Below are 238,400 nucleotides of genomic sequence, written 5' to 3' on the forward strand. Positions count from 1 at the left end.
CTCACATACAGAAATCAACCAACAACAGATGCTGGCGAGGATGTGGGGAAAAAGGGACACTTAATCCACTGTTGGTGGGAATGCAAACTGGTAAAGCCACTATGGAAAACAGTTTGGAGAGTCCTCAGAAACCTGAATATAGCACTACCACAGGACCCAGCCATCCCACTCCTTGGAATTTACCCAAATGGAATTAAAGGGGAGAAAAAAAGAGCCATTTGCACCTCAAAATCTGTTGCAGCTCAATTCACAATAGCTAAGACATGGAATCAACCTAAATGTCCATCAACAGATGACTGGATAAAGAAATTATGGGATATGTACTCTATGGAACACTATACAGCAGTAAAAAACAATGAAATCCGGGCATTTACAACAAAATGGAGGAATCTGTAAAATATCATGTGGAGTGAAATAAGCCAGTCCAAAAGGGACAAATATCATATGTTCTCCCTGATCGATGACAGCTAACCAAGCACCTAAAATGATACCCATTGAAGTGAAATGGACACTATGAGAGACAATGACATGATCAGCCCTTGTCTAGACTGTTGAGGAACAACTTACTATTTTATTTCTTTTAGTATTTGTTGTTGTTATTGTTGTTACTCTGTTTGTTCTACTTAATACCACTGGTTGAACTCTGTAATCAATGCACAATCATTCTTAGGCATTTAAAATTAACAGAACCGTGATCTCTGTTAAATATAGGAGTGAGAATAAGAGAGGGAGGAGATATATAGGTTGGCACATGCTCACTTGGACTTACCTCCAATGGTGGAACTAGAAATGTGCCAGGGGATTTCAACTCAATCTTATCAAGGAGGCATGTACAAATGCCAGTGATAAGTATAAATACACAACCGATCAAAAAGATAGGGTAAGTGTCGAAGAGATTTCACAAATAAGACCAGTGTAAGCAAATAATGAAGGATAGAATTAAAAGGGAGAGAATGATCCTGCAGGGGAAGCAGGACACACAGCAGACTCATAGAATGGCAAATGCCCAAAACAGCACTCCTGCCTCAGAATCAACCCTTGGGACATTCGGATCTGGCTAAAAAGCCCATGAGAGTCTCACAGGCATGGAAAGCCATGACACGGTGGCAAAAACAACCTAAATGAAAGATCCTGGTGAAAAAGACCCCAGCAGAAGGAACAAGCCATCAAGGAGGGAGGCCCCTTCCTCCGAATGGAGAAAGGAACCTCCATTGTGATATGGCCTTGACTAAACAAGTTCAGAGTTGGTGAACTCAAGGGGCTTCCATAGCCTACACAGCTCATGGCAAAGCCTCAGGTGATTGCTGAAGTCATGAATAAGAGTGCCAATTGTTAAATTAACAACGGGAGTCACTGGGTACATGCTCCCCACGTAGGATCTCTGTCTTTAATGTGTTTTACTATGAAACTTAAAAACAACACTACTAGTCGAACAATACCCTATACCTTGTGCGGTTGTGTGAGTGCAGCCTGCTGAAATCCTTGCTTAGTATATACTAAGTTGATCTTCTGTATATGAAGGTAATTGAAAATGAAACTCGATGAAGGGCGGGATGGGAGAGGGAGTGGGAGAGGGGAGGGCCATGGGAGGGAGGGAGGTTGTGGGGGGGGGGGGAGGCACAACAATACAAAAGTTGCACTTTGTAAGTTACATTTATTAAATAAAAAAAAAACTGAAAAAAAGAAGGATGTTGAGAAGACTCTTAATTTGTAGAAGGATTAAGAAGAAAACAAAGCAAAATTCTCATGATAGCAGGATATAATTGATTAAGGTTTAAAAATCAAGAATAAAATATGACTTATTTAGAGACCTACAGCTAAATTCAAAATAATGACCTAATAGGAAAAGTCAATGAAGTTGGTTTTGGGATAATGTGGAAAGAAGGGTGATGAACACTGTTTGTTGTTTTAAAGATCTATTTGTTTTTTTGAAAGTCAGAGTTACACAGAGAGAGAAAGTGAGGAGCTGCGCCAATCCGAAGCCAGGAGCCAGGAGCTTCTTCCAGGTCTCCCACATGGGTTCAGAGGCCCAAGGACTTGGGCCATCTTCTACTGCTTTCCCAGGCCATAGCAGAGAGCTGGATCAGAAGTGGAGCAGCCGGGACTTGAACCGGCGGCCATATGGGATAAAGCCCTGCAGGCAGCGGTTTTATCCATCACACCACAGTGGCGGCCCCTGTTTTGTGTTTTTTAAGATTTATTTATTTACTTGAGAGGAAGAATTACAGACACAGAGGGAGAGACAGAGAGAAAGGTCTTCCATCCGCTGGTTCACTCCCCAAATAGCCACAACCGCTAGAGCTGCTTCCCCCAAACCAAAGGTCTTTTTATTTATTTGAAAGGCAGAACTGCAGAGAGAGAGTAAAATTGATTTTCCATCTGCTGGTTCAATCCTCAAATTCCTGCAACAGCCAGCTCTGGGCCAAACTGAAACCAGGTGCCTTGAACTCCATCTTGGTCCCCCACATGGGCAGCAGGTGCCCAAACACCTGGATCATCATCTGCTGCCCTCCCAGGCACAATAGCAGGGAGCTGGATCAGAAGCAAAGCAGCTGGGACTGTGGTATTGCTATATATAATACCACAGTAGTGGCTTAACCTGCTATGCCACAACCCCAGCCCGTTGCCCTCCATTTTTTCACTCTCTGCTCCTACCTTGCAATGCTCCCCCCACATCCTCTCCACTTACACTGATCTCACCTCCAAGACACAGGTCTAAACTTTCCAAATTGGAAAGTTTTCTCTGCTTCCTTAAAGTAATTGCTTTTTGTATCATTCAATATTTAATCACTTACTCTCTTTTGATATTTACTAACTTTGAACATTTAATATTTTCTTATTTATTTATTTGAAAGTCAGAGTTACACAGAGAAAGAAGGAGAGGCAGAGAGAGAGAGAGAGAGAGAGAGAGAGAGAGAGAGAGAGAAGAGCTCTTCAATCCGCTGGTTCACTCCCCAAATTGGCTGCAACGGCCGGAGCTGAGCTGATATGAAGCTAGGAGCCAGGAGCTCCTTCCAGGTCTTCCGATATGGATACAGGGGCCCAAGGACTTGGGCCATCCTTCACTGCTTTCTCAGGCCTTAGCAGAGAGCTGGATCAGAAATGGAGCAGCCAGGTCTCGAACCAGTGCCCATATGGGATGCTGGCACCGCAGGTGATGGCTTTACCCACTATGCCACAGCTCTGGCACCAGTATTTTCTATTTATCATTTACTATTTACTATTTTATGTGTGTTCATGGCAGTTATTTTTTACATTTCCCACCAAAACTGAAAATACTTCTTGGCACCTCCTTCATAAATATTTGACAATTGGCCAGCGCCGTGGCTCACTTGGCTAATCCTCTGCCTGCGGCGCCAGCACCCCAGGATCTAGTCCTGGTTGGGGCACTGGGTACTAGTCCCAGTTGCTCCTCTTCCAGTCCAACTCTCTGCTGTGACCCGGGGGGGCAGTGGAGGATGGCCCAAGTGCTTGGGTCCCTGCACCCGCATGGGAGACCTGGAGGAAGCACCTGGCTCCTGGCTTCAGATCAGTGCAGCGCCGGCTGTGGTGGCCATTAGGGGAGTGAAACAACGGAAGGAAGACCTTTCTCTCTGTCTCTCTCTCACTGTCTATAACTCTCTGTCTCTCTCTCTCACTGTCTAACTCTGCCTGTCAAAAAAATTTTACAATTATTTCAATTATACAACTCAGGATCTTTTTATTTTTTAAGATTTATTTATTGATTTGAAAGTCAGAATTGAAGAGAGAGAGAGAGAGAGAGACAGAGAGAGAGAGAGAAAAGGGAGAGATCTTCCATCCACTGGTTCACTCTCCAAATGACCACATGACTGAGACTGGGCCAGGTGAAGCCAAGAGCCAGAAGCTTCATCTGAGTCTCCCAAGTAGGTGCAGAGGCCCAAGCACTCGGGCCATCCTCTACTGCTTTCCCAGACACATTAGCAGGAAACTAGATTGGAAGTGGAGCAGCCAGGACTCAAATTGATGCCCATGTGGGATACTGGCACTGTAGATGGTAACTTATAGCTATCATTAGATCACTCTGTTTCATTTCTGGACAGTTACTGAGTCTATCTTGTTCATCTCTGTGTCCCCTGGGCTCAGCACAAACCCAGCAGAAGGTAGGGATTCTATATATTTGCTGAATAATTAAGGATAAAGGATTAAGAATGTTGGTGATTAGAACTCAAGAAAGAAACAAAAGCTGGTGGGAGACAGTTGGGGACAGGAAGGTTCTAAAGAAACATAGAAAAAGTAAAACCTCAAAGCAATGAAACTCATAATTCAATCATTATCGATTGATTGTGTGCTCATGGACGCTGAGGGGCTCATACTCTATCAGAAAAGGAGGGGAAAATTATTAAACTACATAACAACCTTGCATCTGGATCATAAGATAGAGCAAGGGACACGTGTGTGGAGCCATGGTCACAGATAAAGTAGGCAGCGGCATATGGAGTGTGATTACAGAAAGCCTGAGGGCCAGGATAACAGTTTAGTCTCAATTAAGGGAGTTTTCTATTTTCTTAAAGCCACTATTCATCATAAACAAGAAAAGTAGTATTGCCATGTCTATATGGTAGACTAAATAAAATCTGTGGTGCAGCGAGTTGAGCCACTGCTGTGATATTCACATCACTTACACAAGCTGGTTCAAGACCCTGTTGCACCACTTCCGAATCCAGCTGCCTGCTAATGCCCCTGGAAAAGTAGTGGAAGACGGCTCAAGTACTTGGGCTTCTGACTGGCAGCAGATTTCTCAACAGAAACAGGCCAGGGGAGAATGGAGAGACACAGTCCAAGTGCTAAAAAAACCTGCCAACCCAGAATACTTTACTCAGCAAAATTCTCATTCATAAATGAAGGTGAAATGAAAACAATCCAAGACAACAAAAATTAGAAGAATTTGTCACTAACCGGCCAGCCTTACAAATGATACTTACAGATGTACAACACACAGAAACAGGGACAGACAACCAGCATCATGAAAGAATGTGAAGGCAGAGAAACTAGTAAAAGAAAAAAGGAGGGGACTGGCGCCGTGGTGCAGCAGGTTAACACCCAGGCCTGAAGCACCGGCAAGCCCATATGGGCGCTGGTTCTAGTCCCGGCTGCTCCATTTTCAATCCAGCTCTCTGCTATGGCCTGGGAAAGCAGTAGAGGATGGCCAAGGTCCTTGGACCCTGTGCCCGCGTGGGAGACACAGAAGAAGCTCCTGGCTCCTGGTTTCTGATAGGTGCAGCTCCAGCCATTGCGACCAATAGGGGAGTGAACCATCAGACAGAAGACCTCTCTCTCTCTCTGCCTCTCCTCTCTCTGTGTAACTCTGACTTTCAAATAAAATAAATAAATCTTAAAAAAGAAAAAAGGAGGGAGCTGGCGCCATGGCACAGTGGGGTAAAGCTACTGCCTGCAGCACCGGCATCCCATACGGGTGCTAGCTTGAGTCCCTGCTGTTCTACTTACAATCAAACTCCCTGCTACTGGCCTAGGAAAGCAGTGGAAGATGGCCCAAGTGTTGGGCCCCTGCACACATGTAGGAGACCTGGATGAAGTACCTGGCTCTTGACTTTGGATCGGCCCAGCTCTGGCCATAGTGGTCATTTGCGGAATAAACCAGCAGATGGAGGACATTTGTCTGTGTGTGTGTGTGTGTGTGTAACTCTGCCTTTCAAATAAACAAATAAAAAACAAACAAAAAGGAAATGGAAGCATTGGAAATATTTATTTAAAAATGGCAGGACAGGCCGGCGCCGTGGCTTAACAGGCTAATCCTCCACCTTGCGGCGCCGGCACACCGGGTTCTAGTCCCGGTCGGGGCGCCGGATTCTATCCCGGTTGCCCCTCTTCCAGGCCAGCTCTCTGCTGTGGCCCAGGAGTGCAGTGGAGGATGGTCCAAGTGCTTGGGCCCTGTACCAACATGGGAGACCAGGAGAAGCACCTGGCTCCTGGCTTCGGATCAGCGCGATGTGCCGGCCACAGCGGCCATTGGAGGGTGAACCAACGGCAAAAAGGAAGACCTTTCTCTCTGTCTCTCTCTCTCACTATCCACTCTGCCTGGCCAAAAAAAAAAAAAAGGCAGGACAAAGGTCATTATTTATCAATAATAACCTTAATGTAAATTGAATTCCCCAATTAATTAATTCTCCAATTAAAACAATTAATTAATTCCCCAATTTAAAAATGCAGATTGACTGAGTGGATAAAAAAAAAGACCGATCTATAAGCTACCTACAAAAAAAGAATACATTACCAATAAAGATACACAGAGATTGAAAGTGAAAAGATGGAAAAAGATGCTACATGCAAATGGAAATAAAAAATGAGGGGCCGGCACTATGGTGCACTGGGTTAAAGCCCCAGCCTGAAGCACTGGCACCCCATATGGGCACCGGTTCTAGTCCCCGCTGTTCCTCTTCCAATCCAGCTCTCTGCTATGGCCTGGGAAAGCAGTGGAGGATGGCCTAAGTCCTTGGGCCCTTGCACCTGCGTGGGAGACCCGGAAGAAGCTCCTGGCTCCTGGCTTCGGATCGGCACAGCTCCAGCCATTGCAACCATCTGGAGAATGAACCAGTGGATGGAAGACCTCTGTCTCTACCTCTCTCTGTAACTCTGTCTTTCAAGTAAATAAAATAAATCTTTAAAAAATAAAAAAAAAATAAAAAATGGGGAGTAGCTATACTCATATCAGACAAAATAGACTTTAAGACAAAAACTGTTAAAAGAGACAAAGTGGTCAATTAAACAAGAAGATGTGGCTATAGTAAATGTATATGACCCAATGCTGGGACACTCAGTTTTAAAACAAAGGTTAATGGAGCTAAAGGGAGACATAAGCTCCAATACAATAATAATGGGGAACTTCAACACTCCACTTTCATCAATGAACACATGAACAAGACAAAAAAAATCAACAAGATATTAATAGAGCTGAGGCCAGCACTGTGGCATACAGGGTAAAGCTGCCAGCTGCAGTGCCAGCATCCCATATGGGCACCAGTTCAAGTCCTGGCTGCTCAACTTTTGAGCCAGCTCTCTGCTATGGGCTGGGAAAGGAGTGGAAGATGGCCCCAGTGACTGGGCCCCAGCACCCATGTGGGAGACCCGGAGGAAGCTCCTGGCTCCTGGCTTTGGATTGGCACAGCTCCAGCCGTTGCAGCCAACTGGGGAGTGAACCAGTGGATGGAAGACCTCTCTCTGCCTCTCTTTATCTTTCTATGTAACTCCAACTTTCAAATAAATAAATAAATCTTTTTTAAAAATTAACAGAGCTAATTACACTATAAACTGATAGATAACTACAGATCTCTCTCTTTGCCTCTCCTCTCTCTCTCTGTGTATCTCTACCTTTCAAATAAATCTTTAAAAAATATATGGGATATAGAAAAAGCAGTGTTAAGAGGGAAATTTATAGAAATAAATTGACAGAAAATTAACAGATATAAAATAAATGATTTAACAATTCATCTTAAGGACCTACAAAAACAAGAACAAACCATACCCCAAATTAGTAGAAGGAAAGAAATTTTAAAAGTTAGAGAATAAACAAAATGGAAATTTTAAAAAGCTACATAAAACATCAGTGAAATATAGAGCTGGCTTTTTTTAAAATAAACAAAATTGATAAATCATTGGCCCAATTAACCAAAAAAGGGAGAAGACCCAAATTAATAAAATCAGGGGTGAAAAAGAAGATGTTACAACTGATACCACAGAAATACAAAGAATCATTTGGAATTATTACAAAAAACTATCTGACAACAAATTGGAAAATCTAGGAGAAATGGATGAATTTCTGGACATGTGTATTTCCCAAAATTGAGGCACAAAGATATAGAACAATAACAAGAACAGAACAATAAACCAGACTGAAATTGAATCAGTAATAAAGAGACATCCAAGAAAGAAAAGTCCAGGACCAGATGGTTTCATAGCCGAATTCTACCAAATTTTTAAGGAATAACTGATACCAATTCTTCTTAGACTATTAAAAAGAATTGAATCTCTCACTATCCACTCTGCCTGTCAAGAAAAAAAAAAAAAGAATTGAAAGAGAGGGAACCCTTCCAAACTCATTCTATGAGGCCAGCATTACCTTAATTCCAAAACCAGAGAAAGATACAACAACAACAAAAGAGAACTATAGACCAATATCCCTGACTAAAAATGCAAAAATCTTCAACAAAACACTGACAAATCCAACAACACATCAAAAAGATCATTCACCTAGATCAAGTGGGATTTACCACAGGGATGAGGGATGGTTCAACAAAAACAAATCAATAAATATGATATATCACATCAATAAGATAAAGGATAAAAACCATGCAATTATCTCAATAGATGCAGAGACAGCATTTGATAACCTACAACATCCTTTCTTGATAAAAACCTTTAAAAATTTTGGATTTAGAAGGAACATCCTCAGCACAATAGGACAAACCCACAGCAAGCATCATATTGAAGAGGAAAGAGCTGAAAGCATTTCCACTAAGATCTAGAACCAGACAAGGATGCCCACTATCACCACTATTATTCAATATACTTCTGGAAGCTTTAGCCAGAGCCTTAAGTCAAGAAAAAGAAATTAGGGGCCAGCGTTGTGGCACAGCAGGTTAAAGTCCTGGGCTGTAGCGCCAGTATCCCATATGGGCACCGGTTCTAATCCTGGCTGCTCCTCTTCTGATCCAGCTCTCAGCTATGGCCTGGGATAGCAGTAGAAGATGGCCCAAGTCCTTGGGCCCCTGCACCCATGTGGGAGACCTGGAAGAAGCTCCTGGTTCCTGGCTTTGGATCGGTGCAGCTCTGGCTATTGCAGCCATCTGGGGAGTGAACCAGCAGATGGAAGACCTCTCTATTCGTCTCTACCTCTCTCTGTAACTCTGTCTTTCAAATAAATAAGATAAATATTTTTAAAAAAAGAAATTAAAAGGATAAAGATTAGAAAGGAGAAAGTTAAATTATCCCTGTTTGCTGATGACATGTCTATATAGAGGGGAACCCAAAGACGTCACTAAGAGACTATTACAACCCAAAAGAGAATTTGGCAAAGTTCCAGGATATAAAATAAGCACACGGCCGGCGCCATGGCTTAACAGGCTAATCCTCCACCTTGCGGCGTCGGCACACTGGGTTCTAGTCCCGGTTGGGGCGCCGGAGTCTATCCCGGTTGCCCCTCTTCCAGGCCAGCTCTCTGCTATGGCCCGGGAAGGCATTGGAGGATGGCCCAAGTCCTTGGGCCCTGCACCCGCATGGGAGACCAGGAGAAACACCTGGCTCCTGGCTTTGGATCAGCGCAATGCGCCGGCCGCGGCGGCCATTAGAGAGTGAACCAACGGCAAAAAGGGAGACCTTTCTCTCTGTCTCTCTCTCTCTCACTATCCACTCTGCCTGTCAAAAAAATAAAATAAAATAAGCACACAAAAATCAATAGCATTCTTCAACACCAACAATGCTGTGGCTGAAAAAAAAAACTTGTAAGATAAGTTCCATTCACAATAGCTACAAAAAAATTAAATACCTTAGAATAAGTATAACCAAGGATATGAAAGTTCTTTACAATGAAAATTATAAAACATTAATGAAAGAAATAGAAGAAGACACACACACACATGCACACACACAAATGGAAAAATCTTCCATTTTGGATCGGCAGAATTAATGTCATCAAAATAGCCATACTATCCAAAGCAGTTTACAGATTCAATGTGATCCCAATCAAAATTCTTAACAGAACTATAAATAAATACCCTAGAGTTCATGAGGAAACACAAAAGACCTCAAATAGCCGAAGCAATCTTTTTTTTTTTTTTTTTTTTGGACAGGCAGAGTGAACAGTGAGAGAGAGAGAGACAGAGAGAAAGGTCTTCCTTTTTCCATTGGTTAACCCCCCAATGGCCGCTGCGGCTGGCGCACTGTGGCCGGCGCACCGCGCTGATCCGAAGCCAGGAGCCAGGTGCTTCTCCTGGTCTCCCATGCGGGTGCAGGGCCCAAGCACTTGGACCATCCTCCACTGCACTCCCGGGCCACAGCAGAGAGCTGGACTAGAAGAGGAGCAACCAGGACAGAATCCAGCGCCCGGACCGGGACTAGAACCCAGTGTGCCGGCGCCGCAGGTGGAGGATTAGCCTATTGAGCCACTGCACCAGCCCGAAGCAATCTTAAACAATAAAAACAAAGCCAGAGGCACCACAAAACCAAATTTCAAGACACTCTACAGGCAGTTAAAATCACAACAGCGTGGTACTGGTACAAAAATAGACATGTAGACCAGTGGAACAAAATTAGAAACCCCAGAAAATAACCCATGCATTTATTATAAGCTAATATTTGACAAACAAGGTAAAATCACTCCATGGAGAAAGGGCGGTCTCTTCAACGAATGGTGTTGGGAAAATTAGATTTCCACAGCAGAAGCATGAAACAAAACCTTACATCCCATACAAAATCAACTCACAATGGATCAGTGATCTAAACTTAAGACCTGAGATCATCAAATTACTAGAGGAAAGCATAGGGGAAATGCTGCAAGATATTAGCCAAGGCAAAGACATCTTGGATAAGATCTCAGAAACACAGACAATAAAAGCAAAAATAGACAAATGGAATTACATCAAGCTAAGAGGTTTTGCAAAGCAATGGAAACAATTAACAAAATGAGGATGCAATTGACAGAATGGGAGAAAATATTGCAAGCTATGTATCTGATAAAGGATTAATATCCAGAATATATAAGGAGCTTAAGAAGCTACTCAACAGCAAAACAAGCAGTCAAATTAAGAAATGAGCAAAGTGGGCCAGCGCTGTGGCATAGTAGGTTACAGCCTCTGCCTCTGGTGCCGGCTTCCCATGAGTGCTGTTTGTGCCCCAGTTGCTCCTCTTCCTATCCAGCTGTCTGCTAATGGCCTAGGAAAGCAGTGGAAGATGGCTCTGCATCCATGTGGGAGATCCGGAAGAAGCTCCTGGCTCTTGGTTTGGCTCCCGCTGTTGGGGTCATTTGGTGAGTGAACCAGTAGGTAGAAGATCTCCCTCTATCTCTCCCTCTCTCTCTCTCTGTAACTTTATCTCTCAAGTAAATAAAGATAAATAAATAAATAAATTTTAAAAAGAAATGAGCAAAGGATATGAACAGGCATTTTTTAAAAAAAGATTTATTTATTTATTGATTAACAGGTAGAGTTATAGACAGAGAGAGATGGAGAGAAAGGTCTTCTTTCCATTGGTTCACTCCCCAAATGGCTGCCATGGCCAGCGCTGCGCAGATCCAAGGCAGGAGCCAGGTGCTTCCTCCTGGTCTCCCATGTGGGTGCAGGGGCCCAAGCACTTTGGCCATCCTCCACTGCCCTCCCGGACCACAGCAGAGCTGGACTGGAAGAGAAGCAACCGGGACTAGAACCCGGTGCCCATGTGGGATGCCGGCGCTGCAGGCGGAGGATTAACCAAGTGAGCCACGGTGCTGCCCCCAATTTATTTATTTATTTGAAAGACAGAGTTACAGAGACACAGAGGCAGAGAGAGAGAGGAAGAGGAAGAGAAAGAGAAAAAGTCTTCCATCAGCTGGTTCATTCCCTAAATGGCCGCAACGGCCAGAGCTGCACTGATCCGAAGTCAGGAGCTAGGAGCTTCTTCTGGGTCTCCCACACATCTTCCACTGCTTTCCCAGGCCATAGCAGAGAGCTAGATTGGAAGTGGAGCCGCTGGAACTCGAACCAGCACCCATATGGGATGCTGGCACTGCAGGTGGAGGCTTTACCTGATACGCAACAGCACCGGCCAAATGAATAGGCATTTTTCAAAGGATGACTACAAATAACCAACAGACACATGCCAAAATGCTGAAGATCACTAGCCACCAGGGAAATGCAAATAAAAACCATAATGAAGTATTGCCTCACTCTATTTAGAACAGCTATTATCCAAAAATCAAAAAAATATAATAAATGCTGGCAAGGATATGGAGAAAAAGGTATTCTAATACACTGGTGGTGGGAATGCAATTGGTAAAACCATTATGAAAAACAGTATTGAGATTCCTCGGAAAACTAAAAGTAGATCTACCAAATTACCCAGTTATCCCACTCCTGGGTATTTTATATCCCAAGAAAATAAAGTCAGCAGATGAAGGAAATACCCACATTCCCATGTTTATAACAGCTCAATTCACAATAGCTAAGATATACAGTGAACCTGGCTGTCCATCAACTGATGACAGGATAAATAAAATGTGGTAAACACACATGATGGAATATGAATCAGCTGTAAAATAAGAATGCAGTCCTGATATTTGCAACAAAATAGATGCAACTGCAGATCATTAGGCTAAGAGAAATAAGCTAGACCCAGAAAGACAAATGTTACATTTGCTTTTATTTGTGGGTGTTAATATATAGACAAAATGAAGCTTGCATGGATGCTGTATCATTTAATATTCAGTTATAAATATTGCTTCACTGAATCATACCATCCAAAATAACAATGTATGCTCCTTTTCCACATTAACAAAAATAAGAGAATAGTGAAGACTCTTCAAGTACTAGTGATGTTTTGTTCTTTTTTTTTTTTTTAGATTTATTTTATTTTATTTGAAAGTTCGAGTTGCACAGAGAGAGAAGGAAAGGAAGAAAGAGAGAAAGAGGTCTTCTGTCCGTTGGTTCACTCCCCAATTGCCGCAACGGCTGGAGCTGCGCCGATCCGAAGCCAGGAACCAGGTGCTTCTTCCCGGTCTCTCTTGTGGGTGCAGGGGCCCAAGGACTTGGGCCATTTTCTACTGCTTTCCCAGGCCATAGCAGAGAGCGGGATAGGAAGTGGAGCAGCCGGGTCTTGAACCAGTGCCTATATGAGATGCTGGCACTGCAGGAGGTGGCTTTACCCACTACACCACAGCGCCAGCCCCATGTTTTGCTCTTAATTTGGGTGTTGGCTATGAGTATGCTCAGAGGACAGAAAACTCATCTGGACACTAACAAGCATTTCTTGGTATGTGTATTGTATTTTGATAGTTTTTCAATAAACAACAAAAAAGAAATCGATTTAGATTGACAGAAAGTGAGAGAGAGTTCAGGGAGTTTCTGTATTTCCTTCACCCAACTGCTCTAATAGTTAGATTTTACATATTTATCAGTTATTAAAAATCATGCTAGTACAACACAATTAGCTATGGATTTCATCCAGACTTTGTCAGTTTTCCCGCTGATGCCTTTATCTGCTTAAAGATCCAGTCTAGGAAACCACATTGCGTTTCTTCCTCGTCTCGTGTCTTCCTAGTCTCTGCCAACCTGGGACAGCTTCTCAGGCTTTCTTTGATACTTTTGAGGAGGACTCATCAGATATTGTGTAGATTCTCCATTCTCTTGAACAAATTTATAATTAGATGCATGATAATTTGCATACCATGTATTTTGGGGCAAGACTTTTGGAATCTGGAAGCAGAAAATTATGGTGGGGAACTGAGGAGCGAGCAGCAATGGTAACAATGGCGTGAAATCTGCTCCTGTGCCTGTCAGTAATTTCTGAGCATGACAAGAAGTTCTGTCTAACAATAGTAGTGCTCTTGCTTTCCCCACTGGCAACTCACCTGGAGCCACCTGACGCGCAGCGTGTGGAGGAGCAAAACAATAAGGAAATGCGTGAACACCTCCCAAATAAAAATGCACTGTTCTTTAAGCACATATATTTTAACATTCCCAAGTTACTTTTGATCCTCACATTCAGAGTTCTTTGATTCCACAGAAAAGCTCACTGTGGTTATATTGGTTATATTAAAATTTCTTTTGCTAATCACTGCCAAACTTTCTTTTCCACTGCACAAGCACACCTGCTGCGGTTTGAATACAGTTTGTCCCCCAGAGCTTCATGTAGTGGGACTTGGTCTCCAGTGTGGTTGTGTTGAACTGGTGGAACCTTTGAAGAGGTGGTGTTTGGAGTCAGTATTGAGGCACAGTAGGTTCAGCTGCCTGCTACATCCCATGTGAACACTAGTTTGTGTCCTGGCTGCTCCACTTCTGATGCTGCTCCCTGCTAATGAGCCTTGGAAAGCAGCAGAAGACGGTCCAGGTATCTGTGCCTTTGCCACCCACATGGGAGACCCGGATGGAGTCTCCGCTGGCTCTCTGGCCATTGTGGCCATCTGGGGAGTAAATAAGTGGATGGAAGATCTTGTTTCTCATTCTCTCTCTGTAGCTCTTCATTTCAAATAAACCTTTAAAAAAAGAGGTGATGTTTAGTGAAAAGTCATTAGGTCATGGGGAAGGCCTCCATGAATGGATTAACACTTCCTTGTGGGAGTGGGTCAGGTCTCTTGGGAGTGGATGACTTTGCTTGAAAGCAGACATTTATGAAAGTGGGCCTGGCCCCTCCCAGCGTCTGCCTCCTGTCTCACTGTTTGATTTCTTCCACACTCATCCCCACCTACAGAGCCCGCACCAAAGCTGAGCAGTTGCCAGCTCTAGAACTCTGAGTGTAATAAGTCTTGGCTCTTTATAACATACAGTGACACATGATGTGGACTATGTCAATACTTATACATCAAACTCTTTTTTTTTACCGATAGTTTTTTTTGTTTTTTGTTTTGTTTTGTTTTTGACAGGCAGAGTTAGACAATGAGAGAGAGAGAGAGACAGAGTGAAAGGTCTTCCTTCCGTTGGTTCACCCCCCAAATGGCTGCTATGGCCGGCGCACTGTGCCGATCCAAAGCCAGGAGCCAGGTGCTTCCTCCTGGTCTCCCATGCGGGTGCAGGGCCCAAGCACTTGGGCCATCCTCCACTGCCTTCCTGGGCCACAGCAGAGAGCTGGACTGGAAGAGGAACAACAGGGACTAGAACCTGGGGTGCTGGCGCCGCAGGCGGAGGATTAGCCTAGTGAGCCATGGCGCTGGCCCCGATAGCTTCTTTTTAAAGATTATTTATTTTGAAAGGAAGAGTGACAAAGAGGGGTGAGTGAGAGACAGAAAGATCTTCCATCCACTGGTTTACTCCCCAGATGGCTGCAACAGCTAGGGCTGGTCCAAGCCAAAGTGGAACCCAGGGCTCCATCCAGGTCTCCTTCGTGGGTAGCAAGGGCCAAAGCACTTGGGCCATCTGCTGCTGCTTTCCCAGGCCATTAGCAGGAGCTGAATTGGAAGTGGAGCGGCAGAGACTCAATCAGGCACTCCAATATGGGATGCCAGTGTTGCAGGCAGTGGCTTAACCTGCTCTGCCACACGCTGGTCTCTTAATTGGTTGTTAAAAAACAAAATTTAACTGGGATCACTGAAGGCCAGGGGCAGGTGTAGATGTGCCCTTGGTCTGGGGGTGGGAGGGAGCTGATCTGAGGGTGGGGCTGGGGGGGGGGTGAGAGTAGAGGGCAACACCAAAGCAGTTAAACAGGTTTTTGCTCCTCATATATTTGTTTGCCAGGGCCCGGGACTGAAGGGCCTTACATTTACACCCTATGTATACAAGAATCAGACATATAATACTTCCTTTTTTTTTTTTTAACATATGAATGCTATAATCCAGGTGCCCCAGTATGGGATGTGGGCATCCTAGTGTCTTGACTACTAGACCCAATGTCTGCTCGGAAATGATGTGTTGTTTAATAAATACGAGAACATGTTATCATTCAGTACATACGATTCCATGTACACACCTATAGATAAATCCACTTTAGTTTTTATCATGAGTATAACAGAATTTTGTAATTTATTTATAATTAAGATATTTAGAGCTTTTTTTAAAACATTTTTATTTATTTGAGAAGAGAGAGAGAGAGAGAGAGTCTTTCATCGCTGGTTTACTTCCGAAGTGGCTTCAACAGCTGGAGCTGGGCTGATCCAAAGCCAGGAACCAGAGATTTTCCAGGGTCTCCTAGGTGGGTGCAGGGGTCCAAGCACTTGGGCCATCTTCTACTGCTTTCCCATAAGCAGGGAGCTGGATAGGAAGAGGAGTGGCAGGAACTCAAACAAGCATCCATACGGGATGTGGTGCCGCGGGCAAAGGCTTAGCCTACTACATCACAGTGCCAGCCCCAATATTTAGGTTTTATATTTTTGTTATTACAGAGGTAATAATATAAAGTTCCATAACACTCAAGGTACAATGAATGTAATATTTTTCTATGTACATACAATAACATCCATACATATTCTTCTTATTTCCCAACATTGATCAAAATTACCATAGGATGACCATATGTGCTAATTTATGCTGGTTGTCTTGGTGCAATTAATTCCTTTCTTTCAAAAATATCCCAGTTTGAACAATAAACACACATATTCCTCCAATATCAATCATTATTTGAGCTCCTTCTTCATCTCCACTGAATAATATTAGAACCCAGAAGCTTATCTGGCTCCAGGAAAACAGGAAGAAACTGTAATTTAATCCATAGTGGTGGTCACTAATAATGTCAATCCTTCTGTTACACAGTTTGAAGTTCCCCAGAGCCTGGATTTTTTTTTTTTAAAGATGTATTTTATTCATTTGACAGTCAAGAGTTAGACTTTACACCCACATAGGAGACTCAGATGAAGCTCCTGGCTCCTGGCTTTGGCCTGGCCTAGACCCAGTTGTTGTGGGGAGTGAACCAGTGGATGGGAGATCTGTCTCTCCTTCTAATTTTGCCTTTTAGATAAATAAATAATTGCATCTTTAAAAAAGGTAATATTCTCTGTAGTGTTGATAAGGCTCATAATTCATTTGATAATTCCTCCATGGAGTATAGAGCCAACCAAAGGTCTTCAGTCCAGAATAAAACGACACCAATTATATTTGTTATTCTGCATTTGATGAAAAGTTCCTTTAAAGATGTATATTTTAGCAAGCCTACTATAAATGAGTTCATACCATAAACCTTAGAAAAACAATACATTCTTTTCCATATCATGACACTGAAATCCAATACCCCACACACACACACTCACGCAAATAATGGGTCACAATATGTAAAATATACTAAAGTCCAGTAAGAGTCAGGATTCAACCCATGATTGTTTTCTTTCAACAACTGTAAGTTAGCTTACACATTCCATCTGGAAAACAGATCTGCAGTTGTGTACTCTAGAACAGAGTATTAAACAGTTCAAATTCTGTTTTCTCCTCTACAAATTAGAGAATATCTAGGAATAGCAATATTTCATAGCTAAGAGTTAAACAACTTTTTATAAAGTTGAAAGTCATGTTTTTTAATTTGTACAGTACAGTCCCAGTTTATACTTCGTAATTTTTTAAAGATTTATTTGAAAGGCAGAGTGACTGAGAAAGAGGAAAAAGATCTTCCATCTGTTGGTTTACTCTCCAAAAGCCTGCAATGACCACGGCTAGGCCAGGGTGAAGCCAGGAGCTGGGAACTCCATCCAGGTCTCACACAGGGGTGGCAGGAACCAAATCAGATCCTTGAGTCATCATGTGCTGCCTTCCATGTACACCAGCAGGAAGCTGGACCTGAAGTGAGGAGTAGCCAGGCCTTGTAGCAGCCCTCCAAAATGGGATTTGGGGGGTCTCAAGTGGCAGCTTAACCTGCTGTGCCACAATGCTGACTCCGACTATCATTTATAATAGATCCTTTAAAATCTGTTTGAGAGTGATTAAGAGAAGCCCTCATCCACTGGTTCACTTCCAAAATGCCTGCAACAGTCAGGGCTGGGCCAAGCAGAAGCTGAGCTAAGAACCCATTCCAGGTCTCCCACTATAGTAGTAAGTACTTGAGTTATTTCCTGCTGCCTCCCAGAGTGGCAGAAAGCTGGGCTCTGAAGCAGAGCTGGAACTCAAACCCAGGCACTCCAGCACAGGATGTGGGTGTCCCAAGCAGTATCTTAGCTGCTATGCTAAATGCCTCCCCCAATTGCCATGTTTACTTATCAATTTTTAAATTTTTTTTTTTTTTTTGACAGGCAGAGTGGATAGTGAGAGAGAGAGAGACAGAGAGAAAGGTCTTTCTTTTTGCCGTTGGTTCACTCTCCAATGGCCGCTGTGGCCGGCGCATCTCGCTGATCCAAAGCCAGGAGCCAGGTGCTTCTCCTGGTCTCCCATGTGGGTGCAGGGCCCAAGCACTTGGACCATCCTCCACTGCACTCCTGGGCCACAGCAGAGAGCTGGCCTGGAAGAGGGGCAACCGGGATAGAATCCGGCGCCCCAACCGGGACTAGAACCCAGTGTGCCGGCGCCGCAAGGTGGAGGATTAGCCTGTTAAGCCACGGCGCCGGCCTCAATTTTTAAATTTTAAATGCAAGGTAGGTAGGTTATTTTGTTTAAGCTGAAACCTCAAATAATGACAAGGGACCACAGTCAGACTGAGTCTGTGAATAACAACAGTGGCTATTCTCTCTAGCCAAGAGATAGAATTTCTGACCTTCGCTGAAGCTTGCAGATATGGGTAGATAGACTGGCTTAATGCTTAACCTCTACTCTACAATCTTATTTTGAATTCCTGTAATAAAGTGTAGAGAAAGCTAAAAGCTACATCTTTCAGGCTTCTTTATAGTTAGGGTTCTGGGTGTGATTTAGTTTTGGCCAAGGAGATATACTTCTAGAGGGCACAGAGACAGAGGGAGAGGCAAAGACAAAGAGATCTTTAAGTGCTGGCTTACTTCCCAAATGGACATAACAGCCTGGAAAAGGCTCAAGTCAGAAGCCAGGAACTCTATCTGGGTCTCCCACATGGGTGGCAGAGGCCCAACACTTGGGCTATCTTCTGCTGTCTTCCCAGGAGCATTGGTAGGGAGCTACTAATTAGTAGGGAGCTGCTACAGAGCAGCTGGGACACGAACTGGCACTCTGATATGCTGGTGTCACAAGCTATCTTAACCCGCTGTGTTACAATGGTGGCCGCAGCAATGTCAATGGCAGCAAGCAAGGTCATGAAAGTGGTTCTTCTGAGGCAGTGTGGATAGAGATCCCAGTGTGCAGATATGAAGTTTGTAAGTACAAGAGGAATGGTGCAAAGCATCCAACTGGGTATGGGTCACAGCAGGCATGCAAAGTGTTGAAGAAAACCAGGAGAGCTAAGGTAGCTTTCTATCATGCTGCCCTCCAAGTCCTCACGGTTTTGGTCTACTCTGGGGGTAAGTAGTTTCTTAAACTTAGAAAAGAAAGCATCTCTCCTGAATGACCTGGTTTTGCAATGTGCCCTTGGAAGTCATTCCTTAAAGGTCTCTAAGTTCTCAACAATTCTATGCTCAGACTAGTATCTGTTTTTTGTTTTTTTTTTAAAGATAAATAAAATTTAAAATTTACTTACTCTATTTACAATCAACTCTGTTCTTGCAACTGGGACTTTATACATTGGGGTATGGTGATGGTTCTGAGAAGCAAAGATATTGACAAGAACTTGAAGGGTCTCAGATTTCACCTAATTTGCAAACCAACAGTTTTACTGTTCCTGGCAGATTATACAAGACTCATGGGACAGAGTCAAATGACTTTATTACCCCCAGCATAGCAAGAAAAATGAGCTGCTTTTTTTTTTTTTTTTTTTAAGATTTAGTTATTTATTTGAAAGGCAGAGTTACAGAGGCAGAGAGAGGGAGGGAGGGAGGAAGAGGAAGCGGGGCGGGGGAGAGAGAGAGAGAGCGGTTTTCCATCTGCTGGTTCACTCCCCAGATGGTCGCAAGGAGCCAGGAGCTTCTTCCAGGTCTCCCACGTAGATGTAGGGGCCTATCTTCCACTGCTTTCCCAGGCCACAGCAGAGAGACGGATTGCCAGTGGAGTAGCCAGGACTTTTACCAGTGCCCATATGAGATGCTGGTACTGCAGGCAGCCGCTTTATCCACTACACCACAGCACTGGCCCAGAAATGAGCTTTCTTCTTTCCATGCCCTCCACGTCCCATGCGGGCAATGCAGAGTGGTCCAGGTAGATGGTGGAGTACACAGTAGGTCTGCTTTACAGGTGAGGATACTCCAGTTTGTGGATCCTGAATCTTTTTATAAATGAGCCAAAGCAAACCTGCCTGCCTTTTACCCTAGAGGGAGACATTATCTTTATTAGACTGTATAGCAAAGGCACCTTTCTATCTTCCAAAGCTGTTTAGTGTACAAATAATCCTGCAAAAGATAGCCTTGAACAAAGGCTGTCATAGACTCTGCTCCCAACATGTATAGAAATGCAAGAGATCTACAGAAATATTTTTCTGATAAGACCAATTTTTTAATTTGAATTATAGTCACAATGTAGTAGAGCCCAGATGAGGGTTTACCTTTTAAAGATACATTTTAATGTAGTCATGGGATTTAACTACATTTGTATACAACCAAGAACTAATTTGTAGTATGCTTTGTATTCACTTCAGCCATGAGAAAACACCATAGCAGTCATCATTATAGGTATCCATCCATAAATTACTTTTATTTCTCATTAAATGAGCACAGAGTCATTAGCATATTAATAACAGATATGTTTATTATTACATATCCATCAGTGCGGTTCTCAATACCACTTGAAACATGCATATCATCCTAGAGACGATCAGTTTTCCAGTGCTTCTTATCTGATACACATTACTGCAAAGCCATTATAAATTACTGAGGAGGTATTTGGTTAAAAAAATAAACAATAAATCATACTGCCAATACAAATCAACTCTTGTTACTGGACAAGAGTTTTAATAGTATTTATCTGGTAATTCCTATGTTAACTGGAAAACATCACAATGTGTTACCATAATTTTCTTTTCATATTGGTGCAACCTTCTCTATTTTTGCAGATAGTTTTATAAAGTTATTTAACATTGTAGCAGGTAGTCTGATACAAAGATTGTACTTAATTTATCAAAGACCAACAAACCTCTAAATATTTTAAATTAAACCAATTATCAATGAAAAACCCACTGACACACATAACCTTTTGAACACGTTTTTTGAAATTCCTATATTTACTCATGGCAGTAAAATAATTTTCTCAAATTAAGGCACTAAAAGGGCAATTCAACTCCCATTGAAAGTGTTCTAAGAATAATTTACATTTCAAACAGTGCATACATTTTTTATATGTTTGTTAACTTAATGTCTTTATCACTTAAAACCACAAGGAAATAACATTATACAATTACAGAAATGATGTACCCCACAAAATGCTTTGAAACTTGGTTCTTTTGTACAGTTAGTTCCTAATGTCTCTAGTAGTAACATAACTCAATATGGCTTGGCAAAATGCATAGATTAAATGTAATTCTCTTGTCTTCTCCCATTCCCCAATCTACAAACTTGCTGAAACATATACAGTATTTTATAAAGCATAATGTAGGATATTTAATTTCTCATCAAGTCCACCATGGGCAATCAACAATAAGGCTTTTAAATTCTACAGTGAGGGCACTGAAGTTCAAGTGATTTCACTGCCTTCTTAAAATAGTTTCATAAAGTCTTACAAGAGCACAAAAACTTAAGTCATTAAAAAAATTTTTCAGTTTGTCTCATTTTGAGATATTTTCTTTACTCCTTCCATGAGCTGATCTTGATAGTGATGGCCATTCCACTTGGAAGTGAAAGTCCCTTCCTCTCACTCATTTGAGGAAAACTGTTCTATCACGATTGACAGGCGTTTTCTTAGAAATTAAAAAAGGCAGCACCTTTTTTAAAAAAATACATCTAGCTAAGCTTTCCCCCAATTGTACTTGCATTACATAGTAATAATTAATCTACTCTACCTGTAGCAAACCCGCAATAAAAAAAAATCCCTCAGTGTGCTTTTGTGCCAAAGCAAGGACAGAGTAACAGCAATCGTAACCCGGAAGCCTGTGATATTTGCGTCAAAGAAACAGCCTGTCTGCTCTGCATGGTTAAAGAAGCCTGGTTTATCAGGTAGCATTCCACATGATTCCATGAAGCAGTAGGTCACATGGTTAACTGTTGAGGGGGGAGAAAAAACCATAATTAAGAAATGTACTCACTTTAAAATTACAGGAGGCAAAATTGGAGGTAAAGGGAAATACATATTACCTTCACATAAAATAATTAACAATTACACAAAATTTAGAAAACAGGGAAAAGAAAAGTACACTAAGTTTTATTTCTTTTTGTTTCTACTCTTTTTCAAACACGTTACTCAGCCAAAGCCAGGTAAAGGCTGAACTAGAATTGTACAGAATTTAGTAGGAAGGAAGTAATAATTACTTAATACATAATAATAATAATAATAATGGAATGGCATGGAGGCTGAAGAATACAGAGGAAGGAGAGGCTGAAGACATTTCAAAGAATTAGACTTGGTTACTGACAATAGGAGGCAAGAAAAGCGATTTGTGGCTGGAGCTGTGGTGTAGAAGGTAAAGACGCCGCCTGCAGTGCTGGCATCCTGTATGGGCACTGGTTCGACACCTGGCTGCTCCACTTCCAATCCAGCTCTCTCCTATGGGCTGGGAAAGCAGCATAAGATGGCCCAAGTGCTTGGGCCCCTGCACCTGCATGGGAAACCCAGAGGAAGCTCCTGGATCCTAGCTTTAGATCGGACAGTTGCAGCCATTTGGGGAGTGAACCAGCAGATGGAAGATCTTTCTCTCTCTGCCTCTCCTTCTCTCTCTGTGTAACTTTGACTTTCAAATAAATAATCTTTAAAATAAAATTAAATAATAAAATAAAATAAAATGATGATGATTGTAAGCCTGCTTGGAAGATATGAGTGATGCTAACAGGCAAATGTTAAGTCTTGACCTACAGATTTAAATGGCCCTCTAAATTTAGGGATACTACTCAAGGGAAAGTTGATATTTCAACCTAGGAGAAAAAAATGTAGGTTTTAGAAGCATCCCATATGGGTGCCGGTTCTAGTCCTGGCTGTTCCTCCTCCAATCCAGCTCTCTGCTATGGCCTGGGAAAGCAGTAGCAGATGGTCCAAGGACTTGGGCCCCTGCAACCACATGGGAACCTGAAAGAAGGTCCTGGCTCCTGGCTGTAGATCGGTGCAGCTTTGGCCTTTGTGGCCACGTGGAGAGTGAACCAGTGGATGGAAGACCTTTCTCTCTGTCTCTCCCTCTCACTATCTGTACATCTACCTCTCAAATAAAATATAAAAAAGAAAAGTAATAGCATTAAATATGTGCCATGTGCACAAATCTGAGAATAAAATCTGACACAAAACTAAATAAATATCACACTTAATTTACAAAGAACTATAATTACAAGTTATATATATGAAGACCTAGTAATAAGTGGATGCAATCTGTGGCTAAAATCAGATTTTTGAGATTTTAGTAGATGTTATCCCTTCACTTTCACATTTATTAAAAAAGTTTAGAATTTTGATTTTTACCTAGTTTTTCCAGATGTATTTTTGACCACTTTCCGGAAAGACTGATTTGCAGTGGATCTAGTAGAAAGCGTTCGAGGGGAGGCACGAACAAAACCAGATGGTGGATTCTTAGGGATCTTCTTCACTAAATGAGTTACCCATTTTTTTTGTTCATCCTGAGAGCAGGCTAACAGCAGCATATCTCTTGCTGATGTCACATCATAACTTACTATGTTAAGGAAAAGAAAGAACAATTAAAGCCCTATAACATTAAAAAAAAAACAACCTATCAGATGCATACATTTTCAAGTTTTTAAAGACTTGCTATCCCAAATTATCTTGAAAAATATTTTTCTCTTTAATTTAAATAATCTGAAATTTAAAAAGAAAACACTAGTCCCTACACTAAGAAAAATAAAATCAGAGAGAAAAATGCAGAAGTGAAACAAATTTAAATCTATTTATAGAACATATATCTCTGAACTTAAAATAGCTATACTCTGTATTTTTCACCCCAAGCTACCTCTGCTGCTCCAGAAGACATTTTGTCTGTAAAAGAAAATAACAGGTAAACATGCAAAGGAAGATACAGGGGAGCTCACCCCTAGAACATCTCTCCAGTTTAAAGTAATTTCTTAGAGACATGAACTCTACAAGGGGGTAAGTCTCTTTAAAGGCAGGCCTTGTGGCAAGCAGGTAAAGCCACCACCTACAACACCAGCATCCATACGGATGCCAGTTTAAGTTTTGGCTACTCAACTTCTGATCCAGCTCCCTGCTAATGGCCTGGAAGATGGCTCAAGTGCTGGGGCCCTTGCACCTAAGTAGGAAACCCAGATGAAGCTCCTAGCTTTGGCATGGCTCAGCTCTAGCTGTTGCGACCATCTACGGAGTGGACCTGCAGATGGAAGATCTTTGTCTGCATCTCCTCCTCTCTCTGTAACTCTGTCTTTCAAATAAAATAAAATAATTCTTAAAAAAAAAAAGCGCAGACCGGTGCTGAGGCTCACTAGGCTAATCCTCTGCCTGCGGTGCCGGCACCCTGGGTTCTAGTCCCGGTTGCTCCTCCTCCAGGCCAGCTCTCTGCTGTGGCCTGGGAAGGCAGTGGAGGATGGCCCAAGTGCTTGAGCCCTGCACCCACATGGGAGACCAGGAGGAAGCACCTGGCTCCTGGCTTCGGATCGGCGCAGCACCGGCTGTAGCAGCCATTTGGGGGGTGAACCAACGGAAGGAGGATCTTTCTCTCTGTCTCTCTCTCTCACTGTCTAACTCTGCCTGTCAAAAACAAAAAAATTAAAAAAAAAAAAAACAACAACAAAAAAGTGGAGAAGTCAGGTCTCCAACTGGCGCTCAGATGGGATGTGGGCACTGTGGCGTAGCGGGTTATCTGTCACCTGTAGTGCCAGCATCCCATTTGAGCACCAGTTGGAGACCTAGCTGCTCCACTTTTTTTTTTTAAAGATTTATTTTATTTTATTTGAAAGACAGAGTTACAGAGAGAGGTACACAGAGAGAGAGAGAGAGAGAGAGAGAGTGTGTTCTTCCATCCGCTGCTTCACTCCCCAGATGGCTGCAACGGCTGGAGTTGGCGCCTATCCGAAGCCAGGAGCTTCTTCTGGGTCTCCCATGCGGGTTCAGGGGTCCAAGTCCTTGGGCCTTCTTCTACTGCTTTCCCAGGCCATAGCAGAGAGTTAGATCAGAAGAGGAACAACCGGGATTAGAACCGGTGCTCATATGGGATGCTGGAGCTTCAGGCCAGTGCTTTAATCCGCTGCGCCACAGTGCCAGCCCCTGCTCCACTTCTGATCCAGCTCTCTGCTATGGCCTGGGAAAAGCAGGGGAAGATGGCCCAAGTGCTTGAGCATCTGCACCCTGGTGGGAGACAGGGAAGAAACTCCTGGTTCCTGGCTTCAGATCTGCCCAGCTTCAGCCATTGCAGACATTTGGGGAGTGAACCAGAGGATGGAAGATCTCTCTCTGCCTCTACCTCTCTGTAACGCTGCCTTTCAAAAAAATAAATAAATCTTTAAAAGAAAAATTGCTTCTTATAATCTAACCTCTTTTCACCTTTATACTATTAGAAATCACTATACTTGAAGTTATTTCACTGGAATTTAAAACTAATTTTTAAAGTTTTTATTTAATGAATGCATTTTTCATAGGTACAACTTTAGGAATATAGTGGTTCTTTCCCCCATACCCGCCCTCTCACCCTGACTCCCGTCCCATCTCTACCCCCTCTCCCATCCCACCTCTACTCCCTCTCCAATCCCATTCTTCACTATGGTTCATTTTTAATTTAACTTTATATATAGAGGACAACTCTATGCTAAGTAAAGATTTCAACAGTAAAACTGAATTTGCTATAGGTTGTAAAAATAATTATTACCTTACCTTTACATGGCGAGATTAAGTCCTCTTTCTTGTCTAAGTGATCTCTGTGGCACTTAACATGGCATCTTCGACATTCTAGGGCAGGGGGTGGCTTAAAGACATGCCAGAGAGGTTTGGCACATGCCTCACAGTTGGCGGGAAAGTGGTACAGTGTAGGAATGAATTCATGGCCTTTGTGATTCTGGAAATTGGTTTTTTCAGCTTGTTGTACTGGTTCTACCTCTACATCTTTTCTACATTCGCCTTCATTTGCATACAGTATCTACATTCAGGAATGGTGAAAGGAAGATGAAAAAAGATCTTAATGTGTACATACAAGTTTCAAATGTATACAACCATTGGCATATTTTTCATTTACTTCACAAAAACACTCAGGATTTAGGTAAAATCCTTTATAATTTCAATTTTTACCTGGAATATTTTAGGAATTTCTTCAGTCTCAGCTCTGTATACATCTCCTTGAGTTACAGGTCGAACATGAAACAATTTACTATAATGAAAATAAACATGATATTGACCATTATAAAAATTCATTATACTCATTTATATCAAAAGACATTTTCCTGAAGAGAACATACATGTGGCAAATAAGCACATGGAAGCACATCAGTCAATACTGCAAATTTTAATAATACAAATTTTAACCACAATGAGTATCATCATACATCTATCAGAATGTTAAAAATAAAAACCAGTATTAACACCAAACGCTAATGAGGATGAAGAGAAGTAGATCACTCACACATGGCTGCTGGAAATGTAAACTGCAGATGCACTCTGAAAATGAGTACTTTATTATAAATCTAAAGTAAATCTATACTTACAATATCACCCAGAAATTGCACTCTTGCGTCTTTATTCTGGGAAATGAAAATCATGTCTATACAAAACCCTGTACTGGAAAGTTCACAGCAGCTCTACTCATAATAGCCCCAAACTAAAATCAATCCAAATGAAATGGTTAGTCAAGCTGTGGGAGACTGAAACTATGGAAAAATCAACAGTATTAAGAAATCAATTACAATCTGGGTTGAGCTCAAGATTATGCTGAGTAAAAAAGAGCTGATCACAGCTGGCGCCTTAGCTCACTTGGCTAATCCTCCACCTGTGGTGCCGGCACCCCGGGTTCTAGTCCCGGTTGGGGTGCCAGATTCTGTCCTGGTTGCTCCTCTTCCAGTCCAGCTCTCTGCTGTGGCCTGGGAAGGCAGTGGAGGATGGCTCAAGTGCTTGGGCCCTGCACCCGCATGGGAGACCAGGAGGAAGCACCTGGTTCCTGGCTTCGGATTGGCACAGTGCCGGCCGTAGCGGCCATTTGGGGGGTGAACCAACAGAAGGAAGACCTTTCTCTCTGTCTCTCTCTCACTGTCTAACTCTGCCTGTCAAAAAAAAAAAAAAAAAAAACTGATCACAAAAGATAATACACACTTTGATTCTATTTATATAATATCTTTGAAATGATAAAATTGTAAAGATGGAGAGCAGATTAATGTTGCCAGGGATTAGATATGAGTGATTGGAGAACTGAAGCCACCTTTGACTATAAAAGAGCAACACAGGGATCCTTAAGATGCACTTTTTCTGTATTGTGACTGTGATGGTGGTCATATGAATCTACATGTGATAAAAGTATACAGACTGGAACAATAAAGAAGTAAAACTATCATTATTTGAAGACATCATAATGGGACTAATAAAAACTCTATAAAATTAATAGGTTCATAGCAAATTAAACGTTTTAACAGATACTCATATAGGAAAAAAAAAGCCCTAACTAACCATTTGCTCTTATCAAACACAAAAATTTATTTGAGGTCGGCGCCATAGCTCAATAGGCTAATCCTCTGCCTTGCAGCGCCAGCACACCGGGTTCTAGTCCCGGTTGGGGCGCCGGAGTCTATCCCGGTTGCCCCTCTTCCAGGCCAGCTCTCTGCTGTGGCCTGGGAAGGCAGTGGAGGATGGCCCAACTCCTTGGGCCCTGCACCCACATGGGAGACCAGGAGAAGCACCTGGCTCCTGGCTTTGGATCAGCGAGATGCGCCGGCCACAGCGGCCATTGGAGAGTGAACCAACGGCAAAAAGGAAGACCTTTGTCTCTGTCTCTCTCTCTCACTATCCACTCTGCCTGTCAAAAAATAAAAATAAAAATAAAATTTATTTGAAATCATTCATAACTTAAATGTAAAGCATAGAACAATAAAGCTCCTAGAAGAAACAAAGAATACCTTCACAAACTGTGGGCGTGCAAAATTTTTGGACAAACTAAAAAAGGCATTAACCACTTAAAAATTTGATACATCGATCTTCATTCAAAGGCACCACTAAGACAATGACTAGGAAAGCCTCAGATTGGAAAATATTTGCATTATATTTACATTTTTTTTAAAATTTGAGGGGCAGAAAGAGAAAAAGTGAGCTCCCATCTGCTGGTTTACTCCCCAAATGCCTGCAACAGCCAAGACTGGGCTGAGAACAAAGTCAAGAGCTGCAAACTTAATCCTGGTTTCTCATGTGAGTGGCAGGATCCAACTACATGAGACTTCACTACTGTCCACACCAAGGTCTGCATTAGCAGGAAGCCAGAGGTATATCTTGAACTCAGAGATTCAGAAATGAGACAATGTCGACATCTTAACCACCAGGCCCAATGCTTGTACTATGCATACTATGCATTTCTTTTTTTTCTTTTAATTTTTATTTATTTATTTATTTATTGACAGGCAGAGTGGAGAGAGAGAGAGAGAGAGAGAGAGAGAGAGAGAGAGGTCTTCCTTTTTTCATTGGTTCACCCCCCAACGGCTGCTGTGGCCGGCGCGCTGTGGCCAGCGCACCACGCCAATCCGAAGCCAGGAGCCAGGTGCTTATCCTGGTCTCCCATGCGGGTGAAGGGCCCAAGCACTTGGGCCATCCTCCACTGCACTCCTGGGCCACAGCAGAGAGCTGGACTGGAAGAGGAGCAACTGGGACAGAATCTGGCGCCCCGACTGGGACTAGAACCCGGTGTGCCGGCGCCGCAGGTGGAGGATTAGCCTATTGAGCCAAGGCGCCAGCCTGTACTATGCATTTCTAACATAGGATTCTTACCTAGAATATATGTAACTCTTATAAACTAATATCAGAAAGATAAACAACATTATTTTAAATATGGGCAAAAGATTCAAATACACATCAGAAAAAATGTAATAATGGCCAACAAACACATGAAAAGATTCTTGACATCATTATCATGAGAAAAAGGCAGGTTATGAAATAGCATTTCATGTTCACTGGACTAGCTAAAATAGAAGACCAACAATAATCAAATGGAGAAGATGTAGAACTGAAAATCATAGACTACTGGTGAAAATAAAACAGTGCAACCATTTGTTGAGAACGGTTTGGTAGATTTTTAAACAGTTAAACACACATCTACTTGATAACCCAGGACTCTACACCTAGGTATTTATGCATTAGAAATTAGATGGTTAATTCAACAAAAAGAACATTCATAGCAGTCTTATTTACAAAAGTCCCAAATGTCAACCAAAAAAAGAATGGAAGCCGGCGCCGTGGCTCAACAGGCTAATCCTCCGCCTTGCGGCGCCGGCACACCGGGTTCTAGTCCCGGTTGGGGCACCGATCCTGTCCCGGTTGCCCCTCTTCCAGGCCAGCTCTCTGCTGTGGCCAGGGAGTGCAGTGGAGGATAGCCCAAGTGTTTGGGCTCTGCACCCCATGGGAGACCAGGATAAGCACCTGGCTCCTGCCATCGGAACAGCGCGGTGCGCCGGCCGCAGCGCGCTACCGCGGCGGCCATTGGAGGGTGAACCAACGGCAAAAGGAAGACCTTTCTCTCTGTCACTCTCTCTCTCACTGTCCACTCTGCCTGTCAAAAAATAAATAAATAAATAAATAAAAGAAAAAAATAAAAAATAAAAAATAATGGATAAATAAACTGTGCTGTATTTATTCAATGGACTACCAATCAGTAATAAAAAGAAATCAATACACGCAGCACTATAGAAGAATCCCAAAAACACCAGGCTAAGTGAAAGAAACCAGGCACAAAAGTACACAACTGTAATTCCATTAATATGAAGCTCTAGAGAAGGCAAAAACTAATCTCAGTGACAGAAATCAGATCAGTGTCATTTTCTTCCCTTGGAAATTGGTATAGATGAGCTTTTTATGGTGATGGTTAATGATTTTATACTGGGTGGTGATTTATAAGGATGTTTAAAATTGTCAAAAATGATTGAACTGAATAAATTAAAGAGTAATAAAAAGGGAGAAACCCTAAACAGTCTAAATTAAACTTAGTTGAAAGACAATGCCTTTCATATTAATGGTTATGGATTATTCCACTTAAGCTGATCATTTAAATTTTCACACCTAATTTTTTTCTTTTTAATTATAAACAGTAGTAAAGTTTGGCCTAGTAGTTAAGACAACACTGAAGATGCCCACAACCTGCAGTGGAGGACCTGGGTTCGAGTCCTGGCTCTGGCTCCCAGTTCAGCTTCCTACTATTGTAGACCCTGGGAGGCAGCAGTAACTTGATGGCTCAAATGACAGGGTTCCTGCCATCCATGTAGGAGACTTGTATTTAGTTCCCAGCTCCCAGCTTCAGCCTGGCAGTTCTAGCTGCTGTGGGCTTTTGAGGAGCAAACTAGTGGATGGCAGCTCTCTATTTGTCTATCTGGCTCTCAAATAATAATGATAATAATACAAAAGGTGAGGAGAGGAGGGCTCCAAAAATCAATAAAAAATCAATACTCTTTAGTATTTGATTCAGTTCATTTTGCATTCTAACTACAACCCACTCCACAAGTATTTAAAGAAATGGCAATACTTCATTTTAAGTTTATATTTCTGTTGAGTAGCAGTTAACTACACTTTACTTGCAATTTCTATTTTGTTGCATGTTTTACCTTTTCTACTGGTAGTCTGCAAGCTCCTTAATATGAAACTTACTCATCTTTATTCATACTACAGCATCTATGGTAACACAGGCAATGTTTCAGAATGAACAAGAAAAACAATCTACAATTTTCATGGGCCCTTTGAAAATTTATACTACTGACAAAGAACAAATATCTTTATTTACATTTCCTCTTAACAATGACTATAGAATCCTACAATTTTTTAAATTTTTTAATTTTTTATTTTATTTTTTTAACTTTTTTGATAGGCAGAGTGGATAGTGAGAGAGAGACACAGAGAGAAAAGTCTTCCTTTTTGCCGTTGGTTCACCCCCCCAAAGGCCGCTGCAGCTGGCGCATCTCGCTGATCTGAAGCCAGGAGCCAGGTGCTTCTCCTGGTCTCCCATGCAGGTGCAGGGCCCAAGGACTTGGGCCATCCTCCACTGCCTTCCCAGGCCACAGCAGAGAGCTGGCCTGGAAGAGGGGCAACCGGGATAGAATCCGGCGCCCCAACCAGGACTAGAACCCGGTGTGCCAGCGCCGCAAGGCGGAGGATTAGCCTGTTAAGCCACGGCGCCGGCCAGAATCCTACAATTTGAGATGATCTCTGAGCTCCAAAACCCCTAAACACTTTAGACATTTGTCTTCTGGATACCTGGATCAGGTATACAAAGTTTCCACCTCACATCCTAAGGTAAGACTTAACATAACATTAATATTTAAGTTTGCTAAGAAAAACAGAAAAGTAAATAACACTGTTTAAACAAATCAAAATATAACCTAAACTGTAAGTTTGAACATAACTATCATCACAAGTGAACATCCAGTTGACCTAAAATTCAAAGGCAACTTACTCTATGTCCAGTACCATAGAAGGATTAGATTGTTCCTTATCTTGTTCATCGTTATAGAACAAAATTTTTTTGCTGCTTACCACAACATACTGAAATGAGAAAAAAGGAAAAGAGTTACTAAGAGCAACATTAAATTGGCTTAAAGTGATAAGCATAACATTTGTCATTTATGTCTAGATTATGTAATATTAATTTAAAATCAGTGCTAATATAACAGGCAATAAAATCTCTATGCATCAATGTAAAATACAAAGTATCAGAAAAAAAGTTAGGCACATGGTACCTGTTTTTTCCAGCCATATCGCTTAATATTTCCTCTATTTGGAACAGAAAGCCAACCTTCAATTCTTGACTCTGGGAGAAAAATGATATATAATAGTGAGTCTTAAATTCCAACACAAAGAAAAACTATTACAAGTTATCTGACAGCATGCAGCAACAGGCAACTGAACACAAATAGATGAATAAATGCTGCATTTGCTCTTCCATGCTTCAATCACACAATCAACTTTAATGGCCATTCAAATATTGCACAAAAAATGCCAAGCCACTTTTCCCCATTAAATGAACATTTAGTACTCAATTTAAAAAGTATGAAGTAACAGTATTCTTTAAGAGCCAGGCAAGACTAGAATGGATTGCAGCTTAAATGGGATATGATATAGAAGACTTCAAATATAATTTAACATTCATATAAAAATACTTAGCCAAAAAAAGGAAAAAAAATTATGCAGCAAGTGTAACAATTCAGAGCCATGATTTACAACAAGAAGGAGCAAGCAAAAGTACAGAAGTATCCTATTACTCACAGAAGACAAGAATAGAAGATAAATAAATAAGGAATGCAGGCAGAGTCAACTAGATATAAAGAATAAAAGACAAGCATTTTATTTGTTTTCTTAGCACAACATTCTGATAAACTTTTTGGTAAAATACCCCAAATGATTATAATAAACTTGTCAAATTTTGATTGGGAGGGTGTTTAATTTCTATTGCTAAGTCCAATTACAATTTTTTTTTCCCAAATAATGACAGGTGGAGTCATTTAAGTCTGTAACAGCATAATTTAACAAACAGTAAAGGAAAACAGAATTCAGTTGGTCAACTGCTAATGTTTCAAGCAGTTTGTACATACCAGAATTTATGTGGTTAGTTTAAGGCATTTTATAATAATCATCTTTATTGTTTAAGTGTAACTAACTTATAAATATCTGAAGGATAAAGATGATTCCATTAGAAATGATTATTTTATATGAAATTAGAAATAAAAATTCAATTTCTACATATTATTATACTGAAATGCAAATGAATAGGGAAGTAATCAATTTAAAAGAATAAGGTTATAACGTGACAGATTAACTCAAACCATAATCCTGATATATAATCCTTCAACACATAATTTAAAAGCTATAAAGCTGAATTTTACAGTAACAACAGTAAGTAACATTTATTACTTGCCAAATGCTTCATAAGTAATATCTGACATATAACCATAACCTTGTATATATAATATCATGAATACAGGCTATTAGATTCCTAGGAATATAGGATAGATACTACTTTCATACTCCACTTACAAATGAAGAGATTAAGGGGTAGTAAGGTGAACTAATTTGCTAAAGGCTACTCTTATTAGTACCTGTCAAAGCTCTAGAGTTCAAACCACACATTCTAATTTCTGAGTTTATGTTTCTAGAGCACAACACCATTCTTTCTCAAAATGCAGTCAACTGAACTGAGTAATGCTCCTCTTGCTCTAATTTCCACTGTGTACTTAAAGCCTCCACACCTTTGCTTATGCTATTCCTCTTCATATAAATTGTAGCAGTTGCATTTAATGTTTATTTATTTTCATCTACTTGAAAGGCAGAGCAACACAGTAATACACACATACACACATACACACACACACACACAGGAGGGGTAGAGAGAGAGAGGATCTTCCACGCACTGGTCCATTCCCTAAATGTACAGCAATAGCCAGAGCTAGGCCACACTGAACATAGGAGCCTGGAACTCAATCTGGGTCTTCCATGTGGGTGGCAGAGGCCCAATCACTTGAGCCATCATCTTTTGCCTCCCAAGATACACTAGTAGGAAGCCAAATTACAAGCAGAGCAGACAGGACTCAAACTCGCACTCTGATGTGAGATGCAGACAAAGTAAGCAGTAGTTTAACCTGCTCTGTCAATGCCCACCTCACAGTTGCTGAAGTAGAGGAAATAATGAGACTATTCAAGATTATCTCTCATTTTTCCCAACTTCTTTAAAATTGTTGCTATTTAGTTCACCACTAAATGTTTTGTTTCCTTAGATAGTTTCTTGTTAAGTTTTCTGGAGAGCACAGACCTTATCCTAGAATTTGTTTTATATATCTTATGATATCTGACAGAGAAGGTACTTATTAAATAACATGCAGAAGGCTGATACTGTGCCTTGATCATTCATAAACATTTATCTTTTTAATATTTATTTACTCATTTGAAAGAGTTACAGAGAGAGGGAGAGGGAGGGAGGGGAGAGGGAGGGGGGAGAGGGAAGGGGAGAGGGAGGGAGGGAGGGGAGGGGGGAGAGGGAGGGAGGGAAGGGGGGAGAGGGAGGGAGGGAGGGAAGTGGGGAGAGGGAGAATCGTCTATCCACTGGTTCACTCCCCAAATGGCTGCAATGGCTGTTGATGGGCCAGGCTAAAGCCAGGAGCCAGGAACTTATTTTGGGTCTCCCATGTGGGTGAAGGAACCCAAGCATTTGGGCCATCTTCCACTACTTTCCCAGGCACATTAGCAAGGAGCTGGATTGGAAGTGGAGCAGCCAGTTCTCAAACAAGTGCCTATATGGTATGTTGGCATCTTAGGCAGGGACTTCACCAGCTACTCTACAATATTGGCCCCACAAATTTACCTTTCAAAAGCAAAAAATTTATTACTAGAACATTTTCCCTTTAGAGTAACAAAAACTACAGGTTTTGTCATAAAGTGTGCTTTGTAAAATACTACAATGAACAGTTAAAATGAAAAGTAGTCTTAATATCTGATGATACAACTAAGATTGTTTAATATTAGTAATTCCTCACTGGTTCTCCCACATGGGAGATGTTGCGGCATAGTAGGTAAAGCTGCTGCCTATAAGCCACATCCCATATGGGTGCTGGTTCGAGTCCTGGCTGCTCCAATGGAAGATGGCCCAAGTACTTGGGCCCCTGCTACCCATGTGGGAGACCTTGATGAAGCTCCTGGATCACGGCTTCAGCCATGGTCAAGAATTCAGATGGACTGATTATCTCCAAATCATTGATTGAATGATTTGGGCAAAGTCTGAAACTCTCACACACTCAAATGCTTGGAAACACACTAGGAAGTCCATTATTTACAGGTTTAAGTTACACAGCCTAAGATCAGCATGGATAGGAAAGAGAATAACGCAGATAACTCATGAGAGAATAGGTATTAATTAAGTGCTGATACCAACTGTTTTTCTGAATGCTCTATCTACTACATTCTCTTCAGATATCTAGGTCAACAGTTCCAAAAGAAGGAAAGGAAACGAATGAGAAAGGAAAGACATCACATAATTAAAAAAAAAAAATCTAGGCAGTAGGCAAACTATAAACCTAAGGGCAATCTTTATATTTACATAGTATGCTAATCCATGACTAGCCACAGAACTAAAGGGACAATGAAGGAGACTAAGAACTTCAAAGACATTGAACATTTTTTTCTCTACCACTTAGTTAATAACAAGATGCCCACTGAGAAGATTTTAGAGGATGAGCTCTAGAGGTACATGATAATTAAACTGTGGTCAGCATTGTGGCACAGTGGGTAAAGTTGTCACCTGAGACACTGGCAACCCATATGGGTGCGGGTTTGAGACCCAGCTGGCTCCACTTTCTGATCAAGTGCTCTGCTAATGCACCTGGGAAAGCAGTAGAGGTTGGCCCAAATGCTTGGACCCCCTTCCACTCACGTGGGAGACCCAGAAGATCCCAGCTCCTGGCTTCAGCATGGCACAGCCCCAGTCATTGTGGCCATTTGGAGAGCAAACCAGGGAATGGACAACCTTTCTCTTTCTCCCCATCCCTGTAACTCTTTCAAATAATAAATCTTAAAAAAAGACAATTAAATTATCATATTTATATAAGATGATGAAATCTAAGAGAAATAGAAGTCACAGTATCAGTTCATCTACCCAATGACTTAAAAAAATCATCTCACTGAACTAAATAAGATTCATATTTCAAAGTCATTTATTTATTTATTTATTTTTTAGATAAACAGTGAGAGAGAGAGACAGAGAGAAAGGTCTTCCTTTTTCTGTTGGTTCACCCCCTAATGGCTGCTGCGGCTGGTGCGCTGCAGCCGGTGCATCGCGCTGATCCGAAGCCAGGAGCCAGGTGTTTCTCCTGGTCTCCCATGGGTGCAGGGCCCAAGGACCTGGGCCATCCTCCACTGCACTCCTGGGTCATAGCAAAGAGCTGGACTGGAAGAGGAGCAACTGGGACAGAATCCGGCGCCCCGACCAGGACTAGAACCCGGTGTGCCGGCGCCGCAGGCGAAGAATTAGCCTATTGAGCCGTGGCGCCAGCCACCAAATACTTCTAAAAACTCATATTCTTACTGATAATTAGGTCTAACTTTTTTTTTTTTTTTTTTTTTTTTTTTTTTTTTTTAAGATTTATTTTGAAAGGCAGAGTTACAGAGAGGCAGAGGCAGAGAGAGTCTTCCATATGATGGTTCACTTCCTAGATGGTCACAACGGTCGGAGCTGCGCCAATCCGAAGCCAGGAGCCAGGAGCTTCTCCAGGTCTCCCATATGGGTGCAGGGGCCCAAGGACTTGGGCCATCTTCCATTGCTTTCCCAGGCCATAGCAGAGAGCTAGATTGGAAGTGGAGCAGCTGGGACTCAAACCAGTGCCCATATGGGATGCCGGCACTGCAGGCAGCAGCTTTACCAAATACGCCACAGCACAGGCCCCTAGGTCTAACTTTTAGAAAACTTTCAAACAATAGCTAAAGCCAGTGGTAAAATCCAAAGTGATCCTCTGACAATGATGTATATCTACAAGTTTTTCAATAAGCAGGTGACTTTGGAGAAGCAAAAATCAGATACCTGATTTAAACTTTTTCTTTGAAGGTGGGTTAGGTGGGGAGAATGAATGAACTTTTAACCACTGGTTCACTCCCCAAATGCCCACAATAGCCAAGACTGGGCCAGGCCAAAGTCAGCGGGCTGGAACTCAGAACTCCAAAGTGGGTGACAGGGGCCCAAGTACTTTAGTCAGTATTGGCTGTCTCCCAGGATAAGCATTTTGGAAGCAGAGCTGGGACCTGAACTCAAGTACTCTGATATGGGATGCAGGCATTCCAAGTGATATCTTAATTGCTGTGCCAAATGACCACTTTCCAGATATCTGATTTTCAGCAATGCCACAAAAGAGTAAAGGCAGGGTTGGGGCCAGTGCTGTGGCGTAGTGGGTAAAGCTGCCACCTGCTGTGCCAGCATCCCATATGGGCACCAGTTTGAGTCCTGGCTGCTCCACTTCTGATCTGGCTCTCTGCTATGGCCTAGGAAAGCAGTGGAAGATGGCCCAAGTGCTTGGGCCCCTACACCCATGTGGGAGACCTACAGAAACATCCTGGCTCCTGGCTCCTTGCTCCTGGCTCCAGACTGGCACAGCTCTGGTTGTTGCAGCCACTTGGGGAGTGAACCAGTGAATGGAACACCTTTCTCTCTTTCTCTCTGTAACTCTGCCTTTCAAATAAATAAATAAATCTTAAAAAAAAAAAAAGGAATAAAGGTAGGATTCACATGAATTTACTTTCCACTTTGATGACCAAGAAAGACAGCAATTTTCTAAGTAGTTTATCAAGTTTCTTACATCAGATTCTCATCAAACAAGTATTCTTTGTTACAATAGAATCCATATAATATCAGGCATGCTGCTTTATAAGTATCTTTTTATTCATGTATTATTCAGGAATTACACACTAAGAATGTGTAATACATTAAGCAACTTATATATGCATGTATATGCATTTTTATTCCATTTACTTCATTTCTAAATTGAAGTTGTAATATATACATTTCTCATCTTTTTTAAAAAAAGACAGAGCTTACACTAAGTTGAACCAAGAATGAGGTTGTGTTTATTTTTTTAATTGATTCTCTACTGGGGGAAAAGACACAGAAAAAAGTCTAAAGTCCTATCCACTCCTTTCTATTTTGACTCCCTTCCCCCTCAACACATCGCCTAACTCCTTTTACCTATTTCTTCAAACTTGAAACCTATCAAAGTCTGATTAAAGTTTATCACCACATTAAGTAGGCTTCTCTCTCTCTTTATATATATATATGTATATATGTATACACACACATAGGGCTGCTGTGGTTCTGATTATGAAATACACTTCATAGTTTTTGTATAGGAATATGTAAGATATTTCCAAGTAACTGGAACTAGCATCTACTCGTGAAAACTTGTACAACTTGGTTTAAATAGTGAGAGGTGCAGCACCAGCAGCTTCAACTTTCACCATGGTGTAAGGTAGCTCAAAATAGCTTCATAAACCTCTTCAAATTTCTATTCAGATACAGCTTCTCAGATTTACTTTAATAGCCTAAAATTGCATATGACTGCTTTTATTCTATAAAATGCACTAAGTATACAACTACCAGTAGGGCTTGGCTATCAGAAATGCAAGGTTCATAAAGAGCCATGGACAAAATAGCAAAGAGGTAGAAAACCAAATGACATTTAAGCAAAATTGAATGACGTACTGGAATTACTCTTACCTGGAAGATTTCCATCAGTTTCATCAGCACTAGGAAAACTAGCAACACTTGTAGAATCCGAAAGGTCCAAAAGTTTAGCACGCAACTGTTCAATATCACTCTCTTTGCTAGCCAATTGCATTTGAAGTTCATTCCTATGTGTACATTCTTCTACCAATTGCTATTATTGAAAAATATCAAGGAAATATAAATAATTAAATTCAAGTAATTTCAACATAAATAAATTGCTAATACTAAAATTTTACTATAAACTCCATAATGTTTATTATCACAGATTTTGATGCACAGTAATATGTTGCTTAAACTGCTTTTCTCCTTGCTTTAAAAGAGAACTTTTTTTTCTTTTAAAACATAAGGCACACACACACAAAAAAAAAGGAAAAAAGAGTTAAAAGCAGTTGAAATTGGTCTTCTGGGTTCAAAGGAAATACTTTAAAATGTACAGAAAGATTCTCAGGGTAGTAAAACTATAAATGATAGAGTTAAAGTTTCAATGTAAGTCTACTTAATATCAGAGACCATGTTCACAAAATCTCTACCCCAGCTATAGTCAGCATTACAACACACATATCCCAATTTTCATCTGGAACCAAACAGACCAAACCTTTGGTTGTGTTCTCATAGTAGGACCTTTAATCAAGTGAATGGTAAAAAGTTACTCATGTATAATGGCTAATACGCAATAGCACATCTGGCTAGTTTTTCAAGAACATGACTCATACCAGAATAATAATGATCCGACTGTTAATAGTATAAACTAAAATACGCATTTTATATAAGAAAATCCAACCTAAACAAGATAAATAGGTAACAGGTATATGTAGTAATTAATAACTGGAGAAAATAATCCTTGATTCACTCATGTACATACATACACACACAAATCTTACCGCTTGCATGTCATTCAGTTCTTTCTGATGTTTTACTACCATCTGGTTGAATTTTTCTCTTTCTTGATTGAGTTCCAGTTGTAGCTTTCGATTTTCCTTTTCTTTTTTTCTTAAATCTTGTGTATTAGCCTTCTTTCTATCAATTTTAAAATCTTTGCGATTCATTATTTCTGCCAACTTGTTAACAGCCTATTGAAGTATTATAATATTATTAATAGGGACCTATATTGAAGGCATCTGATTTAAATATCTACTAAAAATAATTTCTTTTGTCTTCAAAATCAGGAAGCAGAACCTTTTTTGTGTGTGAAAGTTAGGACAACTTATTGAAAACTGGGATACATTAATTGGTAGCACAAGCATAAGGAACAATGACTTAATTCATTATTCAAATATAGGAACGAAATAGGTTTGCAAAAATCCACTCATTCAACAATTATTCAGCACTCTGATAGATACTAGACAAAAATATAGAAAATACATGAATCCAATAAAGGCATTCTAGTCTGGTGGAGTGAACAGACAAAAAAGTTTACAGGACAGCCAGACAGTAATCTTTACAGAGGCAGGTGAGGGTGCTATGGCAACACGACCCAATTGAGACTTAGAAAAACCAGGGATGGCTTCTTGGAGTACCTCTATACATGTCTACGTATGTTTGTTGAAAGACTAAAAGGAGTTGGATAAGCATAGAAGAAATCACACGAAGCAGAGGAATCAGAGATGATATTACAAAGGAAACAATACATAGGCAAAATGACCCAAGAGAACTTTTGCTTTGGACAAGCTGAAAAGCAGGGGCAGAGGATAGCTGCTTAGTCCACACTGAGGTCCTTTTGAAAGTGAAAAGGAGTGGTTGGCACTGTGGCACAGTGGGTTAAAGCGCCAGCCTGCAGTGCATGCATCCCAAATGGGTGATGGTTTGAGTCCCAGCTGCTCCACTTCCAATCCATCTCCCTGCTAATGCTTCTGGGAAAGTAGAGGAGCATGGCCCAGGTACTTGAGCTCCTGCATCCACATGGGAGACCCAGAGGAAGGTCCTGGCTTCGGATCGGCTCAGCTCTGGTCGTTGCAGCCATTTGGGGAAAGACAACCTCTCACTCTCACTCTTACTCTCTGTCTCTACTTCTCTCTGTTAACTCTTTCAATAAAATAAATCTTAAAAAAAAATGTGAAAAGGAATGTAAAAATAGTTAAGGCTAACCTCACTTTTACTAGATGAGAAAAATATATATATATTTCAATGAAACAGAACTACTAAAAGTACATAAAATGAGCCACAAAAGCTGTAAACATTAAGCCATGACATATTTATTGTTCTGCAGTAATGTAAAGAAAAAAAAAACAGTAAATATATTTTTTCCATTAAGACAGAACAAAGCCTTGACCACCACCATTTCCATATAGATAAGATTCCATTTAGTATGTATAGCCTCCTTCTGTCTTGGTATAAAGATAAGTAAAACCTTCACTGAGAGATCTTCAACAGCTATTAAGTCTATTTTTTAAAGATTAGTTGCAACATGACAGACTGATGAGAGAAATATAGTGGTAAGGTCATTAAAGTCACTCAATAAAAACTAGAAAATATTTTGCTTACTAGAGAAATCAGCTGAAGTACTTAGAAGCTTATGAAAAATTTGAACAACTGAATAACATGGTTACCAAGTTTAATGGAAAAACAATCTGGTCTAGATGCATGATAAATACAAAACAAAATGAAACATCTATTCCTAAAATTTCTTACTTATTTCAATCTCCTGACATCAGGGTGTCTTCTCTTCACTAAGTTTTCCTACTGTCAATACAAGCCTTCTGTACAATCTAATACATAATTTTTTTATCAAATTACTAAACAAGCTAGCTTTCTTAACTGAAATCATATTCCCAAGTCTTCCATGCTTAGTGAGGACTGAACTTATTCATTCTAAAGAAAATCTTGGGCCGGTGCCATGGCTCACTAGGCTAATCCTCAGCCTGCGGCACCGGCACCCCGGGTTCTAGTCCCAGTTGGGGTGCTGGACTCTGTCCCGGTTGCTCCTCTTCCAGTACAGCTCTCTGCTGTGGCCCAGGAGTGCAGTGGAGGATGGCCCAGGTCCTTGGGCCATGCACCTGCATGGGAGACCAGGAGGAAGCACCTGGCTCCTGGCTTTGGATCGGCGCGGTGCGCCAGCTGCAGCGTGCCAGCCACAGCAGCCATTGGGGGGGGGGGTGAACCAACAGAAAAAGGAAGACCTTTCTCTCTGTCTCTCTCTCTCTCTCACTGTTTAACTCTGCCTGTCAAAAAAATTAATTAATTAATTAAAGAAAATCTTGAACCTTGGATTTTCAGTTTTTGTAAATCTGCTTAAGGGGCAATTAACTTTCTAAATATATGATACTCAAACACAAACATATAAAATGTTGAAAACATATATACCTGTGTTTTAAGGGTTCGTTCCGTATTGATATTCTTTTCATAGGTAGCCTTAAGATTACTGATTTCCTCCTCTTTCTGTAATTTATATTCTGTCAATCAATTATATAAAGTGTTACTGTATGGCATTTAATACCTCTGTATTCCAAACCAATAATGTTCTCAACTATGCAAACTAGAATATACCACATATACATAAATATACCACATACATATAAATATACCACATACACATATAATAAAGTTAACTTTTAGTAACATTATTAAGATAATTTTTAAGGCTACAAAAATTATATCACATATGAAAACAGATACTGCAAAAGTCTAATGTATAACACCATCAGCTAAAGATTAATTACTGAACTTGATTTGATAATATGATTTTAAGAAAGCTACATACCTTCCTCTGACTTCCTCATTTTATCAGTTAGCTCTTCATTTTCTTTTCTTAACAATTCAATATCTTTGGTTAGGATGCTGTTTGTTTCTTCAAGCTGAAAACACATAAAAGTTTAAATTATAGTTTCTTTGCTATTATCATAATTAAAGCAATACATTTAAAATAATACTTCAAGTTTTCTATAGATGAGGATAAGTCAGGTATTGCTTCACTATAGAAACTGCCCAGGGGCCGGTGCTATGGCATAGTACATTATATGGGTGCTGGTACAAGTCCCAGCTAGTCCACTTTGATCCAGCTCCCTGCTAATGTACCTGGCAAAGCAGCAGAAGATGGCCCAAGTGCTTGGGCCCCTGCACCCATTTAGGAGACTTGTAAGAAGCTCCTGGTTCCTGGCATCAGATTTGCCCAGCTCTGGCCATTGTGGCCATTTGGGGAGTGAACCACTGGATGGAAGACCTCTCTGTCTCTCTCTAACTCTGCCTCTCAAATAAATACATCTTAAGAAAGAAAAAGAAACTGCCTGGTCTCTAGTTTAAAACACATGGCTATAATTAAATTTAAAACATTTTAGAACACTTATTAATGTTCAAAAATTATTTCAGTACACATATATATCCATAGAGGTATATATATGAATGAAAGGGAATAAAATATAATGGAAAGAGAGCCAGACCAGAAATTAGGAAATTTGATTTTGGTTTTAGCTCTGCCAGTAACCTGTTATGTGATCCCATGCAAGACAAAATTTTTCTGGGCCTCATATCAACAGTGATGATGAAAATGAAAATAAAAACATTTACTGACAAATTACTTTTAGTAATATATTTATTGCTCATTCTATTTACATGATTGCATTTAATCCTCGTAACATTCATGTGGAATAGGTATTATTTCTGTTATATATATAATCTACACACACATTTTTTAAAAAGATTATTTATTTGAGAGGCAGAATTACAGAGAGAGGGAGGGACAGAAAAGAGGTTTTCCATCTGCCAGTTCACTCCCCAAATGGCTGCAACGACCAGAGCTAGGCCAATCTGAAGCCAGGAGCCAGGAGCTTCTTCCAGTTCTCCCACGTGCGTACAGAGGGCCAAGCACTTGGGCCATCCTTCACTGTTCTCCCAGGCATTAACAGAGAGCTGGATCAGAAGAGGAGTAGCCAGACATGAACCAGCACCCACATGGGATGCCGGCACCACAGGCAGAGGCTTAACCTACTATGCCACAATGCCGACCCCTATATATACATTTAAATATTAATTTATTTGAGAGAGAGAGGGAGGGAGGGAGGGAAAGACAGAGAGACAGAGATCTTTCATCTGCTGGTTTACTCCCCAGATGGCCACAATGGCTACTTCTGGGCCAGGTTGAAGCCAGGACCCAGAACCCCATCCAGGCCTACCTCATGGGTGACAGAGGCCTAAGCACTCAGGCCATCTTCAGGGAGCTGGATCAGAAGCAGAGCAGCCAGGACTTGAACCAGCACTCTGATAAGGGATGCCATCACAAACAGCAGCTTAACATGCTGTGCCTCAACCCTGCCCCCTATTTCTATTTTATAAACATGCAAACTGAGGCTTGGAGAAGTCAAAACAACTTGCCAAGAACCCTAACTTTTTAGAGACAAAGTTGGTATTTGAACCCAAGTTTGCTTACAACAGAGCACTTACTGATTTCAAAAGAAAAAATTGCTCTTAACTCATTTTTTTGGTCTTTTAAGTCTATGAGGTACTTAAAAGAGTTCAAGGAAACACAAATCAAAAGATAAATCTGGGGCAGGCATTTGGTGTGGCAATTGAGACACTGCTTTGGATGCTTGCATTCCAAATTGCAGACCCTAAATTCAAGTCCATTTCTCCTCTAGCTCCAGCTTCCTGCTAAGGTGCACTTTGGGAAACAATATGTGATGGTTTAAGTAGTGGGGTCTCTGCCACCCACATCAGAGACTCAGATTGAATTTCCAGTTCCTGGCTTTGGCCTGGTCTAGCCCTAGCTGTTGCAGGTTATTTGGGGAATGAAGCAGATAGGGGGGCTCTGTCTATCTCTCACTCGGTCTACTTTTCAAGCAAGTAAAATAAATAATGAAAGTTTTTAAGAAGATACCTTTTGAAGACTACTTGTATGCATGGTTTAAAAAATTTGCAAATCAACTTTAATTTTCATTTTATATAGCTAATAATATAAACCACAGGAATAAATTATTTACAGTATTTGTAGTCTTTTTTTTTTTTTAAGATTTTTTATTTATTTGAAAGGCAGAGTTACAAAGAGAGGGAGAGATGGAGCAGGGGTGGGGAGAGAGAGATATCCTCCATCCGCTAGTTTTTTCCCCACAGGGCCACAACAGCTGCAGCGGGGCTGATTTGAAGCCTGGGGTCAGGAGCTTCTTCCAGGTCTCTCACATGGGTGCAGGGGCCCAAATACTTGGGTCATCTTCTGCTGCTTTCCCAGGTGCATTAGCAGGGAACTAGATCAGAATTGGAACAGCCAGGACTGGAACTGGCATCCATATGGGATGCCAGCACTGTAGGCGGCAGCTTTACCCTGTGTGCTTCAACTCTGGCTCAGTACTGGTGTTCTTAAATGGATTTGTAGATGATCCACAAATAATTTCTCATCCCAAAATGATTTATTTGAATTTTACAGAATTTTGGCCCTTAATATCAATTGCAATGCGTTAAAATAACAACTAAAATTTTTTTTTTTTTTTGACAGGCAGAGTGAACAGTGAGAGAGAGAGACAGAGAGAAAGGTCTTCCTTTGCCGTTGGTTCACCCTCCAATGGCTGCCACGGCCAGCGCGCTGTGGCCGGCGCATCGCGCTGATCTGATGGCAGGAGCCAGGTGCTTCTCCTGGTCTCCCATGCGGGTGCAGGGCCAAGCACTTGGGCCATCCTCCACTGCACTCCCGGGCCACAGCAGAGAGCTGGCCTGGAAGAGGGGCAACCGGGACAGAATCCGGCGCCCCGACCGGGACTAGAACCCTGTGTGCCGGCGCCGCAAGGCGGAGGATTAGCCTACTGAGCGGCGGCGCCGGCAAAATAACAACCAAATTTTAAGCTAAGTATTTCTTCATATAAAATACAACCTAAGACCTATTAAAGGAAAACCACCCAATACACTAAGAACTTCAATCATTAACAACTGTTTTAGATTATATAAACTACTTTATACATAAGTACAGACTGACGACTATAAAAAGTATAAGTAATTTTACCCTAGCACCTTAAGATGTATTTTGACTTAATTTTAGTCATATAACTTACCTGACTATCGCACTTACCCGACTAACAGCATGATCTTTATCTGTAATCTCCTGTCTATTTCTTGAAGCAGCTTTCTTGCTTTCTTGGGTCAATTCAAAATACTGTTCTTCTAGAAGCCCTCGAGCCAACTGCTCAGACTCAGCTTTCGTCTCTGCTAGATCCAACTGAGTAGCAAGAGTTTCCCTGCAAAAGAATTTTAAGAGAAATGGATATTAAAAAATTGAGTTCATTTTTTCAACCTAATCAAATGCTATAAAAAACAATCATCTTTAAATGATAAAAAAGAACTAACGATTGTACTGCTTAAAAAACACACTGAGTCTACTGTAAATGCTCTATAAAAGATATAAATTTAACATCTCACATTTTGGCAAGCAGGCTAATTTTGAAAAGGAATTTGTTGTGAACTTTTGAAATGGAAGACAAACAGGCACAGTGGAAAAGTCTCTGGTTCCTAAATTAGAAGGCCCAAGCTGGGCCTTTATAACATCTGTTCTATCACTCAGGACATTGGGCAAGTTCCTTATACTTCATGGAGCTCAATTTAATAAAATATGTTAAGATTAGAGGATTAAAGTAAATTATTTGTGAAATTCAATATCTTGTCTTATAAAATATCAATATCAAGTCTTATAAATAGATTTGTAAACTGCTACAAGCTATTTTGGGAATGCTTCTAGGAAATTTCCGCTGGTTCACTCCCCAGGTGCCCAGAATGGCCACGTCAGGAGCTTCATCTAGATCTCCATGTGGTGCAGGGGCCATCATCCACCGCCTCCCCAGGCACATTAGCAGGAGGCTGAATCAGAAGTGGAGCAGCCAGGACATTAACTAGCACCCATATGGGATGCCGATGTTACAGGTGGTGGCTTTACCCTGGACCCACTTTAAGACTTTTTAGAAATGGGGCTGGTGCAGTGGCATAGTTGGTAAAGCAGCCGCCTGCAGTGTCGGCATTCCATATGGGCGCCAGTTCAAGTCTCGGCTGCTCTACTACTGATCCAGCTCTCTGCTACTGCCTGGGAAAGCAGTACAAGATGACACAAGTTCTTGGGTCCCTGCACCCACGTGGGAGACCTACAAGAAGCTCCTGGCTCCTGGCTTTGGATCTGCATAGCTCCAGCTGTTGTGGCCAACTGGGGAGTGAACCAGCAGATGGAAGACCTCTCTCTCTCTGCCTCTCCTTCTCTCTCTATGTAACTCTGATTTTCAAATAAATAAATCTTTAAAAAAGATTTTTTTTATTAAAAACTAAACTTTTTATTAAAAAAGTTTAGAATTGTCATTCAGATCAGGGAAAAATCATTCCAGTTTGTTCTTCTCAAAGAACCTCTCATGGATAACCTGTTCTGATTCCATAAATGTTTTCTGAATAAATGACTTTATCTATTTTCTAGTAAGAGTAATACAAATCAATTATCTTTTGTCTCAAGTCTAAAGAGAGAGAAAAAGTAGCCACTAAAAAACAATATTCATTCATTCATTCACCCAATAACTACTTATTTGTTTACTATGTGACAAATACTATTCAAGGAATCAAGACATACAACAGAGGGGCCGACACTGTGGTGTGGTGGGTAAAGCCACAGCCTGCAGTGCTGGGATCCCATATGGCTGCCAGTTCAAGTCCTAGCTGCTCCACTTCCGATCCAGCTCTTTGCAATGGCCTGGGAAAGAAGTAGAAGATGGCCCAAGTCTTTGGGTCTCTGTACCCACATGGGAGACTGGGAAGAAGTTCCTGGCTGCTGGCTTTGGAGCTGTCCAGCTGTTGCGGCCAACTGGGAAGTGAACCAGTGGATGAAAGACCTCTCTTTCCCTCTCTCTTTATGTTTCCTTCTCACTCTGTATAACTCTGACTTTCAAATAAATAAATAATCTTTTTTTTTTCCTAAAAAATACATACAACATAAACAAAGTTCCTGACTTTGTAGGGTCATACAGACAACTTAAAAAATGAACCAGTAATAGACAGGATGCCATAGATACTAAAAGATGGAAAATGGAGGCCGGTGCTGTGGCTCACTATGCTAATCCTCTGCCTGCGGCGCCGGCACACTGGGTTCTAGTCCCGGTTGGGGCGCCGGACTTTATTCTGGTTGCCCCTCTTCCAGTCCAGCTCTCTGCTGTGGCCCAGGAGTGCAGTGGAGGATGGCCCAGGTGCTTGGGTCCTGCACCTGCATGGGAGACCAGGAGAAGCACCTGACTCCTGGCTTCGGATTGGTGCGGTGCGCTGACTACAGCGCACCAGCTGTAGCGGCCATTGGGGGTTGAACCAACAGAAAAGGAAGAGCTTTCTCTCTCTGTCCACTTTGCCTGTCAAAAAAAAAAAAAAAAAAAAAAAAGATGGAAAATGGAAAAAATTGTGAATGTGGTCACTTTTTTTATTATAGGGTGATCAAGGAAGCCTCTGCTAAGATGACATTAAAGAAGAGATACAAAAAAAGTAAGAGAGGACGCCATCCAGATATCTGGGAATATAGTGTCTTATATAGAAGGAATATTAAATAACAGGTGGTCTGAAGCAAGGTAATATGAGCAGAATGAGAGATAAGGAAAGTCACGAGGGATGTAGCAAGAGAATAGGGAGAGAATCAACATTGTAAGGGTTTCTAAGACAATATAGGGCTTTTATCCTAAGTACCCTGATGTTCTAAAAAGATCATTGTCAAGGCTGCTCTGTGACATAGCAGGTGAAGCTGCCACCTGCTGTGCTGGTATCCCATAACGGCGCTGGTTTGAGTCCTGGCTGCTCCACTTCTGATCCAGCCCCCTGCTAATGGCCTGGGAAAGCAATAGAAGATGGCCCAAGTGTTTGGGCCCCTGCACCAGCATGGGAGAACTGGAAGAAGCTCCTGGCTCCTGGCTTCAGATCGGCACAGTGCCGTCCATTGCAGCCAACTGGGAAGTGAACCAGCAAATGGAAGACCTCTTTCTCTCTCTCTGCCTCTCCTTTTCTCTGTTGTAACTCTGACTTTCAAATAAATAAATCCTAAAAAAAAAAAAAGGAGGTTGTTATATATCTTTTAAAGGGTTTCTCATTCTAAGGCCCTAACTACACATATAATGGAAAATAGCCTGCCTTATTACTAAAACAAAGACCTTCAATACCAATATCTAACTTTAAATAATGATTTGTGAACACAGTAATAATTATTTGCATATAGACAAATGCTTGAGAAAGTTAAGATGTCTTTGAAAACAATTTGCTGTCAAAAAAGTTATTTTCACATTTCTGTGACTGTTTAATTGCTACAATGTTAATTTATTAAAGCTTCTTCACCCTAAAGATGAATCTCAGGCTGGTCTGATTTGTTCTGAATTAGCCCAATAAATCGCTTCTTGGGCTTTTAGGTAAAATCAAGTGAATCAACCAAATAAATATTGGGGCAGGCATTTGGTGTAGCGGTTAGCATACCACTTGGGACGCTTACATCCCATATCCAAGTGCTTAGATTTGAGTTCCAGTTCTGTATCCAAATCCTTCATATGGCTAAAGGACACCATACTGCAGCAGTTGATGGCCCAGGAAGTTGGGTCCCTGTCACACACGTGGGAGACCTAGATTGAGTTTCTGGTTCCTGGTTTTGGCTTGACCCAGCCCAGGCTGTTGTAGATAGTTGGGGAGTTAATCAGCTGATAGAAGATCTCTCTGCCTGTGTCTGCCTTCTCTGTCTCTGTGTCTTTCAAATACATAAATAAAAAAAAGTGAAAACTTTTCAAAAAAGCTTTACTATTTCCATCAGAATAATGGCACACTTTCAACTTAAAATTAAGAATGCCTTGAACTGGGGCCAGCATTCTGATATAGCGAATAAAAGCCACCACCACAGCACTGGAATCCGAAATGGATGCCAGATTGAGTCCTGGTTACTTCACTTCCTATACAGCTCCTTGTTATTGCAACTGGGGAAAGTAGCAGAATATGGCCCAAATCCTTGGGCTCCTGTACCCACAAAGGAGATCCAGAAGAAGCTGCTGGCTCCTGGCTTCTGCCTAGCCTCACCTTGGTCATTGCGGCCATTTGGGGAGTGAACCAGAGGATAGAAGATCGCTCTGTCTCTCCCTCTAAGTTTACCTTTAAAATAAATAAATCTTAAAAAAAATAAATAAATAAAATAAAAGAATGCCTTGAACTGATTCCTGTTAAAATGGACATACTTTTCATTTTGTAGTTCTTGTATCTTCTTTAAATTTTCTCTGTTCTTTTCTTCAATTTCTTCTTTAAGTTCCTTTACCTGAGTTTTATAAAGTGTCTGGAAAACAAGTGATAAGAACATATAAATGTTTATTGTAGGTTAAAAACAGTTCAGCAATTTCTTAGACAATTAACATGATGCAACAATTCCACTCCCAAGTGTTTACTGATGACAAAAATGCAGATGTGTCCACAAATATCAGTTTTCATTACAATGTTATTTATAGCAACTCCAATCAGCACATGTGCTTAAAAAAATGGTTGTATCCATACTACTCAGCAACAAAAAGGAATCAACTATTGATTCACATAACATAATAAATAAGAAATTTATATTGAATGAAACTAGGTGTTGGGGTAGGTGTTCAGTTTAGCAGTTAAGATGCCTTTGTCCCACACTGCAGAACCTGGATTCCATTCCTGGCCCTAACTTCCTGCCAATACAGACTCTGAGAAGCCTGAGTAATGACTCAAGCGGTTTCCTGCCACCAAAATGGGGAACCTGTATTGAGTCCCTAGCCCCCGGCTTTGGTCTTGATCATCTCTGGCCACTGTAGGTATTTGGGAATGAAACAGCAGTGGGGAATGTTCTCTCTAACTATGTTCTCTCTCTCTCAAATTAATAACAAACAAACAAACAAAAAAATTAAAAAAAAAAGAAAGAAAAGAAACCAGCCAGGTGCTAAAATTGCATGATTCCATGTATGTGAAATTCTAGAAAACTGAAAATAATAGTGAGGGAAAGCAAGTAAATTTTTGCTGATGCATGGAAGTGAGTTAGGAAGAGTGACTACAAAGGGTGAAATGGAAATTTTTTGTGGAGAAGAAACTGTTTTACTTGTTGAGTATGGTGATGGTCATATAAATGTATACATTTGTCAACTTACTGAATTATACTCTTAAAGGAAGAATAATTTTAAACTATACTTTAATAAATTATATAACAACTTATATTATTTGGTAAACCACTGAAGAAACTTAGCAAGTGCTAAGATTTAAAAGATTGATTTTTGGGATGGGGATCTGGTACAGAAGTTGGGCTGCTACTTGGGATACCTGCATCCCAAAGTAGAGTACCTCTGTTTGAGACCTACCTTTGCTTTCAATAATACATACCCTGGCAGGCAGCAGTGATGGCTCAAGTAGCTGGGTCCCTGCCACTCATGTGGGAGACTTAGACCGAGTTTTGGGCCCCTGGCTTGGGTGATGGCCAGTATTGGCTATTGTGGGCATCTGGGGAGTGAGTTAGCAGATAAAAGATCTCTTTATCTTTGTCTCTCTGCCTTTCCAATGAATGAAAGATCAATTCTTGGAGTGGGTGTTTAGTGTAGCAGGTAAGATGCCCATTTCCTCATATCCCAAGTAGCTGGGTTAATTTCCTGGCTCTGGCTTCTGACTTCAGCTACCTGCTACTGCAAATCTTGGGAAGCATCAGTGATGGTTCAAGTAATCTGGCTCCTGCTACTCACATGGGAGACCTACATTGAGATCCTGGCTCTCTCACGTTTGGCCCAATCCAGCCCTGGCTCACTGTGGGCATTTGAGGTGTGAACCAATGAATGGGAGATCTGTCTGTCTTCCTATCTGCCCTCCAATTAATTAACTAATATAAAAAAATAAAAGACAAAATCTTTTTAAAGATTTGAAAGGCAGAATTACAGAGAGAGGGAGAGAGAGAGAGAGAGACATATCTTCCATCCACTGGTTCATTCCCCAAATAGCTACAATGGGCAGGGCTGTGCCAGTCCGAAGCTAAGGATCCTGGAGATTCTTCTGGGTCTCCCATGTGGGTGCAGGGGCCCGGCCCAAGCACTAGGCCATCTTCTGCTACTTTCCTAGGCACATTAGCAGAGAGCTGGATCGGAAGTGGAGCAGCTGAGTCTCAAACCAGCCCCCATAGAGGATGCTGGTGTCACAGGCAGAGGATTAACCTACTATGCCACAATGCCAGCCCCAAAGATAAATTATTCATGTGAATACAATGCTAAAAATACACAATTATTTGTAAAAAAGATTTATTTATTCAAGAGAGTTACAGAGACAGAGAGGGAGAGACAGAGAGGAGAGAGATCTTCATCCACTGATTCACTCCCCATATGGCTACAATGACCAGGGTTGGGCCAGGGTGAAGCCAGGAGCTAGGAGGTTCATCCTAGTCTCCCACATGGGTGTAGAGCCCATGCACTTGAGCCATTCTGCACTGCTTTCCCAGGCACAATAGCCAGGATCCAGGTTAGAAGTGAAGCAGCTGAGACTTGAACTGGTCCATATGAGATTCTGCCACTGAAGACAATGGCTTAATTCCCTGTGCCATAGTGCCGGCCTCAACACTTTACTTTTGATGACTGGAATAGAGTGAGTGGTTGAGGAATACAAAAAATACCCACCAGTAAGATTTATCAGATGTTCTATTAGCATATGAAAAATAGATAATCTTTATGAACCATGATTCACACAATATTCACTAAGCTTTTGACAAATGTATCAACAGATCAGCTCAAACCCATATTATGTTAGATGCTGGAGTTACAGAGTAAACTTCCAGTTCTGATGTCCATTTTTCTTTCTTTCTTTTTTTTTAACTTTTATTTAATTAATATAAATTTCCAAAGTACAGCTTATGGATTACAATGGCTTTCTCCCCTCCCCCCACCAAAACATCCCTCCCATCCGCAACCCTTCCCGTTCCCTGTCCCTCTCCTCTTCCATTCACATCAAGATTCATTTTCAATTCTCTTTATATACAGAAGATCAGTTTAGTATATATTAAATAAAGATTTCAACAGTTTGCACACACGGGCGATGACGGACGACGCCGCGGCAATCCGCGGGCCACCGCCAGGGCTCGCATCCCGAGGCGCGACTACGCGTGTGCCGACCCCAGCGCCGTGGGAGCGAAGGATGGATGGGGCAGCGTGCGGAGAAGGGGCGGGAGAGGCCCGTGCACAGGGGGCACAACCACCTCCATGCCACTAGGGCGCGTGGGGAGGCCCCCAGCCGGACGGGAGGGAGGGCGGGCGGGCGATGGGGAAGGAGAGAGGCGGAACGGGGAAGGGGCGGCTGGTGGCGCGCCGCACAGGCGCAAGATGAGGAAAGGACGAGGAGGGAGGAAGGGTGGAGCTTAAAACGAGAAGAAAAAAATTAGTAAGGATCAGCAAATACCTGTGGAGAACTACTTTTATACTGTACATTTAATTATCCTTCTGAGAAATAGCACTTCTGAAGAGGAAAAATAGATAAATTTCTATGGGAAAACAAATGAAGGAAGAATGAAGGCCTGTTCTAGTTTGGTTCCATATAATGAAATTTATATGAGTATTCAACAATTGAATGAAAAGAAAAAAATCTGAGAGGCCGGCGCCTTGGCGCAGTGGGTTAATGCCCTGGTCTGAAGCACTGGCATCCCTATGGGCACTGATTCTAGTGCCGGCTGCTCCTCTTCTGATCCAGCTCTCTGCTATGGCCTGGGAAAGCAGCAGAAGATGGCCCAAGGACTTGGGCCCCTGCACCTGCGTGGGAGACCTGGAAGAAGCTCCTGGCTCCTGGCTTTGGACAGGTGCAGCTCCATCCTTTAACGACCATCTGGGGGAGTGAACCAGCAGATGGAAGACCTCTCTCTCTGCCTCTCCTCTTTCTGTGTAACTCTGACTTTCAAATAAATAAATAAATAAATCTTTAAAAAAAAAAAAGCTGAAATTGGCTTATAAAAGTTACCAAACTGAATGATATTTAACTGAATCCTCTCAAGCAACAGAATAAATCAGAACTAAGTGACAGGGTCAGGTTTTCTACTAATTTATAGAGGCAAAAATAAAGAATCCATAGGAACCACCATAAATCATCTGACATTTATCCACAAGTTTGGAGAAACATGATCACCATGCTCTGTGGAAGCATGTAAACAAGAAAGTGTATAGGATACTATACACCAGTTCGCAGAAGTCAGTAGTACACATTTTCAAAAATGAAGGTTAATTTACACTCAGGGAAATAATTTTCAACACTACTGAATTTTTTTTTCAAATTTAGAAATATTCCAATGATGACCTGGTATGCCAAGAGACACAAAAAAATCAGAAAGTCATGTTTATTAGAAGATGAACAGAGGATGGCCGATCTGAAACCATAAGCCAGGAGCTTCTTTCAGTTCTCCCACGTGGGTGCAGGGGCCCAATCACTTGGGCCATCTTCTACTGCTTTCCTAGGCCACAGCAGAGAGCTGGATCAAAAGAAGAGCAGGGAGCCAGCACTGTGGCGTAGCAGGTAAAGCTGCTGCCTACAGGCTGGCATCCCATATGAGCACCAGCACGAGACCTGGCTGCTCCACTTCCGATCCAGCTCTCTGTTGTGTCTTGGGAAAGCAGTGGAGGATGGCCCAAGTCCTTGGGCCCCTGCACCTGCGTGAGAGACCTGTAGGAAGTGCCTGGCTCCTGCCTTTGGACTGGTACATCTTTGTGGCCATCTGGGGAGTGAACCAGTGGATGGAAGACCTCTCTTTCTGTCCCTGCCTCTGTCCCTCTGTAACTCTGCCTTTCAAATAAATAAATCTTTAAAAAAAAAAGAAGAAGAAGAAGAAGAAGAAGAAAAGGAGCAGTCAGGAGTAGAACCAGCGTTCATACTGGATGCCAGTGCTGCAGGTAGAGGATTAACCTACCGCACCACAGTACTGGCCTCAGTCTGGATTGTTAAAGATGTTGCCCTGCAGAACAGTCTCACACTGGCTGTATTTACCCTGAATGTGCAGTCTAATGTCACATGTCTGCTTTTCCTTGGGATCTGGTGTCATTGACTAGAAGTGTTTTTTTTTTTTTGACAGGCAGAGTGGATAGTGAGAGAGAGAGACAGAGAGGAAGGTCTTCCTTTTTGCCGTTGGTTCACTTTCCAATGGCTGCTGCGGCCGGCGCATCTCGCTGATCTGAAGCCAGGAGCCAGGTGCTTCTCCTGGTCTCCCATGTGGGTGCAGGGCCCAAGCACTTGGACCATCCTCCACTGCACTCCCGGGCCACAGCAGAGAGCTGGCCTGGAAGAGGGGCAACCGGGATAGAATCCGGCGCCCCAACCGGGACTAGAACCCGGTGTGCCGGCGCCGCAAGGTGGAGGATTAGCCTGTTAAACCACGGCGCCGGCCTAATAGTGTTTTTGATGGCTCACAAGAATGGCTTTCCTTCAGGTTGGCCACTTGCTATGTTTCTGAGGACTCAAGGTGGGATACCACACCACAGGACAGTGGGAAGGTACTGTTTAAGGGGGCCAGGGAAAACTTAGTTTTGGATCAATGAGGGCTAACTGATGTCTCTTCTAGATATTTGTCTACAAGATCAGAGCACACAGACCATCTCCTCTTAAGGGTGACACAGGGCAGTAAGTCATGGCGAGTGATGATGTACAGTAGCCACATCACCTAATGAGAGTTACTTGTAGAACAACAGTCCAGGCGCTCCAGCACCAATAAAAAATCATGTCCATTCTGGATGAGCCCAAGCTGTGGTCATCAAAGACATCAACAATGAGGGAAGAAAGCATACGCATTTCTCTATGTGTCAAGATTTCAAACACATGGTATGGGCTATACAAGCCATGTTCCTGTTTACCATACTCTTCTGGCTATGTGTAGCTTTTGGCCCACCATGCTGAGGGTTCAGGTATGCAGTGTCTTCCAGAATCCCTGCTCAGCAGCTGTAATCCCTATTGTACTCATAGTGTCCAGTCACCTCTCTTTTTGGAGGTTCTCAGGAAGGATGTTACCACTACCTCTTCCTTCACCTTCTTTCCCAAGCCCCAACTCTGGCATTTTAATTCAAGCTTGCTAACATGAAAACAGAACCCTAATAGCAGTTTATTTTCACCTTTAGTTTGACAGCAATTCTGGAAATATTTGCACAAAAAGAGTCATTTCTTCATAACGTAAATAGACCATGAACTCAGATTCATAATAAAATACAGATAGGGATTAAAAGGGAGGAAAAATCTCTACAGAGTAATTTGAAAAAGAATCATAGTTCGCATAAAATTATCCAACTTCTTTTGTCATATTCTGAAAGTTTGTATCTTCAAAAGATTCTTACTTACCGAAAAATACTGCTCGGCTTCAAGCTGATCTTGTAGCTCCCTCATTTGTCCTTCATTTCCTCTATATTGCCTTCAAATAGAAGAAAAAACAGTAAAACAAGTGCTCCTATTTTTATGAGACTTTATATTATTCCTTGTTTGTTAAAGTTGCCTTTTTTAAAATTAAAATAACTTGTTTCTAGTATTTATTTATTTACTTGAGAGGCAGAATTAGACAGAGAGAGGGAGAGATAGACAGGAAAGTCTTCCATCTGCTGGTTCACTCTCCAAATAGCTTCAATGGCTGGAGCTAGACCAATCCAAACCCAAATGCAAACTTGAACCATTGCCAATATAGGTGCTGGTGCCACAGAAAGATGCCTAACCTACTATGCCACGGCACCGGTTCTGAATATACTTTTTTTTTGCTTTATTTTTACCTATCTATCTATCTATCTATCTATCTATCTATCTATTTTAAAAGGCAGAGTTAGACAGTGAGAGAGAGAGAGACAGAGAGAAAGGTCTTCCTTCCGTTGGTTCACCCCTCAATGGCCGCTACGGCCAGCGAGCTGTGCCAATCTGAAGCCAGGAGCCAGGTGCTTCCTCCTGGTCTCCCATGCGGGTGCAGGGCCCAAGGACCCAGGCCATCCTCCATTGCCTTCCCGGGCCACAGCAGAGAGCTGGACTGGAAGAGGGGCAACTGGGACAGAATCCGGCACCCCAACCGGGACTAGAACCTGGGGTGCCGGTGCCACAGGCGGATGATTAGCCTAGTGAGCCGCGGCGTCGGCCTTATGCTTTTTTTTTATATACAGTATTACTTTACAAATTAATTTGGTGAGGTCACACTGTCTGGTTCAACCTTGTTCCTGATAATGATGTTTATGTAAAGCACAGAGAACTTCTGGTAATGAATTTAACTTTCTTTTTTTTTTTTTTTTTTTTTTAAATTTATTTATTTGACAGGTAGAGTTACAGAGTGAGAGAGAGAGAGACAGAGAGAAAGGTCTTCCTTCCTTTGGTTCAGTGGTTCACTCCCCAAATGGCCGCAACGTCTGGAGCTACGTTGATCCAAAGCCAGGAGCCAGGTGCCTCTTCCCAGTCTCCCATGCAGGTGCAGGGGCCCAAGGACTTGGGCCATCCTCCACTGCTTTCCCAAGCCACAGCAGAGAGCTGGACTGGAAGAGGAGCAACTGGGACCAAAACCTGGTGCCCATGAATGCGACTTTCAGAAGAAATCTATCCATATTGCAAAAATAAAATTTAAATAGTTTTTTTGCATTAATTTTTACAGAGAAAAGCACTATTAGGGATATATAGTTAAACGTGCAGCAACTAAACAAAAATGAGTATTAATTCAGAATTACGTGTTATGGCCAATTAAGAACAAGATGGGGTGGTGGTGTAAATGAATAATCAGACAAATAGAAGGGAAAGCAGAAACAATAAACTGACAGAAAAACAAAGAACACAGACCTGCACTGTGGCATAGAGGTTTAAGCTACTGCCTGTAACTTTCTGGCATCCCATATGGGCATCGGTTCGTGTCCCGGCTACTCCACTTACGATCCAATTCTATGCTAATGTTCTGGGAAAAGTAGCAGAAGATGGTCTAACTGTTTGGGCCCTTGCTACCCATGTGGGAGACCCAAATGAAGCTCCTGGCTTTGGCCTGAACTAGTCCTGGCTTCTGTGGCCATTTGGGGAGTAAATCAGAGGACGGAAGATATCTCTCTCTATCTTCCCCCTTCCTCTCCCTCTCCCACTGCAACTCTTTCAAATAAATAAATAAATCTTTTTAAAAAAGAGAACTATACGTATATAATATAAATACAACTTAAATGGAGAACAGAATCAAAAAGTCAACACAATGCAACTGAAAGATATGAATTTTCAAGGATTAACAATTTTTTCTTTTTCTTTTTTTTTTTTTTAAACAGGCAGACAATTTTATCTGCAGCTGCTAGGCTTCCATATTAGAGATAGCTTTGCATTTTCAGAATATAACAAGGAATGTGGTTGATATAAATCTGTAAAGTAAGATACTATAGCTTTAATAAAAAGAAATTTATCCCTGATTTTTATAACTTTAGTCTGATGAAATGTGAGGATTTCTGTAAACATGAAAACAGTATGCAAAAACTATGATTCGTTCATCATAGACAGACTTATTGTAAAATCAATAGTCTTGATAATATCCTTTTATTTCTCTCTTTAAATACTGATAATTTTTATTTAGTGAACCTGTTCTTCCAAAGCCTGAACTTCTTTGCAAACCTTCTCTGCAAGTAAACACACTAATTTCTAAATGCTTTTTTTCTATTTTCCTTTCACAGATTCTAAGTATACAACCACCACCCCCCACAAAATATGGAACACATAAGCCAAGGTTGAACACACAGAAAAAATAAATCACAATATAGTATTTTCAGGACTTACTTTGTAAGCTGAGCTAACTCAAATTCTAATAATCTCTTCGCTTCCAATAAAGTATTTATTTCCTGTTTCATCTGCTTTTCTAAACCTTTTAAATTATCTGCCTCAAATGCTTGGGTCTTCAACTCATTTTGTAACAACAGTCGCTTATTTGATTCCTGTTCCAGCTGTAGAGTTAGATTCTTAACCTATGAGAATGAAAAACATAATTGGTATATTAAATCTCTAAAAATTAGACATTATTTGAAAGAATAGCAATCAAATAAAGTACATTATAACTCCTTATACTAATAAGGAATATTAATATTTTAAAGAGTTTTTTATTATTTGCAGTTTATTAAGTCAATCCCCAAATTTCAGACACTGAGTTCATTGAACAGAAAATCTGGTTTCTTTCTTCTCCAGTCAGCAAGGAAATTTTGCAATACAAAGAGATCATAAAAGCCCTTTTTGGGGGACCTTCAAAGAGTATTTAAATTCACCTGTTTACTCATAAATTTTTTGTGCTTATAAATTTTTGTGCAGCAATCTACAACCCTCCAAGGCTCACGAAACAAATTGAATGTATATTTAATTCAATTTCACAAAAAAAAAAAATTTTTTTTTTGACAGGCAGAGTGGACAGTGAGAGAGAGAGAGACAGAGAGAAAGGTCTTCCTTTGCCATTGTTTTCCTACTTTCATATACATCTATATACATCTATATACAGTAATATGCATCTATATACAGTAATCACTTGAGTATAATGTCATTTTCTGTTTTGAATCCTGCTTTATAAATGTGTACCCTGTGCTTTCTATTAATCTAAGCCAGGTAAAGCTGCAGTTTAGCACCTTTTCTTTTGAAATGTAAGAGCAATGCTTCTCTGTGAGGCTACAGAATATCTTATAATGCAGGTGGTTAGAATTTTTCAAAGTAGCAGCCATGGCACTTCAATATTGTTGTATGGTCATAGTGCAAAATGGTATAGACCCTACAGAGTGAATATTCATTCAAAACTATTTGAAGATGAAAATTCTAAATGCTAGGATGACCATACAAAAATAAATATACATACAAGTTGATTACTTCACTCAAATCTCCTTCATGGTATTTAAATTACAGATAACTGGGGTGGGCATTTAGCTTAGGAGTGAAGATGCCAGTTAAGATGCCTGTGTCCTACACTGGAGGACCTTGGTTTGATATTGCGGCTCCTGACTCCAGCTTCCTGCCAATGCAGACTCTGGGAGGCGGTATGGATGTCTCAAAGAATTAGGTCTTTGCCATCCACATGGGAGACCTGGATTCAGTTCTGGCTCCTGGTTTTTGGCCCAGTCCCAGTTTTTGTGGGCATTTGGAGAATGAACCAATAATGGGAGTTCTATCTGCTTCTCTGTCTCTAAAATAAATAAAAATGTAAAAAAAAAAAAAAAAAAATACAGAAAACTCATGATTGGTTCTCTTTTAAAAAATGAGTAAAATCAGCAGTATTTCTCACTTCATCCTCCATCCTTTCTTTATTTTCCGTCAAATGCTCCAGCTTCTGCTGAGATTGCTTCAGATCCACATCCAGCATGGAACACTGTTTCTCAATCTGAACAACCCTATTTTCAGCCTTCTCTCGAGCTTCTCTCTCTTCTTTCAACTTTTTTTCCATCTCTGTTAAAAGCAAAACATTACAAACATACATTAAATAACGCCTATTTCAATATTTTTCACTTTACATGGGCTATAAATTTTTTTCAAACTGTTTTTAATCTGTGACTCTAATAGAACTATTAATTATAGAAGCTCTAATGATATTTGAATGATTTGTACAGGGGAATCTCTAAAAAAATCAGAGTTATAAAACATAATGAAATATTAAAATAAAACCTTCTAAATCTAGCTCTTGCCCAATAATTTGAGACTATTCAGTACCATTTTGAGAGCAGAAAGTAAACAGTATAGCTGGAAAGAAAGTAGAATAACAAAGGAGAAAACTGGAGGTAGGTGAAGTAAAAGCAGAAAAATGTGGTTATTAATCCATATTTTGTATTCTAAGATTTATTTAATTTATTTGAAAGAAAAAGTTACCTTTGCATTTTAAGATTTATTTTATTTATCTGAAAGGAAAAGTTACAGAGAGAGGGTGAGATACAGAGTGAGAAAGAGAATCTTCCATCCAGTGGTTTACTACTCAAATGGCTGCAATGATTGTTGATGGGCCAGGCTGAAGCCAGGAGCCAGGAACTTCTTCAGGTCTTCCAGGTGGGTGCAGAGTCCCAGCACTTGGACCATCTTCTGCTGCTTTCCCAGGCACATTAGCAAGCAGCTGGATTGGAAATGGAGCAGCTGGGACTTGGGATGTTGGCGTCACAGGTGGCAGCTTTACCCACTATGCTACAACCAGCCCCTTTCAGAAAATTTCAAGAAGCTTAAGGCTATGACAGGAACTCTAATTTATGCAACAAAGATGAATGAGATTCCATAGTAGTACAACATCCATTTTAATAATTACCAAAAGATATTAGTTTACACTGAGGCTTCTTATAGAAATATGATAGCTAAGGTTCTGAGAAGGTAACTTTTTTTATGGTAACCCATCTAGTAAGTTTTATCATCAGGATTCAAACTTTGTAAATCCACTTTCACACTGAGATTGTCCTTTAGATAACAAAATAGAAACTATTAGAATTTAAGTTTCTTGTCTTTCCTAACACAAAATCACACTTGGCTGCATAATAGAATAGTCACTTCTTAATTCCTTTCTCTCTAATCAAACAGAAATCCATCCACTTATATTCTAACTCCTAACCCTCTCCTTCGATCTAGACTTACAAACCAACTGCCTTAACATTTCCACAGATACCTAATAAGTTTGTCAAAGTTTACATCTAAAACAAATGCCTCTTGCCCCCACTACACACCTCCTCTCAGAACAAATCTACCACAACAGCAGAGTACTAAGATTATAAAGACAAGTAACATCTGAAAGATTCTATGTAACATAAGGAGCATGATTCATACATTTAAAACAATGAAACACCACTAATATATTTTAAGAACAGTTAAGATTTGAAGTAAAAAAAAAAAAAAACAGAGAGAGAAAAGGATCTAAGTGAGAATGAGAATGACATTTATGAGCAGAACAACCCTAGGAAAAGTAAATATTAAGTATTTTAACAAATCAAGTAAATTGATGATGCTATCATGAACCTTTTAAAAGGGACTAAAACTAAGTTATATACAGGTATACCATATGGAAGTAGAATTCCTGAATGATTCTCAGATTTTTGGCTTGGGCTTCTGGGTGCTGAGTAATACCAGTCACAGCCATTACAATACCTTCCATTTACTCAAAGTAAATATACTGTACAGGTATTTTGCATGTATTTTTTCACCTAATTTTTTTTTAAATAAGCATACAATGGTTAAGAGGCAAAGTACTTAAATCAGATTTAAAAGTCTGGAAGACTACACGACCATTAAGCAGATTAGTGAGAATAAAGAGTAAGAGCAGGTTTGATCGATAGGATCATTAGTTTTCCCCTGAACAAATGGAATTTAAGGTGCTAAGTGACATATTTAGATTGTAGTAGATCAATATCAAGTATAAAGTGAAGAAAAGGTGGCTAACATTGTGTTGTAATAGGTAAAGCTGCCACCTGCAATGCCAACACCTCAAATGGGCACTGGTTCAAGACCCAGCTGCTCTATGATCCAGATCCCAGCTAAAGCACCTGGGAAAGCAGAGGAAGATGGCCCAATTGTTTGGGCACCCACACCCATGTGGAAGACCCAGAAGCAGCTCTGGGCTCCTAGCTTCAGCCTGGCACAGCCCCAGCCGTTGAGGCCACTTGGGGAATAAAACAGCTATTGGAACATACCCCCATGCTTCATAACTCTGTCTTTAAAAAAAAAAAAAAGGCTGCATTTGAAAAAGAAACTGAAGAAAAGGAAAAATCTTTTCTTAGAAGCTTGAATATTTTATTTTCTTTTTAAATTTTATTGACTGACTGGAGAAAGAGCGCATCTGCAATAGCTAGTACTGGGAGCCAAGAACTCAACTCAGGTTTCTTTCTTTCTTTTTTTTTTGACAGGCAGAGTGGATAGTGAGAGAGAGAGACAGAAAGGTCTTCCTTTGCCGTTGGTTCACCCTCCAAATGGCCGCCACAGCCAGCGCACCGCGCTGATCCGAAGCCAGGAACCAGGTGCTTCTCCTGGTCTCCCATGGGGTGCAGGGCCCAAGCACTTGGGCCATCCTCCACTGTACTCCTGGGCCACAGCAGAGAGCTGGACTGGAAGAGGGGCAACCAGGACAGAATCTGGTGCCCCGAGCGGGACTAGAACCTGGTGTGCCGGCGCCGCAAGGCGGAGGATTAGCCTATTGAGCCGCGGCGCCGGCCTCAACTCAGGTTTCTAACATGGGTGACATAAACCCAACTGCTTAAGCCATCACCCCCTCCTATGGGGTCTCCATTCCCACGAAGCTGGGGTCAAAAGCTGGAGCAAGGTATCAAACCCAGATACCCTGATGTGGGGCATGGGCATCTTAGCTGCTAGGCCAAATTCCTATCCCAGAAGTTTGGCTATTTTAGAGGGACAGAATGAAACAATGGTAATGAGTAAGGATCACAGGTTGCTGCAAGGGTGTGTTTTTAAGATTGAAATGGTTTACACATGTTTACAAGAAGAAAGAAGTCAGTGGAGGAAAAAAGGTAGAGAACAGAGAGACGATAAGGAGATAAATTAGGATGAGTTAAAAGGACACTAGCTCTGCAGAAGGCCAGGCAAGGAAGAGGTTTCTCTTCCTGCAAGATGAGAGGGAAGATAATGAAGAGAGATAAAGAAGTGGACTGACAAGTAAGAGAACTAGATGTTGGTTCCTGGCTTCAGCCAGGTCCAGCCCTTGCCACTGTGGCCATTTTGGGGAATGAACCAGCAGATGGATGTCTTTATACATATACATATATATATATAAAAAAAGACACTTACCACACATTGCAACAGACTTTGCCTCTTCAATAGACTGATGTTTGTCAGTTAAACGAGCTTTCGTTACTTTGTGTTCATTCACCTCTTGTTCTAAGCGTTGTTGTAATGATTTAAGCTTATAGTTTAAATCTATCTCTAAATTATTTTTTTCCTGTAAAATAGGAATGGGACTCAAGTAATAAACTGTTTAAAAGGCATATTATTAAATCTTACATTATGTAATATTCCACAAGAGATAAACATCTTACTTAAAAATCACAATAAACACATGGAATCAGAAGTAAAATATCTTTTCTCTAACTCACTTGAATCATTAATCATGGCTTATTGCAAAGCAATGTTGTGTCTGTGGTTATGTTAAGGATGGTTCATTGCTAAGAACAGAAATGAGTACATCAATCCTTTAGTATTTTTAAATATTTTGCTATTGCTTTTTAAGAAATATTAAATTACCTTTACCTACATTTGAATCTACATACCCACATTTACTTCTGACAAAATTACAAGCATTCCATGGCAAGTCACTGAGATAGGAAGGGAGAACCAAGTCAAAGTATATTCCATTTCTCTTTAGATACTTTTGGTCTTACAAAACACATCCAAAGATAAATAGTTGCTTTCCATTCTTTTTTTATTTTTTTAATTATTTATTTTATTCATTAAAGAGGCAGAGAGACAAAGAAAGAAATCTCCCATCCACTAATGTTTATTTCCCATATGTCTGCAACAGCCAGGAGTGGGCCAGACCAAAGCTGGAAGTTAGTAATTCAATCTACATCTTCCACGAGAGTGAGTGGGACCCAACTACTTGAACTATCTCCTGATGCTTCCCAGGGTGCACATTAGCAGGAAGCTGGAATTGGAAGTGGCACTAGAACACACAAGTCACTCTAATATGGGATGAAGGCATGCCTGGCTATGTCAAACACCAGCCCCAGGAGTAGCTTTTCTGATCATTTATCTGATATTCTACTCAACCTCCAACAATTCAGGGAGGCACTGAAAGATGACAGCTAGATAAGAATATCAAGTATTTATTTTCTTAGCGAGTTATGTTAATAGAGGATAATTAATCAAATGTCTCATTGTTATGAAAATTTTAGGGGCGGGTGGTTAGTGAAGCACTTAAGACACTGCTTAGGATGCCCACATCACATAGTAGAGTACATCATTCAAGTCTTGGCTCTGTTTCTGCAGCTTCTTTGCCAATGCATACTCTAGGAGATAGCAGATGTTGGCTTAAATAATTGGGTCCTTGCTGCTCACATGGGAGATCTGAAATGAGTTCCAGGTTCCTGGCTTTCGCCTGGCCCAGTCCTGGCCCAGTCCTGGCCCTTGGGGACATTTGGGGAGTGAACCAATGGATGAAAAGTCTCTCTACCTTCTGCTTTTCAAATAAATAAAACATAAAATTCTAAATGTAAAGGTCACTTCACATTCTTTTCTCCTTTGCTAACTTTTACCAGCAAAGTAGTATAGGCAAAGTCTATTACATCCTGATACTTTTGTTTTCTTTCCTTTTTGTTTTTAATTTTTATTTATTTACTTTCATTTTATTTGAAAGAAAGAGATCTTTCATCTGTTGGTTCACTCGCCCAATGTCACAACAGCATGGACTGGGCTATGTCAAAGCCAGGAGCCTCGAACTCCATCTCTAACTCCCAAGTGGGTGGCACGGATCCAAATACTTGAGCTATCATCTGATGCCTCTCAGGATAAGCATTAGCAGGAAGCTGGATGAGAAGTGAATCCAGGATTCCAACCTGGCATTCTAATACAGGATGCAAGTATCATAACTGGCATTTTAACTGCCTCGCCAAATGCCCACCCCTGTTATGTCTTACAAGATCTCATGGTATGGATCAGCATCTTCATCTTACCCACACACCACAAAAAAAAAGGTGGGGGGGAATATTAAAAAAAAAAAAAAAAAGGTATTTTCAAGCCAGAGCAATTTATGATGATCTATTAACACTAAATATCTAACACTCTCAAGAGGAAAACCAAATGAAAATAACAATAAAATCATTTACTTTCTCACACACCAAGTAGCCAACCAAACATAAGAACTTTTGGAAAGGTAACTATATAAACATTAGGAATAAATTTTCTATTTTGTAAAACTACCTTATAATCTTTGATAATTAGCAAATACTATCTTATGTTAAATTGTTTACCTTTTCTGAATGATTAAGCAAATCTTGAGCCTCTTTTCTTTCTCCTTCCATTCTTTCAAGATTGTATTTGAGATGCTTCACCTCCTCTTGTAAAGATGTAATTCGAGCTACCAAGTGAGAGAAACGTTCAAGTCCACGGTTACTGAAGTAAAACTTTTTTGTTCAGTATCATCATTAAGATACAAAATATGGATTAACTTCCCGATCAGGTAAAATTTTATAAAATTTATTTTAAAGATTTATTCATTTATTTGAAAGACAGAGAGGAAGAAAGATCTTCCATCTGCTGATTCACTCTCCAAATAGTTGGGGCTGGTCCATGCTGAAGTCAGGAGCCCACAACTCCATCCTGGTCTCACACATGGGTGGAAGGAGCCCAAGAACTTGAGTCATCATCTGCTGCTGTTCCAGTTGCATTGGTTGGAAGCTAGATCAGCAGCAGAGTGACCACAACTGGAAATGACACTCTATGGGATGACAGCTTCACAAATGGAAGCTTAATTCACTGCAATACAATGCCAGCCCAGTCAGATAAAATTTTAAGAGTTCTCCTGGTAGTATACACAATAAAGACAATATAAAGCAGAAAAAATGTTAAAGCTGATTGGATATCATCTAATGCATATTCCTTATTTTACAAGTGGTCAAAGATATGAAGCCTGAGCTTGGACTAGAAATAAAACCCAAGCCTGGCCAGTGCCGCGGCTCACTAGGCTAATCCTCCGCCTGTGGCGCCTGCACCACGGGTTCTAGTCCCAGTCGGGGCGCCAGATTCTGTCCCAGTTGCTCCTCTTCCAGTCCAGCTCTCTGCTGTGGCCTGGGAGTGAGTGGAGGATGGCCCGGGTCCTTGAGCCCTGTACCCGCGTGGGAGACCAGGAGGAGGCACCTGGCTCCTGGCTTCGTAGGCGCAGTGTGCTGGCCATAGCAGCCACTTGGGGGGTGAATCAATGGAAAAAGGAAGACCTTTCTCTCTGTCTCTTTCTCTCTCTAACTTTGCCTGTCAAAACAAAAACAAAAAACAAAAAAAAAACAACAAAACAAAAAAACCCACAAAAAACCCAAGCCCTTATTGTATGATATTTTTCTACCAAAATTTGATACCTCTTAATTATTAAGTGCCATAAATGTGCACTTTGCAAAATTTGTCTTTAAGTGTTTAAGAATAATCTAACCAACTACAGTGGCAGCAAGTTATATGTGAGGCTACTTCAAAAAGTTCATGAAGGATGGAATTAAAGATAAGTTTGTTTCTGTGCAAAACTTTTGAGCTATCTATGTATAGTTCCTTCATAATATGTTTTCCACAAACTTTTATTTTATTTATTTTTAAAAGATTTATTTATTTTTATTTATTTGAAGGGCAAAATTAGAGCCAGTAGAGAGAGAGAGAGAGGTGTCTTCCATCCGCTGGTTCACTCTCCAAATGTCCGCAACAGCCAGAGCTGTGCTGATTGGAAGCCAGGAGACAGGAGCTTCTTCCAGGTCTCCCATGTGGCTATCTTTTACTGCTTTCTTAGGCCATAGCAGAGAGCTGGATCAGAAGTGGAACAGCCTAGACTTGAGTTGGTGCCCAAATGGGATGCCAGCACCGGAGCTGGCAGCTTTACTCACTAAGTCACACCACCGGCCCCTCCACAAAATTTTCTTGCTTTCTAAAGATTTATTTGTATATTTTAAAGTCAGAGTTACATAGAGAGAGGAGAAGCAGAGGCAGAGAGAGGTCTTCCAGTGGATGGTTCACTCCCCAGTTGGCCGCACTGGCCAGAGCTGTGCCAATCTGAAGCCAGGAACCAGGAGCTTCTCTGGGTCTCCCACGTGGGTGCAAGGGCCCAAGGACTTGGCCATCTTCTACTGCTTCCCAGGCCATAGCGGAGAGCTGGATTGGAAGTAGAGCAGCTGGGATACAAATTGGTGCCCATATGGGATGCTGGCACTGCAGGCAGTGGCTTTACCTACTACACCACAGCATTGCTCCCAAATAAATCTTAAAAAAAAAAAAAAAAAAAGTTCATAAAGTGACAATGTGAGGAGGACAAGGCACAGCTGCCTCCACAGCACCTTAGCAAGTACATAAAGTTCATGAGGGACGTGATCTGGGAAGTATGCAACTTTGCCCTAAATGAGTGCCATGCCAAGGTCTCCAAAGATAAATGGGCCCTCAAATTCATTAAGAAAAGGGTGGGGACACACATCTGTGCCAAGAGGAAGCATGAGAAGCTGAGCAGCATCTTGGCCACTATGAGGAACATGGCCACCAAGAAGGATTGAGCCTTTCCTCTTATATAATTCTTCACATCCTTTGCCATGGGAAAAAAAAATCATGATTTCATGAATATATTTTTTTTAATTTACTGGTTACCTTTGGAAGATGCTGGGGAAATAAGTCACTATTCTGAAAACAAAGGAAAGAAAATAAGGGATTTACTCTTTCTTTTATAAGCTTATCTTGTATAACTAATTGAAGAGAAAAAGGTTCTCTTTATAGTAGTATTCCAGTTAATGAATAAAAGTGGAATGATAATCACCACTGCAAACTCCTAAAGAAACAAAGGAACAAGGCAATAACTGTAAATGACGCTAACATCACAAAAAGATTAACAGACTTTATGAGCTCCGAGTGCTGAAGTACTACTGCATATGAGTATTCTTGACAAAGTCCTTTCTGTAGCTGATCAAGCCTCTAGATCTGACACCCAGTTTAAAGTATTTTAGGAACAGAGGCCAGTGTTGTGATGCAGCAGGTAAACCTGCTGCCTATGATGCTAGCATCCCATATGAACACCAGTAGGTGTCCTGGCTATTCGAATTCCAATCCAGCTCCCTGCTAAAAGCCTAGAATAAAGTAGAAGATGGCCAGAGCATTTGGACCCATCACCTATGCGGGAGACCTGGATGAAGAGGATATCCTGGCTCCTGGCTTCAGCCTGGCCCAGCCCTGATCATTGAGGTCATCTGGGGAGTAAAGCGGCAGATGAAGATTTCTCTGACTTTCAAATAAATGAATAAACCTTTTTCTTTTTAAAGTATCATAGGAACAGAGCAACATGTGAAATGACACCAGCAGATGAAATCAGCAAAATTCAGAATGAGAGATACACAAAAAAGAGATATCAAAAGAAACTTAACAGACATATTAAATCTAAGGTGCAGACTTTGTTGGATCCTATTTCAAACAAAACAAACACAATGAGAACAAATTATAAGACCTGCTGGAGGAAGCTAAGCATTGGTTAGGTATTTCATAGTATTAAATATGTAATTATCAAATTTGTCCAGCTTTGGTGTGGTATTATTATTTTTATTTTTTTTAAACTTTATTTAAGGTATAAAAATTTCATGTATTTCCTATATACAGATTCAGGAACACTGTGATAATTCCCACCCTGCCCTCCCTACTACCTGTGCTCCCACACTTCTTCATCCTTCCTCTCCTATTACCATTCTTAATTTTTATAAAGACCTATTTTCAGTTAACTTTACTTTCATAAAATTAACCCTACACTAAGTAGAGTTCAATAAATAGTATGAAAAAAAAAATGAGGCCTGTAAACAATCACTGAATCTCAAAATGTCAATTTCACTTCTAGATTACCTTTTAGATACTCTATTAGTTAGCACAGATCAGGGAAAACACATGGTATTTGTTTTTTGGCAACTGGCTTATTTCATTAAGTATAATGGTTTTGGGGCTGGCGCTGTGGTGTAATGGGCTGTCTCTGCTTGTAGTGCCAGAATCCCATATGGGTACTGGTTCGAGTCTTGGTTGCTCCACTCTGCTATACCCTGGGAAAAGCAGTAAAAGATGGTCCAAGTGCTTGGGTCCCCGAACCCATGTGAGAGACCCAGAAAAAACTCCTGTCTCCTGGTTTTGGATCAGCTCAACTCCAGCCATTGTGGCCATCTGGGGAGTGAATCAGTGGATGGAAGACCTTTCTTTCTGTCTCTTCCTCTCTCTCTCTGTAACTCTACCTCTCAAATAAATTAAAATAAAATCTTTTTAAAAAAAGTATAATGGTTTCCAGTTGCATCCATTTTGTTGCAAAAGACAGGACTTCATTTTTTACCACTGTATAGTATTCCACACACACATATATACCATCATTTCTTTAGTCTTTAGTTATTTGTTTTTTGTAAAGAATGTTTACAATACTAAAATATTCAAATTAAAGGATATCTTAAATTAAGGCATTAATTAAATTATTAACTCAATTAAGCCTCAGATTTGCTTCAAAAATCTGATGTTACAGGACTGGGGAAGGTAGGAGTATTAAAATGAAACAGAGCAGGTATTTGGAATAGCAGGATGCCTGGGATGCCCACATCTCATGTTGGAATGCTTGGGTTTGAGTTCTAGCTCTATCCTCAATTCCAGTTTCCTGTTAATGTATATCCTGGGAGGAATCAGGTAATACCTTAAGTCTCACCCATGTGAGTAGGCCTGGGCCAGACCCAGCTATTAAGGACATTTGGAGGGTGAACCAGCAGATCAGCAGATGGAAGATCTCTCTTTCAGATAACTTAAGTACATTAAAAAAAAAAAAAAAAGTGACTACCAAATGACTACTACTGAATTCGGAAAATGAAGGGCTGGCGCTATGGGGTAGCAGGCTAAGCCTCTGCCTGTGTGGTGCCGGCATCCCATAAGGGTGCTGGTTTGAGTCCTGGCTGCTCTGCCTCTGATGTAGCTCCTTGCTAATGAACCTGGAAAAGCAGCAGAAAATGGCTCAAGTGATTGGGCCTCTGCATTAATGTGGGAGACCCAGATGGAGTTCCTGGCTACAGCATCAGCTTAGCCCAGCCCTGGCTGTTGTGGCCACTGAGGAGTCAGCCAGTGGATAGAAGACCTCTCTCTCTCTTTTCCTCTGTAATATACCTTTTAAACAAACAAATAAATCTGGAAAAAAAAAAAAAAAAGCAGTCTTTTAACATACTACATCCAGGTGAAAAAAATAAATAAATAAAAACCACAGTCTTTTTTGACATACTACGTCCAGGTGTCAAACTTCAGGACCATAGCATGTTTCTGTACAGACTGGAAACAAAGAATATTTTTAAAATTTTTACATTTACAAAAGTAACCAAGAAAAATCTGCAACAAAGATTTTATGAGAGGACTTCAAAAAGTTCATGGAAAAAATGGAATCAACAGATCTAAGTTTGGAGTGGGGTTTTGGCTTAATAGTGAAGACATTGGTTAGGATGTCTACATTTCATGAAAACTAGAGTGTCTGGGTTCAACTCCTGGCTCTGGTTCCTAATCCCAGCTTCTTGTTAATATGGACCCTGGGGAACTGGATAGAGTTCTCAGTTCCCATCTTCACTAATCCTGTCCTGCCCCCTCAACCACTGCAGGTGTTTGAAGAGTGAACCAATGGCTAAGAGTACATGGCACTCTCTCTGTCTCCTCTCTGCCAGCAAAAGAAGGTAAGTTTATTTTGTTGCCCCCCCCCCAAAAAAAAAACAAGAAAGAAAATCTATGTGCATATTTTTCTTAATATGCTTTTTCATAAATTTTATTAGATCCCATGTAAATTGCACACAAAGCTTAAAATATTTACTATCTAATTACATTTGAGAGAGTCATTATCCATAAAGAAACTGTGGACCCAGTCTACAGGGAGGGCATTTCATTGGGGAACAACATGACACTGCCAAAGCCTAGCATTCCCAAACTGACTGAAACTTAAACACAAAGGATTTAAAAGTTCTTAAGAATTATAAAAGATTAATGTAAAAATTGTAACTTATTTTTTAGTCACAACATATTTTTTTAAAAAAGATTTAGTTATTTATTTGAAAGGCAAAGTGACAGAAAGAGATCTTCCATTTGCTGACTGACTCCCCAAATGGCCACAAGAGCTGGGATTGGGCCAGGAGCCAGGAACTCCACCCTAGTCTCTCATGTGGGTGGCAGGGGCTCAACCACTGCTTCCCAGGCATATGAGTAGACAGCTGGATTGGAAGCAGAGTATGCAGGACATAAATTAGCACTCCAATAAGGGATGTAGGGGTCCCAAGTGGTGGCTTAACCCATTGTGCTACAACACCTGCCCCTACAATACACTTAATAAGCAAGCTGAATCTCACGTAAGTCCTATATATTATTTTAGTGAGCTTTGATTCACCATGATTTCAAACCAAAGAAAGCACTGAAAAAGGATAAACTGATTAAAAATAAATCATGCTATGAACATTTCTGAACTTTCATCAATATCTAGAAATAGAATTGTTAAATGCAATTGATGATGAGCACATGGATAAAGCCCTCTGCCTTGGAAGTAAACAATTCAAAGCTCAGTCACACACAGATCATAAACATAAAAGAATTTTACAATTAGAAGGATTTATAGAGATAACCTTTTCTAATCTTCTTAGTTTACAAATAGAGAGAGAGAGAGAGAGAGAGAGAGAGAGAGAGAGAAGAGACTTTCAAACAGCTAATAAGCTGTGTCTAAGGGCCTAGAAAAACAATTTAAACATGAGGCTTTCCTACTACATATAAGGAGGTTCCTTTCTTGGTTATAGTCAGAACTATTTTAAGCCGGGTCCCTGAGAAATAAGATTACACAACACTCTTCAGCTGAGAACCAATGAGAGCTTCTAATTCCTGTTTCCATAGTCACAAAAACAGACCCTGACCTCTCTCCACAGAATTATAGCTAATCATCAAGCCCCAAGAGACCCAAACTATGTTCCCATCTGTGATTAAGGTTAAAAAGACTCCCCCATCTCCCCAATTTTTTCCTGAGAGACCCAGCAACTTCTATGCTTATCTGATTTGATTAGGTAGTATGGATGTTGCCAAAAGGAATACAAAATAGAAAAATAAATGAGAATTGAGTAAAGCTACACATATTTTTGAAAACAAACTGAACTTTATTACCATTTTAAAACTGTTCTTAAGAGTCACAAAGACTGCCAATAACTCTAGTCCCAACTTTCCCAAGTACCTAACTCTTTATTTGCATTGGATTTCATTTTTGCAATTGAGTTTTTATTTCTACCAACAATGTCTGAAGAATTCCCAGGTTTTAATAGTGCTAATTCTCTCTACACAGATCAGTCTCACTTTGAGTGAAACCTTTATGAATTAGATAAGTTTATAAATTAAATTTGCAGTTAATTTGGTTGTAAAGTCTGAAAATACCTACATTATCTACCTCACAGAAGTACCTATGAGAGGGAAGCAATCATAATGTGAAACAATGTAGGCATTACCCTGAAAGAAAAAGAATGTGAACCATTTCTGGTTTCAACAAGGTTATTTTCTTTATGAGGTCAATATAATTAAAAATATACCCTATATTTAAAAATTGGTTGGGGCCAGCATTGTGGTACAGTGTTTAACCCACTGCTATATGGCTAAAAGTTCGAGTCCCAACTCCTCTACTTCCAATCCAGCTCCCTGCTAATGTACCTGGGAAAGCAGCAGAAGATGTCTCAAGTGGCCTAGTCCAGATCTGGGTATTGTGACCATTTGGGAAGTCTCTGTCTTTCCCTTTCTGAGTAACTCTGCCTTTCAAATAACTAAGTGAATTAAAAAAAATTAAAATGTTAAGATGGTAAATTTTAGGTCAATTTTTTTAAATTAAAGGTAAAAAGTTTTTAAAAATATTACTTTCCATTGATATATCAGTAGTGGCACACAAAATTATTTGGCATTAAAAAAGAAGGAAATTGACACATGCTATAACACTGACAAACCTTGAACATATTATGCTAATTGAAATAAGCCAGACACAAAGGGAAACAGTTCTATGAAGAAATTAGAATAGAATTCATACAGAAAGCAGAATGGTAGATACCTGGGAGGAGTGGAGAAGGAAGAGTTATTGTTTAATAAGAACAGAATTTTCATTTGGAATGAAGAAAATCTAGGTCACGTACATTGGTCATGGTTGTACAACACTGCGAATGTACTAAACACCAGTTAACTGTAGACTTAAAAATGGTGAAAACCAGGGTGATGTCTGTAGTGGTTAAGATGTCACTTGGGACACCTGCATCCCACACTGGAGTGCCTCAGTCTGAATCCTACCTCCAATTCTTTTTTTTAAACATCTTTCTTCTTTTTAAGATTTATTTATTTATTTGAAAGGCAGAGTGACTGACAGGCAGAAGGAGAGAGGGGCGGGGGTCGTCTTTCATCTACTGGTTCACTCCCCAAATGGTGCAAGGGCTGGAGCTGGACCATCTGAAGTCAGGAGCCTGGAGTTTCTTCCAGGTCTCCCATGCTGGTGTAGGGGCCCAAGAATTGGGCCATCTTCTACTGCTTTTCTAGGCCATAGCAGAGAGCTGGATCAGAAGTGGAGCAGCCAGGACTCGAACTGGCACCCTATGGGATGCTGGCACTGCAGATGGTGGCTTTCCTGCTATGCCACAGTGCCAGCCCCTCCTACCTCCAATTCTAATTGCAGCTTCTTATTAATGTGCAACCTGAAGGCAGCAGGTGACAGCTCATGCCACTGACATGAGAGACCTGGAATGAGTTTGGGGTCCCTAGTTTCAAAGTGGTACAGTCCTAGCTGTTCTAAGTGGGTACTAGAGGAGTGAACCAGCAAATGAAAAAACTCCATGTATCTATCTTTCTGTGTGTCTTTCTCCCTTTCAAATAAATAAAAGTAAAATTTAAAAACAATTTAATCCTTAAAATAATACATTTTATGTATATTTTACCTCAATAAGAAAAACATTACCTTGAAGGTCTCCAATCATCTCAGAATCATGACCTCTGTCTCTTCGTTCAGCTTCTAATACAGCTTGCAGCTGGTAATAATCCTTATCTGTTTGTGACTTGGAATTCTCTAAAATTCTGTTTCTCTCTTGCAATTCTCTGTTGAGGGACTCTAGCTGACTAATTGATTTGCTCATCTCCGTATGACTCTTCCTTAATCTTACAGCTGTGTCCGATTCTGTCCTAAGTAAGTCATTGGCTTCTTCTAGCTATTTAAAAAAAGAAAGCCAGAAAAGAGAATTTTGACCAAATATAATACAATTTATTTCAACTATAATTTTTTTAAAAAGGAACATCATCTGAAAAACTTACCTGCTTTTGTAATTGTGCTAGCTTCTCATTAGCAAGCTGTGAATTCTGACTTACTTTCTTTAAGTCTTCTAATTGGTCCTTTAAAGTAGAAACTAGAAAATAATAATATGTGAAAATTACAAAGTTTTATTAAAGGAAATATAAATCTCTCTTACAACATGACATGTAGTCTTAGGTAACAGTAGTTTACTTCGATGTCCAAGACCAAATTTCATCTTGTAAGTGCTTATCACATTTTAAATTATTCAAAAAAAATGCATCATTTTATAATATGAAACATAAAAACAGATTTGTTCCACTACTGTAATATCACAAGTCCTTTTTTCCTTAATATGATCAATCTGTTAGTTTAACGTTACAAAGCTAATATATTTATTTATTTTTGAATAGTACCATTACTTGAATAGTTGAATAGTTTTAAAATTGTATGAAATTCAAAAGGCACCAAAAGGTAATACAAAATCAGTCTTTCTTCCCATACATCACCACTGTTCCCTTGTCTCCCTTAACTAGCTTTCTCCTTCCCAGCAACAACTATTACTAGTTCTTGCACATCATTCCTAAGAGACTCCATGTATCAGTATCCTAATAAACAACTATTATGTGTATATGTGCCCACATAAATATCTACACCCACATAATTTAAGCATATAAAAGCACTTTCAAATGATCTTTATTTTTTGTCACTTAAAGACATATCTTAAAAATTCTTTTGTGACAGTATATAAGGAGATACTTTTTTTTTTAAAGCTTCCATAGTATTTGACCACACAAATGCAACAAAATTTATCATATCATTGATTACATTATGTTGTTTATACTTTTTGTCATTTTAAGCAATGCTACAATAAATAGCCTCCTGTATATATCAGTTTGCAGATATATAAGTATGAGCAAGGGTTCTTGCAAGTTAGTGGAGAATGGAATTTAAAGGTAAGTTTAATTTGGTTTAAATATTTTGAAATCCATGCATATTTTTCTTAATATTTTCCATGAACTTTAAAAAGTATCCTCACATGTAAAAACAACACAAAAGAAAAACTATAAGTGAAATCACTAGACCAAATCACTATTTACTACTGACTTTAATATGCTAAAATTTAACTTAAGATCTGGGCTATTAGCTCATAAAGTATCTTAGAATGTTGTTTCATAAATATACCTTGAGCACTAAATTTAAGATAGCTTCATGACAAAGATTTCAAGGACAGTGTTTAAACTCCAGCATTTTCCAAAAGAAATAACCAATTTACCTTCATTTTCCACATTTCTCCTCTTCTCATTTTCCTGTTCAGCCTTTCTTTGGTACTCATTAATTCTATGCTGTAGTAACATTTTCTCCTTCTCAATTTGAGACACTGTAGATTCTAGATTTCTTCTTTGATTCCCCTGGAATTAAAACAACAAAAGTTAACAATGGCAACGATTATGCCTTGTTATTTGAGAGAGAACTTTATTCTCCAAAAAAAAGTCAGACAAAAAAAAGTTTTTGTTTCAAAAATCAGATAGTACTTTCTAACCAAATGACAATTTTCTAATAATGAAAGTAGCTTACTTAAAGAATCTTTGGGGGGGTGGGGGTCAGTGCTGTGGCGCAGTAGGCTAAGCCTCTGCCTGCGGTGCCAGCATCCAATCTAGGCACCGGTTCTAGTTCCAGCTGCTCCTCTTCCAATCCAGCTCTCTGCTATGGCATGGGAAAGCAATAGAAAATTTTCCAAGTACTTGGGCCCTTACACCCACATAGGAGAGCTGGAGGAAGCTCCTAGCTCCTGGCTTTGGATCAGCCCAGCTCCGGCCCAGCTCCAGCCATTGTGGCCATTTGGGAAGAGAACTAGAGGATGGAAGAACTTTCTCTCTGTCTCTCCCTCTCTCTATTTGTAACTCTACCTCTCAAATGAATAAACAAAAAAAAAAAAAAAAAAATTTAAAATCGAACCCTATGCATATGACCTTTTAAGATCAAAAGTCACCACATCCATTTAAGGCCATCATGACATTTTATATTACCAACTTTTTGGTTTATTTACAATCTTTTTAAGGTATGAAATGTCAAAGAACTGAGTAATAATTATGTATTTGAGAACTACATGAAGTGAAGTTCAAATGATACAAATGGTAAGGTGGCCAGTAATTTCACTAGCCCTTCTAAGGTCTCCCTTAATCCTATGTCTCAACAACTTGCATATCTTTTCCAAGATATTCTATGTCTCCACTCACTGATATATATGAAACAGTCATCAATATTGGGTCAGGCATTTGGCCTAAAGGTTAAGACCCCTTTGGGATGCCTCTGTTCCCTATCAGAGTGCCTGGGTTTGTGTCCTGTTTCCTCTTCCAGCTTCCTGTTGTTATATAACCTAGGAAGCAATAGGTAGCACCTCAAGTGGTTAGGTTCCTACAACTCACACAGGAGATCTGGACTGAGTTCCTATTTCTGGGTTCTTGGCTTCAAAGCCTGTTCTAGTCCTGGTCATCGCAGGCATTTGGGGGAGTGAACCAGCAGACAGGATATCTTCCTCTTTGTCTCTCTCAATCAATAAACAAATAAATAAGTTGGCTGTACTAGCATGAAAACTATTTCTAGGCTCTTTATTCTGTTCCAGATGATTCTGAAATCATCTGGATGTGGAGATTATTATTTTTTCAGAGTTTTAAAATTATGGATTCACTTTCCTTAACAGTTACATAGGAGTAGTGAAATAATGTATTTTATATATGGTGACTAGTGGTAGTTTGTGTTTTTCAAGTGGTAAGCCCAGTTTATTTGAATTTCATGCTTGTCTTTACAAGTGTTTGCAGCATTTTCTTTTTTAAAAAGTTTTATTTATTTATTTATTTGAGAGGTAGTGTTACAGACAGAGAGGCAGAGACAGAGAGAAACGTCTTCCATCTGCTGGTTCACTCCCCAGATAGCCACAATGGCTGGAGCTGGGCTGATCCAAAGCCAGGAGCCAAGAGCTAATTTATTTTGGGTCTCCCACATGTGTGCAGCAGCCCAAGCACTTGGGTCATCTTTCACTGCTTTCCCAGGCCTTACACAAGAGAGTTGGAAGGGAAGAAGAGCAGCCATATGAGATGCTGGCGCTGCAGGCGGAGGCTTAGCCTACTATGCCACAGCACCAGTCCCTGCAGTATTTTCCTATGATTTTTTTGATATTTTTACATGAAACATTAATATGTTTGAAATATGCTTATTTTCACTCCTGACACTAGTAGTTTCTGGCTCTGCTTTCTTATAAGCAGTCTTGCTTACAGAGATTTGTCAGTTTTGTTGATCTTTTCAAAGAACTAGCTTTTTGTTTCACTGAATTTTTTTTCTGTTTTCAATTTCATTTTTCTCTGCTTTTACCTTTTTTTCCCCTCTGCTTGCTTTGAGCTTACTTTGCTATTCTTTTATTAGTGTCCAAAAGAAGGAGCTTAGATTATTGATCTGAGACATTTCCTCTCTTCTAACATAAGCACATAGTTATAAATTTCCCTTTCAGCACTATGTTGCCTGCATCACACAGACTGTCATATGGTATTTACTTTATTGCTCAGTTTTAAGATTCATTTATTTATTTGACAAAGAAGCTCCCATCCACCAGCTCAACTCCCAAATGCTTGCCACGGTGAGGGGGTGGGCCAGGCTGAAGCTGGGAGCCAGGAACTCAAATTGAGGTCTCCCATGCAGGTGGCAGGGACTTAGCTAACCACCTGAGCTATCACTTGCTGCCTTCCAGAGTGTGCATTACAGGAAGGTAGACAAGGAAATAGAGCCAGTACTCAAACTTAGGTACTCTGATACGGGACATGGTCATCTAACCAGTATCTTAACCACCAGACTAAACACCCACGCTGCACAAATAATTGTCTACGATAAAAAGTTATTTTTTTAAACTAATAGCTTTTTGGAAATAATTAACATTCTAATGTATTTTTTCAGTCAACTTCAGACTTCCTCTTTGACCTATGCTTTCTTTACTTGTAGCTTTGGCTAGGCAAGAGTACTTCAAAAAGTTAATAGAAAATGAATTAAAAGATAAATTTATTTTGGTCAAAAAATTTTGGGATCCATGCATAATTTTTGCATATTATACATTTTCCATGAGCCACAAATGTATTTTTATTTTTTTAAAATTATTTTTCATCTTTTTGAAGGGCGGAAAGACAAAAAGAGACAGAAGCTAATAGACAAAAGGTCTTCCACCTGTTGGTTCATTCTCCAAATGCCCACAACAGCCTGTGTTGGGTCAGGCCAATGCCAGAAGACTGAAACTCAATTCAAGTCTCCCACATGTGTGGCAGCTTCTCAAACACTTGAGCCATCAACTGCTGTTTCCCAGAATATGCACCAGCAGAAGCTGGAATCGAAAGCAGAGCAGGGATTCAAACCCAGGCACTCCAATATGGGATGCAGGCATCTTAACTGCTCTGCCAAGTATCTGCTCCAGCAAACACATTTTAGAGAACTGAAATCATAGAGTCTATAACGTAATCATAGAATAACAGAAAGATCATAGGAAAAACGATCACATGGAAACAAAAAAATCAATGACATATACTATTTCTGTGTGTGTATGTGTTTAAGATTTACTTATTTATGTGAAAGGCAGAGTTAGAGAGAGAGAGTGCGGGAGGGAGAGAAAGAAAGAGAGTTCTTGCATCCACTGGTTCACTACCCAAATGGCTGCAAGCAGCTAGGGCTGGGCCAGGCCCAAGCCAGGAACCTGGATCTGCATCTGAATCTCCCACATGGGTAGCAGGGGCCCAGACACTTGGGCCATCTTCAACAGCTTTCCCAGGCACATCAACAGGGAGCTGGATCAGAAGTGGAGTAGCCAAGACTCAAACTGGCGCTCATACGGGATGCCAACATTGTACACAGTGCTATACCACAATGCCAGCTTCAGACATCATTTCTCAGATGAAGAAAAATTAAGGCAGCATAAAAACTATCTAAGAAATTAAACTTTAAAAAGGCAAATGAAGTCATACATTAGAAGAAGAGTGTTTGTCTTTTTCAGAGGACTCCACACCTACGTTAGAAAGATATTTGCTAGGCCGGCGCTGTGGCTCACTAGGCTAATCCTCCGCCTTGCGGCGCCGGCACACCGGGTTCTAGTCCCGGTCGGGGCACCGATCCTGTCCCGGTTGCCCCTCTTCCAGGCAAGCTCTCTGCTGTGGCCCGGGAGTGCAGTGGAGGATGGTCCAAGTGCTTGGGCCCTGCACCCCATGGGAGACCAGGAGAAGCACCTGGCTCCTGTCATCAGATCAGCGCGGTGCGCCAGCCGCAGCGCGCCTACCGCGGCGGCCATTGGAGGGTGAACCAATGGCAAAGGAAGATCTTTCTCTCTGTCTCTCTCTCACTGTCCACTCTGCCTGTCAAAAATTAAAAAAAAAAAAAAAAAAAAAAAAAAAAAAAAAGATATCAGCTAAGCTGATGAAGAGGAATGAAAATGTATAATGTATTTATAAACATCTGAATCATGAAATATATATGCTACACTTCTCTGACAATAAAAAATCCGGTAGGTAACCACAGACACACTTAGTACTGTGAAAATCAAAATATATCCATTGTGACATGAGATTAAATTCAATCCTAGAAGATTTTAAACTATTCTTCCCTTGTCCTTGTCACTTTCTCATAATAGTTCTAAATTCAAATTGAATTTTTGATCTCTTGCTTCTTTCTCATTTGTTTTTAAAGATTTATTTATTTATTTATTTACTTATTTATTTGAAAGGCAGAGTTAAAGAGGCAGAGGCAGAGAGAGAAAGGTCTTCCAACTGCTGGTTCATGCCTTAGATGTCTGCAACAGATGGAGCTAGGAGCCAGGAGCTTCTTCTGGGTCTCCCACACAGGTGCAGGGGCCCAAGGACTTGTCCATCTTCTACTGCTTTCCCAGGCCACAGCAGAGAGCTGGATCAGAAGTGGAGCAGCAGGGACTCAAACCAGCACCCATAGGGGATGCCCGCACTGCAGGCAGCTGCTTTACTGGCTACACCACAGCGCCATCCCCCTTTCCCATTTTTCAACCATCAAGAGTTGACAGTTGGGTGGGCATTAGGCACAGTGGTTAGACAAAATTTGAGATGTCCACATCTCCCGTGTCTGGGCTTGATTCCAGGCTCCAATTCTGATTCCAATTTCCTGTTAATGAAAGCCATGAGAGAAAGCAGGTGATGGCTCAAATACTTCGGTTCCTGCCACCCCCATGGAAGACCTGGATTGAGCTTTAGGCTCTGGCCTTAGATACTGAGAGTATGTGAGGAGTGAACCAGCAGATACATCATAACTCTCTGGTTCTATTTTGTGTTTTCACCTATACAGTTCAAACACAGTTTTCTTAGGAAATAAAACAATCTGAAAGGGGGAAAATTTCAAAAGGGGAAACTTCTGATCAGGAAACAAAAGTACCTCTTCATCCAATTCTTTCATTATCTTGTCTAGTTTTATGTTTGAAGTTCTGTAACAACAAAAACAATACAGATTAGAAATATATTTATTTTTCATTGCCCAGGGTTAAACATCTACAATCTTCACCTTTCCTTTTAACTTGGGTTTTTTTAGATCTTTTTTTCCTTATGGCATGTTCTTTGGCATTCTGTTGAAGTCTATGACCTTTTTTCAGAAAATATTTTTTAAAACATTAAAAAGATTAAAAGATGCCAATTATATTAAAATAGTCAAAAATTTTAAAAAACACATGACTCAGTAATCGATGTGCTTCTTTTTTAATAAAGTAAATCACAAGAACTAGTGGTAGTAATTTCAATGCAGGGATTAGCATGAATGACATTTACAGATTAACTGTAAAAACTGTAATATACAAAAATATCTGTGATTTATCTAGTAATAGAAATACATGGCTTCTGCATTATAATAACTGTGGATTACTGCCTATGCTTAGAATGGAAGGAAATGCTAAATAAGTTAGAGAAAATATTCACTTTTTCTCATCCATGTTTAAGGATCTTGGATTCCATCCATGGACTCTTTTGGAGGAAAGGCCAAGTATCTCAAATCAAGGATTTCTTAATCTCTTTTATCCAAAACTTACTACACAAAAATTAGCCATATAACTTTCAATACAGGATTAAGTAAATGAAGGGAAAAGTGGCATATATCAAATAAATTATTTAGCAACCTGAGATAAAAATAAAAGTGTATTATCTCCATCACAATTTGTTTTCTTTGGCTCAACAAATAATTCAAACCTCCACATTCAACTTTTCACATGGATTTCTCATCAAATACCTCATTTAGCATGTCTGAAACTAAACTATTCTCTCTGTTCCACATTCCTATCCCTAGTAACAATCTGTTTTCTTCTAAAGTCCTTGAGTAAATGACACCACATAGGAAATATTCTTGACTTGTCTGCCTCCTTATTGACATCTAGTTGAATAATATAATTGTTGCCAATTAACCAGAGAGGTCTTTTTTAAAAAGTAAATTACATACACACACACATACACATGCCTTCATTTAGGATAAATTCCAAATTTCTTGGCTTGTCAAAAATAAATTCCTCCAAGATTTAGACCTTGCCAACCTTCCCAGCCTCTTCTTTTCCTTGTATCTTCCTGATCAGTCAAGTTCTCTCACCTCAAGGCCTTGACAGACACCCTTTCCCTGGATCCTATTATTTCTTTGTACTCTCCCCATAGTATTCTCATTGACCCTTTTAGTTTTAGCTTTTTCTGCTGACGAAAGAGTACAGGCATCTCCTGAGGTAGTCCTGATGTCTCTGCAATATTTTGTTCTCTCTCTACCTTAAAACATACTATATAGTTACTTGTCAACCCTGCCAAATTACAAGCTCCATGTGAATAGGGGCTATGTCTATTTTATTCAGTACTATATTACTGACAAGCATATTATCTGATACATCATCTAAAATTTTTGTTGAATGAATGAATACAACTAAAATTATCTGAATGCAACAGTATCAGATTAGTTTCAGTCCTAAGTTAATCTATGTGTAGCACAGAACCTCTGTTACGTCTAGTCTGCCCACATATTCCAACTACATTCTTCCAGCCTCTGCATGGGGAAGAGGCTACAAGTAGGACAGGGGAAAAAAGAGAGAGAGAGAGAGCTACATTTTTTGTGGGATAAAGGTTCCAAATAAAGCTCTAGTGAATATATGAGATATATGAGTGTACTTCAAAAGAGTTCCTGGAAAATGAAATTAAAAGATAAGTTTATTTTGGTGCAAAATATGCAGTTTTTACATTGTGCTTATTTTCTGCTAACTTTCTTTTTTAAAGACTTATTTATTTGAGATTAGAGTTACACAGAGGAGAGGCAGAGAGAGAAGAGAGAGAATGCTAACTTTTTGAAGACTCTTCATACCTCTCAGAAAAGATCAAACATTTGACCTTTCACAAGAAATTAAATGCAAGTAATTAGCAGTCTGTAATCCCTAATATTGCTTTTATTTTAAAAAATTGATATATCATTTTAAAAACTTTCATTTCATTTTAATTCCATTTCGTTGAAGTTATACATTTCATATGATTATCGGGCACTTGGACCACTCTTATTTCTTCCTCAAACTGATCCCTACCACCAACATTACCACCAGTTTGTCATTAGTCTTTTAATTTTGTTTAAAATATTTGTTTTTGGAGATAGAAACTTCTCAACATTTATATCACAGTACTGAACCATTTCCTCCATTTATTTCCATATTTTATAGTTAGAAATTCCTTTCAAATCCTGGGATGGGTTAATTACTTGCTTATATTCAAGTGCTTTGTTCGTGTTATACACTACAGTTCTTAAACCATCAGGAATGTTATGAAGTGAGAATTTTGCTTCCTACCAGTTTCCTTGCCTACTCTGTCACAAAATTGCCACTTCCCCAGTTCTATTTACTTAATACTAAATCTCTGTATTACCTTTGCATTTCATTTATTCAATACTATTCATTGTAAACATAAATAATTATAAAAAGTTACTGTTTGTAATAAATACATATCTCAACATTATTAGGTTACTTAAATTATAAACATTACTAGGTTAAAATAGGCTTGATTATCTTATATTTCACAAATACATATGCTGTTATTAGAATTAGGCCCACAGGAAAAAAAATTTCTGAGTTACTACTCTAAAGAACCCCAGAGGAAATTAGAATGACATCAGAAACTTAGTGAATTATTTTGTATTTCAAAAGGCACCTTATTTAATGTAAACAAATTAGTCTTTTCAGTTAGCTAATTAAAATGGAAGAGAAAAGCAGTGAATTAGGCAAGTAAGTGAATTAGACAATCTTTAAAGAATGAAGACTACCAGGAGCAAATACACTTTAAATATTCTACACTTGATATTAGCCAAAAGGTTGAGAAGCAATTTTTAAATATTCTGTGGAAAATACATCTGTAACTAATTACAACACAATTACTATTCAATTCTAACCAAGATATTCTTCAAGAATGTTTACCAGTTACAACCTTTATATCCCCATCTTAATTCTACCTATTTTCAAGTGTTAATAGAATATAAGATTTAAAGTATTCGCTATATAAAACTTATAAGAAACATGAGATATATTCTCACCTGCATTTCTGTTCCATTTCATCTTTTAATTGCATTTCATTATGCAGCTGTTCTTCCAGCTTGTAGATAGTTTTTTGCAAATTTTCCTGCTTCAGTTTAAAAAAAATTTATTTTACTAAGAATATACATAGAAAAGTAAAAAAAAAAAAATCATGTTTAAATTATTTATTTATATTTATTTGGAAGCCAGACACACAGAGAGACAGGAAGAGAGAGACCTCCCATTCACTGTGACACTTCCTGAATGTCTTCAAGAGCTGGGGCAAGGTCAGGCCCCTGCACCCATGTGTGAGACCCAGAAGAGTTTTCTGATTTCTGGCTTTGGATCAACTCAGCACCAGCTCTTGTGGCCAATTGGAGAGTGAACTAGTGGATGGAAGATCTCTATCTTTCCCTCCCTTTCTAACTCTGCCTTTCAAATAAACAAACAAATAAATAATTAAATTAATTTTTTTAAAAAAGCATTTTTCTCAACATCAACTTATAAGTCAGGGACTGCACTATGCATTAGTAATTGGGACCCACAATTACCCAATGAGACACACACACACACACACAAACACACATATAAAATGTAACATATACTGAAGGAGAAGAGTCACTTCTAATTCTTCAAGAAAAAATGTAATGCTTGAGATAAGACCTAAAAGATGAATAAGTTACCTAGAGAAGAAAGTGGCACAAGCTATTATTCATTTAGCCAGAATGAACAATGCATCCAGAAGTCCAAAAGTAGGGAAGGCATGGAGCTAGCATTGTGGATAGTTCAAGCCCTGGCTACTATACTTCTGACTAGCTTCTTGCTTATGTGTCTGGGAAGGCAGCAAAGGCTAACTAAAGTAAACAGATTAGAGGACAGTGAAATTCTAGGAAGAGTAATATGATTAAGAGGGCATAGGAATTATCACCTAAAAGTTAATTAGAAATAATAAAGAACAGAAACATTATAATCATGAAAGGTAACACAAAATGAACAGATGGAGAACCTAGGAGAGATGCAAGACTTGGGGGCCAGTGTTGTAGTATAGTGGATTAAGTCATCACTTCCAATGCCAGCATCATATTTGGATGCCGGTTCAAGTCTCAGCTGCTTCATTTCAGATCCAGCTCCTTGCTAATGCACCTGGGAAAAGCAGTGGAGGATGGCCCAAGTGCTTCAGCCCCTGCCACTGATGTGGGAGACCTGGATGGAGTTCCAGGCTCTGGGCTTCAGCCTGGCCCTACCCTAGTCATTATGGTCATTTGGGGAGCTAACCAGTGGATGGAAGATCTTTCTCTCTCTCTCTCTCTCACTCCTTTCTCCCTCCTTCTCCCTCTCTCTCTCCTTCCCTCTTTCCTCCCTCTATTATTCTACCTTTAAAATAAATAAGTAAATCTTTAAAAAAATAAAGAAGTTTGGCATAGTTTTAGATTTTTAAGTTACCCAAAAAGAGAGACAGCAACAGAGAGGGAGGGCGAGGGAGAGAGAAAGGGAAGTATTCACGGTAGAGGTAAGAGGAGTAAGTGGGACACATATGAGATTACCTATCGAAAATGAGCAGAGTGAAGATAAGAACACCGGAGAACATTTAATAATTTTGAAGATTTATTTTATTTATTTGAAGGGCAGAGTTAGAGAGAGAAAGGGAGAGGGGGAGAGAGGTCTTCTATCCACTGGTTCACTCTCCAAATGGCCACAATGGTTAGGGCTGGACCAGGAGCTTCATCTAGATCTACCACGTGGGTACAGGATCCCAAGGACTTGGGACACCTTCCATTGCTTTCCCAGGTGTATTAAGAGAGCTAGATTCGAAGTAGAGCAGCCAGGACTCAAACTGGTGCCCATATGGGATGCCAGTGTTGCAGCAGGTGACTTAACCTATTACATCACAATGCCAGCCCTGAGGAAAAAAAGCCCCAAGAAAATAATGGAACACAAAAGTGTAACAAAAGCTTTATGTTCCAGGGAAAAGTAAGTAGTCAGTGTAAAATGTGGCATAGTAAAAAACATAAGATGTGTACAGAAAGTTATTCACTATATGTGGCAACTGCAAAGCTGTTGGTTGGCACTTTTGCTAGATTTTCAAGAAGAGTTAAAAACTAAATCAGTTGATTTTGTACTTAGATCTAAGTTAATATATTCTTCCCCGTGACCTTACTAGAGCAAATGGTAAAAGGTAGCAGTCATTGACGGAAACTTAAGGCAATCACCATCGAACAAGAACAATCCAAAGAAAATATGAATATCTCTGAAGTCCTAATAGATCTCTAATCTTACAGATTGTAAAACAATGACAGCAGGGTTACAGCAATTCTTTATTGTTACCAAACAAAGTTGCTTCATCTTAAAGATTTCTTAGTCTTTGTTAGCTATATAATATAGCAAGTAGATTTACTGGATGAAAATTTAAAGGAGAAAGATGATCCTTATAGCTAACAGGAACTCACATAGTTTTTTTCTTGCGTTCCCTTTGCATCATATGTTCTCTCACATTTAAGAGTAAATATTACAAGAAAAAAGCGAAAAATTACATCTGATTTTTAAAAATGGTTGCTCTCTCCTCCCCTGCTCTATTAAAAATCTGTAGGCTATAGTCACAAAAGGCCAAATGATGCTCTAAGGATAGCCAGCTAATTATTTCTGATATTTTTCAGAGAAGTCCTGGTTAAACCAAAAAGATCTTGAAAAATATAAGTAAATTGTTTCTTTTTATAAAAAGACCCACTTGGGGCTGGCGCTCTGGAGTAGGGGGTAAAGCTGCCACCTACTGTGTCAGCATCCCATATGGGTGCCAGTTCAAGTCCCGGTGACTCCACTTCCGATCCAGCTCTCTGCTATGGCCTGGGAAAGCAGCAGGAGATGGCCCAAGTCCTAGGGTCCCTGCACCCATGTGGGAGACCAAGAAGGAGCTCCTGGCTCCTGGCTTCGGATTAGTGCAGCTCCGGCCGTTGTGGCCAACTGGGGAGTGAACCAGAGGATAGAAGACTTCTCTTTCTCTCTGTCTCTCCTCTCTCTGTGTAACTCTGACTTTTAAAATAAATAAATCTTAAAAAAAATAAAAAAGACCCACTATCTCATGAACATGAGCCATATGAATAATACAACTAACAACTAAAAGTTTACTTCCTACAGAAATTACTTCCCATTGAACAAATGAGAGGATTCTGAGTATATTGGTTATTCTCCTTTTCCCCTGTGCCATTCCAGCCTTGAAGATCCACCCTCAGAGAATCTTGAAGATTCTCTGTCTTAAAATCTACAGACAGCATTTCCTGTTCCCTGTTCTATGACTTCACGGTTAGTTTCAGCCTATGGAAGACACTACCAAGAATTCAGAAGGTAAAGAAATGAAGTGTTCATTCTCCCCATAGTCTTCTTGCTTTACTGTGATTCTGGCAGTATTTTGTTTCTCATCTATGATTCCAGGCTTATTCTGAACTATGGTAATGAGATTTTCTCTCCTTGCCCCTTGAGTATAGGGGCAATGGCTTCCCATCGTTATTAATCAATATTCTGCTGTACTTTTGTTCACAGCATTTTAACAGTTCCTGTTTAATCAATGCATACACAAAATATGGCACATTTGTGCCACAGGATATTATTGTCTTAAAAAGGAAGGACATTTTGATACATATTACAACATGGATGAACCTTTAAGACATATGCTAAGCAAAATAAACTGGTCACATAAGAACAAATATTGTATAATTTCATTTACATGAGGGACCTAGAATAGCCCAATGTGAGCCAGAAATAGCAGTTACCAGGACTTAGAGGCAAGGTGTAGAATTTTAGTTTGGGATGAAGGAAAAGTTCTAGAGATGGGTGGTGGTAGTGATGGCTAAACAATGTGACAGTTCTTAATGTCATTGAACTGTACACTTAAAAATGGTAAATATCATGCTATATATATTTTATTATACACAAATAAAATTATCTTCTTTTAAATCTTATAAATGTGTCATCTGTTTCCCTGACAAGACCCTAATGATACACTGATTTACTGTGCATTCCTTATTCCAACAAATCCATTTAGTAATTCAGAGCTTACTAACAGACTGCATATATATTATCACATTTTATATTCAGGCAAAAAATCAGACTGGAGAGGAGTCAACAGATAAAAAGAAAAAATGCAATACATACACTTACTCAATATCATACATACAAATACTTTATGCACAAAATACTTTTTAAAAACTGTTAGGAAAATACCTACCAAACTTTTATCCACATTGGAGCTAGTTCTGTTATCATTAGGATTTGCTGGAGATAAGTATCTGGATTGAGGGGGTTTTAAAAACAGATGGAAAAAGTCTTTAATATACAATAATAACTAATAACAATACTACATGCATATTTTATGTCCAGTATTATACTAGCTATGTTTTTAAAAAATAAGCACAAACCTATAATTTCTTTATTTTAGAAGCTTAATATAAAAGTGATACATAAATTAAATCCTCAATCATGTCTGAAGCAGCACCCTATAATCATGATTTAATTAATATTAATCGATCGTGATTCAATTAATATTAATATTTCTATATCGAAATATACAAATATTCATACAAAGTAGGATAAAAACCATAAATAATCTCAAGTTAGCTTAGATAAGGTTTTTTGGCCACAAGAGCAGGTTATATATGATAAGCTTCACCATCAAATAAGTGAAAATCATTCTGTTTTCTGAGCTTTAGGATTTAAGAACAGGGATAAGGGGGCTGGCGTTATGTTGTTGAGGGTGGATCTGTCACGTGCAATGTCGGCGCTCTATATGGGCACTGATTCATGTCTCTGCTTCTGATCTGGCTCCTTGATAATAGCTTGGAAAAAGCAGCGGAGAATGGCCCAAGTGTTTGGGCCCCTGCTACCCATGTAGGAGATCTGGATGGAGCTCTTGGCTTTGGCCTGCCTCAGCTCTGGCTGTTGTGGGCATCTGGAGAGTGAACCAGAGGATGGAAGATCTCTTTCTCTCTCTCTCTGTCTCATAACTCTTTCAGATAAACAAATATATATATATATATATATATATATATGTATATATATATATATATATATTTGACAGGCAGAATGGATAGTGAGAGAGAGAGAGACAGAGAGAAAGGTCTTCCTTTTTGCCGTCGGTTCATCCTCCAATGGCCGCTGCGGCCGGCGCATCTCGCTGATCCGAAGCCAGGAGCCAGGTGCTTCTCCTGGTCTCCCACGGGGTGCAGGGCCCAAGCACTTGGGCCATCCTCCACTGCCTCCCCGGGCCATAGCAGAGAGCTGGCCTGGAAGAGGGGCAACCAGGATAGAATCTGGCGCCCCAACCGGGACTAGAACCCGGTGTGCCGGCGCCGCAAGGCGGAGGATTAGCCTGTTGAGCCACGGCGCCGGCCTAATATTTTTTTTTTCTTTTAAAGAATGGGGTAAGGCATTGTTGGTTGGTCTCTATAGACATGTGTACACTCCCCCCAACTATTCTTTAGCAAAGCAGGACACTGACTTTCTGGATTAAAAAAATTAAGAGTTTTTTGCCTAAAAGGTTGAAATACCAGAAACAACGTTTGAATCCATATATCTCTAAGTCTTATATGTTACATTTATCCTTCTGCAAAGTTAGTTAACAGAGTTCTCTGAATGCAGCAGGAGAAATATAAGGATACCACCTGTACACATTCATATATTCTTCTATTTCATTTTTCTTTCAAGGTCCCTTTTGCCTATTATATTGTTGGTTTTATGCAGAGTCTGGTCAGATCACAAAGTAATTTTCTATGAAAAGGACTTAGTAGATTATTAGGAAGGTAGTTGAAGTTAAGGATTTTTTTAAAATATTTATTTATTTGAAAGTCATAGTTACAGAGAGAAATGGAGAGAAATCTTCCATCTGCTGGTTTACTCCCCAGATGGGCACAACAGCTGGGGCTGAGGCAGGCTAAAGCCAGGAGCCAGGAGCTTCATCCAGGTCTCCCATGTGGGTGGCAGGGACCCAGATTGGAAGCGGAGCAGCAGGGACTCCAACCAGCACTCATATATGATGTCAGCACTATAGGCAGTGGCTTTATGCTATGCCACAAGCCCAAGGGTATTTTGGAAATCATACTCAATTTTGTTACGCTTCTACAATGAATAACTGTGGCCAGATAACTAAAAATACATTTGGGTCAGGAATAAGAATTCCAGGACTTTTCTATTTCAGACCAGTATATTCAAAATTGTGTTATATTAAGCCCAATCAATATTTTACCAAATCTTTATTAAGAATAATCATATCTTTGTTTATGTAATAAGCAATTACTTACACAATATGACATTATGCAGAAAAACACAGTACAATATTCTACCTTTACTTAAAAATTATTTTGGGTCATAGAACACATGAATACAAGGAAAAACCAGAGAACATAACCATGTACATGACAACGTAGTACAAACAGTATATAAGTTTTTTTATTTAATTCAAGATAATCTTTGTAAAGAGAAGCCTAAATAAAATAAGTACTACACTCTACCACAGAAAACCCAAATATATCTGAAATTATTTATATCAATATCTCAAGCATTTCAGAAATTTAGAGTATTTGATAAAAATTGAAAAATAAAACATAAAAAACAAAATGATGCTTCAGTAAAAACTGTCCTGTAGCTCTCCGATGTATGTAAATCAATATAAGATAGCTATAATGTTATACTCATGGATTGAGTGCAAAAAAAAAAAAAAAAAGGATTAAAGTACTGGTTTTTTTTGCTGGCAAAATCCCAAGTGCTAGCTACTAATGTGTTGACAGAACAAAAAGTATTCACTGTTGTTTCATAGTGGATTATTGGGAAGTTTTACAAGACAAGACTAAACTGCCTTTTTGTTTTCTAAACCTGACCTGAGTCACTCATATAAAAAAGATTTGACTAAAATGAAAACAACCTTCACTTTAAAATAAGGTTAGCTATCTAGCCTCAAATTTGGTAATTACTCTAAGCAAATAAAATATCTAATATTACTCCACTGGGGTATAATTTGATTAAAATCATATCTTTTTGAAGTAGAAAATAATAGTAAATAGATTTAATCCAGTAAGTGTTGCCATATGGTCCACTGTATTATACTGCTATAACACTTTGTTTAGATTTCCATTATGTGGTGCTTACCAACCTACTGTACAATTTATCTGTTTCCCAGGATGCGAGTATCTCAAGAGAAAGTGCTATGACTCATTCATCCTTCTCCCTGCAGCTCTGCTGAACGAATCAGAACACTGAAATAATGTTCAGTACTTAACTTGTAGTAAAGACTAAAGCTAACATTGAGACTAATGGTAATAATAACTAACACAGAATGCTTACTATGTGCAAAGCACTGTTCTAACTGCTTTACTGTGTTTTGATTCATTTAACTCATACATCAACAATATGAGACAAGTATTATTGTTATCACCATCATTCATACTTTTGAGGAAATGGAGACATAACAGATTAAAGTTCTTTGTACAAGTTAACAGTATAGATAATGTAGAACAATATATATAATATAGTATAGATAATGTCTCCTTTACATGTTATTTAGCAGAGTGAATTCATTAAATGGTGTTTGGAAGAAACCACTGAATTTTTGAAGAGCTGAAAAATATGCTCCTTTAGTAATACTAACACAGTGATGATAATGCTAGAAAAGTGTATTTGTTGTCCCAAATATTTATAAAACATAACTCTAAATACTCAGTATCCCATCACTATATATATAGGATGCTTATAAAGATTTAAACTGAATAATAAATATACTACTTTTGTTAATCCTGCAATATTATGTCATTGAAATATTGCAGAATTGTAAGCCTAGGGACTTAATGGATTAACTAAAATGTTAGTATTAACATCTTTTGACACATTAATCGCTGTAAACTGAGGGTATATCATGCAAAAAAGAATTTCTAAAAAGAGTATCTTGAATATAAGTGAGACTGAAAGAAATTCAACATGAAATCTTAGAAATATCATAAATCACTGAAAATGACATAAAAATAAGATATATCTCTATCCATATATATGTATGTGTATCACATCTCTCTCAATACTTACTCCTAAAATCACTGTTTAGCACACTTACCTACGATTACTATAGTATGTAAATCCTACAAAAGGTAGCTGATTGCCAACAAAAGCTTTAGGAATAGGGAATGTTTCTTCATCTCCTTTATCTTCTTCCAAGTCATCAAAATTACTAGTATCAATGTCACTACTTAAATCAGGTACAACTGGTGCTACAGCTAAAAACAGAAATAATATTAGCTTTCATTTCAAATTTAACATACAAATAAAATGAAGTAAAGATTTCATACTACTATTGATTTCTCTCTTACAAACAGCTTGTGAACTACAAATCCCAAAAGAGTTGAATCTTACTGTACTGTGTTTTACTAGGATTAAAAAAGAACTAGTAGGGGCTAGCACTATGGTGTAGCAGGTAAAGATGCCGCCTACAGTGCCAGCGTCCATATGGGCGCCGGTTAGTGTCCCAGCTGCTCCACTTCTGATTCGGCTTTCCACTATGGCCTGGGAAAGCAGTAGAAGATGGGAGATCTGGAAGAAGCTCCTGGCTCCTGTCTTTGATTTAGCCCATCTCTGACCACTGTGGCCCTTTGGGGAGTGAACCAGCGGATAGAAGACTCTGTCTCTCTCTCTCTCTCCCTCTCTCTGTCTCTCTCTCTCTCTCAGTAACTCTGCCTTTCAAATAAATAAATCTATAAAAATAACAGTTTTAATCATCACATAATAATTTGTATTGAGCTCCTGGCTTTCATTTGGCCCAGCCCTGACCATTTCAGGTATCTGAAGAGTGAACCAGATGATGGAAGTTGTCTGTCTGTTTCTTTCAAAAGAAATGATCACATGAGGGAGATTAGAGAATCAGAGCCAAGTGCTGTTTCTGATGGACCTAATCTTTTTATAAAAGACACTATTTCAGAGTAGTCTTAAAATGAGATAAATTTTGCTTAAATTCTGAGATACAATTTGGAAAGATCTTGGGGTAATCTAAAAGTGATTATTTCTGCTGATAAATGAAGATGTTAGGATTTACATAGTACCATATAATCATTACAAAAATAACAGGGTAAAAAAATTAGTTTTGGGGCCAGCGCTGTGGCGCAGCGGGTTAAAGCCCTGGCCTGAAGCGCCGACATCCCATATGGGCTCCGGTTCTAGTCCCGGCTGCTCCTCTTCTGATCTAGCTCTCTGCTGTGGCCTGGGAAGACCCTGCACCCACGTGGGAGACCTGGAAGAAGTTCCTGGCTCCTGGCTTCGGATCAGGACAACTCCAGCCATTGTGGCCAATTGGGGAGTGAACCAGCGGATGGAAGACCTCTCTCGGTGTCTCTACCTCTCTGTCACTCTGACTTTCAAATAAATAAAATAAATCTTTAAAAAAACATTAGTTTTATTGAATTACCCTCAATACAAAGGATATTCAATTTACTTTAAAATTTGCTTTCATTAAACAACTGATAATCTAGAAACCATGTTCCAAAAAGAGAACCCAAGTGATATCACCAAAAGGCAGCACAGGGAACCCATACCTAAACTGATACAACCATTGAAATGGTATAAACAAGCAGAAGTGAGGCTGGTGCTGTGGCATAGCAGGTAAGCCACCGCCTGCAGTGCTTTGTTGCATATGCTTTACCACAATAAAAAGAGATAATTTTTTAAAATTTATTTATTTCAAAGAGTTACGGGGCGGGGCGTGGGGCTGGGGCTAGGATATGTTGAGGCCAGGAGCCAGGAGCTTTTTCCAGGTCTCCCACATGGGTAAGCAGGGTCAAAGAACTTGAGTAACCTTCTACTGCTTTTCTGGGGCCAATAGCAGGGAGCTGAATTGGAAGCAGAGCAGCAGGGACATGAACTGGCACCAATATGGGATGCCTGAATTGCAGGTGGCAGCTTTATAGGCTATGCCACAACACTGGGCCCAGGAGGTAATTTTTTTTAAAAAAGTCTACATAAAAAGGAATCCATTATAATGCTCTGAAAGTCTTATATCATAAATTAAAGATCCCTGAAGAAAACTTGCTAAGTCCTAAAGTCTTTATTCAGCCCATAGTGGTCACTGCTCCCAAGAGAATGTAAAAAAGTTTTTAAAATTATTTATTTGAAGAGCAGAGATATAGACAGATAGATGGGAGAAAGAGGCAGAGAAATATCAATCCAGTGGTTCACTTCCCACATACACCTACAGATGGAGCTGGGCTAGACTGAAGCCAAGAGCTAAGAATTCAATCTGGGTCTCCCAAGTGGGTGGCAGGGACTCTTAAGTACCTGAGCCATCACTGCTGCTCCCAGAGTGTTTACTAGTAGGAAGTTGGAATAGAATGTATGGAGCAAGGACTCAACCCTAGGCAATCTGATATGGGATGTGGGCATCTCAAGAAGAGGTTTACCTGCTAAGCCAAATATCTCAGAATGAGAATGTAAAATTATAAGAATACTGGTCTTGATTAATCCACAAAACTTAGCATAGTATATATGTGCATAAAGACAATGAATTTGCTTTTAATTGAACTGAAAACTTAACAAATGAGTTGACAAAAATGTAACTAACTACTGTTTCTACTGTGTATATTTCCCAACATCTGCAGGTAGTTTAAGGAATGACAATACCATGTCAACAAGATAATGAATAATGAGTGTTTTTGTAAGTTACTGCATTATTAATAATCCAGTTTCCTGCTAATGTGCCTGGGAAAGCAGCAGAAGATGGCCCAAGTCCTTGTGCCCCTGCTACCCATGTGGGAGATCCAGAAGAAGCTTCTGGTTCTTGGGTATGGTCTGGCCCAGCCCTGGCCATTGCAGCCATATGGGGAGTGAACTGGCAGATGGAAGATCTCTCTGTCTCTGTCTCTCTAACTCTGCCTTTCAAATAAATAAATCTTTAAACAAAATAGCAGGTACATAGTATTCCAAAGGCTTTGAAGTCAGAATCAGAGTAAGATTTGAATCCTGACACTGTCATTCATTCTCAGCGTGATCTGAAACATGTTATTTAGATCTTTTCATTTCCTTTATCTTCAACCTTTAATCTTACATCATTTTTTCCTATTTATTTATTTGAAAGTCAGAGTTACAGAGAGAGGAGAGGCAGAGAGAGAGAGAGAGAGAGAGAGAGAGAGAGAATCTTCCATCCTCTGGTCCATTCCCCAAGTGGCTGTGACGGCTGGAGCAGTGCCAATCCAAAGCCAGGAGCGAGGAGCTTCTTCCAGGTCTCCCACATGGATGCAGGGGTCCAAGGACTTGGGCCATCTTCTACTGCTTTCCCAGGCCATAGCAAAGAGCTGGACCGGATCTGGAGCAGCCAGGACTCAAACCAGTGGTGGCTTTACCCACTATGCCACAGCGCCAGCCCCTTCTGTCATTTTTCAATTCTACCTCAAATGACTGGGAAAGTAATTTTATACTCTTCTTACTTCCTGAATTTAAATGAAGGGCAAAGAAGATCAGGAAGCCCAAGGCAATCCTGCCAGTAACCAAGCTATTTTCAACCCCATTCCCAACATTATCAAAGAACACAAGCTGAAGATTAATTGCTGCAATCTGGAAGCATGTAAGTGATAAAACTACCAAAAGAACTATTACCTATAAAAAAGTAATGTTGACAAAGAAAACTGGAGTCAAAAAAAAATGAAAAGGAATTCTGTTATATAATTTTTAAACACTTAGAAGGCCAGAGAGGTCAGTTCAGAAAAAAATTCTTGGTATTTCAAGGGTGGGAAGTGAAAAAAGGGTAGGAAGAGGGAAAAGAACAGTAAGTTCTACAAACTTCAATTTTTCTTTCAATAATGACTAAGTAGGGCCCATTAGGACTAGAAAAAGCTATCAAAATGTTTGTTAAGTATGCTAAATCTGACTATACTATAACCAAATCATAGTGAACTGTAAATCTTAAAAAGTTATTGAAATTATAAATAATACTATAAATTACATGAGAATCATAAGTCTTTATATATAAAATTCATTTGATTCGAATCAATGAATTAATTCACTCTACTTATTTCTTCATAAATAATAGCAGTTTTATTTAAAAGGTACAACCATATAATATAAAGTGCCACCAAAATTTGAACTGCCCAAAGCTATGACACTATGAACCCCACAAATGGAGAAACGTTGGTATGATCACTGTTGTTTTGCCAGTGCCTGAAACAGAATAATGCTCAGCATATAATAGTCATTAAATATGTATTTGTTGAATAAATTAACTTCTCTCTCAGGGCTGGCGCTGTGGCTTAGTAGGCTACACTTCCGCCTGCAGGATGTCGGTTCATGTCCCGGCTGCTCCTCCTCTGATCCAGCTCTCTGCTATAGCATGGAAAAGCAGTAGAAGATGGCCCAAGTGCTTGGGCCCCTGCATCTGTGTGGGAGACCCAGAAGAAGCTCTTGGCTTCTGGCTTCAGATTGGCCCAGCTCTGGCTGTTGTGGCCATTTGGGGAGCGAACTGGCAGATGGAAGACCTTTCTGTCTCTGCCTCCCTCTGTTTGTAACTCTACCTCTCAAATAACAACAACAACAACAAAAAACAAACAAACAAACAAACAAAAATTCTCTCCTAGTTCATGTCAACTTTTCAAAATAAAAAGAAATACATCGTCCCCATTTTTCCGAGTGATTTAGTGCATGGTCATTGTATAGTTATTTTTATGTTAACTAACTGAAAAACATTTAAAGGAATCCAAAAGTTCTTTGTATCTTCTTCAGTTATTTTAAAGTTTTTTTTTTTTTTTTTTTTTTTCAGATTTATCAAGATATTTGGGGGCTGGCCCCATGGCACAGTAGGTTAATCCTTCCCCTTGCGGCGCTGGCATCCTATATGGGCACCAGTTCTAGTTCCGACTGCCCCTCTTCCAGTCCAGCTCTCTGCTATGACCTGGGAAAGCAGGAGAAGATGGCCCAAGTGCTTAGGCCCCTGCACCCATGTGGGAGACCAAGAAGGAGCTCCTGGCTTCAGATCGGTGCAGCTCCAGCCGTTGCAGGCATCTAGGGAGTGAACCAACGGAAGGAAGACCTTTCTCTCTGTCTCTCTCATTGTTGGTAACTCTACCTCTCAAATAAATAAATAAAATTAAAAAAAAAAAAAAGATATTTTGTATGTGTTCAGCTTTCTTAAACTTTACTCTCAGAACATAACTTAAATAAAAACAAAGATTTTCAATTTAACCATTTGTTTCAATACTTGTTCATCTCTTCCTCTTGACACAATTTCTCTTGTAGCCTGCATACAATGATTATGTCATATTTACTTACGAAAAGTAGGAAGTTCTTTACTTCCCAGTCTATAACTGTTGATAAATTCTCAAGGTCAAGCTGCTTTTGTAGCTTATCCAAATAGCCAGTCAGTAAGTGATAATATTCATTGTGGTTTAATTTCTTAATTTCCAGAATAATTTATTTCCCTTTTTCCCTTCTAAAGCAATTTTATGGCTTAGTACAATATGTGTACTGTAGTTAAGTTATAATTATTCCGTTGAAAATATTTGATAATTAGAATACTTTTCTGCCGGCGCCGCGGCTCACTAGGCTAATCCTCCGCCTTGTGGCGCCGGCACACCGGGTTCTAGTCCCGGTCGGGGCACCGATCCTGTCCCGGTTGCCCCTCTTCCAGGCCAGCTCTCTGCTGTGGTCAGGGAGTGCAGTGGAGGATGGCCCAAGTCCTTGGGCCCTGCACCCCATGGGAGACCAGGATAAGCACCTGGCTCCTGCCATCGGATCAGCGCGGTATGCCGGCCGCAGCGCGCCTACCGCGGCGGCCATTGGAGGGTGAACCAACGGCAGAAGGAAGACCTTTCTCTCTCTCTCTCTCTCTCTCTCTCTCACTGTCCACTCTGCCTGTCAAAAATTAAAAAAAAATAAAATAAGAATACTTTTCTAATACTGGCAAACCTACATGATCTATTCAGAGAAAATTAACAAGACATTTTTCCTTCTGAAAGAACTATCTTTCATCATCTCAGCTATATAGGCAATTCCTTAAGACAAATATCTAATTTGCAACTGTACCTAAAACCTCTTATCTGAGTTCATTTCCATTATTATTGACAATTGGTACTGATAGAGTGGGAAGGTAGGGGTGAGGATATATTATCCTTTCTCTGATAAGTCAAAAGGGAAAATATTCTTGAGACTTCAACTGGCAAAGATGAACTTTTGATCTCCCAAATCCACGGATGATGAAAATTTTTGATGACAGTATAATACTGATTCAATCATGCTGTACTAGGATTTCTGTAAATCTCCTCACAATTTCAACTTTAAAAATTTTTTTAAAGATTTATTTTATTTGACAGACAGAGTTGCAGAGAGAGAGGGAGAAAGAATGATATCGTCCATCCACTGGTTCACTAACCAAATGGCCGCAATGGCCGGAGCTGCACCAGTCCGAAGCCAGGAGCTTCTTCTGGGTCTCCCACATGGGTTCAAGGGCCCAAGGATTTGGACCATCTTCCTCTACTTTCCTAGGCACATTAGCTGGGAGCTGCACTGGAAGTGCAGCAGCCAGACTTGGATGTCTGCATTGCAGGCAGAGGCTTTAGCCGCTATGCCACAGCACTGGCCCCAATAAGGAAATATTCCAAACTGACTTAAATTAACTTCTTGTACACTAAATGTTTCTATGTCTGAATGGCAAGCTGTTACATCTAATAGAATCAAGTGTAATGCAATTTTGGATATCCTCATAAGCAGAGTAAAATCAAATTCTGATATTTTAACATTAGAATCTCCTTATATTTTAGGTCTTAATAAAAGTAAGACAGTAATGCATCTTTTCTCAAGAACATATGTTTTAATTTCATTTGCCTATTTTGTGACTTCTTCAATAATGAGATAACTAAAGCCTAAAAAATAAAAGCAACCCATCAAAAATCAAATATCAAATTATGACTGCACAGGGTCGGAGCTGTGTTGTAGCAGGTAAAGCCATCGCTTTCAGCATCAACATCCCATATGGGTGCTAGTTCAAGTCCTGGCTCCTCAACTTCTGACCCAGCTCTCTGTTATGGCCTGGGAATGCAAAAAGATGGGCCAAGTGCTTGGACCCCTGTACCTGCGTGGGAGACCTGGAAGAAGCTCCTAGCTCCTGGTTCCTAGCTCTGGATTAGCCCAGCTCTAGCCATTGCGGCCATTTGGCAAGTCAAACAGTGGATGGAAGATCTTTCTCTCTCTCTGCCTTTGCCTCTCTGTAACAATGCCTTTCAAATAGATAAATAAATAAATCTTTAAAAAATATTATGACTGCTAAGCCTAAATTCATTACATTTATATTTCATCTGTGCATCTTGAGTGGCACATTAGAGGTGCAGCAGTACCATTTCCTCAAAGATGTTAAATATTCTTTTTTTTTAAAAAAAGATTTATTTTATTTATTTAAAAGACAGAGTTACAGAGAGAGGTAGAGACACAGAGAGAAGTCTTCCATCCGCTAGCTCACTCCCCAGATGGCTGCAACAGCTGGAGCTGCGCCGATCCGAAGCCAGGAGCCAGCAGCTTCTTCTGCGTCTCCCATGCGGATGCAGAGGCCCAAAGACTTGGGCCATCTTCTACTGCTTTCCCAGGCCACAGCAGAGAGCTGGATAGGAAGAGGAGCAGCTGGGACGAGAATCGACACCCCTATGGGATGCTGGCAATTCAGGCCAGGGCTTTAACCAGCTGTGCCACAGCGTCAGTCCCAAAGATGTCAAATATTCTTAGGGCAGGTGTTTGGTGCTACAGTTATGATGTTGCTTGGGACACCCACATCCCATATCAGAGTGCCTGGATTTCAGTCTCAGCTCTGATTCCTCATTCTAGCTTTCTCCTAATGTACACCCTGGGAGGTAGTAGTACTCAAGTCCTTGAAACCGCAATGGGAGACTTGGATTGAGTTCCCAGCTCCTGGCTTTGGTCTGGCCCAATCCTGGCTGTTGAAGGCACTTGGGGAGTTAATCAGCAGATGGGAGATATGTCTTTCTGTCTCTATCCCTCTGCCTTTCAAATAAATAAAAATTTAATTAAAAAAATTTAAGTTCTTTTTAACTGTAATAGTACAATCTCTGTACAGTACTTGTGTAGCTCTTATTTTCATCAGATATACATAAACATTCAGCAAAGCAGTTTCAACAGCTTATTTACCACAACTACTTTCAAATATGCACTGTAATGTGAAAGAAAAAATAACTTACTGTCTCGGAGTGTTTCCCAAGCCCATTGGTCATTTTTGAAGAAAAGATGTCGTTTGATTTCTTCTACACCATTTCGCCCTAATCTCACTTCTCTGAATAGAGAGGGAAGGAGAAAAGTAATTAACCACTTCAAATGTGCCCAGGTTTGTTTGTGGGCAGAGCGCTATATCTGTGCAGGGTGACAAAAATAGTTCTATGTCACCTGAAGTTATACTGATAATTACCATAAAGTTCAGCTCAAATAGAAAATACCTTGAAAGTCTAGGGAAGAACATTAAAGGGTTAAAGAACAGTAAAGAAAAAAATATATAAATATAGATTTCCTGGCCGGCGCCGTGGCTTAACAGGCTAATCCTCCGCCTTGCGGCGCCAGCACACCAGGTTCTAGTCCTGGTTGGGGCGCTGGATTCTATCCCGGTTGCCCCTCTTCCAGGCCAGCTCTCTGCTGTGGCCCGGGAAGGCAGTGGAGGATGGCCCAAGTCCTTGGGCCCCTGCACCCGCATGGGAGACTAGGAGAAGCACCTGGCTCCTGGCTTTGGATCAGCGAGATGCGCCGGCCGCAGTGGCCATTGGAGGGTGAACCAACGGCAAAAAAGGAAGACCTTTCTCTCTGTCTCTCTCTCTCACTATCCACTCTGCCTGTCAAAAAAAAAAAAATATATATATATATATATATATATATATATATATATTTCCTGACAACTTTAGCTGAATTGGAAAGAGGGATCAGCACCTTTTGCTCTCCAGTAGAGGACTTATAAGCAAAGAGAATATTCTAATTCCAAATGATTTCATAAGTTAAAGGACAAATTTGCTTTAGACATATTATACTTCCTCTAAAAAGCTTTATTGACTCTTCTGACTGGATCAGAGAACCTCTTCTCCAGCACATAGTATCTATCTTATGGTAACTATCTCTACTGTAAATGCCTGATTTGCTTGTCAATTTCCCCAAAAGGACTGCAAACTATCTGAGAAAAGTGGCTGCGTATCCTATTTACTTCAATATTCCTAGCACCTAACCCATAGCACAGTATAGTACTTAAAACTAAAATGTAAAAGTTTTTAAACTATACCTCCTTTCAAACTCTAAACAAGGTAACAAAAAAGATAAGTTGATGTGAACTAAAGCAAATCTCAAATGGAAACATAATTTAAAAGTACTAGTCCACCCTACTCTTTTTTTAAAAATATATAATCCTAAACATTCAATGTAATCTTACTAAGTCATCTGGTTCATTTTAAATTTAAAAAGCAAGCCATAAGAGCATGCACAACATATATATAATGTCTTTTTATAAAAAATACAAAAATGCACATACATTTATAAAAATTCTTTTCAATCTGTCTACAAAGGAGCAGGTAGGAAATATGTGTTATTTTTATTGCTTTATATAACTTCATTAAACATACAGTATATATCATAAATCTAAATTGACATAGATTGGAAGACATAGCATCATTTTTGTACTACTAGGGGGAAAAAAGCTCCAAATTAATACACACCCAGTATTGCAAAAAATTCATTTTAATAAAAGATGTTAATATCTTTAAAAGTTACTTAATTTGGGCCAGTGTTGTGGTATGGCAGGTTAACCTACTACTTGCAATGCTACCTGCGATGCTGGCATCCCATGTGGTGCCAGTTTCTGTCCTGGTTGTTCCACTTTCAGTCCAGCTCTCTGCTGATGGCCTGGGAAGGCAGAGGAAGATGGCCCAAGTGCTTGGGCCATGCCACCCACATGGGACACCCAGAAGAGCTTCTGGCTCCTGGCTTTGGCCTGGCCCAGCCCTAGCCATTGCAGCCATTTAGGAGGTGAACCAGCAAATGGAAGATCTCTCTCTCTGTCTCTCATTCTCTTTGTAACTCTGCCTTTCAAGTAATAAACAAATCTGTTTAAAAACTTACTTAGACTCAATAAAATGTACTACTTTGATATGTTTATATCCTAATAGGTCATAATTAGCTCAGATATGGACCTTAAAAATCAAGCAGCAAGATGAGAAGTCCTTAAAATTAGCAGAACTTGAATGCTAAGATTATTTACCTGTCAGTAAGGAAGGCACAAATAAGATTTTTTGCTTCTTTTGATATGTCATTATCATCAGGGAAGGTAAGTGAATTTTTATGATTCATAATTTTACTGTAAGTCCCAACCAGAGAATCTGCATAAAAAGGTGTATCACCTGAAAAGTTTATAGGGAAAACAAAAACAGAATAAAATAAATTTGAAAAAAAAAATCAATTTCAAAGGAAAAAAAAAAGTCAAAGCTACCTGTTTAAAAGATGATTAAGAATGTGTTAAACTAAGATCAAACACATATAAAGAGATAAAAAAGTTGTTCCAATCTCTAAAAAGCATTTAAAACAATTAGAAAAAGCAAATTTCCCCACAAACAAAATCAACATTGCCCAGTGTAATAAGTATACTACAAGTCAAATGGTGAGTTTGGGATGAACAACTGTATTAGATATACATAAAATCTCCTTTACTTACCTACAAGCATTTCATATAAAAATACTCCAACTGACCACCAGTCACATTCTCGTCCATAATAACCATCACCACCTTGGGATTTTAATACTTCAGGGGAAATATAATCAGGTGTTCCAACTGCTGTATCACATCGTACCATACCTTCCTAAAAAAGAACAGCAGGTTAAATTTTGAATTAGGAAATAAATGTAAATTACTTAAAATAACCTGTAGAACTTTGAATTTTTAGACTATAAAATATCTTATCAAAATTCAATACAAACAACCAGCTTAATCACATATACATACTGCATATATATTAATACATACTTTTGTGTGTATGCATATACACATATATACTGATGATTTTTATTTTGTAATAATAATCACTAGAAAGACACATTGCCACCATTTATTATTCTCTAGTTAATACATCCATCTTCACTGCAGAGAATAAGTATATAAGGCAATGCAAACATACTGCAGGGCTGACAGAATAAATTATTTTATGACACTGATAATATTAATTTCATATTTTTTTTTTTACAAAAACTGCTATTTAAGTGTGCTTACAACAGCAAAGCAAATCTAAAAAGTTTGGCTGTAAAAATATAAAATGAAAAAGTATATATGTGGGAAAATCGCATGATATTGTTGAGCCCACTGAATATCTGACATGCACTTTTAATACTCTCTCCTCCCAAAAACTATTTATGTACTTATTTTAGCTGCTATCAATGCAAAAGTTATAATTAAATGTTCACACAGAAGTTCTCATGTAGAATTTCCTTCTAACCAATAAATTTCCTTTAAAAATAATAAATATAGCATCCTGACTATTGTTTTGGGATGTTTCAAAGAACACAAATTGTTTCAACTGAAGATAAAGTTGTATACTTAATTCTTCTGCAGTACATAAAACTTATTTATGATAAAAAGTGAGGATGGCTATTTTTTAGGACTAACCCTTAAAATAAGCAGTAAAATCTTTTATATGTCAATAGAAGGCAAATAAAACTCTAAAAAAAAACAACCTACATTACCGATATCCAATTTTTATGAAAGTCTACTTAATACTGACTAAAGTTATTTAGTCATATTTCAGCTAATTCCATTTCTAGTTACCTACAGTGTATATTACAAAATTGTTATGAAGGATTTAATACATCTGGCAATCCACATTTACCCTAAATAGAGAAGAAAAAACAAATCACTAAGAAGTTACTAAAACAACATTGAAACCATACATAGTCCCAACAACTAAGGTCACATCAATCCTAAACAACTATACTATGGTTAGTAAATTTTTACATTTTCTAACAAAGCACCTATTTTGAGTTAGCAAAAACAATTAAAAATAAAATTAATTAACCTTATTCATCTTCATACAAGTACCAAAATCTGCTAACTTCAAATGTCCAGATTTATCCAGCAGCATGTTGTCAGGCTTCACATCTCTGACAGAGGGGAAAAAAAAACAAAACAGAATATTTATAAACAGATCATAAATTTAAAAATTATATGAGGCTGTTACTTTAGGTCAAGTATCTTCAATCTAGGTAAAGTAACTTTTGATCTATACATATTCTCTATAAATTGAAATTTATCAAGGAAACTATGTATTATATTAATAACTCCTAAGAAGACATACATTTCCCTTTTAAGCAGAGTTTGAGTCTTCAAGGGAGAAAAAAATGCAATCATTTGAGAGAAATTCATGATCAAAAATGTAATATTCAGACATAAAAGGTAACTGGAATAGGTAAGATAGGTAAGTACATAAGTAACCCCAGGACAGAGAATAAGTCCCTTTCATTTTTGATCCCTGACATGTAGCACAGCAACTGCAAATAGGATTCAAGCAGAGCTTGCAGAAGAAACCAAAGTATTCCTCTAATAAGTAAACAGTTAAGATCCATTCACTAATCAAAAGCAAATTAACTTGTATACTACAAAAATTGAAGTGTTTAAGACCCTATATATCTTGGCAAACCACCTACAATTTTTATTTTTCAGAACGCCATATAAAAGTTATATACCAAGATTAAGCAATATTAAAGAATACATTTATGTTAACATTAATCTGAAGTGCTAAAAAAAGGAACTTCAAAGTTTTAAATTCCAAAATTACACTCATGTCATAGAGGAGGAAAACAGGTGGATTTAGGCTAGGAGATGTTAACTAAATAAAGTTTATGCTCTTTTTGAGCACTCCTTTCAACAAAGGGAAAATTTAAAGTATTTTTATGTTTACCTATGAATAAAACCCATGGAATGGATTGCATCCAATGCAAGAACTACTTCTGCAGTATAGAAGCGTGCCCATTTTTCAGGCACATCATAGTTGCTCATTAAGTTTACAAGATCTCCACCAGGCATGTATTCCATCACCATGTACAGATAACGATCATCTTGGAATGCATAAAACAGCTGTACAAATACAACAAACAAAACAGATTCATTAAGATTAGGAAGGGCTTATTTCACTTAAAAATTGGAAAAAATATTAACATAAGATTTAAGTAAAATAATAAAATCCTAGACTAGTAATTTTAAGTGTAGTGTTTATGTTTTCCTTGTTTTACGATTTATTTATTTGAAAGGCAGAGAGAGAGACAGAGAGAAAGAGAGAGAGCTTCTATCTGCTGGTTCACTCCCCAGATGGCCACAATGGCTGGGGCTGGGCCAGGCCAAAGCCAGGAGCTTCATTCAGGCCTCCCATGTGGGTGGCAGAGGGCCAAGTAATTGGGCCACCTTCCATGCTTTCCCAGGCATATCAAGCTGGACTGGAAGTACAGCAGCTAGTACTCAACCAGTGCTCATATGGGATGCTAGCACTGCAGGCAGAGGCTTAATCTTCCACCACACAGCACCAGCCCCATTAAGTACAGTATTTAAAAAAAGAAACACAGGCCGGCGCCGCGGCTCACTAGGCTAATCCTCCGCCTTGCAGCGCCGGCACACCGGGTTCTAGTCCCGGTTGGGGCACCGATCCTGTCCCGGTTGCCCCTCTTCCAGGCCAGCTCTCTGCTGTGGCCAGGGAGTGCAGTGGAGGATGGCCCAGGTCCTTGGGCCCTGCACCCCATGGGAGACCAGGAGAAGCACCTGGCTCCTGCCATCGGATCAGCGCGGTGCACCGGCCGCAGCGCTCCTACCGCGGCGGCCATTGGAGGGTGAACCAACAGCAAAAGGAAGACCTTTCTCTCTGTCTCTCTCTCACTGTCCACTCTGCCTGTCAAAAAAAAAAAAAAAAAAGAAACACAAATACAACAAAGACCCAAGTATATATAAAGTAAAAAATAAAACAAAAAAACTTATTCTGAAGAGTTAAATGAGACTCTACTTTCTTCATAATCTCCTACAATATTTGAATTTTTTAACTGATTTTTATGAATTTTGAGTTTTAATAAAAAATACAAATCTAAGCAAAGAAATATTTTATTTCTAATTTAATGTATACATTATTGAGGCTTACTGTTAAATTAATATCAACACCACAATTCTCAATAACTCCTTAATAAATAGAACAATACTTTCGGGGTTCCTTACAGCTGTATGACTTTAGCAATTTGCTTAACCTCTCAGACTATAATCTTTCCTAGAAAGACTATATCTTTTTTTAAAAAAGACTTATTTTATTTATTTGAAAGAGTTACTGAAATAGGGAGATACAGAGAGAATTATCTTCCATTTGCTGGTTCACTCCCCAAATTCTCTCAATGGATGGGTATGGGCCGAAGGCAGGAGCCAAAACTCTACCTGGGCCGGCGCCGCGGCTCAATAGGCTAATCCTCCGCCTTGCGGCGCCGGCACACCCGGGTTCTAGTCCCGGTCAGGGCACCGATCCTGTCCCGGTTGCCCTTCTTCCAGGCCAGCTCTCTGCTGTGGCCAGGGAGTGCAGTGGAGGATGGCCCAAGTGCTTGGGCCCTGCACCCCATGGGAGACCAGGAGAAGCACCTGGCTCCTGCCATCGGATCAGCGCGGTGCGCTGGCCGCAGCGCGCTACCGCGGCGGCCATTGGAGGGTGAACCAACGGCAAAAGGAAGACCTTTCTCTCTGTCTCTCTCTCTCACTGTCCACTCTGCCTGTCAAAAATTAAAAAAAAAAAAACAAAAAAAACTCTACCTGGGTCTCCTACATGGGTGGCAGGGACCCAGGTACTTGCTCCATCTTCCACTGCCTTCCCAGGCACATTAGCAGGGAGTTGGATAGGAAGTAGAGCTGCCTAGATTCGAACAAGTGCTCATATAGGATGCCTGTGTTGCAGATGGTAGTGGTAACCCACTACACCATAGCACCATCACCCTCCAAAAATTGTACACTTTAATTTGGCATGGCCATGAAAGGGCACTTGGTGTTCTCTCTCTCTCTTTCTCTGTAACTCTTTCAAATAAAATGAATAAATGTTAAAAAAAAAAATCTAAAGAAAAAAATGTACAATTCTTTATTTGGGTCCCACAATTAGAGGAACATTGTTAATTTAGCAGCAGTTTATTTATAGACAATGTATGAATAAAAATGAAGCTCTGAAAGCCCAAATTATAAATGTAGTCTTGAAAGTAACAATTACGTCAGAAGCCTTTTTAACTCTCTAAAGAACACTGAACATTCATGTATCAGTGGTTGTCAACCAAAGGGGACGTCGGGCCCTCACTACCACTACCACTCAACAAAACCTGAATACATGTCTGTGTGTCACAACTGGTTGGCATATGGGTGAGGAGGGCTATTATTGGCACCTGCCGGGTATTGGCCAGGGATGCTGCCAAAAGTCCTAAATAAGCACACCAGTAGCTGGAAAAATGCACAGAATAGCCCCTGACAACAAAGAATTATCTGACTCAAAATACTATCAAGGTTGGGAAATGCTGATCTATACAGCTGATAAAAACAGAGCAAACACTTCAAGCTTCAAAAGTGTATGTCTTCAACATTTCCCATACCCTTTTTATTCCAAATACTAGTATGCTGTTTAGGATAGTCTTCATTATAAACCATAAGTAAACACATGCTAGAAATTTAGAAATGGTATAGCCCAGTTTACTCTGCCTATACAAAATTTTACATTAAAGACTGCAATGTTTAAGACAGATATAAAAGACAAACAGATAAGTAGACAGATAAGAGAAACTCATGTTTGGGGAGGAAAAAACTTAAATTTCAATATTAAATAAAATTATATATTTAAAGCTAGAGTATAATATTGTGACTTTCCCCAAATCAAAGCAGATTATTTAAATTTGCTATATTAAATTCCAAATAAACAATTATTTTGCTTTGGCCTTATTTTCCTTGTAGAATGATTCAATAAATTTAAATTTCATTATTTTTAACTGAGATTAGATACTCTTAAAAATACAAATAAATTCGCTATTACTGTTTTAAAAAACAAACTAGGGCTTCTCAGATGCTTGTTACAAACTAGTACAACAATAATGAAACACTTTAAAATCATACCTGAACAACCCAAGGACTGTTAGCAAAAGCCATGATGTCTCTTTCTTCCCAGAAAAATGCAGAATCAGATCTCTTAATCATTTCAAACTTGCTGAGAAGCTTCATAGCATATACCTTTCTGGTGGATTTATGCCTTACCTTTAAAATTGAAAATGGAGATTAATGAACCTTTTGCTCTATATTTCACAGAACAATTTACTAAATGATTATAACTACTTGTTACATAATTTGGTAGTGTTGTTTTATTTTCCTTTCTCCTTTGTGGTGTATTATCTCAATTAGCTAGTAACAAGGCTTTAATTACCAGAAGTAATATTAGAAAACATAATCTTTATTCCCTAGATTATGGCACATTATCCCTCCCTCCATCCTGCAATGTAAGTAGCCTCTTGTTTATAAGGCTTATTTTTCCATAGCATTTTAATACTCGTAATATTAGAGCAAAGATTTCTCTCCTGATGTTTCAGACCTCTTCCCTAACCAGGGATACTTGGGGAAAACAATTCCCACTATTGCTGGATTTGACCTTAGGCTTTCAAATCTGTAGGCAGGAATGTCTAGAGCAATTTAAAACAAGAATTCTTTAAAAAACAATAAAACATTATTTTCCCAAATAATATATGTTAAACATGAAGTGGATTTTTTTATTTAAAAGTTCTTATTTTTAAATCTCATTAAAATAACCTACCAATTGAACTTCTCCAAATGCACCTCTACCAATCACTTTCACTACTTCATAATCTTCAGCTTTCATTCGTAAATCTCTAATTTTATTTATTGTATCTTTATCTGTATGAAAAGAAAAGTTTATTATTTTAAATCACTAAAGCATTATACTTTACATTCAAGTTCTTGAGAAAACAATAAAAAATAAAACAAATTTAAGAATTAGTTGAAATATAGTGAAATTTAAGTTATAGAAATGTTCCATGTGCTAAGAATTTTAAAAAATAAATTCTGAAATAACTTCATTATATATTGAATGTTTTTATTAAAATTTGATAGAATCTTTTTTTTTTTTTTTAATTTTTTTTGACAGGCAGAGTTAGAGAGAAAAAGACAGAGAGAAAGATCTTCATTTTTCCGTTGGTTCACTCCCCAAATGGCCACTACGGTTGGTGTGCTGCAGCTGGCGCACTGCGCTGATCCGAAGCCAGGAGCCAGGTGCTTCCTCCTGGTCTCCCATGCGGGTCCAAGGACCCGGGCCATCCTCCACTGCACTCCCCGGTCACAGCAGAGAGCTGGACTGGAAGAGGAGCAACCAGGACAGAATCCGGCACCAGGCGCTGCAGGTGGAGGATTAGCCTATTGAGCCGCGGCACTGGCCGATAGAATCTTTTAAAAACACAACAAAAAATTCTTGAGGATGAATTAATTAGTGTTTGGTATTTTAACTACATATGAAGCTTGAATTTAGGAAACATGGGTAGATATTTTGGGATTCATGCAATACAATTTTATGTATATCAAGTCAGTTTTGATGATTCTTTAAAAGAGATATGTTAACCTAATATATCATGGCAAATATGCTAAAAAAATCATAAATTTCCAACTTGCAGTTTTTAGTACTTATATCATTATTCTACTTGAACCTAGATTTTAACTTAAAACACACAGTGGGAATTGCTGCAATTATTTATATAAACCTGTCATGCTACAAACTATAATAATTTACAAATCCCCACTGGATAGTTACCCTAATTCCTAATTTGGTCATAGATTAAAATAGGGCTATTTTAATCCAGAAGGGTCAACACTGGCATGAGATTATACGGAAAAGCTTCACATTTCAGAGTTGTAGAAGATACATAACAGCAATTGCCTGAAGCTCTAGTCCCTAATACAATGCAACATTAGTATTTTCCTTTCTTTTATTTAAACTGAAGTGTTCATGTATATTAAGATCAATAAACTCACACACAAGGGAGAGCTCATTTCCACACAAGAATAACAAAAGTATGTTTAAGTTAGATATCCCCTGTAAGATGCACCAGAAAGATACAGACAACAATTCATTCACTGAACAAATATTTAGGTCTACCATGTATCAGGCTCTATAGTTGTCACTGGAGATACATGAAGATAACTTTAAAAATACAGTTCCTGGGCTGGCACTGCGCCACAGATCCGGCCCCAATATATAAAAAAAAAAATTCCTGCTTTAAGGAGCTCAAACTCTATCAAATGAATGGAAGAAATAGGAGTGAAAATGTAATTAAGGGAGATAAACATAGTTTTTAAGAGTACTAAGGACATCACCTAACCCAAGGCTACCTGAGAAAGAGAATGGCTAGAATGGCTTTTTGGAGATAACATCTGAAACAAATCTAAATTGAAGAGCAGCAGTTAGCTAGGTGAGAGAGAATCAAAGAACGTAGGCAGTGGGCAATATAAGCAAAGGCACAGTGACACTACACACAAGCAGGTCTGTTGTGGGGATGTCAGGTTTGTAGTAAAGGCAGGCAGAAGAGGCTGACGGCCTGAAATTGGTTAAGGAGTTTGAACTTTACCTGTAGGACAATGGTTATAAGATTATTTTCACATTAAAGTTTAAAGGAGTTCAATATGCAAAATAGGTCAAGAAATTGCTCTGCTCTGTGAGGGTATAGAGCCTTATCTGCTCAACATGCTCTTCTAAGACGTAGTCTCTGAGGAGACCTGTGGGATTTGCTGGGAACTGAAATGCACAACGTGATAACCACTATTTTGAGGTGGCAATGATGAAAAGAAATCAAGGCAGGGGCCGGTGCTGTGGTGCAGCCGGTTAAAACCCTGGTCTGAAGCACCATCATCCCATATGGGCGCCGGGTTCTAGTCCCGGTTGCTCCTCTTCCAGTCCAGCTCTCTGCTGTGGCCCAGGAGGGCAGTGGAGGATGGCCCAAGTCCTTGGGCCCCTGCACCCGCGTGGGAGACCAGGAGGAGGCTCTTGTTCCTGGCTTCGAATCGGCGCAGCTCCAGCCATTATGGCCATCTGGGGAGTGAACCAGCGGATGGAAGACCTCTCTCTAGCTTTCTCTGTAACTCTTTCGAATAAATAAATCTTTAAATAAAAAAAAAAAAAAAAGAAATTAAGGCAGATAAAGCAACATAGTCAAACTTCCATTCCAGCTTAACTGCTGTGGAGAATATGCAAAAGATGACTTTAACAAGAGTAAGACTGGCCGGCGCCGTGGCTTAGCAGGCTAATCCTCCGCCGTGCGGCACCGGCACACCGGGTTCTAGTCCCGGTTGGGGCACCAGATTCTATCCCGGCTGCCCCCCTTCCAGGCAAGCTCTCTGCCATGGCCCATCAAGGCAGTAGAGGATGGCCCAAGTCCTTGGGCCCTGCACCCGCATGGGAGACCAGGAGAAGCACCTGGCTCCTGGCTTTGGATCAGCGAGATGTGCCTGCCGCAGCAGCCATTGGAGGGTGAACCAACGGCAAAAAAGGAAGACCTTTCTCTCTGTCTCTCTCTCTCTCACTATCCACTCTGCCTGTCAAAAAAAAAAAAAGACTTTAGAATTTGTAGAGTACTGCAATACGCTAGATGAGAGATAAAGTCAGGAGCCAGAATAATGTGTTATATAGCACTCTGGAGGGTTAAGAAAGGATCCTTGGCTCCAGATAAGAGATTTAAACATAAATAGCTAAAAAGTCTTGAGAATATTTCAAACAAGTTATTTGAAATCTCAAAGGTCTTTCCAATGTCTACTGCCTTGAATTTAGCTTGTCCTAATACAGGTTTACATGTTGACAATTTTAAATGTCTATTGGTTGATGGCTTTCAGTCAAGAATTTCTACAGCCCTAGTTTTTCTAATTCATCTCACCAAGTAATCCAATCTGGAATTAATCAAAGACTTAATGGAAAAGTCTAACCAGTAGGCTTTAGTTTAGTTTCCCAAATATTCAGAACTATTTATTAACATCTACCCTAATCCGTGGATCATAAAACTGTCATCTAAATTTATCGGAAAGCAACACTGTAACAGACCCATCCCTCCATTAGGGATACTATACACTGCTTGATCTTACGTTTTGATACCTTTGAGGTAGAAACCAGTAAATATACTAGAAAATGTTTTCCAAATCTATTTTAGATAATTGAGTGTTGCCAGATCTGCACATTACACACATATGAAACTGAAGCTGAGTCTTAGCTGGAGTCTCTGAGCTTCTGAGTCTATAAATATCTATAACAGCCTCTTTTTAAACATTTATTTGAAAGAGTTATACAGAGAGAGGAGAGACAGAGAGAGAGAGAGAGAGAGAGAGAGAAAGGTCTTCCATCTGTTGGTTCATGCCACAACAGCCGGAGCTGTGCCGATTTGAAGCCAGGAGCTTCTGCTGGGTCTTCCCATGTGGGTGCAGGGGTCCAAGGAGTTGGGCTATCTGCTACTGCTTTCCCAGGCCATAGCAGAGAGCTGGATCAGAAGTGGAGCAGCTGGGACCTGAACCGGCGCCCATATGGGATTCCGGCACTGCAGGAGGCAGCTTTACCTACTACACCACAGCACCAACCCCAATAACAGCCTCTTTTATTTGGTACATGGCCTTACTAACTTCAATTCTGTATTTCACAATATAAATGACTGGTGACAATTCTAAATTAGCAAATTCCTCCCTTAAGCCTTATCAGAAATGTCCTATTCTTCCTCCATATCTGAACAGTACCTAGGAACTCTGATCCACATTTATCCAGCATATGGCATTCTAAGACACAATACCAGTTACTCATGTTGTTTCAGTTTTCATAAGCAACATATGTTTAGGTCTACAATTCCAATTCATTACTATTCTTATAATTATAATATCAATGCACTAAGATAGGATATAAACAATATAGGCAAAGAAGAACATTAAAGATAGCAAGACCAGTGATAGTTTTTCTTAAGATCATCTCATAGTAGCACTAAGAAAATGGAGACAAGAGGATGGACTTGGAAAACAATAAATTTTTTTTTTTTTTTAATTTTTGACAGGCAGAGTGGATAGTGAGAGAGAGAGACAGAGAGAAAGGTCTTCCTTTTGCCGTTGGTTCACCCTCCAATGGCCGCCGCGGTAGCGCGCTGCGGCCAGCGCACCGCGCTGTTCCGATTGCAGGAGCCAGGTGCTTCTCCTGGTCTCCCATGGGGTGCAGGCCCCAAACACTTGGGCCATCCTCCACTGCACTCCCTGGCCACAGCAGAGAGCTGGCCTGGAAGAGGGGCAACCGGGACAGGATCGGTGCCCCGACCGGGACTAGAACCCGGTGTGCCGGCGCCGCAAGGCGGAGGATTAGCCTAGTGAGCCGCGGCGCCGGCCGGAAAACAATAAATTTAGAAAACTAACAGGGTAGGTCTGGCACAGCAGTGAAGGCATAGCTTGGGATGCCCACATCCTATATTTGAGTGCCTGGGTTCATCTCCCATCTCTACTTCTGATTCTAACTTCCTGCTAATGTTGACCCTGGGAAGCAGCAGGTGACAGCTCATGTACTTCAGCCTTTGTCACCCATATAGGAGGATACATATTGAGCTCTGGGCCACTTGCTTCAGCCAGGTCCAGCCTAGGATGTTACAGGCATTTGGGGAGTGAACCAGTGGATGGAAAAATCTTTCAAATAAATAATTATAAATAATTATTTTTAAGAGAAAAGGACAAACTTGTTGAATGACAATTTGTGAGGACCATACCGAGCTCTCCAATACACTATTCCTACCCCATTGGTTTTTTTTTTTTTGACAGGCAGAGTGGATAGTGAGAGAGAGAGACAGAGAGAAAGGTCTTCCTTTTTGCCGTTGGTTCACCCTCCAATGGCCACTGCGGCCGGCGCATCTCACTGATCCGAAGCCAGGAGCCAGGTGCTTCTCCTGGTCTCCCATGCGGGTGCAGGGCCCAAGGACCTGGGCCATCCTCCACTGCTTTCCCGGGCCATAGCAGAGAGCTGGCCTGGAAGAGGGGCAATCGGGATAGAATCTGGCACCCCAACCGGGACTAGAACCCGGTGTGCCAGCACTGTAAGGTGGAGGATTAGCCTGTTAAGCTAAATAATATATAATAATATATATTATTTGAAAAGCAGGGTTACAAAGAGAAAGGCAGAGACAGAGAGGTCTCTTCCACTGGGGGCCAGCAGGTATGGGCTGCAGTTCAAGTCCCAGCTGTTCCACTTCTGATCAAGCTCCCTGCTAATCCACCTGTGAAAGCAGTGGAAGATGGCCCAAGCCCTTGGGCCCCTGCACCCATGTGGGAGAACCTTTGGCCTGGCCTAGCCCTGGCTGTTGTATCTATTTGGGGAGTAAACCAGCAGATGGAAGACTTTTCTCTCTCTGCCTCACCCTCTCTGTAACTCTGACTTTGAAATAAAAAAATTAATCTTTAAAAAAAGATATCTTCTATCTGTTGGTTCACTCTCCAAAGGGTCACAATGGCAGGGACTTGGCCAGGCCAAAGCCAGGAGCTTCAGCTGGTCTCCCACAAGGGTGGCAGTGGCCCAAACACTTTGGCTATCTTCCACTGCTTTCCCTTAGAAGGGTGCTGACTCAGAAGTGGAGCAGCAGGGACTCAAAACAGTGCCCATATGGGATGCTGGCTGGCCAGCAGGAACTTAACCCACTATGCCACTAGGCCACAACACCGACTCCCTCCCTTCCCCATTTTTACTGTCCCTCTTTGCATTGATAGCCTCTTTTTCCTACCTATTCACCTTAAATTATGTGGTCAATTACTATAATCACTCTTTTACATATTCCTTCAGCTCTTTTTCACTTCACTTTACTTAGTTGGGCAAAACCACAATTCCAGTTAAATACAACTCTCCAACTTCTTTATCAGCAATCATGCACTCTGAAATATGTCTGAATAGATACAGAAAATCACAGTGATACCATTTCAAATTTATAACCACAAGCCTCAAGCTACTCTTTAATTCTGCTTGGCAATCATACATTTATTCCCTTAGTCTATTCATTCTCCCAATCTCCTAAAAACTGTATTTTATGTTCTTTCATCTCACACCTTATATAGTCCTCCCAAAGATCCTCATTCACAGCTAGATATCTTCTTGGTTACTACCCTGAAAAAAATGTAACAACTGGAAGAAAACTGGTCTTTTCACCTTTCACTGTACCTTAGTCAATCTTTCCACTTATTAACTAGATGCCAATATTTCTCACTACTTCAAGGACACTGCTTATCTTTTTTTTAAAAAAAAAATTTATTTCTTTGAAAGTCAGAGTTACACAGAGAGAGAAGGAGAGGCAAAGAGAGAGAGGGAGAGGTCTTCCACTGACTGGCTCACTCCCTAATTGGCCACAATGGCTGGAGCTGCACCTATCCAAAGCCAGGAGCCAACAGCTTCTTTCAGGTCTCCCACGCAGGTGCAGGGGTCCAAGGACTTGGGCCATCTTCTACTGCTTTCCCAGGCCATAGCAGAGAGCTAGATAGCAAGTGGAACAGCTGGAACTTGAACCGGCGCCCATCTTGGATGCTGGCACTGGAGGCAGCAGCTTTACTCACTATGCCACAGGGCAGGCCTCAAGCTTATCTTATTTTTAAATATTTATTTATTTGAAGGGCAGAGTTACACATACACACACACATACACACACAGAGAGAGAGAAAGAGAGAAAGAGAGAGAGAGAGAGAGAGAGAGATCTTCCATCCACTGGTTCACCCTCCAAATGACCCCATGGCCAAATTTGGGCCAGGCTGAAGCTGGGATCCTGGAAATCCATTTGGGTTTTCCACATGGATAGAAGGGGACCAAGTAATTAGGCCATCTCCTGCTGCTTTCCCAGGCACACTATCAGGGAGCTGGATCTGAAGCACAGCAACCAGGACTCAAACCAGTACTCACATGGGATGCCAACAGCACCATGATGCCAGTCCCAAAGCAAACTTATTTTTTAATTATACTTTTCCATGTACTTTTTGAAGTATCTTCACTTAACAGCATCTTTGAAATTACTGGATCACTCTCTCCTGGTACATTCTTTACATGACTTCTAGAACACCACATTCTTACAATATTACTAAGTTATTTGGCTTTTTTTTTTTTTCTTTTAGATTTTCCCCTCAGCCCTAAGAGTTACTTCTCAGTTGCCTTTGCTGGTTCCTCCTCTTCTTCCAAATTCCTTAACACTGTAGCAATCCAAGGCTCAGTCCTCCACAGTGTTTTTCTTCTCTATCTACAGCTTACTTCTTGATGGTCTCTTAAAAAAAAATTCATATTGCCAACAACTCCCTAACATTTTAAAGATTCATTCTCTCTCTCTCTCTCTCTCCTTCTCTCTCTCTCTCTCTCTCTCTCTCACACACACACACACACACACACACACCAGACTTGGGGCCGGCATTGTGGATAAGTTCACCACTTGTAATGCTGGCATCCCATATGGGCATGAAATCTTGTCCCAGCTGGTGCACTTCCAACTCAGCTCCCTGCTAATGGCCTGGGAAAAGTAATGGAGGATGGATGGCCCAAGTACTTTTAGCCCTGCCACCCATGAGGGGGACCTAGAAGATGCTCCTGGCTTCAGCCTGGCACAGCATTGGCCACTGCAACCATCTGGGGAGTGAATCAGCAGTTGGACATCTCTCTCTCACTCTGCCTTTCAAATAAAATAAATAAATATTTTTTTTAAAAAATCAGACATATATCCAATTACTTTTAAAGTGTATCCTCTGGGGGCAGGTATTATGGCACAGAGGGTTAAGCTATTAACTCTTATGATGTCTACATTCAGCATGGAAGTGCTGGTTTGAGTACTGTCTCCTACATTTCTGATCCAATTTCCTGCTAATACATCTTTGGAGGCAATGGAAGATGGCTCAAGTGCCTGGATCTTTGCCACCCACATGGAGACAGAATGGAATTATGGGCTGCTCGGTTCCTGTCCCAAGCCTGGTCATAGCAGGCATATGTGAAGTGAACCCAGCAGGTGGAAAAAATCTCTTTCTGTGTTTATGTGTGTTGGAGCAGGTGGGGGGGGGGGGGAGAATGCTGTTGCTCTGCCTACCAAGTAGATGAAAATAAATAAATATCTGAAAAACAAAATGTATTTTGTTAGGTAAATGATATCTCAAATTTAATGTGTCCCAAACTGAAGAGATATTCTCACCTAAAACTTCCTCCTATAGCCCGCGCCGTGGCTCAATACGCTAATCCTCCACCTGCAGCACCAGCAGCCTGGGTTCTAGTCCCGGTCGGGGTACTGGATTCTGTTCCGGTTGCTCCTCTTCCAGTCCAGCTCTCTGCTGTGGCCCGGGAGGGCAATGGAAGATGGCCCGGGTCCTTAGGCCCCGCACCCGCAAGGGAGACCAGGAAAAGCACCTGGCTCCTGGCTTCGGAGCCACAGCACGCCAGCCACAGTGGCTATTGGGGGGTACACAATGGAAAAGGAAGACCTTTCTCTCTGTCTCTCTCTCTCACTGTCCACTCTGCTGTCAAAAACAAAACAAAACAAAACAAAACAACTTCCTCCTATAACCTCCACACTTTAGCTGATGGCTCAGTTTTCCTAAGGACAATAATCTAGGGGGTATTTCATTTTTTTTTTTTTTTTGACAGGCAGAGTTAGACAGTGAGAGTGAGAGTGAGAGAGAGAGAGAGAGAGAGAGAGAGAGAGAGAAAGGCTTTCCTTTTTCTGTTGGTTCACCCCCCTAATGGCCGCCACAGCCGGTGCGCTGCGGCTGGTGTGCTGCGCAGATCCGAAACCAGTTGCTTCCTTCTGATCTCCCATGCGGGTGCAGGTCCCAAGCACTTGGGCCATCCTCCGCTGCACTCTTGGGCCACAGCAGAGAGCTGGACTGGAAGAGGAGCAACCGGGACAGAATCTGGCACCCCGACCGGGACTAGAACCCGGTGTGCCGGCACTGCAGGCGGAGGATTAGCCAAGTGAGCCGAGGCGCCGACCTGGGGGCATTTCTTTTTAAAGTTTTTATTTATTTATTTGAGAGGCAGAATTACAGACAGAGAGAGGAAGAGACAGAGAGAAAGGTCTTTCATCCACTGTTTCACTCCCCAAATGGCCACAATGGCCAGAGCTGAGCCAATGCATCTCAAACCTCTTCAGGATCTCCCACATAGGTGCAGGGCCCAAACTCTTGGGCCAACACCCACTGTTTTCCCAGGCCACAAGCAGAGAGCTGGATAGGAAGTGGAGCAGCCAGCGCCCATATAGGATGCCGGCACCATAGGCGGAGTCTCAACCTACTAAGCCACAGCACCGCCCCAGGGGGCATTCTTGACTCCTTTTTTCCCTTACATTCCACATCCAATCTTTCAGGAAAATATGTTGGTGCTCTCTTTGAAATATATCCGGCATTTGATAACTTCTCACCCTCTACCACACCAGCACCATTCTCTTCCTTGGATTATTGGAATAGCCCTTTTCCCCTGCGTCTATCCTCGCCACTCCATAGTCTGTTCTCAGCACAAGGTGATATTCTTAAAACACAAGTCAGATCATGTCACTTCTCTGCTCAGAACTCTCTAATGTCTTGCCATCTCACCTAGAGCAAAAGCATAAGATTTTACAATGGCCTACAAGCCTCTACATGATCTCCTCTCTCTACTCCCATATCTCTCTGACATCATTCTACTATTCTCTTCCTTGCTTAATCTTTTCCAGTTACACTTCCTTGCTGCTTCTTCAACAGGCAAGGTACACTCCTTCTGTAGGGCCTTTGCACTGGCTATTCCTTTGTATGCCATTCTTTTTTCTCAAAAATCCACATGGCTAACTACTCAACTACTTCAATTCTGTCCTCAAGTGTTACTTTGTAATGAGCCACCCTATCTAAAATTGTAAACTTTGCTGACTTTTAAACCTTTGTAGACCATGGAATACTACACAGCAGTAAAAAAAATGGAAATCCTGTCTTGTACAAAATGGATGAAAGTGGAAAATATCACATTTAGTTAAATAAGCCAGTCCCAAAAGGACAAATACCATATGCTCTCCCTGATGTGTGATAACTAATAGAGCACCTAAAAGGTAATTTATAGAAGTGAAATTAACACTTCGAGATGCAATGACTTTGAACAGTCCTTGTCTCGACTGTTGAGCAAGTTTTTTTTCATACAATTTACTGAACTCTTTATTTAGTATAGAATTAATCATATGTGTATAAAGTTAATTGAAAATAGATCTTAGTAAAAAATAAGAATGGGAATAGGAGAGGGAGGAGGAAGAGGGGCGGGATTGTGGGTAAGAGGGTGGGTATGGTGGGAAGAATCACTATATTCCTAAAGTTGTATTTATAAAATACATTAAGTTTGTATTCCTTAAATAAAAGGTTTCTGGGGAAAAAAATAAAACTTTATAGACTGTTTATTTTTTCTCAAAACAGCTATCACTCTCTCTGTTGTTTACAGAATTATTTTCATGCAAAAAAGAAAAAAAAACCTTCATTCATGCTAAGACTTCTAAATAGAAATGTATAACCAGCTAGATCCTTTTATCAATTTCTAATTGTCAACCATGCTGGGCCAGGCAAAACTGACTTTGGATCAGCTCCAGTTGTTGCAGCAATTTGGGGAGTGAACTAGTGAATGAAAGATTCTCTCACTCTGTGTTCCTTTCAAATAAATAAATCCTTAAAAAACAAAAATAAAAAACTTGAATCCATGCCTCCCCATGCTGGAGACCTAGATGAATTCCTGGATCTTGGCTTCGGCTTGATCCAGAACTGCACACATTTGGGAAGTGAATTAGCAGTTGGCAGATCTCTTACTTTCTCTCACTCTATGTCACTCTTACTTTCAAACACATAAAACTTTTTTTTAAAGGCTACATATTGTACAATTTCATTTTATGACATTCTGGAGATAGCAAAAATGTAAGGGCAGAAAAATACATAGTATTTCCCAGGGGTGGGGAGTGATAGAACTGTTCTGTATAGTGCTAGGAAGCTGGATATAATGCATATACTTTAGTGTATGCAAATTAAAAAAATTAGGATACTAGGGCATCTGAGAATAGAATGCAAAAAATAGATATGTAAAAAATAGAATGTATAAAAATGAATCTAATTGTATGGCACACATATAACATAATCTTACTAAAGGGAGAGGGAAATGGACTGACTTAAGTAACTGAAAACAGTGTTTTGGCTGGAAACTATAAGGCTAAAAGACAAAACAAGGACTGCATAAAGACACTGCACTCCAGTTGGTGAATCTGTTCTCAAAGAGGGTATGGGTTATCTTACATATATACTAGAAAGGAGTAAGTAAATATATCAAAGATAATGGGAGCCGGATTCTCACCATCAGACAAAGAAGTTACAAACAAGAGGAAAGGTTAGAATAAGCTCTGTGGTGCTAGGTCACAGCTGGTGATGATGCTATTAAACATAGGTTTAACATGTATAAAGAAATATTTATATCTGTGCAAATAAATGAGCCAGTATAATTCATGTATTTCCTACATCTTTCAGCTCAGAGTGCCTAGAAACAGTGATACTCCCAGCTGCAAAGAGTATATCCACTACCCAGATCTCAGTTTCTAAATATCCTTCTCCAATCAAAGGAACTAAAGCTTCTTGGAGAAATGGAGATTTTAGAGCTGGGAGGGGAAAGCATGAGGGTAACTTAAAAATTTCATGGAAAATCCAACTAAAACGCAAGCTTATTTTTATGCAAAACAAATTTTAAGTTGTATATACATACAAAGATGAGCATGTAGTAGTGCCAGAAAGAAAGTGCTCTGTCATCTTTTCAAAATTTATTTGAGAAGCAGAGGGAGACTAAGGGAAAGAGAGTACACATTTGCTTATCTGCTCCCCAAAATGTTCAAATGACTGGATCAGGCCAAAGCTGGGAAACAGATATGCAACCCGGGTCTCCTATGTAGATGGCAGAGATCAAATTACTTGAGCCATCACTACTACTTCCCAATGTCTGCAATGGGTAGGAGCTGGAGCCAGGAATCAAACCCAAGTATTCCAATGTAGGATGTGGGCATCTTAACTATTAGGTTAAATTCCTGCTACTTTTTTTTTTTTTGAATGAGGACATGTCAAAAGATGAAATCTTTACTTAATATATACTAAACTGATCTTCCTTATATAAAGAGAATTGAAAATGAATCTTGATGTGAATGGAAGGGGAGAGGAAGTGGGAAAGGGGAGGGTTGCAGGTGGGAGGGAAGTTATGGGGCGGGGGGGGAAGCCATTGTAATCCATAAGCTGTACTTTGGGAATTTATATTCATTAAATAAAAGTTTTAAAAAAAAAGAATACAGCTATTAAATGGCCAAAATGTGAACAATTTAAGCAATAAAACAAATAACTTAATACCAAATTACTACCTCAAGTATAACATATGTGTGTACATGTTTATATATAGTCCATGCTTAAACAAGCCAATAATTGAATTGCTAAATAAACAGAGAAGGGACAAATTCTCCCAAGCAGAATTCCAAATAATATATATATTCTCTCTCCAGGAGATACAGCTTATTAGTTCCTCTCCTTTTGAGTAGGTTGGAATAGTGACTTGTTGTCAATGAACAGAGTACAGAGGAGAAATAGTAACTTTACAATAAAGCAGCTTGCAGACACTACCTTAAACCAAGTGACAAAAATTAACTCATCAAGGCCGATGTTGTGGTATAGCAAGTAAAGCTTTTGCCTGGGATGCTGGCAACCTATATAGGCGCCAGTTTGAGTCCCAGCTGCTCCACTTCCAATTCAGTTCCCTGCTAATTTGCCTGGGAAGGCAGTGGAAAATGGCCCAAGTCCTGCACCCACATGGGAGACTTGGAAGAAGCTCCTGGCACCTGGCTTCAGACCAACCCAGCTCCAGCCTCTGCAGCCATTTTGGGAGTGTACCAGTGGATGCAAGATTTTCCCTCTTCCTCTCTCTCTCTGTAAACTCTGCTTTTCAAATAAATAAATACATACATAAAAAGTTAACTTATCACAAGTGATAAGTCACAATGATATCATCCATCACACAAGTAATATGATGAGAAAGGCTCTTCATCTCTGTGGTATTCCACTCAAAAACCCATAGCTCCAGTCTAATTAAGAGAAAACATTATGCAATCTAAAATGAGGAACATTTTATATAAAATACATGACTAATTATTATCAGAACTGCCAAGGTCATAAAAACAAGAAAAGGCTGAGAAATTGTGACATGGGTTTGAATTTTCACTATCCTAGTTTACAAGATCATATCTCACACTGTGCTTTCATATTACGCACATTTATTTCCTCTATCATCAAATGAAAAATACTTGATCATTCTCTCTTTTCAATTCTTTCTCTATATTATCAAGCAGAAAGGTTAAGCAAATTTGAACACTAATAAAATTTTTCTGCTTTTTCAGGATGAGAAATTAAGACTAAAAATGTTTTTTAAAGAGAAAAGAACTAAAAGAACATAAAATTGTTTAGTAAAATTGTAAGGTGAGATTTCAAAGTGTAGAAACAATGAATTATAACAAAATAAAGATAAGACTAGAAAAATACACGTCTGCAAACAAAACATGTAACCAAAACTGAAATACCAAAACCAACCCAACCAAACATATGAATACGTGTGATTTTGAAACAGAAATTAAGAAATGGAGTGGGGAGAATTTTCTGATCTAAATTTTATTATTAATTCTTTAAGATTAAGTCTGAAAATATCTTAATAAATTATTTAACCAAATTTTAAAATAACATGAAAGCCCAAGAAGGGAGTTTTAAAAAAGAATATCTTCAAAATTTAAATATAGAACTGTTTTTATGGAGAACAATTCTCATATCTTAGCAGTAGGAGTGCTTTCCAAATGCCATCTATTCTTACCTATGGGTTTTTAAATACAGTTAAATCAATAAAGGCATAAAAGCAAAACAGGACAAATGTGACATGTTATTGAGCTCAATGTGCTATATATAGCACAGCCATTTCATCCTCTTCTCTGTAAAATATCTGAAGAGTCCCCTGAGAGACACCCAAACTGGCTAATAGTTATTTTTTCACATTACCTATTATTTTATGGAGTAACTATAAAATAATAACCAGAAACTACAGAGAAAAAAGGAGACTTCAATTATCTAAGTCAAGATGTAGTTATTTGCAAATTATCATTAACTTTCACAAAAAATTACTTACATCTGCTTAAAAAGTTGTCAATATTTTTGTTTTTTCTTAAGGCAGGAAAATCCAAATCATACACCAAAGCATCCAATCCATCCTAAACAAACAAACAAACAATTAGTTTTTTGGATCACATTCTGTCATGTTCCTTTGTGATGTACAAAGAACAAAACATACTTTAATATCGCCCCTCTCTAGGGGTGGGTGTTTGGCAGAAGTGTTAAGAAACCACTTGGGATGCCTGCATCCTATATCTGAGTGTGTGGGTTTGAAACCTCAGCTCCTCTTCCAATTACAGTGTCCCACTAATGAACATTTTGGGAGGCAGTGGGGATAGCTGAAGTACTCAGATCCCTGCCACTCATGAGGGAGACCTAGAATGAGCTCTGGGCTCCTGGCTTCTGCATGGCCCACGCCCAACTATTGTGGACATTTGAGGAGTGAACCAGAGGATGGGAGATCCCTGCTGTCTGACTCTGTCTCTCTGCATTTCACATAAATATAAAATAAAAAGTAAAATTCCCTTTCTGGTACATCTTGTGTTCATTTAACAGCCTCTACAAGGAGAAACGTTGTTTCTATTTCATATATAGATTTTTCATCCTTTAAATCTACCAGACACAGGGGCAGGAAAATCATCACAGATTGGCTGCAAATGATTTCAATTCTTAGAATTTTTTTCCCTTCTACGAGATACTCTCATTGTTGCATTTCTCTCTAATTCACAGATACTCATCAAAAACCTACATTTGTGATTACAAACATTTTTTACAAGGTAATAGTTAAATAATAGTTAATAAACTGGGAGGTTTAGCACATGGGTTCTTCAAAAAGTTCTTGGAAAATGTGTATCATTAAAATGAAGCACAGTTTTCAATTTTTTTTGCACCAAAATAGCTTTCTTTTTTTAAGATTTATTTACTTGACAGCTAGAACCAAAGACAGTGAGAAGGAAAGACAGAAAGGTCTTCCATTGACTGGCTCACTCCCCAAATGGCTGCAACAGCCGGAGCTGGGCCGATCCAAAGCCAGGAGCTTCCTCCAGGTCTCCCACATGGGTAACAGGGGCCCAAGCACTTGAAGAGCCATCTTCTACTGCTTTGCCAGGTCATCAGCAGAGAGCTAGATCAGAAGAGGTGCCTATATGGGATGTTGGGGTGGTGCAGGAGGAGGATTAACCCACTGCACCACGGCACTGGCGCAAAATATCTTTTAATTCCATTTTCCACAAACTCATACAAAATAAATTCAGAGTGACAGTTCAAGTCCTGGCTGCTATGCTTCCACTCCAGCTTCTTGCTAACGCAGCTGGGAAGGCAATGCAAAATGGCCCAAATACTTGGGCCACCCATATGGTAAACTTGAATAGAATTCCTGGCTCCTGGCTTTAGCCTGGCCCAAACCTGGCTGGTGAAGCCATTTGGGAAGTGAACCAGAGTATGGAAGTTCTCTCTCCACCCCGGCTCCCCCACCTCAGTCTCTGTCACTCCCTCTGTAAGTCTTTCAAATAAATAAATAACTGTTTTTACTGTATGATTTAGGCATTAAGCAAAGCTACTCTCTACGTTCACAACAAGTCATACAGTTTAATCACCAATTTAAGAATGTAGAGGGGCCTGCGCCGCGGCTCACTAGGCTAATCCTCTGCCTTGCGGCGCCGGCACACCGGGTTCTAGTCCCGGTCGGGGCACCGGATTCTGTCCCGGTTGCCCCTCTTCCAGGCCAGCTCTCTGCTGTGGCCCGGGAGTGCAGTGGAGGATGGCCCAAGTGCTTGGGCCCTGCACCCCATGGGAGACCAGGAGAAGCACCTGGCTCCTGCCATCGGATCTGCGCAGTGCGCCGGCCGCAGCACGCCAACCGTGGCGGCCATTGGAGGGTGAACCAACGGCAAAGGAAGACCTTTCTCTCTTTCTCTCTCTCTCTCTCTCACTGTCCACTCTGCCTGTCCAAAAAAAAAAAAAAAAGAAAAGAATGTAGAGGATAAAATACGTAGGAGAGGTCAAACAATTATAACAAATTATTTACTATTAATAATTAAACAGTCACACTAGTCAGTTATAGCTGTTATATTTTAAAATAAGCTGGAGCAGGTGTTGTGGTGCAACACGTTAAGCTACTACTTAGGATGCCTGCATCCCATAACAGAGTGCCAGTTTGAGTCCCAATATCTCCACTTTCAGCCTAGCTTTCTGCTAATGCATCCTGTGAAATGGTGGGTGATGGCTCAAGTGCTTGGGCCCCACTTGCACGTGGGAAACATGCCAGAGTTTCAGGATCTGGCATCAGCCTGGCCCAGCCTCCACTGCTATAAGTATCTGGAGAGTGAACCAGTGGATGGAAGATCTCTCTCTCTCTGTATTTCAAGTAGATGAAAATAAACATTTAATAACTAAATAAAAGCCAGTCATGAAGAAGAATTTTCACAAACACACTCAAAGGCAAATCACTGCAAATATAATCATTTACAAGAATCTCTAATGTATGAACATTTCGCATTTCTTGAGAAGTGCTGATATTAAGGAGGGGTAGAGAGCCCCAATTGTGTTATCTTGCAACAGATCTTAAGTTAAAAGAGAAGCAGAAGAAAATTATTCCACTAAATACTGCTACAAACTTTACTCTTCTGGACAATTCTAAATTATAAAATACAAGCTTTTTTGTAAAATACCATTTTTAGGACTAAATCCACCAGTCTCTTGTTCTATCATTGGCTTTCAAATTAATAAATAAAACTTTAAAAAACCTGTGTCAGCAAAATCAGGATTCTGAAAACCAACTACTAAAACAGGCTGAACATTGGTACTAACAGAGTACTGCCAAACTCTAATGACAGATCATATACCACTTAAAGTATTTTGTGGTAGATAGTTGTTTTAGGTAAATTCTCTAAGTAGGTAAAAAAATAAGAAATTTCCTGAGGGGCTGGCATTGTGGTGCAGCAGGTTAACACCCCGGCCTGAAGCACTGGCATCCCATATGGGCACCGGTTTGAGATCTGGCTGCTCCACTTCTGATCCAGCTCTCTGCAATGCCCTGAGAAACCAATAGAAGATGGCCCAAATCCTTGGGCCCCTGCACCTGCGTGAGAGACCTGGAAGACGCTCCTGACTCCTGGCTTGAGATCGGCACAGCTCCGGCCATTGCAGCCAATTGGGGAGTGAACATCGGATGGAAGACCTCTCTCTCTGCCTCTCTTCTCTCTGTGTAACTCTGACTTTCAAATAAATAAATAAATCTTCAAAAAAAATTTCCTGAAAAAAAATTTCTCATAATTAAGCACTGATGTGAAATGAAAACAGAATTTACTCAGGAAATTAAGTGTCCCAAATTATTTAGAAAAATGGTTCTTTCCCATCAGTCTCCAATTATACCATACTAGCCTCATTTTCCCACCAGCATATATAGCTAGGCTGAGCCACACTGTGCTACCAACCATCTCCCAAATGAGCCATACTTAATCTATCCACTGCCTATACACCTGGCTCCATTCACCAGTGAACACTCCTACTCAGACAGCTCAGGTATCCCTAACTTTGGGATGCTTTCCTCAACACCCTGAGACAACGTAAATGAGGACATCTTTTGTGCTTCCTTATTAAAGAAATTTAACTGCTATATTATAATCATTTATTTATAAATTGGTCTCCTTCCCTGTAAGAAAACAGAAACAAGTAACAATTAATAAATACTTCCTGTCTCTGGGAGTTCAGAAGTATAATATAGCATATCAAATGTTCTAAGTATATAATACAAAGTCTCTTTATGGTTTCATGGAGATGAAATCTGAACTGAACCTTAAAGAACAGAACTTAGAAGGAGTAAAATGAAGGTGGGGCAAGGCAATTTAGAGACATGAAAAGCAAAGAGAATTTAGAGTGAGAACAAAATGGTCTGGACTGGGAAGGGTTAGAGGGAAGAGCAAGAGACAAAGTTGTGAAGATGGGTTAGGGAAATATTAAAGGTCTAACAAACCAGGCAAATAATTTAGGTATTTATCTTCTGAAATCTGTTTTGAATCATAGGAATTTGAAAAGGGGAACAGGCAGAATGACAATGACTGGGTTTTACTTTTGTAAAGTCTGGCAATAAAAAAGATGAATTTGAAGAATAAACAGATGAAAAAAGGAGCAACTAGGAGGATATTGTGATAATACAAGCACAAAAGGATAGGATAAACTAAGAAAACAAGAATAGAGCATTACAAAAGAAGGGTGGACACTGTGGCACAGTGGGTTAAACTACCACTTAGGATGCCAGCATCCCATATCAGAGTGTGGGTTCAAGTCCCAGTTACTTTGCTTCCAAACCAGCTTCCCACTAATGCACCTGTGAAGCAGTGGATGATGGCTCAAGTATACAGGTATCTACCACTCATGTGGAAGACCCAAATGGAGTTCCTGGCTCCTGGCTTCAGTCTGGCCCAGCCTTGGCTGATGTGGCTATTTGGGGAGTGAACCAGCTGATGGAAGATCTCTTGCTGTAACTCTGTCTTTCAAATAAATAAATGTCTTTAAAAAAAGAAAAGAAGCAAAAGAGGGTGAATAACTGAAAGGGGATAGGAAGAGTTAAAAATTATGTTATTTATATGTAACAATGATTATATTCTATTTTCTAGTTTACCTGAATAGATAAGTGGTATCATTAACCAAGACAGAGAATATAATTTGGAGAGAAAAGAGAAATGTTTGAACAAACAAAATTTGATGTTCCCAAAAGACATCATTTTATGGATTACTAGATGGCAGCTGAAAATATCAGCCTGACTTCAACAGAGACACTGAGAGTATGATATAGATTTGGGTCATGAGAGCACATGCAATTTCTGAGAACAACTGCAGTTACCCAATAAGCAAACATAGGAAGGACAGAAAATGAGTAAAGAATAGAAGCCTCAGAATCACCGGTATTTGAGAATAAGTAGAAAAAAACTGATGAGCACACAGAGAATAACAGCATCAGCAAAGTGGGGATAACTACCAGAAGGAACTTAAGAGCAGAATAAAATGCCACAAAGAGGGCAAATACAAGGAATAATAATACAGAAGTAGCCAAACCATTTGTAATTAAAATGTCACCAATGATGGTTGCACAACCTGAATGACAATGTCAATGAACTCAGAAATAGTTAAAATGCAAGTTTTAAATATTTTGCCAGTTTTTTTTTTTTAAGTCACTATCAAGATGTCAGCAAACTGGTGGACTGGGAAGGTCCAAGCTCTTTGTCCCCCAGAAAAATATTAAAACAAAACCCAGAAGACACTGAACCAACTTGGTAGCAGCTCTGGAAAACCAAAATTTACAGCAAACATATAAAAGATCAATCAAGGGGGCTAGTGCTGTGGCTTTAAAGATTAAGCATCCACCAGTGGTGCCAGCATCCCATATGGGTGTTGATTCAAGTCTGGGCTGCTCCACTTCTGATCCAACTCCCCATTGATGGCCTGGGAAAGCAGAAAATGGTCCAAGTGCTTGGGCCCTTAAACCTGAAAAGGAGACCCAGAAGAAGCTCCAGTCTCCTGGCTTCAGACTGGCTCAGCTCCAGCCTTGTGGCCAGTTGGGAAATGAACCAGAGGATAGAAGACCTCTCTGTTTGTCTCTTCCTCTCTCTCCCTCTCTATCTGTAACTATGCCTCTCTAGTAAATAAATAAATCTTTAAAAAAGAGAAAAAAAAACAATCAAATAAAGTCATCTTCAAAATGGTAGGAAAGTTTTGTAGCAGTTCACTTGTTTTAATCACACCCCTCCCAGGGTGAGGACGACAGCCTTGGATTGAGCAGCGTGATGACTGGATTCCACTGCTTCATACTTGAGCCCAAAGGAGCACAGTAAAGGTATATTATAGGGGGCTGGCGCTGTAGCATAGTAGGTTAAGCTTCCACCTGCAGTCTCAGCATCTCATAAAGGCATCAGTTCAAGTCCCATCTACTCCACTTCCAATCTAGCTCCCAGCAATGGAAAACAGTGCAAGTACTTGGGCCTCTGCACCCATGTGGGAGACCAGAAAGAAGCTCCTGACTTCTGACTTCAGATCTACCCAACTCTAGCCATTGTAGCCATTTGGGGAGTGAACCAGTAGATGGAAGATCTCTCTGTCTTTCCCCTGCTCTCAGTAACTATGCATCTCAAATAAAATTTTTTTAAAAAGTATATTGAATACGTCCATTCTTACCAGTCTGGAGGGGAGAGAGCTAGAGCTGAAGGACTAAAGCTAGAACTTCATCTGTTTAACTCAAAATATAAGCAGATGGGCTTCAGCAGAAGTCAGCTTGTGAAGAGCCCTGGCAGCTCTGCCAAGAGTTGGATCACTGGAAATGGACCTGCCCTGGAGTCAAAGGACGCCCAGGTCAGAGTCACAGATCTTGTTGACTCTAAGCTGAAAAGCCCTTCACTCAGCCCAACTTCCAAAGTGACCACTGCAGCTGAGGGGACGGCCAAGTAGGGTCAGCAACATTGCAGGCAGAACTGTAAATTTCTTGTTAGAGATGCCATCTGCCTTTACCTGGCCAGCTCTCCTCCCAGGCCAGCTAAGTAATGAAAGTCAACAGGGTGCCTTCCCCCAGGTGGTTCACACCTCCCATAGGATGTACCCCATGTGAAGAGATCGATAGGTCTGGGCCTCTTAACTTACAAGGCCTAAAGCCCACCAGAACCTTCTGTCAGGTTCTGTCAGGTTCTATTTGCCTCTCAATCAGAAAACTTAATTGTAGCTTAGACAGCACCTTTCTTAGCTCCTCTAATAACGACTCTGTCCTTTGTTCTAGACCCTGTCTAGCGCACTTGGGCCTCATTCCTTCATAATCATAACCTCTACTCTACCACCAATGGCTCTACTCCCAACCTGTGTGTACTGATGGTCCTCTTCCCCACTTAATGCTGTATAATTGTTCAAAATTTCTCTACAGACAAACCCCTCTACCTACAAAAGATGTGACTTTTCTCCCAGTCTTGGCTGGAATCAGCTTTCCGGTCAGTTGGGTGTTCCCCAATAAGCCCTTTCCCTTAAAAAAAAAAAAAAAAAAAAAGAGGGAGGTGCCTTTCTCCGAAGGGAGGAGAGAACTTCCACTTTGACTATGACCTTATCTAAATATGATCAGAGTCGGCGAACTTGGAAGGCTTCCATAGCCTTGGCAACTCATGACGGGAGCCTAGGGTGGTTACTGGCACCATAAACTAGAGTGTCAATTTGTTGGGTCAACAACAGGAGTCACTGTGCACTTGCTCCTCACGTGGGATCTCTGTCCTTAATGTGCTATACATTGTGATTTAATGCTATAACTAGTACTCAAACAGTATGTTTCACTTTGTGTTTCTGTGTGGGTGCAAACTGTTGAAGTCTTTACTTAGTATATACTAAATTGATCTTCTGTATATAAAGAGAATTGAAAATGAATCTTGATGTGAATGGAAGGGGAGACGGAGCGGGAAAGGGGAGGGTTGTGGGTGGGAGGGAAGTTATGGTGGAGGGAAGCCTTTGTAATTCATAAGCTGTACTTTGGAAATGTATATTCATTAAATAAAAGTTAAAAAAAATATATAGGCAGAAAAAGCGGTGGGCACTGCTCATAAGTCTATTTGGCTATTCCAAATCCCACTGACACCTGTGGAAAGAGATCGGATGTGGGGAGTAGACATAACATATATAATAGAATATCCAAGGCCCATAGGAGAATGGGAATGACACTTTCAGAAAATTAAGTAATTCAAAAACAGCCATTTAGAGAAGAGAATTTAGAAAGCCATTAAGAAAAATCCCACGAAGAACCTAAGCTTTGACCTCAAGCTGATCCTGAAACTCAAAACAAACCTAGCTAAGCCATTAAAGCATAAAAGAGCACATAAGCTAGGACAGAAAAAATCTGCAAAGACTAAAAAAGGTGGTTCTCTTCTTTTTTTTTTGTGAGGTTTTTTTGGTTTTTTTTTTTATTTTTGTGTTTGAGCATTTGACAATCGAGGAAATCTCTATGCAAACATTACCTGAACATAAATTAGATGAACAGAGACATCAGTAACCACTTAAAAGAAGGAATAATCCTTGCAAAAATAATTTGGAAAATTCTTAAAACAAATGAACCACTATAGATATCAATCAAAAAGAAAAAGAAGAAAAGGGGGCTGGTGCTGTGGCTTAGTAGGTTAAGCATCCGCCCATAGGGGCACTGGTTTGAGTCGTGGGTGTTCTACTTCCAATCCAGCTTCCTGCTGATAACCTGGGAAAGCAGCAGTAGATGGCCCAAGTATATGGGCCCCTACACCTACATGGAAGACCCGGAAGAAGCTCCTGGCTCCTGGCTTTGGTCTGGCCCAGCTCCAGCCATTGCAGCCATTTGGAGAGTGAATCAGCTGAATCAGACCTCTCTCTGTGTCTCTAGCTCCCGGCAATGGAAAATGGTGCAAGTGCTTGGGCTTCTGCACTCATGTGGGACACCAGGAAGAAGCTCCTGACTCCTGACTTCAGATCTGCCCAACTCTAGCCATTGCGGCCATTTGGGGAGTGAACCAATGGATGGAAGACCTCTCTGACCAATGGATGGAAAATCTCTCTTTCTCTCTCTCTGCCTCCCCTTCTCTCTCTGTGTAACTCTGCCTTTCAAATAAATAAATAAATCTTTTTAAAAAATTAATAGAAACCATCTGCAAGGAAGCCTAAATATTGGACTTATGAGACATTCAAATAAATAAATGAACACATAAATATTTTTTAAAAATGATCTTTTAAAAAAACTATTTATTTAAAAAGCAAGAGAGGCAGAGGCAGAGGCAGAGAGAGAGAGAGAGAGAGAGAAAAGTCTTAGAACCACTGGCTCACTCCCCAGATGGCCACAACAGCCAGAGCTGCACCGATGCAAAGCCAGGAGCCAGGAGCTCCTGGGTTTCCCACATGGTTGCAGGGCCCAAGGACTTGGGCCACCTTTCACTGTTTTCCCAGGCATATTAGAAGGGAGCTGGATAGGAAATGGAGCAGCCAGGACTTGAACCGGTGTACAGATGGGATGCCAGCCCTGCAGGCAGTGACTTTACTGGCTATGCCACAGCACCGACCTCTAAAAACGATCTTAAAGTATATGCAGAGGCTAAAAAACAGGTTATACAACCAGGTAAGGTATATATACAGGTAAAATACAACCAGGTAAGGTATATATAAGCAAAATGACAATATTAACAAAGAGAAAGAAAATATAAAAGGAACCAAGCAGAAATTCTAGAGCTAAAAAGTAATTACCTTAAATATAAATGGATCAAATACTCTAATCAAAGACAAATTAACATAATAGCTTTCAAGAAAAATCTACCTAGATCCAACTACATGCTGTCTCAAGAAACTTCAGATCCAAAGACACAAATAAGTTAATACTGAACGGATGGGGTGGGCATTGGTGCAGCAATGAAGACATTGCCTATAACGCTCACAAACTTGATCAGAGTGCCTGGGTTTGACTACCACCTCCACTTCCAACTCCAGCTCTGGCTACCATGCATCCTGAGTGGCTATTCAATAGGTGATGTCTCCAGTAGTTGGGTCTCTGCCACTCACATGGGAGACTGAGACGAGGCTCCTAGTCTTGACCTAGCCCAGGCTCCAGCTGCAATAGACATTTGGAGCAGATAGAAGATCTCCCTCTCCCTCTGTGCCTTTAAATAAAAATATTTATTTTTAAATAGTGAAAGAATGGGGCTGGAGCTGTGGCATAGTAGGTTAAGCATCTGCCTGTGGCACCAGCATTCCATATGACTGCTGGTTCCTATCCCAGCTGCTCCACTTCCAATCCAGCTCTCAGTTGGAGGCCTGGGGAAGCACGGAAGATGAACAGGGTACTTGGGCCCCTATGCCCATGTGGGAGACCAGGAAGAAGCTCCTGGCTCCTGCCTTTGGATTGGCCTAGCTTCAGCAGTTTTGGCCATTTGGGGAGTGAACTAGAGGATGGAAGACCTCTCTCTCTGCCTCTCAAGAGGCTTCCACAGCCTTAGCAGCTCATGATGAACCTCGGGTGATTACTGACGTCATAAATAAGAGTGTCAATTGTTAAATCAACAACAGGAGTCACTGTGTACTTACTCCCCAGGTAGGATCTCTGTCCTTAATGTGTTGTACTATGTGAATTAATGGCATAACTAGTACTCAAACAGTACTTTATACTTTGTGTTTCTATGTGAGTACAAACTGTTGAAATCTTTACTTAGTATATACTAAATTGATCTTTTGTATAAAGATAATTGAAAATGAATCTTGATGTGAATGGGATGGGAGAGGGAGTGGGAGATGGGATGGTTGCAGGTGGGAGGTTATGGGGGGAAAAAGCCTCTATAATCCAAAAGTTATACTTTGGAAATCTATATTTAATAAATAAAAGTTTTAAAAAAAAGGTGAAAGAATGGAAAAAGATATAGCAAGCAAACAGTAAACAAAAAATAGTAAACAAACCTAGGTAGGGAAACTAGTATCAGACAAAATAAACTTTAAAACGGTTAAAAGAGGGGCCAGTGCTATGGCCTGCAGTGCTGGCATTCCACATGGGTGCTGGTTCAAGTCCTGGCTGTTGCACTCAGATCAAGCTCCCTGCTGATATACCCGGGAAAGCAGCAGAAAATGGCCCAAGTGCTTGGGCCCCTGCGCCAATGTGGGAGACCAGAAGGAAGCTCCTGGCTCCTAGATTCAGCCTGGCCCAGCTCTGGCCAAGGTGGCCATTTGGGGAGTGAACCTGCAGATGAAAATTCTCTCTCTCTCTAAACTCTGCCTTTCAAATAAATAAATAGATCTTTAAAATAAATAAAATGGTTAAAAGAGACATTAACAACACTATAAACCAACTGGACTTAACACATATACAAAACACTCAACTCTATAATAGAATATCTATATTTTCTCAAGTGCATGAAGTATACTCTGCCTTTTAAACTTTCTTCTCCAAATACAATGGAATAAAACTATAAAATAAGGGGGCCGGCACTGTGGCACAGCGGGTTAATGCCCTGGCCTGAAGCGCTAGCATCTCATATGGGTGCTGGTTCAAGACCCAGCTACTCCACTTCTGGTCCAGCTCTCTGCTGTGACCTGGGAAAGCAGTAGAAGATTCAAGTCCTTGGGTCCCTGCACTCATGTGGGAGACCTGGAAGAAGCTCCTGGCTTCTGGCTTTGGATCGGCACAGCTCCGGTCGTTGCGGCCAATTGGGGAGTGAACCATCAGATGGAAAACCTCTCTCTCTCTTCCTCTCCTCTGTCTGTGTAATTCTGACTTTCAAATAAATAAATAAATAAATCTTTAAAAAAACTATAGAATAATAACAAAAGTAAAACTGGAAAATTACTAATATGTGGTAATTAACCAATACACTATTTTTAAATATTTGTTTGAGTATATTACATATACTCAGGGTTAGAGAGAGAGAGAGAGAGAGAGAGAGAGAGAGAGAGGGAGGGAGGGAGGGAGGAGGGAGGGAGGAGGAGACAGAGAGACAGGAAGAGACCATTCGCAATGGCCAGTGCTGGGCCAACTCAAAGCCAGAAACCAAGAGATTCTTCCGGGTCTCCCACGTGGGTAGAAGGGCCAAGTGCCATCTCCTGCTGCTTTCCCAGGTGAATTAGCAGGGAGTTGGATCAGAAGTGGCTCAGCCAGGACTCAAACAGGCACCCTTATCAGTTGTTGGCACCACAAGCAGCAGCTTTATCTGCTACACCACAGTGCCGGCCCCAACCAATGCATTCTTCATGAGTCAAAAAACAAAAAACAACAATGACAAAACCACACATGAATTTGGAAGATACTTTGAGACAAATAAAAATGAAAACACAACGACAAACTTTGCAGAATATAGTGAAATCAGTGTCAAGAAGGAAATTTATAGCCATTAATGAGTTTATAAAAGATTTATAAAAGTTTAAAAAAGATCTCAAATCAATAACCTATTTACACTAAAAAGATTTCCAAAAACAATAGCAAACTAAAAAAGCTATCAGGGCTGGCGCCGTGGCTCACTTGGCTAATCCTCCGCCTAGCGGTAGGCACACTGAATTCTAGTCCTGGTTGCTCCTCTTCCAGTCCAGCTCTCTGCTGTGTCCCGGGAGGGCAGTGGAGGATGGCTCAAGTGCTTGGGCCCTGCACCTGCATGGGAGACCAGGAGGAAGTGCCTGGCTCCTGGCTTCGGATTGGTGCAGCACCGGCCGTAGCGGCCATTTGGGGAGTGAGTCAGTGGAAGGAAGACCTTTCTCTCTGTCTCTCTCTCTCACTGTCTAACTCTGTCAAATAATAATAATAATAATAAATAATAATAAAAAGCTATCAGAAAGAAAGATTAGGGAATAGACAAATAGAAAACCAATGAAATAAAAAATTGACATTCTGGGACCAACAAAATTGACATACCTATAGCTGATTATGGAAAAAAGAAAACTAAAATCACTAAAATCAACAATGAAACTAAGGACACTACTATCAATTCTACAGAAATAAAAAAGGATTATAAGAGAATACTTTAGGCCAGTGCTGCAGCTCAGTAGGCTAATCCTCTGCCTGCGGCGCCGGCACACCAGGTTCTAGTCCTGGTGGGGGCGCCGGATTCTGTCCCAGTTGCCCCTCTTCCAGTCCAGCTCTCTGCTGTGGCCCGGGAGTGCGGTGGCGGATAGCCCAGGTCCTTGGGCCCTGCACCCGCATGGGAGACCAGGAGAAGCACCTGGCTCCTGGCTTCGGATCAGCGTGATGTGCCGGCTGCAGTGCGCGCAGCGGCCATTGGAGGGTGAACCAACGGAAAAGGAAGACCTTTCTCTCTCTCTCTCTCTCTCTCTCTCTCACTGTCCACTCTGCCTGTCAAAAATAAAAAAATAAAAAAATAAAATAAAATAAAATAATTAGCAAAGAGATAAACCTACCAACGAAAATAATCGATGGGCCGTTAGCCTTCACAGTTGAATTCTATCAATTTTAAAGAAACACTAATCCTTTATGAACTCTTCAAAAAAATATGAAGAGGAAATAAGTCCTAACTCTATGAATCTAGCATTGTCTGATATCAAAACCAAGAATACTACACGGAAAATATATTTTCTTTTATGAATATATGAATATTGGAGCCAGTGTTGTGTAGTGGGTAAAGCCATTGCCTGGGACACTGGCATCCCATATGTGTGCCGGTTCAAGCCCCAGGTGCTTCACTTCTGATCCAGTTCACTGCTAATGGCCTGAGGAAAGCAGCAAATGATAGCCCAAGTTCTTGGGTCCTGCCACTCAGTGGCTTCAGCCTGGTCTAACCCTGGATGTTGTGGGTATTCACAGAGTGAACCAGTGGATGGGAAATCAATAGATCTCTGGGATCTCTCTCTCTCTTCCTTCTTCCTTCCTCCCCCTCTCTTTCTCATTCCTTCCCTCCCTCCTTCTCCCCCTTTTTTCCTCCCTCCCTCCCCCTCCACCTTTCAAATAACATCTTTGAAAAAATTATTAACTATTACATAAGACAATTGTAATATAAGCAGTATGTTCTAATGAGACATAAAAACACATTCATGGACAACTTCAAGGAGAATTTCTCTTCTATCACTTTAAAGGTTTACAAGTAAGAGTGAACACAACTGAGGCTTTCTCCTGGCATGAAGAACTGAGTAAATTCATATGGTTCAGATTCTGTATGAAGGAGAAGTTGTTGTTTCTCAAATGATTCAAGGATCTGATTTATTTCTTTGAATAAAAATAATTAATGTCTTAAGTTCTTTAGGTAGCATCATAAAATGCTTTTTTTAAAAAAAAAAAAAAACACTAATTGTTATCTTCTTAAAATTCTTACACAAATTTACATGTGACCAGACCCTGATATGGAAGAGCAAAAACAATGAAAACTGGACTACAATGGACTTAATAAATGGTGGCTAAAACATTCCCAAATTTGACAAAAGACATAAACCTATAGGTTAAAGAAGCTGATCAAATATCAAACAGAACATACTCAAAGAAATACAAATCAAAAACAACAAGAAAAATTGTCAAACCACAATACTTTATCATCTGAAAAAAAATCTAAGATTCTCAGATGATAGAAAACAAAGCACTGATTACCAGACTTATCCTAAATGGTTAAAAGGAAGTCTTTAAGTAGAAAGAAAATAACAGAAGAAAAAAATCCTGGTATACCAAGAAGAACAAAAAAAGTAAAATATGGGGCCGGCACTGTGGCGTAGTAAGTTAAGCATCCACTTGTGATGCCAGCATCCCATACAGGCACCAGTTCAAGTCCTGGCTGCTCCACTTCCAATCTAGTTCCCTGTTGATGGCCTGGGAAGGCAGTAGAAGATGGTCCAAGTGCTTAGGTCCCTGCACCCATGTGGGAGACCCATTAGAAGCTCTCAGCTCTTGGTTTCAGATCAGCCCAGCTCCGGCCATTGTGGCCATTTGGGGAGTGAACCAGCAGATGGAAGATCTCTCCCTTTCTCCCTTTTTCTATCTGTAACTCTGCTTCTCAAGTAAATAAATATTTTTTTAAAGTAAAAATATGAAAAATACATATTTATTCTCTTACAAATTGAACCAAAACTTGTTATATTGTCTGATTGTTTCTCAATGCACCTAAGGAGATACGAAAAGTGATTATATCAGAAATGAAGGTAGTAAAGTGACATAAAATTAAGATTTTACTTTTCACTTGAGCTAGTAAAATGTCAACACCAACACAATGTGGTGTTATGTGATATGGAGGGTAACCAACAAAAAAGCTATACAAAACACAACTACAAAAATACTATAGGTAAATAAAAGTGGAATTATAATAAATATTAAACTAGCTCATAAGAAGGCAAAAAAAGGGTCACAGAAATGAAAAACAAGGAGTTCAAACAGAAAACAAAAAATAAAACAGATTTAAGCTCTAATATAACAATTACCTTAAATAAAGGTCTAAAACAATAATTAAAATTAAAAGAGAGACTGGAAGAACGGGTAAACACAACCCATCCACAGAGAAGAAATTCACTTCAAATGTGACAATGTAAGTAGGTTAAAAGTAAAGGGAAATTATATACCATGGAAATATTAATCAAAAGAAAGGTACAGTGGCTATGTCAGCATCAAATAGACTTCAGAGCAAATAAAACTGCTAGGAAATGAATGGAAAATTACATAATGATAAAACAGTCAATCCACTAAGAAAGGGTAGCAACCTTGAACGAGTATGCTCCAAATAATACAACTGCAAAACAAATGAAACAGAACCTGATAGAAATGAAAAAAAAAAAAAAAAATTAGACAAATCCACAATTTTAGCTGGTGACTTAATGCTATGCTCTCAACAACAGAAGGAACTGAACAAAAAATCAGCAAACAGAACTAAACACTGTGAATCAACAGGCTCTTATTGACATTTACAGAACATTTCACCCAACAACAGCAGAACCCACACTTTTTTTTTAAAGGTTTTATTTATTTTATTTGAGAGGTAGAGTTATAGACAGTGAAGAGGGAGAAACAGAGAGAAAGGTCTTCCTTCTGTTGGTTTACTCCCCAAATGGCTGCAAAGCCTGGAGCCGCGCCAATCTGAAGCCAGGAGCCAGGAGTTTCTTTCCAATCTCCCACGTGGGTGCAGGGTCCTAAGGACTTGGGCCATCTTCTACTGCTTTCCCAGGCCATAGCAGAGAGCTGGATTGGAAGTGGAGCAGCCAGGACTAGAACCAGCGCCCATATGGGATGCTGGCACTGCAGTAGCAGATTAACCTACTGCACCACCGTGTGGAGCCCAGAACCCACACTCTTTATAAAGTGTCCATAGAATCATATCCTGTGCCATACTCTACAAATTTAAAAGAGTTGAAATCACACAACATATTCTCTGATCAAAATATAATCAAACTATAAAATGTAACAGAAAGATAATAAGGAAAACCTCCAATCACTTAGAAACAGATTTCTAAACAATCCATGGGTCAATGACAAAATCTCAAAGAAAAGAAAAATATACATTGAAGGTGAGTGTTGTGGCACAGCAGATTAAGCCACTGCTTTGGATGTCCTCATCCCCTATCTGAGACTCTGGGATCAAGTTCCATCTCTGCTTAGGATATAGCTTCCTGCTAATGCACCTAGGAGGCAACAGATGATGGCCCAAGTAATTGGGTTCCTGCCACCCACATGGAAGACTTGAATGGAGTTTCTGGCTCTCAGTTTCATAGTCACCCAATTCCAGATGTTGTGGGCATTTGGGAAGAGAACCAACGGATGGAAAACCTGTCTCTCCCTCTGTTGCTGTGCCTTTCAAATAAATGAATAAACAAATCTTTTTAAAATAGTCTTTAAAATACACACACACACACACACACTGAATCAAATCAATGAAAATACAATGTATCAAAATATACAGAATACAGCTAAAGTGGCCCTAAAATGGAATTATTTAGCACTAAATGCTCATATTACAAAAGAGCAATGACCTTGAATCAATAACCTAAATTCCTTTCTCAAGAAAACTAGAGAAAAGAAGAGCTAAATACACTTAGAAAAGAAACAGGAAAAACATCTGTGCTAGCAGTTAAAGACAATAGTTGGGACTCTCGTACTGCCTATCAAAATGTCTGGATTAAATTCCTACATGGCTCGACTCCCAATTCCACCTTCTTGCTAATGCACAACTGGGAGACAGCAGATAATGGTTCAAAAAGTTGGGTTCCTGCCACCCACTGGGAGTCCCAGATTGAAATCCCAGCTCTCAGTTTCAACCTGGCCCAGCACCAGCCAATGTGGGCATTTGAGAGTTAACCAGTAGATGGGAGCACATTCTTTCTTTCTGTCTCTCAAATGAAAACATTAAAAAGACAAGACAAACCAAATTCTGGAAGCAGGATATGCATCTGGCATAGTGGTTAAGATGCTGCCAGGGGCACCTGCATCTCATACTGGAGTGCCTGCTTCTAGTATTGGCTACTCATTTCTTACCCAGCTTCCTGTTAATGCACACCCTGAGAGGCAGCAGAAGATGGCTTAAGTACTTTGGTTCCTGTCCCCCAACATGGGAGAGGTAGATGGGGTTCTGGGCTCCTGGATTTGGCCTGGTACAGCCTTGCCTGTTGTGGGCATTTGGGGAGTGAACCAGCAGATGGACGGTCTCTCTCTCTTTCTCTCTCTCTCTCTCTAACATAGAAATAAAAGTAAAAATATTTTTAATTTGCAAAGCACATGTAAAGAATACTTAAAACACTCAACAATAAAAGAAAACCAGATTAGAAAACAAGTAAAAGACATGGACAGCTGTTTCACCAAAGATGATACTGATGGTAAATAAGCACATTAAAAGATATCCAACATCATTTGTATTCAGGAAATGCAAATTAAAATAATCATGCCACTATTCACCCATTAGAATAACTTAATCAGTAAAATGGCTCTAATGAAAAAGAAAAGGCTGGCGCTGTGGCTCACTTGGCTAATCCTCCGCCTGTGGCGCCAGCAACCTGAGTTCTAGTCCTGGTTGGGGTGCTGGGTACTAGTCCCAGTTGCTTTTCCTCCAGTCCAGCTCTCTGCTGTGGCCTGGGAAGGCAGTGGAGGATGGTCCAAATGCTGGGGTCCTTGCACCCACATGGAAGACCGGGAGGAAGCACCTGGCTCCTGGCTTCGGATCGGCACAGTGCCAGCCCTAGCAGCCATTAGGGGAGTGAACCAACGGAAGGAAGACCTTTCTCTCTGTCTCTCACTGTCTATAACTCTCTCTCTCTCTCTCTCTCTCTCTGTCTCTAACTCTGCCTGTCAAAAAAAGAAAGAAAGAAAAATAACGAACTACTGCTATATGAAACTTGGAAAAATCTCAGGGCCTTATGATGAGTGGGGGAAAAAAGTCTCTAAAGATCACATACAGTGGCAAAGGAAGACCTTTCTCTCTGTCTCTCACTGTCCACTCTGCCTGTCAAAAAAAAAAAAAAATCACATACAGTATGATTTCATTTTAGTAACAGTCTTCAAAAGACAAAATTATGGAGATGGAAGACAGATAAATGGTTGCCAGGGTCTAGGGATGTGGAGAATAACAATTTGACTCTACAGGAAACTGAAAAAATCAAATAGAACTATACAAACAATTGGTACCAATTACAACTTCCTGATTCTGACACTGTACTATAGTTAAGATGTAACCATTGAGAGAAACAGTATGAAAGTACACTGTACTTCTCTATTATATTTACAACTTCATGTGAATCTGTAATAATGGTCCCAAAAAAATATTTAAAAAGACAAAGAACAGATGCCCATGTCAAAATGACACTGAGGGGGAGGGGAGCGGCACTGCGGCGTGGTATGTAAAGCCAACACCTGAAGTGCCAGCATCCCATATGGGCACCAGTCCTAGCTGCTCCACTTATGATCCAGCTCTCTGCTATGGCCTGGGAAAGCAGTAGAAGTCCTTGGGCCCCTGAACCCACACCAGAGACCTGGAAGAAGCTCTTGGCTCCTGGCTTCAGATTGGCTCAGCTCCGGCTGTTGTGGCCATTTGAGGAGTGAACCAGTGGATGGAAGACCTTTTTCTCTGGCTCTACCTCTCTGTAACTCTGTCTTTCAACTAAATAAAATAAATCTTTAAAAAAAAGACACCCCTCCCCCCACCTCTCTGTTACTCTGCCTTTCAAATAAACATATAAATCTTAAAAAAGAAAAAAAAGACACATGGGTTGGAATTACCTGACAAAGATTTTAAAGCAGCTATTATTAAAACATTCAAAAAAAAGGCAAAGTGCTTGAAATGAATGGAAAAAAAAAACCTAGGCAATAAGTAGAAAATTCCAATGGAAAATTAGAATGGAAAGATACAACAACAAAAATATAAAACACACACATAGTAAGCTCGGAATCAGCATGGAGATCACAAAGGAAATAGCTTACTTAGACACATCAGAAAAAATTATGCAATCTTTTTTTTTTTTTTTGGATAGTGAGAGAGAGAGACAGAGAGAAAGGTCTTCCTTTTTGCCGTTGGTTCACCCTCCAATGGCTGCTGCAGCCGGCGCATCGTGCTGATCCGAAGCCAGGAGCCAGGTGCTTCTCCTGGTCTCCCATGCGGGTGCAGGGCCCAAGCACTTGGGCCATCCTCCACTGCCTTCCCGGGCCATAGCAGAGAGCTGGCCTGGAAGAGGGGCAACCGGGATAGAATCTGGCGCCCCAACCGGGACTAGAACCCAGTGTGCCGGCGCTGCAAGGTGGAGGATTAGCCTGTTAAGCCACGGCGCCGGCCAAATTATGCAATTTTAACAACAAAGAAAGATTTTTTTTTAATAAACAGAAATCCAGGGATCTACAGGAAGATATCAAAAGGAAACACTTGTGTCCTAAGAGTTTCAGGAGAGAAAAGAGTATGATGTAGGAAAAAAAAACTGAATAAAGAAATAAGGGCCGGCATCACGGCTCATTAGGCTAATCCTCCACCTTGCGGCGCCAGCACACCGGGTTCTAGTCCCGGTTGGAGCGCCGGATTCTGTCCCGGTTGCCCCTCTTCCAGGCCAGCTCTCTGCTGTGGCCCAGGAAGGCAGTGGAGGATGGCCCAAGTCCTTGGGCCCTGTACCCCACGGGAGACCAGGATAAGCACCTGGTTCCTGCCTTCGGATCAGTGCAGTGCGCCGGCCGCAGCGGCCATTGGAGGGTGAACCAACGGCAAAGGAAGACTTTTCTCTCTGTCTCTCTCTCACTGTCCACTCTGCCTGTCAAAAAAAAAAAAAAGAAAAAGAGAAAAAAGAAAGAAGAACTTTACATATTTTTGTTCGGTTGGTTTTTTATTTATTATTTATTTGACAGGTAGAGTTATAGACAGTGAGAGACAGAAAGGTCTTCCTTCCATTGGTTCACTCCCCAAATGGCCACTACGGCCGGCGCGCTGTGCCAATCCGAAGCCAGGAGCCAGGTGCTTCCTCTGGGTCTCCCATGCAGGTGCAGGGCCAAAGCACTTGGGCCATCCTCCACTGCCTTCCCAGGCCACAGCAGAGAGCTGGACTGGAAGAGGAGCCACCAGGACTAGAACCCAGCGCCCATATGGGATGCCGGCGTTGCAGGCAGAAGATTAACCAAGTGAGCCAAGGCGCCGGCCAGAACTTTATATATATTTGTTGAAAGGCACAAATTTGATTCAAACGACTCAGCAAACCACAACAGGATAAACCCAAAGAAATTCATTTTCTTCCACATCATAATAAAACTGCTGACTAAAGACAAAGAAAATATCTTGAGGACTACCAGAGGAAAACAATATGTGTAGGGGAAGACTAAATTGAGTAACTGCAAATTTCTCATCAGAAACCATGTGAACCTTCCAAAAGATGTGGAATGTCAGAAAACTCTCAATCTAGAATTCTGTATCAAATGAAAATTTCCTTCAGGAACAAAAATGAAATAAAAACATTTCAAGATGAAGAGGAACTATGAGGATCGATAACCACCCTACCTGCTATAAAAGAACCCCCAAAGGAAATCCTTCAGACAGAAGGGAAATGATAGATGGAAATCTCTAATACAAGGCAAGAAAGAAGGGCAATAGAAATATTAAGTATCTGTTCCCCTGAGTTACTTAAAATGAGCTTAACCACTGCCTATAAAAATTGAAACATTTTCTGAGGAGGTTTTCAACATAAGCTACTTAGATAGGAAGGAGGTTTGTTAATTTTGGCTTACAGTTTTGATAGTTCACATTCCAAGATCAGGTGGGCCCCAGTGAGGCCAGAGGATGGCAAAGCATGTAGGGAGGAAGGATTACATGGTTATCCAGGAGCCATGGACAAGTTGCTAGACCCCATTCAGCTTTTATAACTCAACCAGAACTATCTTCAGTGACCTAAGGACTTCATACCATACCTACCTCCTAAAAATCATAATTAGATCAAGCATCCAACCTCCTAGCACCACCAAACTATTACTTCAGGAACTACATACTTTAATGAGTCCTATTCAAACCGTAACATTCTACCCCTGGATCCCTGAAACTTGTCTTCCTCACATACATCACATCCTCAATAGTTCCAAAATCTTAGCTTAATCCAACATTAATTCTAAAGTTTCATTTGAAACCTAAAACAAACTCTAGCTATGAGTCTGTAAATAAACATCCAAGTTAGGAGCAGGCATCGTGGTGCAGCAGTTTAAGCTGCCACTTGGAACACCTACATCTGATATCAGAGTGCCAGTTCAAGTCCTAGCTACTCAGCTTCTATTCCAGCTTCCTGCTAATGTGAAAAGAGGCAGCAGATGATGGCCCAAGTACTTGGGTTTCTGCTATCCATGTGGGAGACAGATTTCCCTGTTCCAGGCTATTGTAGGCATTTGGGGAGTGAACCAGTAGATGGAAGATCTCGCCTTATACCTCCCTCTCCTTGTCCCTACCCTCTGTCGCTCTGCCTTTCAAATAAATAGATATTTTTGAAAAATATCTAAGTTATATACTTCCAAGATACAATGGCAGGGCAGGAACAGGATATACACTTACATTCCAAAACGGGCAGACAGGTCAACAAAAAGTATTAACTAGACCAATGCAAGATGGGCAAACATTAAATCCTAAAGCTCCATGTCTGCCAACCTGGGCACAGTGTAGTGGGAACAGCCCCATCCATATGGCTTTGCTGGTCACAGCCCATCCTGCAGTTCTCACAGGTTGGAGTCTTTTCTGCAGCTCCACTAGGCACTGCCTTGGCTGGTGATACACTGCTTGAAACTTTCCACAGCAGGCATTTCATGTTGCTTGTAAGCCATGACGTTCCTGGAGTCTCTACTGTACAGCTTCACTCTGACAGCTTCACTGGCCATCACTCTTCAAGGAGTTCCTTGCAGGAGTTCCAAACTTATGGTACAATTCTGCTTGACTTCCCAGGCTCTCCTTGGAAATCTTGGTGGACAACACTATGACCCCATAACTCTTGTATTCTGCACACCAGCAAAATCAGTATCACTTGAAAGATGCCAAGATCTGCTGCCAGCATGAATCGTACTTAGGCCCACTTGAATCACAGCTACAACCAGAGAATGCCTTGCCAGCTGAATGCAGGGAAATAAATTCTGAGGCTCCCACTGCCTTTTCTATTAGCACATGACTCCCTTTTACCTGTGCCAATCTCTTTAGCAAGTGGTATCTTTACCACATTCTCCTGTCCCCAAACACACCACTCTTTTTTCACTCCTTCTCTGGCAGGGCTGCAAATTTTCCAAATCTTTCCACTCTATTCCATTTTGCTCCTGATTATCACTGTAACTTTTTTTTTTTTTTTGACAGGCAGAGTTAGACAGTGAGAGAGACAGAGAGAAAGGTCTTCCTTCCGTTAGTTCACCCCCCAAATGGCGGCTACAGCCAGCGCACTGCGCCGATCCGAAGCCAGGAGCCAGGTGCTTCCTCCTGGTCTCCAATGCGGGTGCAGGGCCCAAGCACTTGGGCCATCCTCCACTGCCTTCCCAGGCCACAGCAGAGAGCTGGACTGGAAGAGGAGCAACTGGGACAGAATCCAGCGACCCAACCAGGACTAGAACCCGGGGTGCTCGTGCCACAGGCAGAGGATTAGCCTAGTGAGCCATGGTGCCGGCCATCACTGTAACATCCATGCTGCAGCCTGAATACTCTGCTGCCTTGAAATCTCCTCTACCAAATTAGTCCCTCATCTGCTTTTAAAAAATTTATTTATTTATTTGAACAGAGAGAGGAGAGGCACAGAGAGAGATGTCTTCTATCCAATGGTTCACTCCCCAACTGGCTACAATGGGCGGAACTGCACCTAACCGAAGCCAGGAGCTTCTTCCGGGTCTCCCACATGGGTGCAGGGGCCAAGGACTTGGACCATCTTCCACTACTTTCCCAGGCCATAGCAGAGAACTGGATTGGAAGTGGAACAGCCAGGTCTCGAACTGACACCCATACGGGATGCCAGTGCTTCAGGCCAAGGCATTAACCCGCTGCGCTGGCCCCTAGTCCCTCATCTTTAAGGTCAGCCTCCCACAAAGTACCAGGATATAAGCACAATAAAGACAAGTTGTGGTTTTTTTGTTTTGTTTTGTTTTTTTGCTATGATATAACGAGGTGCTTCTTTAATTCCCAATAAAATCCTTATTTCCATCTGAAGTCTCATCAGCATGGTCTTTACATCCCTATTTCTACAACTTTCTGGTATTGCAAGCCCTTTCCAGAATTATCTATAATCCTAGGCCTTCTCTAGCCTACTCCTTCAGACGTTTCCAACCCTTTCCAGAAGACCAATTCCAAAAGCTTCTCCACATCTTTAGATAAAGTTAATAGTAATGACTCTGCTCCTAAGTACTGATCTTCTATAACAGTCAACGTTTCACCACTATAACTAATACCTTAAACAAACTACTTAGGAAGGAAGGTGGTTTATTCTGGCTCACTGTTTTAGAGTTTCACAGTCCAAGAGCAGGAAGGCAAGCAGGCCTCACTGGTTCAGCCATCTAAAGGATGGCAGTGGCAAAGTATGTGTAAGAGGGAAGTATCACATGGTGAGGAAGGAAGCACACTAAGCTGGGAGGCCCAACTTGGCTTTTTTTTTTTTTTTATCATCCTCTTGCAAGAACTACCTCTGAGGGCATGCCCACAATGACCCAAGAACTTACCACTAGGTGTCCCTCCCCAAAACCACAATTGTATTAAGTCTCCTCTCTTCCACCATCATCAACCCATGCACATTGGGGTTTAATCATGAGTTCAGGGGCCAAATCATGTTCAAATTACAGAAACTGTGAAAACCTGTCTTAACATACTGAATAAAGACAGAAGTCAGGCCTGTGCCTTGGCTCACTTGGCTAATCCTCTGCCTGCGGCGCCAGCATCCCGGGTTCTAGTCCCGGTCGGGGTGCCGGATTCTGTCCCAGTCGCTCCTCTTCCTGTCCAGCTCTCTGCTGTGGCCTGGGAAGGCAGTGGAGGATGGCCCAAGTGCTTGGGCCCTGCACCTGCATAGGAGACCAGAAGCGCCTGGCTCCTGGCTTCGGATCAGCACAGTGCGCCAGCCGCAGCACTCTGGCCGCAGCGGCCATTGTGGGGTGAACCAACAGAAAAAAGAAGAGCTTTCTGTCTGTCTCTCTCTCTCACTGTCCACTCTGCCTGTCAAAAAAAGGACAGAAATCATGAGAATGGATGTGACATGATTGGAATGTGTTCCCTAAATTATGTGTTGGTGGGGAAGACATTGTGGCACATTAGGTTAAGCTGCCACTTGAGATAGCCACACCCAGTGTCAGAGTGCCAGTTTAAGTCCCAGCTACTCTGCTTTCAATCCAGCTCCTTTTTTTGCTCAAGTGCCTGGAAAACAGAGATGATGGCCCAAGTACTTGAGTCCCTGATACCCATATGAAAGATATTGATGGAGTTCCAGACTCCTGGCTTCAGGCTGGCCCAGCCCAGCCCCAGCTGCTGTGGTCACTTGGGGAGTGAACCAGTAATGAAAGATTGAGATAGATAAATAGGTGTCTCTCTGTCTCTTTTACTCTCTCCATGTCGCTCAGCTTCTACATAAATAAATATTAATTTTTTAAAAAATCTAGTGTTAGAAAGTTAATCCTGGCAGCAATAGTATTGGGAGGTCCATGGATTAATGCCATTAGACAGGGGCTAGACATAGGGGTTTGGTTCCTTTTTAGCCCTTTCAGCCTTCTGCCATGTAAGGATATAAGTTCTCCCTCTGGAAGATGCAGCATTCAAGTGGCCATTATGGAAGCAGAAAGACTTTCATCTTACACCTTGTTCTTCGTCTTTTCAGCGTCTAGATATGTAGGAAAATAGATTTCTGTTCCTTGTAAATTACCTAGGCTCAGGTATTCTGTTATAGCAACATCAACAGACTAAAACTAAAAACAAAAAATTCCCACTGCATGTCAATGATATATTTTTACAAAAATGTTTTTAATTGGAAAGAATGGCACTGCCTTGCCGGCGCTGTGGCTAATCCTCTGCCTGTGGCACTGGCACACCAGGTTCTAGTCCCGGTCGGGGGTGCCAGATTCTGTCCCGGTCGCTCCTCTTCCTGTCCAGCTCTCTGCTATGGCCCGGGAGTGCCGTGGAGGATGGTCCAAGTCCTTGGGCCCTGCACCCGCATGGGAGACCAGGAGAAGCACCTGGCTCCTGGCTTCGGATCAGCGCGATGCGCCGGCCACACACAGCGTGCCAGCCGCAGCAGCCATTAGGGGGTGAACCAACAGAAAAAGGAAGACCTTTCTCTCTGTCTCTCTCTCTCACTGTCCACTCTGCCTGTCAAAAAGTAAAAAAGAATGGCACTGCCTTATATGTTTACAAATCTCTTTAGTGTCTGGTTTAACAGAATACACCTAGACTCTCGTTATCTATTCATTATATTAAAATACCTTGTCTTGGTTGAAGCACAAAAATCTGACTTCCCTTAGTTATGTATCTGGAAAAACAAGGAGTATTTCATAGGCTTTTCAGGTAATTGTGGAAATTCAATGCTAGTATACCAAAGTTTAAAAGGTGGTATTTCCTGGAGCAGACATTGTGGTATAACAGATAAAGTTGTTACCTATGATGCTGGCATCCTACATGGATGCCAGTTTGTATCAGCTGCACCACTTCCAATACAACTCCCTGCTAATGGCCTGGGAAAAGTGGCAGAAGACAGTCCAAGAGCTTGAACCATTGCTACTTGCATGGGAAACCTGGATGAAGCTCCTGGCTCCTGGATTTGGCCTAGCTCAGATCTGGCCATTGCAGCCATCTGGAGAGTGAACCAGTGGTTGGAAGATCTGTCTCTCCCTCTATGTAACTCTGACTTTCAAATAAATAAATCGTTTTCCAAAAATCAGTGGTATTTCTTAAAGATTTATTGCGATGTAGAATCTTGAGTAGTATCAATAAACTTTCTGAACTCAACATTAAACTCTAAACTATCTTGCACTTTCAGATTCACAGATTTTTTTAACTGTTTTCTTAAAAAAAAAAAAAGATTTATTTTATTCAAAACAGTTAGAATGGTAGAGGCAGAGGCAAAAAGAGGTCTTCCATCTATTGGTTCACTCCTCAGAAGACCACAATGGCTAGGAGTGTCTTCGAGGACTCCCACACAGGTTCAGGGTCCCAAGGACTTGGGCCATCTTCCACTGCTTTCCCAAGCCATAACAGAGAGCTGGATCTGAAATGGAGCAGCCAGGACTTGAACCAGCACCCATATGGGAAGCCAGCACTGTAGGCAGCGACTTTACCCACTACGCCACAGCACTGGCCCCCAGACACGTTTTAATATGCAACTAGTTCAACCCTGTAATACACTGCAGTTTCACTCTAAGATCTGGCTCCCATCTTTTATCTGGCCAAGATCAAGACTGTTGCTTCTAAAATACAATATCGCAGGACTTAGTTTCTCCCTCCAGCCCAGTCAAAAAAAATTTTTTTTGTTAAGATCTTATCCCTAGGGTAGGTGTTTAGCCTAGTTGTTAAGATCACAGTAAGATGCCTGGGTCTCACACCAGAGTATCTAGGTGTGAAACAGCTCCTGACAATAATTCCCTGCTGACACAGACCCTGAGAGGCTGCAGTGATGGCTTAGTAATTGAGTCCCTGTCACCCATTTGAAAAACAATTTCCAGCCTCAGTCACTCTGCAGATGTTTGGGAATGAAACAATGGATGAATGGATGAGGGAGCTTGCACTCACTCCCTTGTTCTCTCTCTACCTCTCCAATAAGTATTTTTAAAAAATTTATCTTCTGGGGGCTGGTGCTGTGGCATAGCGGGTCAAGCAGCCACCTGCAGTGCTGACATCCCATATGGCTGGTTCAAGTCCCAGCTGCTCCACTTCCAATCCAGCTCTCTGCTATGGCCTGGGAAAGCAGTGGAAGATGGCCCAAGTGCTTGGGCCTCTGCACCCGCATGGGAGACCCGGAAAAAGCTCCTGGCTCCCGGCTTCGGATCGGTGCAGCCCCAGCCATTGCGGTCATCTGAGGAGTGAACCAGTGGATGGAAGACCTCTCTTTCTCTCTCTGCCTCTGCCTTTCTGTAACTCTGCCTTTCAAATAAATAAATAAATAAACAAACAAACAAATCTTTAAATATATATATCTCTTCTGGGGCCGGCACTGTGGCACAGTTTAAAACCATGGCCTGAAGTGCTGGCATCCCATATGGGTACCAGTTCAAGTCTCAGCTGCTCCAATTCTGATCCAACTCCCTGCTAACCCACCTGGGAAAGCAGTGGGAGATGGCAGAAGTACTTGGGACCCTGCACCCATGTGGGAGACCTGGAAACCTGGCTCCTGGCTTCTTCAGCCTGGTCCCACCCTGGGTCATTGCAGGCATTTGGGGAGTTAATCCGTGGATGAGAGATCTCTCTAACTCTGCCTTTCAAATAAATAAATCTTTTAAAAAAATCTTCTCCCTAGTACTTTATCTCTTTCATCTTGTCACTCCCTTCTTTACCAATCCCTACAATTTCTAACTGATTTAAATAGCCTTCATTCACAGGGGAACCTTTTCTCTGCCAAGATTTGAATATTTATATATTTATTTGTATGCTTGTGTCTGTGTATATATATTTGTATATTTATAACATCATTGATAAGCCATACGAAATTATCAACTTAAAAATAAGCTTGCTATAGATCTACTGAATTTTGAGTCCTCTTTGCAGTTGCCTTGGCAGGGCCAGACCATATGATTTCACAGGGCTTATGTGGCCCGCAAGCTGGACGTTTCCCACCCCAATCTAGTGCTTCTTGTGTACCAAAGTAGTTTCCTTGCTGCTAGTGAAACACATCTCTTTGTGGTATATTATCTACAACTTTGATACTGTTTCTGCTATATCATATACCAAAGATCACAAAGTTTGATCTGTACCACATGTCTACCCAATTCACTCCTTTTCTGAGATTTAATTTCATACAGCCCATGAAATTGTTGTAAAGCTTAATAATATGCAAAATCTTATTAAAAAGAACAATACTGGGATTAGCACTGTGACATAGTAAGTTAAGCCTCTGCCTGCAGCGCTGGTATCCCATATGGGCATCGGTTTGGGTCATGGCTGCTCCACTTCCAATCCAGCTCCCTGGGAAAGCAGTGGAAGACGGCTCAAGTGCTTGGGCCCTTGCACTCATGTGGGAGAGCCTGAAGAAGCTCCTGGCTTCAGATAGGCCCAGCCACGGCCATTAAGGAGCGAACCAGTGGATGTAAGATCTCTCTAACTCTGCCTCTCAAATAAATAAATAAATCTTTATTTAAAAAAAAAATTATTGGATTTTGCTCTTTCATACAAAATTCAGAGACAGTGGAGGGAGAAAATATCTACACAGTATCTTCAAACAAATCTCTTGAAAAATATATAATCCCCAAAACAGAAACAGTTTAAATCTAAACAAATTTGACCATTCTTGGCTATCATGGAAACAAACAAAATACATTTTATTGTAACTGAACAACCAATAAATATTTGTTACACTTACAACGCACAAGGCATTGCTCTAAGAACAAGTGACATATCAGTGACCTAGACAATCAGACAACTACTCTCATGGAGTTTACATATAGAGTTTACATAGAGAGTATCAGACTCTCAAAATACAACAGCTCACAGGCCCAAGAGCTATTTTGTTCAAAACTTATTTTCAAGTAGAGGGATGAAAAAAAGGACAAAAACTCATAGAAACAGTAACTTTTCAGTCTTCTGAATTTGTGAAAACATCTGTCTTTCTGTATGGTAAATGATCCATTTTATAGCCTCTTCACAACATCTTCAAAAGCTACTAAAGAAAGCATCAAGTTCTTTTCTTTTGGCAGACAAAAGAACAGATACTGGAAGGTTAAAATGATGTTTGATAGAATCATTTTATTTGCATCCTGTGTAAGTTAGCTTTTTAACAAACTACCCAGGAAAGGAAGAAAGTTTCTTTCAGCTTAAAGCTTTGCAGATTCAGTCAAAATCAGGCATCCCATTAGTATGGCATCTAATGGGAACAGAACATGTGAAGCAGAGAGGGAACAGCTGGGCAGAACTCATTTACATAAATTACATAAATGAGCCTCTTGCAAGAACTACCTTCCAAGGACAAGCCCCCAAGACCTAAAGACCTCCCACTGAACCAACCGCCTAGATAGATGTGGTAATTAGATCAAGTCTCCACCCTTAATTCATCAACCATTAACATCAATCTATTAACCATTAAAATAAACTTTGAGGACCAAGCTGTTTGTGTCCCCCAGGAGATATCCAAACTACTGCCCAAAACAATATCTGTATCAAATTGATTTCCTTTCCTAATGAAGAAAACAATCAAACAAATAAAACTAGCTTTTCCAGAAATGTCATCTTCTTTCACACAGCACGTTTTTTGTTTTTTAAAAGATTTTATTTATTTGAGAGGTAGAGTTACAGAGAGGGAGAGGGAAAGACAGAGAGAAAGGTCTTCCATCTGTTGTCTCACTCCCCAAATGGCCGCAAAAAGCCAGGATCCTCTTCTGGGTCTCCCACAAGGGTGCAGGGGCCCAAGGCCATAGCAGAGAGCTGGATTGGAAGAGAGGCAGCCGGGACTAGAACCGGTGCCCATATGGGATTCTGGCACTAACATACCACACCACGGCGCTGGCCCCTTGTTTTGTTTTCTTTTTACAGTCAATCACGTCTTATGAGTATTACTAGTGACAGAATAAAAAATGCTAAAAACACTATTTTTAAACATGTATTTAAAGAGAGAGAGAGAGAGAGATCTTTCCATCCATTGATTCACTTCTCAAATGGCTGCAATGGTCAGTACTGGGCCAGGTTGAAGCAAGGAGACCGGAGCTTCATCCAGGTAACAGGAGTCCAAGCACTTACTTCGGCCATCCTCTACTACTTCTCCTAGGCCATTAGCAGGGAGCTAGACTGGAAGTAGAGAAGCCAGGACATGAACAGGCCCCAATATGGGGTGTTGGCATCACAGCAGGAGGCTTTACCTACAATGCCACAACACTGGGCCCTAAAACCACTATTTTTAAAAGATGTGTTTAAAAATAAAATTGGATGTGAACTATAATGCAGCTCAGAAGAATTGGGTAAAATAATTCTAGTAGTTACATTTCCAAACCACTCAAAGGCCATGGGGATGACTTCTAGGTTAAAAAACAATACTCCTTTCCCCTTCCTAAAAGAAGTATTCTTGAGCTCCAAATCTGTTAGATTTAGGAGTCTTCAATATACTTGCTTTTTTTCTTCTTCCATACTTTTCCTGTTACCTGAAAAATTTATACTGTACAATAAAATCCATGATGCCAGCCAGTATCCAGGATTCAGTCGGCCTCAATGCAGCCCACCTGGGTCCCAGTCACTTTCAGACCTCTGGCTACAAGACAGGAAGCAGAAAATAGAGTCCAGATTGGTCCGTTATTGCGCCACAGCCAATTCATACAACATGCAAATCTCCCTTATGGTGGAGTTGATGACTTGTAGCCCCAAACTTCTCACATCCATGTGCCTGACGCAAGAAATGGCTGCATGACCAAGAGGAAAGGAGCCTGCCTCCCTAGACTCCAAAGGAGGAGAGAGGGGAGACAGATGTCAGAGCATCCAGTGGGGGTGCTGGCTGGGTGTCACATGGCTTTTCTTTTAAACCACATTTTTCAAAAGAGAAAAGAATGTCTTAAATGGGAGGCATGAGTTTTCCATGTATTCCCCATAGGAGCTTTCCAAAAGAGGAACACAGGAGGCATAATATCTAGCTACTTGGCAACTATTCAGTCCTTCCCAAACATGGTTATTCAATCACCTAAGCCCTTCTTAGGAACACAAATTCCAGCATAGTGTATCTCCCAATTCAAGTACTTATATGTTGGGGCTGTGAAGCACAAGAATCTGTACTTGTTTCTTTCTGATGTGGTTGATTCATGAAAATGCATTTGGAAATTCTTCACTATGTCATCCAAAGATATTTCATCAAGGCAAAACAGCATACAGGCTTCCTTCCCTAAAAGAACCAAATGTTATCCTAGCTGGTGGTGTTAAGTTGGCAGGTTTTGGCAAATGGATGGCAATATTAAAACGTCAGACAAGCTGGGGCCAGCATTATGCCATGGTGGGTAAAGCTGCTGCCTAAGATGTCAGCATCCCATATGGACGCCAGTTTGAATCCAGGCTGCTCCAATTCCAGTCCAGCTCCCTGGTAATGTGCCTGGGAAAGCAGCAGAGGATGCCCCAAGTGTTTGGGCCCCTGACACCCACATGGGAGACTGGAAAGAAGATCCTGGCATCAGACCAGCCCAGATCCCACTACTGTAGCCATTTGGGGAGTGAACCAGTGGATGAAAGATCTCTCTCTCTCTCTCTCTCTCTCTCTCTCTCTCTGTAACTCTGCCTTTCAAATAAATATTTAAAAATGTCACAAGTTAATATTTTAGCTTTTTTAAAAAAAGAAACTTGTAAAAAATTAGCAAGTAAAGAATTAACTTGGGTGAGCATTTGGTGTAGCCACTGGGATGCCCATATCCCATATCAGCCTGGTTTAGAGTCCTGGCTCCACTTGCAATGCCACCTTCCTACTGATGATCTCCCTGGGATATAGCAGTGACAGATGGAATGGTTGGATCCCTGAAAACCACGTGGGAGACCTGGTCTGAGTTCCAGGCTCCTAGTTTCAACCTGGCCCAGTCCCAGCTGTATCACTATTTTTCAAATAAGTAATTTTTTTTTTAAATGTAGGAACTATAATTCCTCAGGTTTCTCTTAATGAAGAGTCTCTATTCTAGTAGTTATCTGTTATTTGGGGCTGCCCAGCATGTTATTTCTCTTTCTCTTGGTAAATAATTTTCAAATTCTTTTTCCCATCCAAGCAAACTTATCTTGGTATAAGCTGGCTCACAACTTGGGAGACTAAAGCAGGCCTAACTTCATCAACACACTATTCTTCTAACCACTATGATCCACTTGGATATGGGTACAAGATCTTCTTGTTAGGTCAGATCAATCAGAAACTCGATTTGAAGTTTGAAAGACTTTTTCTCATTTTTTCATTTCAGCCTTTCTAAAGAATTTATTACACACCTATTATAACACATACCATGTTTGAAACATTGACATATAATTCCCTAATAAGTTAAAGACAAAGTTTATCTTACTAGAAACAAGATACACCATCACTTACTTTTCAAATATTATTGTACTTCTAACTTTCATAATTTGATAAAGCACTCATGAAATTATCTGCAGGCTAGTTTTAATAGACAAATAACACTTTTAAGCAGACATGATTACCTTAAATTTTTTTATTAAGTATGAATTTTAGACATTACTTGTATTAGTGGTAATGAGGTAGCTGGAGGGCATTGCACCTTCTTAAAGCTGCACAATGACAGCCACCAATAGTATGGTGGAACCTGTGTCCATTTCCAAGGCCACAACTCTCACAGCCTGCAGATGTCAGCCCACATGTTTCCCTGTGCCTATGGACTAGTCTGGTGATTCATTGGGTATCAGGATTTCTTCTGATAGCGTTATGGAATGGATTAATGAGGATAAGCTCTAAGAATCTGTCCATAGAATCTTCACCAACCCAGTAAGAATTCAGGACTCTCAGAGTCCCATGGTGGCTTTCAGCTTGTTCTTTGCAACAGTCTGAAGGCTCTGGACAAACTTTACTAGTTAACACCATGATGGACAAGTTTGCCTTATATTACACCCTTAGGAACTGAGTGCTTGCAGCCAACCCAGTGCACATGATCCTATGTATGACATACCCTTTCCTGGCCTTGTATCCCAGTCTGTGCACTTTGTCGGGCAGGGTAACATGGGGAGCCCTTGAGAGTGCAGACAGCTAGCAGTATTGCCAGCAGCGGCCCTCAATAGAAAGCATATCACATCCCACTGTTTCCTTCTCCATACTCCCAGATGTACTTGTATACACCCATTCTGGATTACCTCTGATGGCTGCCAACAGATGGAAAGAAAGGAGCCTCAGAAAAGACATTTTCTATCTCCTATGCCTTAACAAATTGTCTTGGAAGCTACTAGCAATCATCTTTTAATCACAAGGAATTGTCAACCTGAGCAGAGAAACAGTATCAAAGAAGCAAATCTGGAAAACCAGCTGCCAGTCACATCAGTTGAGTCCTCAATCAATACATTTTCGAAGCTAAAATCTACCTATAAATTGTTCAGAGGCAATATATTCTTTATTGGTTAAGCCAATTTGGGGCAGGTTTTCAGTCCTTTACAAACAAAAGATTCCTAAATGATACAGGTGAAAAGGAAAAAAAAAATCTCTTACTAGGCCCTCTGCCTTCAATTCATGAAATTCTTTGGCTATTCTGGAATTACTGTAAGAAAGAGAAGGAACTGAGCTGAAAGATCCAATTAGAAAACAAACCCATTGTTTCTATCCATATTATACTTCATTTAATGTCAAAATATACTTAATCTAAAACTTATAAAAGCTGTGTGAGGCTATAACGTTTTCCTCCTCCTTAAATATAAAAGATAGTCTATGCTATGGGTGATGCCAAAAAGCCAACTAAGAACATGGAGTAGGGATGACCATTTGGCATGGCAGCCACCGGCAACACACACATCCCATTTTGGAGTGCCTAGGTTTGAGTTCCAGCCCTGTTCATGATTCACAAGAGGCAGAGGATGGCTCAAGTAGTTGGATCCCTGCCATCCACAAAGGAGACTGGATAGTTCCCAGCTCCCAGCTATAGGCTAGCAGATGCAAGCATTTAAGGAATGTCTAAATGACAGAAGACAGCTCTCTCGCGCGTGCTCGCTCGTTCTCGCTCTCTTCTCTCAAATAACATTAAGAAATTAAAAAAAAAAAAAAAAGAAACCTGGAGTGACAGGTAAGTTCCTGAAGGTGAGAAACCTTGAGACTAGGCCAGAAGAACATGTCAGTGAAAGGGACTAACTTATCACCAGCTTATATTTTTTTTTTTGCGATGTTTCAAACACTGCTATCTAGATTATCTCACTTAATCCTCATCATCACTTTATAAAGTAAATCATTATTAACTCAATTTTACAGACTGAGGAAACTACAGTTTAGGTTAGTTTAAACAGCTTATCTAAGACTGAAGTAGGCAGGAAAAAGGGAGAGCGTAAGGAATATCTACAGTACTATCTCTCCCAGCTCCACTGCCCTCCTTTTCCTGGGAACCACCTCCTTCATTCTCATTGTTATCATGTGCTTCTACCTTCCTTATTACAATTGATTAGTCAAGGAGTGGGCACCTGAACCACGTACAACCAATGAATCTTTTCCTCCAGACTTAAGAGTCAAGGATTTGAAATCAGTAGTTGAAATTGAACTTGTTAGAAAGTTTCAGTGCTCTGAGCAGCCACATTTTCCACATATGCTTAAAACGAACCTACAAACAGAATGCCAACACACACAAAAATAAGGGAATACAAAGACAGTCTTAGGCATAAATTTGAGGCCCAAGTTCTAATTCTTATTCAAGTCAAATGATTTTTTACCTTTAATGAGATCAGATTTCCCTGGATCTATAAATTTTTTTTGCTACAAAGTCAAGTTGGATTCTACCATTTAGAACTGAAAGAGTTCTAACTAATTCAAAGGATTATGGGAAAGAACACAGAGATGGATATTAACCAACAAGCATTAACTGAACATTAATGTCCTGAATTATTCTTAGTCCTCAAGCTGTTCTCATTGGAGAGGTTAAGATTAATACATAAAATACACTCAAATAATATAGATACGATCAAGTTCTAAACTACATGAGACAGATTATAAATACTGTAAGTGTTCAAATACCACAACATATAAATATTATTGAAGTTCTATTTAAGTATACAGAAAATAACAGTGTGACACAGTTATGATTTAAGTTAGACTATAAAGATAAGAAAAGTAGTGAAGACGACATAAAGGGGAACTCAAGGGGGAGAGAAATGCAGATTTTGGAAATATAAAGGTAGGAAACAACAGGAGAGATGGTATAGAATCAAGAAAATCCACCCCAGGGGCCGGCGCTGTGGCATAGTGGATTAAAGCCACAGCCCACAGCACCGGCACCCCATATGGGTGGGTGCCAGTCCAAGTCCTGGCTGCTCCACTTCCTATCCAGCTCTCTGCTGTGGCCTAGGAAAGCAGTAGAAGATGGCCCAATTCCTTGGGCCCCTGCATCCATGTGGGGAAACCAGATGAAGCTCCTGAATCCTGGCTTCGGATCAGCTCAGCTCTGGCCATTTCGGTCATTTGGGGAGTGAACCAGCGGAATGGAAGAGCGCGCGCGCTCTCTCTCTCTCTCTCTCTTTACTGTCTTTTAAATAAATAAGTCTTTATAAACATATATATTAAAAAAAAAAAAAAAAGAAAGAAAGAAAATCCACCCGAAGCATAGTCTATTTTGGGACATGGTGGGAATTAAGGCTAAGTAAATAAATAGCCTGGAATCACATGGAAAAAAAAAAAAACTAATAATAAGAAAAGGAAAGATTTAATATGGTTTATATTGGCAAACTGCTAGGCTGTCTCATTAATCCAAGAATATTGCTTGAAAATTTGGATGCAAGTAAGCAATAGAAAGCTAAGTTCAGATTCCAAAACACTTCAAATAAAGTATCCATTCTACTTCCTTCTTAAGTTTCCAAATAGTATTTTTAGCTATACTGGAATCTCCATAAAAGCAAGAAAAAGAATAACTATTGAAATTTATATATAAAACTATGGCACTATGTATAAATTACTTCATTTAATTCTCATAATTAAACACTTTGAAGTGTTCATGATTCTTATTTTACAAACTAAATATATTCCAGTTTGGGACAGATATTTGGCATAGCAACTAAGATACTACTGGGGACACCAGCATCCCATATCATGGTTTTTGGGTTTGAGTCTCAGCTCCATATCCATTTCCAGCTTCCGGCTAATATACTCCTTGGGACCCTGAGAGGCATCAAGTGATGGCTCATGTACTTGGGTACCTGTCACCCATGTGAGAAACTTGGACTGAATTCCTGGTTCCTTTGGCTTTGGTTTGCCCCAGGCTGCTGTGGGCATGTGAAGTCAACCAGCAGAAGGAAGGTATTTCTTACTCTCATTCTCTCTCTGCTTCTCAAATAAAATGAAAATAAATAATTTTTAATTAAAAAATAAAGATCACACAATTAAATAAGAAGCTAGCCTGTGAATTGGGGAGGCAGACAATAATCCAGCTGACCAGCACAAAAGTCCTTTTTTCCAAGGATCATGCAGATATATAGACAACAACAATAATGATGATGATGATGATAACTGACATGTACCAAATACTGGGAACTACACAAATCATTTTATATGTATTATTGTGTTTAACATTCCTAACAGTCCTATGAAGGTTTATATGATTAATCTTATTTTAAAAATGAGATGTATGAGGTTTTTCTGTTTTGTTTTAAGATTTATTTATTTATTTGAGAGGCAGAGTTACAGACAGAGAGACCGGGATTTCCATCTGCTGGTTCACTCCCCAAATGGATGCAATGGCCAGAGCTGGGTTGATCTGAAGCTAGGAGCTAGGAGCCAGGAGTCAGAAACTTCTTCCAGGTCTCCCACGCAGGTACAGGGCCCCAAGCCCTGGGCCATTTTCCACTGCTTTCTCAGGCCATCAGCAGGGAGCTGGATCAGAAGCAGAGCAGCAGGGACATGAACTGGTACCCACATGGGATACCAGTGCCCCAGCAGGAAGCTTAACCTACTATGTATGCACTGGCAGGATGTGTTTGAGTGTTAAGATCTTTGCCCAAAGTTACAGGGCTAATAAGCAACTGATTCTGACACTCCAAAAATCATGCTCTTAACCACTATACCTACTGCCTTCCTAACTACAAGCCTTCTAGAAATTTGCTGAGAAAATACAATTAGGATGAGATAAAACAATATTAGAGTGGGGTATAAAAATCAAACATTTTACTTGCCCTACTATTACAGAAGTAATAAATTCCAAATACTCACTGAAAGAAAAAATAGAAGTATTTATCTAAAACAATTTATTGATAAGGTTGGGAATTTAAATACCTACCTAAGGACAAATTAATTTGGACATGGTGTTGATGAGTGGATTTTATATCATACTCCTAAATGAAACCAAGATTCATAGAGAGGATATTATCTGCCCAAGGCCTTACAGTTTTTCAATTTACAGAGTCAAGAGGAGAAGTCACAGCTTTGGCGTTCCATTCAGGTTTTCTTTCATTATACCATATTTATATTCCTGGAAATCAGGGTATATGTTAAACTATCTATAAGGTTGACAGGTACTTGACAAGGCTGTTCTGCTTATGTCATTTAATCCTCACAACACATCATCATTCCATCTTAGAGATGGGATAAATGCATATCATTGTTTTAGATAAACTGTTCAAAAGACCAATGGGCTAGTAAATATCAAAGCCAGCGCTGGAAGCTGGTTATCCCTAACTAAAAAACTCATGCTCTTGAATGTGGAAAGTAGGTGTGGAATATGGCTCTACTAGATATTAAAAGCTGAAGAGGGGCCGACGGCACGGTTCAATAGGCTAATTCTCCGCCTGCGGCGCTGGCACACCAGGTTCTAGTCCCGGTTGGGGCGCCAGATTCTGTCCTGGTTGCTCTTCTTCCTGTCCAGCTCTCTGCTGTGGCCTGGGAGTACAGTGGAGGAAGGCCCAAGTGCCTGGGCCCTGCACCCGCATGGGAGACCAGGAGAAGCAACTGGCTCCTGGCTTTGGATCAGTGCGGTGCGCCGGCCGCAGTGCAGCGGCCATTGTGGGGTGAACCAACGGTAAAAAGGAAGACCTTTCTCTCTATCTCTCTCTCTCACTGTCCACTCTGCCTGTCAAAAAAAAAAAAAAAAAAAGGAAGACCTTTCTCTCTGTCTCTCTCACTGTCCACTCTGCCTGTCAAAAATTAAAAAAAAAAAAAAAAGCTGAAGAGATACAAAGTCTTTATAATTGACAGTGTGGTATTAACACATGAACAGACAAAACAGACAAAAAGAACAGAAAGTTTATAAGAGAAATAATTCAAGCACATGTGGAAACTTAATAAATGAGAAAAGTAATATTCCAAATCAATAATGATAGTTATTTTTAGATAAATGCTATGGAGATAATCAGATAATAATTTGGATAAAGATGAAATTGGATATATCTCAAAATATAAGTTCCAAATGCATTAGAGAACTAAATGTGAAAATTAAAACACAAGAACTAAAATAAAATGCAGATAATTCCTTTAGACTTGGACATTGGAAAAACTTTTCTAACCATGACCCCGAATGCTGAAGCAACTATAGAGAAGACTGATCATTCAAATACATTTATTGAAAATTCTGTGTGGCAAAAAAAAAGTATGAGCAAAATAAAAGAATAAAGCAAAATCAAAAGAATAAACTACAAAGCCATTTGCAAACACATGTTTCTATGTAGAACATAGAAAAGGGACTAAGATGCCTAACATTTAAAAAGCTCCTAAGAATCAAGAAAAATTATAACTATACAAAAAAAATGAACAGTTCATAGAATACATTCAAATGGTCCTTAAAATATGAAAAGATGCTCAACATTACTCATAAGAGAAACAGAAATTAAAATTATTATACTCAGATACCACTTCTCACCTATTAAATCTTAAAACATATTGTTGGTAAGGGAAGTAGACAATCCTCAAATTACTGGTTTAAATGTAAAAAAGCACACTCTTAGGAGAATACTGTGACAATAAACAAAATTACATATATCTATATCGATATCTCTATAGATATATAGGTAGATATATCTATAGAGATATCGATAGATATAGATATATCTTTAACCCAGTAACCCCACTTCTAGGAATCTATTCCAAAGACATGTTGAAAAAAAAAACGTGAAAAGATTTATGCACAATGTTTCTAACAGCAAAAGATTATAAACAAACTCAACTGATAGGAGACTAAACAATGTTAACAAAACTGAATATTATGCAGCCACAGAAAGAAATGAAGATCTCCATACATCAATACAGGTTGTGGTATATGTTATTTTTTGTATGAAAAAGTGATAGAAATAGGAATGTAAACATATATACATGAGAAGTCTTCAAAACATGGAGAGAATGTGGATATGCAAATTTCCTGGCTATATCTTGTACAATTTTTACTTTTTTAAATTTTATTTTTTATTATTAAAAGGCAGAGCAACAGAGACAGAGCTACCTTCCATCCACTGGCTCAAGCCCCAAATGTCCACAACAGCAGGGGCTGGGACAGGCCAAAGCCAGGAGCTTGGAACCCCATGTGGTCTCCCAGGAGGGCTCCCAGGAGCCCAAGTCTCTTGGTTGTAGCTCACTGCCTTCCCAGGTGCATTAACAAAGAGCTAGATTGAAAGCAGAGCAGCCAGGACTCAAGTCAGTGCTCCAATATAGGATGCTGGTGTCACAAGCAGCAGCTTATTAACCTATTACACCACAACACCAGTCCCTAATTTTCACTTTTAAACCACATAAATGTTTTACACACAAAAAATAAAATCAAGGGCCAGCACTGTGGTACAGCAGATTAAGCTACTACCTACAATACTGGCATCCCATATCAAAAAGCCAGGTGGAGTCCCAGCTATTCCACTTCCCATCCAGATGAATGGGATAGAGCTCCTGGCTTCAGTGTGGCCCAGACCTGGCCATTGTGACCAGCAGCAGAGTGAACTAGTGGTAGAAAGTTCTCTCACTTGCAGCCTCTTTCAAATAAATCAATTTAACTTAATCAAAAAAGAAAAGAGTAGGGGCCAGTGCTGTAGAACAGTGGGTTAAAGCCCCGGTCTGCAGGGCCGTCATCTCATATGGACACCAGTTTGAGTCCTAGCTGCTCCACTTCTAATCCAGCTCTCTGCTATGGCCTGAGAAAGCAGCAGAAGATGGCCCAAGTGCTTGGGCCCCTGCATCCACGTGGGAGACCCAGAAGAAGCTCCAGGCTCCTGGCTTTGGATAGGCCCAGCTCCAACAGTTGAAGACATCTGGAGAGTGAACCAGAGGATGGCAGAACTATCATCTCTCTCTCTCCCTCTGCCTCTCTGTAACTCCACCTTTCAAATAAGTACAGAAATTTAAAAAAAAAATAAAATAAAAAAAGGAAAGAGTAATTCCTATTGAAAACAACCTGAAATGAAAGAGCCTATATGTTGTCGAGTTGGTGAAATAATCAGTATAAAGTACTTTTTCTTCTTGTCAAAAATAAAATATCATAGCTCTATTCACTGAAAAAAGACAAGAAACAATTTCAACCTAATAGAAATGAGTATTCAGAATATCATTCCACTCGAAAGTTACCTCGGGTAATGGATGATTTCTAAGTCTAGAGCAAGAAATGTGCAAGATGAGCACAGGCATCTTACTATAGCAAAAATCAAGGAAGTTTAACCAAAAATTATTAGGGTCATATACAAGTATCATGGGAACCAACAAGAAGTTCCCATTAACTAAAGACAAGACAAACTGAGTATCAGCAAAGACAATAAAAATTGAAACACACTGAAAATATCTTTTAAAATAGTGATGCCAAAAATAACAAACAGGGAGGGGGACTGAGAGACAGGAAAGAAAGAAATGCTGGCTATATATGGTTTGATGACCCATAAGGGCTATATCAAGAGCTCTTTTGCATCTCTCTCCCCTATCTCTCTCTCTGCATTTCAAATAAATAAATCTTTAAAAAAAAAAAAAAAAAAAAAAAAAGGAGGGGGGTGACCCAGGTAAAGCCGCCACCTGAAGCACTAGCATCCCATTTGGCACTAATTTCAGTCCCAGCTTCTCCACTTCCGATCCAACTCCCCACTAATGAGCCTAGGGAAGCAGCAGAAGACCCAAGTCCTTGGGCCCCTGCACCCATGTGGGAGACCCAAAAGAAGCTTCTGGCTCCTGGCTTTGTACTGCCCCAGTTCCGGCCGTTGCGGCCATTTGGGGAATAAACTAGCAGATGGAAGATTCTCTCTCTCTCCCTGTAATTCTCCTTTCAAATAAGTAAATCAATCTTAAAAAAAAAAAAAAAAAAAGCTCTTTTGCATATTGGCTTTTTTTTTTTTTAAAGACTTATTTTTTTCTGTTTACTTGAAAGGCAGAATTACAAAGAGGAGAAATGACAGGAAGGGAGAGAGGGAATAAGATCTTACAACTGCTGGTTCACTCCCCAGATGGCCTCAACGGCTAGGACCTGGGCCAAAGCCAGGAACCTAGAGTTTCCTCCAGGTCTCCCATGTGGGTACAGGGGTCCAAGCACTTGAGCCATCTTTGGCTACTTTTGCAGGCCCATTAGCAGGGAGCTGGATCAGAACTGGAGCAGCCAGGACTCAAACCGGCACTCATATGGGATGCCAGTTTCACAGGTGAAGGCTTAACCTGCTTTGCCACAATGCCAGCCCCACATATTAGCTTTTTAAAAAACAAAATACCCAGTAGGAAATTGTAGGCAAGAAGAATAAAGGTAGGAATATATTTCCCTGGATCCCTTACTGCCAGATCAATATGCTTCATTCTACCTAAAAACCACACTGCCAGTCCTCTCTCTTCCCTTATCCCTTCAGGCTTAGAGTTGTTTTTTTTTTTTTTTTTTAATATTCTCTATACTTTTGTAAATAAATAGTCCTTTCCTTAAACTTCCTCAAATTACCCAGTCTGACTGTGCCAGGTCTATCACATTAAGCCTTCAAAATGACTTACTTTGAAAGTAGAAATTAAAGAAAAAGACTGAAACATTCATCAACCTGTATATCATGAAATGCATTTCATGGTATACAAACAGTCCTAGATGATGAATAAAAGTTCTTCTCTTGACAGAAGACTCATAGCTAACATATGTGAAAGACAGAAAACCATTATTTTGCCATCTTTAATGGAATACTTAATTCAGATGAAGATCAATGGATGGAAGCGTTAGATGAAAGGTCAATGAAGGATTTTTCAAAAGACACTGTCACAGGTTATTGCCATCTGAACACAGTATTTAACCTTAAACATCAAAAAGCGTGGGCAGGCCAGGAAACATATGCCTCTTTATGAGACATAAAAGAAAATACACACAAACCATGAAAAGTCAACTAAATACATGAAATAAATAAGTCAAGCTTTTAGGCCTAAGTATCAATTTATACAGGAAATACAGAATACAAGAACAAGTTACATCACCATGAAACACAAGGAAAATTACAGAATGTAAAAAGAAACACAGTACCACAGACCTTACTTCAGCAATATACTGAGGTGGGAGGGAAGAAAGAAAAGTTAGGGATGGAGCTGATGCTGTGGCTAGTGGGTAAAGTGAATCAGTGGATGGAAGATTTGTCTCTTCCTCTCCATCTGTTACTCTGCCTGTCAAATAAATAAATAAATCTTAAAAAATTTTTTTCCAATGTAAATTGCAATACTATCTGCCCATCATCTTGTACATGTATGTGTGCAGAATCCAGCAGCTTTGCTTTGGACTTAAACTAAATGTATGCACCCCCCTTTTTTTTTAGTGGGGATTGGAATGGAAAAATGCAGCTTTAGAATCACCTTCAAACACAGTACTCTATATGTAATATTTCCTGATATGTGGGCTTTTCTGTCACTTATCATTACTGATCCAAAACTTATAATCATGAAATAAAGTTAAATTATAAAGTTAGACAAAGTCTAATCTAAAACTGAGAATTTACTCTTTGTCCATTATAAAACTTTATATGTGGTTTCTTCTGGATTAAAAGCATTTCTGACTCAAGAGATTAATGAATGACCCAATTCATTTCTCAGCTGTTACTCCGAGCCACTTCTCTATACACCCACAGGGTGCTTGTAGTGTAAGGCTTATTTACAGAACACATACTAAAAATATAAAAGATACATACAGAAAGAGAACAAGATAACAACTAACCCTCCATAAATTAGCTCCTAATTACCTTTCATATCAATCTAAACACTTAGCACAAAGTAGGTGTGTTATAAATCATGATGGTATGAATAAACAGCCTCCACAGGCTGCTCCCCATTCTATTAAATCCATCTAACTATCTCCATTTTCAGTTACAATCAATTGGCCTTGATGTTTCAATAAAACACAGCTGGATTATGAATTTATGCGCATAGACTGAGGTACCAGTTAGATTACTCTGCACTTAAAGAAGGCAATAAATATCAACTTCCAGTCTATGCACAGTGACTAGTATATAAGAAGAACACTATAAATATAATAACAATTACCAATTATCAAATGCTTACTAAATGCCGTATACTGTGATAATGCTTTGCTTATATTATTTAATCCTTGCAACAATCTATTACTATTATTCCCACACTTTTTCCTAAAGATGAAATAGGCTTTGAGAGGTTAAAATAACTCACTTAAAATTCTCTAGCAAGTACATGGCATGGCCTAACTTGAATCCAAGTTTAGACCATATACAAACATTTGCTGAATGAATAAATGAGTTAAAAGGGTAATTTGTTTTTTAAAAACATTCTTGCATTAGGGACCGTGTAGTGGCCCAGCAGGTTAAAAAGCTGCTTGTGATGCTGGCATCCCATAAAAAAGTGGTTCAAGTCTTGACTGCTACACTTCCGATCCAGCTCCCTGCTGATATGTCTGGGAAGGCAACAGTGATGGCCCAAGTACCTGGGTCCCTGCCACCAATGTGGGAAACCTAGAGGGAGTTCCAGACTTTTGGCTTCCACTGGGCCCACCCCTGGCCACTGCAGCTTATTGGGGGAGAGAACAAGCAATGGAAGAGCTCTTTTTCTGTTTATCTCCTTCTGTGTCACTCTGCCTTTCAAAAAAATACATTTTTTTTTTTTTAATTTGACAGGTAGAGTTATAGACAGAGAGAGAGACAGAGAGAAAGGTCTTCCTTCCATTGGTTCGCTCCCCAAATGCCTGTTACAGCTGGTGCTGAGCCGATCCGAAGCCAGGAGCTAGGTGCTTCTTCCTGGTCTCCCACACCAGTGCAGGGGCCCAAGCACTTGGGCCATCCTCCACTGCCTTCCCAGGCCACAGCAGAGAGCTGGACTGGAAGAGGAGCAACCAGGACTAGAACTTGGCGCCCATATGAGATGCCGGCGCCACAGGTGGAGGGTTAACCAAGTAAGCCATGGCACCAGACCCCAAAAAATAAATCTTTAAAAAAAAAAAATTATTGCAACATGTTAAACATCAAGTCTGCTCCAAACTAATCAGATATATCCAAATGATATTGGTAACATTCATTAATTCACAAATTATGAATACCGGCAGACCATTAGTTTAAGGTTCAAAGATGTAATGATCTTGGGCCTTTTCATTCCAACAGCAGTACCATAACACTAAACATGATCAATTTCAACCAGCATACATATGTGGCAATAATCTAGATTATGAAATGCTATCCAAAATCTGCTATAATAACCCAATGTGTGGACTAGCACTTTCAAAAATGTTCACAACAAAAGTTCCAGTTTAGTGAAAAGGATAGTAGTGCTGCTAATGACAAACAGGTAAGTTTATGGGAGAACGCATATTTTGGAATATGAGGAATTTCAGTTATAACATGACAACCAAGGAGTGATTCCCAGAAAGCAGTTAAATGTTTAAGATCTGAAACAAGTTAAAATTCTAAAACTAGAGATCTGGGTATTATGGGCACAAAGATGACAGTTGAAACCATAAGAATGGACAAACTGGGGCCAGTGTTGTGGCACAGCATGATAAGCCACTGCCTGTGATACCAACATCCCATATGGATGCTGGTTAGAGTCCCAGATGTTCCACTTCCCATCCAACTCCCTGCTAATTGCACCTTAAAAAAAAAAAGAAAAAAAAGACTTACCTATTTCAAAGGAGTTACATAAAGGCAGAGGCAGAGAGAGAGAGAGAGATCTTCCATCCACTAGTTCATTCCCCAAATGGCCGCAGTGGCCGGAGGTGGGCCAATTCGAAGCCAGGATCCAGGAGCTTCTCCTGGTCTCCCACCTGGGTGTAGGGGCCCAAGCACTTGGACAATCATCTGCTGCTTTCCAAGGCACATTAGCAAAGAGCTAATTCAAAAGTGGAGCAGCTAGGACTCAAACCAGCACCCATATAGGATGCCACCACTGCAGGCAGTGGCTCTACCCGCTAGGCCATAGCACCGGTCGCTATAAATAAAATCTTAAAAAAAATAGCATGTGCATACTATTTTACCATTTATAATATGAAAAATACTTATTTAGTTCTTGAATTAAATAATAGGTGTTCAAGAAAAGGTTGGACAGGGGCTGGCATGGTGACACAGTAGGTTAATCCTCCACCTGCGGTGCTAGCATCCCATATGGGCATCAGTTCTAGTCCCACTGCTCCTCTTCCAATCCAGCTCTCTGCTATGGACTGGGAAAGCAGTAGAAGATGGATCAAGTCCTTGGGCCCTTGCACCCCTGTGGGAGACCAGAAGAAACTCCTGGCTCCTGGCTTCAAACTCCTGGCACAGCTCTGGCCGTTGCGGCCATTTGGGGAGTGAACCAACAGAAGGAAGACCTTTCTCTCTGTCTCTCCCTCTCAGTGTAAATAACTCTACCTTTCAAATAAATAAAAAAAAAAAAAAAAAAAAAAAAAGTTGGACAGCCACTTATCAGGTTCTTCTAGCTATGTTATTTTTTATAATTACTAATATAATATAATCATGGGGCAGGTATTGTGGTGTAATTGGTTAAGCTGCCACCTGCAATGCTGGCATCCTATATGGGTGCCGGTTCGAGTTCTGGCTGCTCCATGTATGTTCCAACTCCTTGCTAATGCAACTGCAGCCCAAGTTCTTGGGCCCCTGTACCCATGCAGGAGACCTGGAAGAAGCTCCTAGCTCCAAGCTTCAGTATGGCACAGCCATGGCTATTGCAGCCATTTGGAGAATGAACCAGCCGTTGGAAAATATGTTTCTTTAGCCCTCCTTCCTCTCTAACTCTGCCTTTCAAATAAATAAATCTTAAAACAAAACAAAAAAAACAGATCATAGTATCTCAACAAAAAAAGCTGTTCTGTGGGTAAGGAAGTGTTTATTTTTAAAGATTTATTTAGGGGGTACAGTGCTGTGGCGGAGCAGGTAAAGCTGCTGCCTGCAGTGCCAGCATTCCATATGGGTGCCGGTTCAAGTCCGGCTGCTCCACTTCCGATCCAGCTCTCTGCTATGGCCTGGGAAAGCAGTAGAAGATGGCCCAAGTCCTTGGGCCCCTGCACCCGCATGGGAAACCAGGAAGAAGCGCTCCGGCCATGGCGACCAACTGGGGAGTCAACCAGCAGAAGGAAGACCTCTCTCTCTCTCTGCCTCTCCTCTCTCTGTGTAACTTTCTCTCTTTCAAGTAAATAAATAAATCTTAAAAAAAAAAAAAAAAAAAAAAAAGATTTATTTAGGGGAGAGTACTGTGGCACAGTAGGCTAAGCTTCTGCCTGTGGTGCCAGTATCCCACACAGGCGCCGGTTTGTGTCCTGGCTGATCCACTTCCTATCCAGCTCTCTGCTTATGGCCTGGGAAAGCAGTAGAAGCCCCTGGCTCCTGGCTTCGATTCAGCTCAGCTCTGGCGGTTGCAGGCATTTGGGGATTAAATTGGCAGATGGAAGACTTTTCTCTGTCTCTCGCTCTCTCTGTAACTCTGCCTCTCATATAAATAATAAAATCTTTTAAAAAATTTTATTCATTCATTCGAAAGGCAGAGATTCAGAGAAGGGGGAAGGAAGGAGAGAGGAAAGAGACAGAAAGAGGAAGGGAGGGAGAGGAAGAGAAAAAGGGGGAGGGAGAGAGAGAGAGATCAATCTTCCATCCGCTGGTTCACTCCCAAAATGGCCACAAGGGCCTGGCCAAAGACAGGAGCTTCTTCTGGGTCTCCCACATGGGTGCAGGGGCCCAAACACTTGGGCCATCTTCCGCTGCTTTCCCAGGCACATTAGTAGCGAGCTAGACTTGAAGTAGAGAAGCTGGGACTTGAGGTGGAGGTTTAATCTATGCCACAGCGGCAGCCCCAAGGACAAGGGCCCCAAGGACAAGGACCCCAAAGACGAGGACAAGGACCCCAAAGACGAGGACAAGGTAGTTTAAAAAGACCTGTCAGCAAATTTCTGAAACCAAAAGGTGTGGAAGGTTTCACTTCTGAAGAGTGAATCTACTAAAAGAAGTAAAGAATATGATAACCTAGTTTAAATTACAAAAAAATCTAGAGCTATAGTGTTGTACATGCTACCTAATATATACTTAAAATATCAGTTACATAAATCAACAAAGGTCAAAATAATAGAGACAGATAAGAAACCAATGAAAAAGGGCAACTGTCCTCATAATACATGAGAGGCTCAAAGTTCAGACAGGGAAGAAGAAAAGATTCACTAGAAAAAAGTGAAGTGACCTGACAAGTTATTCTGAATGGTAGAATAAACAAATGAACGACTGCTCAGTGATAAACATTAAATAGCATGCAAAGAAAATTCACGCTGTACTCTACGAGATTAGAAAATTAATTTTTGTCTCCAAAGAGAAATCAATCTTTTCCAAGTTCAAATTGATATGGTAATAAAATTTCAATAATAGTTATCAATAAACAGTTGTGGAACTGAACTCAAAAAGAGCAGAGGCCAAGATTGTAAGATTACTAGGGGGAAAAATAAATCTGCCTGTTGACTGATCCAGCAAAATGTACAAATCTTGGTCTCCGTGGTATCTGGCTGTCTATATCCTGAAGGCCTTGACTGCTTACTTCCTTGATTCTTCCTCTTTGTTCAACCTTTTATCTTCACTTTCTATGCATCTCCGCATATCATTATATTAATTTCAACTTACACCTCTGTGCAGGATTTCCAAAACATTATTTGTAATTAGGAGTTCAGTTTCCTATCTCTATTAGTCTACAGGTCACTTCTTCATAGTTGTCTCACTACCCCCCTCACATACAAAACTAAAATTGAATTTATCTGTAGGCCTATTCTTCCCAAGGGCTTTCCAAACCTGACTTTGCTATTTTCACCATTCTTCCATAATCCAGGCTCAACATTTTTAGAGTCATCTGACCAATGTCCTCTCTTTGGTTCCCCTTCTCCTTCCCAACTCTGACAATCAAGTTCTATCAATTCTATCTTCCTCATTCTCATGTCCCAATTTTGGACTATTACTCTATAAAGGAAAAAAAAAAAAATCTCAAACTATCGCCAATCTTTTTCCATGCTAACCTATTCTGCCATATTATCATCTGATACAATCTTTAGCATGCTGTGACCATTAAATATTTATAAAGACAATCTACATTCTTTAGCCTAATAGAATCAAATCCTTCAAAATGCAACCCTAATCAATACTTCTAATTTCATCTTCTTCCATCTTCCTAAACATGTGATAGTTGGTCATGTCACCATCCTCTATGTTACTCTCCACTATCTGCCCCTCTCCACCCTAGCACCCTACCTAAATCCTATACATCCTTTATATAGCATATTGTGACTTTCTGAACCCACAGGGATTTCCTTTCATTTTATAAAACCATATGTAACCTACATAATTATTGGGAATTTACCACAGAGTCTCAATCTGTGATGTGTTTTGCTTTGTTTCTATATATCTATGTGAGATTACACCTTGTCTTCTTAAACAGGTTATACTCTCAAGAAAAGAGTCCATGACTTATATCTCCTCCTATTATACACACCTCAATAAATATCTGTTGAAGGAGCAGCCATTTAGCCTATCAGTTAAGATGCCAGCCTCCCATACAGGAGTACCTGGGTTTGATTTCCAGCTCTGGCTCCAGATTCCAGTTTCCTGCTAATGTAGACCCAGGGGAGGCAGCAATGGAGGCAACAGTGATGGTTCAAGTAGTTGGGCTCCTGCCACCCACCGTGGGGCACCTGGATAGCACTGCGGGGGAGGGGGTTTCTTAGCTGCCCAGCCCCAACCACTGTGGGCATTTAGGGAGTGAATCAGAGGTTCTTTCTCCTAATAAAAAACAAATATCTGTTGAGGTTTCCACCAAATGAGGCTATAAGGAGACTGGAAGACAACTAAAGAAAAAAACATAAAGGTACTAAACTCTTCGTGTAAACAATTCATGGAACAAGGAGAACAAAAAGCAAAATAAAAGATACATGGAAACTGGATAAATATTAAAAGACATCTTAGATTTCTTGGAAGTTATAAAATTCTTACTAGAAAGATGTATTCTAATTCCCCCCACTTCTCTCATTCAATAAAATGTTTTAAATTGTAGTAAGCATCAACCTTCTTTACTGTTTCTCAAAGGGAAGAGCATCCATAATGTGGATGAGATTTTTCAAATCTACAGTCCACAACTGCCTTATTTCACAGTCAAGGATGCTTAGAGTAATTTTGAAAGGTTTGGGGAGAAACCTCCTCATGAAGCCATACATACTGAAAAAGTATACACAGGGATTCAAAGTAACTGAAATGTATGTTGATTTTCAGCAATCTAAGTAATTTTCCACTAGTTCAACATGTAATTTTTAAACGTTATTTTATCTGACCAGCACTTTGCTCCCTAATTTTAATCCCCTAAATTGTGCACATCTAACATTAATTATCTTTAGAGAGTGTAAAATCTTACACATATACACACATTCCTTGAAACTTTATTTTAGAAAGTATGTACTTTTGTTCAGACAAAAATCACTAATTTTTAGTTGTTCAATAAAGTAAAAGGAGAAACACAAAATGTGCAACTATTGATATTAGAAGAAACTGACCAGGCTTAATCCCAATTAGTTATAGATAACTGCATATGCCTTCAACCACTGAATGATTTTCACAAAACGATTTTGGTGATTTTTCATAGCATAAAAACCTCCTCGAAATGCTTTTCAAATGACAAGTTCAAGTACAACACTACCAAAAAAGGCAGTTGTAATATCTGTGTGGTAATTTTGTAACACTGTAAAAGAAGTTAACATGATGATGACCTATGATCAGTTATCTTGACTTTTTACACTTAAAAGTTCGGCAGAGTTCCTTCTGACTCGTCACCTATGACATTTTAGCTCAAAAATCACTTCTTCAATATCGATTCTCTAGTCACTTCCAAGTCTAAAAAGTAAACCCCTTAGGAGCTAAGTCTCTGTAAATGCAAAGTAATCTTGCCGAGGTTACTGTCAAACCGATCAGGACGATTAATCCCACTAAAATCGCCATTCAACAAACTATAGAGGTAGCAGCTCTGACGCGTGATAACTTTTTGTATGATGCCTGCAACAGCAGTATCTTTTGTGCACGGATGAGCTGAGTCAGAACTAAACGTTCGGAGAGTCGTTAGCACCGAGCCGGTCAAATGGTAAACAGGGCCACGCCAGATTTCTGTGGTACTCCCAACATTTCTAGGGAGACAGAAATCTGGCGTTTTCCATACAGATTCTGCACACCTGAGGCCGCCTTGGGCGGCTAACTCGACTGAAAGCGAGAGGGAGGCAATCCACGCAGAACCCCGGGGTAGCAGAAGAGACCAGCACTCACTACTCACCAGCAAACAATCCGAGTTCACTTCCGATTTAGGATCCCGCAGCAGGTTGTCGATTTTTTCAAACCGAGTCTCAAAACTGTCCCCAGTCGACATGTTGCTGCTGCTGCTGTGACAATACCCTCGTACCAGCACCAGCAGCGGAAAGCGATTTCAACCAACTTCCTCCGCGGTGGGTTCGCAGCCGCCGGGCGGAGGAGCCGGAACCTCAGGGTCACCAGGTGCGCCCGGTTCCCCCTCCTCCCCCTCACTGAGGGGACCTCGGCTCTCCAGACCCCGGGCCGGGGGCAACGGCGACCCACAGCCGCTCGGACGCCCAAAGTCGCATCCCACCCGGCAGCCCCTCACGACAGCCGACAGCGCCGTCGCCACCAGCCCCGTCGCTCCCGCGAGGTGCTTCAGCCTAGCGGGCCTCGGCCACCTTCGCCACGGAGGGGCTCCCGTCCCGGGATGGGCAGGAGAAGGGAGAGAAAGAGAAGCAGGGTGGAGACTCCCTCGGGGCGGCCGGGGAGGGAGAAGAGGAAAGGCGAAAGCGAAGGGCGGGTGAGGAGCTGTGCCAGCTGCAGCCGCCGCTTGGGCCACGGCACGGGCCCGCTCTGCTCCGAGGCGCTGTAGGCGGTCTAGAGCCGCATCCCCAGCTCTACTCGGCCCGGCCCGACGCACCGATCGGTCTCGGCCAAGAGGTGGTCCTCGCGGGACAGCTTCACTCTCCCATTTTGTCCCGTCGCTTGCTGGGGTGGCTGCCGCGGTGTCCGGCGGGGCAGGGCGAGGTCGGTGCCCGATGGAGACTAGGAAAGGCTGGAAGAGCCGGCGGTGAAACAGCAGATAGTCGGGTCCCGGCGGCTGCTGGTGGGGGAGCTTCTGGGAGGGGCTGCAGTCCCGGCCGGGAAAAGGGCGAGTCGCGACGGCGAATGCCTGGGGGAGGTGGGGCGAGGGGGGCTGAGAGGGACTAATATGTCCGCCTTCCTGTTCAAACAAACGGAGACCGCCGGCGCCGACTGCGCATGCGGGGCGCGGACGTTCGGAAGGGGAACCAGCCGGGGCCCCGCGCGCGCGCACTCGGGCGCCTCGGCAGGGCAGGGCGGGGCGGGGCGCGGGGCGCGGGGCGCGGCCGAGGCCTCGCGGGCGCGCGGAGAAGGCAGGCGGCGGGGAGGAGCACATGGCTCGGCGGGCCAAACGTCCTCGCCCCGGCCGGCTCTGGGGCGTCCCTCAGGGTTCTGGAGCGGTCCTGGAGGTCAGAGCGGGGGCGAGGCTCTCGCTGTGTCTGGTCGCTGCCCTGGCAGCTGCCCCCGCTCGGCTTCCTCTGGGCTGCAGCGCGTCCAGAGAACTCTGACAAGAAGGAAAAGGTGCTCGCTTTTCTTGTTTATTGTGGAGCTAGCTTCTGTTGGAGGCAAGATGTGTTTTCTCCGGCAGGTCCCAGCACTTTAGCACCGGTGGTACTCATCTTCGGCCCCACGTGAGCCCCAAGCATTCAGTCGGTCCAAGCCGGGCGTGCCGGTCAAGGGAGAGTTAAAATATTGACTCCGGAAGATAAAGTTGACAGAAGTCAAGCGTCATTTAATCTTAGAAAATCGCAGAGGGAAAAAATCAATATTAAGTCGTTCATGTGCTCTCACGTCAGGAAAGCCCTCTCCCCAAGTTCTCCTGGATGGGGAACGAGCGAAATTTACGATTGTGATTTTACCAGAACTAATGTAAGACATGAAAATCACGGGCATTTCCCTGCTAGTTCAGTTGTTTCATCGACTGTGGTGTGAGGGGGTGAAAGACGTATTACTCAACCTGGGGATAATTGTTCTCCACGGCTTTCTGCGGGAAATCTACGGTAACTTAATCAGTCTTTATTTTTGCTCATAGGTCAAATTAAAGATCGCCAGGAATAGAAAACATAGATCTTTTACCCCATCCTGGAAAAATGCTACAAATGAACCAGTTGTCTTTCTGCATAAAAACGATTGTACTGCATCTGACCACTCAACCAACCTTATAATGTGAGTCAGAGGTTAGGATAACATAGTGTTTGAAAAATGTCTATTTCTATTTTTATTTTATTAGATGCAAGAAATATTTACATATGAAATCCTCTGTATAAATCAAGATGGGAAGTAAGTCCACAAAAATCATAGCAAAGATGACAACTAAATTTCAGGTATTTCATTAAATGCTTTTGCAGTGACTTTTCTTGGCTGCAGTATTTTAAGTCAGTCATGTGAATTAGATTTATTTTTAAGCATAGAGCTTAAAATAAACCTGGCAGTTGCCCTAAAATAAATTTCCTAAACTCTGCTTGTCCTTTATTTTATTACCATTTTTAGGTAGTCTTAGGAATTTTGTTGTTTTTCAGAGAACTGAATCTTATGTTGCTTTCCACTTAGACACAAATGAAAAAGGCCACAAATGGGTGGCTAAGACAACATGTGACTGGTGTTGATAAATATAAGTGGGAATGATAAGCAAACCAGCAAAGCTACCAGAAACATACATACAGCCTATATATTTTACTTATCTACAAAGTATTTGATGATTGTAACACATTACTACTTGTCTTTTACCATGACAGATGAATTCTATATCAATATTTTGAATTTGAAAAATTGCTACCTGTAATAGGACAAAATCATACGGTATTTAGATTCCCTTCCAAATTTAAAATTCTATTTTCTCATTGTGAATAATCTCTTCCAAAGCATTGTGGATATTTGAGATTACCCTTAAAGTATGTGAAGATCCTAAGTATAACTGCAAAATACTAATGACATGTATAAGTAAAAATATAATATTATATTGCATACTGATTATTTACCATGTGCTGGGCCCGACTCCATATGCTTTACACTTTACACCTAGTATTTCTTCCTAGTATTTTTTTTTTCAAGATTTATTTATTTATTTATTTGAAAGAGTTACACAGAGAGGAGAGGCAAAAAGAGAGAGAGAGAGAGGTCTTCTATCCACTGGTTCACTCCTCAGTTGGCCACAATGGCCAGAGTTGCGCTGATCCGAAGCCAGGAGCCAGGAGCTTCCTCTGGGTCTCCCATGTGCGTGCAGGGGCCCAAGGACTTGGGCCATCTTCTACTGCTTTCCCAGGCCATAGCAGAGGTCTTAATTAGAAGTGGAGCAGCTAGGACCAGAACCAGCACCCATATAGGATGCTGGCACTGCAGGTGGCTTTACCCTTTACACTGGCTCCAACACCTAGTATTTCTTCACTTGATCTTAGCCAAAAGGCCAAGAAGCAATTCTGCTATGATTATGCATCCATCACAGATGGGAATCTGAGGTACAAAAAGGCTATGTTAACTTGCCCTAAGTCATGACAGATGCAGATTGGAACAGAGACAGACTGTGGAACTCAAACTCCCTAACTACTAACTGTGCTAGCACTATCCAATTCTAATACAGGAACAAGCATTAACAGTTGTATTATTTGCATTGGCGCAGATTTAAATGATTTCATGTAATGTAAAAGAAAAGAAAGAATATAGAATTTGCAATATGATTATAATCCCTAGGGAAAGATGTAAAATGATGTTAGGAAGTTCAGAGTAAAAAGGGCATTAACAATGTTCAGTTAACACTGTCTTGACTAGAGGTTCCTAAACACTGGGTCCAAGAAGCAATGGCATAGTAGGCTAAGCCTCTTGCCTGTGGCACTGGCATCCCATAGGGGTGCTGGCTGTTCCTCTTCTGATCTAGCTCTCTCCTATGGCCTGGGGAAGCAGTAGAAGATGGCCCAAGTGCTTGGGCCCCTGCACCCATGTGGGAGACTGGAAAGAAGCTCCTGGCTCCTGGCTTCAGATCAGCCCAGCTCCAGCTATTGTGGCTATTTGGGGAGTGAACCAGAAAATAGAATATCTTTCTTTCTGTCTCTCCCTCTCTCTTTAACTCTAGCTGGCAAATAAATAAATAAAATCTTTAAAAACAAAAAAGTAGCAGTGGCAGCCATTGGTGGAATTTTTATAACTTGCAGCAAAATTAGAATAAAGAATTAGAATTAGAATATAGTGCTCACTTGAACAGCACATGTACAACTAAAATTGGAGTGATACAGAGGTGATCATGGCCTCTGCTAAAGATAAGAAAGTTTGTGAAGCACTCCATATTTTGTATAATTCACAAAGCTGTCTGACCAAAGATGTAGTTTATAATTTATAAACAGATCTAATTTAAAACATTCCTTTAATCTGAAATTCTCTTCACTACTTTTTCTTTTTTTTTTTTCTTTCTTTCTTTCTTTCTTTCTTTTTTTTTTTTTTTTTTTGACAGGCAGAGTGGACAGTGAGAGAGAGACAGAGAGAAAGGTCTTCCTTTTGCTGTTGGTTCACCCTCCAATGGCCGCCGCGGTAGGCGTGCTGCAGCCAGCGCACCGCGCTGATCCGATGGCAGGAGCCAGGTGCTTCTCCTGGTCTCCCATGGGGTGCAGGGCCCAAGGACTTGGGCCATCCTCCACTGCACTCCCTGGCCATAGCAGAGAGCTGGCCTGGAAGAGGGGCAACCGGGACAGAATCCGGTGCCCCGACCGGGACTAGAACCCGGTGTGCCAGCACCGCAAGACGGAGGATTAGCCTAGTGAGCCGCGGCGCCGGCCTTCACTACTTTTTCTAAAAATTAAAAATACTTTCTTTTAGAAACAAGAGTTGTAGAGGATGATACTTTTTATAATGTTCTTAGTTGATAAAAAAAAAAACTGCAAAGTTGGCTACTCTGCAAACATATAAATTAGTTCTATCTTAATTTTTCTGGATTTGGGAATTCAAACATCTGGAAACATTTTGGGACTCATGCTAGAGTCTAATGAAGAGATTGCAGTGCTAAGAGAATTTGAATATGGCATATTTGAGAGAAACCATGGAAAAATCAGAAATATTTTAGTGTAGATTTCTGTATAGTGAATAATAATTAAGTTAGCATTCATTAGTTTTTGGGTATTTGATAGGAAATAGATTCAGTTTTATGTTTATAGAGTTTCTTTCACAAACATTAATATGGGAACCCTGGCCTCCAAAGATGGTCCCCTATGAATTGTGTTCTGGCATTCACTTCCTTGTGGAGTTCCTCCCACACTAAATCTGGGCTGTGGCCCTGTGACCTGCTTTAACCAATAGAATGCAGCTAAAGTGGCACTGTGCCAGTATCTGGCCTAGTCTTTGAAAGTACTTAGCAACTAGCAGCTTTGCTCTTGAAAGTTGGACTAGCATGAGGAAACCCAAGCTAACTAACCACATAAAAAAATCACATGGATAACTGTTGAATTCATCAGAGCTTGAGAACAGAGACCCTAAACTTATGGCCCATTCCAACAGCCCCTCACTGTTAATGGCACTGGGAATAAGAGACAAGCCATTCCCTCCAAGCACTGCCCACACAACAGAATCATAAGTAAATAAGGAAATGATTACTGCTTTGAGCCACTAAGTTTTCCAGTAGTCTCTCAGCAATAGATAACAGAACAGTTGAGTTTCAGAAAAAGAATTATTCTTAGGTAAATATATGGAGAGATATATACATCTTTTATACTTCTTTTTATACTACCTACAATAAAGGGAAGCTGTCCACAATGGAGCATTGTAAAGGAATGATGGATTAACTCATATTAATGACTCTACTTCAACAAAACCTCTGTATACAAAAGAACTGTAAAAGCTTTACAGACACCGGCGCCATGGCTCAACAGGCTAATCCTCTGCCTAGCAGCGCCAGCACACCGGTTCTAGTCCCGGTCGGGGCACTGATTCTGTCCTGGTTGCCCCTCTTCCAGGCCAGCTCTCTGCTATGGCCCAGGAGTGCAGTGGAGGATGGCCCAAGTCCTTGGGTCCTGCACCCCATGGGAGACCAGGAGAAGCACCTGGCTCCTGGCTTCTGATCAGCGCAGTGTGCCAGCCGCAGCGGCCATTGGAGGGTGAACCAACGGCAAAGGAAGGCCTTTGTCTCTGTCTCTCACTGTCCACTCTGCCTGTCAAAAAAAAAAAAAAAAAAAAAGCTTTACAAACAAATTAAGGACTACTTTCAGATTTTAAAAATTATTGTAAACTTATATTCCCATATAAATACATTTTACCTATATTTTTATATTTCTTCAATTTAGTGCATAGTCATGTCTATTCTGTCTCAAAAACACAGGTATATACCACAAATTGCACATCAGTTGTAATTTGGTACCATAAATTGCATGTTATTTCAAAAATGTATACCACAAATGTGTTAAGAATGTGATATGGTGAAGTTCCTATAGAAACTCTAGCTAACATTTCCAAGAAAGTATGATACTTATTATGTTTAATATGAGTTTCCAACGGGCATTAGAATTTTTCTAATGTAAAATAACTTCACTTGATTCTGAACAACTTTAGTAAACAGAAAGTTGCGAAAATTTAGTTTCAGTTCTATTTCAAGAGGTTGGTTTTATATGATTAATATTTACCCAAAAGATTATATGCACATATTTTTCTAGATCTGAGAAGTGAATCAGGAAGAATATGTTCCTTTATCTAAGTGTACTCCTTTTGAGGTCAGCCAAGCTTTTCTTTTCTTTCCACAGGACGTTCAGACTTGGGAGTAAATGTATTTTGACATTTTTAGGTCTACTGTAGACTAGGTGCTGCCTAGGCAGAGTTGAGGATGTGGGCATCTGTTGAGATTTCAGCAAGGAAAAGTGTAGAGCAAGCTTTGTGCTTCAAGCCCTTAAGGCTTCTGACTCACTCTGGAATGCCTTCCTCTAACATCTGTTTTTTATTTCTTAAGAGCTGCTATTCCATTCAACTGCAAAAATACTTGCATTGACCCTAAAACAGAATGGAGAAAAAGAAGGAAACAGATTTCTATAAAGCCATTACTTCCATGCTTTATGCCATTGCTGTCTTGAAGATCCCACATTCTCAAGTACAAGTATGCAAATGGATGATATTACAGTTTTTTCCAAGAGTGAGAGCTGTTGCGTTTGTGAAACCTCAAGATGTTGGGTGTGTGACAATAATAAGGGAGATTATCCCATATCAAGGAGATAATAATAGATGCATATATTTGGTTACATACCCTTTCTCATTTTTTTGCATCAGCCTTCTATCCAAATTTCTCCCTGCTACCCAGCACCACTCCACTAAGTTCCAAGCCCATGTGTGCTTTCTGACCCATTGCTTTTTACATCTTCCTTTTTAAGGCCCTGAAGTTGGTAAATTGCCTTTTTTGGCAGTGGCAGTCTCTTCACCCAATATGTACTTCCCTTTTTTTACTCATCACAACTTTTATCACTTATCTCAGTCCCAACTTAAGGACTTCCATACCAAACACCTGAAAACAGAAAAAATGTTTATTTCTGATATTTTACCATGATATTTCACCATTTTTTCTTCTCCCTTCCATTAGTCAAATACCTACTGAAATAAAACATCCTCCCTAAAATTCTCTATGACTGGAAGAGTTACTAGTTCCTCAGACTGACCCATTAATGAATGGCACCCATATACACTAATGTATTCTGTCTTAATAACAAAAAAGGCCTTGTGCACTTTACCCCGTTTTAGTTGCAGACAGTGTAAATATTCTGCTAGTTGAATTTATACATTTGTTTTTGTTTATGTGTTCTTGTTATTGCTACTTCATACATTCCCTAGGGCATAGGCTAGGACTTTAAAAGCAATAATCATGTTTTCCTTTTTATTATAAAAATAGTTCATGCTTATTTTAAAATTTTTGGAAAATATGGGGAAGTAATCAGAGAACATAAAACCACCCATATTCCCACCACTCAATTATAATAACTATTGATGTTTTGGAGTTTTCCTTTTAACCTTTTTTCCTTCTGCAAACCTTTGTTTTACATGTTGTATCTATAATTCTTGTGCACTGGGTTTTTTTTGTTTAGCATCTATCTACTTTTTTAATACTTGTATTTTGTTCTATTCCAGAAAGTTACCATAGTTTATTTAATCACTACTCTGCTCATCTATAAATAGTGCTATTATAAACCTGTACACATAAATTTATCTCAATTCAGAATTACAATAATTCTCTCTGATCCACAGATAGATGCATTCCAAGAATCCCAGTGGATGTCTGAAACTGTGGAGAGTACCAAATGCTATGCAATAATAGGTACCTATTCTTGAACTGTAACCATCCCTTACTCATAGTAAATGGTTTGGTGTTGTTTGTTTCATGGGATCCCTTGCTAAAGTCTTCACATAGGCTTGATGCTTTCTGGTGTAACACATTGCCCATCAATTGAAACATGTTTTCTGTTGATGTCTTCCACCAACATATTTAATGTCTTTTGCATCTCAACTGAACAATCTGTAGTATAGCTATAACTTTTGCAGTTGGAGGTGCAACAGAAAACCTAGCACAAATTTTGTTTTCCTCTGTCACAGTTTCATGGATAGAGTTGTTCTTACTATAGATCTTAGCAACTTCAGCATACTTGTTTTTTCTTTTTAAGTCAAGAACTTTCACCTTTTCCCTTAAAGGAAACATTTTATGGTTTCTACCTGGCATATATGAATTGCCAGCATCACTACTCTTATGCCCTGTTCCCATTAAGTAAAATGAGGTTACTTGATTACAAACACTGCAAAACTGAGACAGTTGATCTGATAACCAAGATGACTACCAAGTAACTAACGGTTGAGTAGCATATACAAATGGATGATTCACATCACAGTGGCCTGGAGCAGCAGAGTGAGATTTCATCATCCTATTCTGAATGGTGCACAATTTAAAACTTAGGAAATAGGGCAGGCTTTTGGCCTAGAGGTTAAGATGACCATGTCCTAAATCGGAGTGCCTAGATTCGATACTCAGCTCTGGCTTCTGAATCCAGCTCCCTGCTAATGCAGGCTCCCTCCTTGAGCAGTAATGGCTCAAGTAATTGGATCCTTCCCACTACGTGGGAGACCTGGATTGAGTTAACTGGTTCCTGCTTTGGCTGGGGGACCAACCCTGACCCTTATTGAAATTTGGGGAGTAATCCAACAGATAAAAGTGTGTTCATGTTTTAACAGTGTCTATTCACTGATATATTAACATCCATCAAATACTAACGTATCTATTACATCATATGCTTTTTTTTTTAAGGGGGAAATACACAGTGAAGGATAACATATGCACTTATTTTTTAAGATTACTTATGAGATGCTGGTGTTTCAGTCCAGGGCGTTAACCCACTGCACTCATCAACATTTAAAACTTTGGTGCTTCAGGCCAGCGCCGCGGCTCAATAGGCTAATCCTCCGCCTGCGGAGCCGGTACCCCAGGTTCTAGTCCTGGTTAGGGTGCCGGATTCTGTTCCAGTTGCTCCTCTTCCTGTCCAGCTCTCTGCTATGGCCTGGGAGTGCAGTGGAGGATGGCCCAAGTCCTTGGGCCCTGCACCCACATGGGAGACCAGGAGAAGCACCTGGCTCCTGCCATCGGATCAGCACGGTGCGCTGGCCACAGCGCGCCACTGGAGTGGCCACTGGCAGGGGGGGTGGTGAACCAACGGAAAAGGAAGACCTTTCTGTCTCTCTCTCTCACTGTCTACTCTGCCTGTCAAAAAAAATAAAAAAATTTTAAAAAAAGTATATGTTAGTACACCAAACTGAAACCTTTTCCTGAAGTAATCAAATTACAGTAAGAATTGAAATAGTTACATTCTGTCTATTATTAAAATTATGAGGAGTCCCATGTAACACCATCTCTCCAATCTGTTTTGAAACTTTGTTAGGAATGTGTTTACTATTTTATCAAGATCTTTTTGTGTATGTTGAAGTTATTAAGTAGCTTTTGTTTTACTTGAGCTAATGATAGGAGTACGTGTCATATATTTGTAAAGTTCCTATTATTACATTACTCTTGTAGTTCTGGAGATAACACATACATAGGCACACATTCACATATTCAAATATACAGTTGAATTCTACTTTCTATTGGTTTATTTAGGATTTTCCTATTTGTACTTATTAGCAAGGTATTAAGGGGTTTGTCATGGTAGTTGAAGAAAACAGAAACCAACTTTAGCAAGAGTAGAAAGTGTAAGGGTAGGTGTTGGGGTGCCAGTTAAGTCCCCACTTGGGAAGCCTTCATCCCACATTAGAGCATCTGAGTTTGAATCTGAGCTCTGTTTCAATCCAACTTTCTGGTAGTGTGCACCAGAGGAGATAGCAACTCGCTCTCTGTCACTCACCTGAGAAACCTGAGTTGAGTTCCCATGTCCTGGATTCAGCTTGACCCAGCCCTAGATGTTGTGGGTATTTGGGAAGTGGACCACAGATGGAAGATCTATGTCTCTCTGCCTTTCAAACAGAAATAAATAAAGTAGAAATTATAGTTGGGCATCAGAAGGTACTGAAACCAGGAGCTGGGTAGTTCAGACGAAGCAAGCATACCTGTCAGTCCCTCCAGGCCTATTAGTTCTCCTCGTTGTTTCTTGTAGGTCTATTTTATTCTTTTCCCTATATATATAAACTGTCTTTTTCTGCTTTTCCTTGCATGCAAGGCGAATATGGCATAGTAACCATATAGTAACTTTCAGAGCTAACAGAGAGTAAGATGTAGCTCCTGTTCCAACCTATATTCTGTAAGCTTTCTAACATTATTCAAACAATATATACCTGTCCATTCAAAAAATACAGTGGGTATACAATCAAAGGAAATTCTTCCCATATCCATTCATAGGCCGCTAATTCCTTTCATAAAAGGCAATGGCTGTTCAGTTTCTTGTATTCTTTGATCAGTTATGTAATCATATTCACATTTATTCTGTAAACTTTTCTCAATGATACTTTCCCTTTTTATCTTAACAATATATCTTGAATATTGTCCTATACCAGTAAAAATATGGAACTGTTTCTTTCTAATAACTTCAGGGTACTTCACCATATGCATACACAAAAATTTAATCAGTATCCTGATGGACATTATGTGGTTTCCAATCTTTTGCTACTGTAAACAATCCTGCAATAAATAATCTTTTGCATAAATAATTCCTGAGTTGTTTGTTTTTATTCTTCTGTTTTTGAATAGTTTCTTCATTCAGCAGTTTCTTCAGTGAAGAGCTCATTACAATTGTGGTTTTGTTTACTCTTCCTTTTTAAAACATTTTTTCTTAGTTTTTTTGTATATATATACATATATATATTTATTTATTTAAAGATTTATTCATTTATTTGAAAGGCAGGGTCACAGAGAGGTAGAGGTAGAGAGAGAGAGAGATCTTCCATCTGCTGGTTCACTCCCCAAATGGCCACAATGGCCATAGCTGGGCCAATCTGAAGCAGGAACCTCCTCAGGGTCTCCCACGTGGGTGTAGGGGCCCAAGGATTTGAATAATCTTCTGCTGCTTTCCCAAGCATACTAGCAGGGAGCTGGATTGAAAGTGAGGCAGCCAGGACTTGAACTGGAGCGCAGCTTTACCTGCAAGCCACAGTGCCAGCCCTATGTTTTGTGTATTTTTCTGCATAACCTTGAGCTTATTTTCCTTTTGCTTCTGTGATGATTTAGAATTCTTGTTTTTAGTCCACGAATAATCACCTTGAAATATAAGCAATATTGAATATACATTTCTCTAATCATACATTTTAAAATATAACTATAACTGGGTGCCGGCGCTGTGGTTCACTTGGTTAATCCTCCGCCTGCAGCGCCAGCACCCTGGGTTCTAGTCCTGGCTGGGGCTCTGGTTCTGTCCCAGTTGCTCCTCTTCCAGTCCAGCTCTCTGCTGTGGCCTGAGAGGGCAATGGAGGATGACCCAAGTGCTTGGGCTCCTGCATACGTATGGCAGACCAGGAAGAAGCACCTGGCTCCTGGCTTTGGATCGGCACAACGTCGGCCGTGGCAGCCATTTGGGGGGTGAACCAACGGAAGGAAGACCTTTCTCTCTGTCTCTCTCACTAACTCTGTCGAATAAATGAAAAAAGAAAAAAATACTATAACTTTGGAAGCTTTCTAATTCGGATGAGAAACAGCATATTCTCTTTCTCTTCCTCTCTTTTATAAAACATTGTAATCTTCCCTTTCAAGTTTACAATATTATTTCAGATTTGTAACTAAATCACTACTGATACTTATATTTATTTCTCTCTATTTGATTTCTATATTTGTTTCTAGTCCTTGTAGACAAACTGTTTTCTTGAGTTTAATTTTGATTCATTTTGAGTGGTCTAAAGTAAAACTTTAATTTAAATTAAAGAATACTTAGGTGGGATCTTATATATATAAGATTACCTCTTCATATAATATCAACATGGAAAGCTGTAGTTTGCTTTGTTCATAAATTTTTGCCCTAAAATGTATTAGATTTGCTCCATTAACTCTTCAGACTTACTGCCATTGAGGAAAAGTTTTTTTTAAGATTTATTTTTATTTATGTTAAAAACAGAGTTACAGAGAGAAGTAGAGACAGAGAGAGTGGTCTTCCATCCACTGGTTCACTCCCCAGATGATTGCAATGGCTGGAGATGAGCCAATCTGAAGCCAGGGGCCAGGAGCTTCTGAATCTCCCATATGGGTGTAGGAAACTGAGGACTTGTATTGTCCTCTGCTACTTTCCCAGGCACATTAGCAGGGAGCTGAATCTGAAGTGGAGCAGCTGGGAATTAAACCAGTGACCATATGGGATACTGGCACTGCAGTCCTGGGCTTTAACCTGCCATGCCACGGCACTGGTCCCAGGGAAAAGTTTATAATAAACCAACTTACGTTTTGCTACTTTTCTTTTTAGGATTAATTTATTTATTTGAGAGGCAGAGAGAGAGATCTTCCATCTGTTGGTTCAGTTCCCAAATGGCTGCAACAGCCTGAGCTGGACAGATCTGAAGCCAGGAGACAGAAGTTTCTTTCAGATCTCCCACATGGGTGCAGGAGCCCAAGGACTTGGGCCATAGTCTTCTACTGTTTTCCCAGGCAATAGCGGAGAGCTGGATTGGAAGAGGAGCAGCAGAGACTAGAGCTGGCATCCAAATGGGATGCCAGCACCACAGGCGGAGGCTTAGCCCACCACGCCACAGCACTGGCTCCACTTATGTACTTTTTAAAAAAAGATTGATTCATTGATTTATTCATTTGAAAGGCAGAGTTACAGAGATAGAGAGATCTTCTATCCATTGGTTCAATCCCCAAATGGCCACAGCACCAGCCCCTACTCTTTCTTTTTAATAGCTGATTGCTATTTCATAAGCGCAGATTTTTTTTTCAAAAGAAGTAACATATCTAGTAGCATGCAGAAATCTTACAATTCAGTGGATTTTTCATAGGTATACATCTATGTGAACACTATCCAAATAAAACAACCAAAACTCCCAAATAGCTCCTCATTACCACCTCCTGTAACCTACCCCAAATCAATATTCTGCTTTCTATCACCAAAGATTAGTTCTGTCTTGTTTTAAACTTCATGAAAATGGGATTCTGTAACTTACCTCTTTGGTTTTCACTTTTTTTACATCTTTTATTGTGATAAAATATTCTTAACATAAAATTTAATTTTAAGTGTCCAGTTCAGTGGCTTTAAGTACATTTACATTGCTGGGAAGTCTTCATTACCATTCATTACTAGAATTTTTCTATCTTCCCAAAGTGAAATTCTGTACCCATTAAAAAAATTTTTTTAAAAGATTTATTTACTCGAAAGTCAGAGTTACACAGAGAGAGGAGACGGAGAGAGAGAGAGAGAGAGAGAGAGGTCTTCCATCCGCTGGTTCACTCCCTGATAGTCTGCGACGGCTGGAGCTGCGTGGATCTGAAGCCAGGAGCCAGGAGCATCTTCTGGGTCTCCCACGTGGGTGCAGGGGCCCAAGGAATTGGGCCATCCTCCACTGCTTTCCCAGGCCATAGCAGAGAGTGGATCGGAAGTGGAGCAGCCAGGACTTGAACAGGTGCACACATGGGATGCCAACACCGCAGGCAGCGACCCCACTTGCTACGCCACAGCGCCGGCCCCGTGTACCCATTAAAAATTAACTCCTTATTCTTTCCTCTCTCTGCCCCTGGAAATTACTATTTTACTTTTGTCGAACTTGACTATTTTATCTCATATAAGTGCAATCATATAATTGTCCTTTTGTGACTGATTTATTTCACTTAACATAGTATCTTCAAATTCCATCCATGTTGGAGCATATGTAAAAATTTCATTCCTTATGATGGCTGAATAATACTCCATAGTACATATACTTGTTTACCACATTTTGTTTACCCTTTCATCTGTTGATAGGCATAAAGATTTTTTGAAAATTTTTAAAATTTTATTTAAGGTATAAAATGTTCATGTATCTCATATATACAGATTTAGGAATATAATGATGCTTCACACCCAACCCTCCCTCTCACCCACACTCCAACCCTTCTTCCTCCTCCCTAAAATTTCTTCCTATTCCTGTAAAAAATTAGCATTAGAACTTTTTTCTCAGCTCTTAGGAAACTGTTTTTCTTATACTGCAGATGATATTTTTTAAAGACTACACTCTTATTTTTCTTATTTTCTCAAGTTTGAATTGTAAGAGAAATAATCTATGCCCAGGTTTGAAAATAGATAAGTTACAGAGTTTTCTTATTTCCCTCACCACCTAACTTAGGTACTGATGGACTTTTATCTAATACTCTGTGATTTGACATCCTCAAGCTCTCCAGTTTTTATTGCTTAACAGGCATTTATCTTGTGTAGTTCCTTTGAAACGAAATAGAATTGCTTCCTGATTCTCTATTAGAAAATGAATGTTTAACCAAGAAAATTTAACTGTATTTATCTTCAATGAGTGGTAAATGAAATCTCTACTCCCAACTTTCATGACTTTTATTGTTCCTTTACCTTTAACTTACCTAAAACTCTTTACCTTGAGAGGGCTGCTTCTATCCCATGATTTCTGTTCTGTTTATCTTAGCCTTATTATGCACTGGGAATTGTAGAAACTGAGTTAAGAGTTACTGTCACTGATGGGAAGAGATACCCTGACCATTCAGAAATCTGTTCAGAACTGCCCAACTTTCTCATCAATGAAGCTCTGTGTTCCAAAGTATGGGCAGTCAGTAAGGGGAGCAGAAGGAAGATCTGTCACAAAATTCTCTCTTCCTATTTTCCAGCTGTGTTTCCCTAATTCAAATGATGCTGTATGCATCAGATATCACTTCTTTTTTTTTAATTTTTTTTTTTGACAGGCAGAGTGGACAGTGAGAGAGAGAGACAGAGAGAAAGGTCTTCCTTTTTGCCGTTGGTTCACCCTCCAATGGCCGCCGCGGCTGGCGCGCTGCGGCCGTCGCACTGCGTTGATCCAAAGGCAGGAGCCAGGTGCTTTATCCTGGTCTCCCATGGGGTGCAGGGCCCAAGCACTTGGGCCATCCTCCACTGCACTCCCTGGCCATAGCAGAGAGCTGGCATGGAAGAGGGGCAACTGGGATAGAATCCAGTGCCCCGACCGGGACTAGAACCTGGTGTGCCGGCGCTGCAAGGTGGAGGATTAGCCTAGTGAGCCGTGGCGCCAGCCCAGATATCACTTCTACTTCTTAATTTGGCACTATTGAAAGTTTAGTAATAGAAATACTTCTAGGAATCTCTTTTATATTTCTGCTGTATTTTGGAGTTTTTTTGCATTTTCTTTTTTTATTACTTCATAAATATTTATTAGAAGGCTGGGAAGAGAATGATTAGTTGCTATTATTCTTCATTCACCATCCTACCCCTAAATGTTGGACCAAGAGTATTTCACTTCCTTTATATAATCTGTGTATTGTAAGAAACCCAAGGAAGATCCCATTAGCCTCCTTAAACACAAGTATTAAAACAGTCTCTTTGAGTTAAGTATTAGTTCATTTTTCAAAGCCTCTTCTAAAAAGCAAATATCCTTCAAAGGGGATAAAGTAAATTAGTATCATTTTATTTTACTAACTTTAAGCCATCGAGCTGGTGTATTCTGGCAGTGAAGGTGTCTAGTACAAAAACCCAATGCATTTCGAGCATTCAAACACTTTGAAATACAAGGGACCAGAAACACCTTTACTGCTCTGAACCTTTCCTAATATCTCTGGTAACTCCTCAGTAGTTATCATTACTTTCTACCTAATGTGTAAGCTATTTTACTAACATCATAGGAGTAGAAAGGGAAAGCATCACCTCATACTGCTAACTGCTGATCCCAGGTTCTTTACTAGAAATTGGTGCTTTTCTATGGTTTTGTTTTCTTACATTTTATTTTGTTGTGTTTACCAATATGTCTTAGTTGTTATGACATCTTATAACAGAAGTCCATTATGAAAAACAGATAAAACTGAGCTGCTCTAATTGAAGCAGAGTCTAGTACTAGCAAGTCTACTCAGGACCTACTACTTTTGACTCTGAAAGGGCTCCATGGAATGCCTAGAGTTCAGAGTAGCATAATTCCTAAATATCTGTCCTAGGCATCACTAAAGGATGTTTGTGCAAAGCTACCCACTGAAGAAGAGTTTAAGAAAAGATATCAGACCTCGCAACATAACTGGAATGCTTGAAGCCTGACTTTGGTCAGTTATTTTAAGAATATACTTGGTTAGTATTATCTATCCATAGCACTTTTATCCCCTGCCTATCTCAGGCAACAATCAAGGGAGACTCATTGGACCATGTGATCTCTAAGACCTCATCCTTTCATTATGTCAATTTTACAAGGGGCAGGTATTTCGCGTAGTGATTAAAATGTTGATTGGGGTGCCCATATCCTGTATCAGAATGCCTTGGTTTGAGTCCCAACTCTGGCTCCTGGTTTGAGCTTTCTGACACTTTGAGAGGCAGCAGGTGATGACTCAGATAGTTGGGTCCTTGTCCCCCATGTGGAAGACCTGAATTGAGTTCCTGGCTTATGACTTCAGCCCAACTCTGCTGTCACTGGCATTTGGGGACCCATAATGACTTGATGACTCTTAAAAATAACCACAATAGGGGGGGCTGTGGCGTAGTGGGTAAAGCCGCCGCCTGCAGTGCCAGCATCCCATATGGGTGCCATTTCGCATCCCGGCTGTTCCACTGATAATCCAGCTCTCTGCTATGGCCTGGGAAAACAGTAGAAGATGTTGAGACTGAGAATTTCTTTCTAGAATAACCAAAATAGAGAGCAACTGGCAATCAGAAAGCAAAAAATAAAATGGAATATAAAACTATTCAATCAACCAAAAAGAAGGCAGATAATGAAAGAGAGAATAGGGGAACAAAAAAGACTGGATAAACAGCAAATACATAATAAAATGATAAACCTACATCCAACCACACCAGTAACTATATTAAGCATAATGATCTCAACACAGAAATATTAAGGTTGTTATTTTGGCTTTAAAAAGATCTATATGCTGGCCTCAAAAAGACCAATGTAAATATAAAAACATAGATATGTTAAAAGTAAAAGAATGGAAAAGATATATCATGCAAATAATAATTGAAAGAAATTGAAGTGGCTATTTTAATATCAGACAAAATAGATTTCAGAACAAGGAATATTATTAAAAATTTAAAAAGGGAGGGACACTGCAAGACATAACAATTGTAAATAAATACACAACTAAGTTCAAGGTGTTAAAATACATGAAACTGGGATGGGCATTTGGTCCTGCAGTTACAAGACTGGCTAGGGCTCTGTGTCCAACAACAGAGTACCTGGGTTCTGCCACTGACTCCTCATTCCTGCTTCCTGGTACTCTGAGAAGCAGCAGTGATGGTTCAAGTAGATCCTAACTTGGGAGACCTGGGCTGAGTATGAGTCTCTGAGCTTCAATCCCCAGGCCATTTTGGGGATTTGGGGTATGAACAACACATGGGAGGTCTCTGTCTTTCTGCTTCTCAAATAATTAAATTGTGTGCAGCAAAAAACAAACCTTAACAAATTTAAGTAAGTTGAAATCATGTGAAGTATGTTCATTGCTCACAACAAAATTATCTTAATAATTACCAAATACTTATTTTTTGAGTATGGGTATCAAATTGTTTGATCACCAGTTATAGAAACCATCTTTTGAGCACTTAATTTTTTTGGCACCTTTTAAAAATTAACTGACCAATTCAGTGTAAGCCTATTTCTAGGCTCTCTAATCTGTTCAATGGATCTATATGTTTGTCATTTACTGGTGCTACACTGTTTTGATTAGTTTCATGAAATACACTGCTCCAGCTTGGCTCTTATTTTTCAAAATTGTTCTGGTGAGACCTGCATTGTGGCACAGTAGCTTAAGCCACCACCTATGATGCTGCATCCCATCCGAGTGCTGGTTCAAGTCCTGGCTGCTCTACTTCCGATCCAGCTCCCTGCTAATGTGAAAAATGGCCCAATTGCTTGGGGCCCTGTACCCATGTGGGAGACCTCGATGGAGTTCCAAGATCCTGGTTTCATCCTGCCCCAGCCCTGGCTGTTATGGCCATTTAGGGAGTAAACCAGTGGATGGAAGATCTCTCATTCTCTATAACTCTTTCAAATAACTAAACGATCTTTAAAAAATGTTTTGGTTATTGTAGGTTTGTTAGCTATGTAAATATTAGGATCAGCTTGTCTACTTCTACACAATACCCTGATGGGATTTTTTTTTAACAAGACTACATTAAATTTGTAGATCAATTTGAAAAGTATTGACATCCCAGTAATATTGAGTCTTCCAGTTCATGAATACACTGTATGCTGCATTTATTTGGGTCTTGTTTTATTTCTTCATCAATATTTTGGAGATTTTATCACACATATTTTGTTAGAGTATACCTAAATATTTCATATTTTATATGGTTATTATTAGTATTCTTCTCAACTTTCAATTCCTAGTAGTTTTGTTGCTGATTTATAGAAGAATGAGGGTACTTCAGAAAGTTCATAGACAGTGGAATTAAAAGATAAGTTTATTTTGGTGCAAAAATTTTTTAAATCAATGGATACAAGGGTTCTTCAAAGCAATCATAGAAAATGCATATTATGAAAAACCTATATATGAATTTCCATAAACATTTTGAGGTATAATCATAAACTGATATTTATATATTGAATCTTATGGCTTTCCTATGTTCATTATTAGCCCCAATAGCTGTTTTATACATTCTTTGGGGTTTTCTATTTGGGTTATTATGTTGTCAACCAACAGAGACAGAAATATTTACTTAGTTATTTTCTATCTATTTTCATTTTATATCTTTTTTTTCTTTTATTGCACTGGCTTGGTCCTCCACTACAGTGTTGAATTGAAGCAATCACAGTGGCCATCATTCTCATATTCCTGATCTCAGGGAAAAGCATTCAGTTTTTCACCATTATGTTAGCTATATGTGCCCTCTAGTAAAATGGGCAAGTTTCCTTCTCTTTTTGTTTGATAAACTTCTTAGACTTTCAACTTTGAATGTTTTTTAAGTTTCTATTGAAATGATCATATGGCTTTTCTTTTTTATTCTGTTGATACAGCAAATTAATTAAAATTTTTAAAACCAATATTCCAGTCCTTGGATAAATATTTATTTATTTGAGAGGCAGTGTAGTGGGGTAGGGTGGAGAGCTTAAACAGAGAAACAGACAGACTGAGAGTCCTCATCTGCTGGTTCACTTCCCAAATATCTGCAACAATTGAGCCATTCCTTAGATAAATTCCCAGCTTCTCATAAAGTATTATTATTTACTTTTTTTTTTTTTACAGGCTGAGTTAGAGAGAGAGAGAGAGACAGAGAAAGGTCTTCCTTTTCCGTTGGTTCAACCTCCCCCCCCAAAAAAAATCTATTTTCATAAGTTGCTGTATTCAGTTGGCTAATACCTTAAAAGGTTTTTGTATGTATGATCATATTCTCTTTCTTTGCATCTCATCCTCTTCCCCTCTTTCTTTTCCTTCCCTTTTTCTTTTATCTGCTTCATTATAATAGTAATGCTACCCTCAGTAAATTGGGGAGTATTCGTTCCTTTGCTGCTTTCTGGGAGAGTAATTTTTGTAATATTTTAAATGTTTAATATAACTTGCTATTGAAATCCAGAGGATTTTTTGGTTGGCAATTTTTAAGTCTTAAATTTGTTTTCTTTTTCTTCTCTTTCTTTCTTTCTTTTTTTTTTTTTTTTTCTTTTGGACAGGCAGAGTTAGACAGAGAGAAAGCTCTTCCTTTTCTGTTGGTTCAACCCCCAAATGGCCACTACAGCCGGCGCGCTGCGCTGATCTGAAGCCAGGAGCCAGGTGCTTCCTCCTGGTCTCCCATGCAGGTGCAGGGCCCAAGCACTTGGGCCATCCTCAACTGCCTTCCCGGTCCACAGCAGACAGCTGGACTGGAAGAGGAGCAACCAGGACAGAATCCGGCACCCCAACCAGGACTAGAACCCAGGGTACCGGCGCCACAGGCAGAGGATTAGCCAAGTGAGCCGTGGCTCTGGCCTTAAATTTGTTTTCTTTGATAGATACAGGGTTCTTCAAGTTACCCATTTCTTCTTGAATGAATTCTGTTTATGTTTTTGAAGTTATCGGTCTGTTTCATTCAAATTGGTTTTTTTTTTTGTTTTTTTTTTTTTTTTGTTTTTTTTTTTTTGACAGGCAGAGTGGACAGTGAGAGAGACAGAGAGAAAGGTCTTCCTTTTTGCCATTGGTTCACCCTCCAATGGCCGCCGCGGCTGGCGCGCTGTGGCCGGCGCACTGCGCCGATCCGATGGCAGGAGCCAGGTGCTCATTCAAATTGTTTTGTTTCTGGGGATGAACTTTTTAATTCTCCTATTGTCCTTGTCATGTCTGTAGCATCTATAGTGATGACCCCTCTTTGATTCCTAATATTGGTAATTTGTATCTTTTTTTCTTGGTCAGTTTGGCTAAAAGTGTACATTTTGCTGGTCTTTTCAATGGATCAGTTTTTGGTTTCATTATTTTTCCTATCATTTTTCTGTTTCCATTTCTAATTTCTACTCTTTTACTTATTATTTTCTTCTTTCTACTTTGCATCTTTTGCTCTTCTATATATATATATATATATATTTAACTTTTAAAACTGTTGATTAACATGTGATACATATACACCTTTATAGGGCACAGAGCAATATTTCAACACTCACGGACTGGGTAAACTGTTCAAATCAGGCAATTAACATCTCCACCTTCCTATCCTTCCTCCATTTGGAACCTACCATTTCCTCTATTGCAGTTTCATTTTGTTTTCTTTTGTTTAAAAGAGTTATTTGTTTATATGAAAGTAGAGTTACGGAGCAAGAAGAGAGATGGAGGGAGATCTTCGATCTACTGGTTCACTCCCCAAATGACCACAATGATTGGGGCTGGACCAGGACAACGCTAGGAGCCCAGAGCTTCTTCTGGGTCTCCCACATGGGTACAGGGACCCAAGGACTTGGGCCATTGTCTGCTGCTTTAGTGGAACAGCCAGAACTCAAACCAGCACCCCATGAGATGCCAGCGCTGTGCCAGCCTCTCCACTCCAGTTGTTTTATGTAGTAATATGTTGTTGTGAACTATAGCTGTGAAATATTAGAATCTTTTACATATCTAGTGTTTTAGTACTCTTTGTCCAACCTCCTATTTCTCTTTTCCCCACACCTTAAGCTAAAAGTTAAGCTATTGATTTAACACCTTTGTTGTTTATTATCATTCAATTCTATGAATTTTCCTCTAAGTACTAGTTGTGATCCATAAGTTTGGATATGCTGTGCTTTCATTTTCATTCAATTGAAAATATTTTCTAATTTCCCTTGAAATTTTCTCTCTGGCGTATCATTTATTTAGAAGTATGTTGTTTACTATTCAAATGTTAGATGATTTTCATGATATCTTTCTTTTTTTTTTTTTTTGACAGGCAGAGTTAGAGAGAAAGGTCTTCCTTTTTTCCATTGGTTCACTCCCCAAATGGCCTCTACAGCCAGCGCGCTGCACCAATCCGAAGCCAGGAGCCAGGTGCTTCCTCCTGGTCTCCCATGCAAGTGCAGGGGCCCAAGCACTTGAGCCATCCTCCACTGCCTTCCCGGGCCACAGCAGAGAGCTGGATTGAAAGAGGTTGTTGGCCGGCGCCGTGGCTTAACAGGCTAATCCTCTGCCTTACAGTGCCGCAAACTGGGTTCTAGTCGCGGTTGGGGCGCCGGATTCTATCCCGGTTGCCCCTCTTCCAGGCCAGCTCTCTGCTATGGCCCGGGAAGGCAGTGGAGGATGGCCCAAGTGCTTGGGCCCTGCACCCGCATGGGAGACCAGGAGAAGCACCTGGCTCCTGGCTTCGGATCAGCGAGATGCGCCGGCCGCAGCGGCCATTGGAGGGTGAACCAACGGCAAAAAGGAAGACCTTCCTCTCTGTCTCTCTCTCTCACTATCCACTCTACCTGTCAAAAAAATAAAATATACTATATATGCATTTTTCCTCTAATTTTTTTTTATTGTGGGAAAATATTCTCATGTAAAATTTACCATATGTAGCTCCAGTTGTGCAGTTAACACATGGTACTTATAAAATTTACCATATTAACCATTTTTTAAAAATATTTATTTGTTTGTTTGAGAGCCAGAGAGAAAGATAAAACAGATTAACAGAAAGATAAAGAGTATTCCCATCTGCTGATTCACTCCCTAGATGTCTGTGATGGCAGGGACTGGGCTGAGGCTGGCCTGGGGCTGGAGCCAGGAATGCAATCCAGATCACCAGTGTGGAATATTGGAACCCAGCTACTAAGAGCCATAACCATGCCTCCAGAATCTGCCTTGGTGGGAAACCACAGTAAAGAGCTAGATCTAGGAATTAAATTCAAGGACTCCAATGTGGGATGTAGGCATCTCAACCTCTGAGCTAAACTCCTGCCCTAAGTCTTAACCATTTTTAAGAGCACAATTCAGTGGCTTTAAGCACATTCACAATGTTATATAATCACCACCACTATCTATTTCTAGAACTTCTCCATCATCCCAAAGAGAAACTGTACTCATTAAACAAAAACCCTCCATTCCTTCCAGCTCCTTGCAACCTCTAGTTTACTTTTCTCACTATAAAATTGCTTGTTCTTGTGCATGCTGTTGTTTAAACTTGTGTTTTATGGTCCAGACCATATCTATCTTGCTAAGTGTCCCATGTGCATTTGAAAAAAAGTTTTCTTCTGATGTTAGGTAGAATATTCTAAAAAAAATAAGATAAAGTTGGTTGATAGGACTGTTCTTTTAAACCTTACTTTTTTTTTAAAATTTATTTGACAGATAGACAGTGAGAGAGAGAGAGAGAGAAAGGTCTTCCTTTCGTTGGTTCACTCCCCATATGGTCACTACAGCTGGAGCTATGCCAATCCAAAGCCAAGAGCCAGGTGCTTCTTCCTGGTCTCCCATATGGGTGCAGGGCCCAAGCACGTGGGCCATCCTCCACTGCCCTCTGGGGCCACAGCAGAGAGCTGGACTGGAAGAGGAGCAACTGGGACTAGAACCCGGTGCCTATGTGGGATGCCAGTGCCGCAGGTGGAGGATTAACCAAGTGAGCCACGGCGCCAGCCCAAATATTACTGTTTTTTAAATGAAAAATTTCTATTAATTTCTTTTTTTTAAAACTTTTGTTTAGTAAGTATGAATTTCCAAAGTACAGTTTATGGATTACAATGGCTTCCCCCCCCCCATAATTTCCCTCCCACCTGCAACCCTCCCAGCTCCCGTTCCCTCTCCCATTCCATTCACATCAAGATTCATTTTCAATTATCTTTATATACAGAAGATCGATTTAGTATATATTAAGAAAGATTTCATCAGTTTGCACCCACACAGAACATAAAGTGTAAAATACTATTTCCATACATTGAACAACACATTAAGGACAGAGATCCTACATGAGAAGTAAGTACACAGTGACTCCTGTTGTTGACTTAACAATTTGACATTCTTGTTTATGGCATCAGTAATCACTGTAGGCTCTAGTCATGAGTTGCCAAGGCTGTGGAAGTTTGCCAACTTCAATCTTATTTAGATAAGGTCATAGTCAAAGTGGAAGTTCTCCCTTCAGAGAAAGGTACCTCCTTCTTTGATGGCCCATTCTTTCTACTGGGATCTCACAGAGATCTTTCATTTAGGTTTTTTTTTTTTTTTTGCCAGAGTGTCTTGGCTTTCCATGCCTAAAATACTCTCATGGGCTCTTTGGCCAGATCTGAATGCCTTGAGGGCTGATTCTAAGGCCAGAGTGCTGTTTAGGACATCTGCCATTCTATGAGTCTGCTGTGTATCCCGTTTCCCATGTTGGATCGTTCTCTCCCTTTTTTGTTCTATCAGTTAGTATTAGCAGACACTAATCTTGTTTGTGTGATCCCTTTGACTCTTAGACCTATCAGTGTGATCAATTGTGAACTGAAATCTATTGATTTCTGAGAAAGACGTGTTGAAATCTCCATATATAAATGTGGATTTCTCTATTTTTCTTTTGATTTTATTAGTTTTTATTTCATATGTTGTAAAGTCTATTGTTAGGTGCAACACATTCAGGATTGTTATATCTTCTTTTTGTTTGAAAGACAGAGAGCTCCCATCTGCTAGTTCACTCCTCAGATGCCTACAACAGCTGGGCTGGGCTGTAGCCGAATCCAAGAACCAAGAGCTGTATCTGGCTCTCCTACCTGGGTGGCAGGACCACAATTATCGAGTCATCACTTCTGCCTCCCAGGGTTCACCTTAGCAGGAAGCTGGAGTGAGGAGCTACAGGCATCAAACCCAGGTGCTCGGATATGGGATGTGTGTGTATCAACCAGCATCTTAATCACCAGGCCAAATGCCAACCCCTATTATATCTTTGGATGAGTTACCCTTTTGTAATTATACAATGTATCACTTTATCCCTAATAATATTTTTCCAAATATGCTTCAACATAAGCTTTCCAGATTCATAAACTGGAAGTACTCCATCTCACATTCTCCAGTCACATATCTAAATCCAATTCAGTTAGAAACTTCTTTAGTTTACATGTTTCTAAAAACAGAACTGTTAGGCTTAACAGAACAAGTTGAGAGCTGTGTAGTGACTGAAACGTATAATCTCCAAATACAAGGCAACCTCACATTAGCCAAAGAGAAAATTCTAGAACACATTTTGTGGTGGTTAGTAGAGATAGTAGATTAAATGAAGTTGGAAATTCTATATGGAACCCTCGGTTGTGTATTTCCTTACAATTTGAGAACTCTAGCCTGTTTCCTTGTCTTACAGTTCCTCAAAACTAACGTTCTTCCAGAAAACATCAGTGGGACCAAGCATTAGAGTGACCCCTAATGCCACAGTACACACACTCCCACTCCCTAAATGCCAGCCTAAATTCCTAAGGGAGCCAAGATTGACTTCATATCTATTTCTGGAGCTCTGAATAGTAGAGAATTTTGTTAGGTTGTTTTTAGTCCTAACAAGGCAGCATAAGACAGAATGGCTTGTTGTATAATTGGTGGAGGAAATAATCACCCCTTGCTATTTGTGACTGTTATTTCCCTGGCATGGGCCTTTAAAAAAAAAAGTGCTGGATCTTTCTCTCCCTTTTTGATTCTATCAGTTAGTATTAGCAGACACTTGTCTTGTTTGTGTGATCCCTTTGTTTCTTAGACCTATCCAAGCCATCGAATGTGAACTGAAATTGATCACTTGGACTAGTGAGATGGCATTGGTACATGCCACCTTGATGGGATTGTATTGGAATCCCCTGGCACATTACTAACTCCATCATTTGGGGCAAGACTGATTGTGCATGTCCCAAACTGTGCATCTCCTCCCTCTCTTTTTCCACTCTGAAATTTAACAGGGATCACTTTTCAGTTAAAATTTAAACACCTAAGAATAATTGTGTGTTAATTACAGAGTTCAACCACTAGTACTAGAACAACAACAACAACAACAACAAAAAGGGAGAGAAAGATCCAGCATGGGAAGTGGGATACACAGCAGACTCATAGAATGGCAGATGTCCTAAACAACACTCTGGCCTCAGAATCAGCCCTTAAGGCATTCGGATCTGGCTGAAGAGCCCATGAGAGCATTGTAGGCATGGAAAGCCAAGATACCATGGAAAAGAAAAAAAGAAGAAGACCTAAATGAAAGATCTCTGTGAGTGAGATCCCAGTGGAAAGAACGGGGCCATCAAAGTAGGAGGTACCTTTCTCCGAAGGGAGGAGAGAACTTCCACTTTGACTATGACCCTATCGGAATAAGATCAAAGTCAGCGAACTCTAAAGGCTTCCATAGCCCTGGCAACTCATGACTAGAGCCTAGGGAGATTACTGACGCCATGAACAGGAGTGTCAAATTGTTAAGTCAGCAACAGGAGTCACTGTGTACTTACATCCCATGTGGGATCTGTCCTTAATGTGTTGTCTAATGTGCAGTGATGCTTTAACTAGTACTGAAACAGTATTTTTACACTTTGTGTTTCTGCGTGGGTACAAACTGATGAGATCTTTACTAATTATATACTGAATCGATCTCCTGTATATAAAGATAATTGGAAATGAAAAAAAAAAAAAACCTGGTGTTAAATTGGAAATGGCATAGAAAATTAATTAATTTTTAAAAAAATATTATGTAGGATCTCTGCCTTTAATGTGCTGTACACTCTTATTTAATGCTATAACTAGTACTCCAACAGTATTTTTTTTTTCACTTTGTGTTGCTATATGGGGGCAAACTGTTGAAATCGTTACCTAATTTATACTAAACTGATCTTTTGTATATAAAGAGAATTGAAAATGAATCATGATGTGATTGGAAGGGGAGAGGGAGCGGGAAAGGGGAGGGTTGTGGGTGGGAGGGAAGTTTTGGGAGGGGGAAGCCATTGTAACCCATGAGCTGTACTTTGGAAATTTATATTCATTAAATAAAAGTTTAATAAAAAAAAAAGTGCTACAAACTAGGAAATAGCTCTTATTGCTAAAGATCAGGAACACTATCTTTGGTGAGTTTTGGCAGAAGGGTTAAATGATGAAAATGGGGAATATACTTTCTGATCTCAAATTTCTCTTCTGGAATATGAAGACTATGACAGTGCCTCCCTTAGAGGGTTATTGAGAGAAACAAATGAGATAACAGATAAAAAAGAATTTAATAGGTTGTAAATCTCTAAGTTATTTTAGTTATTAATATTCCTTTTTATATACTAATAGTCTGTATCACCTTAATAACTTAGTTTTTAAAAAAGATTTATTTACTTGAGAGGCATAGTTACAGAAAGAGATAGAGGTCTTCCATCCGCTGATTAACTCCCCAGATGGCTGCAACGGCCGAAGCTGCGCCGATCCAAAGCCAGGAACCAGGAGCTTCTTTTGGGTCTCCTACGTGGGTGCAAGGGCCCATGGATTTGGGCCATCTTCTACTGCTTTCCCAGGCCACAGCAGAGAGCTGGATCAAAAGAGGAGCAGCTGGGACTAGAACCCATGCTGGGATGCCAGCGCTTCAGTCCAGGGCTTTAACCTGCTGCGCCACAGCGCCAGCCCCAATTATATTTCTTTCAATATTCTTTGCCACCCATGTGGGAGACCTAATTGTATCTCTAGCTCCTGGCTCTGACCCAGGCTAACCCCAGCCCAGCTGTAGCTGTTGGGGGCATTTGGGGAGTGAACCAGGAAATGAGAGTTCTCTCTTCCTTTTCTTCCTTCCTTTCTTCCTCTCTCCCTTCCTCCCTCCCTCCCTCCCTTCCTTTCTTGTAGAGTTATAGACAGTGAGAAAGAGAGACAGCCAGAAAGGTCTTCCTTCCACTGACTCACTCCCCAAATGGCCGCCACGCCAGCGCTGCGCCGATCCGAAGCCAGGAGCCAAGTGCTTCTTCCTGGTCCCCCATGCGGGCGCAGGGGCCCAAGCACTTGGGCCATCCTCCACTGCCTTCCCGGGCCACAGCAGAGAGCTGGACCAGAAGAGGAGCAACCGGGACTAGAACCTGGCACCCATATGGGGCCCCCTCTCTTCCTTTTCTACCTTACTGTTTGTCTCTCTGCTTCTCAAATATGCCCAAAAAAAACAAAAAGGAAATAAACTTTAGCATAACTTAAATGGAATAAAGCATCAGACTAAGGTATTAGATGAATGCAAGTTAATATATCTAATTTTAAATTAATTTTATTAAGTTTATTAATATTTATTAGGGCCTATGTGCCATATACAGTTTTAGATTTTTATCTAATTATATCATTTTACTCACAATAACTCACATTTATGTCTTCATTTTATAGATAAAGACACTGAGTCTCTAGGGGATGGCATTGTGGTTTAGTGGGTAAAGCCTGCAATGCCAGTGTCCCATATGGACTAGAGTCCTGTCTGCTCCACTTCTAATCCAGCTCCCTGCTAATGCACCTGAGAAAGCATCAGAAAATGGCCTGAGTCCTTGGACCCCTGCACCCATGTGAGATACCTGGACGTTGTTCCAGGCTCCTGACTGTGTGTCTATTTGGGGAGTGAACCAGAAGATGGAAGAAGTTTTTTTTTTTTTTTTTTTTGCATTTTTTTTTTTTGACAGAGTGGATACTGAGAGAGGAGAGACAGAGAGAGGGTCTTCCTTTGCCGTTGGTTCACCCTCCAATGGCCGCTGCGGCCAGCGCATCTCGCTGATCCGAAGCCAGGAGCCAGGTGCTTCTCCTGGTCTCCCATGCGGGTGCAGGGCCCAAGGACTTGGGCCATCCTCCACTGCCTTCCCGGGCCATAGCAGAGAGCTGGCCTGGAAGAGGGGCAACCGGGATAGAATCCGGCGCCCCAACCGGGACTAGAACCCGGTGTGCCGGCGCCGCAAGGCGGAGGATTAGCCTGTTAAGCCACGGCGCCAGCCAGAAGAAGTTTTTTTTTAAAAAAAAGATTTATTTACTTGACAGGCTGAGTTACTGAGAGAGATAGGGAGAGAGCAATTTTCTATCCGCTGGTTAAAAACTCCCTAAATGGCTTCAACGGCCAGGGCTGGGCCAAGCCAAAGTCAGAAGCCAGGAGCTTCTTCTGGGTCTCCCATGTGGGTGGCAGGGCCCCAAGGACTTGGGCCATCCTCCACTGCCTTCCCGGGCCACAGCAGAGGCTGGACCAGAAGAGGAGCAACCGGGACTAGAACCTGGCACCCATATGGGGCCCCCTCTCTTCCTTTTCTACCTTACTGTTTGTCTCTCTGCTTCTCAAATATGCCCAAAAAAAACAAAAAGGAAATAAACTTTAGCATAACTTAAATGGAATAAAGCATCAGACTAAGGTATTAGATGAATGCAAGTTAATATATCTAATTTTAAATTAATTTTATTAAGTTTATTAATATTTATTAGGGCCTATGTGCCATATACAGTTTTAGATTTTTATCTAATTATATCATTTTACTCACAATAACTCACATTTATGTCTTCATTTTATAGATAAAGACACTGAGTCTCTAGGGGATGGCATTGTGGTTTAGTGGGTAAAGCCTGCAATGCCAGTGTCCCATATGGACTAGAGTCCTGTCTGCTCCACTTCTAATCCAGCTCCCTGCTAATGCACCTGAGAAAGCATCAGAAAATGGCCTGAGTCCTTGGACCCCTGCACCCATGTGAGATACCTGGACGTTGTTCCAGGCTCCTGACTGTGTGTCTATTTGGGGAGTGAACCAGAAGATGGAAGAAGTTTTTTTTTTTTTTTTTTGCATTTTTTTTTTTTGACAGAGTGGATACTGAGAGAGGAGAGACAGAGAGAGGGTCTTCCTTTGCCGTTGGTTCACCCTCCAATGGCCGCTGCGGCCAGCGCATCTCGCTGATCCGAAGCCAGGAGCCAGGTGCTTCTCCTGGTCTCCCATGCGGGTGCAGGGCCCAAGGACTTGGGCCATCCTCCACTGCCTTCCCGGGCCATAGCAGAGAGCTGGCCTGGAAGAGGGGCAACCGGGATAGAATCCGGCGCCCCAACCGGGACTAGAACCCGGTGTGCCGGCGCCGCAAGGCGGAGGATTAGCCTGTTAAGCCACGGCGCCAGCCAGAAGAAGTTTTTTTTTAAAAAAAAGATTTATTTACTTGACAGGCTGAGTTACTGAGAGAGATAGGGAGAGAGCAATTTTCTATCCGCTGGTTAAAAACTCCCTAAATGGCTTCAACGGCCAGGGCTGGGCCAAGCCAAAGTCAGAAGCCAGGAGCTTCTTCTGGGTCTCCCATGTGGGTGGCAGGGCCCCAAGGACTTGGGCCATCCTCCACTGCTTTCTCAGGTGCATTAGTATGGTGTTGGATCCGAAGTGGGGCAGCCAGAACTCAAACTGGCCAGCATTGTAGGCGGCAGCTTAGCCTTGTATGTCATAAAGCCGGCCCCAGGAAGGCAGATTTCTCTCCCTTCCTCTCTTGTTAATTTTGCCTTTCAAATAAATAAATAAATCTTTACATACTAATTTGTGCTGTCAGGAAGCTAGTACATAACAGAATCAATTTTTTTAATTTATTTGAGAGGCAGAGTTATAGAGAAAGAGAGAGGAGAGAGAGAGAGAGAAAGACAGAGAGAGAGAAAGACAGAGAGAGAGAGAATCTTCCATCCACTGGTTCACATCCTAAATGGCCACAATGACTATGGTCAGGGCAGTCCAAAGTCAGGAGCCAGGAGCTTCTTCCTGGTCTCCTATGTGGATTCAGAGGCCCAAGGACTTGCGCCATCTTCTGCTGCTTTCTGGCACATTAGCAGGGAGCTGGATTGGAAGTGTAGTGACTAGGAACCCAAACTGACACCTATATGCAATGATGGGGCTGGAAGCCATGGCTTTAACCTGCTGAGTCAGCACTGGCCCTCAGAATCGTACTTATGACCAAGGTCTCTGACCTCAAATCTGTGACTATGCCTGTGTTTATGTGTCTTTGTGTTAGTGTGTATGTTAATGTATAAGTAAAGTCTCTACTTACTATTTTGACCTCAAATCTGTGACTATGCCTGTGTTTATGTGTCTTTGTGTTAGTGTGTATGTTAATGTATAAGTAAAGTCTCTACTTACTATTTTCACTTTTATTTTAAAAAGTAAACTAGGAATATGATTCCCTCTATAGTATCTAGAATAAGGGACCAAAGATTTATATAATTTTAAGGAGTTTAAAAAACCATAGTGTGTATATTCATGTTGTATATTATATATCTGTTTTTGATTTTTTTATTCTTCTTAATAGAAGATGGTTATATTCTATTTTATAGAAGTGTCTTATTCTCTAGCATGATAGAAATATGAAAAAAATTTGAAAGCCCAAAGTAGTTCTGAGTGGCTAAGTAATCAAATTTAGGGGTGGACATTTTGTGCAATTGGGTGAGACACCAAGTGGGATGCCTGCATGCCATATCCAAGTGCCTGCCTGGTTTGAGTCCCAGCTACTTCACTTCTTCCAACCCAACTTACTGCTAATATACACAGTTGGAGGCAGCAAATAATGGCTCAAATACTCGAATCCCTGCCATTCTCCTAGGAAACCTGGATTGGGTTCCAGGCTCCTGGCTTCTACCTGGCCCAGTCCTGGCTGTTGTGGGTATTTAGAGTGAACCAGTGGATGAAAGATCTCTCTTTCTCTCTCTTTCTCTCTCTTCCTCTGCTATTCAAATAAAATCAAAAAGAAATAATTTTTTTTTAAATCAAGTTTACTGCAAAAGAAATAGTCAGGAAAGTGAAGAGGCAACCGACAGAATGGGAGAAAATATTTGCAAATTATGCAACTGTTAAAGGTTTAATAACCAGAATATATAGACATCAAGAAACTCTACCGGCCGGCACCGTGGCTCAACAGGCTAATCCTCCGCCTTGCGGCGCCGGCACACCGGGTTCTTGTCCCGGTCGGGGCACCGATCCTGTCCCGGTTGCCCCTCTTCCAGGCCAGCTCTCTGCTGTGGCCAGGGAGTGCAGTGGAGGATGGCCCAAGTCCTTGGGCCCTGCACCCGCATGGGAGACCAGGAGAAGCACCTGGCTCCTGCCATCGGAACAGCGCGGTGCGCCGGCCGCAGCACGCCTACCGCGGCGGCCATTGGAGGGTGAACCAACAGCAAAAGGAAGACCTTTGTCTCTGTCTCTCTCTCACTGTCCACTCTGCCTGTCAAAAATAAAAAAAATAAAAAAAAATAAAAAAAAAAGAAACTCTACCACAACAAAACAAAAAACCCACTTAAGAGATGGGCCAAGGACCTAAACAGACATTTTTCAAAAGAGGAAATCCAAACAGACACATGAAAAAATGTTCAGGATAACTAGCCATCAGGGAAATGCAAATCAAAACTACAATGAGGTTTCACCTCGCCCCAGTTAGAATGGCTGCTAATGACCTGGAAAAAGACGTGGAAGATGGTCCAAGTACTCGGGCCCCTGCTACCCACATGAGAGACCTGGAAGAAAAAGCTCCTAGTTCCTAACTTCAGCCAGGTTGTTGAGACCATTTGGGGAGTGAACCAGCAGATGGAAGATCCCTCTCTCTCTCTGTCTCTTCCTCTCTCTCTCTCTTTCAAGTAAATAAATCTTTTTTTAAAATTAATTTTCACTTAAGAGTTTTTATGGTATTACTCCATTGTCTTCCAGCATCCAGGGTTACTGTCAAGAGGTCCAATGATATTCTATTTTTTTAAATCATATTTTTTACCTTTATTTTAATTTTTAAAAATTATTTGAAAGAGAGCATGCTCCCATCTACCTAGTTCACTCCAAATACCCATAACAACCAATACTGTTCTAGGCCAAAGTTGGGAGCTGAGAATTCAATCCAAATCTCCCTTGTGGATAGCAAGAACCCAATCACTTGAGCCATCACCATTGGCTCCCAGGGTCTGCATTAGCAGGAAGCTAGAGTTCGGAGCTGGAGTTAGTTATCAAACTCAGATATTCTGATATATAGGACTTGAGCATCTTAACCAGCATCTTAACTACTAAGCTAACTGCATACCCCTGTTCTGGTTCTTGATCCTTTTGTGGCTTTTTGGTTTTGTTTTTACTTAGGAAGCAGAGAAAGAGACAAACAGAAAAAGCTTTCATCTGCTGATTCAGTCCCCAGAAATTCACAATGTCCAGGGCTGTGGCCAAAGCCAGGAATCAGGAACTCAATCCAGGTCTCCCACCTGAGTGACAGAGAACTAATTACTTTGATCTTCCAGGGTCTGAACCTTAAGATGCAGAAAGTAGAGAATTCCCATATATCCTTGCCCTGCTATCAACATCATACACCAGAACTGGTACATTTGTTACAATCAGTGAACACCTCTTGACACATCGTTATCACCACAGTTTACATTAGGATTTACTCTTGATGCTTAGAGGCTTTATGGGATTTGACAAATGTAAAATGAAGCCATCAATGTAGAATCATATGGAATAGTTCCACTGCTCTAAATATCTGTATCTCTGCCAAGTCATCTCTCCCTCCCCTCAAACCCTTGGCAACCACTGATATTTTTGATTGTCTACTTTGCCTTTTCTAGACTGTAGGGATCATATAGTATGTAGCCTTTTCATTTTGGCATATGTACTCAAGGCTCCTCCATGTCTTGCTTTGCTTAATAGTTTGTTTCATTATTGCTGGATATTCCATTTTTTGGATGTATTATAATTTATTTATACATTCACCTACTGAAAGATCTCTTGCTTGATTGTTTCCAGTTTTTGACAGTTATGAATAAAGCTGTAATAAACGTCTGTGTGCAAAATTTTGTATAGATATAAGTTTTCAGCCTATTTGAGTAAATATCAAGGTGCATAATTACTGCATGGTATGGTTAGTGTGCTTATTTTTGTAAAAAACTGCCAAACCATCTTACCAACTGGCTGTGTACCATTTTGCATTCCCACCAGCAATGAATGAGAGCTCCTGTCGCTCCATATCTTTACCAGCATTTGATGTTGTCAGTGCTTTGGACTTTGGCTACTTTAACAGGTGTGTAATGGTATTTCACTGTTGTTTTATTTTTCAGTTCCCTAGTAACATATTATTTTCACATTAGTTATCTGTATATATTTTCTAGTAAGTTGATTGTCCATAGTTTTTGTTCATTTGGGGTTTCTTGTTTTCATATTTTTGAGTTTTAAGTATTCCTTGTATATTTTGGATACTAGTCCTTTATCAGGAATGTGTTTTGTAAAGATTTTCTCCCAATATAGGTGTTATTTTTTCTCTCTGTTGACAGTGTCTTTTGCAGAGCAGCAATATAATTTTAACAAACTTCATCTTATCAATTCTTTTCTTTTTTGATAATGCTTTTGGTGACTCTAAGAAGTCATTATATCAAAGGTCATCTAGATTTCCCCCTTGTTATCTTTTAAGAGTTTTACAGTTTTAGCATTTTACATTTATATCTTTGATCCATTTTTATTTAAGTTTTTGAATGGTATAAAATCTGTCTACATTTTTTTTAATTTGGCATGTGGATATTTAGTTGTTTTAGCACCATTTGTTGAAAGAACTATCCTTCTTCCTTGTTTGTTTTTAAATATTTTATTCATTTATTTGCAAGCTAGAGTTATAGACAAAGAGAGGGACAGACAGAAAGCTCTTCCATTTGCTCTTTCACTCCCCAAATGGCCACAACAGCTGGAGCTGGGATAATCCAAAGCCAGGAGCCAGGAGCTTCATCCAGGTCTCCCACATGGGTGCAGGGGCCCAAGTACTTGGGCCATCTTCCACTGCTTTCCCAGGTTCATCAGCTGGGAGCTGGATTGGAAATGGAGCAGCAGGAACTCAAGCAGCACCCATATGGGATGCTGGTGCCGCAGGTGGCAGCTTTACTCGTTGTGCTACAGCCTGGCCCCATCCTTTTTTTTTTTCTATTTTTTTAATAGATTGAATGAAGCTCATTTATTAGCTCTGACATCAAGACTCAAATTTATTCTCAGAAAATTAGATTTTCAAGTTATCTAAGGCAATGTTATGACAGATGAATGTACAGTGGTTGGTGGGAATATTGCTTTAAGCACATTGCTCTTTGCAATTCTATACAAATTATTGAACTATGAATTACTAGTGGAGAAAACACATTCAGTATACCAAGAAATTATTATGAAGATTTTACAAATATCCAGAATTCCTAGGTATACTGGACAACTTTAATCCAAAATTCTGAAAAATATTTACAAGGGTACTTCAAAGCTCATGGAAAATTGAATTCAAAAATAAGTTTTTCTAAGGAATACAACTTCATGCCTTTAATATATACAAATGTAGGAACATAGTGATTCTTCCCCTTTACCTCCCTCCTACCTATGCTCCCACCTTTCTTCCTCTTCCCTCTTCCTTTACCATTCTTATGTTTTATAGAGGTTAATTTTCAGTTAATTTTATACTTGTAAGATTAACTCTTCTAAGTAGAGAGTTCATTGAATAGCATGAAGAAAAAAATTTAAAAAGAACAAAAACAAACAAACAAGAAAAACATTGTTTGACAGTTAAGGCAAGGACTATTCAAAATCATCACATCTCAAGGTGTCAATTTTGCTCCTATAGATTACATTTTAAGTACTCTATTAGTTACCACAGATATGGTATTTGGTATTTTGTGTGACTGGCTTATTTCACTAAGTATAATGGTTTTCAGTTGCATTCATTTTGTTGCAAATGACAGTATTTCATTTTTTATCACTGTGTAGTATTCCACAGTGTATATATACCATAATTTCTTTATCCAGTCTTCAGTTGATGGACATCTGGGTTGATTCCATATCTTAGCTATTGTAAATTGAGCTGAAATGATCATGGAGGTACAGATCACTATTTTACATGCTGATTTCATTTCCTTTGGATAAAATCCCAGGAGTGGGATGGCTAGATCATATGGTAGGTCTATATTTAGCTTTCTGAAATATCTCTATACTCTCTTACACAGTGGCTGTATCAGTTTACATTCCCACCAACAGTGGATTAGGGTACCTTTTTTTCCACATCCTCACCCGCATTTGTTGTTTGTTGATTTCTGTATGAGAGTCATTCTAACAGGGGTAAGGTGAAAATTCATTATGGTTTTGATTTGCATTTCCCTGATGGCTAGCAATCCTGAGAATTTTTTTATGTGTCTATTGGCCATTTGGATTTCCTCTCTTGAAAAATGTCTGTTCAGGTCCTTTGCCCATTTCTTGAGTAGTTTTTCTTTTCTTTTTTTTTTTTTTTTGTAATTGTTGAGTTTCTTGAGCTCTTTATAGATTCTGGAAGTTAATCCTTTCTCAGTTTCTCAGTTTGCAAATATTTTCTCCCATTCTGTCTGTGGCCTCTTCACCTTGGTGAGTGCTTCTTTTGCAGTGTGGAAGCTTCTCAGTTTTGCTATAATCCCACTTGTTAACTTTGGTTTCATTTGCCTGTGCTTCTACAGGCTTTTCCAAGATGTCTTTGCCTATGCCAATGTCTTGTAGAATTTCCCCAATGTTCCCTAGTAATTTGATGGTACCACATCATAGATTTATGTCTCTGATCCATTTTGAGTGGATTTTTGTAAAGTTGTAAGGTAGGGGTCTTGTTTTATACTTCTGCATGAGGAGATCCAGTTTTCCCAGCAACATTTGTTGAAGAGACTGTCTAGGCTCCAGGGGTTGATTTTGAGAAAGATAAATTGGTTATAGATGCATGGATTAATTTCTGGAGTTTCTATGCTGCTCTATTGGTCTTCACATCTGTTTATGTACCAGTACCAGGCTCTTTTGATTATAACTGCCCTGTAGTATGTCTTGAGGTCTGGTATTGTGATGTCTCCAGCTTTGTTTTTATTGTTTAAGATTGCTTTAGCTAGGGCCAGTGCTGTGGCTCACTAGGTTAATCCTCCGCCTGTGGCACCGGCATCCCATATGGGCGCCAGGTTCTAGTCCTGGTTGCTCCTCTTCCAGTCCAGCTCTCTGCTGTGGCCTGGGAAGGCACTGGAGGATGACCCAAGTGCTTGGGCCCCTGAACCCACATGGGGGACCAGGAGGAAGCACCTGGCTCCTGGCTTCAGAACAGTGCAGCGCTGGCTGTAGTGGCCATTTAGGGAGTGAACCAATGGAAGGAAGACCTTTCTCTCTGTCTCTCTCTTTCACTGTCTGTAACTCTACCTATCAAGTAAAAAAAAAAAAAGATTGCTTTAGCTATTCTGGGTCTCTTGTGTTTCCATATGAATTTTAGCATTAATTTTTCTAGATCTCTGGAGAATGTTGTTGGTATTTTGATTGTAATTGCATTTAATCTGTAAGTTGCTTTCAGTAGTATGGACATTTTGATGATGTGGATTCTTCCAATCCATGAACATGAGAGATTTTTCCACTTTTTTATGTCTTCTTCTGTTTCTTTAATGTTTTGTAATTTTCATCAGAGAGATCTTTGATGTCCTTGGTTAAATTTATTCCAAAGTATCTAAATGTTTTTGTAGCTATTGTGAATGGAATTGATCATAGAAATTCTTTCTCAGCTATGGCATTGTCTGTATATACAAAGGCTATTTTATGTGTTGATTTTATATCCTGCTACTTTACCAAACTCCTTTATGAGTTCCAATAGTCTCTTTGTGGAGTCTTTTGGGTTCCCTATATATAGAATCATGTCATCAGCAAATAGGGATAGTTTGACTTCTTTCTTCCCTATTTGTATCCCTTTTATTTATTTTTCTTGCCTGATGGATCTGGGTCAAACTTCTAGGACTATATTTAGTAGCAGTGGTGAGAGTGGGCATGCTTGTCTGGTTCCAGATCTTAATGGGAATGCCTCCAGTTTTTCTCCATTCAGTAGGATGCTGGCTGTGGGTTTCTTATAAATTACTTTGATTATGTTGAGGAATGTTCCTTCTATACCCAATTTGCTTAAGATTTTCATCATAAAAGGTGTTGAATTTTGTCAAGTGCTTTCTCTACATCTATTGAGATAATCATACAGTTTTTGGTCTTCAGTTTGTTAATGTGGTGTATCTCATTTATTGGTTTTCAGATGTTGAACCATCCTTGCATATAAGGTATCAATCCCACTTGGTCCAGGTGAACTATCTTTCTGATGTATTTTTGGTTTGATTGGCTAGTATTTTGTTAATGATTTTTGCATCTATGTTCATCAGAGATATTGGTCTATAGTTCTTTCTCTCTGTCATTTCTTTTTCTGGCTTAGGAATCAAGGTGATGCAGGATTCATAGAAGAAGTTCGGAAGGATTCCCTCCCTTTCAATTGTTTTGAATACCTTGAGAAGAATTGGAATTAGTTCTTCTTTAAATGTCTGGTAGAAGTCAGCAGTGAAGTCATTGGGACCTGGGTTTTTCTTTTTTGGAAAGGTCTTCCCGGTTGCCCCTCTTCCAGGCCAGCTCTCTGCTATGGCCTGGGAGTGCAGTGGAGGATGGCCCAAGTCCTTGGGCCCTGCACCCGCATGGGAGACCAGGAGAAGCACCTGGCTCCTGCCATCGGATCTGTGCAGTGCGCCGGCCGCAGCACGCCTACCGCAGCGGCCATTGGAGGGTGAATCAACGGCAAAGGAAGACCTTTCTCTCTGTCTCTCTATCCACTCTGCCTGTCAAAAAAAAAAAAAAAAGTCTTTATTACTGATTCAATCTCCATTTTGATTATGGATCTGTTTAGGTGTTCTCTGTCTTTATGACTCTATTTAGGTAGTTTGTATGTGTCCAGGAATCTATCCATTTCTTCTAGGTGTCCCAATATGTTGTCATACAGCTCTTTGTAGTAATTCCTGATGTTTCTTTTTATTTCTGTGGTATCTGTTGTTACATTTCCTTTTCTATTTATGATTTTATTGATTTGGGTCTTCATCTTTTTTTGGTAAGTTGAGCCAATGGTCTGTCAATTTTGTTTGTTTTTTCAATAAACCATCTCTTTATTTCATTGATCTTTTGTATTGCTTTCTTGGTTTCAATTTTGTTTATTTCTTTCTTAATTTTTTTCCTTTCTTTCTTTCTTTTCTTTTTTTTTTTTTTACAGGCAGAGTGGACAGTGAGAGAGAGAGACAGATAGAAAGGTCTTCCTTTGCTGTTGGTTCACCCTCCAATGGCCGCCTCGGCCGGCGCACTGCGGCTGGTGCACTGCACCGATCCGAAGGCAGGAGCCAGGTGCTTCTTCTGGTCTCCCATGGAGTGCAGGGCCCAAGCACTTGGGCCATCCTCCACTGCACTCCCGGGCCACAGCAGATAGCTGGCTTGGAAGAGGGGCAACCAGGACAGAATCCGGCGCCCCAACTGGGACTAGAACCCGGTGTGCCGGCGCCGCTAGGCGGAGGATTAGCCTGTTGAGCCACAGCGCCGGCTTTTTTTTTTCTCAGTTTTCTGAGACTTGCTTTATGGCCTAGCATATGGTACATCCTAGAGAAAGTTCCGTGCACTGCTGAGAAGAATGTGTATTCTGCAACTGTGAGGTGAAAAGTTCTGTAGACATCAGTTAGGTCCATTTGGTCCACAGTGTTAATTAGCTCTGTTGTTTCTTCATTGATTTTCTGTTTGGTTGATCTATCCAGTGATGAAAGTGAGGTGTTAAAGTTCCCCCATTACTATTGTATTGGAGTCTATGTCTTCCTTTAGATTTGTTAACAGTTCTTTTAAATAGCCAAGCACCCTGTAATTGGGTGCATATACATTTATTATTGTTACATCTTCCTGTTGTATCGAATTCTTAATCATTACATAGTGCTGCCGGTGCTGCTGGACGAGTAGTGACAAATTCTTTCAATTTCTGTTTGTTATGGAAGGTCTTTACTTTACTTTCATTCATAAATGAGAGCTTTGCAGGGTGCGGTATTCTGGGTTGACAGTTTTTTTCTCTTAAGATTTGAACTGAGGCTGGCTCTGTGGCTCAGCCTGTTAAAGCCCTGGCCTACAGTGTCAGCATCTTGTATGGGTTCTGGTTCAAGTCCCAGCTGCTGAACTTCCTATCCAGCTCTCTGCTAATGTACCTGGGAAAGTAGTGGAGGATGGCCCAAGTCCTTGGGCCCCTGCATCCATGTGGGAGACCTGGAAGAAGTGCCAGGCTCCTGGCTTCAGATCTGCCCAACTCCAGCCACTGCAGCCATTTGGGGAGTGAACCAGTGGATGGAAGACCTCTGTCTCTCTGCCTCTGTAACTCCACCTTTCAAATAAATAAATACATCTTTTTAAAAAAATGATTTGGATTATATCTCGCTATTTTTTTCTAGCCTATAGAGTTTCTGATAAGAAGTCAGCTGTGAGTAATTGGAGATCCTCTGAAAGTAATCTGGTGTTTCTCTAGTGCACATTTTAGAATCTCTTTTTACTTTACTGTAGAAGGTTTGACTATAATGTCATGGTGAAGGTATTTTCTGATCATGTCTGTTAGGAGCTCAATGTCCCTCCTATACTTGGGCATTCCTTTCTTTCTCCAAATTAGGCAAGTTTTCTTTAATTATTTCACTAAACAGGCCTTCTAGACCTTTCTCTCTTTCCACTCCTTCAGGAACTCCTAAGACTTGTATGTTGGGTTGTTTGATAGATCTCCAACACTATTTTTAGGTTTTCTAACTTCTTTTTTTTTTTCTGACTGTAAAATTTCTAGAGATTTGTCTTCTAACTTGAATATTCTTTCTTCTACCTTACCAACTATGTTGTTAAGGCTTTGCACTGCATTTTTAATTTAATCTATTGAATTCTTCATTTCTAATATTTCATTTTGATTTCTCTTTAAAATCTCAATTTCCTGGGTAAAATTTTCATTCATATCATATATGGTTTTCTTTAGCTCGTTGATTTGCTTCTGTTTGCTTTTGAGTAATCCTATGATTAATTTTTTAAATTACATTTCTGGCATTTCCTCAATCTCTTCATCTACACAGTCTAATATTAAAATGCTGTTGTGTTCTTTTTAGGGGGTCATAGTATCTTCCTTATTCTCATTTTTGAACTTATGCATTTATTTTTAGGCATTTGTATAATATTGTAGGGTTTTTTCCCCCTGATGGCTTTTATTTTTGAGCTATGTCTCTGTGGCTTAGTAGAATGTCTACACCTTCAGTGAATACCAAAAGGTGTGTACTGGGTGTGGCCAGGGATCTCTTGTCAGTGCTCCAAGATGGAGTAAGTATCCAGGGTAACACCCAAGTTGCATGTGATAGCTGTCCTCTAGTTAACTAAATGAGAGGAATGGTCACACCTCTGTTGGTGCGACCACCCCTTTTTTCCAAGCGGAGGAATGCCCAGATATTAGCCCCCAGTGTGTTCAACACTCACCCACACCATCATATGAACTGCACATATGATCTGTACAGTCCTTCCTGTAAGCACAGTTTCCTGTGCTATGAGCTGCTGTAGGCAGCCAAGAAGCTCTGAGAGTGTGCAGCAGCCCTCTGTGATTGCCCAGAACCCAGCCTCCCCCTGCCTTCTCTCACACAGTCACAGTGTTTTCTCAGTCTCAGCACTCAGTGCTCTCAGAGTTTAGGAGTGCAAGTGGGGCACTCTACCTTGCTAGTCTATCCTGCCTACAGGGAGACTGAGATGTTCCCAGAACCACTGTCCGTGTGTATTCCAGCCTGCTGGATAGAGTCCAGTCCTCCCAACCAGAATCAAAGTTAGTGGAGAACATGGGTTTTTCTCTCTTATAAGATCTATGGGGAAAAAAAAGATCTCTGGATCACAGGCATGCACAATTTCTGCCAACTGCAACCCCAATTGCTTCACAGTTGTTCTGGGCACATAGGAGAGTCCCTCTGGCAACACTTCCCTTCTGTAGGGATGGTTCCCCTCCCCACCCATTGCCAGGTGGGTGCAGCTGGCATGGTGGAGACTGTCCCCATCATTTGCTCTTGAGCTGTTGTGGTTGCCCCTGCTGACTGGGTGGAAGGTGACCCCAATAGTTGCTAGGTGTGTGCACAAGAGCTGGAGTAGTTGCTAACTGTTAATGTCTAAAAATGACACCGACTCTCCCACCACTGGCTACAGGTTGCTGTTGTAGAGGGAAGAAGGGGAGAGAGACACACACATTAGGTTTATTTCCCCATTCTGGGTGAGCAGTCACCCTTGTGCCCTGAGGGATCAGAGTTGAACTCAAAAACAGTGCAGTTCACTAAGCTCTCCCTCCAGCTGTATTAACAGCAGCAAGCGCTCATGCTGTCCAATCTCATCTGGTTTGCCAGGACGGCGCTTTTTTCTAGATCCAAACTGCTGGGTCCTATGTTGTTTCATTGCTCCTTCCATTGCTTCATTCTTTCTTTGCTCCTTCCACACAGGTTCAGGTCATTTCTACTGCTTTCATAGGACTTCCCACTGCAGTTTCCTCTTCAACTTTACCCTGAGAGTGTACTTTCTTAACCTTTTTTCTTTCTTTTTTATTTTTTTGCCAGGCAGAGTTAGACAGTGAGAGAGAGAGAGAGAGAGAGAGAGAGAGAGAGAGAGAGAGGTCTTCCTTCCATTGGTTCACTCCCCTAATGGCTGCTACAGCCGGTGCTGCGCTGACCTGGAGCCAGGAGCCGGGTACTTCCTCCCGGTCTCCCATGCAGGTGCAGGGACCTAAGCACTTGGGCCATCCTCCTCTGCCCTCCTGGGCCACAGCAGAGAGCTGGACTGGAAGAGGAGCAACCGGGACTAGTACCCAGCGCCCCAACCAGGACTAGAACCCCAGGGAGCCGGCGCTGCAGGTGGAGGATTAGCCAAGTGAGCCACGGCGCCGGCCCAACTTTTTTTCTTTAAAGATTTTATTTATTTATTTGAGAAATAGAGTTACATACAGTGAAAGGGAGAGACAGAGAGAAAGGTCTTCCATTCACTAGTGTACTCCCCAAATGGCCACAATGGCTGAAGCTGGGCTGATTTGAATCCAGGAGCCAAGAGCTTCTTCTGGGTCTCCCATATGGGTGCAGGGGCCCAAGTGCTTGGGTCATCTTATACTGCTTTCCCAGGCCATAGCAGAGAGCTGGATTGGAAGGGGAGGAGCCAAGAATAAACCTGGTACTCATATGGGATGCCGGCACTGCAGGCGGAATATTAACCTACTGCACCACAGCACCAGCCCCTAAAACATGTCTTTTTTTTCTTAAAAAAATTATTTTATTTATTTGAAAGAGAGTTACAGAGAGAGGTAGAGACAGAGAAAGGGAGATCTTCCATCCTCTGGTTCACTCTGTGAATAGCTGCAACTGCTGGAGCTGAGCCGATCCAAAGCCAGGAGCCAGGAGTTTCTTCTGGGTCTCCTACGTGGGTGCAGGGACCCAAGCCCTTGGGCCGTCCTCCTCTGCTTTCCCAGGCACATTAGCAGGGAGCCAGATCAGAAGTGAGCAGCCAGGACTCAAACTCGTGCCCATACGGAATGTTAGTGCTATAGGCCAGGGCTTTAATCAGCTGTGCCACAACTCTGGCCCCCTACTTTTTAATTAATTAATTTTAATTAATTTCACTTAGCCTAAATCAGACCACCTGTTCTATTCTGCCATCTTGGAAACCCCCCCCCCATTCCTTTCTTAATTGAATTACATTTGCTCCTTTGTCAAAGATTAGCTAATTAAAAAAAAAAAGATTTATTTATTTGAAATGCAGAGTTACAGAGAGGCAGAGCAGAGGGAGGGAGAGAGAGAGAGGAGGAGAGAACTACTCCCCATATGGCTGCAACAGCCAGAACTGGACTTGATCTGAAGCCAGGAGCCAGGAGCTTCTTCCAGGTCTCTCACATGGTGCAGGCACCCAAGGACTTGGACCATTTTCCACAGCTTTCCCAGGCCATAGCAAAGAGCAGAATTAGAAGTGGAGCAGCTGGGACTCAAAAGGCACCCATATGGGATGCTGACACTGCAGGCGGTAGCTTTACCCACTAAGCCATAGCCCCAGCCCCAGCTAATTTTATTCATTTGGACTATTTCTGGATTCTCTGTTCTGATCTGTTGATCTATTTGTCTACACTTTCACCAAGACCAAACTGCCCAGCTTATAGTAGCTTCACAGTATGTCTTGATTTGTTTTATGTCATTCATATTTAATGTAATTGTTATTTTAGGACTTAAGATAATTGTACTTGTTTATGTTTTTTTCTCTGATTTTTGATTCTCTGTTTTCTTTTTCCTTCTTTCTTGTGGGTTACTTGAACTTTTTTTTTCAATTTGATCTTTATTTCTCTATGGTGTAGAGTATATCTGGTTCTAGGTTGAAGGAATAACTTTTTATTGATTACTCTGGGTATTACATTTTATATATGTACAACTTACCAAGTTTACTGGTGTTAACAGCTCACCAGTTCAAATGAAGTGTTTAAACCATGCTTTCCTTCATATTCCTTTAGCCTTTCCTGGTTTTAAATATTTCCATTATACATTTAGAACCACATCAGGCAGTGAGAGCTCATTATGGGCTTGTTTGACAAAGTCAGAGGAGCCGTTAAAAGAAGAAGCATCAGAGTCATCAGAAGCATCATGGGTCTGTGGCCTATGAAAATCCTCTACCAGCTTTCTAAAGGGGGGCTCAGGCCAACAGCTGCCAAGAAAACAGGGACCTCCATCCCAGAATTGCAAGGGAGTGAATTCAGTCAAGAATTGAATGAATTAATAGAGGATACTAAGCCTTACATGAGACTTGCTTCCTGGCCATATTCGGATTTTTTTTTAAAGATTTATTTATTTATTTGAAAGTCAGAGTTACACAAAGAGAGAAGGAGAGCCAGAGAGAGGTCTTCCATCTGCTGGTTCACTCCCCAGATGGCCACAATGGCCGGAGCTGCGCCTATCTGAAGCCAGGAGCTTCTTCTGGGTCTCCCATGCGGGTGCGGGGGGCCAAGGATTTGGGCCATCCACTACTGCTTTCCCAGCCTGGAGCAGAGAGCCGGATTGGAAGTGGAGCAGCCAGGACTCAAACTGGTGCCCATACAGGATGCCAGCACTGAAGGCAGCAGCTTTACCTGTTACACCACAGCACCGGTCCCCATCTTTGGATTTCAACTTGGTGCAATTCTGTGTAGAGGAACCAGCTAATCTATAACTGGGCTGTAACTGGGCTCCTGACTCACAGTTTCTGTGAAATAAATTTTGTATTGTTTTAAGCTGTTAAGTTTGTGGAAATTTGTTACACATAAATAGAAAACCAATAAATAGTTCTTGTTTTTGATATTTGTTAGGTTGGACATGAGGAGCTTTGAGTATTGGGCTGAATTTGCCTTAATACTGAGGAACCTTTCTACCCAATATTCAGTGCGTTATGAGGTTTCCATTCTAGCTATGAAAACAAGAACTAGCTTATTAATGAGTTACACCCAAGAATTATTCCCTCTAATCCTTTTGGTTGTTTTTCTCCCAGCCTGAAGTATTTTCTAACATTGGTGTTTTGATTAGTATTCAGCTGAAAATTCCATGGGGAATCTCATTAGGTCTCTGGAGTTTTTTCTCTTTGCAGCCCCATTACTTTTCTTTTTTTAAAAAATTATATGTAAATATATATATTATTAGGTATTGCTGTAAGCACCTTTTTTTTTTTTTTTTTTGAGAGGCAGAGTGGACAGTGAAAGAGAGAGACAGAGAGAAAGGTCTTCCTTTTCCATTGGTTCACTCCCCAATGGCTGCTGCAGCTGGCGCACTGCACTGATCCGAAGCCAGGAGCCAAGTGCTTATCCTGGTCTCCCATGTGGGTGCAGGGCCCAAGCACTTGGGCCATCCTCCACTGCACTCCCGGGCCACAGCAGAGAGCTGGCCTGGAAGAGGAGCAACCGGGACAGAATCTGGCGCCCTGACCGGGACTAGAACCTGGTGTGCTGGTGCCACAGAGGGAGGATTAGCCTAGTGAGCCATAGCGCCGACCAGCCCCTTTACTTTTCCTTATAGACTGTAGCAACCCTGGTCTCTTGAGACTTTTTCCCAAGGAATCTCTTCTACTCAGAGAAACTAATAGGCTCTGGTTGAGTTCCTTCACCCTGAGCTGTAGCCTGGAAACTCTAGGTATGTAGAGAAGCGTGGGGGCTCACTTGTATCCATTACAACATCCTTTGTTACCTGTGTCAAGTATTTTGATCCCAACATTCCATATATTTTGCCTGTTTCTTCACATGTTTAGGTGAGAGAAAAGATCTACTTCTTGTTACTCTATCTTGATTGGAGGCAGAATTCCAACACCACATTATGTATTTTTTTTTTTGACAGGCAGAGTTAGACAGTGAGAGAGAGAGAGAGAGAGAGAGAGAGAGAGAGAGAGAGAGAGAGAGAAAGGTCGTCCTTCCATTGGTTCACTCCCCAAATGGCCACTACGGTTGGTGTGTTGCGGCCAGCGCACTGCGCTGATCCGAAGCCAGGAACCAGGTACTTCCTCCTGGTCTGCCATGTGGGTGCAGGGCCCAAGCACTTGGGCCATCCTCCACTGCCTTCCCGGGCCACAGCAGAGAGCTGGACTGGAAGAGGAGTAACTGAGACAGAATCCAGCGCCCAACCGGGACTAGAACCCCGGGTGCCGGCACTGCAGGCGGAAGATTAGCCAAGTAAGCCGTGGCACCAGCCCACATTATGTATTTTTAACTCTTGGTTTTGCTCATTTTGTTTTCTCTTCTAGATTAGTTCATTTGGTGAACTCTTTCTCATGTCCCAAGACTAGGTCAAATGTTACTTTCTCTTTGTAGCCTAATCCTGACCTCCAGGAAGAAATCCCTTCTTTGTGTTCTCATGGAACTTATTGTATCATATTTCTATAATGTACATCACATTTTATCCCAATTGCTTGATTAGGTATCTGACTTCCCTTTGGAATGTGAAAAGAAATGGCCTTTGCATAAATTACAACAAATCAAACAAACCCACAATAGAATTACGGCTACAGTGATGAAAAGATATTGCCCTGGGGGCCAGCATTGTGGCACAGCAGGTTAAGCCTCTGTCTGGAACACCAGCATCCCATGTGAGTACTGGTTCGAGTTCCAGCTGCTCCACTTCCATTCCAGCTCCTTGCCAATGTGCCAGAGAAGGCAGCAGAAGATGGCTCCTGCTACCCATGTGGGAGACCCAGATGGAGTTCCAGGATCCTGGCTTCAAGCCTGGCCTAACTCTGGTCATCATGGCAATTTGGAGAGTGAATCAGTGGATAGATGATCTCTCTCTCTATCTCCTTCTCTCTATAACTTTATCTTTTAAATAAATAAATAAATAGATCATTTTACAAATATATTTACCCTACTGTAATAGGGCTCTTCAAATTAACAGAGGCAATAGGATTTATATAGAAGATCTATGATAATATATATAATCTTTGTATATGGGTACATATTATAAGGTATTGGCTCACAGGATCATGAAGGCTGAGAGGTCTCACAATCTGCTACCAGCTGGAGGCCCAGAAAATCTGGTAGTGTAGTTTAAAGATCCTGTGAGCCAAAGAGTCAGTGTATAGAGTCTAATGCAGATTTAAACACCTGAGAACTCAGAGCACTGAAGGCAGGAGGAAATCACTGTCTTAACTCAAGCAGGCAGAGAAAGAATTCAACCTTCCCCTGCCTTTTTGTCTTATCCAGGTCCTCAATGGATTGAATGATGCCCACCACAATGGGGAGGACCATAGGTTTTATTCAATCCATCTATTCAAATGCTATCTCTTCCAGAAATGCCTTCTCAGACCACACCAGGAAACAATGTTTAACCAGCTATCTGGGCATCCTGTGGTACAGTCAAATTGGCACATACAAGTAATAATCACACCTACCTTAAGGAATTAAGCCTAGGGAGGAGCATACTTTTAGGCTAGTAAGTAATTGTAGTGCAATAGACAACAGTCTGTATAAGATGCTATGCATTATATCCAGGAAGAAACATAATAAAATAGAGGAGTCTAGGATGGGCTTTTGACTTAGTATATAAAATACCAATTAAGATGCCTACATCCCATATCAGAATTTCTCTGTTTGAAAACCATCTCCAGCTCCTGACTGTAGCTTCCTGCAAATGCAGACCTTGGGAAGTTGCAGTGATAACTCAAGTGATTTGCTCCTTGATCACATGGGAGATCTGGATTGAGTTCCCAGCTCCCAGCTCTTCAATCTCTTGGAGCTGTTGTATGTTTGGGGAGTGAGCCAGTGGATGGGATTCTTTCTCTTTCTCCTTTAAAAAAAATAGAGGAATCTGTCAAAGCATCACAGGAGTGTATGATGAAATTTGAGTGCTGAGTAGGAATCTAAAGATACAACATACTCTACTTGAGTAACAGTAGTTAGAAATCCAGGGAGATATAGAGAACATGGTGTTTGAGTTAGGGGAAAAATTTTTAGCTTGACCATTTCAATGTTCTTTTTTATTCATTTATACTTATAAATGTTCTGAAAAAGTAAATTAAGTCTCTTTATTTCTCAATATATTTTGAGTGCCCACTATATGACATGATCTTCTACATTCTTGGTCTGGAATGATGAGTAAAACAAGGTCCAATCTTTGCTCCTAAATAGTTCATAATCAATATCAACTCCTGAAGGCCTACTGTAGCCTACACCTGTAAAGTAAAATGTCATCTAATTCTTTTATCCAGATATGCCAAACAAGTTCTTATGATGCAAGTACATGAAGCAGAAATTCCAGATGGAATTTTTTTAGCATAATATTGGTCTACTTCTCCTCGCTGGTGACCTCTGCATCTGCTCTGTGCTTGGGGAATGCAAACTAATGCTAATATTAGCTTCATCAACACATAGGAATGAAGAACAGAAGGAAGGAAGAAAAAGAGGAAGGAAGGCAAAACTGCTACCCCCCAAAAGTAATTAAAGATATTTTTATTCTGCCTCCTGTTTTTGTGTCACCCATCTACTCTTTTTATTAATCCATTATATTTAGCTTAATTAAATATTGGCCTACAGTGATACTCAATAGACTGTATTTATATGACTGACTTTCTCTTATGTCTATAGAGATCTATATTCATGGAAAGGGGGTTTCTTATAGGAAGTTATTTGCAATTTTGACAAACAACATAGCCAAATTAACCTAAAACAAGCAGATCTGGAAGAACAGGGATAGAGGACTTGTTGGGCCCTGTTACTAACAAATTGCTGTTATCTGAGCATTGTATTATTTCAAACAAATTTCAGGAGAAGCTTTTATAGTACTTTTAAAAGGAGAAGAGCGAGGAGTTGGATGCTGACATTCTTCTCTGATCTCATTGAGATGTCTTTTTTTTTTTTTTTTTTTTGTCTAATATATTCTTCCTCAAAAGGGCAGAATCCAGGCCTGATGCAGTGTGAGAGAAGGGGTTAGTGTGTTCTATAAACTGTTAGAGACATTTAAAAAATAGGCAATCTAATTGACTCATGCATGGCTCACAGCCACATAAATGCTTGCAAAATTGCTTCCTGCACAGTAATAGTGACCACAGAGAAGCAGAAGTAAAATGGAAGTAAGGGAGATGAGAGCTCTTAGGAAATCTTGAGCAGGACTTCAAAACTTTTGTTAAGTCTTTTGTTTAACCTGTCGGAGAATCATCCTTTGGAAATCTAAATAAGCATACCACAAGTCATAATTCAAATAATTTGCCTACAAAATAATACTTTGTTGGTATCAAATTTTGTTTCTAGGAATATATTGTCTTTAAGAATCAACTGCTGAAGAGAAACTATGTTTTAAGGATTGTGGCTACAATGTTTCTAGAGGATTTGTAATCTGCTTTAAGCATGTTACTAAAATAGAAGTTGACATAACTACCAAATTTGCTGTTTACATTTAATTAAAAGCATTACTTAAAATAAAATATATTTACATATGTAAGTTATACAACATACACATTATAACTTTCTCCATGTTCAAGATTTACTTATTTATTTATTGAGAGGTAAAGGTACAGACAGAGAGAGGGAGAGATAGAGAGTGGTCTTCCATCTGCTGGTTCACTCCCCAAATGGCTGCAATGGCCAGACCTGGACTGATCCAAAGCCAGAAGCTTCTTCTGGTCTCCCACATGGGTGGGAGCACTTGGACCATCTTCCACAGCTTTTCCATGCTATTAGCAGGGAACTGGATTGGAAGTGGAACAGCTGGGACTCAAACTGGCACCCAAATGGGATACTGGTGGAGGCTTAACATACTACACCACAGCACCAGCCCCATATTCAGTTTTTAAAAAACCTTTATTTTGGCTATCTTCTAGTCTCTCTGCCTCTATGTTGGTTCTCTCTTTCCTAGTATCTCTCTTTCTCTCTTTAAAGATTTATTTATTTATTTGAAAGTCAGAGTTACACAGAGAGAGAAGGAGAGGCAGACAGAGAGAGAGGTCTTCCATCCACTGGTTCACTCCCCTATTGGCTGTTACAGCTGGAGCTGCACTGATCTGAAGCCAGAGATAGGAGCCAGGAGCTTCTTTCAGGTCTCCCATGCGAATGCAGGGACCCAAGGACTTGGGCCGTCTTCTACTGCTTTCCCAGGCTATAGCAGAGAGCCGGATCAGAAGTTGGAGCAGCAGAGACTCAAACTGGAGCCCATATGGGATGCTGACACTGCCCATATGGGATGCTGGCACTGCAGGCGGTGGCTTTACCTGCTATGCCACAGCGCTGACCTCCCTAGTATCTCTATATATGTTTTGAAACACATCATCCATCCCTCAGTATTACTTATTTTTTTCCTTGTTAATCATACTCCAAAAGAAAGTCTTCCATTTGTGTGTTTTCCCTTTAATAACTAAAAGTAATCAACCAAAATATAATATAATGCACTTAAAATTTTAATCTCTAAGTTGGTCACCAACTTGGAAGTAGAAAATAAGCTTATTCTGTGTAAAACTTCATTCTAAATGCCTGAGAGGTAATAATGATAGCAGTATAGTTACTCAACATGCTCTGTGTTATGATTATCTCCTGAATTGCCAAAAAATATTTTAAAGCATCCAGATGCATTTTTAAAATTAATTTTACAGTTTATTTCATTACCCTTCTTGTTAGTTTTCATATAATGATTCATTTGAATTTTATGTATCATCATTTTGGGTCAAAATGAAAGCCTGAATTTCATTTAGACACTAAACTAAGAGCTGAGATTCATCATTAAAGTAAATTTCTTTTTTGTCCTCTGGTGATTTACTTATGAAATGGTGATTTACTTATGCAAAACTTTTAAACATTTTGTGTATATGGTTATGTGATGTAGTAAATTATGACATCAACTAATAAAAGAATTAAATCACCCTAAAGTAGTAAAAGTTTTACTTAAGTATTTATTTCTTTTTATTCAATCATTTAAAGTATTTATACACTCTGTGTGTATATTTGCACACACACATACAGAGCAAGAGAAAAATATTTATTCTCAATATATTCTATTTTCTATTTTCAAGATATTTCAATATATCTATTTCAAGATATATTCTATTTTCTATTTTCTCTTTCATGAGAAATCTCCTTTAGAATACATTTCATTGAAAGGCATTGAAAAGTCATAGTTCCCTAAATAGGAATACTGAAATTCATCTAGCTCTAAGGACATATCTGATCTCATATCGAACTTACTGTACTTGAATTGAAATTCAGTCTTTGAGGCCGGCGCCATGGCTCAATAGGCTAATCCTCTGCCTAGTGGTGCCGGCACACCAGGTTCTAGTCCCGGTCGGGGCGCCGGATTCTGTCCTGGTTGCCCCTCTTCCAGGCCAGCTCTCTGCTATGGCCCGGGAGTGCAGTGGAGGATGGCCCAAGTGCTTGGGCCCTGTACCCGCATGGGAGACCAGGAGAAGCACCTGGCTTCTGCCTTTGGATCAGTGTGGTGCGCTGGCCGCGGCGGCCATTGGAGGGTGAACCAACGGCAAAGGAAGACCTTTCTCTCTGTCTCTCTCTCTCTCTCACTATCCACTCTGCCTGTCAAAAAAAAAAAAAAAATTCAGTCTTTGCATACTACTATTTTTGTACATCTCTAGACTTGTAGAGAAACCATAGTAATTCATTATGCCTAGAATAATTCCAAGCATATATTAAATTAATATGGAAAAAAATGGAGAGAGGGAGAAAGAGGAAGGAATTTTTTTTTAAAGAGGGCAAGGATGCAGACATTTGGCACAGTGGTTAAATTGCCACTTAGGGGTCTGGCGCTATAGCTTAGTAAATAGAGCCACCGCCTGCGGTGCCGGCATCCCATGTGGGTGCTCGTTGAGACCCGGCTGCTCCACTTCCAATCCAGATCTCTGCTATGGTCTGGGAAAGCAGTAGAAGATGGCCCAAATCTTTGGGCCTCTGCACCCATGTGGGAGACCTGGAAGAAGCTCCTAGCTCCTGACTTTGGGTCAGCCCAGCTCAGCCCTTGCGGCCATTTGGGGAGTGAACAGCTAATGGAAGACTTCTCTCTCTCTCTCTCTGCCTATCCTTCTCTCTGTAACTCTGACTTTTAAAAAAACAAATAATATCTTTAAAAAATTGCCACTTTGGACAGCTACATCTTCTGCATCCTCTATCAGAGTCCTTGGGATGGTGCCCAGCTCTGCTTTTGATGCAGCTTCCTGCTGATGCACACACCTTGGGAGTCAACTGGTGACAGTATAAGTGCTTGTGTCCCTGTCACCCTCATAGGAGACCTGGATGGAGTTCTGGGCTCCTGGCTTCAGCCTGGCCCTGCCCCAACTATTGTGGGAATTTGGAGAGTAAACCAACAGATGGAAGATCTCTTTCTGTAATTTTAAGTTAATTAATTAATTAATTATTTTTTAAAAGATTTATTACGGGGTTGGGGGGAGATAAAGAGATCGTTCATCCACTGATTCACTCCCCAAATGGCTGCAACAGTTGGGGCGGGGCCAGGCCAAAGCCAGGAACTAGGAGCTTCACCCAGGTCTCTCACAGCACTGCAGATAGCACTTAACCCATTATGCCATAATGCTGGCTTCAATTAAGTAGTTAATTTTTAAAAAATCTCCTCACCTGTGCTGTGCTGGGAATTTCTTTTTTTCTTTTTTAAATATTTATTTATTTGAAAGAATTATAGAGATAAAGAGGAGAGACAGAGTGAGAGGTCTTCCATCCACTGGTTCACTTCCCAGATGGCCTCAAGGCTGGAGCTGGGCTGATCCGAAGCCAGGAGCCAGGATCTTCTTCTGGGACTCCCATGTGGGTGCAGGGGCCTAAGCACTTGGGCCAGCTTCCACTGCCTTTCCAGGCGCATTAGTGGGGAGCTGGATCAGAAGCAGGGCAGAAGGAACTCAAACTGGTACCCATATGGGACAATGACCCTGAAGACGGCAGTTTAACTGGCTGCACCACAGTGCTGGTCTCTGGGAAGTTTCTTGAAACAAACAAAAAAAGAAGGTAGGGTATAAATCCTATCAAGTTTCTGCTTCAAGCTCAGAAAATTTTCCTTTTAAGTTATAATGCAGGATGCTTGCTATTCCAAACTGAGTTAGAATAATTTGAGAACCTATGAGCCTCATTGATATTTTGAACATATCCAGATCAAAAATCTTCTCAATCATTCCTGTAGAATTTAGGGATTACAAATTAAAATATGTAAAGAAAAGGAACAGGCACTTCGCACAGTGCTTAAGATGCTACTTTGTGGGGCCAGCGCTGTGGTATGGCATCCCATATGGGCTCCAGTTCGAATCCCAGCTACTCTACTTCCAATCCAGCTCTCTGCTATGGCCTGGGAAAGCAATAGAAGATAGCCCAAGTCCTTGGGCCCCTGCACCCAAGTGAGAGACCCGGAAGAAGCTCCTGGCTCCTGGCTTCGGGTCAGCCCAGCTCTGCCCTTGTGGCCATTTGGGCAGTGAACAAGATGATGGAAGATCTCTCGCTCTCTGTCTCTCCTCTTTCCCTCTGTAATTCTGACTTTTAAATAAATAAATAATTCTTTTTTAAAAAAAGATGCTACTTTGTATGCTCACACCTGGCATCATTTCTGATTCCCAGCTGTCTGCTAACACACACCCTGAGAGGCAGTGGATGATAACTCAAGTACTTAGGTTCCTTGCCACCCACATGGGAGATCCAGATTGAGTTCCAGGCTCCTATTTTCAACCTTGCCCAGCTCTGGCTGTTTGGGGGCAAGGTTGAAATTTTGGGGAATGAATCAGCAGATGAAATATATCTCTCCATCTCTCTGCCTTTCAAATAAAATGAAAATAAATAAATAAAATTTTGTTAATTTAGCAGAAAGAAAGCTACAACCTTCAAATTGCTATCAGGACAATTCCTGTTCTCTTCCTCCATAGTCTTGTGGCTTAAAACATGCAGGCAGAGGTCAAATGAAGTTTTTGGAAAATACTGCACTTGTTACCCCAAAAAAGGCAGGGGAGCAGAGCCATAGGTCGTGGTATTAACCCCTGCTACTGAATTTTTTACCGTTTCTTTAGGAGAGCCAAAGAATACAGAAAGAGATCTATTTGTAGCTTTTCTAGATGAGGAGTAGATTTGAATAAATTTAACTCAAGCATTGCTGTTCTTTGGCTCCCAAACCACTGGCTGCCTGTTAGAATGATTTGCTTTCTCATCTGCTTCCAGGCTGAGATATATGTTTGGCCATAGCTTTACTCTGGACTAGAAAGGTTGTCACTCAAGTTCCACGATAAGCCCTTTACCTGTGTTGACAGAACTCCACAGGGCAGGCCAGGCAAATGAATTTGCTTGTTGCTAGGACACCAGGCTGTTTCTATGGCAGCAGGCCACTGCTGTTTGCTACTCTCTTGACTAGCACATGCACCTGTTCCTTAAGAAATATGCTTGTTTTCCTTCATTATAAAGCAAATACTTATTAGGAAATAACACTGCAGCATGGTAGCAACTTCTCTGTAGCTTTCAGGAGGAATAACATCAAATACAATCTGATATGTGAAAAGGAAGTTCACATATACATATAACACTGAAATCTTCACATGTAATAAAACATTTTATATGATTGACTGATCTATTGTTCTATATATAGCCCATCACATTCCACAAGGGATTTGAATCATCAAAACATTTCTGAAGCCACCCTAACATTTGTCTTACATGGTATTCATGATGTGAGTGGGTATTTTTGAAGATTTTTAAAAATTTATTTTAAAGTCAGAGTTAACAGAAAAAGAGAGGCAGAGACGGAATATGAGAAATCATCCATCTGCTGGTTCACTCCCCAAATAGCTTTAACAGCCAGGGCTGGGTCAGGCCAAAATCAAGAAACAGGAACTCTTTCCAGGTCTTCCACATAGGTGTTAGGGGCTCAAGCACTTGTGCCATCTTCTGGTGCCTGCGTAGGACAATAGGATTGAGAGCAGAGCAGCTAGAACTTGAAATAGTACTACAAAATGGGATGTTGAAGTTGCAAGCAGTGGCTTAACTCACTGCACAACAATGTCACCCCTGAGAGAGGTTTTCTAAAGTGATTTTTCAGTGGTTTTAAAGTGGTGAAGTTAAATACCTTGGATTTACCATGAAAGTGAAAGATGACTATGATGAAAATTACAAAACATTTAAGAAAGAAATAGAAGAAGACACACAAAATATGGGAAAAATCTTCCATGTTTGTGGATTGAAAAAATACAATCAAATGTCCATACTACCAAAAACAATTTACAGATTTAATGTGCTCTCAATCGAAATGCCAACCACATTCTTATCAGATCTAGAAAAAAAATGATGTTGAAATTAATATGAAAACACAAGAGACCCCAAACAGTTAAAGCAATCTTAAACAACAAAAACAAAGCCAGAGGCATCACAATACTAGATTTCAAGACATATTACAGGGCAGTTATAGTCAAAACAGCCTGGTACTAGTACAGAAACAGATGGATAGACCAATGGAACAGAATAGAAACAACAGAAATCAATCCAAGCATCTTCAACCAATTTAAATTTGACAAAGGAGCTAAAACAAATCCCTGGAGCAAGGACAATCTCTTCAACAAATGGTGCTGGGAAAACTGGATTTCCACACACAGAAGCATGAAGCAAGACCCCTACCTCGCACCTTACACAAAAATACACTCAAAATGGATTAAAGACCTAAATCTACAACCCAATTTCATCAAATTATTGAGAACATTGGGGAAACCCTGCAAAACATTGGCACAGGCAATGAGTTCTTGGAAAAGACCCCAGAGGTACAAGCAAATCAAAGCCAAAATTCACAAATAGGATTACATCAAATTGAGAAGCTTCTGTACTGCAAAAGAAACAGGAAAATGAAGAGGCAACCGACATAATGGGAGAAATTATTTGCAAACTATGCAATTGATAAAGGATTAATAACCAGAATATATACAACCCAGTGAAGAAATGGGCAAAGGACTTAAACAGACTTTTTTCAAAAGAGGAAATTCAAATAACCAACAGATACATGAAAAAATGCTCAGGATCACTAGCCAACAGGGAAATGCAAATCAAAACCACAATGAGGTTTCACCTCACCCCTGTTAGAGTGGCTCTCATACGGAAATCAGCAAACTGTTGGCAAGGATGTGTTGAAAAGGTACCCTAATTCACTGTTGGTGAGAACATAAACTGCTAAAGCCACCATGGAAAACAGTATGGAGATACCTCAGAAATCTGAATATAAACCTACCATATGACCCAGCCATTCCACTCCTGGGAATTTACCCAAGGAAAAATGAAATCAGCATAAGTAAGAGTTATCTGCACCCCCCCCATGTTTATTGAAGCTCAATTCACAATAGCTAAGATATGGAATCAACCCAAATGCCCATCAGCTGAAGACTGGATAAAGAAATTATGGGATATGTACATCATGGAATTCTACTCAGTGGTAAAAAAAAAGAAAATCCAGTTATTTGCAATAAAATCGATGAATCTGGAACACATCATACATAGTCAAATAAGCCAGTCCCAAAAGGACAAATACAATATGTTCTCTCTGGCCTGTGATAACTAATAGAGCACCTAAAAGGCAATCTGTAGAAGTGAAATTGACACTTTGAGAAGCAATGACTTGAACAGCTCTTGTCTTGACTGTCAATGAACAGTTTTTTTAAAATATTATTTGTTGAACTCTACTTAACATAGAGTTAAACATATGTGTATAGTCAATTGAAAATAGATCTCAGTAAAAAATAAGAATGAGAATAAGAGAGGGAAGAGGAAGAGGGGTGGGAGTATGGGTGGGAGGGCAGGCAAAGTGGGAAGAATCACCATGTTCCTAACGTTGTATTTATGAAATGTATGAAATTTATAAAGCTGTATAGTTCTGCATACATTCCTACAGACTTACTTCTAAGGGTACATTATATTTTATTTTTTTTTTAAGATTTACTTATTTATTTGAAAGTAAGAGTTACACAGAGAGAGAAGGAGAGGCAGAGAGAGAAAGATCTTCCATCTGATGGTTCACACCCCAGTTGGCCACAAGGCTGGAGCTGTGCCAATCCAAAGCCAAGAGCCAGGAGCTCCTTCCAGGTCTCCCACGTGGGTGCAGGGGCCCAAGGACTTGGGCCATCTTCTGCTGCTTTCCCAGGCCATAACAGAGAGCAGGATAGGAAGTGGAGCAGCCGGGTTTCGAATCAGCACCCATATGGGATAATGGCACTGCAGGTGGCAGCTTAACCCATTATGCCACCCCCGCTTTATTTTAAGATTTATAAGGTACAGTTTAAAAACTTGCCATGGGACCCCAAAGCCCCTTAATCTTAAAAATACCATCTTAAGTGTTAAACTGAGCATATGGATAGGATTAAGTATCTGGTAATGATAATAGAATTAAAAAGGAGTGAATGCTCCAACATGGGAAGCAGTCCACACAGCAAACTCATAGAATGACAATTGCTTTAAGTAGCACTCTGACCTCAAAATCAGCCCTTAAGGCATTCTGATCTGGCTGAAAAGCCCATGAGAGCATTTCAGGCATAAAAGCCAGGACACTGGCAAAAATGTCCTACATGAAGGACCTCAGTGGGTGAGACCCCAAAAATAAGTGGTCATCAAAGAAGGAGGTACTTTTCTCTGAAGGGAGGAGAGAACTTCCATTTTGCTTATAGCCTTGTCTAAATACTGGCAGAGTCTGTGGATTCAAAAGGCTTCCATAGCCTAGGCAGTTCATGTCAAGAACCTCGGGTGGTCACTGATGTCATATGTAAGAGTGTTAATTATTAAATTAGCAACAGGAATCACTGTGCACTAACTTCCCATGCGATCTCAGTCCTCAAAGAGTTGTATTAAATTATGTCTAAGTGCTAGCAAAAGATATATCATTCTTGGGTGCTTCTTTAAAGTTAATTAAGTTTCTTAAAAAAAAAAGTGAAATTAACTTAAAAATGCAATGACTTTGAACAGCCCTTGTCTCGACTGTTAAGGAATAGTTGTTTTTTTTTTCCATGCAAATTGTTGAAGTCTTTACTTAGTAAAGAGTTGGTTTTCCATGTATAAAGTTAATTCAAAATGGATCTTAGTGGAAAATGGAGCTGGGAATGAGAGAGGGAGGAGGAGGAGGGATGGGAGTATAGGTGGGAGGGCAGGTATGGTGGGAAATATCACTGTTTTCCTAAAGTTGTACTTGTGAAATGCATGAAGTTTGTATTCCTTAAATAAAAGGTTTGTTTGGGGGGGAAAAAAGTATGTATTGTTTATTTCTGGAATTTTCCATTCAATACTTTTGGATCACTGTTGACTTTGGGTAAATGAAAATAAAAAAAGTTAAACTATAGATAAAGGTGGACTGCTATACTGCCTCCAGTCTGTTTCTTTCTTAGGTAAACAACATTGTGATGAGATCACTTTCCCTTCTCTAAAACTCAAAATAATATCCTAGTGCAAAATTTTACAAACTATAGCACATAGGTCAAATCTAGCTGCCTATTTTTTTTACAACTTGTGAACTAAGAATAATTTTTTTACAGTGAAGCATTTGTTATGTATTTGTTGATGAAACACACTAACTTTGTACTCCAATCAAGTAAAATGTGATCCCCTTAAAAGGAGAACATATGGGGGCTGGTGCTGTGGCACAGCAGGTTAAAGCCCTGGACTGAAGCGCTGGCATCCCATATGGGCATTGGTTCTAGTCCCTGCTGCTCCTCTTCTGATCCAGCTCTCTGCTATGGCCTGGGAAAGCAGTAGAAGATGGCCCAAGTCCTTGGGCCCCTGCAGCCACATGGGAGACTTGGAAGAAGCCCTTGGCTCCTGCCTTTGGATTGGCACAGCTCCAGCTGTTGCGGCCATCTGGGGAGTGAACCAGTGGGTGGAAGACCTCTCTCTCTATATTCCTCTCCTTTCCTCTCTCTATATAACTCTGATTTTCAAATAAATAAATAAATCTTAAAAAAAATAGAGGAGAACCTGTGGTACGGGTGGACCTGTATTACAATAAAAGGGAATAATGTTTGTACTCAGTATTATTACCTTTTGAATTTCATCCATAAAAATTTGGAGAAATTTTCTTCTGTTTTGTTGTAGAAATGCTTATATAATATCAGTGATTTTTGCATATTGGCCTGCAAAACTTATAATATTTGCTCTCTGGCTCTTTACAGAAAATGTTTGCTGACTTATGTCATAGCACATTTAGAATAAAAGTCAAGCTGTTTAAGCCCTGAGCTCACTGACTGACCTTTCCTCAGCTCTTAATCGTCTCCTCTTTGACCCCAACCTCTACTTTCATTGATCTGTTTGCTCTACTTTTTCCTGCCTCTGGTCTTTGTGCTTTTATGGAATGTCTTTCCCCTGGAATGTCCTGTTCCTCCAATATCTTTTTTTTAATGATTTAGTTATTTATTTGAAAGTTAGAGTTACACAGAGAAGGCGAGGCAGAGAGAGAGAGAGAGAGAGAGAGAGAGAGAGAGAGAGAGAAAGAGAGGTCTTCCATCTGCTGGTTCACTCCCCAATTGGCCGCAATGGCCAGAGCTACGCTGATCCGAAGCCAGGAACCAGGAGCTTCTTCTGGGTCTTCCACACGGGTGCAGAGGCTCAAGGACTTGGGCCATCTTCTACTGCTTTCCCAGGCCACAGCAGAGAGCTGGATCGGAAGTAGAGCAGCCAGGCCTCGAACCAGCGCCCATAAGGGATGCCAGCACTGCAGGCGGTGGCTTTACCCGCTATGCCATAGTGCCAGCCCCAATATCTTTTCATACTAAAGTTGTCCCTCTTCTATGAGGTCTTCTAAGATTTCTGCTTTCAGATTATATATTCTCATATGTTCTCCTATTGCACAATGCATTGCAAGCTCTCAGCTAATTAGGTTAATAAGACCATGTGTGTGTTGGGGATAAGAAGGATAGGGGCAAATGCAAACTGTTATAGTTACCTTGTGGTTTGAAGTAGATTAAATGTTACCTCTGGTATGCGTAGAGCATATGTCTTACCTGCCTTTCCAGCAGTCATTCACTATCTTCTCACCATAGCTCTTGTTTCCGTTCTCAGGCCACAGGATCTGAGAGGAGCCCTATCCTCAGTCTAAGGTAAAGCATATGACCTTGGCCTAAGCCAATTGGTGCATTACATTTCCCTTGCCAAAGTGGTCAGAGGTAGACATATGCCCAGGGCTGATCCAGAGTGGATGTTGGTGCTTCTGCTTGGAATACTTGGAAATATGAAGTGAAAATATGCACTCCTAGGTAGCCATCCTACCACCAAGATAGGAGAACTTGTCTAAGAAAGGAGCCAAAAGAAAGGATGTGGAGTCAGATCGAGAAAAGAAAGCAGAAATACAATAACAGCATGTGGCCCTGTGTACAGCTGCATCTGAAACAAGCCCTAATAACTATGGATTTTTACATTATCCATTTAATTTGCTTTTTTGCTTCACTAGTTTAGGTGGGATTTCTGTTACTAGGAGCTATAAAATCCTGATTAAAGAACATTTATTGTTATATGTGTCCTTCAATAGTTTGACAAAAATACAAATACAACAGTTTGGATGAGAGCACAAAAAATTCATCATGTGGGATGTTGGCTGTGTGACTCAGTGCTTCTATTATTCAATTACTGTCATTCTCCTCCTCTCTGCTAAGCAAACTTGCAATGTAATGCAAGAAGTTAAAAAATAAATTATTTATTTTTAATTTCAAAACTAATGAATCATTTGATACCTCTCCCCATCTGATAATAAATTTAAGATAACAAATCTACATACAATGGGAAAGGAATAGATTATTACTAGATTGACATGATACAAGTATGGTCAAGTATTATAGGTCTTAACAGTATAAAGAGGTTTTCACTGGTTCACCATAATTTTTATGGTTTAAAATATAGGTATACACAAATATTTATAGATTTACTGTTTAATTTCAAAACTGGTTTAATTAACTACTGAACTGAGAATTGTATTGTATAGAACCAGCCATACATGGGAGTAATTGGAAAATATTCTCAGAACCATAACTACTACTTCTGGTCATAATAGAATAACAGACTAGATTTACTTTCCTACATATAACAGCTAGGAAACCGAATTAAATATATGAACCAATGATTTCCAGATTTTGGACAATGGGCAGCACAGGACAGTGATCCTGGAAATAAGGAAACAGATGAAGGGAGAGCTCTATGAGGATCCCAGTTCATAGGCCACAAGGCAAACAGAGGAAACTCAAGAAAAGCCCTAAAGTCTTTTGAGTGGAGGAGACAGAGTTGGGAGACTGGGCAGGTAAAAGCAACTGAAATGTAAGGAAACAGGGCTGGTGTTGTAGCACCGCAGGTTAAGCAGCTGCTTGTGAGGCCAGCATCCCATATTAGACTGCCAGTTTGAGTCCTGGCTGCTCTGTTTCCAATCCAGCTCCCTGCTAATGCACATGGGAAGGCAGCAGAAGATGCCTCAAGTGGGCCCCTACCACCCATGTGAGAGACCTGGATAGAGTTCCTTGCTCCTGGCTTCAGCCTGGCCCAGACTTAGCTGTTGGGGCCATCTGGGGAGTGAACCAGCAGCTGAAAGATCTCTCTGTCTCTCCCTTTCTGTTTTTCACTTTTCAAATAAATAAATCTTTAATAGATGAAGATGTATGTGTAAAAGTATCAGAGAAGAGAGAAGTGCACAGAAAATCACTCAGAGATTTGCTTTAAGGTCCTTTTAGGTTTTAGTCTGAATATGAGGAAACTACCAAGACTGAGGAATGAACCACAGGAAAGGAGCAGGAAGAAAAATCCCTGGAGGGTTATTTCTACAAAGCTAGGAATAGTTCATGTTCCTCTAACCTTGGGTAGAGTCCTTAGAAGGGTGCTGCCTCAGTAGTGAGGTCAAATTAACTCTAGACTCAGAACAGATTAATGGTTGCTTGAGGCTGGGGGAAGGAGTAGGGGATTTACTGCAAACAGGCACACAAGGGAATTTTTTGTAGTAATGGAAATGTTCTAAAACTGGATTGTGGAGATGGTTGCACAATTTTATAAATTTACTTTCCAAACATCTTTCATAATTTGTACTGTGATTTGCTTATGTGACTGTCTTTTCCATTTGACTGTTAAGTTCACTGAAGGTAAGAACTTCACTTCAGGAGCCGGCATTGTGGCACAGCAGTCTGCAGTGCCAGCATCCCATATGGGTGCTAGTTCGAGACCTGACTGGTTCCACTTCTGATCCAGCTCCCAGCTAATGCACCTGGGAAAGCAGTGAAATATGGCTCAAGTCCTTGGGCCCCTGTACCCATGTGGGAGACTCAGAAGCAGCTCTGGGCTCCTGGCTTCTGCCTGGTCCAGCCCCAGCCGTTGAGGCCATTTGGGGAAGGGACAATTTCCCTATCTGTCTCTCTTCTTTCTCTCTGAGACTCTGCCTTTCAAATAAAGAAATAAATCTTAAAGAACTGGACTTTTCATACCTTTGTAACTTCCAGTGATCAGCTGGGTTCCCTGCATGTAAAAATTGTTCAACAAATGTTTGTTGAGTGTTTAATGACATATATCTTGCTTTCTGGCTTTTTAGCTTTGACTCATTGCTAGCCATACTTTGTCATATTGACCATCACAAATATAGAAATATAAAGCACATTATTCTTTGCCCATGAATACACTTTTTTTTTACACTGCTCTAGTATAAAGGCCTGTTAGAGCTCATTAGACAGCAGAATCTGAAGAGACAGAAAAATTAAGCAAGAGACAAGAACAAATGTGTATCTCCTACTGCATCAAAAACAATACATGCAATGCAAATAAATAAATAAATAGGGAGATGAGAGAAGAGGATGGTAGCATTTATTTTTAAAGTTTTATTTCTTTTTCATTTTTTTGAAAGTCAAGATGACAGAAAGAGAAAGTGAGAGAGCCTTCTGATCCATTCCCCAAATACCTGCAAGACAGAACTGGGTCAGGGCGAAGCCAGAAGCCAGGAATTTCGTCCAGATCTCCTACATGGATGACAGGGCCCAAGTACTTGAGTGATAACCTGCTGCTTCTCAGGGTGTGCATTACCAGGGAGCTGGATTGAAAGTAGAGCTGGATGGCCTGGGAAAGTAGTGGAAGATGACCCAAGAGCTTGGGCCTCGGCAACTGTGTGGGAGACCCTGAAGAAGCTCCTGGCTCCTGGCTTTGGATCGGTGCAGCTCTGTCTGTTGCGGCCCTCTGGGGAGTGAACCAGCAGATGGAAGACCCCTCTCTGCCTCTCCTTCTCTCTGTATGTGACTCTGACTTTCAAATAAATAGATAAATCTTTTTAAAAAAATCAGAGCTGGGACCCAAACCGAATAATGAGATTTGGGTATCTCAAGCAGCAGCTTAACCCACTGCACCACAACACATGCTCGGGATGGTAGCATTTAAAACTTGATATGTTTGCTCAAACTATGTCTTCCCCTTTTTCATAGGATGCTTTTTTCTAAAAGGATACAAATGTAAGGGAAAAATTTTAAACATGTGATTTTTATATATAAAAGAAAATAATTCTTTATAAAAACCAGAAAATCTATAAAGGACACACCTTGTTCCAATGGGATATCAAAACAAGCATAGAGAAACTCACAAAAACCACTTCAAATATAGTATTGCTCTGACCCAAAATTTTTTGAGAAAAATAAAATGAACAAAATGACTGTTCCATGTAAGCTAAATAAAAATAGGGTATAATTGTGGGCAAGAGTCCTTTGAAACAGATGGGATTAGTTCTGCCACAAAAGCAGACAAATTTTACCCTGGATTAGTAAATGGATGAGTCACATATGCTAACACTGTCTGAAATTTATATAGAATACCAATCACTTACCTTGATATCCTAGCCACAGATTCCTTGGCGGTCATCCTCTTCTTTTGTGTTACCTTGGAACAACTCATGACATAAAACATTCTCTCTAGTCTTCCTTTTATCCTTTCCGTCATCCAGAGATAAACTTGACTTATTAAAATCAATACAGGGGCGCTGTGGCGTAGTGGGTAAAGCTGCCGCCTGCAGTGCCGGCATCCCTATGGGAACTTGTTCTAGTCCTGGCTGCTCCACTTCCTATCCAGCTCTCTGCTATGGCCTGGGATAGCATTGGAAGATGGCCCAAGTCCTTGGGCCCCTGTTCCTGTGTGGGAGACCCGGAAGAAGTTCCTGGCTCCTGGCTTCGGATTGGCACAGCTCTGGCCATTGTGGCCATCTGGGGAGTGAACCATTGGATGGAAGACCTCTCTCTGTCTCTCTGTCTCTCCTCTCTCTGTGTAACTCTGACTTTCAAATAAGTAAATAAATAAATGTTTTTTAAAAATCAATACAGGGGCTAGTGCTGTGGTATAGTGGTTAAAGCTGCCGCCTGCAGTACTGGCATCCCATATGGGTGCCAGTTTGAGTTCCGGCTGTTCTGCTTCCAATCTAGCTCTCTGCTATGGCCTGGGAAAGCAGTGGAAGATGGCCTGAGTCCTTGAGAAGGCTCCTGGCTCCTGGCTTTGGATTGGCACAGCTCTGACCATTGTGGCCATCTGGGGAGTGAACCAGCAGATGGAAGACCTCTCTCTCTCTCTGCCTCTGCCTCTCTGTAACTCTGCCTTTCAAATAAATAAATAAATAAATAAATAAGTAAATCTTTAAAAAACAAATCAATACAAAACTTTAAGAATGTTTATCATCTAATAAATCTAGGGAGAAGAATCACAAGGAAAGTTGATAAAAGAAACCTATAATATCCAATTTATTGGAATTGATTCCAATACATTAATTACTAGTGATGCTACCATTTGGGACTCACATGTGCCAGGAATCCTATTCCCAATATGCCTGCCTCCAATATTCAGACCCAGAACACATTTGTTACTAATCTATTACCCTCTAGAAAAATAAACATATTTGACATCAGACTCCTTTGCTTTATTTTGCCCTGTCGGTTTTTTATTTTCTTGCTTACGTTTTTAAGGAGGGAAGCCAGGTAAACTTGATAAAATTTTGGAAGATTTAAGATTGAAAGTAGGACCAGAATAGGATAGGTTGGACTATTTTAGCTCATTTAAATGAAGTTATCTTGAATTGTATTTCAGTTATTTTATTTATTGATATAATCAGCTTTTCCGTTTATTTAAAAATACTTAACTGTTCTCTGCTTTGTAACCTAAAATAAAATGCAGAATATGCTATGATTTATTTTCACACTGATTTGCCTTTATTCCATCTTGTTGTCTCTCTTGCTCCATGGAATGATTAGGTAAATGATGTGTTGCTATAAATTTTGCATAATGTGCATATAAAAACATCAAGAAAAAAAGCTAGATAGTATCTTTTAAAAAAAACTAGAATGCAAATTTAAACCATTTTAATGTTGCTCTGTTGATTGCAATTTATGTAGCAAATTAGCCTTCTTGCTTAAATATAATTGATGTCTCATGCCAACTACCCAATAAACAAATTATAACCATGCAATTCTTTGACACATCCATCATCAGGTTATATC

General features: G+C 40.5%; 1 protein-coding gene and 1 long non-coding RNA gene across 4 annotated transcripts; one reads left to right on the top strand and one right to left on the bottom strand.

Moving 5' to 3' along the window:
- Window positions 1–15,765: 15,765 nt before the first annotated feature.
- Window positions 15,766–173,276, bottom strand: ROCK1 (Rho associated coiled-coil containing protein kinase 1). 3 transcript variants are annotated; one of them, XM_062201441.1, is made up of 33 exons: window positions 173,014–173,276; window positions 122,699–122,780; window positions 108,311–108,411; window positions 107,623–107,760; window positions 104,420–104,595; window positions 103,538–103,622; window positions 102,187–102,331; window positions 101,737–101,875; window positions 99,689–99,780; window positions 91,591–91,750; window positions 87,724–87,784; window positions 83,525–83,610; window positions 80,375–80,423; window positions 75,225–75,360; window positions 73,972–74,063; window positions 73,622–73,868; window positions 64,926–65,032; window positions 62,749–62,899; window positions 59,270–59,430; window positions 57,793–57,977; window positions 55,372–55,441; window positions 49,266–49,360; window positions 45,125–45,290; window positions 41,837–41,930; window positions 41,440–41,528; window positions 39,021–39,209; window positions 38,131–38,290; window positions 31,625–31,695; window positions 31,342–31,430; window positions 26,004–26,082; window positions 25,593–25,854; window positions 23,220–23,427; window positions 15,766–15,905 (listed from the first exon to the last, which is right to left on the bottom strand). In XM_062201441.1, the coding sequence occupies exons 1-33, from the start codon at window positions 173,104–173,106 to the stop codon at window positions 15,881–15,883; spliced, it is 4,083 nt and encodes a 1,360-aa protein (XP_062057425.1). In that variant the 5' UTR covers window positions 173,107–173,276; the 3' UTR covers window positions 15,766–15,880. The 3 variants fall into 3 exon arrangements, with proteins under 3 accessions (XP_062057425.1, XP_062057424.1, XP_062057426.1); XM_062201440.1 differs by having other exon boundaries at window positions 83,525–83,613; window positions 173,014–173,275; XM_062201442.1 differs by lacking the exon at window positions 15,766–15,905 and adding an exon at window positions 19,442–21,817 and having other exon boundaries at window positions 83,525–83,613; window positions 173,014–173,274.
- Window positions 173,277–174,829: 1,553 nt separating this feature from the next.
- LOC133766567 (uncharacterized) lies at window positions 174,830–206,708 on the top strand. Its single transcript, XR_009866724.1, has 3 exons — window positions 174,830–175,001; window positions 181,032–181,101; window positions 206,637–206,708. It is a non-coding gene; the product is annotated as an uncharacterized LOC133766567 (long non-coding RNA).
- The last annotated feature ends 31,692 nt before the right edge of the window (window positions 206,709–238,400 follow it).

The sequence above is a fragment of the Lepus europaeus genome, chromosome 9 (genome assembly GCF_033115175.1).
Source record: "Lepus europaeus isolate LE1 chromosome 9, mLepTim1.pri, whole genome shotgun sequence".
In the NCBI taxonomy this organism is placed as follows: Eukaryota; Metazoa; Chordata; class Mammalia; order Lagomorpha; family Leporidae; genus Lepus; species Lepus europaeus.

Coding starts and splice junctions, on each gene's coding strand:
- ROCK1 (XM_062201440.1), bottom strand. CDS start 173,106: ATGTCGACTGGGGACAGTTTTGAGACTCGGTTTGAAAAAATCGACAAC. Junction 49,361..55,371: donor AAGCCGAGCAGTATTTTTCG/GTAAGTAAGAAT, acceptor CTTGTTTTCCAG/ACACTTTATAAAACTCAGGT. Junction 41,529..41,836: donor AATGAGGAAGTCAGAGGAAG/GTATGTAGCTTT, acceptor ATTGATTGACAG/AATATAAATTACAGAAAGAG.